The 283,952-nt window shown below is 37.5% G+C and overlaps 1 protein-coding gene and 1 long non-coding RNA gene across 7 annotated transcripts; one reads left to right on the top strand and one right to left on the bottom strand.

The window, feature by feature from the left end:
- Window positions 1-102,007: 102,007 nt before the first annotated feature.
- LOC128775269 (uncharacterized) lies at window positions 102,008-120,059 on the bottom strand. Its single transcript, XR_008419904.1, has 4 exons — window positions 119,903-120,059; window positions 116,329-116,429; window positions 116,138-116,173; window positions 102,008-102,192 (listed from the first exon to the last, which is right to left on the bottom strand). It is a non-coding gene; the product is annotated as an uncharacterized LOC128775269 (long non-coding RNA).
- Window positions 120,060-128,388: 8,329 nt separating this feature from the next.
- On the top strand, window positions 128,389-278,534 carry PDE7A (phosphodiesterase 7A). Of its 6 annotated transcripts, XR_008420063.1 has the most exons (15): window positions 152,442-153,215; window positions 215,476-215,536; window positions 219,054-219,137; window positions 245,618-245,769; window positions 247,735-247,798; window positions 258,408-258,503; window positions 260,564-260,664; window positions 265,175-265,306; window positions 265,494-265,585; window positions 267,530-267,674; window positions 269,658-269,754; window positions 270,437-270,517; window positions 274,067-275,237; window positions 276,988-277,125; window positions 278,039-278,077. XR_008420063.1 is itself a non-coding variant. In XM_053896555.1 (13 exons), the coding sequence occupies exons 2-13, from the start codon at window positions 215,530-215,532 to the stop codon at window positions 274,273-274,275; spliced, it is 1,260 nt and encodes a 419-aa protein (XP_053752530.1). In that variant the 5' UTR covers window positions 128,389-128,540; window positions 215,476-215,529; the 3' UTR covers window positions 274,276-275,877. The 6 variants fall into 6 exon arrangements, 4 of the variants coding, with proteins under 4 accessions (XP_053752530.1, XP_019276777.1, XP_019276779.1 ...); XR_008420062.1 differs by having other exon boundaries at window positions 276,988-278,534; XM_053896555.1 differs by lacking the exons at window positions 152,442-153,215; window positions 276,988-277,125; window positions 278,039-278,077 and adding an exon at window positions 128,389-128,540 and having other exon boundaries at window positions 274,067-275,877.
- The last annotated feature ends 5,418 nt before the right edge of the window (window positions 278,535-283,952 follow it).

Here is a 283,952-nt window from a genome sequence, read left to right as displayed (position 1 = left end):
GAGGGGAGGGAAAGTGGGTGATGGGCATTGAGGGCACCTGTTGGAATGAGCACTGGGTGTTGTATGGAAACCAATTTGACAATAAATTTCAAAAAAATAAAAAGAAAAAAATATAATATATGAAAAAAAATCTCACTGGTAAGGAAAACATACAGTAAAGGTAGTGGATCAACTACTTATAAAGCTAGTATGAAGGTTAAAAAACAAAAGTAGTAAAGTAGCTTAACTACAATAATGATAACACCAAATAAAAATGTCAAATATGACATCAAAAACATAAAACATGGTGGAAAGAGCACAAAAAAGTAGTGCTTTAATAATGTGTTCCAGCTAAAGTGACCACCAACTTAGAGTACTATATACATAGGTAGTTACATATAAACTTCATGATAAGCATAAGCCAAAAACCTGTAATAGATACAAAGAAAAAATAATAAAGAGAGAAATCTAAACATAACACTTAAGAAAAATCACCAAATCACAAGGGAAAAGACCAGACTGGAAGAAAGGAACAGAAAAGAGTTATAGCTCTTGTGCTCAGGCCCATGGTGCAGGCAGGATGGGCAAGTGTCATGGTCTTTGTACTGCCAGGAAGTTCCCGTAGTCACTGACAAGATCAGAAGTGGCATGATAAACAATACAAGAAAATCCATTTGGGCACAGCCCTGAAGCCCAACCCTTTTGGGGGTACTTTCTATGCAAAGAGAACTGTGCTGGAAATAGTAGGGATTGAAGCCAAACATCCATATTCTGCCATCAGGAATTATGTCAGGTCCAGCTGAAGAAAAAACAAAAACAAAAAAGATTGCACTGTAATCCACACATTTTTCATAAAGTTGATTATCACTGTGTTTCCTTCTTTAGCCTTGTTATAAGCAAGATTATCTGTAAAATTACAGGCTCAATATTCTATATTTTTCAGTTACTCATAAAAAATGTAATCACTAAAAATGTTTAAAATGTGTTCATGCAACATCAAAAAGTAATCTCACACATCAACTGTGGCACATATTATATATCATGCTTTAGGAAATACAGGGTTTCCAATTCTAAAGATAGAGAAGAATGCCCACAGATATTAGTGAGGAAAAAGGATAAGCTGTAAAAAATAGTTACCAATGTTCATAAATACACATCTTGAGTAAAATTCGAAAGAGCTACACCAAAATATCAACAGTAGTTACCTCAGAATGGGAGATTATGGGTGGTTCAATTCTTTTGCTTGTCTACCTTTTCTAAATGTTTTAGAAAGGACGTTTATTCTTAAATTAAGAAAAATAGGCTATCTGAAATATATATACTTGGAGATAAAATTGGAGAGAGCTATGGGTCACATATATTCATATATACATCTCTGTCATGTTTGTCTTCTTTAACAAGCATTACTTTTCTTATTAAAAAGTCTAATAAAATGAAAAATAAAACACAAAAATGTTGAAAGGAATATACTTGTAAATATAATGAATGAGTTGAACCAGGAATATTATAGTAATAAATTTTTATATCATAACTAGCTAAACAGTGTAGTACGAAACCAGTATAAGCATACGTCTTTCTTTTTATTTATTTGGTATCCAAAAATTTACATTACCATATTTCTCCTGCCACACAAAGTGGGAAGACCTGTAGAGCAAGCAAAGATTCATTAGAAGAAGCATAAAGTGAACCAACATTTTTCCTCCTTTCATTAGTATTTTAAGTAGTGTCCATGGATTAAATAAGTAATTTCCAAAACTTAGTTTAAAAGCCACCTTCTTAGAACAAAGTATTCTCATGGCAGGACATGTAAGGATTGAGCTCCCTTTTCCTAAAGTGATCTCCTTCTAGTTATCTCAGGGAAAAAAATTAGATCCTCACTTGTGTTTTATCTTGTCTGAGCATATAATTAGTATTCTACATTCTGCAGATGTATGGACTACATCACTTCTTTTGTGTAAGCTTCTGTGATGAAACACATACTGCACCTGTGGAAGAGGTGGGCAAAACCTCACAGATGGAGCCCACAAAGGTTTCAAGTCCCTCAGGCAGTGGGAGGAGGGAAGCCTGTAATGAGGGAATCCCACTGGAAGCAGGCATTCTTCAGACTAAATAAGTTATAGATGATTGGAAGTCAGAGTTCAAATGTTGTTGCTCAGTTGTGGAGGGGAATTTTATGGGGAAAAAAAATACTCATTTTGTCGACACTTGAATTTCACTTCAAGCCAGAATTTTCAAATCGTGGGCCACCTAAATCAGAACTATCTACTATATTTTTAAAAATTAATGCATATTCCCACATAACTCCCTGGATTTACTGCCACTTGATCTTAGGGGCTGGATTAGGGACCCATGTTTAAGCAAACCCTCCAGGGGATTCTACTGCACAGAAATGTTTGAGAACAATTGCTTGTAGGCCAGAGGTTCCCAAACTTTAGAGCAGAATGTCAGAGTTTTAACAAATCCTTCAGATTTGTTAAAACACAGATTGTTTACTCCACCCTCAAGTTTCTAGTTCTGGAGGCCTAGGAGAGGCCCAAGACTTTATATTTTTAAGAAGTTCCCAGATGATGACTAGGATTGGGACTACACTTTGAGAACCCCTGTGCTCAGCCCAGGAAACTAGGGAGATCCTAAAGGCATTTCCAGAGACCTAGGAAATGCAATTTGAGACTTTGAGTCATTTTATTAAAGACTCGAAAAGAATTTGTGTGTCAAAGAATTTTGTCCTTACTTTGGTTTTTATTTTAATCAGGACTTTTCCCCCACAAATAATGTTTATTTTTTCACGTAAAATGCTTGCAGTCTATGTCCATCCATTCAGGATTCTCCAAGGCTAAATAGCATCATTTTCCCTTCATTTGTACCTTTTATATTTGAGAATGTTGATAAATGAATGCAATTGATGTTTGATTTTTTAGATGGCTGCATTAATTTGATTTCAGTGACCCACTGAACACCTGTGTTAGCCTAACAACAGTTACCAGAGCTAAAGCTACAAAATAGGGAAGGGATTTGAACAGCCTCTGTGCAAGATTTTAATTAAGCCTTACTGGACTCTTCTTTAAAGGATGTTATGAGGGGCGGCTGGGTGGCTCAGTCGGTTAAGGGTCCAACTTCAGCTCAGGTCATGATCTCGCAGTTTGTGGATTCCAGCCCGGGTCGGCCTCTGTCCTGACAGCTCAGAGCCTGGAGCCTGCTTTGGATTCTGTGTCTCCCTCTCTCTGCCCCTTCCCCGCTCATGCTCTGTCTCTCAAAGATGAATAAATGTTAAAAAAAAATTAAAGGATGTTATGAGAATTCAACATAATTCTAGAAAAGTAAATCTAAATCTATGTCTTTTTCAAAGCCAAACTACTTATGCTAAATAGAAATATAAGCATGCTTGGAAAATAAGAAAGATACATATTTCTAATGTTTGTTGCCATGAGGCCCACCTCATGTACTCACAAAATCATAATATTTTTTCTAAACAAAGATCGTGCTGTACACCTCGACATAATTCATTTTATTTTATTTATTTATTTTTTAAATTTACATACAAGTTAGTTAGCATATAGTGCAACGATGATTTCAGGGGTAGATTCCTTAATGCCCCTTACCTATTTACCCCATCCCCCCTCCCACAACCCCTCCAGTAACCCTCTGTTTGTTCTCCATATTTAAGAGTCTCTTATGTTTTATCCCCCTCCCTGTTTTTATCTTAATTTTGTTTCCCTTCCCTTGTGTTCATCTGTTCTGTTCGACATAATTCATTTTTAAGCAGTGCTAATGACATTAGTAAAATAAAATGTCAGCCAAACTGCAATAAAATATTTCCAGCCCAATGAAAGTACTTTGAGTTGAACGCTTTAAAATTTTTGACTTTGAAAGGTTAAAATAATAAATGATCACAGATCCAAAACATACAATGCTAAAGTTATTACCAGATACATTTTTTTCTGTATTGTAATTAAAGTCTCAGGAACTTCTCAGTTCAGATCCTGTAAGGTGATCCCTATAGGATTCCTTTGCTGTGTGACTCCTCTCTGAAGAACAGGAAGTTATATAGAGGACCGATAACAAACATGTTAGGAAATTTAAGAAAATATTTATATTTCCAGCAGAGTTATTAAGATTATCATTTTTTAAGTTAAATCCTGAATTCAAATTCTTTCCCAGTTTCCTCATCTAGAAAGTGAAAATAATGATAGCTGCTTTGCAGGAGAGCTGCAAAGAAAAAATGAGATGGTGAGTTTAACATGGTTGAAGCATGGAAGTTCTCAGTGATAAGTCAGTGTGATTTTGGCTATTATTAGCTTTGTTATTATTATATAGAGAGAAACTACACACTATGGATTTAAAGGAAAAATAGATCATATATGCTTGGGAGACTCAACAAAGTCTTTATTAAGTAGGTGGCCTTTGTGAAGAGCCTTGAAGTTTGCATGATATGTATTTTAAGGCAAGATGGAAGAGTTGCATTTTTTTACAACCTTGGCACATGAACCCTGACTCTGCCAGTGTAACTACTTTAAGAGACATAGGCAGAGATGAAACTTTGTACATGTTAAAAGTTATAGTACTTATTTATGATTGCACCTAGTCAATTCAATAAATTCCTGTTTCTATCTTTGATTTGAAATAGGCAATGCTTATTGAGGTGCTCTAATATAATATTCAAAAAAGCAAGTTAAGGATATTTCGAATAAGTGTTATTGTGAAATAATTTCAAAAGAGCATGCTTGTTATTAATGGCAGGCAATGTATTATGTACTTTTTGGCTTGTCATCTTGTCTATAGAGTACATGTTGTAAAGGAAGAAAAGTGGGTAATTATATTTCACATGAACATCAAATTGAGTGTTCCTTCCTTGTAGTTTTGTAAAGTAGAATTGTGGCAAGATTGTCCCTAGTTAATGCCAGGAAAAATGGAAAATAAATGTCTTTTTAAAAATGTCTCTTATATAAACAAGTAAAACCTGTTAAAGTGGTTTGCAGTCATTGAACATAGGTCAGTTCCCATTAAAACAAACTCCATGGGTAAGTGAATTATTTTGTTGTGTTGGTATTTTGTTGTATCAAATATTGCTTAGCATGAAACTAAATATGTAAAGGTTGTATCACAGCAAAATAATATCAATATTATTATTAATTAAGTCATTGTTGGCAAATAATTTTGCAGTAAAGGAGTTTTAATTCTACCTGTGTTTATCTTAGCAGGTGCAAACTTATGGCTCAAAAAATGAACAAGTTCTTTTTAAATGTTTCTTTGATACGTATAGCAGTTAATTTTTGCCTCACATGTCTATTTTAATAATTGTTTTCAAGATATTATCAGAAAAACACAGTTGAGATTGTGTCATTAAGATTTGTATACTCTACATTAAAATGATCTAAGAGGTTCTAGTATTCATTAGCATTCTATATCTCAAACTCATTTCCAAGGGGTTTCTTCATTATAAGAGCTTATTTGGGACTATAGTTATTATCTAGATTTTAATGGTATCATTAATTATTAAAATTTGACATACAAAATTCTGGACTCTAGTCATTTGAGACACTTCTAATATCTCCTGTGAACATATTCTACCCTGGAATATCTACCCTGATTTTGGAGATAAAACGGATTATTATCTGGAAATGCCCTACAACTTTCTCTTCCACCTACTCCCTTACCTTTTTTATGCTCAAGTCCCATCTAGAGCCATTCCTCAGTTCTTGGGAACCTTTGCTATATGTATTAATCAGCTTTTATTGTGTACCAACATTTCTCATTGGTTTCCAATAACAAAACATTTTTATCCTACTTACAGGTTGGCTGGGCAGCTACAGCGGCTTTGTTCTGAGCTGTGGGTCAGGTTCAAGTATATTCCATGAGTCTCCATTCTAGGACTCAGGTTAAAGGAACAGTGGCTTATGGGTAAACTCTTCTTAAAATAGAGGGTGGGAACACAGAAGGCAGAGGGGTCAAGTCAAATGGTGCAAGCACGTCCAGAGTTTCTGCTCACATTTCACTGGCCAAAACAGCTCATTTGGCCAACATCAATGTAGAGGATAGAATACTCCTTATATAAGTGAGAAAGAGGAAACAGAAGTGAATATTTGCTGAATAGTATCCCCATTCAACATACCATACTGGGACAGTGACAGGAGAGCAAAAACAAATAGCCATTGGAGAAGGGGGAAGCAGTCACTGGTCTGTAGCAATTCTGAAATCTCACTCTGCAAATGTTGCCAAGTTCCTAACCTGGAGGTAGGAAGTGTTCTTTGATTAGGCTCCAATTCTGTTCCTTGGGAATAGCTTTTCTTTTTATTGTTCTCATGACTCTTGGCTCCATTTTCTGAGAGGTAATTTTCCATTATCCTTCTTGGGCACATCTGAAGGAAAATATGTACCCCCTGGCCACTGAGCAGTTTCCTCATCCGGCTACCTGCCTGCAGAATGTTGGGGACCCTAAGGTCTTTAATTTTTAATGGTTCATTTTTCTTTCTTTTTTTAATTATTAAAGTATAGTTGACATATGATGTGTTTTATTTATTTATTTATTTATTTATTTATTTATTTATTTAAATTCAAGTTAGTTAACATACAATGTAGTATTTGGTTTCAGGAGTAGAACCCAGTGATTCATCTATGACACCCAGACAATGCTCATCCCAAAAAGAGCCCTCCTTAATGCCCATCACCCATTTAGCCCATCCCCCCACCCACCTCCACTCCAGCAACCCTCAGTTTGTTCTCTGTATTTAAGAGTCTCTTACGGTTTGCCTCCCTCTGTGTTTTTATCTTATTTTTACTTTTCTTTGGGTAAATACCCAGTAGTGGAATTATTAGATTATATAGTACATCAATTTCTAATTTTTTAAGGAACTCCATACTCTTGCACAGTGACTGCACCAATTTACATTCCCAGCAACTCTGCACAAGAGTTCTTTTTTTCTCCAAATCTTCACCAACACTTATTATTTCTTTTCTTTTTGATATTAGTCATTCTTGCTGTGTTAGGTAATATCTTATTGTAGTTTTTATTTGCATTTCCCTTATGGTTAGTGATGTTGAGCATCTTTTCATATGTCTGTTGGCCATCTGTAGTCTTCTTTGGAAAAATTTTTATGCAGGTCCTCTGCCCATTTTTTAATCCGAATATTTGTTTTTTTGGCACAGAATTGTATAAGTCCCTTATGTATTTTGGACACTAATTTCTCATCAGATATATTGTTTGTAAATACCTTCTACCATTCAGTAGGTTGCCTTTTCATTTTGTTGATGGTTTCCTCCACTGTGCAAAAGCTGTTTATTTTGGTGTAGTCACAGTAGGTATTCTTTTGTTTTTGTTGTCCTTGCCTGGGAGACATACCCAGAAAAATGTTACTAAGGCTGATGTCCAAGAGATTACTGCCTATGTTTTCTTTTAGGATTTTTATGGGGGGACTTGGGTGACTCAGTCAGTTAAGTGTCTGACTTTGGTCATGATTGCACAGGTCATGAGTTCAAGCCCCATGTCGGACTCTGTGCTGACAGCTCAGAGCCTGGAGCCTGCTTATGATTCTGTGTCTCCCTCTCTCTCTGCCCCTCCCCCTCTCACGCTCTGTCTCTCTCTGTCTCTTTCTCTTTCAAAAATAAATAAACATTAAAAAATTTTATTTAAAAAAAGGATTTTTATGGTTTCAGGTCTCACAGTTAGGTCTTTAATCCATTTGAATTTATTTTTGCATATTATGTAAGAAAGTGGTCCAGTTTCATTCTTTTGCAAGACTTGGATAGTATTTAGCTATCTAGTTTAACCACTGCCATTTACTGAAGAGACTGTCCTTTTCCCATTGTATATTCTCGCCTCCTTTGTCATAGATTCACCATATAAGCATGGGTTTATTCCTAGGCTCTCTGTTCTGTTCTGTTCATTGATCTTTGTGTTTGTTTTTGTGCCAATACCATACTGTTTTGATTACTATGGCTTTGTAGTGTAGTTTGCAATTTGGAGGTGTGATACCATTCTTTCTCAAGATTGCTTAAGCCATTTGGGGGTCCATATGAATTTTGGTAAACTTTTTTTTCCAGTTTTCTGAAAAATACTATTGGTATTTTGATAGGTATTGCATTAAATTTGTAGGTTGCTTTGGGTACTGTGGATATTTTAACAATATTAATTCTTTCAATCCATGAGCCTGGTATATCTTCCCATTTGTTTGTGTCATCTTCAATTCTTTCATCAATATCCTATAGTTTTTAGAATACAGGTTTTTAACCTCCTGGGTTAAATTTATTCCTAGGTATTTTCTGTTTTTGATGCAATTATAAATGGGATTGTTTCTTCAATTTCTTTTTCTGCCACTTTGCTATTAGTGTATAAAACCACAATAGATTTCTGTATATTAATTTCATATCCTGCAAATTTCTGAATTCATTTGTTAGTTCTAATAGGTTTTTGGTGGAGTTCTAAGGGTTTTCTTTGTATAGTATCATGACATCTGTAAATAGTGAGTTTTACCTCCTCCTTACCATTTTAAAGGTCCTTTATTTCTTTTTCTTGTCTGCTTGCTGCTGTTAAGACTTTTAGTACTATGGTGAATAAAAGTAGCAAGAATCAACTTTCTTGTTTTGTTCTTGATTTTAGAGGAAAAGCTTTTAGTCTTTCTGTTTTTTATATAAAATTTTAATTGAAAATAGTTTTAGATTTACACAAAAGTTGCAGAGTTCCGTGTACCCAACACCTAGCTTTTACTATTAGTAAATCTTACATTAGTCTGGTATAGTTGTTACAATTAATGAACCAATTTTGAAACATTATTATCCTGAGGTCTTTTCATGGCTAATAGAGTCATAGTCTCTCTCTCTCTCTCTCTCTCTGTCTCTCTCTTTTTAATTTTTTTTAATGTTTAATTTTTTTGAGAGAGAGATTGAGACTGAGAGCATGGGGGAGAGTTAGAGAGAGAGGGAGACACAGAATCTGAAGCAGGCTCCAGGCTCTGAGCTGTCAGCACAGACCCCAACAGGGGGCTCAAACTCTTGAACCATGAGATCATGACCTGAGCCAAAGTCCGAAGCTTAACCCCCTGAGCCACCCAGGCATCCCTAAGTCACAGTCTCTTTTAATCAGGGCAACGGTGTTTTGGGAGTTAAATTTCTCCCCAGAAACTATTTTTAGTTTTTTGTGTGTGATTTAGTTAACTCCATGAGACAACCATAGCCACAGTAATTTTCAAGTCATGCCTCTATTTCTCTCTAGGCGTAATTACAGAGGGTTTGAGCTTATTAGGTTAGTGGAACTTAGTCCTCATTTCTTTTCTATGAGCCATTTTGTCTAGATGAAAGAATTTACTGGGTGCTCTCTTAATACATTTAAACGTTTAACAAAACATATGGCAGTGATATTTATTAGATCTTTGTCTTGAGACTTGGTCTTAACTAGCATCAATCAGAGTTTGTGGTTTTTAACATTTTTCATGTTTTCATTTTTCTATTTGAAGATGAGAAACAGTTCTATTTTTAAAATTTGCAAGTCCTGGAATTTCTGGAGTCACTCTTTACTCTTTCATCCCTGCTTACAAGCAGGCCAGTTCTTTCTTGAAAGGCTTTAATCGAAGGCAGTAACCAATTCATGCTAATAACAGTCTGTCTTAAAATTTTGTCACCCCAAACCACCCATTCATGAGGTATGTTTTCTGTCTTCAAATTATTGCAGGTTTTACCAAATTTTTGCTTCTACATAATCTTGCTGCTACTACAAGATCATCGTGTTTCCAGTCTTCAACACTTTCTTGCTGCCTGCTTTTCAGTCCCAAGGCAAGGACAATATTTTAAGTTCTTATCACAACAGCATCATACTTTTAGGGAATAATTTGTATATTAGTCAGCTTTTGCTGTAATAATGCTGTATAATAAGCAACCCCCAGATTTCTATGACTTATAAAACAAAGATATTTTGCTCATGAGTCTGAGGTTGCCTACAATGGCTCTGCTCCAGCCTGCAGGTGGTTCAAGTATGCTTTTCTATACTCACTCTGGGACCCAGGCTTAAGGAGAGGCCTCTATCTGTGGCAAAGGGCAGGAATGCAAAAGGCCACACCAAATCACAGGAGCACATTTTAAATCCCCTATGCACATTTTATTGGCCAAAGCAAGTCAAATGTGACCAGACTGAATGTCAATGGAGGGAGGAGAGGAAATAGCAAATACTTATATGACAATAATACCATCTACCTCACCAGGCAAAGGTCTGGCCTCTGTTATTCATCATTCAGGTGGTCACTAAAATGTATGAGGAGCAGGAAGGTGAGGGATGAAATATGGTTAGGGGAAAAATTTTTTTTAATGTACACCCACTTAAAATTCAAGTCCCCTTTTTCCTCCCCCTTAAATAGTTCCTTTCCCTGAAAGACCAGCTAGGGCTGGGCTGCATCAGTACTTAATATCCCTAATATCTGACTCCAATTCCATGGTTGGATGCTCCTCAGTGCTCTCCAAGGGCAGCTGTTTTGCTCTTCACCAGTTGCTCTTTCCAACCCTACTACCTCTGCAGCAGATGAGACAGCTAATCCTTTTGTCTTTTAAAGGAATTTACAATATCCTGATAAGTCTCCAAGTTCTTTACTGGCTTTAAGCAGAGAGAAGAACTGAAAGCAGAGTTGCTCAGGCATGGTCCTAACCATCCCATCCCTTTCTTCAATGCCAAAGTCCTAGTACAACAGATGTACCCTTACACCTGCTCCTCCTGGAGTATTGGACAGCAGGCCTTAGCCACACTTGTAATCCTTCCGTTTTTCTCATTGCCTTCCTCTTTTCATTCCCACTGACTCCAACTCATTTGGGCCATCAAAATCTCTAGCCTGGTTTCCTGCAACAGCCTTTGAGCCTGGCTCTACTCCAGCCTGCCCACCTCCAAACCACTCTCCACTCAAAGTGATTCAGAGTGGTCTTTCTGGGATGAAAATTTGATCTTGTGGCCCTCTTGTCTTAAATCATCCAGTGTTTTTACATTTTGTCTCTAGTAAATAAAAAGGGGCTTTTCCATGTATGCCCCCTCTTGTCCCAAAATATTCAGCCTTGGTAAAAATAAATCAAGCTTCTCCCACCCACTCAGACTCTCACACCTTCAGGATTTTGAATAAAAGTGAAATAATCCTGGTGATTCTGCTGGATGGGCCTACTGGGCAGCAGAATAGGCCTGAAAGCTGAAGTTCCCACAAGGTTGCCCCATCCCAACCCAGTTCCTCCATGTGCCACCCCTGACTTCCCCAAAAAGGGAAATAACTGCAGACAGAAATTTATTCAAACAACTGGACACATGATATCAGCTCCACAAATTGTGAAACTTAATTCCTACACCTACTTGATCTTGTCTGTGTGGTATCAGGAAGTAAGTAAAGAGCTGTGGAGAAGTTCATGGAGCAGGAAAAAAAATTAACATTTCAGGAAATTTGAAATAGTTCTCTTCTTTAGGGTTCCATAAACTAAAAGATAACAATTCCTACCTCAGGTAAGAGTATATGACCTCATGAGGAACCTTCTTAAGATTCTCTGGCAGCATTACTGGGAGGTAGAAGCCATTCTTCAGTATTAGTTCTGTTTCTTGTATATGAAGAGGTGAAGAGACACTAGCATAGTCACAAAGTTGATATAACTGTCAGGATGAATTAAACATAAACATAAACAAATCCCTCTTCCCTGAACAAAATTGCTTGTCTCTTTTGAAACTATTTTAATCAAGGATTTTTTGTTTTCAAGTAACAAACACATACCAAACTAAGTCAAGCACAGCAGTGTGGTTATTGTAAGGATTCTAGGGTGTCTTATAAGACTCAAGGTCAAGACAGTGGGTCTTGTAAGTAACTGAAATGAGGAATTGACTAATACAGTAAAAATTGAAGCCAGATCTGAGCAGTATGTGTTGGTGTTGATGTTTTCATAAAATTATTAATGCCACTAGTTCAGGAGACCAAATGCTGAACTTATCAAATGCCAGCTGTATCCAGCCTTTCTCTCTATAACTGGCCCTCCCACCACTTTCTGTGCAGAGAACCAGCATATGATTTTTCCTTACACACAGCAGCCACTGGCAGAACCAGATAAGGGCATATAATCCAAAGGAAGCTTATCCATTGCTGGCTAGAAACTCATGAGGTTGACTCAGTGCAAAGGTTTCACCCTAATAGTATGAATGGCAGTTAACCAAGTCAATTAGTTTAGGATCATTTGGATTGGGAAATATTGAAGGAGTAGCCAGTGAGTTATAAATGTAAATGAAACGAATTTGCAGAGAGACACAGATGCCATAGCTAAGAGACCATGTTGAATCAGAGACCTGGAGAGAGTTCTTGGCCTGTAGAAGTGTCTTTCCCAGTTCTAGTTTATAGATGCCTATATTACTTTGCTGGGGCTGTCATATCAAAGTATCAAAGACTAAGTAACTTCAACAATAAAAATTTATTTTCTCACAATTCTGTAGGCTAGAAGTCTGATATCACGATATTAGCAGGGTTGGTTTCTACTTCAATCAAAGATGGCTGTCTTCTCCCTGTGTCTTCACAATGTCTTCCCTCTGTGCATGTCTGTGTCCTAATCTCCTCTTTTCATAAGGATACTAATCAGATTGGCTTAGGGCCCCTGATAATGACCTTACTTTAATTTAATGACCTCTTTAAAGAACTTGTATCCAAATGAGAATCATATTCTGAGGTATTGGGGGTTAGGACTTCAACATAAATATTTGAGCAGCTCAATTCGGTCGATAACAGTGTCCTCTCCCTTTTATTTAAGTGTTTTGTGTCTATGCAATCAAAACAACATGACAAACTATATTAAGACTTTCTGTTATCAGAGGCAGAAAATACAATTCAAACAGCCTTTGGGAAAAAGAGAATTTATTTGGCTCAAGTAACTGACAAGTCAGGAGTATCACTATCTTTAGGCATGTCTGGATTAAGAACTATAATAATGTCATTTTATCTGTCATAGTCCTGGCAGGAAATAGACATCTCTATCCAGCTGGGTTTTAAAAAGAGGGCTAATTACAAAGATGGAAGCAGAACTTAGGAAAGCTATAAGGGATATTGATATATCAGAGTAAGTAATAGTGGGACATTGTTACCATCTCCAGGCCTGAAGGAGCAAACCAAGAGTGGTTACTGGAACCTTAAGGCAGAGAGTTGTATGGAGACGATTTCCTAACAGGACTTGTAGCCTCCAATAGAGGGACAGCCATCCTGAGAAAACCCCACAGAAAGGGACTGGTAAATAACCTAATGTCCCTGATCTCTTCATAGAACTCCCACCTAGAGTCAGTGGGGGAAGAGAGATTGATAGAATTAATTTAGTCATCCAGTAGTGAAGAGGAGAGAGAAGATCTGGGGGCAAGTGGAAAAAGGCAACACCCCCATTAAGACTTGGTCTTGCTCTCTACCTTCTGTGTTGATGTCTTTCTAACAGGGTCTCAGCTCATCACCCTTACAGCTTTCAATCTGTAGAAAGAGAGCTTCTCTTGCCCAAGTTTTTCTAATAAAACCCCAGAATTTAATCTCACTGGCCTGGCTTTTATAACCAAACTCACCTCTATTTCTATCTGTACTTATGCCATCTCTAAATCAATCACTGTGGCCAAAGGACAACTAAGCAGGTCTTTATTACCTAAATATCCTTGGAGCTAGCAGAGTGGGGTCAATCCCATTGAAACACATAGTGTTAAATGGGAGAGAGTGACCCCCCCAAAGGCAAATTCAGGTGTTGTTAACAGAAGAAGGGAGAATACATAGAAGCTGACAGACAAAAACAGTGTACATACACTACATTACCCAGAATATTCATAGTTCAGTCCTTGGTAAATATGTAATGATTGATTGCATTTATTGGATACAGTATGTTTTGAGAACTATTCATTGTACATAGTTGTAACTGAATCAATGTTTACAAAATTTTTTTGGAATATAAATGTTAATAATCCATGGACAGAATTATTTTGCAATTGACTAGGAAATGTTTCTGAATATGGAGGATATTTTTCTACTCCAATCTTTATAGTGATCCTTATGGATACTAACTTATGATTATTAACTTCTTGTTTGTAGAAATCTATATTTATATCTCAAACACTGCCTCTTTCAGTGTTCTGAATTATTTTGTAAACCCTGTTTGTTTGCTTTCATTAGACCACAGTCTTGAGAATTTCTGGCCTGTTTACACACATCACCAAGTATATTTTTAGACTCATTTAGCAAGAGATCATCATGAGAGATGCAATAAACTGAAGTAAGATTAGTGAACAATTTAAATTTAACTGTTAAAGGTTTCTTTGTTCCTGCCCATTAAAGATGACTATCAATATTGCTAAGAGATGTTTATTAAACCGATAAAAATGAATATTGTCTTTTAAAAGTCAAGCTGCCTTTATCTGATCTCAAAGGTGTGCTTATAAAATTAATCATTCTGGTGTTTGCTTGTTATTCAAGCATAACTTTTCTTCTACCCACAGCCACTGGTTTTTTTGTTTAGCTCCATCAAGTTTTTGGCAGTAGTTCTGTCAATGTTTCTTTGGATAAGAAGCTCTGCCAGTAGGGCTCTTTTGCAAAGAGTGGGAGTGGGGAGTTGGACTGGGCTGACACTGAAAATCAAAGAATTTCCAAAGTATAAGAATCTCTGGGACGCCTGGGAAGCTTAGTCGGTTGAGAGACTGACTCTTGATATCAATTCAGGTCAGGATCTCACAGTTCATGAGTTTGAGTCCTGAGTCGGGCTCTGCACTGACAGTGTGGAGCCTGTTTGGGATTCTCTCTTTCTTCTTCTCTCACTCTCTCTCTGCCCCTCCCCTGCTTATGCATACTCACTCTCTCATTCTCTCTCTAAATAAACATTTTTTTAAAAAAAATCCCTGTTTTTAAGGGTATAATTCCATTGAAAATTTCAAATAGGGAAACTTCCCCTGTCTGTCTCCTGTATTCTGGAGAGCAATTTCACTGTTTTATCCATGAATATTTATACAGTGGACAAGAGAAGCATGGTCCCCACCTTAATGGAGCTTAATCTCCAATGAGGGGGTACCCTAATGCATGGATGATGGGGTTTATCATGGTGTTTTCAGGTATCCATGTGTAAATGAGAGCAAGGGAGTACACCTGCTGTCCATTTATCTTTGCACAGAACATGCCATGGAGAATAGGAGAGAAAGCCTGAAGTTATGAAGGAGCCACTTTTAAAATCATCTGTGTCCAAAAGGCAAGCAGCAATGTAAAGAGATGCCCAAATCTCACGCATTCAATTGTGGAATAAATAACACACAGTAAGAGTGGAAGATTTAACTTCTTTCTCATCTCTTGCATAGACATCTCATCAATCTGAATTCCTGCCTCTTCTATTAAGCCTTTCTGATCATTCCAACTCAGAATGATCTTATTTTCCCCTTTTTCTCAATTCCAGTAGTGCTTTGACTTAAATATATAGTCCCTCATAATAGTATCTGATTTTTACATGTCTCCCTATGTTCCTTGAGGGCAGGAGCCAGATTTCATGCTCTTTTATGTTCCCCATGGCCTGTAGTCTGGGGTAAAGCAAGAGCTATATAACCACTGGCTAAAAGACCAGGAATGCTTTGCTCAGGTTAATATTAAACTTAGTTTGTATTCTCAGGCCATAAACCACGCAGTAATTAGAGAGTTATTTGTGTAGAAGCAGCCTTGAATGTAACTGTAATGGAATAGATCCTGTCTGATAGTTGGATGAAATAGATCAGCCTAATAAAAAACTAATAAATTAGGTCAAAACTGACCCAGAGAACATCAACTCTGGAAGAGTTTGTACAAAAAATAATTTGTTGTACAGCTCCTCATTTTACAGAAAGGAAACCAAGGCCCTTCGATGTTGTGGCTTGCTTGAGGTCACCCTGAATTAGGGATTGAACCCAGACCAGTAACTACAGTTCTTGACCAAGTTGTTGGGTAAAATGTCAGGTTGTATGTAAGTCAACGAGATGAACACTCAACCTGTGTTTGCCAAGTCATCATAATAGTAACTGCCATTTTTCAAACCACTTTTTAGTGTTTCTGGCACCATGTCAGGCACTTCCCATAGAGAATACATTACTTTATTTAATCTTCACAACCCACCAGAGGGAGATGCTGCATCAGTCAAGATTCCTTTTGAGAACAGAATCAGTAGGAGGCACAAATTTAAGAGATTTGGTGCAATTGGTTTATGTGATCATGGTGGCTGACAAGGAAAGTCCAAAATCTGTAGAGAAGAGTAGTCTGGGATTGAAGTTGCTGTCCACAGAATTTCTTCTTCTTCAAGGAAGCCTCAGCACTACTTTTAAGTTCTTTCAACTGATTGAAGCAGGCCTGTGAAGATTATCCAGGATAATCTCCCTTACTTAAAGTCAACTGATTATGGACTTTAATGACATCTGCAAAACACCTTCATAGCAACACCTAGAATAGTGATTGAATAATTGAAGACTTGTAACCTAGACAAGTTTACACAAAAAACTGATTATCACAGGTATAATTATTCTTAACTAGTTCCCCAAGTGACAGAGGTGGTTAGTGGCAGAGCCAAGTCCTCAGGCTTTTTCTGCCTATCTCTACAACCCATGCAGCCATACAGTGTGCAGTTTCTGAAAGCAAACCTGAACAAGTTCTCATACCACTCTGAGCCCCAGATTGTTTCCTCTGTGAAATAAGGAAAATCACATCCCTGGCACAGAGTTGATATGTGAATTAAATGAGAAAAAGTGAGGTGTTAGCACATAGTAAAGATCACACACATAAACACACACACACACACACACACACACACACACACACACACACACAAGCTGTGTTCCCATTCATTCCACAATCAATGCCTCAAGATGGGCTCTGGCTCAGGTGCAGGTTTCTTTCTGAAATATTACACAAACACTGCAATTTCAAGGAGCATAGCTATGACCTCCATGAATCCTTGGGCATTCTTTCTGATTCACTCCATCTCTCTTGCCTGCTTTGACTCCTCTCTGCTGGAAGATTAGTTTGCTTTCTTAACTGGATGAAAAAAGGACAAATTGGTTGATTCTGGCTCTTGCTCTTTTATGTTTGCTTCCACCTTGTCTGAATTCAGATCTCTCTTCTGAGAAAAAATATTTCTGCCTTTATGCAAAAATTGTAAGAAATAATCTCATGTGTGTGGACACTTTGTAAGCAAGTTCCCCAAAGTCACTGTTCTACTACTTCCTGGTATGTTAGAAGTTGTCTGCAAGGGCAAGAGGATTATATCTGTTGGAATTCTTTTGTCCCCCGTGACTTGGGTAGGGCAAAAAGGGAATTGATTACCCCTGCTGTATCCTCAAGATAACAGCAATCACAACCTGAGGTCCACTAACCAAGTGGCACCACCTGATATTTTGCAGTTTATTTGCCCAAAGTTAAAACCAGCAATTTTAGAAGACCTTCATGGCCTTGACTAAATGCCATAACTGGACTTCATTTGACTAAACTTCACTAAATTAAAACATTTCTTCCTGCTAGAAAATCACAACTGCATGATTTTTTGTCCTACTAACCTATATTCTTTTGCGAGGAAGCAGGCATCGAATGCCTCACCTGCCTCAAACTGCTATCCTTGAATACATCTAATGATAGCATCTCTGCACCTCATGCAGCTGCAACTGAGAAAAATATCCTATGAGTCTCAAATATACTAGGTGTCTCCAACATGTGGTCTTAAATCTTTTTTTTTTAACGTTTATTTATTTTTGAGACAGAGAGAGACAGAGCATGAACAGGGGAGGGTCAGAGAGAGAAGGAGACACAGAATCTGAAACAGGCTCCAGGCTCTGAGGTGTCAGCACAGAGCCCGACGCGGGGCTCGAACCCACAGACCGCGAGACCATGACCTGAGCTGAAGGCAGCCGCTTAACTGACTGAGCCACCCAGGTGCCCCCCAACATGTGGTCTTATAAACATGAACCTTTGTGCCATTTATCTTGTCCCCCTCTCCCATTCTATACTGTCACTATTCCAAACTTCTCCCTATGTCCCCCTACCCAAATCCTCCCTCCTTATACCTCACTGTCAGTGGATGACCTTACCAACTTCTTGCAGAGAACTTGAGGGCTAGCAGACAGAAACTCCTTCAACTTCCTGATTGATGACCTCCTGCTTTCCTACTAAAACTTTCCTTCCCTCTACTCTCAGAAGAAAGCATAATCCTACTTCTCTTATTCCAGGTGAATCCTTCAATCTAAATCTGCTCCCCCCACCCCTTCTCTATAATTTCCTTTCTGGACTTGTAGACTCTTTTTCACAAGGTCCTACCCAATAGCATTTAAAGAGATTCAAGTCTTGCCTATCAGAAAGGAAAGAAGGGAGGGAGGGAGAGACAAAAAAGAGAAGGAGGGAGGGGAGAGGGAGAAAGGGAAGCCACAAACTCCTCTAGCTGTTATGTTGTCTCCTATCCTCAGACAATCTTCTCAGGACAGTTGTCCTCATGTCCCCAGTTTTTCATTTTTCACTGTGAATACACTGCAATTTGCCTTTTGCCTCTACCATTTCATTGAATATGCTTTTGCTAAGGTTATCAGTGACCTCCCAATTGCCAAATCCAATGATTACTTTCCATTCCATATCAAATTTGATGGTTATGAGACATTTGACACTGTATCCTTGAAAAAATGCATCCTAATTTCCAGGACACCACACACTCCCAGTTTTCTTTTACCTCCTGACAGATTCTCATCAGAATCCTTTACTGACTTTCTCCTTCAACCTGCTCCCTAAGCTTCTGTCCTGGCTCTTGTTTTCTTCTCACTTTATACCTTCTTCCAATGATGTTCAGGCCTTACCAGAAACTTTAATAGTTTCTTTCGCCTTGTACCAGAGATGACTACAACATATCCAAGTTGCTGCAGCAGTTGCAGCAGCCCAGGGAATTTCTCTAGGAAACACCTTTCACCCATGGCTTAGAACCTTCTTCACTTTTTGGTTTCCATCCCATTTCCTGGAACAAGGATCCTTGCTCTCTGCTGAGCTTCTTTGCATGCATTACTTATTTAGATGATCAGGCTGGCTTTTGAGTCTACTGTAACAAGAACAAAATTATTAATGCATAAGTCCTCCCAACCTTTCTCCTCTTCCTGGCCTCTGAAACGATACTGCCTTTGCAGGTTTCATTTGTTCTCCTTCCCCACCCTCCAGAGAAGCTCTTCCTTATCAGACTTATATTTGGGGATTTTGTGATGTAGAATAAGAGAAAGTGTGAAGGACATAGGAATAGGAAATGTGGGGGCTGGAAGTAGGAGAAGGTTTTTCAGGACATGGAGGAGGGTTGAAGGAGCAGTATGTGATGAGAGGGAAGCAAATGAGAAAGAGACAGGGATTTTAATAAGTACTGCTGTGGTCTTTTGTATTCATTCAAAATGTCTTTTAAAATGCAAGCAAATAAGATAACTTATATAATTTTGACAGTACTTTTTTGGTTTATGGCAGGTTTTCCTCGATGGTAATTCTGCTATGAGGACGGACCACAGGGTTTCCCAAGCATACCACTCTTCCCCACAAAGACTCTGAACCAAATTGTGGATTTCCCTTGGACACCACCCCACACCCCACACTTTGTCATTTGCCTTGAGGTCAGCCTATGTGAAGGAAAGATCCGAGTGCTCATCTGGTCTTACATCTGAGGCTCTGGGTTCTGAACCTGAATCTCCAGGTCAGTTCTTTCTCCTGAGCTCCAGACCAGTACATTGAACTGCTTACAAGACATTTTATCTAGACGTTTCACAGAACCCTCACAGTCAACCTGTCCCAAAGTTGCCTCTTTATCTTCGTCATCCCTTCTTCTTAACATCCCTTCTCTGTGTCCCTCAGTAAAGGACATCAACGGCCACTGAGTCTTCTGCTACAGAAGCCTTGGTGTCATCCTTCTCCTTGCTACACCTTCTTATTCAGATGGTCACCAATCCTCTTTTACTTCTTAAATATATTGACAAGCTGAGCCACTTGATGTTTCCCGAACTCGTGAAGTTTCTAAATTTTTCACATCATGTCACTGGCTACTCATTGTTTTTGCACTCGCAGTCTTTCCATTCCCTATCTCTGCTCATCTGTTAAACATTCACTGACGCTTAGACTTCATCTCTTCTTTGAAGCCTTCCTTGATTGTCCTAAGGGGACACAATCACCTTGTACTATCTTGAACTTAACAGTATTAAGGCAGTTGTCACAATGTATTATAATTATTTTATACTATCTCTTCTCCTAGACAATGAAATCCATGAGGAAAAACATTGTGTCTTATTGTTGAATCTCTAGCACCCAGCATGGTATCTGGTTTCTAGGAATTGCTCAAAAATCAAACATTTATTACTTATTTGAATGAGTGAACAGTAAATTTGTAAGGTAGTTAGGAATCCAAATTAAACAGAAGGTAGACTTCATGAAGTTAAATAATTTGCTCAGTGTTGCATAGCTACTAAGTGAGAGAGCAGAGTTTGAACCTGGTCTGTTACTACAAAGTCCATGTCGGTTTTTACAACAATTGTACTAGCTCATAGCTGGTCGCTCTTCTCACACTTCAGAAGTTTATACATACATACACTTTCTTTGAAGTTTATACATACATATACTTTCTTCACTGATAGTGATAATGTCTCTTTATGGTGACATTTTAGGGCATTCAATCATTCTGTTTTCATTACATATTTTTATGCTCATCTTTGAAGTCCCCCCCCAATCAAGCTTTTAATGCCTTTTCTTCTACATTTATTTTACAAACCCTAGGTGGTGATATTGGTGGAAAGTAGGTCAGAGTTGGAATCCCCTAGCTCCATCCATCGTCATTTTTGGAAGTCCAGTCATCAATACCAAGGGTAACCTGAAGCAAAGGTAACTAGAAGAGTTTATTCTGAAAAAAATTAAGGGACATAGTAGAACCAATTTTGGGAGAGAGGGTGGATTTAGTGTTCAATAAAACCTCACTATTACTCAACAAGGATATTTCTGTGGATTTCTCAAAAGCAGCCACCACCAATGCCCAGTGAATATTTTTCTTGTATTCATTTCTGAATCTGTATTCTACTCATCTTCTGTAATTGCTACCTATGGCAATGTAGCATGTAATGTCTGGACATGTTATCTCAGAAAGAAAGCAGAAACAGTTGGCAGTCCACACTCTGTTTTAAGAAAAAAAAATAAAATAGGGGCACGTGGGTGGCTCAGTAGGTTAAGCATCTGACTTCAACTCAGGTCATGATCTCATGACCTCTGGGTTCAAGCCCCATGTCGGGCTCTGTACTGACAGCGCAGAGCCTGGAGCCTGCTTCGAGTTCTGTGTCTCCCTCTCTCTCTGCTCTTCCGGCACTCATGCTCTGTCTCTCTCTCGAAAATAAATATTAAAAAATAAAACAAAACAGTTGGTTTTCCCCAAATGGAGGGTGAAGAGTATGTGAATCAAATCAATGGTCATTTTGGTTTTGTTGTTGTTGTTGTTTACTCATCTAAAGTATCTCTTTTATTTCATCTGATAAGAATGTTGGGTAATATATGGTCAGTTTTAGTCATTTAAATTATGCCACTTTCCTAAGTAGTTCAAGGCACCCAAATTCTCTATAAGCAGAGCACAAGGAGAAATGTAGCAATAACCATGGATCAGAGTTGTTACTGAATTTTTAAATATGCATGACCCCTTTCCTCCAAGGAACTAAGGCTCCTCACTAAACTTTTGTTGCCAAATAGGTATTAATCTTTTTAATACCCAAGGAAACAGACGAAAGTGTACACTTTGTCAACACTATTTCATCAAACTATTTGGGGAGAGCAGTTAGCAGCTCACTTGAAGATAGAGTATGTAGGGGAATGTAATGAAGATTCTTATTAATTTGTTCCACAACATTTACTAAGCACTTTGTAAGCATCAGGAACTATACTATGTACACATAGTATGTACTGTGTACTAGGGACACAAAGAGTAAACAAATAAATCTGGTTTGTACTGTCAAGGCACTTTCAGAAGAATGGAGAGTCATGACAGTTGTATACTGACTGACTGATGAGGGCCATCATGGCTCCAAGCACTGAGACCATGGGAACATATTGAGAGACATCTTGTTGTAGGATGGGGATGAAGAAAGACTGCCCAGAGGTGTATTTGGGCTGGGTCTTGACAAATAAGAGATAGGCTAAGAAGCAAAATAAAGGCAGAGAGGTCAGCTCTTTAATAAGCAAAGGAGAGAAGACAAGACTCCTTCAGGGAATTGTAAAAATTTCAGTTTGGGAGCTGGGAGCAGTAGTCCTGTGAAGGGATGGGGAGCAGATCAGGTAGGACAAAGATATGAGCAAGGAAAGCACAGAGAGGAGTTCCATAAAACTACTTTCAAAGATCTCTGTCCAGCTTTGGTTGAGCCAAATGTATGGGACACAGCCTTTTTCTAGATAGGCCCACTTCTCAGAAATTGTCCTGAGAGAGTCATGCTCCAAAGTTCACAGAGCCTGTTCTTCTGAGCTCAGGGACTCTAGGAGGCAGGGAAATGAGCCCCCTTTCACTATCCACCCCAGGAAGTACATACCCAGAGCCGCCTTTTTTTTTTTTTTAATTTTTTTTTTTAACATTTATTTATTTTTGAGACAGAGAGAGACAGAGCATGAATGGGGGAGGGTCAGAGAGAGGGAGACACAGAATCCGAAACAGGCTCCAGGCTCTGAGCTGTCAGCACAGAGCCCGACGCGGGGCTCGAACCCATGGACTGCGAGATCGTGACCTGAGCCGAAGTCGGCCGCTCAACCGACTGAGCCACCCAGGCGCCCCCCCAGAACCTTCTTAATCCCACATAGGAATGGGCTTCCTAAGAATCCAAACACTTCAGGTCTTTATTCTTAGACTATCAAGACCAGCCACCATCATCAATTCAACAGCAATGGTTCCCCAAGGTATGGAATAACAGCCTGCATTGCATTGCTGTGTGATTGTACACCCAACTGGGCAAGGGACCACACACACAGTCTCTTCCAGCCTGTTGCTTCTGATAATTGCTTAGTAAATCCACAAATACATGTTGACTCTTCTGAAACTATTGTCTGATGATAATTGATTGATGCTCAATAAATATTTACAAGTAATAATTATAATTGGGCTTTGTGGTCAGGGAAAAATAAAGGAAAAGAAAATGGAGCAGAGAGAAAAAGTGAGGGTGCAGAAAGAATGTGGAAGAAATAATCATTAATATGATTAATCTCCAGTTTAGCACATATGTATATTATCTCATTTAATATTTACAATGACCTATGATATACATTAATATTATATTGGCTTAACAGGTGAGGAGAGTGAGGCTCAGGAAGTTGAGTAACTTTCCTAAGGCCAAGGAAGTGGTTTTCTGATTCAGACCAGGCTTCTTATTTGTTAAATCTAGCTTCTGGAAGAGAGGGAGAGGCCTCACATCTTCCCTGTAGAAATTTTACTACCAGTGTATACTTGAAAAAGAGTGGCTCCTGCCTTGTTTCAATAACTAAGGAATAAAATTGTAATCTTGCTTTGGAGGCTTAAAAGAAGTCTATGGACCTAACCACCGTTCAACCACCCACACAATTTTCTTGGGACATTCAGGATCACCATTATTACTTCCCCTTCTTGCCCCCTCTGCACTTCAATTGTCCTGATTTTTGTTTATAATCCTTTTATATCTATTTTGATCATTAACTTCCAGGAGTGACTTTTCTGGGTGCTCTGACTTAGCAGGGAAGCCAGAGATTAGGATCTGGCGTCTATTATATGGTATCATAACAAATGCATCCTTTCCCATGGTTTGGGCTTGGGACCATTAGATGTGGCAAAAAAAATTTTCAATAAAATTATCCATGAATGAGTAGTAGGTGGCTTTAAAAGCGTTAGTTCATAAATGCACTTTGGCTATCAGATTGTCAAAAGCCCCACTAGAAAATCCATTTAAAAATTAAACATTAAACATGAGTGTTTTTTAAAGTGGTCTGCTTTTGCTATTCCTAACATGTGTCTATACTATTTGTACTTTTATGATTTATTATATGTAATCTAGGAGGGAGATGTTCTGTCTTATTTAGCCTACAGATAAAAGATTGTTGAGTAAGCAGTAACATATTTTAGAATAGGTTCATGAGGCTCAAAAGGGTAAATAAAAATGAGGAAAATGTACTCCATATCACAATGTTTATAAATATAAGCATAGTTGGCACACATGGGTAGCTCAATTGGTTGAGTGTTGGACTCTTGATTTCAGCTCAGGTCATGATCCCTGGGTCATGGGATTGAGCCTTACATTGGGTTCCATGCTGAGAGTGGAGCCTGCTTGGGATTCTCTCTCTGTCCCTCTCTGCCTCTCCCCTGCTCATGTGCACACACTCTCTCTCTAAAATTATATATATATATATATATATATATATATATATATATATATATATGTATATGTATATATGTAAATATATATGTAAATATATATAATAGATAGATAGATTATATAGATAGATACATAGATATAAGCATAGTCTGTAGTTAAATATAATAGAATTAAATACAGTAGGCCATTTTCTTCATAATTCCTTATATGTTCCAACAATAATGGTTACCCATTGAACTGAAGTACTGATTAAGAATGTAGTTTGGGGTGCCTGGTGGCTCAGTTGGTTGAGCATCTGACTCTTGATTTCTGCTCAGGTCATGATTTTACAGTTTGTGAATTCAAGCCCCATTGTCTGGCTCTGAGCTGACAGCATGGAGCCTGCTTAGGATTCTCTCTGCCTCTCTCTCTCTCTCTCTCTCTCCCTTTCCCTCTCCCTCTCTCTTTCTCTCTCAAAATAAATAAACAAACATTTTTTTAAAAGAATGTAATTTTAAGCATCAGATTAAAAAGTGCATATTTAAGTTTCCACCTTGAATTACTCATTCAATGAAGTAGTTACTGAGCACCTGCCTTATACCAGGCACCATTCCAGTGAGTGAGGATACAGTAGTGAAGAAAACAAAGGTGTTCCCTCATGAAGCTCATAAATTCTAGCAGGAGCAGACAAAAATGGACCCATAAACATATGATGTGTCAGGTGAGAGAAAATGAAGCAAAGCAAAAGATCTAGAGAGTGGTGGGGTGGTGTTATTCTAGATGGGGACTCAGGGAAAGGCCTCCCTGTTATGGTGACATATGATCAGAGACATGGAGGAAGTGAACATACAAGCCATTCAAGAAACTGAGAAAAAAACCTTCCAGAACACATGAGCCATGCAGTAACTAATGGAAGAACATTTCTGACAGAGGGAATATCAAATACAAAGGTCCTAAAGTAGGATGCCACTTGGTGTGTTTGAGGGACATTGAGGAAGCCAGGGTAGAACAGTTATTAGGATTTAAATCCCAATTAACTATAAACATATAAATATTTTCACTTAAAAAATTTTTAATAAACTGCTGATTAAGCAGAAACATCTTTTTGTGTCAACCATATTAAAGATCTTTTTCTAAGTTTCCTATTTGGGGTAAATAATATATTACAACTTATTTCAATTTTTTCTTTCTTTTATGTCTATTCTATACCAAGCATATGTGGACACTATTAGGTGCCAGGCAAGCAGCAGTGACCATCACAGATGTATTCCAACTTTGACCAAGTGTACAGTTGAAGAACTTGCATTCCTTGAGATCTTAATTTTCATTATACAGTATGGAAAGGCTTAGGAGCCAGGATTGGGAATTCAGCTAGGAAGAGGGATTGGTGAGGGTGGATCCTGAGAAGTCAGTGATAGAAAGGATCAAGGAAGGTTTGTGGGCAGACAAGTTCCAGACTCTGAGAGGACAAAGAGGAGGAATCATATGAGGAAACCTATTGGCTAGAAAGTCCGTGACCCACCAGGCAAAGAGTTTGTGTACCAAGAGGCAGGAGTCCTTGCCAAGCACTTCAGTCAGCTTCAAGAGATCTACGTGAAAGGCAGCAGGCACCCACCACAAGAAAGGAGCTGAAACAGCCTGTTCACTAATAGGATTCAAGATTCGGCCTAGGGAATTCTCAAGCATTTTTGTCAGGGCCAAAGGACAAGATCTTAATTTTCCTGTTGTGCTTAGCCCACAGTTGAAAAGGTGAAAACCAGGGTTTGATTGTATTGTTCATCATAGTTTGAATTCATGCATGTTTGCTAAGTTGAATTGCCTAGTTCTGGACTCATTTCCTGAAGTGGACCCATCTGCTTTCTAGCACTGGTGTCCTCTGATGTCCTCACAGGTCTCTTAGGCCACCACTGTCGGTTGTCTATACCCTCTTTCCCAGCTATCTCTCCTCCCCCATGCCCTTAACAACTACTCTCACTGTAGAAAGTGCCAGAGTACAAAATAATGGCATTTCCCAGAAATCTCTGATATCAGTCGGACCTTTCTACATGTCTGTTTTTTCTAGACAAAAATCCAGAAAACTTAGCCTTTAATTTTAATTCACGTATGGATAATCAAGATTTTTTGTTATTTTCTGTTCCTTGGGATTTTTTTTGTAACTTTTGCCCCATTTAGATTTTTAGGAGGCACACATACTTTTTCCCCATACATGGATACATACATCTTATATCTTTTACATAAACAATGCATCATGTAAATCCATATACAATCATATCTTATACACATTCATAACCATCCTTACCTATGACATGAAAACAGGGCTCAAAATATAAAGTGAAATAGGATGTGAATGCTGGGCTCTGGGCTTTGTATAAAATGAAGAGAAAGAAGTCTGGTAGCTGACATTCATAAATTAGTTTAGGTGTTTGAGTCCTGACTGCATGTTTGTTGGTTGCCTTGGCAACTCAGTGTACAGATAAACTCTGAGAAGATGAAAACTCTGGAAAGAAGTTGAGATACTCACACTGACTTAACAAAAACTACACTGTTATAAGGAGGATTACATTCACCTTGTTCTGTCTCCTTCAAAAAAATAAGAATATTCTTATTTGGGGTGCTCAGAAGTTTTTCTTATTAACTCTTTTTCTAAGTAAAAAGGGAATCCTACTTTATACAGAAAATTTGATGAACACGTATATTTCCTCTACCTCTTAACTGAATCCTCTCAACCTCAAACCTAATGACTCCATGCAGGGAGATCATCTTTAGCTCAACTCAAGCTTCAGGCAGCATCACCTCTGCAGCAACAGGCATGGACAGATGAAAATAGGCCTTGTAAAGAAAGCATTCTGAGATGTCTGTTCTGAGTGTGTCAATTCTGGCACATCTTGACTATATTAGTTCCCTTCTACCCAATTGGTTATCTATCTGTAACAATTTAATATAGAAGTTCTTTGACTTAGGAATCTGACGTCTGTTGGAATGACGACACCTTTTAGAAAGAGAACTACTCCTAAAGTTTACTAAGCAAGTAACTTAGATATAAAAATACAGGTGATTCTGAATACTCTCTAGTTACTTCTCACTCAGAAATTGGTGATAACAATTAGTTGGTGTGTTTGTGAGAATTGTCTCAGCTGTTATATAGCCTGGATTCTCCTCTCCCTAGTTTGGGGATATACTTCTGGATATTTCATCCTACTGTCATGAAATGTCTACTTCTTCTTTTGAGGGCCATTATTACTAATCTCAAAAAGTTTTCAGGCCTCACTTGTACTGAGTACAGACTATATGGAGAATTATTTGCCTCTCTCTGCAACACTTTGTAAACTCTCCTCAAGGAAACACTATCACATTTACTCTACCAAATATAACCTGGGAACCAGCACCAGAGATGATTATTCAATGTCCAGTGTCTTGTGGTCTGTATATTATCTGTTTGTTATATGTTTCCATTGCACATCCTTCCACCTCTGCCTCAAACTCAACATCTAAACATTAACTCATCTTCTTGCTAAGATGAGCTCCATTCTTGATTTCCTGTATCTATTACATATCTTCCCAGTTATCCAGGCTTTAAGCTGAAAAGCGATCTTTGATGCTACCTCTTCTTGGTCCTCTATTAGTCAACAGGTCCTGGCCATTCATACGTTATGATCTCTTCCATAGTCATACTTTTTATTCCATATGAGGGCTACTATTCCCATTCATGTCCACATCATGAAGGGACCACTGCCATGGTCCCTTAGCCTTCTCCTTTAGTACATTCAATACTCTGGCCAGATTATTGGTGCTCAAAGTGTGCTTTAAGCATGTCACTCTTCTACTCAAATTTCCAGTGGGTCCCCGTTGTTAAAAGGATAAATTCCAAACTCCTTCATTTGGCAGGTGGGGTCCTGGTGCCAGCCTGTCTTCTCTAATCTCATCTCTTAATTCTCTTCTACCCTCAGCTCCAGTGAGATATCATCTACTTGCCCTTCCTCCAACATACCTGTACATTCCACCCCCAAACCATTTCTTTCACCTGATTGGCTAACTGAGTTGTATTCCTAACTTCCTTTTTTCTTTTGTCATCTTTTGCTATAGAAGATGAAAGCATTTAATATCCTTTTTGCCAACCTCCCTTATAACTTGGGTCATTATATGTCACAGTTGAACTCTTTGAATGTCATCACACTGTTGTACTACTGTTCTGTTTTACTTCTAGAGAAATTATAGTAATTAGCATAAAAATATGGATTCAATGAAATGTCATGATGGGGCTTAGAACCAGAAGAGGAGTAGTGTTACAGTTTCTAGTTTACTCAGCTTGATTAAAGATTCTCATCTAAGAAACATGGTACCTATTCTTGAGACACTGTTAAATTTTTCCTCGTTTGACTGTTAAAAATGTTTGCATTTTCTTCAATCATTAGTTCCTTCCACCCTTCTTTCCTTCCTTTCTTCCTTCCTCCATCCCTCCCTCTATTTTTCCCTTCCTCCCTTCCTTTCTCCTTCTTTAGTTTGATGGGGAAAAGAGGAGGGAGGTGAGATTATTTGTTTGATGTCCTAGAAGTAACAGAAAAGTTTAAGTCCTCTCCTTTACCTTTGATAATGTTTTTAAATAGCAAATTTAATAACTAGAAGCTACATTTTATTTAATTGATTATGGCCTGGCACAGGTGTGCTATTAACTTGTAGTCATAAAACTGAAGACTTCTTATTTACTTAAATTTCAGCAGATCATCACAGAGATGTTAAGATATTTTTTTCAGATTCTGCTTAGGGGATTACCAAGTCAAATTGTCAAATCCACAAACTGTTGAACTTTAGTTCACAAAGTAGTAGCTATAGAAACTGAAAGGGTCATTTGGAAATGCTATGTACAGTTAAAGACACCTGTGGTTAACACCAAAGAAGAAAGAAGGAAAGCCCATTGACCTTCAATCCACTCAATGAACAGTTTTACTTCTCTTTCTTAACTGTAAAGTATAAGCCAGTTTTGGAGTAAAATGTCCAAATACAAGAATTGATCAAGCTCTCCCTTTGGATAGGCAAATACTATTTGACGCCTTTGCACATTTGACCAATTTGGCTTAATGATCAATACTTTTCTAAAAGTCCTTGTAAAAATATTCCCTAAAAGATTTCAACCCTGGCATTTGTGAGGCACAGCAGCTTCTAAAAGGAAATACGTTTCCTTTATACACTCATCACACATTTAACCATGGTAGAGTTAGGAGCTCAGTGTTTTAGGCAGTGCATCCTTTTAAAAGCCAAGTTCTATCTCCCACTCCCATTATGGAATGAATAAGTCACAGGAATAAGAGGCACAGCATAGAGAATGTAGTCAATTATATTGTAATAGTGTTGTATGATGACAGATGGTACTTGCTCTTGTGAGCATAGCATAATGTATAGAGAAGCTGAATTACTATATTGTAGACCTGAAACTAATGTAAAATTGTGTGTCAGCTATACTCAAATAAAAAATTGTTTTTCAAGCCAAACTCTAATCTTAAATATATCCCATTGTGTATAAGAAAAGTGACCATATTTATAACCAACAAATGAAGAACCAAGGGCAGAAGGGAGGAAGGGGAGGAAGGAGAAAGCAACTGGGGATATGTAAAGTAGGAGGGAAAAGCACAAAGCAGCGCTCAAATCTCCGTTCCTTCCCACTTCTCCTGCAGTTCTTTCATCAATTCAAAAATACATAGGCCCTGTGCCAGGCACAAGTGTATGGGGGTTAAAGGGATGACCTCTTTAGGGTCTCACCATCTGGTGAGGGAGGCTGACCTAGATAGAGAAGTCTGATGGAGAACTGGCCTTGATAAATATTTAAATAGGTCTCTGATGGTAACAGAAGAACCAGAAAACAGAAAGTTTCCTTCCTGCAGGTGGGAGCAAGGATGTTCTGATGGCAATGGTGAAATTTTAGCAGGGTCTTGAATAATGAGCAGAATCATCAAAGATGGAGATACATGAAAAGCAATCAGCCAGACATGGCTGTGTGGGTCATTCCTGGAGAACGGCAAACGTACTGTCAAACTGGGCCACAACTTACATGAAAGTGATAATGATCCAGTGAGAAAGCCAGGCTCAAGTCAGATGCTAGGCTGAGACTTTCATCCTTTTTTGTCCTGAAAGGTAAGGTGTCTGCCATAGCAGCAAGAAGGAGAATAATTTGAGCAAAGGTTACAGCTTCTGGTTAAAGCCCTACCCTGCCCTTTCTCTGTGGTCTCAGCCTGAGCCCTTACTGTGGTATATAGCACAAAATGTCCCTTCACCTCCTCAGTTTCCCCATCCTCACTGCTGCTTCCATGTTGTTCTTGCAGTGGACACCTAGTCTCTTTTTCTGCCCAGGGCCCTTTTTTCTGGGATTTCCTCCTTCTCTTTGGGGAATTCTTCTTCCCACCTCTCTAAGCACGTGGATCTAGTGGAGTCAGCCAGTCCCAGCACTCCAGAGTGTTGGGCACAGCTGGTTTGTTAGAACTCCGCAGATGTGAGACAAGCCAGTCCTGAGATTTTTCACACTGGACTAGACAAAGGGATTTTGGCTCTTTGGTGTTAAAGGTATAAAGGTAGAAGCTGCTGCTAATGAATGAAACTGATTTAAGAGAATAAAGCTGAGCGGCACCTGGGTGGCTCAGTCGGTTAAGTGTCTGACTCTTGATTTCAGCTCAGGTCATGACCTCATGGGGTTGTGAGGTTGGGCTCCACACTGGGCATTCGCTCTCTCTCCTTCTCTCCCTGCCCCTCCCGAGAGAGAGAGAGAGAGAGAGAGAGAGGAGAGAGAGAGAGAGAGAATGAATAAAGATGAAATTGGGCATGGGGGGGAGTAGAGCTAAGAACCCAGATGACAATGTGGGTTTTCCTGAGGTTCAAATGCACTCATGCACTTTCCACTGAGACTTCCAATAAATCTCTTTTGTCTCAGTTAAATTAGAATAGGTTCTGTTACTTACAATCAGAAGGATCCTGACAAAATGATGTCTGTGCTTGGCAGTCCCTCAATCCATGGCCTCACTCAGCTCTGTGTCCCCCAAAGGCTGACTATGTGGTTTACATCCATGGGCACCTTTATCCTCCTGCTTCCAATGGGAGTCATAGCAAGAGATGGAGGGAGAGAGAAGAGTGAGGCTGGTCACTTATTCCTCTTGTTGTGTTCTGGCCAAGCCCATGCAGTTTGCCTGCAAGCCTCTCCTGAACTCATGGCTTCTATCAGGAGCTGTGTCCACACAGCAATCTCCCAGCTTTGGCAACTGCTCCCTTCCCTGACCCTTTCCACTGAAGTATAGAAATGGCTCCCTGTTCTAATTAACATAAAGTAAGCCACATCTTTTGTTTTTCCCTCTCTACACCCTTTGCTAATAGTCATTTTACTAAAATCACCTCAATTATTCAGCTAGAGAGAATCCTTTCTCTCAGAATTCTGACTGCTACAAGTTCCCAGGTGATTGGTGAGGGTTGTGAGTCTTTCCTAGACCAGGACTCTTGAGATCTACGTATCTAAATTAAAAATAAACTGCTAAATATTCTGGAGTACTCAACTTTGAAACAAGAATTCTCAATCTTTCAGTTTAGCCTAAGAGACCAGTCTTAGCCCAGGGTCAGCAAATTCAAGACCATTTCTCATTCCCATACCCTTGTATGCGTTCCCTAATGAGAGCCCATCAATCACTGCTCTGTCCACAGGGCCTGGCACAGCATCAGAACAGTTTCCAACACAGCCCAGCTCTTAGCAGTCAGCAACAGTCAACTGTGTGCCTCTCTGGCATTAACCCCAAAGCAGAACCAATCTTCCAGTCCTGCACTTTGTCTTGATATCTGTCATGCCCAGGACACATCCGCACAGCATAGGATGTGCTGGAACAGCCAAGAATCCTAGGCCCACACCTGGGCCCCACTTCCAACTGAGAATCCTCAGGCCAGAGCTAACACAGGAATCATTTCCCTACAAGGGCCCAATCATGATTTCCTGTGAGCAATTATTGCTCCTGACTCAGGCCCTTAATTAGGGCATGAGTGCCTTGGTCACTCTGGTCATACATTCCATCTTAAACAAGCTTATCAAAACATGGCTAAGACATCAGGACCTTTAGTGAAGATTAGGGAACTTGGTCATGAACTTTGCAGATGTCTAGCCAGTCACAAAGTTTCACAGTCAGCAACCCAAATTTCTATATAGCTCTGAAAAAAAATAGATGTTTTTTTTTTTCTTTATCTCCATTCTCTTTCTGCAGAAGACGTATCTCATACTGGATACTACATGGGACTCACCCAAGCATTGACATACCCCTACAGATTTATTAATCTCCTGGGGCATTTGGAACAAAGTGTCATGGATTCAGTGGCTTGGCTTAGCACAACAGAAATTTATTATCTCACAGTTCTGGAGGCTAGAAGTCGAAATTAGGATGTTGGCAGGGCTGTGCTCCCTCCACGCCTTCTAAGTGGGGAATCTTTCCTTGCCTCTTCCTGGCTTCCAGCGGCCCTAGGGATTCCTTGGCTTGTGATAGCATAATTCCAATCTCTGCTTCTGTCTTTACACACCTGTCTTCCTTTGTGTGTTCCTATCTCTTCATATGACATTCTATTTTTACAAGGACACCAGTTGTATTGAATTAGGGGCCCACCCTATTCTATCCTATTACATCAATTACATCAAACCAATTACATCAAAAGGACTATTTTCAAACGAGGTCATCGAATTGGGCAGTACTAGAAGTTAGAACTACAACCAGAATTTTTTGGAGGAACACAATGCAACCCATGACAATGGTTGTATCTGAGATTAGTCACAATTCCCCAGAATATTAGCTAAGAGCCTTTCTCTGTGATTCAAGAAGGCAACATTGGAACACAAGCAAGGCTTATGTTAGTATAGAGTTAATCTTGAATCTGTTCTAATTATTTTTTAAGAAAATATCATAGGTATTATTAACTCGCAACTGACAGACACAATGTTTTGTAACTTTATTAAAATGTACTACCCAGAGACTTGGTTTCAAGGACTAACTTCACTACCAGTAGTTGACTTTTATTACTTTATTTATTAATAGTAATACTTACTTATTTTTTATTTTAAAAATACTCCCTTGTAGAAAAAAATAGAATAAAAAATAAAATTAAAAAAATAAAAATACTCCCTTGTACAAAATTAAACTCAGTATGGCATTCTCTTTAATTCACAGGTGATTTGCAAAGTCCTTCTCAAATATTTGCCCCAAACCTTGAATTACACTGGAGGAAATTATGTCTCTAATAAACAGAATAAGAAAAGCTATTCTATTTTACTTCCCCTAGGATAGGTCTTTTCAGTACTTAACAGATTTTGTGAAGATTAACAGCCAAAACAAAAAGACAATCTGAGAGCAAGTACATGCTTTTTAGAGGACAAAATTATGAAATTCCTCTATTAATCCACTCATTATTTATTGGGGAACTTATACCATAGGAAATCACATTTTTGAGAATTGGTAACATTTTCCTTCTAATCTTAAGAAAAGCATAAGCTTCAAAAAAGCCTACATCTACTTTTTGTTTTCATGAGTCATTCTTTAAGGTGGCCAAATCTTAGACCTGTCTTGAAGAACCATTTTCCCCATAAGAATGAGTGGTATCCTGACTGGCATACATACAAGCTGGCATGAGGCCTGCCTTCCACATTGGAGACAGTGGCCAGCTAATTTCTCCTAGAGTACAAAAAAAAAAAAAAAAAAAAGAAAGAAACTAGTTCCTTCAGTCATTATAGCAAAATTCTTTGTGATGTATTTTAATCTATACCTGGAAGGTGTGGATTAAACTAGAAAATATTAAGTGTATCCAATAACTTTCAATTTGTGCCAACCTGATTCTCCCTTCAATCTTTTTCAATGGATGAATTCTTACCAGTAGAGCATTGTACTGCTCTGCACTTTCCTTTGATATGATCTCTAGTGGCCATGAGGGTAACCATTGCTGGCTTGTTTGCACTTGTCTCGGGGGCTAGGTAGAGGAAATTGGACACAATAATTAATTCAGATTCAATGCCCAGGGGTACGTCAAGAAACCTGAACTGGAAGCTCAGGTTGCAAAAACGCAATTCAAAGAGAACATGATATTCCTTCTCCCCTGGTGTTTTGCTGATAGAATTGTAAAGCTAAATGGAAGATTACCCCCTACTATATTACATTCATTTTAAACATCCTCCACTTGAAGAATAGCAAAACTACAAGTAAAATGATATCACCAATGTACTTCCTTGATTTAAAATACTATCAGCATAAATCCAATTTGAACTTTTTAAATGATCTTTGAAAAACGAAAAATGGATCCTTGTACTGACTGCTCCTATGTTAAAAACACACTGAATGGTGGGACTGCTAATTTTTTTCTTCCAAGAGCAATTTTATAATGGAAAAACATTGTGACCTTAACCTTTTGAAAAGTTAAAAACACAGACACACTTTATATTGAGCATAAACAAAAATACCTGACTACCAGGTTTATTTCCTGGCCAATAAGCATTTGATGTGTTTATGAAGCCTTGTAAAGTATTACAGCAGCTATGACTATATGGAAAGTCTCCTTGAGCATGTTAGTACATGACCTCAGTCTTATTAGGGTTGTCATCAACTCCTTGTAGGATTCTGGCTTTGAAGAGCGGTCTATGATCCAGTTATGCTTTCCAGAGAGCAGTCACCAGCATCTGTATGATTGTTTCATGGATTTATGGTGATGCTTATTGAGTACTTATATAGGGAAAATTTTTCATTTGACTACAAACACCAGAATATAGTTTCTCCTCTCTTCCTTTCTTCTTCTTCTTCTCCTCCTCCTTCTTTTTTTTTTAAGATTTTACTTGATTAGAGTAAACTCTATACCCAACGTGGGGCTCAAACTTCTTACCCCAAGACCAAGAGTTGCATGCTGTACCAACTGAGCCAACCAGGGACCCTCTATTCCTTTCTTCTTCTCCTTCTCCTTCTCCTCCTCCTCCTCCTCCTCCTCCTCCTCCTCCTCCTCCTCCTTCCTCTCCTTTTAATTATAAAGACAATATATATTCTTTTTTTTAATTTGGAAAATACAGAAAAGATTTTTTTAATGTTTATTTATTTATTTTTGTGGGACAGAGAGAAAGAGAGGCAGAGAAAGAGGGAGAGAGAGAAGCCCAAGCATGCTCTGCACTGTCAGCACAGAGCCCCACGTGGGGCTCGAACTCTTGAACCATGAGATTATGACCTAAGCTGAAATCAAGAGTCAGATGCTCAACTGACTGAGTCATCCAGGCACCCACAGAAAAGATTTTTTTCTTTAAGGTATATTTAAAAAATTTTTTTCAATGTTTATTTTTGAGAGAGACAGGAAAAGAGAGACAGAGCATCAGCAGGGGAGGGGCAGAAAGAGAAGGAGACACAGATCTGGAGCAGGCTCCGGCTCTGAGCTGTCAGCACAGAGCCCAGCACAGGGCTCAAACTCACAGACCGCAAGATCATGACCTGAGCCGAAGTCAGACACTTAACCAACTGAGCCACCCAGGTGCCCCAAAAAAGATTTTTTTAAAGAAACTTTTATCACCTCATCACTGCTTACCTCTACAGTTAATACCCTGATATATAATCTCACCACTTGTATGCATTAGTTCCTATGTGACAATGCTGAGTAATTACACACAGTATACGATTTTGTGTTCTACTTAAAAAAAACATTTTCTCATCACTTTTGTTCATTTTTAGTTATTTTAATGACTGTATACTATTGTATAAAGTGGTGGCACCATAGCTTACTTAACCATTAGCTATTTAGTTTGCTCTCAATTCCAACACACTTTGTTTCTGCTATTAAAACTCTGTAATGATTGTCTCTATGCAAAAAGAATAGTGAATTCCAAAAATGTAATGAGCCAAAAAATATTTATATTTATAGTTCCTGGGTCAGCATGCCAAATAACTTTCCAAAAGGGTTCTATTACTTTATACAGACACTAGTTATGTGCAGAGTACCCAGTTAGTTTACCACACCCTTCATTGCCAGTGGAGTTTGTGGTATTTTTAATGACTTCTCTAATTTAATAGATATTGGTGATAGTTCCCAGTTATGATTTTCATTTCTTTGACTACTAGCAAAGTTATTGTTTCCATAATTTGGCTACTAGCAAAGTTATTTTTCCTCAAAACTTGGTTTACTATTTGTATTTCTTCTCATATAAACTGCCTCTTTGAACTCTTTCCCACATATCTATCAGTGTCTTCATGTTTTTCTTATAGATTTGTGAGAGTTTTTACTATTTAAAACTTTGGTCTCCTTATTTGCTATAAACATTTGCTTTGCTTTTAAACTATACACACAGAATTTTCAAATTTCCCTGTAGCAAAATCTGTGTATTTTCCCCTTACTGACTTCTGTTTCGTCTAAACTTAGGAAACTCTACTCCACACACAAAATGGACAAATTTGATTCCATTTCTTCTAGATTTTCTGTTTAAAGTGTTTAGCTCTTTAATTTATCTTGAATTAGTGTTCATGTAGATGTATAGATCTAAACTATTTTCTCAATTACTAGCCAGTGATCTCATTCTTTTGAATATTTATAAAATTATATAGTATAGATGTAATTCTTACATCTGAGGTTCAATCCATTCTGTTTTACTGAACTATCAATTTAAGACTAAAGCTGAAATGATTATAGCTTTAAATACAGACATAACCCATATGTATCCACAGGTAACAGTTTTTTCATTAGAATGTTTCTTGAAGCTAGAACAAGCAATCCTAAAATTCATATGGAACCACAAAAGGCCCCGAATAGCCAAAGGAATTTTGAAGAAGAAGACCAAAGCAGGAGGCATCACAATCCCAGACTTTAGCCTCTACTACAAAGCTGTCATCATCAAGACAGCATGGTATTGGCACAAAAACAGACACATAGACCAATGGAATAGAATAGAAACCCCAGAACTAGACCCACAAAAGTATGGCCAACTAATCTTTGGCAAAGCAGGAAAGAATATCCAAAAGAAAAAAGACAGTCTCTTTAACAAATGGTGCTGGGAGAACTGGACAGCAACATGCAGAAGAATGAAACTAGACCACTTTCTCACACCATTCACAAAAATAAACTCAAAATGGATAAAGGACCTGAATGTGAGACAGGAAACCATCAAAACCCTAGAGGAGAAAGCAGGAAAAGACCTCTCTGACCTCAGCCACAGCAATTTCTTACTTGACATATCTCCAAAGGCAAGGGAATTAAAAGCAAAAATGAAGTATTGGGACCTCATGAAGATAAAAAGCTTCTGCACAGCAAAGGAAACAATCAACAAAACTAAAAGGCAACCAATGGAATGGGAAAAGATATTTGCAAATGACATATTGGACAAAGCGCTAGTGTCCAAAATCTATAAAGAACTCACCAAACTCCACACCCGAAAAACAAATAACCCAGTGAAGAAATGGGCAGAAAACATGAATAGACACTTCTCTAAAGAAGACATCCAGATGGCCAACAGGCACATGAAAAGACGCTCAACGTCGCTCCTCATCAGGGAAATACAAATCAAAACCACACTCAGATATCACCTCACGCCAGTCAGAGTGGCCAAAATGAACAAATCAGGAGACTATAGACGCTGGAGAGGATGTGGAGAAACGGGAACCCTCTTGCACTGTTGGTGGGAATGCAAACTGGTGCAGCCACTCTGGAAAACAGTGTGGAGGTTCCTCAAAAAATTAAAAATAGACCTACCCTATGACCCAGCAGTAGCACTGCTAGGAATTTACCCAAGGGATACAGGAGTACTGATGCATAGGGGCACTTGTACCCCAATGTTTATAGGAGCACTCTCAACAATAGCCAAATTGGGGAAAAAGCCTAAATGTCCATCAACTGATGAATGGATAAAGAAATTGTGGTTTATATACACAATGGAGTACTACGTGGCAATGAGAAAGAATGAAATATGGCCCTTTGTAGCAACATGGATGGAACTGGAGAGTGTGATGCTAAGTGAAATAAGCCATACAGAGAAAGGCAGATACCATATGTTTTCACTCCTATGTGGATCCTGAGAAACTTAACAGAAACCCATGGGGGAGGGGAAGGAAAAAAAAAAAAGAGGTTAGAGTGGGAAAGAGCCAAAGCATAAGAGACTCTTAAAAACTGAGAACAAACTGACGGTTGATGGGGGGGTGGGAGGGAGGGGAGGGTAGGTGATGGGCATTGAAGAGGGCACCTTTTGGGATGAGCACTGGGTGTTGTATGGAAACCAATTTGACAATAAATTTCATATATTAAAAATAAATAAATAAATAAATAAATAAATAAATAAATAAATAAATAAACATTAAAAAAAAAAGAAATGATAAATTATATGACCTGATGGAAGTGTTAGGTAATGCTATAGTGATAATCATATTGTAGTGTATAAATGTATCAAATTAACATATTATACATCTTTAAAAAAAAGAATGCTTCTTGAATTTTACTATACAAACTTCATTGAACATACTTATTTATTAGTACAATATTTTTTCACCGCTGCTTATAGAAAAATTTCATATTGTTTGCAAAACTCAATACGACATTTTTAACAAAAGTCTAGATAGACTGTCTTAAGTTAGTAAAGTAATAAAAATAAATAATAAGTTTTGAATCGAATACAATTAGAATATCATCATCATAATGTATAGATGATTTTAAAGTACACTAAGTGACAGCAAAGGGGATTATATCTTGGATGTCACATACAAAGCAAAAGTTTGTTAATAACTATATTAATTTGTTATCAGAAAGTGACGTTTTAACCGTATTATGTACTAACATGTTTCTTATACGGAGATGCACATTTTATTGTGTTTGATTCCCTGTTAAGTAAATTAGTTGGGTGCTTTTTGGTGGGCTTCTTTTTTTAAGATTTTATTTTTAAGTAATCTCTACAACCAATGTGGGGCTCGAACTTACAACCCTGAGATCAAGAGTTGCATGCTCTACTGACTGAGTCAGCCAGGCATTCAAGTTGGGTGTTAAGTTGATGTGCCGACCATATAATTTTTCTCATCTAAAATAATGGAAAATAAGCTCCTGTTCAGCACTTCAGGGGCAGTAAGTCTGATTATCAGGAACAGATCATTAACTTAAGTGGGAGGTACCTGCTCTTTATGGTCTTCTAGGACCGGAACTGCCCCCTACCATTAATATTCTTTACTTTAAATTTTTTTTCAAACTTTTTAAAAACGGAACCATGGAGAGTAAGTTTCCTACATGATGCCTCCAAACCTCCAAATACTTTAATATGTAATTCTTATAAGCAAAGACATATTCTACATAGCCATAATACAACCATCAAAATTGGTAAATTAACACTGATTTACCATCTAATCCATAGACTCTATCTAAATTGTGTCCATTGTATAAAACTATAATCCATTCTATTAGATAATAGTCATTCCCACAAATCATCTTGAGGTAAGTTCTTCTCTGCCTTTGGCCTTCTGCAAAATTGCTTAAGGATGAAACAATATCCTTAAAATTATTAGAAACTCTATTGTTTAATAGGGGGCCTATAAAGGTATACTCTTAAACTCTTTAATCCATTATTTTACACCAGCAAAAGGATCCAATCCAGAATTATGTTGTATTTTGTTGTCCTTTCTTTAATCTTCTTCAAACTAGAATCGTTTCTCAATGTTTCCTTGTCTTTCATGACCTTGACACTTTTGGAAAATTTCCTTCAATTTGGGTTTGCCTGATATAATTAGATTCAGGTTTTGATTTGGGGGCAGGAATGTCACAGTGTCACTGTGTTTTCATTATATCATGCCACAGAGAAATACTAAAAGTTAGTTTATTGGTTTCATCCTCAAATTTATAAAGAAAAGTACCTAAAAGTGGGCAGAACAACCAATACTTTTTCATTTCATTCTTAATTAGCAGTAAATCAAATGGAATGCAATTGTACCAGTTAGCTATTGCTATTTAACCCACTTCAAAACTTACAGCTTTAAACAGCAACCCTTTTTTAGTTCATGATTCTTTGAGTTGACAATTGAGGCTGGGTCCAACTGGGAGAGTTCTTCTGGTCTGGGCTGGGCTAAGCTGATCTCAGTTGAGCTTGTTCGTAAGTTTATGGTTAGCCAGGAGCTCAGCTGGAAGGTCATCTGGGATGACTCCTTTCTTCAGGCTTCAGGGTTTTGAAGAGAAAGCAGAAGGCCAGGGTCAGAACTTAGACATCACTTCTGTCACCTCTATTGGCCAGAAATCATAAGGTCAAATAGATTCAAATGTTGTATAAATAATAATTTTTATGAATGTGAAGAGCAAATGCTTTTGATTAAATAGTGAATTCAGGGGTGCCCGGGTGGCTCAGGTGGTTAAGCATCTGATTCTTGGTTTTGGCTCAGGTCAGAATCTCATGGTTTGTGAGATCAGGCCCTCTGTAGAGCCTGCTGTCAGTGCCGAGCCTGCTTTGGATTCTCTTGGCCTTCTGCAAAATTGCTTAAGGATGAGACAATATCCTTAAAATTATTAGGAACTCTTTTGTTTAACAGAGGGCCTATAAAGGTATACTGTTAAAATCTTTTGTCTAGCTGATAGAGTATATGACACATCAACTTAAATTTTTCCAAGATCTTATCAAAGATTTTTATACTTACAGCTTTGACTTTACCTTTGCCCTGAGTCTTTGCTTTACTATCCTGGTTTTGATCTTTACCTGAGGCTATTTTGTGCTTTAAAAATGTTTTCTTAGCTGGGAAACAGATAAGAAATAATTACATTTTCGAAGCCAGCAAGTCTTGGTTCCTATATATTTCTTATAAGTTCTGCAAAAAAAATTGAATAACTTCCTTAGCTTATTTCTCCCTATGCATATTTTATCATATGCAGATACAGGAACCTGTTGTCACTTTTAATAACCTACTTATCAGGATCCATTGGCTTGTCAGGTCCATTTTATGTTTCCAAAATACTTCAGCTGATAGTTTTGCTAAACCTTCTGCAACTACACAAATGGGTTGCCCTTATGCCAAGCCTCAATAATAACCTCCTGTCCTTCAGGTATCCATTAACAATCTCCTTGTGCCCTTTTTAGTCTCTGCCCACTGTTTAATCTCAAAATCCATGCCATAAATTATAGGTTTTTATAATGGTGACACACGTTTTCTAGGTACCTATATATCTTTCCCTATTATCTGTTGCAGCTTAACAAACTAGCACAAAATTTAGTATCCCAAACAACTATTTCATTTGCTCAAATTTTGGAGGTTGAAAATTCAGGCACCTTCAGGATGATCTCAGCTGGGCAACCTGTGTCTGATCCATTTGTTGATCAGCTGGGGTCCTTGGAGCTGGCAATCCATTTCAGAGATGGCACATATGTCTCATGGATACATCTAACACCTCAGTGCTCCTTTGTCTCTCTTGCTCCACAGGGTATCTCATCCTTGAGGGCCTTTTCACAGGCTTTGGGTTCTCACAACACATTATTCTTAGGATGGTCATACTTTTTCATGCAGGTTGGCTTCCACAAATGAGTGTTACAAGTAGCAGGAAGTAGAAGCTGTCAGTCTCTTATGGCCAGGGCTCCCAAACTAGCAGAGTATCATTTCCACCATATTTTATGCAATAGAGCAGTCATGGAGCCCACCTAGTTTTAAACGGAGAAGACATAAACTCCACCTCTCAATGGGAGAAGTGTCAAAGATTTTGTAACCATCTTTAATCTACCATAAAGATGAATCTATTGATCTCCATACTTTAACAAACCAGGAGATTTGAAATCAGACCAGCCAATATTCTTGATGCCCAAACCTAGTCTCCTTTACTGATGTGTTTATTATCTTGCTTCCATTTTCCTTCTCTGATTCTCAGTCTTCTCATCTGTAAATACAATAAGACACAAATATTCCATAATTTAATATTCATGGCTACATTCATATTAGAATCATCCTGAGTGTCCAGGACATGAAATGTTTTGTCATTTGTTCAAAATATCCATTTAAATCATATTTATTGTGAGGCTGCTGATCCTGGTCAACTTACAAAAATCTACATACAACTCGTTAGAGCTTTGTTTTCTCTTTGATGTCACTTAAGCAGTAATTTTCATGGTTAATTTTAAAACATTGTTCCTTAGGGATGAAAAATTTTTTTAAGTTATACTGGTGATGGAAGAAAAACCAAAGACAAATAAAATATTCAGCTCTTGACAGTTTTGAATACATGAAACAGAAGGATGTTTAATTTGATAGAGTCTCTAGTGCTATAACAAGAATGAATATGCCATCAAATTCAATATTTCATCTCTTAAGACAAGGATGTCCACTCTCACCATTACTATTTAACATAGTACTGGAAGTCTTAGCATTGGCAATCAGACAACAAAAAGAAATAAAAGGCATCAAAATTGCCAAGGAAGAAGTCAAACTTTCACTATTTGCAGACGACATACTCTATGTAAAAAAACAAACAAACAAACAAAGAACTCCACCAAAAAAAATGCTAGAACTAATACATGAATTCAGCAAACTTTTAGGATATAAAACCAATGTGAAGAAATCTGTTGCATTTCTATACACTAATAATGAAGCAGCAGAGAAAGAAATCAAGTAATCAATCCCATATGCAATTGTACCAAAAATGATAAGATACTGAGGAATAAACCTTTAAAGAGGTAAAAGATCTATACTTTGAAAACTATAGAACATTTATGAAAGAAATTGAAGAGGACACAAAGAAATGGAAAAGCATTCCATGCTCATGGTTTAAAAGAACAAACATTGTTAAAATGTCCATACTACCCAAGGCAATCTACACATTTAATGCAATCCCTATCAAAATACCACCAACATTTTTCACGAGCTAGAACAAATAATCCTAAAGTTTGTGTGGAATCACAAAAGACTATGAATAGCCAAAACAATCCTGAAAAAGAAAAACCAAATTGGAGGCATCACAATTCTGGATTTCAGACTACATTATAAAGCTGTAGTCATCAGGACAGTATGGTACTGGCACAAAAACTGACACATAGATCAATGGAACAGAATAGAAAACTCGGAAAAGGACCCACAACTATATGGTCAACTCATCTTTGACAAAGCAGGAAAGAGTATCCAATGGGAATAAGACAGTCTTTTTAACAAATGGTGTTGGGAAAACTGGACAGCAACATACAGAGGAAGGAAATTGGACCATTTTCTTACACCATACAAAAAAATGAATTCAAAATGGGTGAAAGACATGAATGTGAGACAGGAAACCATCAAATTGCTAGAGAACACAGGCAGTAACCTCTTTGACCTCAGCTGGAGACACTTCTTTACTAGACACGTCGCCAAAGGCAAGAGAAACAAAAGCAAACATGAACTATTGGGACTGCATCAAGATAAAAAGCTTCTGCACAGCAAAGAAAACAATCAACAAAACTAAAAGGCAGCCTACAGAATGGGAGAAAATATTTGCAAATGATATATCTGGTAAGTATCCAAAATCTCTCAAGAAATTATAAAACTTAACACCCAAAAAACAAATAACCAGTTAAGAAATGGGCAGAAGATATGAACACTTTTCCAAAGAAAACATCCAGATGGCTAACAGACACACGAAAAGATGTTCAACATCACTTATCATCAGGGAAATATAAATCAAAACCACAATGACATTGCACCTTACACCTGTCAGAATGGCTAAAATTAACAACACAAGAAACAACAGGTGTTGGTGAGGATGCAGAGAAAGGGTAACCCTCTTGCACTGGTGGTGGGAATGAAAACTGGTACAGTCATTCTGGAGAACAGTATGGAGGTTCCTCAAAAAGTTAAAGATGGAACTACTCTACAATCCAACAATTGCACTGCTAGGCATTTACCCAAAAGATACAAAAATATAGATTTGAAGGAGTACCTGCACCCCAAAGTTTACAACAGCATTATCAACGATAGCCAAACTATGGAGAGAGACCCAATGCCCATTGACTGATGAATGGATAAAGATGTGGTGTATATATACAATGGAATATTATTCAACCATCAAGAAGAATGAAATCTTGTCTTTTACAATGACATAGATGAAGCTAAAATGTATTATTCTAAGCAAAACAATTCAATCAGAGAAAGACAAATACCAAATGATTTCATTCATATGTGGAATTTAAGAAACAAAACAGATAAACATATGCGAAGTCAGGGATAAAAAGAGAAGAGAAGGAAATAAACCACAAGAGACTCTTAATGAGAGAAAATAAACTGTGGGTTGACAGGGAGGTGGGTAGGAGATGGGCTAGATGGGTAATGGGCAGTAAGGAGGGCACTTGTTGTGATGAGCACTGAGTGTTATATGTAAGTGATGAATCACAGAACTCTACTCCTGAAACCAATATTGCACTGTACGTTAGCTAACTAAAATTTAAATAAAAAGGGAAAAATAGAATAAAATACAAATTTTTTTGAAAATTTTTGTCTTTTAATTTAAAACACATAAAGAGGGGTGCCTAGATGGCTCAGTCAGTTGAGCATCTGACTTTTGATTTTGGCTCAGGGCATGATCTCACAGTCAAGAGATCAAGCCATGTGTCAGGCTCTACACTGGGCATGGAGCCTACCTGAGGTTCTCTCTCTCCCCCTCCCTCTGCTCCTCCCGTGCTCACATGCTCTCTCTCTTCAATAAATAGATAGATAGATGATAGATAGATAGATAGATAGATAGATAGATAAAACATATAATGAAGAGTCTATTTCTCTACTATATTTTCAGCTTTGGAATTCACAAAGATCTCCACATGTATTTATTGTGAATGAAAGGGTCTACTAAAATGATACATCTAAAATTAAAATTGAGATAATGTGTGAGTTGCTAAAATGTATATAAAAGTAATCAGTTAACTTAAAACACTATTGCTTCACTAAAATGTGGATTCTTCAGGACAAGAACCATAGTATTTTTGTCTGTGTCACTAGTACAAAGCATACTGCTTGGCCCATGTTAGTATAAAATTTTCTTATTGAAAATGAAAGAAATCCAATTCAAATAAGCATAAGCAAGAATGGGAATTTCTTGCCTCACTGTATCCATGAAAGTGTGATACAACTGTGGGGAGAGCAGCTGTATCAAAGGAATAGCTGGAAATGCTCATATCTACGAAGAACTACATCTTTCATTTCTTTTCTCTTTGAAATGATTGCATTCATCTTCCAAGTCTTGCGTCTCACAACTTTCAATATTTCTTTTTCCAAGCCCAAAAATCTTGGATTTTATTTGTCAATCTTAGGTCAGTTGACAATTTCTGTAGCAATCAAATATGAGTTGAAGTTGAGGAGTTTTTTAATTGGTCCAGCTGGGTTCATGCTTCCACTGACAAACCAATCCAACATGGCCAGAAGGTCATGTAAAAGCATTGTAGATTTCCAAAGTAGTCACAAGGAAGACACAGTGTAAGTAATAAGATGAGAAAGAGATTTGGAAGTGGTTTCCCAAGAAGACAATCCTATAAATATCTAATAATCTAGGTATTTGACAAAAAGTTACTTAACAAGTGTCTGCTACTTCATATCATAGCCCAAAAATATACTTTTTTTTTTATAAGAGAGAGAGGGAACACACAAGCAGGGGAGAGGGGTAGACGGGGGAGAGAGAGAGAGAGAGAGAGAGAGAGAGAGAAAGAGAAAGAGAAAGAATCTCAAGCAGGCTCCATGCTCAGCATGGTGACCGATGTGGGGTTTGATCCCATGGCTTGGGATCATGACCTGAGCCAAAATCAAGAGTCACACACTCAACCAATTGAGCCACCCAGGTGTCTCATAAAAATATACTCTTAATGTCATATCTGTGTCAAGGACCATTAAGACCTTAGCACTGGTTGCACAATCAGACAAGACATTATCACAGTTACCACGTAACTAGTTCCCTCCACCACAGGAACTACTGCCTGGGCTTCTAATCTCCCTGTCTCACTGTTCTATCTCTAAGGCTAGGAAGTCAGCAAGCTATGGTAAAAGATCAGGCATTTAGGATTCTTCTCTGATGTTCTGGCAAGGAAAAGCTGACTCACTTATACATCAGAATTTCAATGGCCTATTAGGTAAAAAAAAATGAGAAGAAATTCTGGAAATTATGACCCATTATTGGCACAAAAATACCACTGCCATGCAGGTGAGGACTGTAAACTATAGTTAGATTTTGCTGTTTTAGCAACAAACCACTCAACTGTCACTTATTCAAGAAACATTTATTAAGCCCTGCATTCAGGGAAGGATTCCCTCATCCATTTTGCTCTGTGATCATTGGCTCTGTCTTCCAGAAACATTTATTTAAGCAATGTTTATTCAAGAAACATTTATTGAGCATCTCCCAAGCCTTCAAGACCAAACTACATATAAATCATTTTAATACAAAGTGATAACCTTTAAAAAAGTGATAAGCTGGATGATAGATGTGCAAGGTCTGGAGGTGGGTCAAGTAGGAATTTTTTTTTTTTAATTTTAACGTTTATTTTTATTTTTGAGACAGAGAGAGACAGAGCATGAACAGGGGAGGGGCAGAGAGAGAGGGAGACACAGAATCTGAAGCAGGCTCCAGGCTCCAAGCGGTCAGCACAGAGCCCGACGCGGAGCTCGAACTCACAGACCGTGAGATTATGACCTGAGCCGAAGTCGGACGCTTAACCGACCGAGCCACCCAGGCGCCCCTCAAGTAGGAATGTTTAATCATCCATGCAGTCAGCACAGACTTCTCTGCAATGACACTTGAATTAAGTTTTAAATAATTAGTAGAAGTTAGCCAGGCAAAAAGTAGGAAGGAGGAGATAGCAGGAAACTATGAATAAAGAGAAGCAGCATGGTATCAGCAAGAAACTCAAAATACTTTGGTGTTCCTGAAACATAAATCATAAGAAAGTGGCAAGAAATGGGGCTGCAAAAGAAAACAGGAGTCATATCATGAAGAGCCTGGGATACCGTGTTAAGAGAGCTTAAATTTTATCTTAGAGGGAATGGGAGGCTACAGAACTGTTTCAGTAGCAAGGTCTGATCAGTCTGGTTGATATGTGGAAGACAGATATGGCATATTCTAATAATGACCTATACCAGGTTTGATTTGTTTTACTATAACACATAGTGTCATGTCCCTGGTGAGAGAAGTATCCATAAAGGGTTATGTTCTGAGAAATAGTCCAATAACAGTGTACCTAAATGTAATTCCAAATTTTATTCCTTAACTAATTCCAAGTAGAATCTAATTGGTTATCCATAACTTCTCATTCCCTTTGTTCTCAATATCTCTACCATCATTCTGCTGCTTTAATATTTTCTCTTTATGCCTTAATATTATTGCTCCACTAAAATTTGGGAAAGTGTGGTAGATACACAGAAGTCATTTAGATTCTGAAATCTTACTGGATCAATGTAAAGGTCTCCTACACAGGGGCAAAGGATGTATTTTGATTCCATTATCCTCTTCCTTGGCCATATTTGAAGTAAGCATTGGAGAATATGCTTTCCTTGGACATAGTCTCCTGCCTATCAAAAAGTGGGGAAGGTCTTTTTAAGTCATTCCAGGTCTTGAAAGTCACAGACTTTTAAAGTTCTGGCTTGTGGTTCTCTAGTTGTAAAAGTTAAAATTTAGTAGGAGACACAAAGATAGAGACAGATAGATATAACAAAAACAACCTCTAGATACAATTAAAGACTGGAATTACTACCTAACTTCTCTGGGAGCTTAATGAATGCAAAAATAAGTGAACCAGTGGGGTCGGGCACACAGAAACATAACTTATTCCTTAAACTATCTTCTCCTTACTCTGGTCTTTGTGGGTTTTGGAAGGTGGTTGGGACCACACAGATGGGTTTTGTTTAAGTGCGTTGGAATGCTTGAACTGGTAAGAAACAAAGAGTAAGATAGTAGTCATGATAATATTGTGGTAAAAGAAACATAATAATATTTTACAAATTGTTTTAGAATGCATTGTTTCATTCAATCTCTGTAAGAAGTCTTTTGAGGTACAGAGGGTAGATGTGATTTCCACCTCTGCTTTTCAACATCAGGGAAGGTAAGTAACAATTATTGAGTACTAGGCATTGATCAAGGTACATTGCATGTATTATGTCATTTAGCCCTCAGAAGCACTTGGCTACTCTGACCCTTGTTCTACAAATGAGGAAAGTGTGACACAGAGAAATTAAGAGACTTGCTCAAGGTCACATTACTACCAAGTGGGAGGCTGGGACTCAACTTAGGTCTTCTGATCCAGAACCATGGTGCATTCTACTCTCTCCATGATCTCCACTGGTCTGCAGTGATGACCCACCTCATCTGTGCATTCCTTGCCTTGAATGCAGACGGGCCTGGTAACATTGTGTTCTACAGGCTGATCCAGGAGGACCTGGAGTTTTCTTAGGTTGAGGATGGTGTCTTCCACACCTTTCTATCCCTGTGCCCAGTACAATGCCAGACACATACACCTCAATGAATATTTGTTAGGCAAATGAGTTCTCCAGTGCACTAAAAATCAATTGTATAAAAATACTTTTATGCTTTTATGCATCCATAAAGCCTAAATTCTCTGGGATTTAAGCTGGTGATAATAATAACCTTTCTTTGATAGAAAGAGCATCGCACAGGAATTATGAGAGCTCTGTTTCAGCTCTGGCTTCACCATTTATTAGCTGTGAAATCTTGGTTTCCTCACTTTTGGGCTTAGGGGCTGGTCTGCCGTGGCATCTGTATGAACTTCCAGGTTTCAGAGTCTATGCTTCCAATAGTAAGACGTACTAGGAGGGCTGTTCAGGGCATTTGACCCGAGAAAATAATTCACTGTGACCTGGAAAAATTATGTGAGCAGTATAAAGCGATATTTTTGCTTAGACCAATTGGAAGCAGCATTTCATTTCAATAAGGAAAATCCTTTGAGGGGGATCTACATAAAAAAGGGGTGGTGAGTAGATTGTTCATATTAAGGAGATTAAACCTTCACCAACCATTATGAAGTCTTATAAACCAGTCCAACTAGATGCTCCTGTTAAATGGAAACAAAGAAATCCTAATACTGACCAGAAAACTAATGCTGAATCTTCTAAAGTTCCTTTACATATGAGTGTTTTGTGATATGAACTTGAAAGTTTAGAACACTGCTCAAGTACAGGGCTGTTTAGGACACATTCCCGAGAAAACGCAGATGACTGTAAGAAATCGTCTTTAATGTGTACTTATTCATCTCTGTCAGTACCTGGATTTCGGACCTAAGAGAAGGGGGTTCTAAAGAAATGGGCTCAGGACATGACTGCGAACCAGTCAGGCTAGAATAAACACATTAGGCTACAGACAGATGGAGAAAAAAATTCAAATTTAGGACAATTTATTAAATGAGGTTGAAGAGACCATAACTGTATCCATGTGTACACGTGTGTGCATGATATATGTGCGGCATGAGTCTGGAAACAGGAATGAGAATTGGGCCCCCCTGCCCCCGAGAAGGCTCCGATGGAAGCATCCAGAAGATTCACCAGGCCTGAAGTCCAAGACACTCGTTGGCAGAACTCCTCTGTCAAGAAGTGGGACATTCAAAGATGTGATGAGATTTCTGAAAAGTGGATGCTGTTTCCAGCTTCTCAATCAGTTTCTATATCTCACACGCTTTGCATTGCACTAACCAGGGAACAATGGCCTTGCTAACATGAACAACGCTGAACCGGTTAAATGAACTAGCTGTAGGATTAATGATGGAGTGGACATGAGAGCTGTAACCATTATTGAGTCAGAGCACCAGGGAAGGTCAGGAAAGGGAATCCAGTAGCTGCCTTCCAATGGCCAGGAGTGTGCAGCAGGCTTCACGTGCTTTTTTTTTTTTTTTTTTAATATAATTTATTGTCAAATTGGCTAACCTATAGTATATACAGTGTGCTCTTGGTTTGGGGGGGTAGATTCCTGTGATTCATCGCTTACATACAACACCCAGTCATCACCCCAATAAGTGCCCTCCTCAATGCCCACCACCCATTTTCCCCTCTTCCCCACACTGCCCCCCCCCGCTTTTTTTTTAAGTTTTTATTTATTTATTTTGAGAGAGTGAGAGAACAGGAGGGGTAAAGGGGCAGAGAGAGAGAGAGAGGGAGAGAACGAGAATTCTAAGCAGGCTCCACACTGTCAGTGCAGAGCCCGACTTGGAGGTTGGAACTCATGAACTGCAAGATCATGACCTGAGATGAAATCAAGAGTAGGATGCTTAATGGACTGAGCCCCTCGAGTGCCCCCACATGCATATTTTTGTTTCATCTCATGATAAGCAAGTTGAGAGACAGAAAAGAGAAACCTTGTCTGATCTCAAGCTAGTAAAACTAGTTTCAGCCTTGATATGTTGTGTTTGTGTCTTGTTTGTGCCTTGATATGCTAGTTATGATAAGGCTGAGTATGAATCTTCCCTGTCAAATGCATTTCCTAAATTTATCTCTATGTTTGGTATTGATAAGCAGTCAATAAACCTCTTCCAGGGGCGCCTGGGTGGCTCAGTCGGTTAAGCGGCTGACTTCAGCTCAGGTCACGATCTCGTGGTCCGTGAGTTCGAGCCCTGCGTCGGGCTCTGGGCTGATGGCTCAGAGCCTGGAGCCTGCTTCTGATTCTGTGTCTCCCTCTCTCTCTGCTCCTCCCCCGTTCATGCTCTGTCTCTCTCTGTCTCAAAAATAAATAAAAAACGTTAAAAAAAATTAAAAAAAAAATTTAAACCTCTTCCATATAAGTCTCCAAAATTTGGGCAATCTTTATTTCCTTTATTTCTACTTTCAAATCTCTTCTGAGCTCATTTTTTTTGGCAATACCTTAATAAATATAGTCGACAGCAATTAACACATGCTACTAACATTTTGTCATCCAACCTTTTTCCCTAAAACTTTAAGTGCATGTCATACATCCTCTAAGTTTTTAAAAAAAGTGAGAGATTTACCAAATGTTTTGCCCTTACATAAAATGAATTACTATCCTTCCAGTGGATATTAATTTCTTAGCTATCTATTGCTTGGGCCCTGAGATAACACCGTGTATTTCAATATATTGTTACCAGTACTACACACCTTTCCCCAATTTTTACATCAGTCACGATAGGTTATGCTGTAACAGACAACCCTCAAGTCTCAGAGACTAAAAACAACAAAGGCTTCCTTATCACTTTTGCCTAAATATCCATTGTGTGTCATTGTGGCCTTTGCTCTGTCACCCTCTCTAGAAAGCCAGGTAAACAGAGGCCTTGTCTCTGTGATTTCATGATGACTAAAGTCTGTGCTGTCCAGTATGGTAGTCACTGGCCATATCTGTCTACTGAGTCCTTGAAATGTAGCTAGTCTGAATTGAGATGTCAGTGTAAAATACATACCAGATTCGAAGACTTGATATCAAAAAAAAGGAATGTAAAAATGTTTTAAGAGTAATTTTATTTTATTAAAAAAATTTTTTTTAATGTTTATTTTTGAGAGACAAAGAGAGCATGAGTGGGGGAGGGGCAGAAAGAGAGGGAGACACAGAATCCAAAGCAGGGTCCAGGCTCTGAGCTGTCAGCAAAGAGCCCAACGCAGGGCTGGAACTGGTGAACTGCCAGACCATGACCTGAGCTGAAGTCAGTGCTTAACCAGCTGAGCCACCCAGGCACCCCAAGAGTAATTTTTTTTAAGTTTATTTATTTGGAGAGAGATAGAGACAGCATGAGTGGTGCGGGCAGAGAGCAAAGGAGACAGAGAATCCCAAGCAAGCTCTGTGCTGTCAGCGCAGAACCCAATGTGGCTCGAACCCACAAAACCGTGAGATCATGACCTGAGCCGAAATCAAGAGCCAGAAGCTTAACCAGCTGAGTCACCCAGGCCCCAGTAATTTTAATATTGATTACCTATGGAAATGATATATTTTATATATTGGGTTAAATAAAACTATCACTAAAATTAATTTTACCTTTTTCTTTTCACTTTTTTGATGTGACTACTAAAAAATGTAAACTTCTATATATAGCTTGCATTACATATGTTTCTGCATATGGTGCTGGCCTTGGCCAGAAAAAAGGAAATGTGCCAAAGTGTACACTCATTCTTAAGTTTGTACCTGGGAGTAATACATATAACTTCTGCTTATATTTCTTTGTCCAAAACAAGTCACATGGTCATACCTGACTTTTTTAGAAAAGAGGAAGTATATCTGAACCATATGCACTCAGGAGACCCAGAATGATTTAGTCTACAGCACTAAATGGCAGCCACGGATTCCTTCCTTAAACAATTTTATTAATGCTCTCTATGCGACAGACTTAATATTAAATGTCAGTGAAGGCTGGAACCTCATCAGTTTATCATTCTCAACTCTTGCCTTACTCTTTACATCCTCTGGCCGAATGCAGGTTTCCCAGAAACTCTGACTGATGAGCTAATGTGAAACAGATGTTCCTAGGACAAGACAAAGAAACACTTTTAAGAATCAACTGCAAACCTGCTTAGGAGCAGTGGTACACATTAATGCTGACTACAGGGTAAAAGATGCAGGAGGCAGACTCTCTTGGTGGGGAGCAATCAGAGATGGAATAGATATCGGTGAGCCAAAATGTCATGAAGTATATAAATAAGGACATACAACCACAGCGTCCAGGTATTTAAAGCACTCACGAAACAAAAAGCAGTCTGCATGTGTGCTTTATATGTCGGCAGAGGAACTGTGGGTGTGGTGACTTAGCATAAAGACAAGCAGGAAGCTGGGCTAGGAGAGCAAAGAACATGCAGAAGTTGTGGATCTGGGCTGCACAGCAGGCCTGCAACCTGACGGGGGGGCAGGGGCCCAGATGCATGTACAAATCAAGCCTCAGGGCAATGTTGTGAATCAGACCACCAGTCTGAGCAGCACAGCAATTATTAGTCTGGCAAAATAGTGGGCTAAACACCAGTTAGGAAGGTAACAAACAAGTGGCCTTAAGCACTACAGAGAAAGGCCAGGAAAGTGGCCTGACACTGCACCGGAAGGAAAAGGGCAGGGCAAAATGAACAAAAGGAGAGGTGCAAATCTCTAAAAGGAAACCTCAATGTTGCGGGTAATCTACAGCCACAACAAGGACACTTCCTGTTTGCTTTTTTCTGGTGTAGGAATTAGTTCCCAGCTTAGTCTGGAAGCTGTTGGTGAGAGAAGGTAGGAGGATAAATCTGCCAGAAGTAGGGAGTATTCACAGAGAGATGAGAGAATATCTTGACCATTTCATATTAAAAGAGCAGATAATTACACATGACGTCTTTGAAGCTCACGCACCACCCAGAAAGATATGTGATGTCTTTACAGGTGCATGTTGGCTTCGTGACCCATTTTCAATGGAGCACATGCTCATCCAGGAGTGATTGTGGTTGGCCCAGGCAAAGCAGAGCAGTCTGGAAGCATCATTCAGCCCAGAGCTAACAGCAGTAGAGCAAATTATCTCTCAAGACCTGGCTAACAGGGTAATCTCCTTCCTGAGAGCTCACACGATAGTTTTGCTTGTTGATTACATTGCTTGGCTGGGTGGTGATGGTAGTGTTGTTCGGGGTTTCTTCCTTCCTTTTATCTTAGCACGAAGATCATTCACTTACTTGGGTAGTAGGGGTAGGAAACTCATCTGAAAGTGTAAGACAGAGGTGTGGGGACAGGCTTAAGGACTGAGCTTTCTGAGAGGACAAATAGAGTTGGCTCACTTTGCACAAAGGCCATTAGGCTTCTTAGTGAGAAGAAAAAAGTGTACTGCATCTTGCTTATGAAGCCTAAAGAAGGGAGGACGAGGACTCCTGGAAAACATTTGAGTGGAGGGCCTTCTGTCCTCTGTTTTCCCTACTACACACTGCCCTAGGGACCTCATTCATTCCCATGGCTTGAAATGCCCCCTGTATGCTGACAACTCCCAGATCCCTACCTCCAGATCAGACCCACGGCTCACAGGTGCCTCAGTTCTCATTTTGTACTATTCTCCCCCTTGCTCATTATGCATCAGCTACCCTGATTTTCTTTCCATTTCTTTAACATACTGACCTCCAGGAAATTTGCATATGCAGTTCTTTCTGGCTGTAACACTCTCCCTTCAACTGCTTGCGCGATCACTGCGTGATCTCTCTCTCTCTCTCTCTCTCTCTCTCTCTCTCTGTCTCTCTCTCCCTCTTTTGGTCCTACTTATGTCACCTCCTCAGAAAGGCCTTTCTTGAGTGGTGACTCACCCCAATTATTCTGTCTCAGCCTCTTGCTTATTTCATTCAAAGTACATTTCACAATTTATGATAATGTCTTAATTCAATGTTTTTTTGTTTGAACTACTAGCACCTAGTCTGTGCCTTGCATATAGAAGACGCTCAGTATGTTTTATTGTTATTGTTTGTTCCATCTGTATTACACTTGAATTCCAACATCATAGTTGCCAAAAAGTCACCTGATTGTCTAGAGTGTGTCTGTTCAGTAGACTGAGGGTATGGCCTCTACAAGAGTCACCAAGAAAATATCCAGAAATTGTACTGGACTGAAGGGGCTAACATGTTAGAGAAAACTGCCCCACACATAAGTGGGAATATTTTTCAGTCTGTAGTTCAAGACCTCATTCATTAGCAATTTACTCATCATGTAAGAGGAGAAATCCCCTGCATATGTTTTAGACCTTGCTCAATGCATATCTGATCACTGCATGAAGACCCTCCTCTGAGAACACAGCAGGACATACATAAATCCTGGGGGTCTGCAGGAAGCTTGGTAAGGTAGACAGAGCTCCCAAAGCGTCCTTTGGTGCTGGCTGGGGACACACTGGTACAGCCTGAGCTTGAGTCAGAGTAGAGTGAATAGCTCTACTCCATAGTAATTAGAGTGTCAGAGTCCCATACATCAGACTGGAACAGAATTGATGAGACCTACCTTCTCAGAGGGGCAACTTAAGGAAGGAGGAGGGTCCAAAGCATCAAGGGAAGCTAAAGAAATATTACCTACAGCAGTATGAGAGTATATGCAAAGTGTTGAAGTAAAATCATCTTAGGAAGAGAGGCCCAATCAATGAAGAGTCAGGAGAGACAGGAACATGAGTCAAGTAGAAATGATAAACATGGGCCAGCCTTGCAAGGTGCAATGTGGCCAAGCTGGGAAGTTTCTCCTAGAATTGCCTCCACATCCCAGGGCAGGATACCTGCTTTTGTACCTCCAGTCTGGTAGGGTGCCAGAAATTCCACCTGCTCTGCTCTACTTAAGAACTGTGTGCCTGAATGGCCATAAAATTCCCCTGCAGTTTTAAGAATTTAAGAAGTTGCATCAGATTTCTGGCAAGGCACTCAGATAGAAACATAGGTCAGGAGGGAAAGGGGAAAGGCAAGATGTAGCAAGACAGTATACTGTGGAATGGCTACATGAGTACCAGGTGTGGAGTGTCTGCCCTCAGGGCCAGTAACTCAATCCTTGTCTTTACCAAATGATTCATTTAGGTTCATCCCCCAACACTGTAGTGGAGATATATAGAGATCACAAGGTTCTAGGGAGGTCTGCTATTATATCATGTTGGATACCCCAGGTATTTATATTAATGCCCAGGACCCTGGCATTTATAAAGAAAAAGAACTATATTTGTTTGTAGACCTCAAACAAATGGAAAGGCAAAAATACAATTTATTCCCTCAAAAACTATAAGGTTTCAGAGTAGAAAACTTCAGGCATGAATGTTCTACAGCTCAAACCTCCTCATCAAAAGCCAGCCTCTTTTCCTTGGGTCTGCCTTCATTCACAGACTGTCCCCATGTCCAGGCTTACTTCATTTCTCTTCTAAAGAGAAAAAAGAGCTTTGATTTCTCAGTAGCTCCAACAAAGTTCTCAAGACTGGCTCTGTTTGGACTTATGGCTCGTATGGCTATGGGCAAACTAATCATTATGATTAAGGGTATGGAATACACTGGTTGGCCAAGACCTGAACAGTATAGGGAAGAAGTTTTGTTTCACCTGAACCATGGCCTAAGGAAAGGAGAAGAGTAATTTCCCAAAAGAAAAATTAAAATATTGTTAACTATAGTGAGAAGGAGGAACAAAGCCTGGAAAAAGAAATACAAGATAACAAGGGAACTGGGATAAAGATGGGTGTACATGGGGCCAAAATAGAGATACAGTCAGGAGAGTCATGGTACTGAGCTGAGTGAAATTGGAACGCGAATCAAATAAAAAGGGCAAGGAGAGGACCCATATATAGCTCAGTAAGCAGAAGGGTTGGTAACTGGGATTGTTAAGGGCATGGATCTGTGAGTAAGGCTTTGCCCAGGTTCACCAGAAAATAGAGCCTAAGGCAACACTTAATTGCTTATGCTTCATTGGGAGATGCAATCACCAGGCAGCAAAAGTGAGGGAGAACGGAAGTGACTATAGGAGCCGACACAAGAGGTGTCACTCTTTGTGAAGAGACACAGAGGACCTCTTCTATAAAGGGGACATCTCCTTTATACTGCACTGGAATGCCGTAGCTCAGAACAGTCCATTGTAGGGAGGGACAGAGAAGAAATTTATCTGCCTTCAGAGTGTGTCCCCATAGAGTTAACTCCCCTAAACTTCTGTGATGTTGCCTGGCCCATTCAGTATGTGAAGCCAGATTTATCTAACCTATGGCATGGTGTTTCATCCACGTGCATGTGGGGAGGTAGTGGGAGGTGCAAAGATTCTGGACGTTGGCCTCAGGCAGTAAAACAGTATAGACTGAGTGGAACTCAGGGAGGGAGCTGACTGCTACAGAAACAGCTGAAGAGAAGTGACAGAGGGCCCAGGAGTTGCAAGGCTAGCTCTGTACTTGGCACATTGCAGGCCCTCTATAAATGTAGATAAATAAGTGACTGAATAAGTGCAAGACATTAAGTTATGTGTTTGGGGACACAACAGCAAGGAAAGCATAGATTTCAAGCAGATAAATTCATTAGGAAGGTCAGGGATCAGTTAGTTCATTTTAGAGGGAGCTTAACTGGGCTGAGGGCAGGCTGGAGTTTTTGAAGATATAGTCCTGACTTGGGTTCCAAGCTGTCATCACTGAAACATTTCCACATAATAGAATTTGGGGGATGGCCTGAAGATCACTGGATTGTATATATATTTTTGGTTTTCTGTTATGATATTTTGACATCTTAAAAAACCTTTCTAGCAGGGGAGAGATTGCTCTTCTCTGACCTAGCCAATTCTTGGAGATAGCAAAGGGCCCAGCCAGAAGCATGTCTTTCACGTGCAAACTAACCAATCTAGAGTCAGACCTCATATATCTAGCCTGGCACCTCAAGAGCCAATATTCCTCTGCCTTACTCATCCCAGGGCCAGGTATCAGGCAACTAAGAACCATCCTTGTAGCCCAAAGTCCATGAAAATATTCGAACTAGCCAATCCTAAACTGTTACCCTGCTCTGCCTCACCTTTCCTGGGAAAATCCCAACAAAGATCCTGGCCTAAACCTTCTCCTTGCTCCTGTCTTTTGGCTCCTCACCACCCTGGTACCCTTGTGACTCTGCATGGTGTGCTGTGTCTTCTGTCTCTAGGACTTTGAGTATAATAGACTTTGTTTTTTCCTGAGCATTTCCTGTGTCTCCTCTTGTGGCTGCACCTGACTGACCACCTCAGAAAAAAATACAAAACAAACACCAATTTATGTGCAAAGCATTACATAATGATTACATATGTTGTATCTATACATATGTTATCACATATGTATCCATATGGATATATCCACATATACAGTGTTTATTGATCTGATATCACAGATGGCATGTGTCACTCATAATTTTTAGATGTAATTATTAAAATGTTTACTGACAACCACTCCTATAAGAAGTTATAACTAACAATCATGTAGCATTTATAAGTCCCAAACCCTGCTCTGAGTGCTTTACCAATGTTAACCTCATTTAATTTTCACAATTTTATGAGATAGTCAGTGCATAGCCCACCAAGAGATCTTAGGCTCCAACAAATGCTCAGACCAAGTGACCATGAGCCACCAGCCTATTCAGAAAGATATAGGAGAGGAACCAAAGCTTGCCAGCAGGTCAGCTTCAGAAATTTCTTTTCAGTGGCAATTCTTGAAGCAGGCCTACAGCTCAGGGCAGGAAAAAGACACACATGGGGTACGTTCAGGATCCACCTGGCTTAGAAGTCTCTTTCTCCAATTTTCAAAAAAATTGAGCAGAAAGTACAGTTTCCATATACCTCTTCAACGCTCTAAACACACACAGTTTCCCTTATTATTAAAATCTTGTATTAGTGTGCCACATGTGTTACACTTGATGGAGGAACCAATGAGTCTATAACTTATATTAGGGTTCACTCTTGGTTCTGTACATTCTGTGGATTTTGACAAAGGAGTAATGTCACATATCCACTATTATAGTATCATACAGAATAATTTCACTGTCTTAAAAACCCCATGTATTCCACCTACTCACCCTCCCTCCCTCTTCCAGACCCCTGACAACCATTAGTCTTTTTATTGTCTCCAAAGTTCTGCCTTTTCTAGAATGTCATATAGTTGTAGTCATATAACAGCCTTTTAGCCTGGCTTCTTTTACTTAGCAATATGCCTTTAACATCCCTCCATGTCTTTCCAGGTCTGTTAGCTCATTACTCTATTTCTGAGTAATACTCCATAGTATGGATGTGCCACAGTTAAGTTTATCCATTCACATAATGAAGGACATCATGGTTACCTCCAAGTTTTGGCAATTTTGAATAAAACTGCTATAAACATTCATGCATAGATTTTTGGGTGGACATAAGTTTTCAATTCATCTGAGTAAATACCAAGCAGCACAAGTGCTGGGTCATATGTTAATATCTTCTGTGGGATTTTTGTGTTATAGCTACAAGGGCCCTGCAAGGTACAAACCTAGTTTTAAGAGTCACCATACTTACAGAAGCCCAAAGCCTGGCATCCCCTTCAGTTATTTATAGTTCCTTTCTAATTCCTCTCAGTCCAGATGCAGTTTACCACTCAGGGCTCATTTTTACCATAAACAATGTCTAGTAACATAGAAATCATTTCTACTTTTTCCAGGTTGCTAGCAGAACAGAGCAGGGTAGTCAACCAATGGTTAAGTCTCACAGAGGAATAATAAGTTTTGTTAAACCCTTTGCTCACAGATAAGTACTTTTATTTCCTCCATTTTTCAAATGAAGAATCTGAGGCACAAAGGGCCAAATAATATACTCAGTATCACATAGCTAGTAAAAAGTTGAGCCAAGGATCAGACCCAGGCATGTGACTCCACAATCTATCCTCATAAATGCTACATTATGCTACCTCAAGAATTATTTGCTTTTCTTATAAATAAACGGAGGTAATGTAAATAAGTCATGGGTTATTATTTCTAGAATATTAGATTATAAGCCTGTGACCACCAAACTTGCTGTAACGCTGAATTTATCTAAGGGCCTCTCTATTTCTGTTCTCTGGGGGAAATTTTCTCAAAGCCTCTAATTTCCAAGGGGTGGGGAAGTCCCCCGGATTTCTGGGGACTCTCACCAACTTAAGGCCTCCAGCTCTTCTCTGACTCAGGCCCCTGCACCAAAGCTTACTGTCTTAATTTTATTTACCACAAAAACCATGATGCAGAACTTGACCACTTTATTGGTTTTCAGAAGAAATCCAATCCACCTCAAGCTTTTTGTGATTTTGTAAAATTTCCTGAATGTGCATGAGATCACTGACAAGATTCACCTTGCTTAGTTCATGGTATTCCACCTAACATGACATTTGCTCGTGTCTATTGTCCTCCTTTTCCTCTCTCTCTCCCTCTGCCCCACCCCAAATGCAAATAAATTTCTCTTTTTGTCTCTCTTCCTCCTCAGAAGACTTCAAACCATCTGAATCTATACTCTGCAGGGAAGTATTCATTCTTTACAGGTTTCTCAAGGCTTTATCCATAAGAAAAGTGGGTCTCCCCCAAGGGAAACCTGTTTCTTCCATCTCATTATATTGTGATGAATTACCTGACTAGCAGCTTGTTCTAATAGGCCTTCAGTGACTATATTTGAGAACAGTAATATAATGACTAAAACATCACCAGAAATGTCACTAAAGATCTTTTAGTCTATTACATTCTTTTTTTTTTTTTTTTTTTTTACTTTTAACTTTCCATTCAGTATAGCCAACCAAATAGTAGAGACAGCAATAGCAATTTCTTACTTCTCATTTAGCTGGGAGTGTACTTTTCTCATAAACCTCAAACTCTACAGCCTAGGAATCATAACTAGTTGTTCTACCCTGTGTCATCAAATGTCCATAAGTTTTCACTTAAACAGGGCTTTATTTACAATGCCTGTCTTTGTTAATGATTAACCAATGCCATGGTTGGCAAATTAACAACAAATTGAAACATTTCATCTCTCACTCTTGAACTAGTATTTTCAGATTTGCCATGTGATGTAATTTAGGTCAGAGCTATCAATTGAGATATTGTATTCACTAGGCTTTAATTCAATTCAACTCTACAAATATTTTGAATGCTTGCTATTTGCAAGGCACCATGCCAGATGATGGGAGAGATATGAAGACAGTATGGCTCTGGAAGGAAGCCTAGTAGGACATATAAGACATGAACCTAGTAACTGCAAATAAGGTAGAACATAGCTGCCAAAAGAAAGAAAAAGTTACAAATACTGTGCTATGAGATTTAAGAGGAAAGATCTATCACATCCAGTTGGGAAGACTGGGAGACGGCATTAGAGTCAGTCCTTAAAGGCTAAGTAAAAGTTTGAGAGTTCAGGATGATGGGGAGAGTAGTCAAGATGAGAGGCCCACAAAAGCAAGAGTGGGGAAGCGCAAAAGTAAGGGGTAGAATCAGAGATCAGCAAAGTGCTCTTGTTTGTCAGGAACACAGGATATTGAGAGAGGACTTTGGGTGAAAGGCTGGAAAGTTAAGACATTTGAAGATGCTGAAAATCTGCCTTAAAATAGTAAAAATAGTTGAGGGTGGAAAACCTTCCAGTCTTGATGTTATAAGCAGTTTCACCTCTGGGATAGACACTGGAATTTACCTTTGGGGCCAAACTGCTAAATCAGGTTTTGTAAACATCACTTCAATGGGCCTTTTAATTGTGTAGGTATAAGGGCAAGTAAGTATTCACTGTTTTTCTTAAGGCCAAAATGCGATGAAGTGACCCAAATGCAAATGCCTTGAATAGTCTATTTAGTAATGTAAATTGGGTGTATCTTAAACTCACTTATGCTCCTGCAGAGTTATAATTTTTTTCTCAATCTAGATTTAGAATTTCTTATGTCTGAAAATTGCTGGTTGGTCTTGGGAGATGTGGTGATTGATTTTTACCCAAGCATTAGTTTACAGGAGATCAGGAATGAAAATGTGGCTGTAGTAGGGGTATGAAGGACCATTCTTCTCGTCACTGCATGCTGGAGGAAAGGCTGTAAAGGAATTGTATTTGGCTTGCGGTAATGCTTCCAGGCTGCATTCTTGGTGGCCTACCTGTGGTAATATAAAACTAGACAGTCTAACTTTAGTAAATGTGGTCTAGGAGGATTGGACCTGCTGAGCCATTGAGCCTGATTAATACTTAGAGGCGAGGTTCCCAGGTAAGGGGATGGATGTCCTTAGTATCTCTTAACATGGGAAGACAATCCTCCTATCCTAAATCAGGAAAATGAGGATATCGCGGACAATGGTTTACTCCCTCCAGGCCTGGGTACCCCCTGGTTCTGGACTCCCTACCATGGACATTATGGGAGCATTTGTGATGGAGTGAACTGACCCTTCCATATGGAAGCAGGAACCATTTTATTTAAAGACCCTGAGGTCACGTTTTAGCCTGTGGGCTCTAAGAGTAGCCAACTTTTAGTAGCAGTTTGACATTATTCTCTGTGTTATGTTACCCTCAAGCGTTGAATAAAGTTTTGTTGAAAAGCTACTACCTGGCCTCAGGTGTGCTGTGAGGAATTAAGGAATGACCATTCAGGGTTTGGAGTGACAGGCCATGGGGCTGCAGTGCACTTTCTCAGAGGTCTGATTGGATCTGAATGGTGGCTGTCAGCAGAGAGAGAGCTGGGCCTTCTTTTGAAGCATGCAGGAGCAGAAGTGGTGGGCAATGAAGTTTCTGAAGACAGAAAGACAGAACTGGAAGGACTGGCTTCAGATCACACATGAGGTAGTGCCCTGGGGAACTCTGAAAAATAACTGGGGAAATAATGAGAGAAACCCAACTAAAGGACGTTCCACAAACAACTAGCCTATAGTCAAGAATGTGAATTGCATAAAGGGCACAGAGAGGCTGAGAAACCATTCTAGAATAAAGGAGACAAGAGACCTAACAACCAAAGAAATGTGTGATTCTGGATTGACTCCTGGATCAAAGAAATAAATGCCATTGGGGCATCTGGGTGGCTCAGTTGGTCAAGCATCTAACTTCAGCTCAGGTCACGATATCATGGTTTGTGAGTATCAGCCCTGCATTGAGCTCTCCGCTCTCAGTGCAGAGCCTGCTTCGGATCCTCTGTCTCCCTCTCTCTGCCCTTACTGCCATCTCTCTCTGTCTCTCTCTGTCTCTGTCTCTCAAAAATAAATAAACATTAAAAAAAAGAAAGAAATACCATAGAGGACATTTAATTATTGGGATAATTGGTGAAATTTAAAGCGGGATGTATGTTGGATAATAGTAATATATCACTATTAGATTTCCTGAATTTGATTAGTGAATTGTGGTTATGTAAGAGAATGTTCTTGTCCTTAGGAGGTATTTAGGTATTTAGGAGATATTATCAGGTATTTAGAAGTGAAAGGTCATGATACTTACAACTTATTCTCAGATGGTTGAACCACAAGATTAATAGTAGTAATGTGTGTGTGTTTGTGCACACATATATATGTGTATGTATGTAGAAAAGGAGAGAGAAAAAAATCAAATGTGGCACTGAAGAGCAATAATTTCATGAGTGAGAACTCAATGCAAAATAATTTATTATCAGAAGTGTGACTTTATTTGATACATCAAATAAATACTTTGCTAAGTACATCTTAGCAAAATACTTTGCATCTTTGCAAAAATACTTTGCTAAGTACATCTTAGCAAAGCCTGGGACATACAGACAACTTCATTTGGTAATCACATCTTGGTATACACTTAGCAATATGTTTATAACACTTTGTGCTACATTGATAAGGACTTAAATAAGCATGCATACCATGTCATAATGTATCCCTTTTCCTTTTGGTGATTTAGAGATAGAACTTGCTAATTGCTTCATTTTATGTTATGGTACAGAAGACGTGTGCTGGTTGGCATGCCTGATTCACTTGGTACCCTGAAAACATATTGACCTAACTCATTTTTGCATCTTTAACATCTAATAATGTCCTATTAATGATGCTGAATGAATTAACTAAATGAATTGAGAAGCTGTATAAATAGCACTAAAAGGAGGCAATGAACTTTATGAAATATACAGTATGGACAAAAAGGACAAACCTTCCTGATGAGATCAGTTGACAGATCCTGTCTAGAAACATCTCATTCCATTTGTGAGCTGTGGTATCTTCTTTAACCCAGAGTCACATCTGGCTTTAATCCAGCTCTTCTATGACTTGGAGATGTTCCAGTCTTGTTCTTTCCTACTTGGGGATCTCAGCAAATGGCTCTCCTATCAAGTTCAACCTTGTTTTCTGGCACTTGCTAAGTCTATTTGATGCATCCAACCCTTGAGTAGGTAAAGATCTTGACTTCTGCCATTCAGTTTCCTCCCTTGGGACTAATAAGTTAGGGACCATATTTAGTTGAATGTCAAGCCCATTCCAAATTATTGACCAAAACATAGACTTCTTGGCTGAGAAGAGATAACTACCAAACCATATTTGCTGAGCATGTATTACAGTGTGGTGTGGTGTGGTGTGGTATAGTATGGTACGTGTGTGTGTGTGTGTGTGTGTGTGTGTGTGTGTGTGTGTTGTAGGCAGAATAAGCAAAGAAGCAAGAATTGGCAGATGTTAGCCAAAACCAAAATAGAATATCTGTCCACTTTAAAGACTAAAATCATTATTTTTGCTTTATTCCCCATTTCTGAGGTTGCCACATACATATATCTATATATCTATATATCTATATATCTATATATCTATATATATAGATATACACACACATACACAAAGAATTCAAAATTCTTAAAGTATTAAGGAACATTTATTAATTTACTCTTCTCTCAGTATTCTGACATTATTAAAATTGTTTTTTAAATGTGATTTTATGAATAAATGAAAGAATGAGACCTTAGGCCTAGAAGTATTCAGTTTTAAGTGTATTACCCCAACATAGTATTGATCTAAAGACAGACTCCATTTCATAAAGAAAAAGATTAAGGGCAATAAGAGTAGTAATTTATGTTTAGAGATAAGAGATAAAGAATATAGCAGTTATAAGTTCATATCTGGCGGTTGGTAAAAAGTTCACAGATTTAAAAGGGAACTACTCATTTTCCATTTTGCTTTGTGTTCTCTGCCCAGGTAATGATCATCAGACTGGAAAGGCTAATACAAAGACTCTCTTTAAGCCTTAGTTAAGAGAGGATATTATGGGAACCCCTGACTGCCAGAAACACAGACATAATTGTGCCACTATCTATAATCACTGTGAGCAAGAAGATAGGTGTTAGATAAGGGCAAATGGTCTCCTGTTTTTCAAACAGAGGAAGATCATGGATAATAGAAAGATATTTTATTGCATTTATTTAGCAAAATGTTATTGAGAACCTTGTTATGTAATAAGCACTGTGCTAAGTACTGGGGGTAAAAAGAAATGAGACATGATTCCTAAAGAAGGGAGATACTTAACTAATATAAGAAACATTTGGAAAGTACAATGATATTGATTTGCACAGGATACCATCAGGTGACCAGAACTGTAGTTAAGATCATAGGCTTAAAGGATGCCTGGGTGGCTCAGTCGGTTGAGCATCTGACTCTTGGTTTCAGCTCAGATCATGATCCCAGGGGTTGTGGGATCAAGCCCCGCAGTGGGCCCTGCACTAAGTGTAGAGCTTGCTTGAGATTCTCTGTCTCCCTCACTCTCTGCCCCTCCCCCACTCACACCTGCACATGCCTGCACACGCGCTCTCTCTCTCTCTCTCTCTCTCTCTCTCAAAAATAAATAAATGACCATTAAAAAAAAAAGAAGTGAACATAGTGTTAGTAGCTTTTCACAAAGCACACAGCAAAGTCTCCTGTACTACTCCATGAGGAATTTGGGAAAAGTAGGTTAAGCCAGGTGATGGTACAGCTAGATGGATTTTGCTTGTGGTTGATGACTCTTACCAAAGAGTGATATAAACCTGAAGAGAAGTGTATATGGCCATTGTTTTGCCCTTCCAGTTCAATATTTTATGAACAAATTTAAAAAGACCTTTGATGGTAGTCTGACAAAATATGACTTCTCATTAGAAGAGATAAGTAATACGTTTCATGATGGGTTCAGGACCCCAAAGGAGCCCTCTCCATAGACCAGAAAAACAGATCTAGGATCCTTAAATTTTTTGCCTATGTGTAATCTTCAAAATAGTCATGATTGTTGTAGACTCCATGGTCTGATTCATAGAAAAAAAAATAAATCTTAATACTCTACTACAGACTAAAAGCAAGGAAAATGTTAAACTACCCATCTCACATTACATTAGAGATGTATTCCTTCTACACAAAGACAGTGCTGCAACTCGTACACTATGTCACTATGTTATACTAATATGCATGTGATATAATAAGAATTTAACTCATAATAAGAATTTCTTGATGTCCCAGTTTTATCACTTTGGTAAATAACTAAAGCTACATTTTGGTAACAAAATATAAGTTTTGTCTTTGAATTTTTTGATAATCTTTGAAATTATACATAGACTTTACCCTCAAAATTAAAAGTATTTCTCCTAAACTAGTTGATTACTCAAACTTTGCCTTTAGTGTTTAATAAAATTGACATGGATGATTGCATAGCATTATGCCTTAAACAAAAATGTCTTTGATTCTGTTTTCATGAAGACAGGTTATGCTGAGCTGAAAATATATGTTGTCTCAATGGAGAATATAGGGTGTACTTCAGTGAGGCAGATACTGGCTACAATCTTTCTACTCTTGGAATCTCGATAAAAGCCATTATAAACATGAAAAAGCCACGTGAATCTACACAATAATCTATGCATAAACAATCCTTACAGTGGGTTAACCTTCTGAAGGAAAAGTAACTGTTGAGGTGGTGGTCCAGGCCTGTTGGTTCAAAGCCAGTAGTGATCAGCTTTTGTGTGCTCACATGAAAGTTGTAATGGGTGGAATAATGACCTCCCCCACCCACCAACCCACCCAAATTCATGTCTCTCCCAAAATCTCAGAATGTGGCCTTATCTAGAAAAAGCATCTTTACAGATATAATTAGTTAAGATGAGGTCATATTAGAGTAGGGTGGGCTCTAAATTCAAGCTAACTGATGTTCTAAGAAGAGAAGAGACACAGACATGCACACAGAGGGAAGATGATGTGAAGACAGAGACACACAAGGAGGAAGCCACATGATGACAGAGGCAGAGATTGGAGCGATGCATCTATAAGCCAAGGAATGCCAAGGATTGCTATAATTATCAGAAGCTAGGAGTGGAAGGGATTCTCCTAAAGGCCTAGACAGAGCCTGGCCCTGCCATCACCTTAATCTCAGACTTCTGGCCTCCAGAAATGTAAGAGAATAAATTTCTATTGTCTTTAAACCATCCACTTTGTGATACTTTGTTACTGCAGCCCTAGGAAACTAATACAAAACCTGAGGTGCCTATGGAGAATAATTTATCTTATGAATTTGTGAAAAATAAAAATTCAAGGTGCCCTAGGGTTTCATAAAGATCTGATGAGGCTTCACAGAATAACAGATAGAGCCTCCCATCTTGCCTCACTTTGGCTGGTCTTGCCCCACTACAATCTGTTCTCCTCTTGGCAGCCAAGATGATCTTTCTAAAGCCTAAATCTCATCTCTTCATTCCTCTGCATAAAACACACCAATTGTTTTCCCCATAACCCTCAGGATAAAACCCAATTTCCCATCATGGGGTCTTCCAGATCTACCCCCAATTTACCGCACCTGGTGCCAACCCTCTAGCCATCTATGTTTCTGGGTGCTCCTGCTCTTTCTCCCATCTGGCCTTTGTGCTTTTATGCACTCTGCCTGGAGCACTCTTCCTCCTCCTCTTTTCCTGGTGCATCACAGTATCCTTTCTCCTGGCTAATGCATCTCATTCCTGACTTGGAAATCTCTTCCCAGGAGCCCTTTTCCCCAACCCCCAAGTGATTTCTGTGCATTCACTGTTTGGCCCAGCATTGCTCATCCCTGTGTTGCACTTGCTTGTTTATTTGTGTAGCAAGTAGGGATTTTACTCTTCACTACTCAGGTGCAGAAAATCTCACATTCCATTATTTCTAAAATTAAAACTAAATGTGCTTCTCATTCTCATTCTCATTCTCTTGAATCATAAGAATTCAGTCTATGGGCTTCCTGACTCCCTTCCTTCCTCCCATGAGATCACCCAAGAATTCTGAATTCAGGCAATATCAGAAAACTGGTTCTCCAGCTGCATGGTGTAGCAGTTGCATGCTGACCTGTTGGGTACTGGTCATCTGGTGAACTCAGGGACCAACCCCCACTATAGTAATCCCCTCCACCAGCTGCAGGAGGATACAGAGCCTTCATAGGCACTCAAAGCCTTAGCATGGATTGGCCAGGATTCATTGACTCCCTACTAAAGCAGAGATTCACCCCACCTTATATGGCTCACTTCATCAAACACAGAAACCCCTCAAACTCCTTAGTTTCATTTACTTCTAGGGAAACCTCTGTTCTTTCCTCTCTCCTTGCACACATATACAGCTAAGCATTCCTGTCTTTCCCACTTAAGTCTCTATTCCTTGCCCTGAGTCAAACCAAAATATCCCTCCTCAGTCCACTAGCAGCAGAAAAGGCGCATGCTGACCTGTTGGGTACTGATTCTCTGGAGAACAAGGAACTGCCCTTAATACCACATGGCATAGGATGGGTATAAGATGATTGGATTTTATAAGCACAACATAGGGCTCTCACCTAGGTAGAAATGGAAAAAGATCTTGATTCTCATTACTGCACATTCCCCAAAGCTGCAAAACAAGAGCAATACAAAAAATAAAATACCAGTTAATTTTCTGAAAACACTCAACCTATGATACAGGTTTTCTTCCTCACTAACAGTAGAAGTTTCTTGAGGAGAAAGAGAATACCATGTTCACCTTGAAGTACTTGCTCTGTAGTAGCTATTTTGACCATTGTAGTGTACTGGTAGATAACAAACTGTCTTTAGAAAATGGGCAAACTGGCTAATAATTAAATAGCATAAAGTAGGGGTAAATAGCATGAAATAGACTAATCTGGATTTGAACACACATGCCTTGCTATTTACAAGCTTGTGACTTTGATGTTTCCAGAGCATTTGACAACCAGAGTAATCATTATCTTTAACATTCTCTCCTCCATACAACAGTTATTTTCAGTAATCCTCATGTAATAATTGGTAAATGATCATTATTTTCTCAAATTAATTCTTCAGTTTTAAAACAATTAACAATTTTACAAAGTAAGTTTCAAAGTGAAAGGTATTCAACGCATCCAAATATTTGTACTAAATAAAAAAGATTATACCACACAGTTGGCAGCTGTTTTATTAATTTAAATCTTAAAGAAAACTAAAACTCAAAATTATTCACATAGAATGATAGCACTGGTAACTCAGGTTCTGTTCTTTGTCTTTATAATCATTTAGTATCATTGTTTATTTTAAATTTAGTTAGTTAAACAGAGGAATGCGTAATAGGGGTTCAAGATATGAATTGCAGTCAAAGCAAAGTCAAAAAATGTCAAACCCTCACAAATTTATTCTCTAAATGAATAAGGACTCCATAACTCCTGTTCTTGGAATTAACTTCTGTGTAGAATCCAGTGTTTATTAAAGGAAAAATAATCTGTAAAATGTCCTAATTTTGAAGCATACACTGTTTTTAAAATTCAATAATTCCCACAATAGTTGCTTAAAACTTGAACCAAAAAAAAATGTTTTTTTCAGGAAGGATTATTTTATTGCTGCCATTATTTAGAATTATTGGTACGTAATGATTTAAACACACACACACACAGTACATACACCCACGATACACACACACACACACACACACACACACACACACACACACACACCCATGTTCATAGGAGCATATTCACCATTGCCAAAAAGTTGAAGCAACCCAAGTGTCCACTGATGGATGAATGGATAGACAAAATGTCATACATCTACACAGTGGAATATTATTCAGCCGTTGAGAAAGGAGGGAAATTCTGACATGTGCTACAACCTGGATAAACCTTAAAGACATTGTGTTAAGTGAAATAAGCCAGTCGCAAAGGACAACCCACTTATCTGAGGGACTTAGAGTAGTCAAATCCATTAAGACAGAAAGCAGAATGGTGTTTGTCAGGGACTGGGGGCAGGAAGGAATGAGGGGTTATTGTTTAATGGATTCAATTTTTCAATTTTGCAAGATGAAAAGAGTTCTGGAGGTGGATGGTGGTGATGGTTGCACAGCAGTGTGAATGTGCTTAATACCACGGAGCTGTATATTTAAAAATGGTTAAGACAGTAAGTAAATTTGTCATGTATCTTTTTATCACAAATTTTTCAAATGCTTTAAAAAAGCAATCAAGGTAGTCTGATTTTTAGCTAGTTTTATTATTATATTTAAATTACCTGCAGGGCAGACCACATCCACATCCATCCCTTGTTGTTCTCCTGGACTTTGGGCAGGTTACTTAACCTCTTGGAGTTAAGGAACTCCAAGGAGTCTCAGTTTCCTTATTCGCAAGATGGAGATGGAGTTGTTGAAAGAAAAACTGTCTAAGGCAGGTAGTAAATGCTTAGCAGTGCTATTGTTGTATTAACATGTAAATGATATTTAGGTGCCATGACATCAGTTAAGCCAGGGAAGTGATAGAAATGTCGTCAGAACCAGAAACTGGCAGCATAATAAATGGGTCCTTTTTTAGGAGAGAATTCTGGCCGTGTGTGACAAAGTGTCATGTGCAATTTTGACCTACTATTTCACTTTGGGGAATATATGTTTCTATGAGGGTCTGGGACCACCCCACTGCCTCTAGTGACCACCCAAACCCAAGCAAGCGTCTTCCCCATCCTTGAAATTAATAGGAGTCAGCCGAGCAGATTTAAGCTAAACCGCACCTGACAGGTAAACTGAAGCCTCAGCCCCAGCAACGTTATCAACATCTTTTTGATCTTCTTACAGCTCTCCTAGCAAAGGTTGGGAACTTGGAAGTTAACATGAAGTAATAATAATGTTTAGTTGTCATTAGGGCTTCCTCTCTTGCAAAGTTAAGTTAGAATGATAGTTTTGTGAATATTTTTCTGTGTGGAATTTATTCATTCTCAGAGGCAGCTCCTGCTTCTGCAGTACGAAGGAAGTTGTACTGGTTCCTTCAGAAACAGGATATCATTGACCACATCTGACATGACAACACAGAGAGGAAATTCGGTACCTTTGTAAGTGTTCATGAGGCCAGCTGCTGCTACAAGAGTTAAAAAAAAAAAAAAAAATTAGTAGGATAGAATAAAAAGCCACCCTAATGTACAGAGCATACACCACACAAAATAATTACTGTGGTGTTTTTAATTTTAAAATTAAGGACTAGAAACTTAATGTCCTTTTGATTTTGTTGTTTTTATTAGTTTTGAAAAACATTTGTTCCCTATCACAGCATAAAAGGCAAGCTTTTTCCCACATAAGTCTTATTATAAATGACAACTACCGATGGGAATTCTGAGATCTGAAAGCAGTAGTGTCTCCAGAATTTAGTAGGAAAATGAATTCTTTTTTCTAAAGAGTATGTAAAAAAAATACTAAGCCTTATTTTTCAAAAGGAAGTAACGACAAGAAGTGAGACAAAGAAATTATCTTCAGAGTCTTATTTGACACACTACAAACAAGTTTCCACAGTGAATCTAGGCAGAAGTTTTGAATTGAAAGACATTTTAAAAGGTTTCCATTTAAATGACAAAATGAGTTTTAAGCCCACACCACCACCACCATCATGGTCCATCTTTTTTCCTGAATGTTGGTGTAAGGTGTAGAAGGGGATGTTTTAAAGTGAACTCAAGTTTGGAGAACAGACAGAAATTACATTAACCTTAATCAGGCACAGGTTTCTTGCTAACAGGAGGGAGGAAAAGGAAGGAATGAAGGAAAAGAGATAGAAGACAGAAATTAATTAATCAATCAATTAATTACAGGCATACTTCCTTTTATTGTGCTTCACTTGATTACACTTCACAGATGTTGCATTTTGTACAAATTGAAAGACTGTGGCAACCCTGCGTGGAGCAGGTCTATCAGCGCCCTTTTTTCTACCAGCATTTGCTTGCTTTGTCTATCTGGGTCACATTTTAGTCATTCTCATAATATTTCAAACTTTTTCATTATTATCTTTGTTGGGGTTTTTTTTTTGTTTTTTTGTTTTCATTATTATCTTTGTTATAGTGATCTGTGATCAATGATTTTTTATATTACGACTATAATTATTTTGGAGTGCCACTATTGTGCCCACATAAGGTGGTGAGATTAATCAATAAATGTGTGTTCTGACACACCCAGAGGTGATTCACCTGTCTCTCTCCCTCTCCTCAGGCGTCCTATTCCCTGAGACACAAAAATATTGAAATTAGGCCAGTTAATAACCCTACAATGGTCTCTATGTGTTCAAATGAAAGAAAAAGCCCACTGATGCAGCAAACTTCATTGCTGTGTTATTTTTACTTATTTATTTATTTTGAGAGAGAGAGGGACAGAGAGAGGAAAGAGAGAATCCCAAGAAGGCTCCACACTGTCAGTGGAGTCCGAAGGGGGTCTCAAACTCACAAACTGTGTGAGATCATGACCCGAGCCAAAGTCAAGAGTCGGATGTTTAACTGACTGAGCCACCCAGGCACTCCCAATGCTGTGTTATTTTAAGAAATTGCCACAGCTACTCCAAACTTCAATAACTACCACGCTGATCAGTCACCAGCCATCAGCATTGAGGCAAGACACCCTCCCACCACCACCAACAAAAAGAGTATGACTGGCTGAGAGCTCAGATGATAGCATTTTTAGCAATAAAGTAGTTTTCAATAAGGTATGTACATTATTTTTTGGACATAATGCTGTTGCACACTAAATAGACTACAGTAAAGTATAAACATAACTTTTATATGCACTAGGAAACCAAAATATTCATTTGACTCATTTTATTGTGATATTTGCTTTATTATCATGGTCTGGAACCAAACCTGCAGTATCTCCAAGGCCTATACCTTAAATGTCTTTTAAATCTCTATTATTCAAATTGTGGTCCAAGAACTGCAGAATTCAAATCCCTGGGGACTTGATAAAAAATGCAGACTTTTAGTTCTACCCACAACCAGACCTATGGAATCAAAATCCGCCTTTTTTTTTTTTTTTTTTGAGAGAGAGAGAGAGAGAGAGAGAGAGACAGAGCAGGAGCAAGCAGGCAGAAGAGGGGCAGAGAGAAAGGGAGAGAGAGAATCCCAAGCAGCCTTCACACTAAGCACCGAACCCGATGTGGGGTTAGATCCCACAATCGCGAGTTCATAACCTGAGCTGAAATTAAGAGTCTGCTCTGTAACCAGCTGAGCCATCCAGGCACCCTCCAATCTGCATTTTCATAACATCCTCCAGTTGTTTTGTAGTGTATTAAAATATGAACAGCACTGTGTTTCAGAACTGTACCAAGGCCAGACGGTGGCAGGGCCTCAGCCACACTCTCCTCCACACTGGGATCTAGTGCCCCAGCTAGAGAAAGCAAAGACAGCCTAGGCTAAGTGCCAAACTCAGGAGGCAGGGAGGTTAACAGAGCTGAGAGAGGGCACAGGCATGGGGCCCAGGATAGGCAATATCCTGGCTACATGGAAGGCACAACAGAAGGCATAGGCCATGGGACTGAAGCCTGTGCCCAGAGATGTGGCTGGAAACCAATCCCAAATCCCTTCTGCTCTGAGGACTCTGTGGTTAGAAATCACCTCTGGAAGCTGAAGGACTGAGTAATACGTTCCCTGTGTCCCTGGTTATCAGAGAAGCAATTTTGTTGTGAATTCTGTTCCTCACACAAAAGGGCTTTGGAACTGAGGTTACTCTTGAAAGTATCAGGTGAAATTTTTAAAATTAAAGCCAGTTAACAAAGGCAACTATGCTGAAGTAACAGAGATTTTAGAATGGAGTGCATTAGAGGGCTCTTTACTACTACTTGGGAAGCAGATTGTCACAGAGGAATAGGCAACTCATTGTCAAAGACAGGGCCACTGCTGTTTCCTCCAATGGATGCATCTACCAATAAACCTCAAACTCCTGAAATCCCCTTGCCTTCTCCAGCAGCCCTGTATAAGAGATATGGCAATAAGAACAAACAAGTGTTTTGTTGTTCATTGTCCATTCCTCCTGACAAAACAGGATATTATTCTACTGATGATTACTTTAGACACATAGAAAGGGAAAAACTTTACACAGGACAGTTAATCAAATGATACTTCAGCAGATGAATTCCCAATCCAGCAATTTTGACATAACCAAGATAAATAAACTGAAGTTCTGTTGGACAAGGAAGGATGCTGACACAACTTAAAATCATTTGTTTTACAGAAAATATAAAACTCTCCCTTTTCTGGAGGCCCAAATTCATGTGGTTAGGGATCCCGTGAGCAGTACAAAGTTGGCTCCATTGTCAGAGTAACCAAACATGCTGAATGGGACACCCTTTGTTTGCCTTAATCCAAGGCTAGATTTCTCTTTATAGTAAGAAAAAAATCATTTTATTTTCTATATTTATTTTATTCTTTTGGAAAAAAATCATTTTAAATAAATTCTATGCAAGGGATAGAATTGGCAGGCATCTTAGAAAAAGATCCCTTCCAATAACCAGAGTACAACACGAGTTCTTGGAACCTGCTGCTCCCTTCATATTTGGCATTAACCAGCTTATTGTCCTTGTCTAGACAAGTGCTATGGGCTGTGTAAACAGTGAATTGCTACATAAAGCCTCTATTCATCCAGAATCAAAATGTGTCAATGTGCAGCCGTTTAAGGTCCAAGAGGGGCCTTTGTGCAGAGAAAGAACTACTTATAGTCACTTTGGTTTTAAACTAGCATTTACTGATTAACATTATAAAATTCAAAATCTAATTTCCTTACATTTTAAGTGCAATCTACCAGTCATGTAATTCTATTTATAATTCTAATAAAATATGAATCATTTTTACTTATTCTTTTTACTAATATTTGATTGACTCAAGCTAAAGAGGCTAAATTCTTTTTGTTTTTTACTTTTTATCTCTTTGTTTTTACTTCTTTATTTTTATTTATTTTTTTACAAGAGATATTTTATTTTTATCTATTTATTTTTGAATTTTATCTAAATCTAAGTTAGTTAACATATAGTGTCATAATGGTTATGAAATTCCGAGTAGAATTTAGTGATTCACCACTTATATGTAACACCCAGGGCTTATCCCAACAAGTGTCCTCCTTAATGCCCATCACCCATTGAGCCCATTCCTCCACCCAACACCCCTCCAACAACCCTCAGTTTGTTCTCTGTATTTAAGAGTCTCTTATGGTTTGCTTCCCTCTCTGATTTTAGCTTAGTTTTCCTTACCTTCCCCTATGTTCATCTGTTTTTTTTTCTTAAATTATACATCTGAGTGAAATCATGTGATATTTATCTTTTTCTGTCTGACTTATTTTGCTTAGCATAATATATTCTAGTTCCATCCAAGTTGTTGCAAATAGCAAGATTTCATTCTTTTTGATTGTTGAGTAATATTTCATTGTATATATATACCACATTTTTATCTACCGCAGTAGATATATATCCATGGTAGACAAAGAGGCTAAATTCTTTGTAATAATTATTCCCACTTATTCCCCAAGTTATTAAGTTACTTTCTTTTTTATTATTTTTATTTTTATTTTTTTTTAATTTTATTTTTTATTTTTTTTAACTTTACATCCAAATTAGTTAGCATATAGTGCAACAATGATTTCAGGAGTAGATTCCTTAGTGCCCCTTACCCATTTAGCCCTAGCCCATCCCCCCTCCCACAACCCCTCCAGTAACCCTCAGTTTGTTCTCTATATTTATGAGTCTCTTCTGTTTTGTCGCCCTCCCTGTTGTTATATTATTTTTGTTTCCCTTCCCTCATGTTCATCTGTTTTGTCTCTTGAAGTCCTCATATGAGTGAAGTCATATGATTTTTGTCTTTCTCTAATTTCACTTAGCATAATACCCTCCAGTTCCATCCACATAGTTGCAAATGGCAAAATTTCATTCTTTTTGATTGCCAAGTAATACTCCATTGTATATATATACCACTTCTTCTTTATCCATTCATGCATTGATGGACATTTGGGCTCTTTCCATACTTTGGCTATTGTTGATAGTGCTGCTATAAACATGGGGGTGCATGTGTCCCTTCGAAACAGCACACCTGTATCCCGTGGATAAATGCCTAGTACTGCAATTGCTGGGTCATAGGGTAGTTCTATTTTTAGTTTTTTGAGGAACCTCCATACTGTTTTCCAGAGTGGCTGCACCAGCTTGCATTCCCACCAACAATGCAAAAGAGATCCTGTTTCTCTGCATCCTCCCCAACATCTGTTGTGGCCTCAGTTGTTAAGGTTAGCCATTCTGACAGGTGTAAGGTGGTATCCCATTGTGGTTTTGATTTGTATTTCCCTGATGATGAGTGACATTGAGCATTTTTTCATGTGTCGGTTGGCCTTCTGGATGTCTTCTTTGGAGAAGTGTCTATTCATGTCTTTTGCCCATTTCTTCACTGGATTATTTGGTTTTTGGGTGTTGAGTTTGGTGAGTTCTGTGTAGATTTTTGATAATCACTCTTTATCTGATATGTCATTTACAAATACCTTCTCCCATTCTGTCAGTTGCCTTTTAGTTTTGCTGACTATTTCCTTTGTTGTGCAGAAGCTTTTTATTTTGATGAGGTCCCAATAGTTCATTTGTGGTTTTGTTTCCCTTGTCTCCAGAGTCGTTTTGAGTAAGAAATTGCTGCGGCCAAGATCAAAGAGGTTTTTGCCTGCTTTCTCCTCTGGGATTTTGATGGCTTCCTGTCTTACATTGAGGTCTTTCATCCATTTTGAGTTTATTTTTGTGTATGGTGTAAGAAAGTGGTCCAGTTTCATTCTTCTGCATGTCACTGTCCAGTTTTCCCAGCACCACTTGCTGAAGAGACTGTCTTTATTCCATTGGATATTCTTTCCTGCTTTGTCAAAAATTAGTTGGCCATACGTTTGTGGGTCCATTTCTGGGTTCTCTATTCTGTTCCATTGATCTGAATGTCTGTTCTTGTGCCAGTACCATACTGTCTTGATGGTTACAGCTTTGTAGTATAGCTTGAAGTCTGGGATTGTGATGCTTCCTGCTTTGGTTTTCTTTTTCAAGATTGCTTTGGCTATTCGGGGTCTTTTCTGGTTCCATACAAATTTTAGGATTATTTGTTGTAGCTCTGTGAAGAATGCTGGTGTTATTTTGATAGGGATTGCATTGAATATGTAGATTGCTTTGGGTAGTATCAACATTTTAACAATATTTGTTCTTCCTCTCCAGGAGCATGGAATATTTTTCCATTTTTTTGTGTGTCTTCTTTGATTTCTTTCATAAGCTTTCTATAGTTTTCAGCGTATAGATTTTTCACCTCTTTGGTTAGATTTATTCCTAGGTATTTTATGGTTTTTTGTGCAATTGTAAATGGGATTGATTCCTTGAATTCTTTCTGTTGCTTCATTTTTGGTGTATAGGAATGCAACTGATTTCTGTGCATTGATTTTATATCCTGCAACTTTGCTGAATTCATGAATCAATTCTAGCAGTTTTTTGGTGGACTCTTTTGGATTTTCCATATAGAGTATCATGTCATCTGCAAAGAGTGAAAGTTTGACCTCCTCCTGGCCTATTTGGATGCCTTTTATTTCTTTGTGTTGTCTGATTGCAGAGGCTAAGACTTCTAATACTATGTTGAATAACAGTGGTGAGAATGGACACCCCTGTCTTGTTCCTGACCTTAGTGGGAAAGCTCTCAGTTTTTCCCCACTGAGGATGATATTAACATTGGGTCATTCATATATGGCTTTTATGATCTTGAGGTATGCTCCTTCTGTCCCTACTTTCTTGAGGGTTTTTATCAAGAAAGGATGCTGTATTTTGTCAAATGCTTTCTCTGCATCTATTGAGAGGATCATATGGTTCTTGTCCTTTCTTTTATTGGTGTGATGAATCATGTTAATTGTTTTGTGGATATTAACCAGCCCTGCATCCCAGGTATAAATCCCACTTGGTCATGGTGAATCATTTTTTTAATGTATTGTTGGAGCCGGTTGGCTAATATCTTGTTGAAGATTTTTGCATCCATGTTCATCAGGGAAATTGGGCTATAGTTCTCCTTTTTAGTGGGGTCTCTGTCTGGTTTTGGGATCAAGGTAATTCTGGCTTCATAAAAGAGTTTGGAAGTTTGCCTTCCATTTCTATTTTTTGGAACAACTTCAAGAGAATAGGTGTTAACTCTTCCTTAAATGTTTGGTAGAATTCCCCTGGAAAGCTATCTGGCCCTGGACTCTTGTTTTTTGGCAGATTTTTGATTACTAATTCAATATCCTTATTGGTTATGGGTCTGTTCAAATTTTCTGTTTCTTCCTGTTTCAGTTTTGGTAGTGTATATGTTTCTAGGAATTTGTCCATTTCTTCTAGATTACCCATTTTATTGGCATATAATTGCTCATAATATTCTCTTATTATTGTTTTTATTTCTGCTATGTTGGTTGTGATCTCTCCTCTTTCATTCTTGATTTTATTTATTTGGGTCCTTTCCTTTTTCTTTTTGATCAAACTGGCTAGTGGTTTATCAATTTTGTTAAGTCTTTCAAAGAACCAGCTTCTGGTTTCATTGATCTGTTGTACTGTTTTCTTGGTTTTGATAGCATTAATTACTGCTCTAATCTTTATTATTTCCTGTCCTCTGCTGGTTTTGGGTTTTATTTGCTGTTCTTTTTCCAGATCTTTAAGGCATAAGGTTAGGTTGTGTATCTGAGATCTTTCTTCCTTCTTTAGGAAGGCCTGGATTGCTATATACTTTCCTCTTATGACTGTCACCTTTGCTTCATCCCAGAGGTTTTGGGTTTAGTGTTATCATTTTCATTGATACTTCCACGTACGTTTTAATTTCCTCTTTAACTTCTTGGTTAGCACATTCATTCTTTAGTAGGATGTTCTTCAGTCTCCAAGTATTTGTTACTTTTCCAAATTTTTTCTTGTGGTTGATTTCAAGTTTCATAGCGTTGTGGTCTGAAAATATTCACGGTACGATCTCGATCTTTTTGTACTTACTTAGGGCTGATTTGTGTCCCAGTATATGGTCTATTCTGGAGAACATTTCATGTGCACTGGAGAAGAATGTATATTCTGCTGCTTTAGGATGAAATGTTCTGAATATATCTGTTAAGTCCATCTGGACCAGTGTGTCATTCAAAACCATTGTTTCCTTGTTGATTTTTTGATTAGATAATCTGTCCATTGCTGTGAGTGGGGTGTTGAAGTCTCCTACTATTATGGTATTACTATCAATGAGTTTCTTTATGTTTGTGATTAATTGATGTATATATTTTTGTGCTCCCCATTTGGCGAATAAATGTTTACAATTGTTAGGTCTTCTTGGTGGATAGACCCTTTGATTATGACATAATGCCCTTCTGCATCTCTTGATACAGTCTTTATTTTAAAGTCTAGATTGGCTGATATAAGTATGACTACTCCGGCTTTCTTTTGTTGACCATTAGTATGATAGATGTTTCTCCATCCCTTTATCTTCAATCTGAAGGTGTCTTTAGGTCTAAAGTGGGTCTCTTATAAAGAGCATATAGATGGATCTTGTTTTCTTATCCATTCTGTTACCCTATGTCTTTTGATTGGAGCATTGAGTCTATTGACGTTTAGAGTGAGTACTGAAAGATATGAATTTATTGCCATTATGATGCTTGTAGAGTTGGAGTTTCTGGTGGTGTTATCTGGTCCTTTCTAATCTTTGTTGCTTTTGGTATTAATTAATTAATTAATTAATTTCTATATATATATTTTTTTCCTCTTTTCTCCCCTCAGAGAGTCCCCCTTACATTTCTTTGCATGGCTGGTTTAGTGGTTAAAAACTCCTTTAATTTTTGTTTGTCTGGGAAACTTTTTCTCTCCTTCTATTTTGAATGACAGCCTTGCTGGATAAAGAATTCTTGGCTGCATATTTTTCTGATTCAGCACACTGAATATATCCTGCCACTCCTTTCTGGCCTGCCAAGTTTCTGTGGATAGGTCTGCTGCAAACCTGATCTGTCTTCCCTTGTAGGTTAGGGACTTTTTTTCCCTTGCTGCTTTCATGATTCTCTCCTTGCCTGAGTATTTTATGAATTTGACTATGATATGCCTTGTTGATGGTCGGTTTTTGTTGAATCTAATAGGGGTCCTCTGTGCTTCCTGGATTTTGATGTCTGTGTCTTTCCCCAGGTTAGGAAAGTTTTCTGCTATGATTTGCTCACATAACCCTTCTTCCCCTATTTTTCTCTCCTCCTCTTCTGGGACCCCTATGATTCTGATGTTTTTCCTTTTTAATGAGTCACTGATTTCTCTAATTCTTAAATCATGCTCTTTTGCCTTAATCTCCCTCTTTTTTTCCATTTCATTATTCTCCATAAATTTGTCCCCTTTATCACTGATTCTCTGTTCTGCCTCATCCAGCCTTGCTGCCGCTGCATCCATCTGTGATTGCAGCTCAGTTTTAGCATTTTTAATTTCATTCTGGCTATTTTTTACTTCTTTTATCTCTGCAGAAAGGGATTCTAATCTATTTCCAACTCCAGCTAGTATTCTTATTATCGTGATTCTAAATTCTGGTTCAGACATCTTGCTTGTATCTGTGTTGGTTAAATCCCTGGCTGTCGTTTCTTCATGCTCTTTCTTTTGGGGTGAATTCCTTCATTTTGTCATTTTGAAGGTAGAAAAGGAATTAATGAGGTAGAAAATTTTAAATTTTAAAAATATTAAAATTAAAAAATTAAACACACACACACAAATCAAATAAATGATGCTAGATCATAGGTGTGTTTTGGTCTGGGTGTTGAAAGTGGTTTGACAGATTAGAGAAAAAAAGGGGGGGAGGAGAAAAAAAAAGGAAATCATTTGAGAATTTGAAAAAATGAATACACTAAAATAGACCAAAATGAGATGATGGAGGTAAAATAGAATTTGAAAAAATATACATAGAAGTAAAGAATATAGTAAAAAAACTAAAGAAATATTTTTATTAAAAATTAAAAATAAAAAGGAATTTTTCTTTTTTATATTCAAGAAAAAGAAAAGAAACAAAAAAGAGAAAAAAGAAAAAAGAAAAAGGGGAAAAAGGGAAAAAAGGAAATTGTTTAAAAATTTGAAAAAGTGAATACACTGTAGTAGACTGAAATAAAATGATGGCAGTAAAATAGATTTGGAAAAGATTTACATAAAAGCAAAAAATATAGTAAAAAATTAAAGAAAAATATTTTTAATAGAAATTGAAGTAAAAAGGAAGTTTTTCTCTTTCTGTATTCAAGAAAATGAAAAGAAATGAAAAAAAGAAAAAAAAAGAGATCATTTGAAAATTTGAAAAGATGAATACACTGAAGTAGAATAAAATGGTGGAAGTAAAATATAATTTGAAAAAAAATTCACAAAAGTAAAAAATATGGTAATAAAAATTAAAGAAAAATATTTTTAATAAAAATTGAAAATAAAAATGAATTTTTTCTGTTTCTGCTGAATTCTGTGGTTCAGGTTGTGCAGATTGTTGTGTTAATCCTCCAGTCAGTTTTCGAGGTGTGTAGGATGGTTTAGTGTTGGTCTGGCTGTATTTCATGGACGTGAGACACACAAAAAACTTCCATGCTGTTCCGCCATCTTGGCTCCTCCCTTAGTTACTTTCTTAAATACATTCCTTAAGTACATTCACAAATCTCATGTATTTACTATTCTCTTTTACAACTTCAAATGCTTGGCAGGGTAAACCCAACAATCCTTACGAGCAAAACAATTCCATAATTTAATAAATTGAACATATGCATATATACAGTGAATCTCAAAAGTTATCTCAAATAATTCTTAAAAATTTAAGAACTATTGGGGCGCCTGGGTGGCTCCGTCATGGGCATCTGACTTCAGCTCAGGTCATGATCTTGTGGTTTGTGAGTTCAGGCCCCGCAGCGGGCTCTGTGCTTACAGCTCAGAGCCTGGAGCCTGCTTCAGATTCTGTGTCTCCCCGTCTCTCGGCCCCTCCCCTGCTCATGCTCTGTCTCTCTCTGTCTCTCAATAATAAATAAATGTTAAAAAAATTTTTTTTTAATTTAAGATCTATTGATAAAATTAGCCAAATTCTATCCCTATCAATTTAAAACTATAAGTCTGAAATCAATAATGTGGGTAAAGCCAAAAGCACATGGGTAATCTGTCTTAAGTATTACACTTTAACAAATAAAAGATATTACCCAATGATAACTTCTTCCTATACATTACATAAAAGTATTATTTGTGGGATGGTTAATTTTATTACATCTAAATTGCATTCTAAAACTCCATATGGTTGGAAGGACACTTAACTGGACAAAAGTGGAATTGTAATATCCCAGGAAAGTTGAGGTGATTGCACTGACCCTGAGACCCTGAGATGGTTGCTTATCAACCAGATCTCCAAGACAGGAATACAAACCTAAGGATACACACTTGCAAAGAGAAATGTGACAAAAGAGAATTCTAATACTTGTTCCCTGGGTTTGTTTTTTATTTTTTTTCAGTTTTTTTTTAAATCATCATTATGTCTTGATTTTAGTAGATGGAATTCTACAAACCACCTTTTGCATTCCTTTGTTAACCCTGTCTGAATTAAACTAATCCTTTCATTGCATCATTAAGTTTACATTCTTTTTAGATCTTTTGCAGACAACAGTTCTCCAGCCCTGCTGATGTCATCTCTTGGATCATAAATTCTTTTCAATCCTCTGCCTGGGTCTGTGACTACAAATCTAAGAGTCATACCAATGGCAAAATTTTATAATAATCATTTCTGTATTCCAAATAGAATCTCTGAATACCTTCAGGAAAATTATTAGAGAGGTTAAGAGAATTTACTAGCACCATTTACTAGCTATATGACCTTGGGCTGTGTAACACAATGGATTGATGGTCCAAAAGCCATTGTCTTCCCCCTTGTCTTTTCAACTATAGAAGCTCCAGAACTAAGATATTTAGTTCAACCTCCTTTGAAGATGAGAGTGATCACAGACCGAATTCTGGCCAATGAGAAGGAAATGCAATTTACAAGGAAGATATTCTGGGGAAAGATTTTTTAAAGGGATAAACTTGGCATATATCCCCTTTACCCCTTTGCATTCCATCTTCTACTCTTCTCTCCTCCAAGAAACAATGTCTAGAGGCCTAAAAGGATCTTGTAATTCTAAGACTAAATGCTGCACACTAAGGATGGAAAAAAACAAAAATGCAAGGAGTACCAGTCCTCTTGATTTCTGTTAATATGCAAAAAATTAAGTGCTAAATGTTTCAGCCCATGATAATCTGGTTTTCTGTTACTGGTTTCTATTCCCATTCCCCTTCCTAATTGAAACGTGCAAATTACTTATTCTATCTATGCCCTAATTTTTTCACATATGAAATAAAGATAATAGCAGTATCTATCTCATAAGAATATGAAGATTATATCAAATAATAAAGGGAAGGGGTCTGGCACATTGTAAGTGCACAGAGTTGTCTATCATCATCATCATCATCATTATCATCATCATCACCATGTGGAAAGTGTTTGAAATATAATTCTATTTCCTGACTGCCCAAAGTAAACTAAAGTTAGGTCTCTGTCATTTGATTCATACAATTATACCAGTGACCCATTATTATAACGTATTGGTACTTACTGGTGTAATGTACTGATGTAAACTTTTCTACAATATTGTTGTTCCTCCAATATTACTATAGGCAGCCAAGAGGGCATGTCAGTGAAAACATACTTAAGCTAAAACTACTAAGATATCGTATTGTGTTGTATTTTAATTTTTTTATTATATTAACAATACATAATCATTAAACAAAATTTGGAAAATAACTAAAAGATCAGTTGTTAAGACTTTGCTTATTTTCTTCCAGTCTTTTCTCTTTTAATATATAAAATATATGTATTCAAAAAACCCTGTACATATGCATGATATAGAAATTTGGGGCTATACTGAAAATATTTTTAACTTGTACCTTTAACAGCTGTTATATTATGACCATTTTCTTATGTAATTAAAATATTCTTCATAAATGTGATGACTGTTGGGAGTTCAATTTCTGGAATGGAGGAAGAATTTGCTCCATTGACCCAGGCCCCAGAAAAACAGCTATATCTTATGAAAATTATAAAATAAACAGCCATTTTAAGTCTTTGGAAATTGCCTTAAATGCATACAGCAAAGAAACACTTAATTCAAGAAAATCTACTGAATCGCCATAAGAACAGCAAGTCTGTGACACTTGAACTATGACTCATTCCCTTCCTCCACACTCCCACCTTCCAGCAAGATGTTCCAATCCAGGTGAGTATGGTCAAGAAGATGGGGCTGCCCCTACCTTCAGCAACTAGTTAAGGGATTGAGTGTCTCCCTGGGAGAGGCAGGCCCACCAGAATTTCTAATCCTCCCGGATTCAAGTTCCTTGGTGAGTGTGGCTAAGAGAGTGAAGGCTCCCTTCTTCCATCCAGCCTCCACATATATGGTGGAAGCTCTACTCGAGGGATGATGGCAAGCCGAGAATACTGGATTCCAATTGACTTCACTGGAGAATATCCCCTCCCTCTATGCCCTACTCATAAATTAGGAGTGTCACTCTGATAAAAGTGGGCCCCTGCCCCTGTCCCCAGCTCTGGAGCTGTGGCTTAGACATTTTGCCTAGGAGGTAGACAGTCCATAAGAAAAGAGAGCTCTGAAGTACTGCCCAAAGGAACTAACTTTATTTGAAACAAAGAGCATATGGGTACACTTGAAAACAATAGAGAATTTGGTGGTAAACAGTTAAGAGAAAGCTGGTAGCTCCATGAGAGCAAGAAGCTAAATCTTGGCCAGCTGGTTTACCAGAGAAAACCACAGTTACGAACTCTTAGGTTTCATAAAAAATTTCAAAAATTGGTCTCAAAAACTACCTCTGCAAAGGATCTTGGATGTAATTGAGTTAGACCATGGAGAAATTTATGCCCCAGGATATTGCTGAAAACAGTAAAGCAGTCAGCCAGCAATTAATGGAGCCTAACAGCTAGGTGTGATACTGACAGAGGCAGATGGTGCAATAGAGAGATCAAGGGAATAGATAGTTAAGGAGTGCACTGCTAAACCCACTATCATCCCAGGGACTGTTCACATGCTCAAGGACATGCCCTCTGAGGGACAACATCACAGGCTTCACACTGTAGGAAAATAGACTTGATTAATATAGTCCAGCCTAGTTACTAAACAAATAGGCAAACAAAAACAAAAACAAGCTCCCAGGATGGGAGACAACAGTATCTGAAGTTGCTGCAGTCTACTACCAAAAATTCCAGTTTTCTACAACAACAACAAATAAGACATGTGAAAGAAAGAAAGAAAAGAGAACAAGAGAAAAGGAAAAGAAAAAGAAAAAAGAAAAGAAAAGAAAAGAGAAGAGTATGTCCTACACATGGTGGTGGGTGGGGGGAAAACAGGCACAGAAACTACCTATGAGAGTACCCAGATGTCAGATTTAACAGATGAAGACTTCAAAGCATCTATTATAAGTATGTTGAAAGAAACAAAGGAAGCCTTGCTTTAAAAAGTATAGGGAGGTAGAATGACAATGTTTCATCAAAGAGAATATCAAAGAAAGCAGTTATAAAAAAAGAAACAAATCAAAATTCTGGAGTTGAAAAAAACAATAGTTGGAGTGGAAAATTCATTAGAATCAACAGATTTTAAGATAAGCCAGTAGAGATCATATAATACAAAGAACCAGAACAAAGAAAATAAAGCAAAATGAATAGAGCCTCAGAGAAATTTGGGGTGCTATTAAACACACCAACGTATGTGTAATGGGAGTATCAGGAGAAGAGAAAAAGGAGCAGAAAAAATATTCAAAGAAATAATGACTGAATACTTCCCCAAATTGATAAAAACATGAATCTCGACAGGCTCAAAAAATTTTAAGTACAATAAACATGGAGAGATCCACATTTATAAATATCATAGTAAAAATGCTGAAAGAGAAAAAGGAAATTTTGTAAGCAGCAAAAGAAAATGACTCGTGTAAAAGGGAACCCCAATAAGATAAACAGCTAGATTTTCAGCAGGAACAATAGAGGTCAGAAGGAAGTGGGATGAAGGGTTGTGGGAGGGGGGATGGGCTAAATGGGTACGGGGCACTAGGGAATCTACTCCTAAAATCATTGTTGCACTCTATGCTAACTAATTTGGATGTAAATTTTAAAAAATTTAAATATTTAAAAAAAGAAGGAAGTGGGATGACATATTCAAAGTGCTGCAAGAAAAAAGATTAAGAATGTTATATCCAGCAAAACTATTTTTCAAAATAGAAAGCAAAATAAAGATATTCATAGATAAACAAAAATGGAGAGAATTTGTTGTTAGAAGACCTGGCTAATAGGAAACACTAAAGGAAGTTCTTCAAGACAAAGCAAATGACTCCAGATAGTAATTCAAATCCACATGGGGAAAAAAAAACAGTAACAATAAAGGTAATAATGTGATTATGAAGTGCACTTTAATGCATATTTCTTCTTCTTTCTTTTTTAATTGATTTTTAATGTAATTGTATAAACAACACTATACATATACATAAGTATATGTATATGTTGCTGGACCCATAACATATAGAAATATAATATATTTGACAATAACAGAACAAAGAGAGTGGGTGAGTGCAAATCTGTATTGGAATAAGGAAGTGACACCAGATGGTATTTCAAATCCACAAGAACAAATGAAGAGAACCAATAGTAGTAAATAAGAAAGTTGACATAGCAAATTCTATAAATATATGCCTGTTCTTTCTTCTTCCACCTAATTTTTTTAAAACTATTTTTTGAGCAGTTTTAGGTTTACAACAAAATTGAGAGGGAGGTACAGGGATTTTCCACATACTCCCCCACATGCATGCATAGCCTCCCTCATTAGCAATAACACTAACCAAAATGGTACATTTTTTACCAAGGATAAACTTCACTAGCAAATCATAATCACCCAAAGATCATAGTTTACTATGTGTTTACTAAGTGTTCACTCTTGGTGTTTATATTTTATGGGTTTGGACACATGTATAATGAAATATATCTATCATTATAATATCATATAGAGTATTTCCACTGCCCTAAAAATCCTCTATGTTCTGCCTATTCATCTCTCTACCCCCTCCAACCCCAGGAATTACTAATCTTTTTATTGTGTCTGTAGTTCTGCATTTTCCAGAATGTCATATAGTTGTAATCCTACAGTATGTAGCCTTTTCAGATTGGTTCTTTCACTTAATAATATGCATTTAAGATTTGTCCATGTCTTTTCTTGGCTTGATAGCACACTTGTTTTTAGCACTAAATCACAGTCCATTGTCTGACCACATTTTATTTATCCATTCACTGACTGAAGGACATTTTTGTTGCTTCCAAGTTTTGGCAATTATACAGAAAGCTGCAATAAACAGCCACATGAAGGTTTTTGTGTGAATGTAAATTTTCAACTCCTTTGGGTAAATACCAAGGAGCACAATTGCTAAATCATATGGTAAATATATGTTTAGTTATGTAAGAAACTACCAAATTACCTTCCAATGTGGCTGTACCATTTTACGGTTCTCATCAGCATCAGTTCCTCGCCAGCATTTGATGTTGCCAGTGTTCTAGATTTTGGCCATTCTAATAGTTGCATAGTGGTATCTCATTGTTGCTTTATTTGTATCTCCCTGATGACATAAAATATGGAGCATCTTTTCATATACTTATTTTCCATCTGTATATCTTCTTTGCTGAGGCATCTGCTAATGTCTTTAGTTCATTTTTAAATTGTGTTGTTTTCTTGTTGAATTTTAATAGTTACTTGTATATTTTGGATAATAATCCTTTATCAGATGTGTCTTTTGAAAGTATTTTCTCCCAATCTATGGCTTGTTTTCTATTAACGTTGTCCTTCACAGAGCAGAAGTTTTAAGTTTTAATGAGGTCTACTTTATCAATTATTTCTTTCATATATTGTGCCTTTGGTGTTCTTTGACCAAACTCAAAGTCATCTAGGTCTTTTCCTATGTTATCTTCTAGTTTTATAGTACTATATTTTACACTTAGACCTATGGATCAATTTTGAGTTAATTTTTGTGAAAGGCATAAGGTCTATGTCTAGATTCATTGTTTTGCATATGGATGTCCACTTTCACCTTCTTTAAAAGATATCAATAAGGGGCACCTGAGTGGCTCAGTTGGTTAAGCCTCCAACTTTAGCTCAGGTCATGATCTCATGGTTCATGGGTTCGAGCCCCACATGGAGCTTTGTGCTGACAGCTCAAAGCCTGGAGCCTGCTTTGGATTCTGTCTCCCTTGCTCTCTGCCCCTCCCCTGCTCACGCTCTGTCTCTCTCTGTGTCTCAGAAATAAATAAATGTTAAAAATTCTTTTTAAAAAGATACCAGTTAGGGGTACCTGGGTGGCTCAGTCGAGTAAGCGTCCAACTTTGGCTCATGGTTCGTGGGTTTGAGCACCGCATCAGGCTCTGCTAACAGCTTGGAGCCTGGAGCCTGCTTCGGATTCTGTATCTCATTCTCTCTTTGCCCCTCCCCCATTTGTGATCTGTCTCTCTCTGTCTTTCAAAAATAAATAAATGTAAAAAAAATTTTTTAAAGACACCAATTAATCAATCAATAAAAGTATATTGTTGAGTTTGTAACATATATACATGCAGTACATAAAATAATAGTATCACAAAAAAGGTGGAAGAAGGATTAGAGTTAAATAGAAGTAACGCTTCTATATCTCACTGGAATTAAGTTAGTGTAAATCTGAAATATTTTCTAATAATTTAAGATGCATATGATAAACCCTGGAGCAGTCACTAAGAAATAACTGAAAAAATTAGTGAAACAATTACTAAGGGAATTAAAATACTATATTAGAAAATATTCATTTAATGCAAAAGAAAGCAATAAAGAAGGAATATGGGAACAAAAAAGAAATGGGATGTATAGAAAACAAAAAATACAATGACAGACATAAATTCAACTATATAAATGATAATATTAAATGTGACTGAATTAAACAATCCAATCAAAGGTCAGAGACTATGAGACTGGATTTAGAAAAACCAGATCCAACTTTTTGATGCCTCCAGCACACTTTAGATTCAAAGATACAAATAGATTGAAAGTAGAAGAATGGAAGAAGATATATCAATGGGTCAGAGAAAACTCTTCAAGGAAATGATAAAATACATTGATATGGATGAAAAATGAAGATACAGCATACCATTACTTACAGAATGTAGCTAAACAATACTTAAAGGAAACTTTACAGCTATAACTTCCTATATTCAAAAAGATGAAAGATCTCAAATGAATAATCTAAGCTTCCACCTGAAGATATTAGAAAAAGAACAAACTAAACTCAAAGCAAATAGATGGTAATAATGATTAGAGCAAAAATTAATGGAATGGAGACAGGAAAACAACAGAAAATTACTTAAACAAAAAGCTGGTTCTTTGAGAAGATCTATAAAATTGATAAATCTTTAGCAGGATAGGCCAAGAAAAAAGTAAAAAGACTCAAATTACTAGAATCAGTATTGAAAAGAGACATTACTACTGACCATAAACAAAAAAGATTATAAAGAAATGCTATAAATAATTGTACATTAAATTAGATAAAATCGAAACATTCCTAGAAAAACACTACCAAAACTAACACAAGAAGTAATAGACTATTTGAATAGGTCTTTAACAAGTAAAGAGATTGACTTAGTAATCAAAATTACCCAGAAAGAAGAACCCAGGCCTGGCTTATTGCTGAATACCAATATTAATACCAATATTAATTCAGAGAATTAATACAAATCGTTTATAAACTCTTCCCTAAAATAGAAAAAGAGAACACATTTCCCTAACCATTTCATGAGACCAAAATCAGACAAAGACATCACAAGGAAGGAAATAATACAGACCAACATTGCTTATGAATATGGATGCAAAGATCCTTAACATAATACCAACAAACAGAACCTAGCAACATATAAAAAGAATTTTACACCAGGACCAAGTAGGATTTTTCTCAATGATGCAAGATTATTTCAACAACCTAAAATCAACTCATATAATTTATCATTAGGGACAGAAAAAAAAGCATTTGACAGTTTTTATGGTAAAAATACTCAATTAAATACAAATAAAAGGGAAGGTCCTAAATCTGATAAAGGGACATCTATGAAAAACCCAAAGCTAGCATCATGCTTAATTATGAGACTATATGATTTTCCCCCTACAATCAGAAACAAGACAAGAATGTCTGCTCTCACCACTTCTGTTCAAAATTTTACTGGAGGTTCTAGTTAGAGCAATTAGGGAAGAAAAATAAATCAAAGACATTCAAAGGAAAAGGAAGAAATAAAATCTTACAGATGACATAATATTGTATGGTGATGCTAAGGAAGATACTCTGAGGACTAATAAATGAATCCAACAAATTTACAGGATATAAGATTAATATAGAAAAAAATAATTTTGTTTCTATACACTTGCAATCCAAATATAAAATTAAGAAGACAGATCCATTTATAAAAAAAAAAATTTTTTTAACGTTTATTTATTTTTGAGACAGAGAGAGACAGAGCATGAACAGGGGAGGGACAGAGAGAGAGGGAGACACAGAATCTGAAACAGGCTCCAGGCTCTGAGCTGTCAGCACAGCTGAGCCAAAGTCGGACGCTTAACCGACCAAGCCACCCAGGCGCCCCAACAGATCCATTTATAATAGCTTCAAAAAGAATAATGTACTTGGGAATAAATTTAACAAAAGAATGATAAAACTCTGAAAACTATAAAACATTATTAAACGAAATTTAAAAAGACTAAAAAATTAGAAAAATATCCCATGTTCATGGATCAGAAGATTTAATTCTGTTTAACTGGCAGTACTCCCCAAAATGATCTAGAGAGTCAACAGACTCCCAGCTGATTTTTTCATAGATTTAGAATCAGCTGATTATAAAATTAACATGAAATTGCAAAGGACAAGATTAGCCAAAACAGTCTTGAAGAACGAAGTAGGAGCAGTTATGCTCTCTGATTTAAAAACTTATTACAAAGCAACAATAATTAAAACAATATTGGTACTGACATAAAAACAGATATATGGATCATTGGAATAGAATTTAGAGTCCAAAAGTAAACCCATATCTAAGCCAACTGACTTTTTACAAGGATGCCAAGATCATCTAATGGAAAAGAACAGCCTTTCAACACAGCGCTAGGACAACTGAATAGCTAAATCCAAAAGAATGAATTTGGGCCCTTCCTTCACATCATATACAAAAATTAACATAAAATGGATCAAAGACCTGAATGTAAGAACTAAAACTATAAAACTTTCAGAACGAAGGGCTAAACCTTTCTGACTTCAGATTTGGCACCAAAAGCACCAGCAACAAAAACATAGAAGAGTTGCACTTTACTAAGCTTAAGACTTTTGTACTTCAAAGAACACTATCAAGAAAGTAAAAAGACAATCGACAGAATGGGAAGAAATACTTACAAATTATATATCTCATAAAATACTTGTATCTAGAATACACAAAGAACTTCTACAACTCAGTAGCAGAAAACAGCTCAGTTAAAAAATGGGCAAAGAGAGGCACTTGAGTGATTCAGTCAGTTGGGTGTTCGACTTTGGCTCAGGTCATGATCTCACAGTTTGTGGGTTCAAACCCTGAAGCTTGCTTCAGATCCTGTGTCTCCCTCTCTCTCTCTCTCTGCCCCTCCCCCACTCACACTCTGTCTCTCTCTCTCAAAAATAAACAGTTTAAAATTTTTTTAAAAAAATGGGCAAAGAATCTGAGTAGATATATCTTCAAGGAAGATATACATATGACCAATAAGCACATGAAAAGTTGCTGTATGTCCTGCCCAACATGGAAATGCAAATCAAAATTACAATAAGATACCATTTCACACTCACTATGTTGGCTATAATTTAAAAAAAGACAGATGATAAGAAATATTAGTAAAGATGTGGCGAAATTGGAACCCTCATACCTTGCTGGTGGGAATGTAAACGGTGCAGCCACTATGAACAACAGGCTGGCAATTCCTCAGGTGTTTAAACATAGATTACCATATGGCACAACAATTTCACTCCTCAGTATATACCCAAAAGAACTGAAAATATATGCCTTTAAAAATCTTGTACAGGAATGCTCGTATTCATAGCACCATTTTTCATTACGGCCAAAAAGTAGAAATAATCAAAATGTCTGTCTGCTGATAAATGGATAAACAAAAAGTGATATATCCATGCAATGGAAAATTATTCAGCCACAAGAAGGAATGAAATACAGATACTTGCTACAATATGGGTGAACTTTGAAAGCTTCATGCTCAATGAAAGACATAAAAGCCCACTTTTGTCTGATTCCACTTATATGAAATGTTCATAATAGGAAAATCTATAGAAATAAAGAATTAGATCAGTTGCTTGCTGCCTATGGCTGGATTTGAGTGGAAAGAGAGGATTGGGGAGTGACTGCTAAAGGTATACATTTTTTTTAGGGTGGTAAAATGTTCTAAAATTGATTGTGGCAATGGTTGCAAAACTCTGTGAATATACTAAAAACTGTTGAATTCAGCAGTTTCAATGAGTGAATTTTATGGTATGTACAATATATCTCAGTAAAGCTCCTATAAAAACAATGACTACAATAACCTATAAACCTACAAAATAATGTCTTATGTGGATATGATAATCTATAACAAATTTAACCATTACTCTCTTTTGCACAATTATGTTGTTTTTAAGTTTGAACATGATAAATAATGTTATTATAAGCATTTTTATACATAAATTACATCATCTCTGATGATTTCATCGGCATAAGTATTTCCACAGATAAAAATCTAAAGAGGAAAAATTTTACAATATTAACAATTCCTATTTCTGAATGGGGGAATTATGGATGATTTTTTTATTTTGAGAGAGAGTGTGTGAGCTGGGGAGAGGCAGAGTAAGGAGGAGATAGAGAATCCCAAGCAGGCTCCATGATGCTGTCAGCACAGAGCCCCAGAGCCCGATGAAGGGTTCAATCCCATGAACTGTGAGATTGTGACCTGAGCCAAATCAAGAGTAGCATGCTTAACTGACTGAACCACCCAGGTGTCCCAATGGGTGATTTTTATTTTTTCTACTTTTCTCCATTTTTTATACTGGATAACTTTTATAATTAGAAGGGAATTAATATGATAGCCTTTGCATATACATGAGCTTGGAAATATTTAACTAGTTTACTATAATGTACATCCAGAAATAAGTAGTACTAGAAATACTTATATTTTCTATTATTAATGTGAATAAAGAGTATACCTTCCTCCAGAGACCATTAAAGGATATAGAAACTGCAAATAAAAAAGGAATCCATGATGACTAAGTTCCTGCTGTGACACTAGAAATGTGCTAAATTTTGTAAGACATACGAGTGCCTGATAAAAGGGTCTATATCTAGAAGGACTCATTTACTTCAGTAATTTATAACTGAGATATGGAAAGAAGAATAAGAAACAAACAAAGATGTATACAAAACCATTTCAAATGACACATGGTTAGATTATGTATTTCCTGAAGTCTTGGACTGTACCTGACACTTCCTTTTATCTCCCATAACATTTACTAAGCACTTAATCATATTTGTCCTTTTTTTTTTCAAGTGTCCAATAGTTTATAGGCTCAAAATCTTCTACCAATGTAAGGCTATATTGCACTTTCATGAAGAGAGACTTTAATATCATAAGTCATCATAACTATACATACTCATATAAATATAGCTATATCCATTAACTATTTAATTATCCCATTAAATATTAGTCTCTAGTAACAAAATGAGAATTGCCCACATTCCAAGTAATACTTTATCAGCATATAAACACTCCTTCTATAAATGTTTCTCTAGATTTTTGTTTGGACTTCTGATCCTTCCAGAAGCAATCAGCAGCAGTATGTGTGGTCAGGAACCCATCTGCAGGAAGATCAATTGCCCAGAGAGTGTCAGTAGTACAGTTACCTGGGAGAGACCATACCAATTGAGGGTGGCTGGAGCAGCAGTAAGGTTATAGAAATGGGTTAGGCCAACCCAGCTGCTCTGGAGGCAACTTTCAGCCCTAGGATTTAAGAGACATTCCAGAAAAGAGAAGCATTGAGAGCTTTTCATTTGGTGGATGGGAATTATTAATCATGAGGACTTAAGAGATAAATAGTGAATTTTGAAAAAGAGAAGCAAAGCTGGAGGTATCATAATTCTGGATTTCAAGTTATATTACAAAGGTGTAGTAATCAAAACAGTATGGTACTGCTGGTACATAAAATAGACACGGGTCAATGGAACAGAATAGACAAAACAGAAATAACCCCACAATTATATGGTCAACTAATCTTTGACAAAGCATGAAAGAATATCCAATGGGAAAAAAAAAACAGTCTCTTCAACAAATGGTGTTGGGAAAACAGGACAGCAACATGCAAAAGAAAGAAACTGGACCACTTGCTTACACCATACACCAAAACAAACTCGAAATTGTTTAAAGACCTGAGTGTGACACCTGAAACCATAAAAATCCTAGAAGAGAGCACAGGCAGTAATGTCTTTGACACTGACCATAGCAATATTTTTCTAAATATGTCTTCTGAAGCAAGGGAAATAAAAGCAAAGATAAACTATTGGGACTACCTCAAAATAAAAAGCCTTTGCACAGCAAAGGAAACAATAAATAAAACTAAAGGCAACCTACTGAATGGTAGGAGATATTTACGAGTGATATATCCAATAAAGGATTAATAACCAAAATATAAAAAGAACTTAGACAACTCAACCACCCCAAACCAAGTAATCCAGTTAAAAAATGAGCAAAATACATGAACAGACATTTCTCCAAAGAATACATTCAGGTGACCAATAGACACATGAAAAGATGCTCAACATCACTCATAATCAGAGAAATGCAAATCAAAACTCAATGAGATAGCACCTCATACCTGTCAGAATGGCTAAAATCAAAAACATAAGAAACAAGTGTTGGCAAGGATGTGGAGAAAAAGGAACCTTCTTGCACTTTTTTTTTTATAGAAAAATTTATTTTAACGTTTATTTATTTTTGAGACAGAGAGAGACAGAGCATGAACAGGGGAGGGGCAGAGAGAGAGGGAGACACAGAATCGGAAGCAGGCTCCAGGCTCTGAGCCATCAGCCCAGAGCCCGACGCGGGGCTCGAACTCACGGACCGCGAGATCGTGACCTGAGCTGAAGTCGGCCGCTTAACCGACTGAGCCACCCAGGCGCCCCCCTTCTTGCACTTTTGATGGGAATGCACACTGGTGCAGCCACTCTGGAAAACAGTTTGGAAGTTACTCAAAATGTTAAAAAAAAAAAAATACCCTACAATTCAGTAATTTCACTCCTGGGTATTTATCCCCAAAATACAAAATCACTAATTAAAAGGGATACAGGCACTACTGTTTATAGAAGCATTATTTATAATAACCAAATTATAGAAGCAGCCCACATGCCCATTAACAGATCAATGGATAAAGAAGATGTGGTATATATAGATACATATAATGGAATACTACTCAGCCTTATAAAAGAATGAAATCTTGCCATTTGCAACGACATGGATGGGGCCAGAGAGTATAATGCTAAGTGAAAAAGTCAGAGAAAGACAAATACCATATGATTTCACTCATAGGTAGAATTTAAGAAACAAAACAATTGAGCAAACGCAAAACAAAAAGAGAGAGAGACAAACCGAGAAATAGACTCCTAACTCAGAAAACAAACTGATAGTTACCAGAGGGGAAGTAGATGGGTGGGGGGCGGGGGGTGGTGAAATAGGTGATGGGGATTAAGGAGGGCACTTGTCATGATGAGCACTGGGTGATGTATGCAGTTGTTGAATCACTGTGTTGTACACCTGAAACTAATATAACACTGTATGTTAATTATACTGGAATTAAAATTTTAAAAGAGAGAAAGAGATTGACCTTGCTTAGGATCTATAGCCTGGTGGCTTCTAGAGATATGATAAATTCTAAGCCCCTCAGCCTGTCATACAAGACCCTTTAACTTGGCTCCCAGCTTCCTCACTGGTCCTATCTCCCACTACTCGTGAACTTAGGTAGTGACATTTCTGTAGAGGTGCAGTCTAGAGTGGTCATGAAGAACACACTCTGGGGGGCTATGCTGCCTGCTTTGTCACTCCTTAGCTGAGGGACCTTGGGCAAGTTGTTAACCCTCTTTATGCCTCAGTGTCCTCATATGTGTAATTAGGAACAGGATAATAATCACCATATTATCCTCATAGGATTAATGTGAAGGTTAGATGAGTTTACTAGTTAAATACCAAGAATAGTCAGCCATTATTATTCTCCTTAATAGTTCTTTTACACCTCTACCCTTTTGTTAGTTGTATTTGCTCTGTCTAGAATTCTCTCCACTTTGCTCCCTCCTTTCTATCTCCCTCCTTTGGTAGCTACATAGCAATCAGCCTTTAAATTTCAACGAAACACTCACCTCTCTTAAACCCTTCTCCATTCTACCAAAGTATTCATTTCTCCTCTGGACTTCCAAAGCATTTATTCATTACTTTTGCCCTCTTTGCATAAAAAAAGAACAGTTATAGTACAGCTGTGATGGAGGCATAAGGGCTCAAAAGAGAGAGGCTCAAAGAGCTTCTATCAGCATATTGCAAAAGAACATACATTATGCCTCAATTGTGAACTTGAAGCAACTAAAGATGGAGAGAATAAGAGTTTTCTGCAATTTGGCAGAAAAGTCCTGATTACTTCCTTCTTAAAGACATTTCCAATGCCTTCTTCTCACATGGAGAACAAGAAACAGAAACTTAAATTTCATCTTTGATCTAGGAAACATCTGTAACCCCAAACCACATTATACTAGGAGGGAAATCAGAGAAATGATAAATGACTTAGCACAACACAGGGAGGTCATATCTAAGTGCCTGCATTTCTTGGCCAGAAGCAAGCCAATTTGACTTGCAGGATGCCAGTGTGGCTCAGAAAGTAGAGATACCAATACCCTGAAGAGTAAGGATGAGTAGTATTAATAATAAGATTGTTGAGAAGTCTGTAATAAGAAAAAGTGGATCCTCACATCTTCATTCCCAAATCTCTCAGCCTGGTAACCATCCCTCTGGAAAAATTTGAACCAGAGAGGATACTAACAAAGAATGGTGAGGTAAAGTGCAAGAGTGAAAACAGAATTTTAAGTAAAAATCTGCATATTAAAGCTTGAAGTACCCTGCCAGCCCCCATCCTTTGCCTGTTCTAAATATGAGCAGTTAGGTATACCTTCCATGGGGGAAAATTCGTCCCTGGAGAAACTGATCACATAACCAGAGAAATGTCCTTTAGCTATTGATATAAGGAGTCCACAAGGAAAAGAGTATGTTGGTCAAACCCACGGTTTCTTAACTTATGCATTATTAACATTTTGGACCAGATAATGCAGGGTTGGGGGCTGCTGTCCTTGTGCATTTTAAGATATTTAGCAGCATCCTTAGCTTCTACCCACTAGATACCAGTAGTATCTTTACATAATCAAAGATATCTTCAGACATGGCCAAATGTCTGTCAGTGGTAGGGGGTGGGGATGAGAAATCACCTCTGCTAGAGAACCACTGACCTACAATGAAGTTCACCAGTTTGCAAGCCAGTCCCTACAGAGAGAGTTTCTAATCTGCTTTCTAGTAGATCACCAGCTCTGTGAGCAAGCATAGACTCTGACACGAAAGACAAAGACCAAAACAAAAAATAAACTGTAATTAATATCCCTAGAGACGTAAGAGATGTTTCATATTGAAACAAGACTAATATGTTACATGATAGGAACAGAGAACAAGAAAGAACTCTTAAAAAAAGAAAGTATTATCAAAATAATTTTTAAATTTTGACATAAGTGTTAGGCAAAAAAGTGGAATGAATCTCACCAAAAGTAAAATAAGACAAAGACTGAACATAAAACAAAAGAGTATTAGAGTACCAGCCCTAGAAGATTGACATCTAACTAATAAGTGTTCCAGTAGGTAAAAAGTAAAACTAAGTTATCAAATAACTTAAGAAAAGTTAAGAAAAGTTAAGAAAATAGTTGGAGGGGTTGGGAGTGCAGACAAAATAGGTGAAGGGGATTAATAGGTATAAACCTCCTTACAAAATAAATAAGTCATGGACATGTAGTGTACTGCATAAGGAATAATACTGTAATAACTTTGGTAACAGAAGGTAACTAGACCTATCATAGAGATTATTTCATAATGTATAAAAATATTAAATCCCTATGATGTACACCTGAAACTAATAGGATATTGCAGGTCTATTATACTTTAGTAAAAAAAAGAGAGAAAAAAAGAAAATTGTCTAAAACTTAAGGGCAAGAATCTCCAGATATTAGTGGCTGGGTGACTAGTAAAATAGATTTTAAGAAAGTACCCATATCAACTTCACTATATTGAACTGTAGGGGAAAAAAGATATTAAAACCAAACAGGGAGAAAAATAGATAAATACAAAAGATTGGGAATCACAATGACATTAAACTTTTCCATAGCAAGATTAGAAACAAAAAGACAATGGATCAATGCATTCAAAAATCTTTTGGTATGGGTGCCTGGGTGGCTCAGGTCATGATCTCGTGGTTTGTGGGTTTCAGCCCACATTTGGTTCTGTGCTGACAGCTGAGAGCCTGGAGCCTGCTTCAGATTCCGTGTCTTCCTCTCTCTCTGCCCCATCCCCAACTGCTCTCTCTCTCTCTCTCTCTCTCTCAAAAATAAACATTAAAGAAAATTTGGTGGGGGTGGCGTGTGGGTGGCTCAGTCGGTTAAGCATCCGGCTTCAGCTCAGGTCATGATCTTGTGGTTCCTGAGTTCCAGAGCCCTGCCTCAGGCACTGTGCTGACAGCTGTGAGCCTGGGGCCTGCTTTGGATTCTGTCTCCTTCTCTCTTTGGCCCTCTCCTGCTTGTGCTCTGTCTCTCTCTCTCAAAAATAAATAAACATTAAAAGTTTTAAAAATTTTTTAAATCTTTTGATAAATAATTTATATCTGTGAATTTTATACCCTGTCAAATTATCAATCAAGATGTTTATGATAGGTATGAAATGGTAAGATTTAGTCGTAGGTTCAAAGAAAACTAAGAAAATTAAAGAAAGCCAATTATCAACTGCAGGAAAAATAGGAAAGAAAAGGTAATCATAGTATTTTCTTTTTTGTTGTTCAGCATGAATATTTTGAATATTCATGATTATGAATATTTTGAATATTCATGATTATGAATATTTTCATATTTGATGAAATATGTGATGAAAATATTCAAATATTTTGAATAACTAGTAATGAATATTTTTATAATCAAAGCAGAAAACCATTGAATATAGAATAAATACACAAAAAATGAACTAAACTAAAAACCCCTGTTAATACAATATCAAGAGGATGGAGGGAGGAGACGAAAAGGGTATAAGAAAGAGAAAAATTCTCACTTGCCATAGCAGGAAAAAACAGAGGACCTCCTCCATTTTTAGTAATATAGTGGTTATATGCTGAAAACAATTGAAAAGTTCTGGGTAAAAGGTAAAACATCATTTTCTTAAAAGCATTAATGAACTGATAAGGAAGAAATGAATTCTCAAGCCAGATCTTCAGTGGAGGCTGGAACTCAGGTTAAGTGGAGAGGCTGACTTTTGCTGAATTTGGCAAACTTGCTTTTAAGCTTTTGGGGGGAAAAAGAGATGAAGCCCAGATCCTAGTCAGGGTGAGTCTAATTGATGTTCTTCTTCTATAAGCCTGGGATTTCAAAAGGGTACACACCCTCAGAGTGATGTGAACTATAAATAAACCTTCACACTTTTCCCCTCAGAGACTCTGAGAATCATCTATTTCAAGTTTTGACACAAACAGAATGGGTATATACCTAGATCCCAGCAGGAAACAGCACAAGTCAACTGGGTAATTAAGGAGAGTAATAATTGGTCTATTTATAAAGGTGTAGGCAGGTGTTAGGGAAACCAACATAAGATGGGGAAGAACCATAGTGATAGCAATTACAGGAAGTTTTTACCACCTCTAAATGTGAAGAGTATGGTTGCAGATCCCAAAGAAAGTAGCTGTTTGAAAAGGGTTGCCAGAGAACACAGCCAGTCCATAGCCACCCTGCAAGGAGCAAGCCAGGGATTCCACTTCCATTCTCCCTTGCTGCTGTTCTACAGGTACCTCTCTATCCAGTTCTGAGAACTTTACTGTGAGCAGTTGTTTTTTTTTCTTAACATTTATTTATTTTTGAGAGAGAGAGAGAGAGAGAGACACACAGAGTGTGAGCAGGGGAGAAGAGAGAGAGACACAGAATCTGAAGCAGGCTACAGGCTCTGAGCTGTCATCACAGAGCCCAACGTGGAGCTCGAACTCACGAACCACGAGATCATGACCTGAGCCAAAGTCAGACACTTAATCGACTGAGCCACACAGGTGCCCATACTGTAAGCAGTTTTTAAGTCAGGCTCAGACCTTCAGTGAAGCAAGGTTCTTTACATAGTGCTCTGAGCCTACATCAGACCTTTTCTCATGGGCGGCGATACAGCTCACAGAGAAGGCTTTCCCTGGAGTCTCTTCCAGGACCAGAATCACATTCCATATATACTTTAATGTCAAATCTTATGATTCCTTTTGGGAAGTTCCTATCTGAGACATGCTTCTAACATGAAGCTCTTTTGTAGAGATCATTGACATCTTAAAGTTCAAAATTGATCAGCTCTGGTTTTTAGGTTTGTCCTTTTATATAGAATTTGATTACTTGCCACCAGCAGATATCTCTTACAAAATGGTCACTAGTTGTAATCATAACTTTATTATATATATGATATATATAAATTATATATAATATTATAAACATATATTTCCCACCAAGGGAAAAGGAAGATCATTTCCTCCAAGCTTTACCTGTATTTTGCCTGTGGCACCTCACTTTCTTTACCTGATGTCTTAGTTCAGGCTGCTATAAACAAGATGCTATAGACTGGGCGGCTTAAACAGCAGAAATTTATTTCTCACAGTTTCAGAGACTGGGAAGTCCAAGATCAGGGAGAGGACTCTCTTCCTGGTTTGCAGGTGGCCATCTTCTTGCTGTGTCCCCACATGGAGGACAACAGAGAGGAAGCAAGCTCTCTCAAGTCTCTCTCTTTTTTTTTTAAACATTTTTATTCATTTTTGAGAGACAGAGACAGGGCATGAGTTGGGGAGGGGAAGAGAGAGAGGAAGACACAGAATTGGAAGCACCCTCCAGGCTCTGAGCTGTCAGCACAGAGCCCGATGTGGGGCTCAAACCCACAAACCATGAGATCATGTCCTGAGCTGAAGTTGGACGCTTAACTAATTGAGCCACCCAGGTGCCCCTCGAGTTTCGTCTTGTAAGGGCACAAATCCCATCATGAGGACTTCACCCATTGACCTAATTACCTCCCAAAGGCTCTATTTCCAAATACCATCACATTGGAGATTACCGTTTTAGCATAAGAATTTTGGAGGGACACATTCAATCTTTAGCTCCTGACCTCTCTACAATCTGGACAGCTGAGTAGCTTACTAAACTTAAGCAGTCCCTGTAACAAACAATCCACCAACAATCAAACAGATGAGGCAATTTGAAATACATATGTGCGAAAATACAGTTCTCTCTCTACACCATGCACAAATGAATTCCAAATCGATTAAATGAACAAATAGAATAACTTTATAAACCTGAGTTAGGAGAGGCATTCCTGAATAAGGAAAAAGAAAAGAATCATGTTTTTTGCTATATACCACCTAAATTTTATCCATGAGGCATTATTGCAAAGCACCTATGGTTATGACATTTTAAGGGACACTGATATGTTTTAGACAAGGAAACAAAAATGATACTGGCTCCAAAATTTTAAAACATCTAATTAAATGTTTAAAATATAGGGGCACCTGAGTGGCTCATTTGGTTAAGTATCCAACTCTTGATTTCAGTTCAAATCATGATCTCATGGTTCATGGGATGGAGCCCCACATCAGACTCTGCCTTAACAGCATGAAACCTGCTTGGGATTCTCTCTCTTTCTCCCTCTTTCTCTACCCCTCCCCCGCTCATGCTATCTCTGTCTCTCTGAAAATAAGAAATAAACCTAAAAATTTTTTTAAATAAAAATAAAATATAATATGTCAACTGGTGAACTGTAACTCATCTCAATGTTCATATATAATCATTTATATAAATATAATACAATTTATATCATGACAAAAAATAATTTATACCTAATAAAATTAGAAAACTATAGATTTTTTTGTTTGTTTTTTGAATCTTATAAGAGAACACACTTCACGTGGGAAATGGAAGCAGTTTAATGAGGCTGATTGGATACGGGAAAGATGATGGATCTTGGTTTGGCTTAGGGCAGCCCTGGTCACTCCCAAATGTCATTGTTGTCTATTGCCCAGATTCAGCTCCATCTGGCCCTCATCCATGTTCTCCTCTGAAGACTTTACACATCAGTGGTATTAATCTGAAAAATACAGAACATCTCCTTAAAATGTGAAGATGTTTTCTGTCTCTGGACTTACATTCTTCTTCCTAGAGTTGCACTTTCCTTTGCCCCTGAAAGTAAACCTTCTAGAAACTGAATGATACTAGGCAGTTTTATGCATAATGCATGCTCAGTGAAAACCAGTAAAGCCCAAATAAAATCAGCTTCATTTTCTCTATTCTGATGTTATTTCCCCCTAATAACCTTTTAGGGAAGCAGTAGCTGATTTTGTAACTTTTTTTTCCCCCAATTATCTTAATGATTCTACATACCAGCAATTTATCAGGATCCGTAACTGACAGTACCAATTATTCATAATTGTAACTTTTTATAACCACATTTACATTTACGTCACTTCTATTTTGCAGTGAGGGAAAAAAAAAGACAAATTATAAAGAACTAGTTTCTCTTTTGATTCTCCCCTGTAAGTACAAGAACAGTAGATAAAAGATATTTTTAAATCCTGAAAGCACTAGTTGTATATCTTTTATACTTAGTTAGACTCTATATATCTAAGCAGTTATTTGAGCGTTTGGAGCATATTATATCAAAATGAAGATCCTTAATCCCATGCTTCTATTATAGCATTTCTCACATTGAATTGCAATCACTTTTTCCACAATCATTTCTGATTGTAAGTTCTCTAAGAAATTCTTACCTAGCTTGTTGTCCTAGAAATAGCATGTTCTTATCTCCTGGAAGATGCTTAATGTGTGGTTTTTAAATAATTAATTTGTACAGCTGCATTACATTTATATAGAAATGATTAAAATGTACCATTACTTATCCTCAAATAGTAAACTGCCATTTACAATGCATTTCAAGTCTATTGGAATCCATCTCCAGTAATTCTCTTCTCTGTGTACTACATCATAGTTTTTCATTTCTATTGCACTATCTTCATCAACAGTGACATGTTCTGATTTCTTCTTATCTTAAAAAAAATTATCTTGATCTGTCTTCAGCCATTTTCTCTCTTCAGCCATCACCCCAAACCTCTGCTCCCCTTTACAGAGAATCCCTCTAAATGTTTTCTGTATTATTGTCCATAACCCCAGTTGAGGAGTGGGCAGTGGTGATGTCTTGGCTGGTTAATTAATTCCCGGAAGCAGCAAAACTGGAAAATTAGAGCGAAGGAGGTCTGGGAAAATATATGTAGATAGATTTCTGGTGTAATGCCCGAAGTCGTGGATCCCACAAGAGACCACCAGAGTCATAAGTCAAAGCCAAGCGGCAAGGGTCGTTTATTGCAGGTTGGAACCTGGACCTCCGCGCACTCGTTGCCGGTGACGCTAAGAGGCCCCGATCAGGGTTGGTACAGCGTTTTTATAGACAGAGACAAATAGCACAGGGGAGGTTTCAAATTATGAGGGGCCTGATCAGTTGGTTTTAAAGTAAGGACATTTGTTGTTCTCTGATTGGGCGTCCTTTGGCCTTTGGCGGGAAGGCTTTGTCCGTTACTTGTGGCAGGAGGAAAAAGGGGGAAGGGGGAAGGGGAGGGATGTGTTAAGCAAGCAGGTTTACAGAAGCGAGAAATGCCGGTTAGTTCATGTACAGTCACTTATTCTATTACACACCAGACTAGGTGTGTAATACACACACTAGGTGTGTTATTACACACCAGACTACATTTAGGAAGTTTCACAACTTACTCTATTACATAGTGAGTTACATTCAGGAAAGGTTTCACAATGCTCGTAGCAAACAGCAAGCAAAACAGACTTCTCAGCAATTGTATTTCTTATCAAAGATCCATAATAAGCAGAAAAGAGAACTTAGCTTTAAACTTAGGCAGGGCTGTTCTTTTCACTGGGAGTAGGCACAGAGAAGTAGAGCTTTTTGGTTTGCTTTAGTAGCCACCAGAAAACACCCACTGTAGATGAAACACTGCAACCGGGTGAACTGAGTAACTCTTCTTAGCTGACCCAGTGCTTGAACAATGTGTCCACACACAGGATAGCCATGGTGGCAGCACTGGAAGTTAAAAATGGGCACAGCATTACAGGCTCTCTCCCCATAGATGCCACTGCTGAATACAGAACTGGGAAGCAACAAATGGAGACCAAAGCTGTGTTCTCAGTATAGTAGCCCCTGAGGAGCACCTGGGTGGCTCAGTCAGTTAAGCATCTGACTTCAGCTTGGGTCATGATCTCGAGGTGCATGAGTTCAAGCCCTGCGTTGGGCTCGGTGCTGACAATGCAGAGCCTGGAACCTGCTTCAGATTCTGTGTCTCTCTATCTCTGTGTCCCTCCCCCACTCATGCTCTGTCTGTCTGTCTCTCTCTCTCTCATAAATAAATAAACATTAAAAAAATATACATATATATACATATATATATATGTATATATATGTATATATATGTATATATATATGTATATATGGTAGCCCCTGAGAAGACCAGCTAGTCTCTTGGATAAACTGATTATTGTGGATCTTTTCAATCCTGGAGGAGCAGTAATTAGTCTTTGACTAAGGATGAATAAGGATGTGACTTCCCTGCCTGCAGTACTTTTTTTTTCTTTGCTATTTTTTTTTTTTGAGTAGAGTTGACACACAATGTTACATTAGTTTCAGGTGTGTGATGTAGTGATTTGATAATTTATACATTATGCTGTGCTCACAAGTGTAGATACCATCTGTCCTGACATGTCACTATTACAATATCATTGACTATATTCCTTATGCTGTGCCTTTTATTCCTATGACTTACTCATTCCATAACTGGAAGCCTGTACCTCCCACTCCCCTTCACTCATTTTGCCCATTCTCCTACCTCCTTCCACCAGTTTGTTCTCTGTATTTATAGGTCTCATTCTGCTTTTGGTTTGTTCATTTTTTGAGGTATTTTTAGATACCATATGAGTGGAATCATATGGTATTTGTCTTTGTCTGACTGATTTATATCACTTAGCATGATACCATCTAGGTCCATCCATTTGGTCTCAAATGGCAAGATCTCATAATATTTTTAAGTTTATTTATTTATTTTGAGACAGAGAGAGAGAGAGAGAGAGAGAGAGAGAGAGAGCACAGGAGGAGGCAGAGAGAGAGGGAGAGAGAATCCCAAGCAGTCTCCACACTGACAGAGCGGAGTCCAAATGATCTCATGATATTTTTTATGGCTGCATAATATCCCATTGTATATGTATACCACATTTTTCTTATCCATTTGTCTATTGATGGACACTTAGATTGCTTCCATATCTTGGCTGTTGTAAATACTGCAATAAACATAGAAGTACATATACCTTTTGAATTAATGTTTTCATTTTCTTTTGGTCAAATACCCAATGGTGGAATTATTGGATCATATGATATTTCTATTTTTAGGTTTGAGGACCCTTCATACTGCTTTCCACAGTGCTTGTACCAATTTACACTCCCACCAACAGTGCACGAGAGTGCCTGTTTCACCACATTCTCGCCAACACTTGTTATTTCTTGTCCGTTTGATTTTAGCCATTCTGACAGGTGTGAGATGATATTTTACTGTGGTTTTGATATACATTTCCATGATGGTTAGTGATGCTGAGACTTTGTCAACTGTCTGTTGGCCATCTATATGTTTTCTTTGGGAAAATGTCTATTCAGTTCCTCTGCCCATTTTTTAATTTGGTTGGGTTTTTTTGGTGTTCAGTTGTATAAGTTCTTTATGTATTTTGGATATTAAGCCCTTATCAGATATATCATTTGTAAATATATTCTCTCATGCAGTAGGTTGTCTTTTTTTTTAGTTTTGTTGGTTTCCTTTGCTGTGGAAAAACTTTTCATTTTGATGTACTCCCAAAAGTTTATTTTTGCTTTTGTTTTCCTTGCCTGAGGAGACATAGCCAGAAAAATGTTGCTATGGCCAGTGTCAAAGAAATTACTGTCTGTGTCCTCTTCTAGGATTTTTATGATTTCAGGTCTCAACATTTAAGTCTTTAATCCACTTTGAGTTTATTTTTGTGTATGATGTTACAAAGTGGTCCAGTTTCACTCTTTTACAGGTAGCTGTTCAGTTTTCCCAAAGCCATTTGTTGAAAAAACTTTCCCCCATGGTATATTCTTGCCTCTTTTGTCAAAGATTAATTGACCATATAATCATGGGTCTATTTCTAGGGTTTCTATTCTGTTCTATTGATCTATGTGTCTATTTTTTTGCCATTACCATACTTTTTGATTACAACAACTTTGTAATATATCTTGAAACCTGGTATTGTGATACCTCCAGATTTGTTCTTCTTTCTCAGGATTGCTTTGGCTATTCAGGATCTTCTGTGGTTCCATACAAATTTTAGTATTATTTGTCCTAGTTTGGTGAAAAATACTGTTGGTATTTTGATAGGGATGGTATTGAATCTGCAGATTACTTTGGGTGATACGGACATTTTAACAATATTAATTCTTCCGATTCATGAGCATGGAATACCTTTGCATTTGTTTGTGTCATCTTCAATTTCTTCAATGTCTTTCATCAGTGTTTTATAGTCTTTGAAGTACAGGACTTTCACTTCTTTGGTTTAGTTTATTCCTAGGTGTTTTATTCTTTTTTGGTACAATTGTAAATGGTGTTTTTTTCTTAATTTCTCTTTCTCCTACTTTGTTATTAGTGTACAGAAACACTACTGATTTCTGGTTATTAATTTTGTATCATGTCACTTTATTGAATTCGTTTATTCTAGTAGTTTTTTTGCTGGAGTCTTTAGGTTTTTTTATGTATAGTATCACATTGTCTGCAAATGATGACAGTTTAACTTTTTCTTTGCCAGTATGGATGCCTCTTATTTCTTTTTTCTTTTCTGATTGCTGTGGCTGGAACTTCCAGTACTACACTGGGTAAAGCTGGCAAGAATGGACATCCTTGTCTTGTTCCTGACCTTAGAGATAAAGCTCTCCGTTTTTCACCATTGAGTATGATGTTAGCTGTGGGTTTTTCATATATGGCCTTTGTTGTTTTGAAGTATGTTCCTCTAACCCCACTTTGTTGAGAGTTTTTATCATGAATGGATGTTGAATCTCATCAAATGCTTTTTCTGCATCTATTGAGATGATCATATAATTTTTATTCTCGTTTTGTTGATGTGGTGTATGACATCAATTGATTTGAAAATATTGAACTATCCTTTCATCCCAGGAATAAATCCCATTGATCATGGTGAATGATCTTGTGAATGTATTGCTGTATGCAATTTGGTAATATTTTGTTAATGATTTTTGCATCTCTGTTTATCAGGGATATTGGCATATAGTTTTCTTTTTTTGTAGTATCTGTCTGATTTTGGTATCAGGATAATCCTGGCCTTGTGGAATATATTTGAAGCTTCTATTTTTTGGAATTGTTGGGGGAGAATAAGTATTAACATTTTTTTAAAGGTCTGGTAGAATTCACCTGTGAATCCATCTGTTCCTTGACTTCTATTTTTTGGTCATTTTTTTTATTACCAATTCAGTTTCATTACTTATAACTGTTCAGATTTTCTATTTCTTTCTGGTTAAGTTTTGGAAGATTGTATGCTTCTAGGAATTTATCCACTTCTTCTAGGTTCTCTAATTTGTTGGCATATAATTTTTAGTAGTATTCTCTTATAATCCTTTGTGTTTTTACAGTGTCAGTTGTTATTTCTCATCTCTCATTTCTGATTTTGTTTATTTGGGTATTTTCTTTTTTTTTTTTTTTCTTGTTGAGTCTGCCTGCAGTTTTGACAGCACCACTCTCTAAGGGCTTATAGAATGTACTTTACCAACATGAGATCCTGTGAAACACTGTCACAGATTGAAGAAACCATTTCACAGCAAAAGGGTGTGTGACCATAGGCATAAGGCCATGGGACACACTAATTCTCCACATACCACATTCCCCAGAGCATCAGCCTGATAGATCTTTGGAATGTCTCAGTTAAGGTGCCAGCTTGGAGACAAGGTCCCACAGTGTTGCTGCAGAGTCCTTCAGGATGTGATATATGCATTGAACAAATGCGTGATGTACCGTACCTGCTCTTCAAAAGTGCATTTCACAAGTCCAGAAATCAAGCTCCTCTCAGCATCACTTTCATGAGCCCACTTGCAGAATATATGTTTCCCACCTCTGCAACTCTGGATTAGATGTCCTCATTCCCAAAGAGGAGGGAATACTTTCACCAGTCACATAATGATGTTTCACTGAACGCACAACTACAGCTAATGCCTGGTCACTTTAGACTTCTCGTGTTCTTGGGTCAACAAGCAAAGAAAGGACTTATTCTATTCTTTGTAATAATTGACTGTGATTACAAGGTTGCTGCTACTTTCTGGGTCAGGAAAGAGCTTGCAACTTGAAGGACTAATTGGAACATCCCTTAGTGTTTCCATTCCCAGTGAATAATAATAAACAGTGAATGCACTAACTATGGCCTGATGGAATAAGACAGTCAAAGCCTCAGTACCCCCAGAGATGAAGGTATTGGTGATTCCACCAGGCAGAGAATCCAGAGAGGCTGAAATAATGGCCAAGTATAGGGAAAATATTAAATGGGTTGAGGAGGAGAAGGATGAAGAATACAAGTTGTAGTCTTGGGAACAGGTGCAAGAACAGGAACTATGACTTGTTTCACTGACCCTCCCACTGTAAATCTGTTCTTTAAGAGATTATGTGCAACCCCCATTGTAAGTGGTTGGTTGTCAGTAGAGCATATCTCAGTGGTGCACGGATTCAACTCTAACAGACATTTGTGGTACCTTGTACACATGCTCTCAGTTCATTTGATGTAAATGTAGCTATGATGGGACAGTTCTACTTGGTATACCCTCAACTTATACCCCAGCTTTTCTATCCTTTTCTACCTAATGGGATACCAAGTTTATCAAACTAAGTTTTGTTTTGTATTTAAATGATTCAACTGCCAATGAAAGTGTTATGAAACAGATTAATGTTCAGGATTTCACTTAAAAGTTGATGTTCCCAGCACAAGTAACAACAGCAATGAAAAGATAAATTAGACATTATCCACATTAAGTTTTTTGTGATTCAAAAGACACCATCAGGAACATGAAAATGGGAGAAAATTTTTGCAAATCATATATCTGATAAGGGAATTGTATCTGGAACATATTAAGAACTCTTACAATTCAATAATAAAAAGATAAATAATTCAATTTAACAATGAGCAAAGGATGTGAATAGACTTTTCTCCTAAGAAGATATACATGTGGCCACCAAAGCACAGGAAAAGATGCTCAGTGTCATTAGTCATAAGGGAAATGCAAATCAAAACCACAATGAGCTTCCAGTTCACACCCTATAATCAAAAGAATAGCTCTAATAATAAAAAAAAAGAGACAGATAATAATCCCTTCTACACTCCCAGTAGAAATGTAAGTAGTAGTCACTTTGGAAAACAGTCTGGAAGTTCCTCAAAATACAAAACATAAACCTAGCAATCCCACTCATAGGTATATACCCAAGAGAAATGAAAATGTATGTCCATCCAAAACTAGTACACAAATGTTCATAGCAGCATTATTCATTAACAGCCCAAAAGTAGAAGTAACCCAAATGTCCATCAATTAATAAATGGATTTTTCTGGTATGTAAACTGGTGCAGCCACTCTGGAAAACAGTATGGAGGTTCCTCAAAAAATTAAAAATAGGACTACCGTATGACCCAGCAATTGCACTACTAGGTACTTATCCAAAGGATACAAGTATGCTGTTTCGAAGGGGCACATGCACCCCAATGTTTATATCAGCACTATTGACAATAGCCAAAGTATGGTAAAAGCCCAAGTGTCCATCGACTGATAATGTATAAAGAAGAAGTGGCATATATACACAATGGAATATTACTTGGTGATTAAAAAGAATGAAATCTTGCCATTTGCAGCTATGTGAATGGAACTAGAGTATATTATGCTAAGCGAAATAAGTCAGTCAGAGAAAGAAAGATAAATATATGGCTTCACTCATATGTTGAATTTTAAATATAAAACAGATGAACATAAGGGAAGGGAAGCAAAAATAATATAAAAACAGGGAGGGGAACAAACATAAGAGACTCTTAAATATAGAGAACAAACAGCGTTGCTGGAGGGGTTTCATGGGGGGATGGGGTATATGGGCAAGGGGCATTAAGGAGGACACTTGTTGGGAGGACCACTGGGTGTTATATGTAGGATATGAATCACTGGATTCTACTCCAGAAAGTATTATTGTACTATATGCTAACTAACTTGGATGTAAATTTAAAAAATAATAATAAATAAATAAATAAATAAATAATGGATTTTTAAAAAGCTGGCATATCTATACTATGGAATAGTATTCAGTAATAAAAAGAAATGAAATAACAATACTTGGTAAAAGATAAATGAATTCAGAAAACATAGTGTCAGTGAAAAATGCCAGTCACAAAGGACCACATATTGGATGATTCAAAGTATGTGAAATGTCCAATATAGGCAAATCCAGAGAGAAAAAAAGTAGGCTAGTGGTTGCCTAGGGTGGGAGGAAAAATGCCTACTAGTAGGTACAGGTTTTTCATGGGGGAGAAAATAAAAATGTTCTAAAATTGATTGTGATGATGATTGCACAACTCTGTGAATATACTAAAAGCCATTGGAGTGTATACCTTAAATGGGTGAATGGTATGGTATGTGAATTATATCTCAATAAAGCTGTTATTAAAAATAATAGGGTAAACTAAGGATTGGGGAAATTGGAAACTGTCTGTACTATCTTCCCAATTTTTCTATAAACCTAAAACTATTCTAAAATAAAATATTTACTTAAAAAATAACTAAGTCACCAATCCAAATTGTTGGTTAAAATAATGAAAGCCCAGTTTGGAGAAGTCTGTAGTAAACTGGCAAAGGATTATTTGTTTTAGTGTATCTGTCAGAGTTCAATCAGAGAGGCAATACCACTAGGATATACATATATACATAAGAGAATTGGTTATAGCAGTGTGATATTATGTAATTGTAAAGCTTAATAAATCTCTGTGGGGCTGTTGTTTTCTGCTTCTGATGCTAAAACTTGAAGTCTACAGGACAGGCAATGGGAAGGGGAAATTGACATAAGTGTAGGGAAAGCAAATATAAGCTAGAGTTCATACACGTGAGCTGGAGTCACTGTGAATGTTCTGAAATTTGTGTCAGTTGTTGTTGCTTCTGATGTTGATAGTATGGGTGTCCTATAGAAACCAGTGGAAAGCTAGGCTAGCACACATGCCTTACACAAACCAATGTCCAATAAATATTTGTTGAATAAATCAATGGATTTAAATAATGTCTATGAAAATATTTTTGTGAACTATAAAAATTTTATATAACTGGCATTGCTGTTATCATTAATACTCTGATTGCTTGAAATTTATCTTATATTTTAACGATGTCGATGATAAATAACTCCATTTCCATTTTCTCAATAGCTGTTGAAACAGTTTACTCCCCTCTTTTTTCCCCCTGAAATTTTTTCCTGATGTTCAGAGAATTGATGAGATTCTGGCATGCCCCCTCAGTTGTCCCAGCATCGTTTGTTAAAAAGATTATTATTCCCCCATTGAATTATCTTGACACCCTTGTTGGAAATTAATTAACAATAAATGTCAGTGTTTATTTCTGGACTCTCAAGCTATTGCATTGTTATCCTTATGCCTCATGTTTCTTAAATCATTTTGATGATGGAAACAAAAAGCATAACAGCACCTGATGTGGTGCTCAATGTATTGTAACATGTAAGAAAACTATATTAAAAAAAAACCCACCTATATTTAAAAGGTGGAAAGGGTAAAGAGGCCTAAATAGAAGTATGTTTTCTCAAAGTGGGAAAACATTTATACCACTAGATTATAATAAATTATATATGTATATTGTATTACTTAAAGCAGTCATTAAGAAAACTATATCAAGTGATGTACTAAAAAAGACAATAATAAATCAAGATGGAATCCTAAAAACATTCAAGTAACCCAGAGGAGGGTAAAAATAGAAACAGTGGAATGAGAAATAGGTAACAAGTAGAAAACAAGTAATAAAATGGTAGACTTAAATCCTAACATAATCAAAATTACTTTAAATGTAAATCATCTAATTATACCACTTAAGAGACAGGGATTGCATAATGGATTTAAAAATATGATCCAATGGTAGGCTATCTATAAGAAACTCACCTCAAATACAATTGTGCAAGTAGGTTGAAGGTTAAAATATGGGAAAAGATATATCATGCAAGCATTAATTTAAAAAAAACAGTAATGGCTATATTAATATCAGATAAAGTAGACTTCAGAGAAAAGAAAATTACTGGAGACAGAGACATTGATCAGTCTACTGGGAAAACGTAATGATTCTAAGCGTAATGGCTCACTCATATGTGGAATTTAAAAAACAAAACAGATGAACATGTGGGGGAAAGGGGGAGAGGGATGGCAAACCAGGAAACAGACTCTTAACTATAGAGAACAAACTGAGTGTTACTGGAGGGGAAGTAGGCAGGGGGATGGGTTAAATGGTTGATGAGTTAAGGAGGGGCATTAGTAGCGATGAGCACTGGGTGTTGTATGTAAGTGATGAATCACTAAATTCTAACACTGTATGTTAACCAACCAGAATTTAAATAAAAAACTTGATGGAAAAAAAATAAATGTAATGGCACCAAACAACAGAACACCACAATGCATAAAACAAAGCTATCCCAGTTGTCCTGTTTCTATCCCAGGAAGGGGGTTTGCTTCTGTAGGTTTGAGACATAGGCTTACATGCCTTATTATCACTGTTGTGCAAGACCCATAAAATAAGAAAACTATCACACTCAAAAGAGAGCTCAAAGGACAGAGCCAAAGATACATGACTAGAGTAATGACTACAAAAAGGAAGACCTTAGAGGATAATGGAGTCAAGGACTCAGAGAGCTGGGGATATAGAGCACAGAATTGTAGGTTGAAACACATAAGCAACAGCTTGAATATCAAGGCAGAATGAAGAATTTCTTGCTACAGTTGAACAAGTAGCATGTCCAGATAGCATGTTGCATGAAATCTATGAATCCTTTTTTTAATATTTTTTAAGTTTTTATTTTAATTCCAGTTTGCTAGTATACAGTGTAATATTAGATTCAGGTGTACAATATAGTGATTCAACACTTCCATACAACACCCAGTGCTCATCACAGCAAGTCCACTCCTTAATCCCTATTACCTATTTCACCCATTTCTCCACTCACCTCCCCTCTGGTAACCATCAATGTGTTCTCTACAGTTAAGAGCCTGTTTCTGGTTTGCCTCTCCATTCCTTCTTTTTCCCCATTTGCTTATTTATTTTGTTTCTTAAATTCTACATGTGAGTGAAGTGATATGGCATTTGTCTTTCTCCAACTGACTTATTGCACTTAGCAGAATACTCTCTAGCTCCACCCATGTTGTTGCAAATGAAAAGATTTTATTCTTTTTTATGGCTAAGTAATATTTCATTGTGTGTGTGTGTGTGTGTGTGTGTGTGTGTGTGTATATATATATATATATATATATATATATATATATATACCAAATCTTTTTTCTTTTCCCCTCAGATCTAAGGTTAAAGTTTAGTTTAGGACCATAATAATGATTAGTGTTAGGGTTAGGGACACTGTGAGGGTATGTGCCTATTATCCTGCAGTTCAGAGACCTCTCCAGAGGGATAACTTTAAGGTTAGAGTTAGGGTTAAGGTTAGGGTTAGGATTAGGGTTAGTGGTTAGTAGTTAAGGGTTAGGGTTAGAGTTAGGGTTATGGCTAGAGTTTGGGTTAGGATTAGGGAGAGGGTGTCTGGTATCCTTCAGTTTCATGAATCCTTTTAAAAGGCCTAGGGCAGGGGCACCTGGGTGGCTCAGTCTGTTGAGTGTCTGACTTCAGCTTAGGTCATGATCTCGTGGTTCATGAGATCTGCATTGTCAGCACAGAGCCCGCTTCAGATCTTCTGTCCTCCTCTTTTCTAACCCTACCCCAGTCACTCTCTCTCTCATGCAGACAAAAATAAAAAATAAAAAAAATTTAAAGGCCTAAGGCATAAAATTTACAGATAAATGTGACATAACCCAATCTTTTTTTCTTAACCAAAGAGTATCACTAATATTGGTTGAGCACTTACTATTTTTCTGGCAATAGTAATAATATGCATTATCTCATAATTTTCGCAATAGTTCTATTGTATTAATTTTCTATTGCTGCAATAACAATTTACCATAACCTTGGTGGTTTAAAACAACAGGTATCTTCCTGTTTTTTTAGGACAGAAGTCTGACATGGGCCTCATTGAGATAAAATTAAAGTATTGGTAGGGCTGTGTTCCCTCCCATACACTTGTGGTAAGATCTGTTTCCTTGCCTTTTCTAACTTCTAAAGTTGCCTACATTCCTTGGCTTGTGGACCCCTCCACCCATCTTCAAAGCTAGAAAATTCAATCTAAGTTCTTTTCACACTGCACCATCTGACCTCTTCTCTCTTATCCTTTTATTTTTAAGGACCCTTGTGATTACATTAGATATTCTCAGATAATCCAGAATAATCTTCCTGTCTTATGGTCAATTTATTAGCACCTTTATTTTGTCTGCAACCTGAATCCCCTTTTATCATTAAAGTTACACATTTGTAGGTTCCAAGCACCAGAATGTGGACATCTTCAAAGGTATGAAGTGGGTTCTATAACCCAACACTTAACATCTGAAGCAGTGAATCCTAAAAAGGGGTGATTTACTCTATTGAAATGTGCAATGTCTGGAGACATTTTTTATTGTCATGACTAGGGGGAACTGATACTGGCAGCTAGTGGGTAGAGATGCCAAACATCCTACAATTCATGGGAAATTTCCTCACAGCTAAGAATTATTAAAACGTCAATAGTGCCACTGTTGAGAAGCCAAGGTCTACGGAAATGGAGGCTTGGAGAAGTTAAGTATCTTGACCACAGTCATAGCTAATAAGTTCCAGAACCGTGATCTGAACCCAGGTCCACCTGCCTTTGGATCGTGAACACTTTCCAGCTTTCCCACACTGCAGCACTATACCATGAATTGTCTGTGACAAGCAACGCTGAATGTCCTCCTCCGTGGATATATTCATACACCACAAAATGAGGACTTTTTTAGTCTCATTATTCTGAACATGCACCTGTCCAGCTGCAAGGGCCTTGAAGATTTGAACAAAGCAGACTTGTTCAGTAATTAAAGTAGGTGTAGTGCTTTCATTGAGTATAGTTCATCCAGGCTTTAAAAGTAATAAACAAAGGTGTGGAGTAGCATGCTACCAGTAGTAAAGGAATTAGGCCTGGGAGATGAGATGTCATGTCAATCTTTTTCTTCTTTACTCATCTCTCTAGTTCCTGTTGTTCCAGTTGCCATCACGTCAGTTACTGACAGTATTCAGAAATATGTGTGGTCTGTGAGGAAGGATAAATACCAGAGTGTGTGCATTCTGAATGCACTCTAAGTGTGAACCTTGGAAAGTTCTATTCTGGTGTATTTATATAGGTGAGGAACCGTATATGAAAACAATACATGATATTTATCATACACATGAAAAAAATGCTTTAGCATATACAACAAAAAGTAGAATGCTCAGTCACAGATTTTTTAATGATAATGGAGTTTACTGTTTTCAACAATCACATCATTAACAACCGGTTGCATCTGAACATTACTATTGCATAAAATATTACATCATTAAATACACACTGAAAATAATTATAACAACATTATTATTTTCTATAGCCACATGTTCCCTGAAGCACCAAGAATTATTTTAGCATAATTATGATCTAAACTGTACAAATATCAGCATGATTTTAAAAGACTTTAATTAGAGAACACCTTTAGTTTCCATTGGGTAAACAGTTTCATTCTAACATCAATAACAGCAATTCATGTAATTACATATTTGTGTACAGGGTTTACTTGGTCTAAATGATTTAAACAGTTTGGAACAATGTTATTACCTTGTAGAGTTTCAAATTCAAGCTATCACAGCACCGCTGTAAAAAGAAAACAGTATCAGCTAAATGGGACATTCCATGTATGTGAAGAAAGCTGAACACCCTTAAAAGTGGTCATTAATGATTTAAGGCTCCATAAAAATAGATCACTGTGCTACCCCCCCCACCTGAGTTTTACCAGTTAGAAAACTAACCCATTCTCCAAGAAGTCCAAAAAGCTGGTGACTCTCTCAAGGTGACCCAACTCCTGAGATCAGCACCAAGACAAACTCTCAGGTCTCCCAGTTCTGAGCTCCTTGAGATGAGAGATCACATCCTCATTCTTGTTCTACCTACCCCAAGGGGCTTAAGCAGTGTCAGGCAGAATAATGTGTCTGCAGAATTGATTCTCTAATACTCTATTTAATTACCAAACTCTTACAAATGTCTTGTTTTAAATTCAGCACTGAAATTCAATTAATTTCCTGATCTATCTACCCCTCCCCCACAACCCCTGGAGCAGTCCGTAATCCAGGAAGTAAAGGGAATTCACTGGCCTCCTAGACCCTGCTGCCAAGTCATAGTCAGTATCCATTCTGAATACTGAATGTCCTTTAGCTGCTGCTAAAGGCCATGAACATCATCCTGGTTTATATCTAATAAATTTTAATTTTTTTTAATGTTTATTTATTTTTGAGACAGAGAGAGACAGAGCATGAGCACGGAAGGGGCAGAGAGAGAGGGAGACACAGAATGTGAAGCAGGCTCCAGGCTCTGAGCTGTCAGCACAGAGCCCGACGTGGGGCTCGAACTCACAAACTGTGAGATCATGACCTGAGCTGAAATCAGACGCTTAACCGACTGAGCCACCCAGGCGCCCCTATATCTAATAAATTTTAAACTTGACTTTGAGTAAACTACCTAACCTCTCCTCTCTCCTTAAAATGAGGGTGAAAATAATAATGGTTCTATTCATGGGATTGTGAGGATTATATGAGATTATTTGCACAAGGTTCCCAGCACAGTGTCTGGCATATAATAAATTCTTAATAAAAGTTAGCTATTGTTATTATTTTGCTAGAATGTAAGTTCCTGAGGGCAGAGACTTGGTCTATTTGGTACACAGAACAGAACAGAAATCACTTAAAAAGAGCCAAGGAGTAGAGAATACCAGGCTTTGAAGAGTTGAAGTTGGAACTAATAAATTAAAATTTATCTTAATGTCTTAGCGACTATGGCAGAAGTTGGAAGCATCTTGTGTAACATAGTCTATGTTTTCTGACAAAAAAAAAAGCAAACACATTTGTCTGCAAACACATACTGTCTCCTAGGAACAAGTAGTACCAGAAAAATTGCCAAAATTCTTCTGGATTAAGTGTGAATCTCTTAGGATTGACTCATCATTTTATGAGCAAGAGGTCAGGTGAGAAGTTTAAATCATTTCTATTTGGTTAGGATTCCTGTCACAGTCGAATGAAAATCTGCCTGTCTTTGCCTGGTTAACTTTTGCCCTTCTTATGCATATCGTATAAAAAACCATCAGGTGTGCTAAAGTTAGGATCAGCTATTAAAAGAAAATATATTACAATTAATTTAACATATACAAATTCATTATTTATCATCAACATCATTAAAATACAAGACAAATTTCAAACACCAGAGTATAAATAATGATAATAGCAATAGCACTTATATAAAACTTTACAATCTACAAAACTATTTTCACAGACATTATTGAAATCCATTGATTTATTCAACAAATATTTATTGGATTATGTGCAAGGCATGTGTGCTAGGAGACAGTAGTTTAAAATAAAATACTGTACTTGCCTTCTTAGAATTCACAGCTTAGTGGAGCAAGTTACACCTTGAAGAAATAATCAACCAAATAATTAATTACACTATAAGTGCCATGATGGAGAAGTACAGGGGATTATGAAAGTGTCCAACAGGGGAGCCTGACCTGGACCAAGGGGTTAGGGAAAGCTTCCCTAAGGAAGTGAAATTAAGGGTGAGGCCTGAAGAAGGAATGAATAAACATAAGCCAAGGAAGAGGAGAGTGAGCATTAGAAGACAAAGAAGCAGCCTGTGCAAAGGAGATGAGTTGGGAAGACGCACAGCCTATACTAGGAAGTGATAAGAGAATGCCACGGAAGCTGGGCATCCAGAGCCAAGAACCAAGTCACATAAGATGACAGAATAGGCAGGGGGTCCAAGGGTCACATCATGCTGAGCCTTGTACACTCTTCTAAAGATTTGATCATACGACCTCATAAATTAATACATATTTGTGGATAGTACAGGGCAAAGGCATCCATAATGATGGGTGAATTCCACATGGTTTTATGCAGTCATGTTAGCAAAAGTTGAATGTCCCAAATAGCAACCCAGCTGGCTCCAAACTACTACAGCCAACAGCTGTAAGAGTTACCTTGGCTTTCTAAGCACCTAAATGACTTTAGAGACTAGTCTGCCAGAACATTAGCAGTGAATAGTCAAGCCTTTTCACCCTCATTCTGACTCTGACTCACGGCTTTATGACTGTGTACAAATTTTTAGGTACTTTGAGCTTCAGCTTTTTTGTTTACAGAATGGAGGTAATTTTTGCCTAACCTGATTTTGTGAAGATTAACAAAGAAAGCACTTTGCGATGATAAGATAGATCTCAATGTTGATAGTTATATGATTCTGAATCATGCTTTCCTTAGTGAAATTCTTAAGTAACATTTTATTCTGGAAGGTTTTAGAATGCCTTCTTTCATATGCTTAAAAGGTAGTTTGGTATAATAGGAAAGGCTTTGGAGATGGAAACACCTGACATCAAATGTCAGTCCTAGCACTTCCTAGGCGGGTGACAATGGTGCCACTTGAGCCTCTGTTTTTTCATCTGCTCCTTGGTAGCAATAAATTCTACCTCTATTGTTATATTAAGTATCATATGACAAAACATTGGGGAGACTTATAGTACCTATTACATAACAGATCTGCAGTAAATATTTGTTCCCTACTTTTAGCTCCCTTTCTCTGAGAAGAAAAATATTTCTGTGTTGCATTTAAGAAAGTAGCATAGATCAGTGCTTCACAGACTTCGAACGTGCATAGGAAACACTTGAGGATTTGCTAAAATGCAGAGTTGGAATTAGCCAATCTGGGATAGAAAACAAGATAAGGCATTTCTAAGAAGCTTCCAGGTGATGCTGTCACAACTAGTCCGTAGACCATACATTAAGTAGCAAGGGTTTAGATGGTCTGGCTAGTTTACTAATGTCATCAACCTGCCATCCATATCAGAACGAGAGTTAGCTGATATTGGGATGTATCTTCGCAGATCTCCATGCTTCCTGGAGAAAGGACATAAGGTCTATGACTTCTTATTGTTTGATTTCATTTACATTTCTTGACCCAGAAAAAAGGAATATTCTTACCATAGAAAAATCCACTAAGAAACATTCTTAACACAGAGGTTTGCTTATAATTCACTCAAGGATCTGTTAGAAATGCTAACGAAAGCTAAACTTTGAGTTCCAAGAAGGCAAGAACCAAATTATATTTTATACTACTCTCTCCTAGCATACATGCCTTGCATATAACCAACATCCAATAAATATCTGTTGAATAAATCAATGGATTTCAATAATGTCTGTGAAAATATTTTTGTAAAGTTTATATAAATGGTATTGCTATTATCACTATTCATACTCTGATTACTTAAATTTTATCATGTATTTTAATGATGCTGATGATAAATAATTCAAATTCCATTTTCTCATTACTTTTGAAACAGTTTACCCCTCTTTGCTCCTCCCCAAAACCTTTTCTTCCTGTAGTTCAAAGAATTGAAGAGATTTTGGCATAATCCTTCCTTCTCTGTCAGTTGCTTCCTTGATTCTTCCCATCCCAGGACAGTGGCAGATCCCTCAAGGACCAGTTCTCAGCCGTCTGCTCCTTTCCCCAGCCCTCCCTCAGAAACTTTGTCCAACTTTATGATGTCAGCTGTCACACTATAAAGACCCAAGATGTGGGGCGCCTGGGTGGCGCAGTCGGTTAAGCGTCCGACTTCAGCCAGGTCACGATCTCGCGGTCCGTGGGTTCGAGCCCCGCGTCAGGCTCTGGGCTGATGGCTCGGAGCCTGGAGCCTGTTTCCGATTCTGTGTCTCCCTCTCTCTCTGCCCCTCCCCCGTTCATGCTCTGTCTCTCTCTGTCCCAAAAATAAATAAAAAACGTTGAAAAAAAAATTAAAAAAAAAAAAAAAAAGACCCAAGATGTAAGCAGGACTGCTCCTCAACTTCGGTCCCCTAGCTTCAGTTGCTGGACATTTCATTTCTGATGTCCAGCAATCAGTGTTATCTGTAATTGAAATCATTAACCTAGTCCCAAAGTGCCTCCATCTCCAGACTTCCTGTTTATGTGATGGTATTGGCAATCTCACCCTACTGAAATTTGACATCACCCTCATACCAGTGAGCTTTAGTATATTCACAGAGTTGTGCACCCAACCAGAATCTAATTATAGAATATTTCCAGACTGACAGAAGTCTGATAACCTAGCCCTGGTAAGCTTTAATCTATTTTTTGTCTCTGATGATCTGCCTGGACATTTCCCGTACACAGAATCACACACTATGTGGTCTTTTGTGACTTGTTTCTTGCACTTGACATAATGTTTTCAAGTTTCACCCATGTTGTAACATGTGTCAGTACCTCATTCCTTTTTATGGCCGAATAATACTCTATTGTGTGATACACCACATTCTGTTTATCCATTCATCAGTTGATGGACATTTAGGTTGTTTCTACTTCTTGGCCATGATTAGTAATGCTGTTAAGAACATTTGTTTTGGCGTGGACAAAGTTTTCATTTCTCTTGCATCTACACCTAGCTGTAGAATTGCTGGGTCATATAGTAACTCTATATTTAACATTTTGAGGAGCTGCCAAACTGTTTTCCAAGTGGCTGCACCATTTTGCATTCCCATCAGCGATGTACCAGGGTTCTCATTTCTCCACATCTGTACCAACACTTGTTATTTTCTGTCTTTTTTTTTTATCTTAACCATCCTAATGGGTGTAAAATAATATCTCATTGTGGTTTTGAATCATTCTTATTTTTGGCAAGAGGATACCGAAGCCTTTGAGTCTTGTGCTCCATGTTGCAGTGAGGTCATGGGCAAAATATTATCTATAAAACTCTGTTGTCTGAGAGAAAGATATGGGAGAATACCCAACTAATTGTTACTCTTGGTTACTAGAAGGAAGGAGTTAGGAAAGCAAGGAGGGAGAGACTACTAACATTTTTCTTTATGTTCACTCATTGTTAAAATGAGCATTGTATGTATATGTATTGATTTAATAATTAGGACAAAAATATCAAAAAACAAAATGAGAAAATCCATGTCTTTTTTTCAATTTTTTTTAATGTTTACTTATTTTTGAGAGAGACAGAGCATGAGTGGGGGAGGGGCAGAGAGAGAGGGAGACACAGAATCTGAAGCAGGCTCCAGGCTCTCAGCTGTCAGCACAGAGCCCAATGCGGGGCTCGAACTCACGAACCGTGAGATCATGACCTGAATTGAAGTCAGATGCTCAACTGACCAAACCACCCAGGTGTCCTCAAAATCCATGTCTTCTGATTTCCAGTTCTTTTGTTAATTCCTTAGAGGTTTACATTAAAATATTTTTGTGCATAAAGATCACGTATATACATATATTTGTATGTATAATATTGCTATTACATTATGAATGTATAATGTTATACATATATAAAAACTCACTTAAAATATTAGCAAGGTCAAACTTGGCTAAATAGAATCTGAGTGTTCTATGTCAAGTGTTATACATGGCTAATGATTTGCTAGAATGTTTGAATAAACGTGTTACACTATCAGTGTTTTTCAGATTATGGAGTATTTAACTGGAAGAAATTTGGTTTTTTGTGTGATTAAAATGCAATAGAGATATGGTGGGTCATATTCTCCTTGCATTCCTTGAACTCAGTTTAATAAACAGAAAAGGCTTATGACTTGATAAGCTCAAGCAAGCACCAGGTTGTGACATTTGACAGATTTACGGCCATGCTTCTGGGGACTGATTATTCAGATCTAGTGTGACACCTAATCCACAGAAAATCGTTTGTACTAAGTTAACAGTTCACAAACCTTCACTGAGTCATTCTTCCAACACTAAGAAAACAATACGGTTAAGTAATTTCAAATACTTAATAGCAATAAAACCAACGTGTGATTAAATACAGTTCTTCAAGTACATAAAACTTATGAATTTTTTAAACATAAAGCCCAATGTATCTTCTAGATAGTGTCTCAAAAGTTTTTTGATATAATTTGTGTATACCCATGTTGTACTTGGGATATGCAAACAACATGACAGATACAATCTGTTTTTCATAATTTGATTTTCTAAAAACTATGTTGTGCTCCTTTCCAATTTTGGCAAAACTGTCTAGTAGTTTTTTAGCAGAGCTCAAGTGAAAGGGAGAGAAAGACAGAAGCAGGCAGAGGAGGATGCTAGTGATCTTCTCAATCTAGTTAACTATCACCAGTCAACTATATACTGACTCTAAGATTTATATCAGAGAATTAAACCTAATAATAAACACTCTGGAGAAACAGGGTCTGACTCAAGAATGCAAAGATTAAAATTCAAGCTGTGAAGTAGAAGACAGTTTCTGCATGCTTTTCCTGCATATCACTACACAACTTTACGAAAGTCAGTCAGCAAGAATGAATAGGATTCTATGAGGATGGGTGTATCTATTTGGGATAGATGGGGTCAGAAGCTCCCCAATCTCCAAAGGATAATAAGGAATGCAAATTCCTGAGACAAGAATCTACCATCAACAACGTGCCTTTGCTTGTCTCAGAACTTCAGGCGTTTGTAATGAACAGTAAGAATTAACTAATCATCATAACAAGAATGTATAGAGGCAGCACCAAGAGAACTGGTTCTAGGATGCTGTTACAATCTATTGCCTCACATGCCCCTGGCTCCAGCTACATGTTCTAAGGAACTGAATTTGTAAATGCACTTGAGGTGAAATGTAAGGTCCCCTGAAGAGAGCCTTGGCTAAGTGGGTAAGGATGACAAGTCAGTTAAAAAATACATTGAGTGGGGCGCCTGGGTGGCTCAGTCGGTTGAGCGTCCAACTTCGGCTCAGGTCATGATCTCGTGGTCTGTGAGTTCAAGCCCCACATCAGGCTCGTGCTGACAGCTCAGAGCCTGGAGCCTCCTTCTGATTCTGTGTCTCCCTCTCTCTCTGACCCTCCCCCGTTCATGCTGTCTCTCCCTGTCTCAAAAATAAATAAGCGTTAAAAAAAATTTAAAAAAAAAAAGAAAAAAGAAAAAAAATACATTGAGTGACTTTTATATATGTTTTGGGGTTGTGCAGTTTAGAGAAAAACCCTCTAATATAAGTGGAAGGATCAATTAAAAAAAGTCTAGGTGACAAACCCACCTCAAAACACTGCTGAAAAAAATGTTTACCGTTGTTATTCCACCGGTGCTGAACAACTAATAAGATGTTTCAGGATGGGAGCAGGAAGTGAATAAATGCAATAAAAGCAGTAAAAATTAAAAATTATAACCAATTCATATGCTTTCCCCTAAGTAATGTCATCAAAACCTGTGACCATCATATCCACCAACAGAAAATGTTATTGTTTAACAAAAATTGCTTCTGACCTTCACTATTTTACCTGTTCTTATGAGCTTCATTTCTCATTTGATTAGCTCATTATGTCAGATGTCCAACAGAGATCAACTTGACTTAGCTCATCTCATCTCACTCAGAGGCATACCCAGGTTTCATACAGACAGAAGCTTATATAATTTGGGGGGGCCTCTTTATTTTTTTAAGTCTTTTTTAATTGAAGTATAATTAACATACAGTGTTATATTAGTTGCAGATGTACAATATAACGGTTCAATTGTTCTATACATTACTCAGTCCTCACCACAGTAAGTATAGTCCCATCTGTCACAAAACAATGTTATTGCAATATTATTGACTATATTCCCTATGCTGTACTTTATATCCCCATGACTTATTTATTTTATAACTGGAAGTTTGTGCCTCTTAATCTCCTTTATTTATATCACATCTCCCACCCATCTCCTCTCTGGCAACCACCAGTTTGTTCTTTGTCTGGAAAGACTGGTGGTTTTTTGTCTCTTTGTTTCTTTCTTTCCTCTTCGTTTTTGTTTGTTAATTTGTTTTGCTTTTTTGGATTCTACATATAATTGAAATTGTGTGGTATTTGTTCTTTCTCAGTCTGACTTATTTTACTTAGCATTAGACCCTCTAAGTCCATCCATGTTGTTGCAAATGGCCAGATCCCATTCTTTTTTATGGCTCAGTAATATTCCATTATATATGTATGTATAATATATACATATAATATATATATTATACATACACACACACACTGTATATATATATATAGTGTGTGTGTATATAATGGAATATAATATAATGTATATAATGTCTACACACACATCTTCTGTATCCATTTATCTATCAATCAGTGGACACTTGGGTTGTTTTGATATCTTGGCTATTATAAATAATGTTGTAATAAATACAGGAGGGCATATGTCTTTTTGAATTAGTGTTTTCATTTTCTTTGGGTAAATACCCCGTAGTGGAACTACTTGTTCATATGGTAATTGCATTTTTAAATTTTTGAGGAACCTCCATACTGTTTTCTATAGTGGCTGCACCAGTTTATATTCTCACCAACAGTGCACAAGGGTTACATTTTGTCTACATCCTCGTCAACACTTGTTATTTCTTGACTTTTTGATTCTAGCCATTCTGACAGGTGTGAAGTGATATCTCATGGTTTTGATATACATTTCCCTAATGATGAGTGATTTTGAGCATGTACCTATGGTCAGCTGTGTGTCTTCTTTGGAAAAATGTCTTTTCATCTCCTCTGTCCATTTTTAATTGGATTTTTGGTTTTTTGGTGTTGAATTGTATAAGTTATTGATATATTTTGGATACTAACCCCTTATCAAATATGGCATTTGCAAATATCTTCTCCCATTCAGTATGTTTACTTTTCATTTTATTGATGATTTCCTTCACTGTGCAAAAGCTTTTTTATGGGGGGGGGGGAAATCTTTAAACAAAAGAATATGTAATCACAAATGCAAAGTTAGGTAAAAATTTAGAATGATAATAGAATTCTCAAGAAGTTTAAATTTTTTTAAATGCTGACAAATGCCATAAGTAATACAAACTCCAGGAATATTATATAATACTTTTATTAATTAACTGCCTGATATACCATTATAATATTCCTACATGCTTTGGTTTTTAGTACCCTTTGGTAGCTTCTTCATACAATAGCTATTTTGTAATATCCTCTCCTATAAAGAGTATAGAAAAGTAATTCAGTCTTTCTTGCAGTATAGTTGATCAAGATTTGTTTTACATATTGAGGTCTGGGATGCATAAATCATTCCAACTTGATACAAAGACATGTTCACTGTTTTTAGTACTGCCTGAAATCAGAAATAGGGATGCCTGGGTGGCTCAGTCGGTTAAGTGTCCCACTCTTGATTTCAGCTTAGGTCATAATCTCATGCATGGTTCGTGAGTTGGAGCCCCACATCGGGCTCTGTGCTGACGGTGCAGAGCCTGCTTGGGATTCTCGCTCTCTCCCCCTCTCTGCCCCTCACCCCAATTGCATGAGCGTGCATGCACACATGCTCTCTCTCTCTCTCTCTCTCAAAATAAATAAACTTTAAAAAAAAGAATTTTAAATAATTATGTTTCACACAATTCCCATTGCAAAAGAAACCATCATATATGATATATGAATGAATATATGACTATGATATATGAATATATTGTGAATATAACCATCATATATATATCCCAACTGAAAAGCTACAGTTATGCCTAGGTTTTGATGCAAACTGAATCCTCTGCTTACAGTTTTATACTTGTGATATTTGGAAGAATTTTCCATAAACTAGCTTGGGACCCTTTAGACACATTTCTCCCCCACTTACATACACAGTCCTGGTAAGAGGACTGTGATAGAACCCCTGTATGTTATATAAATCTTGTCTTTATACCTTTTTATCATGATGCTGGGTAGGTCAACATAGTGAGAGGTGCAAGTATTCCCAGAAGCTATTCCTTCATCAGGACACCTAGCAATAACTTAACTAATCACAAAAATGACTGCAAACCACATAAGCATATTCTACGAAACCTAAACTAAAACTATCACGGATTGAACTTCCCCTTACCAGGATCCTGTAATACCACAGCCACTCCAAAATACCAGACTCAAGTGCAAGTGCTGCAGAGGGGAAGTCAAAGGGGCAAGAGAGCCCTATTGACTGAGGATAACTACGATAACTTTATTTTGCAAATTTTGCAAAATTTATGACATGTAAGCACATTGCTAAGGTCTTTCTCAAAGACTTGGAAAGACCTGCACATGAAAAAAAAAAAAAAAGGACCTGAAGCTTCAGCATCCCCAGCTTCGGTCACTCTGCTCCTGATCCCATCTTATCTCACTACTGAATGCTCATCATGTGAGCCACACATGGAGAAGCACTTACATCTCCACACAGAAATAAGTAGTGTGATTTAAGACTACTAAAGACTACTAAAAAGAAGTAGTCTTCTTCTCCAAAAGAGAAAAAAACTTTTATATTGGAACCACATTCCTCTGAGTCTTCAGGAATCTTCAATAGAGTTGTCTAGGGACAATGAAGGAAAATTACGTAGTTTCAAAAACAAGGAACAAATACCACGGAAATGAAAGCCAGGCTGAATCAGCAAAAACGTTCTGAGTGCCAGCTCAACCAGCCCACCTTGAACACTTGCCCAGGGCTGTTATCACAGGTGTGTGGCAGGCGGGGCAGCAGGTGGGGTCTGGAAGAAAAGAGATCCCAATAGGCGAAATGGAAAACATCAAAGACAGACTGTGCCATCTTGACAGTTTATGCCTGGGACATACCTTACTGAGTGCCCTAAAATAAATCTATATGGAGAATCTGAGACTTGCCCAGCAGGTTGGATTTGCACAACCAGAAATAAAACATGCTGTATTAGAAAAATGTTTCAGCTCCCAACATAAAATCTATTCTTCCAGATTATATCAAGACGTATTTGTTCCAGAAGGCAGGAGTGATTAGATGACTTCTTAAGGCCTTCATCACTAACTACTCTATGATATAAAATGAGAGACAGAAATGTATTCTCAGAGGAAGATGAATGACAGATTTGTAGATTTGAGGACTATTCTTTTAATGGTCTGTATAAATCATATAGGCTATTTTAAGCCTTTCAATATTTCAGATGGTATAATTTTCCCTCTTTAGGAAAAAGAAAAGAAGCATCGAGACCATTTTAAATATACCTTAAAACACAGAAAAATAACCAAAGTATTATTCCCTAATGTATTTTCTATAGGTCTTCTCCAGTAATTTTCCATTTCTATTTGAATAGGAATATACCAGAATTTTGCAAGTATGCCTAAGTATTATATAAAATCTAAATTCATAACAGGCTATTAATCTAGGAAAAGCACCACTTCTTTAGCAGCAGTCTTTCAAGATAAAAATTACAGAATGATCCTTAGAACACTAAATTAAAAAATCATGGAAGTTCAACTGTACTTAATACTATTCTTTCCTAGGAGATTCAACCTCCTGGCAAGGTAAGGCTTTTCTTTCCTTTCTATTTCTCCTTTGTAAATGTGATGCTGCAGCTAATTTTTCCAGATTGCTTGGCCTGCTGATGTCACTTATTCCATGGCAACACTTTGCCAGTCTATTATAATTAAGCTAAGCAGTTCTTGGTTGCTTTTCTTTCTTTCTTTTTTTTTTTTTTCGTTGTTTTACCAAACTTGTATGGAATTGCTGAACCATTGTATTGTACACCTGAAAGTAGTAAAACACTTTATGTTAACCATGCTGCAATTTAAAATTTTTTAAACTTAAAGAAAGGAAAATATTATTGTAGCAAAACAATTGTTGTATAGCTCCTTAAAATGTCAGATATTATATCTATCTATTTTCTCACAAAGGTAAATTAAATATTGGGTGTGGGATATGTTAAAGCATAAGCATAACATGAAATTCAGGTCAAAATGGGAAGGTCAAAGAACATGCTAGAGACTTTAGTAATCAGTGCCAAGATTATGTAATGACAATGCTCCCCTTTCTGCCCCTTCACACTTGTTTATGAGCACAGGCTTAGTAAAAGTCACCTAAGGAGGTCCTAAGGAGGTACACAGCAACAGTGGCTTTTGAAAAAAAGAGCTTTCAAACAATGTTATTATTTCAAGAAAGAGGATCTGAAATTGCAACCACGTAAAAAATATATTTACCTACCAACAGGACGGGAAGTAACCTGAGAAATGAAAATAAGTGGAGTGCTTCAGGGGTGAGTGAGTAATGTCTTCTTCAAAATTTTTTAATCTTGTTCCCTCAGCACCTTGATGACAATGGTTTGAAAATGGGTTTATCATCCGGTTAGAAAGGAGAGTGATGTAGTGACTTTGCTGGCAGAGGATGAGCCAGAACTGTGGCTGTCAGCCTCTTGCATATAGAGCCAGCAAGACAGTAGCTGTGTTCTCAAAGGAAAAATAAAATCTGGGAATTTATTTTGGTGCCTCACTATGAGGGAAGCAATAACAGAAATAATTTTATAACACTTCTCAAGACAGAAGACCAGAGAGTAAACTACTGAATTCTCTCCCCCAAACTGCCCCCAGAGGTTTCTTTTCACTTTTTATCTTTGAAAGAGAAAGACCACAGCCATTCCCAGTGATGGCTGTCTATGACAGAGGCCATGTGGGGCTTAATTCCAAATTCTAGAATGCCATCTGCAAACTTGGGGATTTTCCAAGACTTTGGCAAAATAATAAATTGTCCATTTCACTCTATAAAGTTTAGAAAAGAGAGGACAGCACTGAAGAAGTAAAAATGGCATTGTCTCATCTTAATGAAGTGTATTCTGAATGTAAGGAATAGATACAGTGTTATTTCATCCAAATTGTATTAATCAAGAGTTAAGCCTTGGGACAGCAGAATGATATTTGAGTTTAAAACATACTCTATGAATTGATAGAACTTTGACATCATCACAAAAGATTCAGAATGGTTTGTAGTGTGCTTCCCAAGTCTTACCTGTTTCTAGAACATTTCTGATAGTTTAACCTCTTCTTAAGATGATCTACTTAGAACAGCACCAGTTTTACATTTCCTTTTTTTCTTTTTCTTTCTTTCTGTATTTTCTCTTTCCCTACTCCTGTCTTCCTTCCTTTCTATTTGTTATCATCTAGCTAGCTAGCTTTTTTCTTTTTTTATATAATTTTTTAAATGTTTTATTTATTTTTGGGAGAGAGAGGTTGAGGGAGAACACATGAGTGGGGGAGGGGCAGAGAGAGAGGGACAGAGGATCCAAGGTGGACTCCCCCCTTACAGCAGAGGGCCCGATGTGGGGCTGGAATTCATGAACCATGAGCGAGACCATGACCTGAGCTGAAGTCGGATGCCTAACTGACTGAGCCACAGGTGCCCCACTAGCTCTTTTCTAAGGGACCAGAAAACTGGGTTAATGCTGTGGCTATGTTAGCAGTTAAAGTCTGTTACAGGAAGAAACTGTTCTTAAAACTGGCATTTGTCCCATCTAACTTTACCCTGTATTGACTCTATTTTTATTGAGGTATAATTAACATATAATATTATATCCATTTCAGGCATACAACATAATAATTCGATATTTGTATATATTGCAAAATGATCACCACAATAAATCTAGTTAACCTCTGTCACCACACATACTTACAAATTTTTTTTTCTTGTGATGAGAACTTTTAAGATTACTCTTTAACAACTATCAAATATAACAAGACAGCATTATACATAACATCACTATGCTATATGGCATATACAGCATATAGCTATAGTCACAATGCTGTCACCATAGTCACTTGCATCCCCAGGACTTATTTATTTTATAATTGGAAAAATTTTTTAATTTTTTTATGTTTATTTATTTTTTGAGAGAGAGACAGAGCATGAATAGGGGAAGGGTCAGAGAGAGAGGGAGACACAGAATCTGAAACAGGCTCCAGGCTCTGAGCTGTCAGCACAGAGCCTGACACGGGGCTCAAACTCACAAACTATGAGATCATGACCTGAGCTGAAGTCAGACGCTTAACTGACTGAGCCCCCCAGGTGCCCCTATAATTGGAAATTTTTACTCTTTGATCACCTTCACCCATTTCTCATGCCCCCAAAAACCCCACCTCTGGAGGGGAAATCATGTCAAGATTTCATTCTTTTTATGACTGACCAATATTCCATTGTATATACATACACCACATTTTCTTTATTTATTCATCTGTTGATGGACACCAAGGTTGCTTCTGTGTCTCAGCTGTTGTGTATAAGGCTGTATGAACATGGGGGTGCATATATCTTTTCAAATTAGTGTTTTCTTTGGACAAGTACCCAGAAGTAGAATTGCTGGATCATATGGTAGTTTTATTTTTAATTTTTTGAGGGACCTCTATACTGCTTTCCATAGTGGTTGCTTGTATTGATTCTTGTAGAGAGTAATAAGTAATAAAATAAAAGCTAAATGTTTCAAATATTTCTATCTATATGCATCCCCAACCAAACATTATGTATCATTATTCTGGACACTCTAATTTTTGAGTTAAGGAGATGAACGTGTGAGAAGAAGAATGATAGGTTTTTGGGATTGATAAATGTGGAAGAAAACTTGAGGGAAGGACAGTAAGAAGGGGCCTCTGGGAAAGAAAAAAAATAGAGAAAAAGTAAGTGAGGAAATAAATCACCTATGGGCCAAGGAAAAGGAAAGTTACTGAAGGAAAGAAATAAGAAGATGATGATGAAACAATTGAGGACTGATTAGCCTCGTGGAAAAGGTCCTTGGAAAGAAGTTGCTGTGGCACAGATCCTGAAAAAGCAATATCTATGCACATAATAGTCAACAGATTCTCTTTCATAGAATTATCTTGTTGCAACTTGAAACATCCTAACTTTTGATGAATGACAATTTGCTTTTCCTTGGGCTAATAATTTCTTTAAGGTTGGTTGTTAATAGAAGGGACAATTCAGTGGCTTTTTATTTTCCACCAGCATGATTAAATTTTTGGCATTGAATTCTATTTCAAAAGCAATATGCCCAAATAATTCAAATGCCATTTCCAGTGCATAATAATATTTTTAAATGAAGTGGATGCCAAAAACATCTTAACTGGGCAAATGTAAATGAAATCAGGAAAGTAAAACTCACAAAACCAAAATAAAGTGTATTCTTGAAGCAGAGAACAGAAACTATAACAGTTTCCCCACCAAAAACAAAACAAAACCCTCTTCGTAAAAAACCTTTATGTTGAAGGCTACTTACCAGAACATGGGCCTGGCACATTAACAAGTGGAGTGAGTTCCCAAGGGTATAAGTTACTCTTGAGAATTTTGTTGTGTCATTTTTTAGAAGGTTCCATTTTGAAAGACAGTATATATAATATATCAATCTTCATTGCTTTACTGGAATTTAGAGTTATAGGCAGTCTGATGAAAATACATGCCATGATCTGCCATAGTAATCTTTTCTTTTTTATGTTTATTTTGGAGAGAGAGAGAGCACAAGCCAGTGAAGGGCAAGGAGAGAGGGGGACAGAGGATCTGAAGCAGGCTCTGTGCTGACAGCAGAGAGCTCAATGTGGGGTTCGAACTCATGAACCTTGAGATCATGATCTGAAGTCAGACACTCAACTGACTGAGACCCCAAGGCATAGTAATCTTAATGATGATTGTCAGCAATACTGCGACTCTTTCCTTGAAGCAAAAGGGAAAACAGTTTACTTTGTAATTCAGATCTTATGAGTATCTTTTGGACAGAATTTTATACTACAAGGTCAAAATATGATAACTAGACATGTGTTTCTAAGCAGCCTAGCTTAGAAAGCTGGCAAGTATTGTTAGAATCTTTTATGTCTAATTTAGATAATGTTAGAGAAAATAGCCCTACATAGTCTTGGACAATTCACTAAGTCTCTTTGAGGCTGTTCTCTCGTGTGTAAAATGTGAATAAAAATACTTATCTCAGTGGGTGCTTGTAGGAAATAATTAGATGTTTACAAAGCACTTAACATAGAAATGACTTCAAGAAGTGGGTTAACTATATTATGTGAATAATCAAACTTGAGCTATCTTGCCTCACAAGGACTGTTCTCTGAAAATAGTTTTGGAGCAGATGACTCCTCTAAGTCAAGAGGGGAATTCAAGAGAGCAGACCCAAGATATTGCTGGGAAGTTAGAAGCTCTCATCTGAATAACATAGAAGAGGCAGCAATCCTTAGGCAGGAGCAAGAAAAAAGATGGGAAGGAAAAATCATAATGAATATTTTCAAGACTTATAACTACTTTTTGCTAAGGGATGCTGGACATACTCTGGATTTTGATTATAGATTTTAGGAAATTCTTAAGGCTAGAAGAGGACTTAAAAAGATAATTTCTGCAATTTTATCTTACAGATGAGGAAATTTAGGGCTGGATACATAGGAAATTTTTTTAATGTTTATTTTGAGAGAGAGAGCGTGCACATATGAGGAGTGGAGGAGCAGAGAGAGATGGAGAAAGAGAATCCCAAGAAGGCTCCTCACTGTCAGCACAGAGCCCAGTGTGGGGCTTGATCTCATGATTGTGAGATCATGACCTGAGCCGAAATCAAGAGTCAGACGTTTAACCAACTGAGCCACCCAAGTGCCCCTGGACACATGAGAAAATTTAAAACTACACAATTGGTTAGTGAAAACACTGGGACTCAGAACTGCTGATTTCTATCCACTGTTTTGTTTGGTTTTGTTTTCTTTTCACAACATCCTCTGTCACATAAAAGTGAGCAAGGCTTTAGAAGAGTTTCAGAAATGTCCAAAGGAATATTTGCTATTTGGAAGGGACAAGGGAGAAAATCAAAGGACTGTGAGATTGGAAGAGTCATGTAGACCCTGGTTCATTTCTTTGTTTTTTTCTCATATGTTAATGAAAGGAAAGAACAAAGCATAAATATTTCCAAAGAGGGCTCACAGTAATAACAGATTTACAAATGTACAATTGGTATATATGGTGGGCTTTCAGGGAAAACTTTTTAATAATCTCAGTGCAAATGATGTGTATAAATTTATGTAAATTTCAAAGGGAATTCAATATATAAAACACTTTAGGGTAATTATCAGAACACCTCCAAAAAATCCTAAACAATAAGGAATTTGGTATAATTTAAAAATCATGAATGAAAGCAATTTTATAGAAAAAAAAACTAATAAGTCTTAGATTTTCTCATTACTTCAGATTAACTTATGGGGTGCCTGGGTGGCTCACTCGGTTGAGCATTTGACTCTTGGTTTCAGCTCAGGTCATGATCCCAGGGTCATGGGATCGAGCCCTGAGAAGGGCTCTACTCTGAGTGCAGAGCCTGCTTGGGATTCTCTCTCTCTCTCTGTCCCTCTCCCATTCACACACCCTTGCATGGGCTCTTGCTCTCTCTCTGTCTCTCTCTCTCTCAAAAAAACTAACTTAAATATTTGTCAATTTACAAAATGCATTTGTTATGGTTATGTGTTTACACACTGTTTAATATTACACAGTACTTTCCATACCCTGTTACATCAAAATCCACTGGACCAGCTTGAACTCTGAATGGATGGATCATTTCACCATTGTATGCTTTTGTAAATCATGCATTAGTCATTTAGAAAATACTGGTTAATTCTGTATGTGGATTATCCAAATGTTGGCACACTTCATTACATAATATAAGAAAGTACATCCATTAATAGCACCACTGGTATCATCGGAAAAATCTTTAAGAATTAGCTCATGGTAGTGGATGAATTGTAATATTCACTTGAAAGTTTGAAATTTATCACTGACGACAAGTACTGTCAGTTGTTTTCCTTGAAGTGACCGGCTCATTTACTTCATTTAAAGAAAACGTCTGTCAAATACCCAAGTCATGATAAGCAGAGTTTGTCTATCAGTCATACTTTCAAGTAAAATGGTGTTTTCATGAAAACATCAGCTACTTTAGTTGACAACGCAAACGATGGCAGAAGTCTTTTGCCTTGGGACAACCAGCAGACTTCAGCACGTAGCACAAGCACTTTACGCACACGGCTCATTTCATCACACAGAATATGAAGAAGATGTGGTCTCAGGGGTTGAGATATCATGAGAATAATAATTTTTACTTCAGTGACATGCAGAAGCTGAAATTGGCATTTTTTTGAAGTAAGTGCGTAGCCATGAAGAATGCAATGGCCAGTAGTGCCGTTTGCTCTGTGCTCAGGCACCAGCAGTTTTACTGACCATTTTTTTCCACACCATCATTGCAAATATCAACGCAGTGGAAAAGGCAAATATCATCTTTGTATTTATACCAAAATAGTTTTGAGCTTCTGGATCTCCCCCAGGAGGGTCTTCAGGACACCCTGGGGTCTGTGGACCATGCTCTGAGAACCCCTGCACTACACCGTTTGGATGACGATGGCATGGATCTAATTGCTACCATTTATGTGTTTGATGCAGGCATCCCTCTAAGTCCTTAAGATGTACTTTTCCTGTCTTATTAATCAACTCGTCCAACAAATATTCTGTGTGTTCTGGTTACTCAGTGAACCCAGGAAATGGCTGCTGCTCAGAAATAGCATAGAATATTCTAGAAAAGACAAACTTTTAAAAAAGAAATCAGAAATTTAACACATCTGAAAATTTTAAAGGTGTTGTGGGTCGTTTAAACTTGAAAACAAAGAAGATACAAAAAGGTAATTAGAGACACCTTCAACAAGGAGAAGTGGGAAATTAAGTGAAGCATGACGCAGCTGAAGAAAAACACTGGGGTTTTTTTTTTGTTTTTTTTGTTTTGTTTTGTTTTGTTTTACTGCTAGCTATCTAGTGCATTAAATGGAAATTTGATGTGAGGAAAATTTATAAAGTAGAGTTGCTTAGACTCTGGAAATGAGAACAAATAATAAAGATTTATGGTTAAGTGAGGAATGGTAGGTATACCTTTCAACAACATAATTTGAATATTTTATTAGCTTTAAGTGCTTTCTTAACTGTGTTAAATACTATAGTGGAAAAAAGCTGTAAGAATGTAGTCAAACGTGAGTGAAAGAATGGGTGTAAGACACCGTGGCTTCTGTGCTTTAAAAGGGTCATCATTCATTCCTTTATTTGACAGATATTTATCAAGCTTTTACAGAAAACATCAGAAATTTTTAAAATCTGAAAGATTTAAAGTGGCATGGAGCAGTGTACACAAGAAACTTTAAGTCAAGATAGTTACAATAAAGTTAATAGGAGAGAATGTTCTGAACTAGATGTGCAAGGAGCTTTTTCTAGGGACTGCAGTGGATACAAAAATGAGCCAGACATGAATTCTGCCTTCCTGTGGAAGAGTTAGGACATGGCCACAGGACAAGGCCATTGGACATGATAGTGGACATTTGTTGCTTTGTTTTACTACCTAGTATCTGTATTTTAAAAATACTGGGACTCTCCCATTATAAGAGTCTTTGGAAGAGGCAGTTTTGCAACCTCCTATAAAAGTCAAGGCGTCGGGTATCCTGTGTCCTCAACCCTTCTGGGCACATAACCTAGGATTAGCCAAATGTATGTGCCCACATAGGACTTTGATCCTAAAAAGGTGATGAAAGATGAAGGATGGTTAGGAGATTGTATTGGCTCCTAGATCCATCAGCAGTAGGGTGTGGTGACAATAAAGGTGGCAGCATCCTTGCAAATTCCTTCTGATTAGCCTACAGATTAGATGACCTGCCTGTTTTTTGGTCTCCCAACCATTCTGGGTCTCCATCACATCACTCAATAAACCATTTTTGTTGCTCTTTTTCTTTAAAATATTCAAAGTTGGCTATTGCTGTTTGCAGCCAAGAATTCTGAGTAATTCAGAAACCTGAAATTTTCCTTTTTTGGAGAAGTTCATGGAGGGTAAAACAATTGAGTTGTACTGTGAATAATGGAGTAGATATTGGCAACATGGTACAAGAACATTCCTAGATAAGAGAATTGTATGAGCAGAGGCATTGGCTGGGGAGAATTATTCATTCTTCCAATATGTAGTTACTGATTTTCCACGTTAGGTAAGACATCCTTCTGGATACTGTGGCTAACAGTGGTGGACTAGATAAAATAGTCATTGGAAGTTGGAAGAAAGGGAACTGGGTGAGAAGAAAGGGTTGAAACGACAGCAGTATTAGCAAAATGAAACCGATAGGAGTTTGTAACTGACTGGATATGGGCAGGGAGGATGGATGAGGGATTTTGCACCCAAATGACCAGGGAGGCACTAGTGTTGTTAACATAAGGAGAACAGAGGAAGAAAGTTGGGCAGGAAGATGATAATTTCCACTGTAGACTTAATGAGTGTGGGATTTAAAGGGGCAACTAGGTGCAAGCAGTGAGAAATGAGGGATTGAAACTTGAAAGAACCATAGGACTAAAGATTTTGGAGTCATGTTCACAGAAGAGACTGTGAACCGTATTAAATTGTTAATATGGAGGTGTATGTGTGGATATGTGTGGATATGGATGTAATGAAGACTGACAAGAGAAGAGGGTCCAGTAGAGATCTTTGGAGAACACCTGTGTTTAGGAGTCCAGAGAGATCATATATGTACATAGGTAAATATAGTACCTTGCAGAGAGGGAATGCCTTAAGAGTAGTGCAGATGGTCTTACCGGACTTGATAAGAGAGAGATTGCTTCCAGCTGAGTTGTTCAGGAAAGACTTTATTGAGAATTAACATTTATATAGGGTCATATGATAATGTGGGATTTCAACTTGGGGAGCCTAGAGACTGGGAGGGGAGAAGCGGGTGTTGAATTCAGAGGTAACAGGATGAGCACATACATGGAGATGAAAGGGCAAGGCACTTGTGAGAGTAGAAGTTTAAGATGTTAGAGGCACCGGGGTGGCTCAGTTGGTTAAGTGTCTTGGTTTTGGCTCAGGTCAAGATCTCACGGTTTGTGAGTTTGAGTCCCTTGTCAGGCTCTGCACTGGCAGTGCAAAGTCTGCTTGGGGTTCTCTCTCTCTCTCTCTCTCTCTCTCTCTCCCTCCCTCCTTCTCTCTCTGCCTCTCTTTCTCTCTCTCAAAATAAATAAATAAATAAATAAATAAATAAATAAATAAATATTTTTAAAAAGAAGTTTAAGATGCTAGAGTAAAAGCTTTGAGATATGAGTAATTCCACAGACTCCAGTGTTATGTGGGTTTTGCAGAAGCCAGGGCTGTTCCCCCCACTGCCATTTCTGGTCACTTGTTTTCCAGAATGATTGATATGTTTGTTTCTTCATTGATAACTTTTATTCATGCATGTGCAAACATTTTTGTTCCTACTTCATTGTGAATTTCCATCATCACTGCATTTGTTATAAATCTGGCAGTCTTTGTGATTTCACTTAAACATGATGCACTGAAGGAGGGAAGGCCATCTGAGGATTATTTGGCAAATGAAACTCTCCACAGATAAAGAAAAACATTTCTCCAGTTATCTCTTTCGTATCTCTGACTAAACTTTGACTAAAGTAAGAGCAACTTGTTTCTTGTGGCTTTGTTCCATAATTTTTTAAGACATTTGATTGCTTTTTGTTGTTGGTTAGGAGGGCTTTTTTAGTAAAGCACTCTTTTGGTTTAAATCTTGTATTAATATTTGTGTTTGCTTTACAATTTATCAGTTTCCTTGTCTTCCCACCTGTGTACTACAGTGTTACTTGTGGTGTCGCCTTGTAGGTGTGTGGTTTATCATCATTGCCAGCAGATACATTGCAGTTACAGCACTTTGCCTGCTGTGCTTGGACAGATTGCTCAAACCAGGAAACGTACAACAGCTGAGTTGTCAAGGCATGTTGTTGCCAATGAAGTCTTTAGGCATTATTGACAACATTCATGTCACCTACAATTGGACCAATCTGAATTTAAAAATCAACATATGGAGGGGCGCCTGGGTGGTTCAGTCGGCTAAGCAGCCAACATCGGCTCAGGTCATATCTTGGAATTCGTGAGTTCAAGCTCCGTGTTGGGCTCTGTGCTGACAGCTCAGAGCCTGGAGCCTGCTTTGGATTCTGTGTCTCCCTCTCTCTCTGCCCCTCCCCTGCTCACAGTCTGTCTCTCTCTGTCTCTCAGTAATAAATGTTTTTAAAAAATCAACATATGGAAAGCATTAAGGAAAATCATCAGTGTGCAAATTTCAACTCAGAGAATGACTCAGTCTTCTTTGGTCAACTCTGAGAATATTTGAAATGAAAAGAGAAAGCAAATGTCATAGAATACCTGAAAAGTGTTTTTCCAGACTTTCCAGAAAACAGTAGAGGGAAAAAAAATGCATAATAGGAATTCTAATGAGAATTAGAATTAGAATTAGCCCAGGCTCTGCTACCTGCAGTGATGGGATGCCACCGCCATGCTTTATCAAGCCCTATTTCTGAAGCTAGATCCACTCTGAACATTGAAGGGGTTGGGCCTTCAGAACGAGAGTGGTGACTTGTGTCCACACATTTATTCTAGAGCTCGGAGACTGGTTGGCTAAAGCAATGAACCGTCATAGCACATGCTTTGTTCCTTTCTGTTGTGATAAAATATGCCTAACATAAAATTTACCATTTTAACCACTTTTTAGTGTACAATTCAGTGGCGTTTAATACAATCACAGTGTTGTGCAACTGTCACCCTTTCTAGAATATTTTCATCATATCAAACAGAAACTCTGTACTCATTAGATACTAGCTCCCCATTCCTCTCTTCCTCCAGTCCTTAGTAGCCACTACTCTATTTTCCGTCTCTGTAAATTTCACTATTCGAGGCACCTCATATAAGTGGAATCACATAGTGTTTGTCCTTTTATGTCTGATTTATTTCACTTATAGCACAATGTCACTTTCAGTTTAACTAAATTTTGAATGCTGAGTCCTTCCACTCTAAGAATTGTGAACATTTACTAATTCTTCAATAATTTTAAGATTCCTATATGCTATAAGGAGAAGAATTTAGTTGCATTTTAAAAACTGATTTGATATGGATAATATATATATATGTACATATATATTTAACTTATTTTGCTATACCTTGTAAAATTTTGATTGTATTATGTAAGTTATTTACCTAAAAAATTAATCCTGAGATCTTCCAAAAGTAATCTTATTTTTATCCCTTAACTTTAGAGTTATTTTAAGTTTTGAGCTGTAAATAAGACCTTCAAATGGATATTGACTGCTTTATCCAGAAACCCCTTACTAGTTTCTGGTCTAAAGTGGTTCAGGACTGGGGCGCCTGGGTGGCTTAGTCTGTTAAGTGTCCAACTCTTGATTTTCAGCTGAGGTCCTGGTCTCAGGGTTCGCGGGTTCAAGCCCCACATCAGGCTCTGCACTGTCAGTGTGGAGCCTGTTTGGGATTCTCTCTCTCTGCCTCTCCCCCACTCACACTCGCTCTCTCTCAAAATAAATAAACTAAAAAAATTTTTTAAAAATAAAGTGGTTCAGGAGGTGTAGAAGAATCCCAAGAAGCTATGGTTGTGAACTTGAAAAGGGAATGACATTAGGCTTAGATGATTATCTATAAATTTGTTCTGTATAAATTTGCATAGTGCCACATTCAAAGATGCTCAAAGGCACCACCATCACCCTTTCAGACTATTTAAAAGCTTTTTAACTGATTTCATTGCTTCCATTCTTCATCTAGAAAGTATTGTCTACAGAGAAACTGGAGAGATCTTCAAAACATATAAATCATATAATATCTTTTCTCTGATTAAACAAAAGAAGCAACCAACAAAACAAAACATTCCAGTGGCATCCCATCACATTTAGAATGAAATCCAAATCCTTAACCAGGCCCACAGGGGCCTACATTGATCTGATCTCATCTCCCTTCCCTGTTTCTCAGGCAGTAAGTTCCCTCTACATTGACCCCATTTATGCACAGAACATGTGTACTGGTTCCCTTATCAAGAAAGTACTTCTCTACCCCGAATCCTGGCCTAGCTTACTTCCTTACCTCATTCAGCCTTCTGCTCAAATGTCATCTTCTCAAAGAGGTCTTCCCTGACCTCTGTATCCCACTTTCTAGTATATTTCCCTGCTTTATTTTTCTTCATAGCACACCTAACATTAGCTTATATTATGTTATATTACATTATGTATCTGTTTTTTTCTATTCTGACTTCATTAGGATTTTCACTTCATTAAGGCAGGGGACCTTTCTCTGTCCCCTTTTTTTTCTTTTTATTTCCAGTGCCTACAGAGTGCTTAAAAGTTAGTAATCAGTCAAGAAATAGTTAGTGAATAAACGAATGAAAAAACTGGAATTGAAAAATCTTTAAAGAACTCCCCTCTGCCAGCTATCATAATTTTGATAAAATTCTTAAATATTCATTCCCTAAGGCTGCTGTCCAAATTCCACAAACTGAGTGGCTAATGATAAATTTCATGTTATGCTGTGTAAACTAGGTGGCCTGAAACAAAATAAATTTATTCTCTCACAGTTCTGGAACCTAGAAGTCCAATATCAAGGTGTCTGCAGGGTTAGCTCCTGCTGAGTGTTCTGGGGAAGAATCTCAGAAGAAATCTGTCTCTTAATTTCTGCTGACAGGTAGCAATTTTTGGTGTTCCTTGGCTTGTAGACGCATCAATCCAATCTCTGCCTCCATCTTTACAAGGTATTCTCCCTGTGTCTATGCCTTCATATGGCTGTCTTGTTGTAAGGACAATAGTCAAAATGGATTAAATACTCATGCTAATTCAGTATGACCTCATCTTAGTTTAACTAATTATATCTGCAATGACTCTATTTCCAAATGAGTTCACATTCTGTGGTACTGAGGGTTAAGATCTCAACTGTATCTTTTTTGTTGGTGGGAAAGAGGAACAGATGGATTTCAACCCATAACATCCTGGAACCAAGTGCTTTAAGATCTTCACAACTTGGGGCACTTGGGTGGCTCAGTCAGTTGAGCATCCAACTCTTGATTTTGCCTCAAGTCATGATCCCAGGGTCGTGGGATGGAGCCCCCATGTTGGGCTCGTGCTGAGCATGATTCTCATCTTTCTCTCTTTCTTAAGATTCTCTCTTTATCTTTCCCTCTGCCCTGCTCATGCTCACTGTCCTAAAAAAAATTAATATCTCATTACTTGAACCAGATTAAAGAAGGTATTGGACCCCAAGACAAGGCACTGGAATCAAAAGTGTAGGAAATGTAAATAATGCAGGTGTTTTCTTTAATTCTGTTACTATTTCATGTAACAATGTTGTTAGTTGGAAAAAATGTTTAATGATCAATTTTTAGATATATTGTAAAATATTTTGCTTTTCTGAGTAATATTCATTCTATTCAACATTTTACACTGTTACTGTGTGAAGTGTAAAGAAAAGAAGCCTTTGTTCTTTGTAACTATTCTTCAGAGATAGCAGGAAAGAACTGACATTTTTAAAAACAGAAAGTAAACCTCAAATAGGCATAAACTTAAATATTTATAACCAGAGACCAAAATATGTGTTTCACATTTGCCAGTCCTCCCACATCCCTTAATTGAACAGATGGGTTTTATACTGTGCCCTAAAAAACCCAGCTAACTTGATTTGTTGTTGTTGTTGTTGTTGTTGTTGTTGTTGTTGTTGTTGTTGTTTTGAAGCCTCAAGTGTGGAAATGAATTTAGAAGAATTGACCCTCTGTGGAACATCTCCTGCTCCAATTCAGATACACAGAAATTGAGTAAAATGATTGTATTAGCTTCTTTGGGCTGCTGTAACAAATTACCATAAATTGGCTTAAAAGAACAGAAACTTATTCTTTCGGAGGTCAGGAGGCTAGAAGCCCAAAATCAAGGTGTTGGCAATGCCATGCTCCCTCTGAAGGCTCTGGAAGAGAATTTGTTTCATGCATCTCTGGTGGGTTGTTTGTCTCTTGGGGTTTGGGCTTGTACACATATCACTCCAGCCATGGTCTCTGTCTTCACATGGCTTTCTTCCCTGTGTGCTTCCAAGTCTCTCTCTTCTTAAAGGACACCAGTTGTGGGGTATAGGGCCCACCCTAATCTCATATGACTTTATTTAACTTGATTAGATCTGCAAAGACCCTATTTTTAAACAAAGTCATAGGTACCAGGTATTAGAACTTAACATATTTTGGGGGGACACAATCCAACCCACTACAATGGGTAATTTTTAAAATGAGAAACATAATACGTATACATATTTTTTTAATGTTTATTTTTGAGAGAGAGACACACACATACACAGAGTGTGAGCAGGGGAGGGGCAGAGAAAGGGAGACACAGTATCTGAAGCCGACCCCAGGCTCAGAGCCGTCAGCACAGAGCCCTGTGTGGGGCTCGAACTCACAAACTGCGTGATTATGACCTGAGCCAAAGTCGGACGCTTAACCAACTGAGCCACCAAGGTGCCCCTATACATAGTTTTTAGAGTTCAGTAGTCCTACTGTGTTATAACAAACCTAGCAGCCTCTTGTTCCATCTCAATAATCTACCAATTTCTGCTTTGCTGACACAAGAAATGGTCAGTTTTTAGCTGTTTCTTATGATATTTCACTCCATGTATTAATTCACATCTCAATTTTTGCTATTACCTATTAATGTCTTACTGTGGAAGATGAAAATTTAGCTTTCTAATACCCAAATACACATTTTTCATCTTCTTCCACTTCTCAGTATAGTTATAGCACTATATTTTTGTTAAATGAATATTCAGTGCTTATATTATTGTGACTACGTAACTATTATTTATAGAAGGGCCATATAATGAACAGTAATTGATTTTCTTTTACAACTTTTTATTCATGGTGTGAGTAATTGAATCTCTTTTACCCCCTTAATATTCTATGTAATAATAATAAATTTATTCCCAAATTCTGCCAGAGCTTCTCACTCTGTGTTCAGCCTCTTCAGGACATCTGTTACTTTCACTTCCGTCACAGAGCCCCCATAATCCTGCTCCCATATGGCCTGGTTTCTCTCTAGTTATCCTCTGTGGCTGTGATCTAAGAACTGTCATTCTGAGGCTTTCTTTCTCTCTCTCCTGTGTTGAAGGTCCCTTTCTGGAATATTTCCCTTTCTGGGTTTCTTCCCTCTTCTTGCTAGAGCACATCCTGTAATAATCACTTCCTGAGAAAAGGTATAGTAGGAGTGAAACACTTGAGTTCTTCAATGTCTGAAAAATATCTGTATTTTTACTATCATATTAAATTGATAGTGTGGCCATGTATACAAATTCCTAGATGGGAAATCAAATTCCTTCACAATTCTGAAGGTTTTATATCATTATCTCCTAGCTTCTAATTCATTGTTGAGATGGCTTTTGCCATTCTGATCCACAGTCCTTTGTACATGAGCTATTTTTATTTTTACTCCCTGGAAGATTTTAAGTTCTTATTTTTGTCCCCATTATGCTGAAATTTCACTATATGTCTTGGTGGAGGTCTTTTCTCTATTCATTATTCTAATTACAAACTGGACTGTTTCCATCTGGAAATGTGTGCCCTTCAGTTCTGCTGAATTTTCTTGAATTATTTCTTTCCTACATTTTTCTCAATTCTTTCTTTTTGACATTATCCTTATTTGGATGTTAGACCCCCTGGACTGGAATTCCATTTTTAATATCTTTTCTCACATTATCTGTATCTTTAATTAATCATTTTACTTTTGGGAAGATATCTTCAACTTTATTTCTAACCCATCCAATATATCCTTAATTTTTGCTATCATAGGTTTTAATTTTAAATAACTATCTCATTTCTCCTTTTTATATCATCCCATTCTTATATATCTTTTCATCTCTCTAAGGATTTTATTGATTTTGGGGGGAGGGGGTTCTCTGTATTTTTCTGTTTCCCCTTGTTTGTTTACTTCTCTGTTTGTTTCTATTACCTCTCATGCAATGGGATTTATTCAAATTCTGGTAGTGCTTGATTTTTCTGTCATATTTATGAATGGGATATTGATAATGAACTCCATATACATGGGTAAAACTTACCTTAAAATTACGTGTAGGCCCATTTCTTTGGTTGGATGACCCCAAGCCAATAGCACCTTTAAGCTTTTTCCTAGGGTGGGCCCACTTTTCTAAAAGAGGAATCTTCTGTCCTCTTGCCTCTAGGATAAAAATTTGGCTGTCAACAGGTAGACAGATTCTCATTTATCCTGCTACTTTTCATATGGTACTACAACCCCACCCTCACCTCTGCCAGGTTAACCCATGTCCAGAGACCATTTGGTTCAATCCATCTACTTGTTTGCTGAAACAAAGGAGAGCAAGTTACTTGTCTGGGGTTCTAACTGCTTGTTTTAAAGAACTTCAATTGGTGCCCAGGTGACTCAGCTGGTTAAGTGTCCATCTTGATTTTGGCTCAGGTCATGATCTCACAGGTTCGTGAGACTGGGCTCCATGCTGATAACACAAAGCCTGCTTGCAATTCTCTTTCTCTCTCTGCTCCTCCCTCACTCATGCTCTTCAAGTTGAAATGAAAGGATGCTAGAGCATAACTCAAAGCCAAATGAAGATATAAAGATCTCCAGTAAAGGTAAACATATGAACAAATATAAAAAAAAAACAGTATTATTATAATTTTTGTTTGTAACTCCACCTTTCATTTTCTTTTTTTTTTTTTTAATTTTTTTTTTAACGTTTTATTTATTTTTGAGACAGAGAGAGACAGAGCATGAACAGGGGAGGGGCAGAGAGAGAGGGAGACACAGAATCGGAAGCAGGCTCCAGGCTCTGAGCCATTAGCCCAGAGCCTGACGCGGGGCTCGAACTCACGGACCGCGAGATCATGACCTGAGCTGAAGTCGGACGCTTAACCAACTGAGCCACCCAGGCGCCCCATCACCTTTCATTTTCTATAAGATTTAAAAGACAAATGCCTAAAAAATAATTATTAATTTATGTTAATAGGTGTACTATATCCAAAGATGTAATTTGTGACATCAATAAGAAAGTGGAGGAAGAGCTGTAAGAGAGTAGAATTTCTGTATGGGATTGTTATTAGGTTGGTATAAACTTAAAATAGATTGTTACAATTTGGGATGTAATGTACTGAAAATAATATAGATGAATTGGACCTAACAGACATACATAGCATGCAGAATACTCCAGCAAACAACAGTAGAATACACATTTTTCTCAAGTGCACATTAAAGATTCTCAAGGATAGACCAAATGCTAGACTACAAAACAAGTCTTAATAAATGTAAAAAATATTGATATTATACACAGAAACTTCTCCAACTTCAGTGAAATGAAACTGGAAATCAGCAGCAGAAGGAAAATTTAAAAATTCACAAGTACGTGAAAATTAAATGATACATACCTAAATGATCAATGGTCAAAGAAGAAATCACAAAGAATATTAGAAAATATCTTGAGACACATGAAAACAAAAACACATTTCAAAACTTATGGCTGGCAGCAAAAACAGTGCTAAAAGGGAAATTTATAGATATATTAAAAAAAGAGATCTCAAATCACTAAGGTACCTAACACCTTGAGGGACCAAAGAAAGAACAACAAACTGAAACCTGAAGCTACTAGAAATAAATAATAAAGAGTAGAGATATATTAAATGGAGAATATAAAAGCAATAGAGAAAATCAACTAAACCAAGATTTGGTACTTTGAAAACAAAATTGACAAATCATTAGCTAAAATGGCTAAAAAAAAAAAAAAAAGAGAGAGAGAAGATTCAAATCACTAAAGTCAGAATTGAAAATGAACACATTACGACATATTCTACAAAAATAAATAGGATTATAAAAGCATACTATGAACAATTGTACACCCACAAGTTGGGTAACCTGCATGAAATGGAGAAATTTCTGGTAATAGAAAATCTAGCAAGACTAAATCCTGAAGAAATAAAAATCTAAATAGACACAAAACAAGTAAGGAGATTGAATCAGTAATCAAAACTTCTCACCAGGGGTGCCTGGGTGGCTCAGTCCGTTAAGTGTCCAACTTTAGCTCAGGTCATAATCTCACTGTTCACGAGTTCAGGCCCCGCGTTGGACTCTGTGCTGACAGCTCAGAGCCTGGAACCTGCTTCGTATTCTGTGTCTCCCTCTCTCTCTTTGCCCTTCCCCTCCCCTGCTCTCTCTTTCACTCTCCCTCTCAAAAATAAACATTAATTTTTTTTTACATGGGGAAAGGATTTGAATAGACTTTTCTCCAATGAAAATACAAAAATGGCCAAAAAGCACACGAAAAAATGCTTAACATTACTAATCATAAGGGAAATGCAAATCAAACCCGTAATAAGATACCACTTCACATCCATTAGCATGGCTATTATCTAAAAACAGGATACATGTGTTTGCCACAATGTGAGGTTGAAACCTTTGTGCATTCTGGATGGGAATATAAAATGGTGCAGTTGATGTGGAAAACCATATGCCTGTTTCTCCCAAAATTAAATATAGAATTTCCATATGATCCAGCAATTGCACTTCTAGATATATATCTAAAAGAAATTGAAATCAGGAACTCACACAGATATTTATACACGCGTGTTCATAGCAGCTTTATTCACAGCACCCAAAAGGTAGGACAACCCAAATGTCTATTGACAGATGGATAAACTGCATGTCTAAATACATTCATATAATGAAATATTACTCAGTCTTAAAAAGGAGTGAAATTCTGTTACATGCTACAACATGGATAAACCTTGGAGACACTATGCTAAGTGAAATAAGACAGACACAATAGGACAAATACTGTATGATTCTACTTTTATAAGGTACCTAGAGTAGTCATATTCATAGAGACAGAAAGTGAAATAGTGGTTATCAGGGACTGATGGAGGAAGAAGGGGTGAGTTACTGTTTAATAGGCACAGAGTTTCAGTTTGGGATGATGAAACTTTCTGGATATGAGTAGTGGTGATGGTTGTAGAGCGTGAATGTAGTTAATGCCACTGACTTCTATACCAAAAATGTTAAAATTGTAAATTTTATGTTATGCATATTTTACCACAATACAAAAAATTAAATATTGGGTGGAGCTCAGAACAAGAAAAGTCTATGTAAGGAATCCATATCACCACATAAGCTTCTCTGTCATTTGGGCCATGTGACCCAGCAGGTATGATGCTGAAGTATCTGTGATAGGTTAGTGATACTGTAGGAAGCTTTTGATGATCTTCTATTATTGAATCTTATATGGGCTTTTAGGACTTTGTAGCTAAGTTATGTCCTCTTCTTTACATAACTATTCCCTTTTTGAGAAATTGTTTTGGCTTACTACCAGGCCCTAGTAGAAACTGAACGTTTGACCATGAGCTAACAAATTACCTTGTGACCTGAGTAGCTCATAATATACTAAATGTATCCTGATACACCAAACCATAAAGTTGGTTGTGCCCAGGAGTACTCCATCATTAAGTAGAAGTGGTATGCATGAGATCAAGGTCAAGCAAGTCTCTCTCTCTTTTTAATGTTTATTTATTTATTTTGCGAGAGAGAGAGCATGAGAGGGGGAGGGTGGAGAGAGAGAACTCCAAGCAGGGTGCATGCGGTCAGCACAGAGTCCAATGTAGGGCTCAAATTTATGAACTGTGAGATCATGACCTGAGCCAAGATCAAGATTTGGAGGCTTAACCAACTGAGCCTCCCACGTGCCCCTCAAGCAAGTCTTTTAAGGCTCAAGTAAATTGTATGAACAGTGTCCCAGTTGTCCATAATCTCTACTACTACTACATTGCCTCCTCCCTCTCAACTTTCATCCAAGGCATTATTGTTAGCCCCCTATGTCCTGCTGAGTGACAGAAGAAAACTATTTGGGTCTGACTTAACAGTAGTTCTGTATTCTATGGTGCAGAAACCAGATAGCTACAGCACTATTTCTACTCTTTGGGTAGTCCTAAAGGTGATGAAGGGAAATACTATGGTTGGGAGAAAACTTAAAACAATGCACCTAATTGCTCACTTTGTCTGAAAAGAAAGATAGCTAGGTGTATGGATCATACTGATTCATGGGCAGTGTCTTACTGGTGGGATAGTCTGGAACTTGGAAGGAACATGATCGGAAAATTGATGACAAAGAGGTCTGGGGAAGGGGTATTTGTGGATAGATTGAACGGGCAGAGTGTGTCTCATGTGATTCCAAAGAGAAATTTCATTAGAGGATGATCATAATAATCAGTTGGATGAGTGATACATTCTATGTATGTTAGTCAGCCTTTCCCCCCATTTATCACTGGCCCTGACCAACAGACTCATGAACAAAGTGGCCATGATGGCATGGTACAAGTGAGATGTGGGTTCAGCACATGGATTTCCACTCAATAAGGCCAATCTGGCTACCACTATTGCTAAGTGCCCAATTTGCTAACAGCAAAGTCCACAACTAAGCTTCCATTTCCTAGAAGTGTCTCCCATCCACGAGGTACATTGAATTGGGCTACTTTCATTATGGAATGGGCAGTCCTTTTTTCTTACTGAATAGATTCTTCTTCTGAAAATGAATTTCCTTCCCCACATACAGTGCTTCTATCAAAACCACCAGGTATGTTAGATTTATGCAATGTTTTACTCACCATTGTGTTATTCCATATAGCATTACTTTTAACCAAGAAACCCATTTTACAACAAATAAAGTCAGCAATGGGTTCATGCTCATATAATTCACTAGTCGTATTATGTTGCTTATTATCCTGAGATAGCTGGCTTGATAGGATGATTGAAGGCCCTCTTTCTTTTCTTTTTATTATGATAAAAATTTACTATTTTAACCATTTATAATTGTACACTTCAATGGCATTAAGTACATTTACAATGTTGTGCAGTCATCACTGCTATCTAGTTTCAAAACTTTCATCACCCCAAAAGGAAACCCCATACCCATTAGGCAGTCACTCCCCATTCCTCCCTCTCCTCAGTCCCTGGCAACCATTAATTGGCTTTCTGTCTTTATGGTTTGCCTATTCTGGATAATTTATGAAAATGAAATCATACACTATGTAGCCTTTTGTATCTGGCTTCTTTCACTCAGCATGTTTTCAAGGTTCATCCATGTTGTAGCATTGAAATGGCCTCAGAAGTCTCAATAATCTCTCCATCTGAGTGACAATACCTTGTGTAGCTAGGGTAATGTCCTCCAAGTTTCGGCATATGTTCTAAATTTAAATATATATTCATGATTTAGGAATCAAGAGGTGGGACTGGAAGTGGATCCTGTTTTATCCCTAGTCAATCAAATGCAAGATTTTGTTTCCAATTACTGTAGCTTTGGGTTTGCTTGTCTAGAGGTCTTAGTTCCAAAGGAAGGATGCTTCCACCAGGAACATCTTGAACAAACCAAGAGTTCAATTAGTCTGTAAATTGAGACTGCCTTGTGCTATTTAACCAACATGCAAAGAAGGGGGTTACTCTCCTGCCTAGAGTGATCGATCTTGAGTTTCTGTTACATGGGAATATGCCTGGAATGCAGGAGATTCTTTGGGGGTGCTTCTTAGTATTCCCATACTCTGTTATATGGGTTAATGGAAAAAAACACAGCAACCCAGTAGAAGTAGAACCTCTAATGGTCCAGATTTTTCAGGAATAATAATATGGGTTGCCACATAAGTGAAGAAACTATTATCAGCTGAGATGCTTGCTGAAGGCAAAGGGTATATTAAATTGGTATTGGGGGAAAAAAAGAAAGTAGTTATAAGTAGTCATTATGATTACATTGCCGGTTGCAGATACAAGGACTATAATAGTTGTGAACATTTTCCCCTCATTTTGATATGAATACATTTGTGTATGTATTAACCGATTATTTTCTCCCCCCCCCCCCCCCCATTCCCCTAAGATGTGTTAATAGTGGCTAACTTTATATCTTAGTGTTTAAGTTACAGGACATCAAAGGAATAATATGACTTATCAAGAAGAGGGATGAACATCATTCAAAGACTCTATCCTCTTTTGGGGAGGGAGGGAGCTGTCTCAGGCTGTATGATACTTGCATCATATGGACATAAGCATGATTTTACTATGATCTTTATTTTAAAATTAAATATGATTTAAAAAAGTGTTTCTGGAGGTCAAGTTGACAAGAGTTTGGACTGGGGTGGTTTTGCACTATCAACTTAGCTAAGTTGGAAATACATTTCCCAGAATTCTCTTCTTTTTAGGGTTTTGGTTGGCAACAATAGAAATTTGCAAGATTTGAGAAGTGGAAGTGAAGCACCAGCCATTACACTTGGTAGGTCCATGCCAGGTCCCAAGCACTGCTGTAATTTTACACATGATTTGCTGACTCACCTTACTAGCTAGGGAGGAGCAGGGCCTGCAGCTCCTCTAGCTTCTCTGTCTTAGATGAGGCGTGTGTACAGCAAATCTCTCTCTCTATATATGTATATACATATATACATACATACATACATACATACATACATACACATATCACATATCTTCTATTGGTTTTGTATTTCTGGAGAACCCTAATATGCTCCCCAATATTGTAAAGAACACTGAGAACAGTTGAAGTTCTGATCTGCATGGTGTGGTGGAAATGCATGGTTCTGAAATCACACAGAACAAAATTCAGTGGCACAAATGACTTATGCTCTTGGAAACTGATTCCTCATCTGTAGAATTGGTATCAAATTTTACGTATGTGAATATTGTGAAGGGTTAAGTTAAACATTATATGTAGAATACCTGTCATGGCTCACAGTGGGTGCATAGTAAATGTTAGCTCCCCTCTCTGCTGAAGGGAGATGCACTGTTTAATTAGTGCCCTGAATCTTATCAAATGATTTAATGGAAGGGAGTCTCTTAAATGTTATTAAATGTGACAGTAATTTGGCATATACAGTTTTATATGACACGAATACCATCTCTGGGTGTTTAAATGTATACAGATTTCAAACATTATTTGAGGTTAGTTCTGCCACTATTTTGAGTAAGATCTAGGGCAAGTTATGTTTCCCTAAACCTAGTTTCAACTTAGTATTATCCCATGGGGTTTTTGTCAGAACAAGAGAGAGTGCTTAGCTTAATCCCAAGCATACAGCAGATGCTCAATATATGTACTAGATATTGTGGGAGTAATTAGGGTTTCCAAGAGGAGTTGGGTCAGTTGTTGCACTAAAGGGGAGCTTGCCATCTAGTGAAGACAATATCCATGAAACCACAGGGGAAGTTATATTTGTTTTAATAGTAGCACACAAGTAGAGAAATAACCATGGAAGAGGTAAAGTTTTAAGTGATGTAAAAGAAACAGATGCTGTGGAAAGATGATAAAAAGTCTTGCAGACTTTTATTGATTTATGGAACCATGAGTAGTGGATACCTGATATCCTCGGTAATGATCTGCCATCTTGCCAGTGGCTAGTCATAGCAAATAAGTGGAAGGGTGGGTGCCCTGAGAGCAGAGCCGAATCAACAATTCTGCCAGCAGGAAAGAGCTTGTTCAGGCCGACATCCCAGGGGCTGGAATGCATTTGAAACAATGGATTGCAGTTTAGGGAGAAATTTGACAAAATGAACCTGCAAATGACGTATCCAACTTACAAAGCAGGTCAAGAGCTCTTTACTCTCTCTGCTTTCTAAAAATCAAAGCCAACAAACCAAAACAGTTTTGGTAAAAGGTCATGCAGGATCCTTTTTTCCTTTGTCTTCTCAGTATCATCCTTTCTTTCTCATTTTTTCCAGTGCATACTCTCACTTCTTCTTTCTCGGTCTCGGTGTTTCCCCACCACCCCTTCACCCTCTCGTCTCTCCCGCATTCTCGACTCCTCTCTTCTCCCCTTGGCCCGGGACAGCCCTGGGGCCCGTACCTGCCTGGGGAGAGCCCCAGCCGGGCCCCGCCAAGGGACTGGCAGTGACGTAGCGGGGAGGATGGTGCCCGCGCGGTCCGCTGACGTCACTGCCGCAGCGGTCCCCAGCGAAGCCCAAGAATGGGAATTCAAGGAGGGAAGCACAGCGGTGACCCCGCAGTTAAGGCTGAGCGCTGCCACTGCGCCCTGTGCTTCGGGTCTCTGGGGTCAGAAGGCCCGAATCTTGCTTGTAGACAGGCTGAGCCCACCCCACACCCTCAGCGCGCTCGAAAGCAAGAGTTTAACGATTAGGGGAATGTCCCCAAACGGTGGGGCCTCGTGCGCACGCGCCTTGTGTGGAGGGCAGATAAGGGAGAGCTGGGCGGGGGCTATGGGTTGAGGTTGGTAGGAGAGGAGGAAGGGGGCCAGTGTGTGGCGGGAGGGGACAGTGACCGAGCGCAGAACCGGAGCGAGACGGTTCACCCCCACCGCCGCTAACCCGTCTCCCAGGGCGCTGCGGAGGCGCGGGGCCTGCGGCGCGGCGTCGTGACGTCAGGGTGGCGGCGGCCGTGGTTGGCGCACCGTCCGCGGCTGCAAAGTGTGAATTACGCCGGGCTCGCGCCGGCGGCGGAGTGAAGTCAGGCTCCGGGGGAGGGGAGGGGCAGGACGGTGGCGGCGGCCCGAGCTGGTGGCTGGTCCCAAGCCCCGTGCGACCTGGGTCTCGCCGCTGGCTCCAGCCGTCTTTTCTTGCACCGCTTTCTTCTGTCTTTGCTCCACTCCTGCTCTGCTCTGCCCGGACCCGTTCCTCCCGGCCGAGGAGATCTGGGGCGGCAGGGTTCCCTCTCCCACTTTGCCTGCGCTGCCCCCGCTTGCACCCCGGAGCCGGGCGCGCGCCGGTCCTCGTAACTGTCGCCGCGGCCGCCGCAGCGTCTTCCCACCGGCGGCCCGGGCGGAGCGTTGGGGTGGGAAGGCGTGAGCGCGGCTTCCCGGGGTCGGCGCCCGCCCTCCCTGCCCCCGCCTCGGCCCGGCGCCCCCGAGCCGCGGCCCCTTCCCAGCACAGGGGCCGGCGGCCGCGGCTGGGCGGGCGCCGCGCGGGGGCAGGGCGGGCGTATTCAATGGAAGTATGTTACCAGCTGCCGGTGCTGCCCCTGGACAGGCCGGTCCCCCAGCACGTCCTCAGCCGCCGAGGAGCCATCAGCTTCAGCTCCAGCTCCGCGCTCTTCGGCTGCCCCAATCCCCGTCAACTCTCACAGGTAATCGCCGGCGCCGCCGCCACCGGGGCCCCACACTTGGGGGGGCTTCTCTTTTGTTTCCCTTTTCCCACCCTCTTCCCTCTTCCCACCTCCGTGACACCCCTGGTCTCCTAGCCATTTACCCCAGACCCAGCATGGTTCATTGTTTAGAGATTTCTACGCTGGCCCCTCGATTCGAGAGCCTTTTCTTTTATCCTCGGGCTTTACACCTTGAGTGCCCCGGCCTTCTCCGACCACCCCCCACTGCCAAACCGGGTGGGCTTTGGAGTCCTTAAGACCTTCCCCAGGCCCGCCCCCCTCCATGCTCCGTGGTTTAAGCTTCAGGGATGACTCTTTTCCTCAGATCCAGTCGACGTCTGGATCTGAAGTCGGGCCTCTCTAACCTTAGTTGTGGCCCTGGGCACACCTGTCCCCCCTCCCCCATACGCACACCTGTGCCGCGTTTGAGCCTTGCCTACCCCCAGCTCCCGCGCGCCCCGTGGCGTTCGGATGGTCCTGCGGTTCTTCGAACAATAGGCCAATTCCTCCTCGGTGTTCGCCAGCTCCTATTCTGTGGATGGACCTTAAGTGCTTTGAAAAAAAAGTATCGAGAGTGCTTCTCTGAAGCTTAGGTTTCCGCAAAGTTGATAGCCAGGTTTTAAATTTGATAAGGAGATTTTAGGAGAGAAACTCCTAATGAGCACTCACAGGAAGACTTTGTTTTGAATGGTCCAATACCAGTTGCTCCTGAGAATTTCGGTTTTTTCTTTGGTGATGCTGTTGGCCCAACTCCTTAGTTCTGGCTGATTTTGATTGCCAGATTTAAAATAGGCAAAAAGAATTTTGTTTACATTTGAACTAAGTGCCCTCCGTTTCTGCTTTCAGAATGTTAAATGTTCATGATCAGTTTTTAATTTAATTCAATTATTTTTATTTTTACTATTGGTTAGTATAAGTATCTTTTATGGAACATATTTTCTCTCTCCAATTGTATTGTACATATCCTGAGCCAGGTCTGTATTTTTTTTTTTTTTAACCGGTAGTGTGGATAGTACCTCGTGGAGATTTTGCTTATGATAGGTGTGTCCAGTATTTGCCATTTGCTTCTTTGCCTAAATTGTAGAGAGAGCAAGAGACCATTTGGATTTTTCTCTGAATTGTTTTTATTTAAAATCAGACTTATATCATGGGACAAGATGGTATGCTGATGAGGTCAGAGCCAACTTTAATGGTTACTCTAATAGTTTAAATAATACTGTGTTGTTATTTTGAAAGTTAGGTCCGTGCTCTGCCTCTATAGTACTGCTTAAAGCATCTGCAGGTTCCAAAATTAATGTTGAAGAAATGTTAATGCATTGCTGGAAAAGGTTTTTAATGGTAGTAATTAATAGTTTTTAATGGTAGTAACTTTTTTTCACTTAGAAATATTATTTTACTGTCTCAGATTACAGGCACATAACTAATGCCCATTTCCAGTTCAGTCTGCATAATAAAGGTGACCAGTAATCAGTTATAAAATTATAAAATACAGAAAAAGTCACTTGTGCTCCCTGGGGAGAAAATGAATGAGAAAGGAGATTCCAAGAGTATTAAAACAAGTAAGGCTGACACCAGGGGTTTTTACCAGTTGTCTTAATTAATCCTCAGAGACCAATTTTAAGCCCTACTCCTCTTTGACTCATTTCCTAGCCTTAGGTTTAAATGGGTAATGGAATTTTAAAAATATGATTGTGGCAGATAAAGCAAATATTGTAGAGCCACACCATCTCTTACTCCTGAAACTTAAAAAAAAAATTTTCTGCACCCCAAATATAGGAACTTATGAAAATTTGGACAGGAAGTTTCCTGAATTTACACTTTTTATCAAATTATTGTTGCTCAACATTAAAATGAAGATAAACTTACCATGGTTTGAAATGGTTACCAAGATTTTGAGTATCATTTAAAACTAAAGCATATGTTGCTAGTGATTTCTTTAGGGCTAGATGGGAATGTGTAATAGAAAAAAAGGTATAAAATTTTGGAATCTTATTCAGAGCTCTCTAAAATAAATATTTGGTTAAATCAGAACCCTTGAATCTTCAGTTCTTAAGTCTAAAGCTATAGAAATTGTAAAAAACTGAGGTGGTTTTGTAGTTTAATATTAAAAAAAACCCACACAACAACCCTGTTTTTATTAAGTGCTAAGAAGTTGTTTTTTCTGAGTTTTTCTATTTTAGAATATGTTCAAAACTAGCAATCTTTTTAGTTATTTTCACCATAATATTACTTACCAACTTCACAACACAAGTACTTAATACTTGTTGGATGAGTGAATAAATAATGAAGCTATCTCTATCAGTTTTAAATATGAAAACAACGTAACGACTTTTATCAGGGTATAGCAGTAATTTATCCAGAATTTGGTTTGGAACTTGTAACTGCAAACTTTAAGAGATTCAGGAAATAAATAGAAGACGGAACAACCAAAATGTAGATTTGAGGATCCTCTCAAAGCCTGTGTGTTTTAGGCAAAATTCTGACAAACTTGTTTTGCAAGTAGCAGCAAATTTGAAGGGAGTTGGAGGCTGCTTGAGTCAGGTTCACACTGATACCAGCAAAAGTTGACAGCTGACACACCAAAGCTGGGGATCAGAAGAAAAACTCTTCAAAGCCAGCAACTTTTAAAAAAGAACCCTGGGGACATATAGTTTAGGAGCTTGAGTGCTGTACAACACAATAATTATCAGTCAAAATAATATTTAATTGAATCTTTTTAAAAATCGAAAGATTCCCACTTAAAAAAGAAATCTCCATGCCAAACAATGTAAGTGTTGGTGCTTAAATGGATAAGAGTGAGTTATCTGAAAAATTCATTTCTTTGGAGCACCAACTGTCCTAAGAATGCCAAGTAAATGAGGCATTAACTTTCTGTTTTAAACCAGGTCATGTACTACTTTCTTGAAGGTTAATATGAGTTTTTTGAATTATTTGAAAAAAATCAGGATAAGAGAAGTTTGTTTTGCCATTTTGAGCTATCTGTTGTTGATAGCTGAGGTTAAAGATTTATCTTGCAGAATAAAGTTGTTATTTAGAAAGAATATTGTGAGAACAGAAATTGTCTTGTTCACTGCTGTGTCCACAGTGCTTTGCATGGGTCGGTGCTCAGTAAATGAGGAGGTTGAGTTAGTGTAACGATGGCACCGACAGCACTGCACCTGCAGTTAATTTAGTCAGATTTTCTAAGCACTGTAGATAAATATTATTTGTGTTAGAAATTTGTGGTCTAGTTTTTAAAATTTATTATAAATCAATGGTATATATTATTATGGAACAAAATATTGGGATCTTTTTCTTTGAAGGCATTATATTTTTAGAGCAGTTTTAAGTTCACAGCGCAATTGACTGGAAGGCAGAGAGATGTCCCATGTGCTTTCTGACCTGGTGCATGCATAGTCTCCCCTGTTATCAACATCCCCCAACAGGGTAGTACATTTGTTACAATTGTTGAACCTACATTGCTGCATCATTACCACCCAGAGTGCATAGTTTACATTAGGCTTCATTCCTGGTGTCTTTTTTTTTTTTTTTTTTTTTAAATACAGAAACTATTCCACAGATATTTGCTAAACACCTTCTGAGAATGAGGCTCCTTATGTTGAGTACTAAGAAAATGTAAAGAATTAGAAATTGAAAACAAAAATCACTTGTGATGGGACACCTGGGTGGCTCAGGCAGTAGAGTGTCCGGCTCTTGGTTTCGGCTCAGGTCATGACCTCACGGGTTCATGGGTTCTAGCCCTGCCTTTGGCTCCACACTGCCCTGTGGAGCTTGCTTGGCCTTCTCTTTCTCTCCTTCTCTCTGCCCCTCCTCCGCTCACTCTCTGTCTCAAAATAAATAATCTTAAAAATCACTTGTGAGCCTGCGAACCTAGCCATGTTTTTCTTTGATGCATTATATTCCTTATGCATAAACATTTTTCACTTATAGTGTACATCTCTGTTGTTTTTAGCAGTTCTCTTAGTATATGACAAATTATCAAGGCAGAACAGTTCAAAGTCCCTTGGATAAAAGTTGGTTCTTTAAGGAAGCTTGCAGGATTGTGGTAGGGGAAATAATATGATGTGATGGAATTTATTGCCAGTTACCAAGGTGTAATGAGACTACAAGAAGGTATACCCAAATTTCCTGCATAAATCAGGGGGAACCTCACACAGTAGTTGAGGCTTAGGCCAAAGCCTGAAGATTAAGTAGATAAAAGGGTGCATATAAGGGAAGGAGGATAGAGGATGGTCCAGGTAGCTGTGTAGATCAGCACTATCTAACAGAACTTGTGATGATGGAAAGTGCTAGGTAAGCACTTGAAATGTGGCTTGTCTGACTAAGGAACTGAATGGTAAATTCAGTTTTATTTAAGTAGCTGCATATGGCTTGTGGCTACTGTCAGAATACAGTATAGTTTTATATATACCTAATGAACATTAGTAGTGATGATGTGTTGATCTATGAGTAATTTATTCTCTGAATGTTGAATGTTAGAGTTGTTTCAGGTCTTGGTGTTGTATATAAAACTTTAATACTTTCGTGCATGTTTGTTAGAGTAGGATCACTAGGTTGGGTCAAGAGGTAAGAATATTTTTTGGTTTCCTAGAATGTTCTGTCCTTACTTAGATAAATGATTATCTCTCTTTCAGTATAATATTATAATGATTATGATATTATGAGATTATAATACTATATAATTATTTAATAAAATTTTATAAATATTTTGTAAACATTTATATAAATGTTTTACTGTACAGTAGATGCACTGTGGTATGCTGAGTTTGTTTCAACTTGCAGTAAGCAAAATGGACACTTTCTGAAGTGCTTCTGTGCATTTGCATTTCTTTTGTCAAATTTCATTTGCATATCTTGTGCTCATGTGTAAGGACTGTTATATATCAAATATCAGTTTGTAAATGTGCATTATTCCAAATTACTGTTACCACAGTAGTTGCCTCTTCGCAAATCGACATTCAGAAGACAATACAGGGGATAGTGGGAGCAGTTGGTGGGATATCCTGGGAGTGGTTCAGTTGCTGAGACTTTCCTCCCTGTCCATTTCCCTAACACTTGTTTTGTTGGGATCTTAGTTTCATTTTTCTGTTTTCAGAAATGTTTCAGACTTTGATTTAAATTTAATACTATCATGTTTGGCTCTTCTGAAGTAATGTATATTTATGCTATACTTCAAATATATGCTCAAACATAATATTAATGTAAATCTATAGTGTATTTGGAGTGTTCTGATTGAGGAGTAGGGTGTTCAAATTGCTAGTTTATAAGTTGTCATCAGGAACACATTTAATGTATGGGATGTGATTTGAAGAGGTTTTAGACCTATGCCTAGATTTTTCTGCTTTGTTGCTATGCTTAGAGTTCCATCAGCTGTACATACTGCCTACCCAAGAATTCTTTTTTAAACACAAATGTCCTGCAAGAGGTAAAATATTACATCCTTTTCAGGAAACAAAGATTAGGGAGCTCATTTTGGATGGAAAGAAGGAGAGGTATTATCCATTCTCTTTGAGGCAGTTTGATAAGACTTCTAATACATTAGGGTAAGTTTCAACCCATCTTTCCTTCCTTTTTTTTTCTTTTCATGAAGAAAATTTTTAGAATAATTTTAGGGAATTGACTTCTTTTCTAGGGATGAGTATAGAGACAAATTTGGGAAGAGAAGAGCTGAAGAAAGAGGAAGTAGACAAAGCTTAGCTTAATTCAGATTTTTTGCCTGGGACTATTGATAGCCATTTAGTAGGATTAAATATACTTAGGAAATTTAGGTGGTAAAGAACTCTCATTGCATGCAGATCTTAAGGAATTTAATTTTCTGTACTAAAGACTGTGTTTATTTAAAATCTAATTTTGTTAGAAGTCGTTTGACTAAAGATCTTTAAAATCTGGGCATTCTTACATTCTGTTTGGCCACTCCAGAAAAGTTCAACAATTAATTTTTAATCTTCTAATTTAGAAACAACTTAAAACTTTTTTATTGTACATATTGCTTGGATCTATTTGAATTGAGAGAAAAAATTGAGTGTTTATTCTCTTCCTCATTTAAATGGCCTGTTCTTGCCTAAATGTAACATAGACTGTTGATTTTTATATTGTTGTCAAATGTGTCTTTCAAAAGGTTATTCACAAAATAAATGATACTTTTGTATGTTTGCATTCAGGTGTAGTATATGAGGAAAGGAAGTAGATCAGTAGTATGTTCGGAAAGGAAAAAAACCCTACATTTGTAGATGAGTCTTTGAAGCTTGCAGAACTTCATTTTAGCTGCTGGCAGGTACCCTTCCTAATGGACCAGTGCCAGTGATCTTATGGTTGAAATCAGAAGTGTCTCTTGTCTCCTTGTAATTTTGAGTAAGAATTGTAGGTGACTGCTCCATTCCTCCACCTGCTGGTGGAGATGGCTCTTCATTTTCTGAAGATGATGGCAAGAGGGAGGAGAGGATGAAAGCAGAGCAGGGCAGAATTTGGAGAAGAAGATGAGTTGTTAATTGGTTAACATCTACTCCATCGTCTGTGTTTTGGGTAGACCAAGCTCTAGCTCAAGACCATGTAAAGTACTTGACAAATGGTGCTTAATAAAGATGCAGTAGTCTTGCTTCAGTGGTAATTGTTTCTATTTATTGAATACCTCCTACATGCCAGATACTATAATTAATATTTTTAATCTTTCCAAAAACCCTTTGAGATAAGTGATATTACTCCCATTTTCCCAAGGAGTAAACTGACCTTAGAGACATTACTACATTACTTGCCCAAGGCATCACAAGAACTTCAAGAGTGTTCCACACCCTCACATTTAACCTGGCCTGCCTTGTTGGTGAAAGTGAGGTAAATACAGTCTTTTAGGTTTATGGATTATAGATTTTGTTGGCTCGTGGATCTGGATATGGAAAACAAATTGGATGATTTGAAGTGATAACCTTTACTCTGGTCTTTTCAAATCACATCTGGATTTTGTTCTAGATGCCACTTTCTAGGGGAACATGACTAGGTTAAATCATACTCTGAAATACCAAGATGATGAGGTAATTTGAAAGCATATTGTTTGATATGTGAGTGAAGAAATTGGAGACATTTAGCTTGGAGAAAGGAATCCCCAAGATTTGGGCCAAAAGGATAGGGATAGAAGAGCAGTTGGTGAGAGACGGTAAGAGTGTTGCTGTCTTCCAATATGTGAAGGACTACCATGCAAATGAGAAAAAGGAGGGGAGTTAATTTAGATTTTGTTTGGTTTTATGTTCTTGATTGCTATACCCTGTTTCTACTTTGTGAGGGTTGTTGACAATACACAGGAGAAGATACAAACTTAGTTGTCACTTGTCCAAGGTAACACAGCTAGGTAGTGGAAATGGATCAAATCCTAGGTCATTCTGACCTGACCCTAACACCTATGCATTTTCTTCTACTTCCTTTTACAACATGGGAAAAGGATGTTACCGCAAAGAGTAGAATGGGATGAATAGGTAAAAGCAATAGGGAAATAGGGAGATCTTGTGTGTAATCATACTAATAAAGAAACAAACTAAAAGAATGATACTTGCTTAAGATTGACAAAGTAAAAAAAAAAAAACAAACAAACAAGTGTATGACATGAAGATTATGCTACGCAGTGCTAGTAGGATTATAAATTGTAAATTTGCTGACAGGTAATTTAGCAGTTGAATAAAAAAATTAATACTTTCCCTTACTTTTGGGACTCTATCCTCAGCAAATAACTAGAAATGTAGATAAAGATTGATCTTCAAGGATATTCATCACGTATTCGTCACTGTGAAAAATTAGAAACAACAAGTAATTTATAAATGATTAAATAAATTATAATATTGTGAGTATTTAGTATTTGTTATTTCTATATTATGTAACCACAAAAATGCTTTGAAAAATTTAAAGGATATATGATAAGTAGTTTACAAATGATTGACTAAAAGTTAATATTTTTTAGTTTTGCTATATTATATATCCATTAAAATATTTTGAAGAATTTGAAGAATACATAATTGCATGGGGAATTGCTTATAACATAATTAAGTGAAAAAATAAAAACAAACTGAGTATCAACAGTTTATCCCAATTTTGTTTAAAACTAAATCACAAAATATATACATATCTACACACCATGCATACTCAAACAAAAAAAAGGAAAAAAAAAAGCCAGATGTATCCCCAAATGCTAACTGAAGCTATCTCTGTATGTTAAATTTTAACTAATTTTTAACTTTTTGTTTAGAATTTTGTGTAATTTTACCATTGTTTTTCTGCTAGCATAAATCTTTTTTTAAATCACAATAATCTTAGAAAACGTGCAACAAGTTGTATTTGGGCCCGGATCTCTGACAGTGATGTCCCGACAGAGAGCAGGGTACTTCATGAGGCTATAAATTGACAACAGCTTGAAAGATACCTGGATAAGGATATTGTCAAAGGGATTGACTCTTTTGGTTCCTTCCAACTTCATGATTCTCTAATTTCTTTGAGTAACTCAATTATATGCATGACAGGTAATTTTGTATAGCTCTAATAAGTATAAAGTAGTTTCATCCTCTATGAGAGATGTTGAAAAGTAAATTTAAGTGTAATTATTGTTTAAAAAACAACAACAACAACAACAACAACAACAACAAAGCTGGAGGTATCACAATTCCAGATTTCAAGTTATACTACAAAGCTGTCGTAATCAAAACCGTATAGTACTGGCACAAAAGTAAACACAGTTCAATGGAACAGACTAGAAGCCCCAGAAATAAACTCTTGATTATATGGTCAATTAATTGTTGACAAAGGAGGTGACAGTATGTGGAAAAGACAGTCTCTTCAATAAATGGTGCTGGGAAAAGTGCACAGCTACATGTAAAAAAAAAAAAATGGCACTGGACCACCTTTTAACATCATACACAAATATAAACTCAAAGTGAATTAAAGACCTAAGTGTAAGGCCCCAAACCATAAAAACCTTAGAAGAGAACACAGGCAGTAATATCTTTAACATTGGTCATAGATATACTTTTCTAGATATGTCTCCTTAAAGCAAGGCAAACAAAAGCAAAAATAAACTGTTGGGACCACATCAAAATAAAAAGCTTTTGCACAGCAAAGGAAACCATCAGTAAACAAAAGGCAACCTACTTTGGCACAAAAGCAGACACTCAGATCAATGGAACAGGAATAGAGAATCCAGAAATGGACCCACAAATGTATGGCCAACTAATCTTTGACAAAGCAGGAAAGAATATCCAATGGAATAAAGACAGTCTCCTCAACAAATGGTGCCGGGAAGACTGGACAGCAACATGCAGAAGAATGAACCTGGACCACTTTCTTACACCATACACAAAAATAAACTCAAAATGGATGAAAGACCTCAATGTAAGACAGGAAGCCATCAAAATCCTCTTTGGAGATTTTGGAGAAAGCAGGTAAAAACCTCTTTGACCTTGGCCACAGCAACTTTTTACTCAACACGTCTCCAGAGGCAAGGGAAACAAAAGCAAAAATGAGCTATTGGGACCTCATCGAAATAAAATCTTCTGCACAGCGAAGGAAACCATCAGCAAAACTAAAAGGCAACCGATGGAATAGGAGAAGATATTTGCAAATGACATCAGATAAAGGGTTAGTATCCAAAATCTACAAAGAACTTATCAACTCAACACCCAAAACACAAATAATCCAGTGAAGAAATGGGCAAAAGACATGAATAGACACTTCTCCAAAGAAGACATCCAGATGGCCAACCGACACATGAAAAAATGCTCAACATCACTCATCATCAGGGAAATACAAATCAAAACCACAATGAGATACCACCTCACACCTGTCAGAATGGCTAACAACTCAGGCAACAACAGATGTTGGTGAGGATGAGGAGAAAGAGGATCTCTTTTGCACTGCTGGTGGGAATGCAAGCTGGTGCAGCCACTCTGGAAAACAGTATGGAGGTTCCTCAAAAAACTAACAGTAGGACTACCCTATGACCGAGCAATTGCAGTACTAGGCATTTATCACGGGATCCAGGTGTGCTGTTTCGAAGGGACACATGCACCCCCATGTTTATAGCAGTACTATCACCAATAGCCAAAGTATGGAAAGAGCCCAAATGTCCATCAATGGATGAATGGATAAAGAAGTGGTGTGTGTGTGTGCACACACATACACACACAATGGAGTATTATTCGGCAATCAAAAAGAATGAAATCTTGCCATTTGCAACTACGTGGATGGGACTAGAGGGTCTTATGCTAAGCGAAATTAGAGAAAGAAATATCATATGACTTCACTCATATGAGGACTTTAAGGTACAAAACAGATGAACATAAGGGAAGGGAAGCAAAAATAATATAAAAACAGGGAGGGGGACAAAACATAAGCGACTCTTAAATATGAAGAACAGAGGGTTACTGGAAGGGTTGTGGGAGGGGGGAGGGGCTAAATGGGTAAGGGGCATTAAGAAATCTACTCCAGAGATCGTTGGACGATATGCTAACTTGGATGTAAATTTAAAAAAGGTAAAAAAAAAAATAAAGCAACCCACTGAATGGGAGAAGATATTTGCAATATGCTCTAATAAGCAGTTAATATGAAAAATATATAAAGAACCTATACAACTCAGCACCAGAAAACAATCTGATTAAGTAATGGGCAGAGGACCTAAAGCGACATTTTTCCGAAGAAGTCCTATAGATGGCCAACAAACATGTGAAAAAGTGCTCAACATCACTCATCATCAGGGAAATGCAAATCAAAACCAATGAGAGATCACCACACACCTGTCAGAATGGCTAAAGTCAAAATGATGAGAAATAATAAGTGTTGGCAAAGATGTGAAGAAAAAGTAATTCTTGTGCACTGTTGGTGGGAACAAATTGATGCAGCCACTGTGGAGAATAGTATGGAGGTTCCTCAAAAACTTAAAAATAGAAATATCTAACAATTACACTACTTGGTATTTACCCAAAGAAAACAAAAACACTAATTCAAAAAGGTATACTGTATGTTTATTGCAGCATTATTTACAATAACCAAGTTATGGAAGTAACCTAAGTGTCCATCAATTGATGAATGGATAAGGAAGATACACATACACACATATGATACACACACACGATACACACACACAGGAATATTGCTCAGCCATAAAAAAGGATGAGATCGTGTCATCTGAGACAACATGGATGGACCTAGAATGTATAGTGCTAAGTGAAATAAGTCAGAGAAAGACAAATACCATATGATTTCACTCATATGGAGTGAAATAAGTGGAATCTTTTTTAAGAAAATGAGTAAACAAAAGGTAGAATCAGACCTATAAATACAAAGAACAAACCTGGTGTTTGCCTGAGGGGAGGGGCATAGATGAATTGGACAAAATGGGTAAAAGGGAGTGGGAGATATAGGTTTCCAGTTATAGAATGAATAATTCTTGGGAATAAAAGGCACAGCATAAGGAATGTAGTCAATGATATTGTAATAAGGATGTATGGGGGCAGATGTTAGCTACACTGGTGATGAGCACAGCACAAACTTGTCAAATCACTGTATTGTGCACCTGAAACTATAACATCATATGTCAACTGTATTAAATATATATATATATATATATTTATATATGTATATAGTTATTTTTTTGAAGAACTTTTTGATGACAGCCTGTGAAGAGACCTTAAACGATTACTGTGGCACAAGGAATAGAGATCGTTAGGAGTTAGGTCCTAGGAACTGATTTGGTGTAGGAGGTAATAAAAAAATTTCCCACTCTTTTAGTCTAAGAGACCAGGTAGATCATGGAGCTAATAATAAAAATACAGATAGGAGGAGGAGGCAGGTTTTGTTTTTCTGGGGGGGTGGTTGGGGGAAGAGAATAAATTTACTTTGGATTATGTTGAGTTCAAGTGTCTGGGGAGCATCCAGATGGGGATGTCCAGTAGGCAGTATCTTAGGAGGAAGGTTAAGACAAGTGATATATTCTGACTTTCACTACTAGGGTTTTTTTGGTTCTTTTGCTCCTATACCCCTTCAAAGAATTGGAAAAACAAACAAAAAACTATATACCTTCTCATACATCTCGAATTTTTCCTCTAAGTTTCAGTATTTGTAAATGATAGAATTTTTGTTAAATTCAAACAATTTAAAATACATTATGGAAATTTTTAAAACTTGATATTTTACGTTGTCCATTTAAAAAAATATATATGTGAACAAGGTGCCTGGGTGGCTCAGTCAGTTAAGCATCTGACTCCTGCTTGGTCATGATCTCACGGTTCCTGTGAGTTTGAGTCCTGCAATGGGTGAGCTCAGTTCTCGCTTCAGATGAGCCCTGCTTCTTCCCTCTCTTTCTCTTTGTCTCCCTCCCTCCCTCCCTCTCTCCCTCCCTCCCTCTCTCCCTCCCTCTCTCCCTCTCTCCCTCTCTCCCTCTCCCTCCCTCCCTCTCTCCCTCTCTCCCTCTCTCCCTCTCTCCCTCTCTCCCTCTCTCCCTCTCCTTCATGGGATTCTCCCTCTTTCCCTCTCTCTTTTTGCCTCTCGCTCACTTGTGCCCTCTGTCTCTCAAAAAAAAAAAAAAAAAAAAAAGAAAAGAAAAAATATATGAACAATATCTTAATTTTAACAGTCAGAATTTTACGTTCCTTATTTTTCTCTTTGAACTCATTTGTATTTTTCTAGCATTGACATCTTATCCTAATGTATTCTTTTATACTGGAAAGAATTTTATCAATCACACGATCATACTTTTCTATAATGAAAAGTAAATTCATTCATGTATTTAGTGAATGGGAATAAAAAAATGCTTTAAATTGTCACCCAGTTCTTCTGAGTTCTATGCAAAAACAATTATAATTAAAAACATTTAAATTTTCCTATGTCCATAAAGCCATATCAAATTTATTTTGGTCTGAGTAAGCAATACAATTATAGTCAGTAGAAAAACAACGTGTAAATTATGAAATTTAAAAAGTATTAAAACAACATTTTTGGAAATGGATTCTATTTTAAATTTCATAAATATTTATAGTTTATCCATTTATAAATACCATTTAGATAAGATGGTGTTTTGTATTACCTTTCTAACTTTTTTACTTTAATAGTGAAAGTACTGAGAAATCTCATGAATTTAGTAGATGCTTATAAAACGTACTTTATTTTAGCCATATCACCCATTCTTCCAAGTTGACAGCAAAGTGATCTATAATCCGAATAATTGGTCAAGTAGTAAGTGGATTTGGTTTAATGTCTATATTTGTGGAAGTAGAAATTAGTGACCCCTTTAACTTGAAAATAACTGGATACCCAGTGTGTAGAATCATTAACTTCCTCACCACAGATATTTTGAATTCTCCATTTGGCTCTTCAAATGTTGTTAGACACCAGCTCCACAGTAAGTTTCAGGAAGTGCTGAGTGTTACGGTTTCCTTTATGAGGTAGTAGAGGGGGAGAGATGAAAGGGCAGAGGAGGTAAATGAAAACTGATATGTTGTTTTAGCAGAATGGTTCTAGAAAATTGTATAGATGGAAGTTGAGAGCTGAGAAATCCATTTCCTTGAAACTCTCCATGCTCGTGTACTTCTAAGGGTTATACATGCATGACACAGTTGGTAGACCACGGGTTTACTGTATTCCATCTTATTCTTATCTTTTTGCTGTATTTTACCATTTTCTGCAGGTATACAGAAATACTTCATAAATCAACGTTGGTTTTTTTTTCTGGTTTTTGATTGCTCCTGATCCCAGGTCTTCATACTTAATCACTCTATGACTTCCTTGGAAATGGAATTAGGGTATCAGTCCTTGAAAGGGACCCTATAAATCATTTTAAAGAGTTGATGGTTGAGATTCAGAAAGGCTAAGTGATTTCTCCAAGATCTGACCATTAGAAAGTAGAGAAGTTAGAGTTTTAAAAATTTGTTTTTCCCAACTTTGTTGCTTTTCTTACTATATCCCCTGCTTCCTTGTAAAAGGATTGATCTTTGTAATTTCCTTAAATAGCAATCTTTCTTTAATGAACATTATTGAGTAGCAAAGCATCTATATAGTCCAGTGATTATTTGAACTAGTTAGAGTACAAACACACTCAATTTAAAACATGTTTGAGTTACTTCTTAAAACATAATCAGAGATAAAGCAAAGCCATTATTGAAATTATAATGGGCCAGTTGGAATGATACCATTTGATTTGCTGAAATGAGATTTATGTATAAAAGAAGGTTTTTTTATAAAGAAAGGTTTTTCTTATAAGGAAGGTTGTATTTCACCTATACTTTAAAAACTAAGAGTAAAACTTTTTTACATTGAGGAATAAAATGATATTCCTGATCTATAAATTGCTCATTCTGTAGCCTTTTATGTATGAAATGGTGGGTGATGGAATTTTTAAATATTTTTTTTACTTCATTTTACTTTTTCCCCGAATTCTTCATAGTGAACATTTTAAGAAAAACAGTGAAGTTATTCCAAAAGGCAAACATTTTTTAAAGACTTTTTTTTTACATCAGTTTTAGATTCACAGCACCATTAAGAGGAATGTACAGAGATTTTCCAGATACCTCCAGCCCCAACACATGTATAGTTTCCTCCATAATGAACACCCCACATCAGACTGTGGTACATTTGTTACTATTGTATGAACCTACATTGATATAATCATGCAGCGTCCACACTATACGTTGGGTTGCCCTCTTGGTGTTGTACATTCTATGAATTTGGACAAATATGTAATTATATGTATTCATCATTAATAATATACAGAGTATTATCATTGTCTTAAAATCCTCTGTGCTCTACCTAATTATGCCTCAACTCCAGGCCGTAACAACTACTGATATTTTTATTGTCCCTAATTTTGCCTTCTTCAGAATGTCATGTAGTTGGGTTCTTACAGTCCCCAGCCTTTTCAGATTTGCTTCTTTCACTTAATAATGTGCATTTAAGTTTCCTCCATGTTTTCTTAATGGCTCATTTCTTTTTAGCACTGAATAGTGTTGTCTGGATGTACCACCACTTACCCATTCGCCTACTGAAGGACATCTTGGTTGCTTCCAAATTTTGGCACTTATGAGTAAAAACTGCTACAGACTTACTCTGCAGATTTTTTGTGGACATAAGTTTTCAACTCCTTTTGGTAGATACAAAAGTAATGTGATTGTGGGGTCATATAGGTAAAGCATGTTTAGTTTCATAAGAAACCACCAAACTACTTTCCAAAGTGGCTATACCATTTTGCGTTCCCGCCAGCATGAATGACAATTCCTGTTACTCCACAACCTCACCCAACATTTGGTGTTGTTGGTGTTTTGGATTAGCCATTCTAATAGGTGTATAGTGGTATCTCATTGTTTTAATTCGTATTTTCCTGATGACATATGATGTAGAGCATCTTTCTATGTTTATTTGCCATCTGTATATCTTCTTTGGTGAGGTGTCTGTTAAGGTCTTTGGCCCATTTTTTAAGTGAGTTGTTTTTATATTACTGAGTTTTAAGAATTCTTTGTAGGGGTGCCTGGATGTTTCAGTCAGTTAAGCAACCAACTCTTGATTTCGACTCAGGTCATGATCTCACCATTTGTGAGATCCAGCCCCCATCGAGTGAGGAGCCTGCTTGAGATTCTCTCTCTCCCTCTCTCTCTGCCCACTGCCCCCTGCTCGTGTGTTCGCTTGTGCTCTCTCTCTCAAAATAAATAAACATTAAAAAAGAGAGTTCTTTGTATATTTTGGATAACAATCCTTTATCAGATGTGTCTTTTGCAAATATTTTTTCCCATTCTGTGGTTCGTCTTCTCATTCTAATATTGTTTTTTGTAGAGCAGAAGTTTTAAATTTTATTTAAGTCCAGCTTTTTTTTTTTTTTTTTACATTTTCTTATAGGAGTCTTAATAGTTTTTTATATTTAGGTGTGCGATCCATTTTGAGTTAATTTTTGTGAAGGGTGTAAGGTCTGTATTTAGACTTATTTTTTCATGTGGATGTCCAGTTGTTCCAGGATCATTGGTTGAAGAGACCATCTTTGCTTCAGACTATCTTTGTTCTGTTGTCAAAGATCAGTTAGCTATATTTCTGTGGGTCTGTTTTTTGGTTCTTCTCTATTCTGTTTCATTGATCTATTTGTTCTTTCACTAATACCACACTGTCTTAATTACTGTAGTTTTATAGTAAGTCTGGAAGTCCAGTAGTGTCCTCCCAATTTTGTTTTTCCTCTTCAATATTATCTTGGCTACTCTGGATCTTTTTGCCTTTTTATGTAAACTTTAGAATTAGTGTGTTGATATCCACAAAATAGCTTACTGGGATTTTGATTGGGATTGCATTGAAATTACAGATCGAGTTGGGAAGACTTTGACAATATTGAGTCTTCTCATTAATGAGCATTAAATATCTCTCCATTTATTTAGTTCTTCTTTGATTTTATTCATCTGAGTTTTGTCATTTTCCTCATATAGATCTTGTACATATCTTGTTAGTTTTATACCTAAGTATTTCATTTTTGGGAGTGCTAGTGTAAATGGTATTGTGTTTTCAATTTTCAAATTTCGTTTATTGCTCTTTAACATTGCTATAATTACTCATTAGTTCTAGGAGACTTCCCCCACCCCCTGCTCCATTTTTTCAGATTTTCTACATAGACAGTTATGGCATCTGTGAACAAAGATAGTTTTATGTCATCTTTTCCAATCTATACTGTGTTTCCTTTTTTGGTCTTATTACATTAGCTAGGATTTCCAGTGTAATATTGAAAAGGAATGATGAGAGGAAACATCTTTGCCTTATACCTGAGGTATTCTTTGAACAGGGCAATAGAAATAAGATCTATAGGGGGAAAAAAAGACTACTCATTAGAAAATTGGCAGAAGACTCACAGCTCCAGGAAGAAATACAAATGTAGGAAAACATATTTAGCTTTGCTAGTAATAAAGGAAGTGCCGAATGAATGAATGAATGAATGGGAGAAAAGAAAAGAAAAGAAAAGAAAAGAAAGCAAGAAAGAAAAATATTTTTGGTGGGGGAAACATATTTTCATACTGGCAAAGACTGATAAAACCCAGTGTTAGCAGGGTATGAGAAAATGGGTATTCTTATATATGGAGCTGGGAGCATTATTTGATTCAGCTTTTGGGTAGGGTAGTAGGTCTTTACAAATCAAAATTTTAAGTATGAATGCTACCCTTTCTGCAGTTCTGGAATTTGTCTGAAGGGATAATTGCAAAAATTTGCTAAAACATATATTCATAGGTTATTTTGGTAACAATTTGCAACATTAGAATGATGGATATTTAGATTATTTCAGTGCTTACCAGTCTGGCGGTTGGTTAGAATATGTTGTTTTAATTCAGCATGAAACTCTACCCAGTAAAATGATGCCTTATATCCATATTTGTTTTGGAAAAATATACATAACAGTTTGCAGAAAATGCTAGCTGCAGAGTAGTATTTGTATTAACCTGTTTATGTAACTTTCTACATAACATCTGATTTTTGTAAATAAAAACATGAAGGATATTTTGTTCACCAATGTATTCATACGTACAAGTCTGATAGGTTGGTCAGCAAAATATTTACAGTGGTTATCTTTGGGACTGGGACTTCTAATTTTAATATCTTTGTACTCGTGAATTTTTTTAAACAAAAATAATATCACTTTCGTAATAAGGGAAATCAGTAAAGTTATTTTTTTTTTAAACTTACCATTAAATGACCTATTATATAGAAATAATGAAGAAAGGTCTAGTTAGCTAATAATTTAATAAGTATAAATAGATGGGTCAGAAGTAGGTTGTTCACTGGCACATAGTAAGTATTCAAAGTGGTTTATTAAAATGGAAGTGTAATGGTTTGATGTATGGAGGAATACACTGCATTTTTAATGGGGAAAGTAAGTAACTTTGGCGGCAGATAGTTTACAAAAAAGTATTTTGCCTGTTTCAAAACTGAGAAGGTAAGCTTTCTGTTATAATTTATTCAAGTATTTGAGGGTCTCTACATTAGCATAACATTTATAAAATGTGAAAAGTCATCAAGAAAACTTATGGCCCAGAATCATAGAATATTAATGTTAGAAGAGACTATAGAAATCAGTTTCCTCACTATATAGATGAGTAAACTGAAAGCAGAAAGGTTTAAAGGGACTTACAAAGGCAATGTAGAAATCTCTTCTGTTGAACATCCAGATTTTGGCTACTCAGTTTTTGCTTGTGCATTTTTAGGATGAGAAGATTACCACTTTAAAAGGCAGTCCATGGTGTTGAATGGTGTAGTGGGTTGAATAGTGTCCACCAAAAATTCATGTCTACTTGGAGCCTTAGGATGTGACCTTATTTGGAATAAGGATCTTTGCAGATATAATAAAAATGAGGTCATATGGAATTAGGGCAGGCCCTAAGTCCAGTGACAGATGTCTTTGAGAGGAGAGGATGCACACAAGAAAGGAGGCCCCCTGAAGATGGAGCAGAGTTTGGAATGATGCAGGTTACAAGCCAGGAATGCGAAGGATTGCCAGGGCACACCAGCAACTCCCAAGAGGCACAGGAGGATCCTTCCCTGAAGCCTTCAGAGGGAGCATGGCCCTGCCCTGCCAACATTGATTTTGGACTTGGAGCCTCCAGAACTGAGAAAATATGTTTCTGTTGTTTTAAGCCACAAAGCTTGTTACTTCAGCAGCCCTAGGAAATGGATACAAATGGCTTTGATTATTTTAAATGTATTTGTTCATTCTTTCCATCAGCAGACACTTACTGAGCACTTTTTATACGCCAGCTACTCTGCTAGGTGTGTCACAGGTGAATAAAACGGTTTCCTGCCTTGGTTCTTGGAGCTTGGTCCAGTAGGAAAAGGAGCTATGTAAATCTGTAATTGCAGTACTGATGTGTCCTCATCAGGACCGTATACGAAGATGAGTAGCGGCACAGATGAACTGGGAGAACCAAGGTGGGTTTTAGAAAGACCTTTGTGCTTGGTTTGAAAGATGGAGCTGAAAACAGCCTCTGTGGTGATTCTGCTTGATTCCACCACCACTAGTGCTGTCAGTCCTGCCCAGCCCAAGGCATGTTTGGCCTGCTGTGATAGCGTCGTGTCACTAGAATTCTTTCTCCACAGATCTGTTGAAGTAGTTTTTTAAATGCAGTCAGCTCATGCCACTGCCGAAACGTCAGTGCGTTCTTTTCACAGTGAAAATAAAATCCAAACTCCTTTTCATGTTATGGCCCCATATAATCTGGTACCTGCCAACTTTTCAGCCCCCTCTTCTTTCACAGTGGTCTTCTTCCTGTGAACGTGCCAGGTTTGTGCCCATCTTTGACTTTGCTCTTGCTCTTCTCTGAGACTCAAGATCTTGCCATGGCTCCTTGTCCTTCAAGTCGCAGTCCACTCTGCAGAGGAATCTTCCCTGACGGCACCCCTCCCCCGTCTGTCCTTTTACCTTGTTTTATTTATGGCATACAACACTAACTCAATTCATTTGTCTGCCTCTGCCTGGCTTCCACCCCTACCTCACTCCCCACCTCACTCCCCACCTCACTCCCCACCTCACTCCCCACCTCACTACCACAGACTGTGTGGTCAGGAAGCAGGGATCTTGTTTACCCAGCTCAGTGCCGTGTCCCTAGCATGCAACATACAGGAAGTGTTCAATACAGAAGAATGAAGAAAAATTTGCTCTTTTAGTCTCATGCTGCCATGTCTGATCGTATGTCACCATATCTCTCTTTGGGATGAATCTCAAATTGTATTCCTGTAATTTCAGTTTATAGTCCCACCTACACCCTCCCCTTAAAATTCCACCTTCATCTTTATACTCTTTCTGAGCTGCCGCTGTGGTATGGAGCTATCTTAATCTCTAAATTTATGTAATCTTATTTAAAAATTCACTGAGGTTTAGAAAAGTTGCCCAAAGTAACACAACTGTAAATGGTGTTTCTGGGGTTTGAACTTAGATCTGTCTTTGACTAGAGCTCCTGTCTGCTGTACTGGAGTAGGCTGCTGAATGCTTTCTGGTGAGGGGGAGGTAAAAATAAAAAATTAGAATAGGAGCCCTCTCCATTTTGAATGGAAATAGCAGACACTTCGTATTTGTTTCTTTAAGAAGAACTAGGTGATATTTGTTAAAAGGAATTCTAAAAAGAAACTTGAATTTCTTCTTTGGATTGAAGTTAATATGTGCTTATTATTTAAAAAATGGAATATATAAAAAAATACAAAGAAGAAAGAGGAAAGTAAACACTGTCTGTAATCCTATCACCCAGTGATAAATAGTTAACATTTTAGAACATTTTCATCCAATCGTTTTCTGTACCGATATAAAATATTGTAATGTCATTTTCATATACAAGTCTTTCTCTAAATTTTGAAACAATTTCCTGATATAATTACTAGATCAGAGCATACTGTCAAATTTCTTTCCAGAAAGGAGTGATAAAGTGATACCAGTTTATATTTCCATGAGCAGCATATGAGTGCCTTTTCATAAGTTGCTGATATTTTTAGTTTCCATTTCTTGGATTTTTGTTGATATTAAACTTGTATTAGATGTTTATTAATTACCTGATACCTATCTTCTGTGACTTGTCTATATCTATTGACTATTTTTCTAGAGCTGAGAATGTGAAATTGGAGGAAGAAATTTTATGCTTAGAAAAGTATATTGAAAATTAATGACTTGAAATCTTCTGGATGTACTACTGAAGCATGCTCACTGTTAAAAACTATCAGCACACAATCTCTCCCTCAAGTAAATATTTTAAATTTAGTGATACTGGGGCATCTGGGTGGCTCAGTCGGTTGGGTGTCCGATTTCAGCTCAGGTCATGATCTCACAGTTGGTGAGTTCGAGCCCCACATTGGGCTAGGTGCTGACAGCCCAGAGCCTGGAGCCTGTTTCAGATTCTGTGTCCCCCTCTTTCTCTGCCCCTCCCCTGCTCACGCTCTGTCCCTCTCTCTCTCTCTCTCAAAAACAAACATTAAAAAAATTAAAAAAAAATTAGTGATACTACCTCAAATTTTGTATTAATAAGAAAAATGGAACATAAGACCCATTTTACATAGCTTTTCTAAAATCTCAATTTTTAAAGATAATTTCTGTCTAATATTTAAAAGGTTTTTTAATGGTTTAAAATATTAACATAAAAAAGGACAATTGGAAGATAAAAGCAAAATATATATTACATGATATGTGCAACCAACCTTTTCATTTTTCCTTTGTTTCATAGTGAAAATTCTCCATTTTCAGAGAAAAACTTCCTGGAAGTGACCAAGAATTTTTGTGGTTGGCCCCAGCTCATTTCTAGTTGAGGGGTAGTTTTTTTTTAAAAATTTTTTTTTTCAACGTTTTTTATTTATTTTTGGGACAGAGAGAGACAGAGCATGAACGGGGGAGGGGCAGAGAGAGAGGGAGACACAGAATCGGAAACAGGCTCCAGGCTCCGAGCCATCAGCCCAGAGCCTGACGCGGGGCTCGAACTCACGGACCGCGAGATCGTGACCTGGCTGAAGTCGGACGCTTAACCGACTGCGCCACCCAGGCGCCCCGAGGGGTAGTTTTAATAACTGTCGAGGTTTCCACACTAATTTCCCCATCAGTGGTGTTTTTTACGTTTCTTTAGAGTAGGATTCATGTGGTGGGCTATGAAAGAAAAACTATTGAAGATATAGAAATAAGACTTAGGACTTTTATTTATATTTATTTCTAACCTTATTTTCTATCCTAATTTTATTCATGTTGCATAGAGTACATAAAAGTAAATGTGTATAATTCATAAATAAATGCATTACAAGTTTGGAGACCACTACCTCAGAGCATCTGTCGATTGCTGTGAGTTCTTTTACACACACACACACACACACACACACACACACACACCCACATCCCCATATGTAAAATTTCAAAGGGTTCTTAGAGTCCATTTTCACCATGAGACCTATTTAACCATAACCTTCCTTGTCTCCTGAGTCTACTTTGCTGCAGCTTTTTGTCTAGCAATTTGACTTTATTAGCCAACTCTGATTTCAATCCTTAAGGTTGCAGCCCAGGATTAACTGTCAGAACAGCTGGCCTTGTACGCTGACCTGTCCTGACTTCAGTTTGATTAGACTGTGATCTCCTTAAGAGTGCACATTGCTTATTTAGCTGTGTTAAACCCAGTGCTTCACACAAAGTAGATACTCAGCAGATGTAAAAAGTGTGTTAGACCTTTATGAGGTCCTGTCTGTGACCCAGTGCTAGTGAGTCCAGCTTTCTGCTTTACTCACACTCCCTCCTCTCTCTGCCTTCCCACAGTGCGGCCTCACACCCTGCTGTGCAAACTAGTCCATTCTGTCTTAAATCCTCTTAAACCATCTCAAGGTGGTCACTTTTAACTCTCTGATGACTAGAGGATTTGTGGAGAGCCTCTTGAAGTGGTATTGGTATTCATATCCCCTAATATAAAGCTGATAAATGACATTGTCAGAGTGAGGGACTGGTTTCCAGCCTGTTTAGAACTTTATAAAAGTCTCTGGATTTCTCCTGAGGCCTTGGTTGTGATAACAGGTTAGACCCCTGTTGTTGAATAACCAGATGACTATAGGCGGCCCTTATCTTCAATACTGTGTGGTACATAATCCTAGGTCAACATACCCTTTTTGTTTTTAGGATAAAAGTGTAGAACTATAGAGTACTACACCAAAAGAAACTGGTTGTAAAATTTTGCTTGTTAGAAACTGGGCTGGTTTGCTCTGGTGTAACACCAGGGATATCCAATAGAAATATAGTGTGGCCACATATGTAAATTAAAGTTCTCTTGGAGCCATATTTTAAACAATAAAATGAAACATGAGAAAGTTTTAATAAACTTGAGCAACTATATCCAAAATAATAACATGTAATCAGTGTTAAAATATGTTGATATATTTTTATATATTTTTGGAGAGCACATCTTGATTCTGACAAGCACTATTTCAAGTACTCTGTAGCTACAAGTGGCTAGTGATTCATTGAACAGTGTAGCTCTAGAAGTAATGTTTTGTGGTACATCTTGTTAGAGGGAGTCAGGGCCATCTCTTTTTAAATAATTAGACATATGTGTAGTTATAGTTTGTATAGTTCGGTACATTTCCCTTGTTCATACCTTTAATTATTAGGAAGCTTGGAAATCTCAAGATACTGTATAAATTAGCTGCACTTTTGGAGATACTGTATAGTTTCAAATATGAGAGGACAGCAAAGTTTTTAGCCGCTCTATTTTGCTTTCTTTGAGCTGGGCTGTTTCAATTTCTTGTGTTTTTTGGGGTGGGGGGAGGGGCTTTAATCTTAAAAGCTGTGCTTTTCATAGTGAAGCCACTTTCATCCTTCTTCAGATATATTTTTAGGTTGAGGGAAGCTGTTGGGTGAGAAAAGGCATAAAGCTTTTTGTTGGGTCAGTTTCCAGTATATCCCCTTACATGGAAACTTTGTTTTCTCTTAAGAAATACAAATATAAAAGATGAAGCAAAAAGTTTTTCTTTAAGTAGAAAAAGTTTATTGAGTTATATGAAGTCAGTCTTATTTAGCTAAGTTTCCTAGCTAGTAGTGCCCTTGAGGCATACGAATAGGTAGTTTTTCGTTTATTAAAGAAAGAACACAATGGCTGGATTACAGACCAGGCCCTATGGATTTGAACATTGGCCAGAGGATCCATTTTATACCAGTATGAAAGTGGATAGGATAAAGGTTCCTTAAATTTGGATTTCAAAATATTTAATTAACCAATTTAATTAAACAGTTTCAACCTTTGAAATTATCAAAGTAATTTAAACAGTACTTTTGGAAGTTTGAAAAAGAAAAGTTATAATCCCACCATGACATTGTTATTTTTATGTATTTACTGTGTTTACATACATATTTTAAGGTAGCTGTGATGAATCAGTATATTTAATTTTATAGCCTTTTGGAATGTATTTCTTTTAAAAGCATGCATTTGTAATGTCACTTAGTAATATAACATTTTATTTTGTTGTGATATAATAGCCTGGAAATAGGTACAGGCTGGTGAAGTGATTCTATTCCATGAAGTAATACAGGAATCCATTTGTCATGGTTGTCTGTGAGTTGCTACCAGCGCAAACTTAGGCCTTTGGGAAGGAGAAAGACCAGAAGTTCAGGGCTGTTTACTCTGGGGTTGATGAGGAGGAAGTTGTGGTATCTCTTCCACTCTGATGGCATTGGTGAGAACTTAGTCACAGGGCTCCATCTAGCTGTAAGGGAGGCACAAAAAGAGAACTGACATTGTTAGGAACATGCTGTACACAGCTTTTTTCATATTTTGGCGGGGGCAGGGGGGAGTTCTTTTGGATGGTGTTGTATAACTGGGATTACTGGTTCAAACAATATGAATACTTGAATAGAATTTTTATTTCTACATTACTTTTCTAAAGCAATCATTTCAGTACTTTGGAGATTGACCAGAGGCCAATTGTATAAAACTTTCAAAAGTGTTACACTGTTGAACTTCAAGTAAGAGAAATGGGAACCTGTGGCTTTCTAGCTTGGGACTACCCTCCACCCCACTCTGACCCAGCTTGATTGGCTTGGAGTTTCTGCCAGCAAGAAGCAAGGCATAAAGACCTCAATTTGAAGGGAGGGTCAGCTCTTTAGAGTGGCCAGTGATGCCAGTGGCATTGTGTGTGATGAGAATTTTCAGAAGTGTGAGGGAGGGCCAATGGCTCCGCTTGCATGGCAGGGGCTTGCAGTACTATCTGAGGCAAACATTCCTGGTTGAGGCTGCACATAAGCACAGGAAAGACCTGGGAAGGCCCAAGGTATTCACATACTTTTGACTGACCCTGAAGTTGCTTGCATTCATGCACCTAGGAGACTTGAAAGGGCTCTAATGGAAAGGTAAACCTGGGGCAAACTTGAAAAAAGACTGAACTACAAATGAGTTTGTCTTACCCACACACATACCCATTGGCAAGGGGAGGAGCCTTAGTGGCTTGAGGTATTTGAAATAAACTCTGTCTCCTCACAAACTGACCCCTAAGTGATGCAAAGGGGTAACCTCTAGGAAGCTAGGCCTAAAAATAAAAACAATATGTTTAAAATAAAAGTGAACAGAGAGATCAGTGACTTCATACCACAGGGAGACAGATTTTGCATATTTATTACCCTAGGCATGATACTAAACAAAATGAAAGAAGTAAACAAAACAGCAACAGTACCTTTAAGTGGGAAAAAAATAATCCTGAGTTGCTGTGTTTTATAAAATCTCTAGGTTTAACAGCAGCAACAAAATTACAGGCCATGTAAGGAACCAGTGATGTGTGAGTCCTGCACAGGAAAAAAAAAAAAAAAGGCAGGAGAAAAGAATTGTCTCTGAATGTCCCCAAATTTGGATTTAATAAAGACTTCAACAATTATAAATTTGTTACAAGAACTAAAGGGAACCATGTTTAAATAAAGGGAATTACAACATCAGTAAGTCAACAAATGCAGGTTCTCCATAAGGGTATAGAACTAATTAATAACTAAACCCAAACAAGACAAAACAAAAGCCACTCTTGATACGATGTCATGAGAGGGTACTTCACCTCTGTAGTAGTCTTTCTCAAGACTTACAGCCTGAGTCTGATCATGAGAAGAAACAGACAAAGTACAACTCTGGATCATTCTATAGGAGCACCTGATCAGTACTCTTAATCTGTCAAGGTTATGAAAAACAAGGAAAGACTGAGAAATTATTACAGATCAGAGGAAACCAAGGAGATGTGATGACTGAATGCCATGTGGTATCCTGCATTGGATTCTGGAACAGAAAAAGGAAAAATTAGTGGAAAAACTGATGAAATCTGAATAAAGTCTGCAGTTTTGAACCAATGTTAATTTCTTACTTTTGACACATTGTACCATGCTTATGTAAGATATTAACATTAGGGAAAGCTGGGTGAAGCATAGGAACTCACTGTACTGTCTTTGCAACTTTTCTGTAAATAAATCTAAATTATTCCAAACTAAAAAGTTAAAAAATCAAATGGAAATTCTAGACTTGAAGAATGCAATGCCTGAAATGAAACATTCACTAGAGGGATTCAGCAATAGTTTTGAGGTGCCAATAAAAAGAATCAGCAAATTTAAAGGCCGACTAATAAATATGACTCAATATGAAAGGCAGAAAAATGAAGAAAAAGGAAGAAAGTCTTAGAGATCTATGGAACACATCAAGCATAGAACACATCTGTAATGGGAGCCCCAAATGCAGAGAGAGATAGAAAGGTACAGAAAATAGCCTTCTGGAAAATTTTCCAAATTTGATGAAAAACTTACTACATCCAGAAGTTCACTGAACTTTGGTAGGATAAATACAAAGAGACCTGTGCCTAGAAACAGGCTAGCCAGTCTGTTAAAAGACAAAGGTAACATCTTGAATCAGCAAGAGAATAATAACTGGCCACATACAGTGGAGCATCAGTGTGATTAATTACTGCCTTCTCATCAGAAACACTGGAGGCTAGAATGGGATGACGTATCCAAAGTGCTGAAAGAAAAGTAAAAGTCTGTGAATAATTCTATATTTAGCAAAACTGTCTTTGAAAAATAAAGGTGAAATAAATACATTCATATGCAAAGACTGGGAATTTGTAACAAGCAGACCTGCCTTATAAGAAATACTAAAAGAAGGAAATTATACCAGATGGTAACTCAGATCCATAGGAAGAAAGGCAGACACTGGAAATGTAAATAAATACGTAGGTTAATATGAAAACTTTAAATACAGTTTTTCTCATTTCTTAAAAAATACTGGAATTCTATCTAAAAACAAATTTAGTATCTATGACATTTCATTCTCCCCACCCCCACATGTTATAGGGCATTCGTCCTTATTGTAAACAAATTGTTTGCACTGTTTGCCTTTTGGTCTGGAGGATCTCAAAATTTTGGGTGTCGGAACTCCTTTCCATTCTGAAAAGTTATTGAAGACTCCAGAGAGTTTTTGCTTAAATGGGCTTTATGTATTGATATTTTTTGTATTAGAAAATAAAATTGAGGGATGCCTCGGTGGCTCACCGGGTTTAATGTCTGGCTCTTGATTTCAGCTCAAGTCATAATCCCAGGGTTATGTGATTGAGCCCCACATTGGGCTCCGTGCTGAGCTTGGAGCCTGCTTAAGATTCTTTTCTCCCTCTCTCTCTTCCCCTACTGTTTGTGCGCACATGCTCTCTCAAAAAGAAAGAAAAGAAAACTGAGAAAAAAGTCAAATTCTACTTATTTAAAAATGACAATACCAGTTCCATGTTAACATAAGTGTTTTTTAATGAAAAAAACTACATATGTATTTCAAAGTAAAAAAGATACAAGAATGGCATTGATTTTACACCTTTCAAATCTCATCAGTGTCTGGTTTAATAGAAGACCACTGGATTCTCGTATAGGCTTCTGCATTCAAGTTATTGAAATAAATTGATTTGGCAGAAGTATGTGAAGAAAATCTGGCCCCACTCAGATGTGGTTGGAAAAATGAGATGTATAACAGTAGCCTTTAATTATAATTGCGGATATTTTTCTTTGATATGATGCCAGAACTCAAGAAGTGGTAGTTTTGTAAAAGTTAGTTGCAATGTGGAATCTGAAACATACATATCTGTGAATTTTTTTGATTCATTGTTTAAGCAGTATACTTTGATACATCAAAATTATCATTCCTGTTTATCTCTAAAGGATAATGGAACAAGTTCTGTCTGAAATAATTTGGGGAAAAAACTATTAAGATAATTGAGTATTGCATAAGAATGTTTTTTGAAATTTATTTTATTAGTGTTTGAGATTTCTAAATTTAATGCCTTTTAGATGTTAGGGTTTAATTTAAATTACTGGCAGCTGGAATTGCAGATTATTATTATTATGTATTTAATTGAAAACCTAGTTATATGTAGCATCATCATCATCATTGTAAAAGTTACTATACCTCCTTATGGGAAAGCTAAATAATTCAGAAGGGTGTAAAATGTAATTAAAAGAAAACTCTCCTTTTGAATTCCCGAGAGATAAGCAATGTTAATAGTTTCTTGAATGTTTTTCCTGAAAATTTGTTCACATATAGGAATTGTGATATGTGTTATATATATTATATGTATACATATGAAAATCTTGTTAAGCAAATGGAATCATGTTTTCTGTAAATACATAAATCTTGGATATTTTTGTATTAGTATAATGTCATCCTTTTTTAATGACTGATTAATATATACATTACTAGATTGGTCATTAGGAAAAAAATTTTTAATAATGAAAGCACACCTTTTAAAATTCCTACTCAAATGTTGCTCCTGATCCTTTGTTGTCAGTTTTATTGCTCAAAAATAATAAAATCACTTGCAAACTGAAATTGCATGTCTTGCAAAGTATGTAGGTTTTATGATGTTCATGGATGTGATCTTAACTCCAAGATACAGACTAAGTTGAAAAAGAAAATTCTCAAGGATGACATACTAGATGCTTTTAAGGGAGCCTAATTTGATTACAGTGACTTTTGATGCAAATGATTAGAGAAGGCTCCTAGGAAAAATGGATGAAGCCATTCAGTATTTCTGAAAACAAGATCTTTGTGATCCTCTCTAAAGAGAAAAACATGAAAGATGTGGTATGTTGTGTTATATAATTTTGTTGAAAAGATTACACTAAAAAATAAAGTCAACCCTTGATTTTTTTAGTCTTAAGAAATTTGTGCATAGTTGAAATTATAACTTAAATCTTGTCAAGTGTAAGATAACTTAAAACTTTTATTTTTTTTATTTTTCAAGTCAAAATCTTGAAAATAAATTATTTTTAATATTTACAATTACATTTTGGCCCTTAGTTTAAGAGAATTCACCTCAGGATCAGTTATGTTTAGAAAACTAGGAATTCATGAATTCCATAGAATGGATGTACTATATTTAATTTAATCATGTCTCTGCAAATCAGGATGTTTAGGCTCGCGGTATTTGTGTGTGTGTGTGTGTGTGTGTGTGTGTGTGTGTGTGTGTGTGTGTGTGTCCATGTCTCTCTCTCTCTCTCTCTCTTACGGACAGTGCTTTAGATAATATCCTGTACATGTAGCTTTACATTCCCATGTGAGTGTGTCCATGGCATACATGTCTAGAAGGGGAAGGACTTGGGTCAAAAACTATGTGTGTTTACAATTTTGATATCCCTAAAAGGATTACATGAATTTACAATCTCACTACAAAACTCTGTATACACTTCCACAGTGTATTCCTTGTCCAAACCTTTTCTTGAATTAGCTCAGTGAGAATGTGTAGTGTGAGAGTTTGTACAGTGAGAGATGTGATGTTATTTAAATCTCTTTACTTCCTGAGATTTGGATATTCAGAGTGGGGACAGTCCAGATAATGAGGGGCTCATTTGAAAATTCACTGTAACCTGTTTAGTTCCTGAGCTGGGCAGGGAGAGTTTGAATAGCACAGATTACCTGTTGTCCTCTCACTGGTGCAGAGGTATTATCAGTCTCTGTAATCTTTGCCAGTGTGATAGGTTAAAATAAAAATGTCTCATTAGGTTTGTTTTGCTTCTCTTTAAATATAACTCATATTTTAATTTTAGTGGCATTTATATTTAAACATGTACCTTCCAGTTACCTTCTTATTGTATTACAAGAGTGATACTCCAATATTAGGAAAATAAAGACGTGTTATAGTATTATTTTATCTGATCTCTTCTAACTTTTTATGGTAAATTTTTATGTAGCAGTTTTGTATTTATGTAGTGAAATGTCTCATTTTACCCTTATAAGGCTTTTGATTCTATGTCATAGTGTATTATCTTCTGTGTTTCAAGATAATAAATATATTCTTTCTTGTATTCTCCTACAGTCTTTTACATTTTTCTCATAATTCTATTTCCACAGTTAATTCCTCATGTTTTGATCTTTACTCCATCTGGAATTTATTGTAATGTAAGGAATAAGGCAGAGATCTAGTGTCTTTTCCTCCATTCACCATCCAGTTTCTCCTAAATCATTAATTAAATAATGTATGTTTTCCTTGTTTATTTTTTAAAATAGATTAAAACATTTTTTTTTAATTTTTAAAAAACTTTTATTCATTTTTGAGAGAGAGACACAGAGAGAGTGCTCGCATGCCCACGAGTTGGGGAGGGCAGAGAGAGAGGGAGACACAGAAACCAAAGCCAGCTCCAGGCTCTGAGCTGTCAGCAGAGTCCCACGTGGGGCTCAAACTCACTAACTGTGAGATCATGTCCTGAGCCAAAGTCCGACACTTAACCGATTGAGCCACCCAGTCTATTTAAAATGCCTTCCCTGTCTATTTAAAATGCCACCTCTACCACATGTGAAAATTTTGCATCTACTTGGTCTGTTTCTGGATTCTAATTTTGTTTCATTGATCAGTCTGTTCATGTGCTAGGATTAAGCTTTTAATTATTATAGCTTAATAGCCTGTTTTAATGTTTTTTATTCCCTACTTGATTTTGCATATATGTTTATTATTCTAGAAGAACTTAATGACAGTCACAAACTCCCCTCTGCCCTCTCACTACCTATAAAATATCCTATTGGTATTTTTACTGGGATTGTTTGAATTTGTAGTTTGGGCAAATTGACCTTATTAGAATTAATCCAGAGTAAACAGCTAAGCGACTAGCGGTTGTGCTGGATATTCTTTTTGCCTCTTCAAATATGATCTTCACTTTCTCCATCTTGCTCTGTGCCCCAGCAGTCTGACCTCTGTGGAATGCATTTTCCAGGCTCTCTAGCCTCCTGGCTTCTTGTTGCATTTGGCCAGTAGAAGGTCTAGTAGGAGATGGGTGGGTAGGAGGAAAAAAGGTATATTTCCAAGCCTCTTACCCTATAGGGTTGTGTTTGTCTCCCTAAGGCCACACCTTCCGTTGGGCTGGGTCCCCTCTCCCATGCTGAGAGCCCTCACCTCAGGTCTCACAGTAAATTGTGGTAACAGCTCCCTGCTGTTGCTAGCCCTCTGTGCCATCATTTTCCTGTTGGGCGCCTGACTGATGAAACTGCTCTCCTCTTCCCCTTTCTCCTTCTCCTCATCCTCATTACTACTAATATTGAATCTCCTTATTCCAGTCTTCTTTGAGATCCTTCAGTAGAGATTAACATTTTCTTTATAAAGGCCTTTATCATTTGTTGTTATACCAAGGTTTACTTTTATTCCATTGGAATTATAAATAGAATCTTTTCTCTCATTATGTTTTCTAACTAATTAGATATAGGCAAACTATTGATTTTTTATGTTAAGTGTATGATTAGCTGTATATGGAGTTTTCTTATTGTTCCATATTTTTCCATATTATTGTTCCATAGTTTTTGAGTACCTTATTTCATAATCACCTGTAGACAATGCATCAGTTTCAAATCATGATAATTTTGCCTATTTTTTTCTTCATTAATATTATTTGAGAATGGTTATATTATTTAAATACATTTTTGGGCATCTATTGATGCTTAAAATGTTTTCCCTTTGATCTACTTCAGTATATTTTCTTAGAGATATGCTAATATTAACTTTCCCTTATGTTCTTGGGATAATTCTTACTTGGTTAAGATATATGATTCTCTTCAGGATTCTACTTGCTAATATTTTGTTTAGGACCTTTGCAACAATATGTCTTACTAAAAAATGATCTAGGGCTTTCTGTCCCCATCCAGTATCATGTTGTGGTAGCAGTACTTTTGTTTACATCATCCTAGTATTTTTAGAGGCAAGTTAGAAACAGTAAAGCAGCAAAGAAAAGAGATTTTACACACTGCACACAAACATCTTTAAAACATTGAGGAAGTTAGCTTGTTACCAGGGAAACCTGGCATCATACATTGCTATTATAGGGCTGTCTTTTGTATCAAAGTGGTACAAAGCACAGTTGTTACAAGACTTAAGATGTGTATGTAATGAAGTGGTGACATATAATACTATCTTTCACTTGACGTTTCATTTACTTTACCTCATCCTATGAAGAGAAAAGGGGTAGGTCTTTGCTCCATTTAATAGATAAGAAGGTTTAGATTCAGAGAGATTTCTGCTTCCCAGAGTTCATATGGCTAATAAGATTTACCTCTAGACTTAGAAAACAAATCTTGTGACACATGGTCAATGCTCCTTCATTATCTTTAGGAAAAGAGTCAATGCAAATCAGATCACATATATATTTCAAAATAGGAGAGACCTTGGCTCAGATTTTATTTTCAAAGTGATTATGTGTGAAGAATTTAGCACTCTTATAATGCATATTATAATTCAGTTTATGACTACAATATCTTCTTGAAGTAGTCAGAGAATAGGTTCATAACTTAATACCCTAGATGGTAGCCAGAATCACCCAATTTAAAAACTGGAGCTACCTTCCAGTAGGTTTATATACAGCAAGGTTTATATAGACTCTTCCCAGACACAAGTGGAAGAAAAAATAGTGTGGCTTCATTTGCTCATGAACAAAAAATATTGAACTTTTTCCTCTTAAAAGCATGACTTATATTTTTTTCTTTATGACTGAGTTGATACATGTTTATGAAGGAAAATTTGGGGGGGAAAAAAACAGGCAAAAATATAAAAATCCTCTGTAATCCTACCACCCAGAGCTAACAATGTGAATATATTGGTGTTGAGCTCAACAATTCTAGTATCTGTCTGTTTAAATATATTCTTTTTCTCTGCCTCTTACTGTGCATAATGTTTTATAGTCAGTTTTTTAATTTACATAGTAATTTTTCATATTATGAAATATTTTATAGCAATACTTCAGATGCTAGAGACTTTTTTCTAAATAAAGTCTTATTAGAAACCCAAATTTATGCAGTGTTTACTGGTAAAAATTTTTATATTACTTTTACTATGGGAATAAAAAGGTTGGTTTCATGAACAAAAAAATTTGAAAGAGTCTTGTATCCAGTGGTGTTCTTGTAAAATGCTTATTGCCTACAACTTGGATGAACCTAGAAAATATGCTAACTGAATAAGCCAGACACAAAAGATCACATGGTGTATGATTCCATTTGTATGAAATATCCTGGAATATATTTCCACAACGACAAGATTCCTTTGGGTCTGTGAAGGAGAAATAGATCTGATTTGTGGTGCTTGCTGATTTCTTGTAGTATGCTTACTATTACTGTGGTTGATTCAAAGCTACCAGTGCAATGTTACTGAATGAGTTGTTAGGAAGAGAGGTGCAGAGTTGGCTCTTCTGAGCCAATGAGAGCAGCCTCCTGCACACAACTGGTTTTACCAGCTAGAATATTTTTAGTTGCAGGTAGCAAAAAACTTAACTCCAGTGTGCTTAAACAGAAGATTTACAGGAAGACTCAAGGTTGAGTGTTTCCAGGTTTGGTTAATTCAGCAGCTCAGCAGCAGCATCACTGACCCATATTCTTTCTTTCTGTTTTGCTATCTTCAGTATGTTGGAGTTGTCCTCACACCAGCTTTTATCATGGTTGCAAAGTGGCTTTAACAGTTCCATGTATTCAGACGTGACAACTTCCAGGGAAAGAGAAAGGCTGTCTCTTAACTTTTGTAGCATTTTAAGTGCACAAAACTCATCCCATGGGGCTTCTCTAGCAGATTTCCATCACACCTGATTGTTTCACATTGCCATTTTCAAATAGTCTCTGGTAAGCAGCGTGGAACCACTATGATTGATTTGGACCAGTCAGGGTCCACTCTTCAGGTCTGAGGCTGCAGCCACATACTCTGAAACATAGGGCTGCCTAGACATCTGAACAAAGCTCTGCTTCTTTAAGGAAGAAGCGGGGTAGATGTTGGTTATATAATCAACAGTGTCTGCTGCACATGGATTGGGGATGGCACTTCCAATTGTATTATCAGCCTCAATATTCATGTTTCTATTTTGATTGGTAAGGTTTTCCTTTATTCAGAAAAGTTGTGTTTACAGTATTCTTCTCACCTCATTCTGAGAGACCAGTATTACTCTGATACCAAAACCCAACAACAACAAAAAAACCCAAAAAACAAGGAGACTGTAGAACAATACCTGTTATGAATATGGACACAAAAATCCTAAACAATATACTGATTGAATATAGCAACATATAAAAAGAATTATACACTACAACCAAGTGGGATTCATCTCAGGAATGCAAGGTTGGCTTAACATCCAAAAATCAATTATTGTAATCCACCATGGCAACAGAACAATAAAAGCCACATGATCATCTCAATATTCAAAAATAGCACTTAACAAAATCCAACATCCTTTCCTAACAAAACACTCAGAAACCTAGGTATAGAAGTGAATTTCCTCAACCTGATAAAAGGCATCTATGAAAAACCCACAGCTAACATCGTACTTGATGGTAAAAGACTGGTTGCTTTCCCTCATAAGAGCTGGAACAAGACAAGGATATCCACTCATGCTACTTCTGTTCAACATTATATTCAACCTAGAGGTCAGAACCTCTAGGTTCTAACCAGATCATTTAGGCAAGAAAAAAGAAACTCATCCAGATTGGAAAGAAAGAAGTAAAACTCTATTCACAGATGACATGATCTATATAGAAAATGCTAAGGAATCTACTAAAGAATTATTAGAACTAATAATAATATATTATTAATATGCAAGATCAGTATACAAAAATTAGTTATGTTTCTGTACACTTGAGATGAACAACCCCAAAACAAACTTAAAACAATTCCATTTCTATAGCAGTAAAAGGAATAAAATACTTAGGAATAAATTTAACAAAAGGAAGTACAAAACTATTCTCTGAAAACTACAAAAGATTGTTTAAAGAAATTGAAGATCCAAATAAATGGAAAAATACCTGATGTTCATAGATTAAAAGACCTTATATTGTTAAGGTGTCAGTACTCCTCAAGTGGATCTCCACATGCAACATAGTCTCTTTCAGAATCCCAACTGATTTCTCTGTAGAAATTGATAGGCTGACCTGACAATTTAAATGGAATTGCAAGGGACCAGAGTAATGAAAAACAATCTTAAAGAACAAAGCAGGAGGACTCATACTTTCTGATTTCAAAACTTCCTGCAAAGCACCAGTGATCAAGACAGCATGATACTGGCACTTATGGTCCTTAAGTACTTACCTCGGGGACATAGAGATCAGTGGAGTAGAACTGAGAGTCAAGGATCCATGTGTCTGTGGTCACTTGGTTTTTGACAAGAGTGACAAGCCCATTCAAGGGGGAAAGAATGGCCTTTTCAGTAATTGTGCTAGAACAACTGAATAGCCACACAGAAAAAGATGAAATTGATCTTTAGGACTTAAAATGGATCCAAGAACTAATTATAAGTACTAAAACTATAAAACTCTCAGAAGAAAAAACATAGAGTAAATTTTTATGACCTTGAATTGGGCAATGGATTTTTAGATATGACACCAAAAGCATGAGCAACAAAAGAAAAAAATAGATGCCTTAGAATTCGTCAAAATTAAAAACATTTGGGGCACCCGGGTCGCTCAGTCGATTGAGTGTCCGACTCTTGATTTCAGCTCAGGTCATGATGCCAGAGTCGTGGGATCAAGCATGATCCCACGGATCCCATGGATCCCATGGATCCCATGGATCCATGCTCCATGCTGAGCATGGAGCCTGCTTGGGATTCTCTCTCTCTCTGTTCCTGTCCCACACTTGCACGTGTGTGTGTGCTCTCTCTCTCTCTCAAAATAAAAGAAAAAAAAAGGTGTTTTTTTTAATTAAAAACTTTTGTGTTTCAAAGGACACTCAAGAAAGTTTTAGCCCACAAAATGGGAGAAAATAGTTGCAAACATACATCCAATTAGGGACTTACATCTAGACTATAGAAGGAAGTCCTACAACTCAGTAATAAAAAAAGACAACTCAATTTAAAAAATGGGCCAAGGATCTAAATAGGTATTTTTCCAAACAAGATTTATAAATGACCGATAAGCATGGAAAGATGCTCCAGCATTTCCATCAGAGAAATGCAAATCAAAACCACAATGAGAGACAGAATAAAAAATAATAAGTGTTGGCAAGGATGTGGAGAAATCAGAACCCTCATACACTGCTGTTTGGAATGTAAAATGGTGCAGCCACTTTGGAAAACAGTTTGGCAGTTCTTCAGAATGCTAAACATAGAGTTACCAAATGACACAGCAATTTCACTTCTAAGGGAAATGAAAACAGGTCCACACAAAAACTTGAGCATTTATAGCAGCATTTTTCAAATAGCCAAAAAGTAGAAACAACCTAAATGTCTGCCACATGATGAGTAAATAAACAAAAGTGGTATATCCATACAGTAGAATGTTATTCAACCATAAAAAGGAATGAATTTCCGATACTTGTTATAACTTGGATGTACCTGGAAAACTTTTTGTTAAGTGAAATAAACCAGACGCAAAAGGTCACAGTGTGTTATTCCATTTATATGAAATGCCCAGAAAATGTATTTCCATAAGGAAAAAGCAGATTGATGTTTGCCAAGGGCTAGGGGGAAGGGAGAATGGAGAATAACTGCTTATGAGTATGAGGTTTCCTTTAGGATGATGAAATATTCTAAAATTAACAGTGATGATGGTTGTACATATCTGTAAGTATACTAAACACCATTGTGTTATATATTTAAATGGGTGAATTGTATGGTTTGTGAACTATATCAAGAAAGCTGTTTAAAAAATGTTATCAGTATTTAAAGCTTCCCTTATGGTTACAGAATACTTTTAAAGTAGTGATTCAGAAGTTTGAAGAAAAAAGTCCACAATTTTTGTTTCATGGTGGAGTCAGTCATAATGATCTAAAATTCTATCCATCTTCTTTGTCATGAATATAAAAGTTAGAAAAGTATGCCAGAATTGCCATAAGCATTTAAAATTAAACCGTCCCAATAGTTCTCTTACATGTTGATCTGTTAGTATAAAACTGCTTTGTTTTAGTGAAATATGTGAACAGATGCATGTGAGCTTTGCCTTGCATTTGTTTTTGGAGTTCAGTTGCTTTAGTAGAACACAGTTTTACATGAGGAATCATTCACAGGCCTAAATGAAAAAAGAAGGTCCATTCAGAGCCCAAACTTGGCTTATTAGTAACACGTATATAAAACATTCAGATATATGCAGAGAGTTGCCAACCGATGGCCTACTTTAAGATTTGTGTAAATATATTTATAATTTATATCTAACTTATAATAGTTAAAATTTTTTAATGTTTGCATATGTGTACTTTGTGAGAAATAATTATCATTAAAATTCACTCGTTTAAAGTGTACAGTGTGGTTTATTATATTCACACGGTTGTGCAGTATTGCACACCTTCACTACTGTCTAATTTCAGAATACTTGCATCACCTAAAAACCACCTGTTAGCAGTCACTCCCCACTGTCCCCTTCCCTAGCCCCTGGCAACTGCGCATCTGATCTCTATCTCTGTGTATTAACATACTGGATATGTGCATTATCAGTACTATAAATTTTAACGTGGTTTTTTTTGTTTTTTTTTGTTTTTTTTTTTTTTTTTGAGACAGAGAGAGACAGAGCATGAATGGGGGAGGGGCAGAGAGAGAGGGAGACACAGAATCGGAAGCAGGCTCCAGGCTCTGAGCCATCAGCCCAGGGCCCGACGCGGGGCTCGAACTCACAGACTGCGAGATCGTGACCTGAGCTGAAGTCGGCTGCTCAACCGACTGAGCCACCCAGGCGCCCCAAATTTTAAATAGTTAAAAGTATCCAAGAATTATAATCAGTTTCAAGACACTTTGAACATGTATGTTTTACAGTATTCACTTCAAATGATTGAAAAATTCCATGTTTCTAATTTTATAATCAGTCAACTGATCAATCCCTTGTCAGATATTTAGAAAGTTTACAGTTTTTCACTGCTATAAACAGTGTTGTGATGAAAATCCTTGTAGCTTAAGTCTTCATGCTTATCCATGATAATTTCCTTAAGATTAATTCCTAGAAGTGGTATATAGCTAGTTAAAATGTTAGGTTTAGGGGCGCCTGGGTGGCTCAGTCGGTTAAGCGTCCGACTTCAGCTCAGGTCACAATATCACGGTTCGTGAGTTCGAGCCCCGCGTCGGGCTCTGGGCTGATGGCTCAGAGCCTGGAGCCTGCTTCCCATTATGTGTCTCCCTCTCTCTCTACCACTCCCCCGTTCATGCTCTGTATCTCTCTGTCTCAAAAATAAATAAACGTTAAAAAAAATTTTTTTTAATGTTAGGTTTAGTTTAAGTCTTGATACACATTGCCAAATTACTTGCAAGAAAGCTTATATCAATTTACACTCAAACAGTAATGTAAGAAAAAGGGACACCTGAGTGGCTCAGTTGGTAGATTGTCTGACTTCAGGTCATGATCTCACAGTTCATGGGGCCAGCCCCATATTGGCTCGCTGCTGTCAGCCTATCAGAGCCGGCTTCACATCCTCTGTCCCCCTCTCTCTGCCCCTCCCCTGCTTGTGCTCTTCCCAAAATAAATAAATATTTAAAAAACTCAAAAAGTTGTAAAGTGTAATAATACAATAAATAAATATTTTTATGTATAGGGTGATATCTGTCTCCCAATTAAATGTTGACTAATTTTGAAAATTGTTTTCTACTTGACACTTTAGAAGCTTTTCAGTGAACAAGTTATTTAAAAATCAACTGTTCTTGAAACATTGTCTCTCATAGCAAAGTTAGTATGGTAACAGTCTATATTCTATATATATATGGTACCAGAACTTATATTCTAGGTTCTAAACAAGAGACTCTTTAAGTATATTTTATTTGTCCATTTTAAACTGACTGGATTACATCTAACTGGTTCAAATTGTCCATAGAATTAAAACTTTCAACTCTATCCAATTATCTATTTTAGGTGTTTTTTTGTTTTTTTTTTTTTTAAGTTTTCCCAGGAAATCTTGAAATAAGCCATACTAATAGCTAAAAGTGACTGGATTTTATTTTTGTCTTTATACAAATACATGTTGGAAGTGTCAAAACTGACATAACTTTCCCGAGAGGGGGGAAATTTAGTCTAGATTGAGGAAATGAGTTGGGGACAAGTGTGGTGGCAATAATGTCTAGGCTGTGTTCAGGAAATCTTGAGTAATTGGTTGGAATTAGAATATGTATAGGGGGAAATGATATTAAAAGTTAAGTTTGTGCCATAAAATACAAATATTAAGTGGTTTTCTATATCTTCTTGGTAATAAAGCATGCTATAAGATAAGGAAAGATGTATGATAAAGTGCTGTGTTTGCAATTTGATGAGAGGGTTAAAGGTTTTTGTGCTCTTTGGTGTGTCCCCCTTTTAACATTGATCATATAGGTTTTTTCTTAGATCAGTTTCTCTCTTTTTTTTTTTTTTATTGATTTTTGAGAGGGAGGGGAGGGGCAGAGAGCATGGGTCCTTAGCAGGCTCCATGCTGTCAGTACAGAGCCCATTGTGGGGCTTGATCTCACAAATTGTGAGATCCTGACCTGAGCTGAGATCAAGAGTTGGACGCTTGACCAACTGAGCCACCCAGGTGTCCCATATCGGTTTTTCTTAGATCACCTAACACCTGACCCCCCCATCTTAGCAGCTTTTTAGAGAGATGATGGTATATTGAATGGGGCATCTCTCTTTCATAAGTGGGGGGGGGGGGGCGGCGGGGAGAGGAGGTTATGCATACACACACACCTTGTCTTGTTCCTCTGGCCAGTGGTTCCCAAATGATAATGGCAAATCCCAGGAGAATCTGGGATTTTGGCAAGGGACTCATGAATATACATGTACTCAACACAGTAAACTTAAAAATATAAATCTCATGTATGTACTAGTGCTTTTCAAATATAAGGAGATACTGTTGTGATTAAGTAAAATTATTTAAACATAACTACTGAACTCACAATAATTTGTATTTTCTCAATCAGTGGATATGTTTTGCATTGTTTGCTGCAATAGCCAGGTGCAGCCACAAGAGGAGACACAGGAAAGGTTCAGGAGAAAAAACAGAGTTTATTATACTCAGAGATCCTAGAGACAGGAGACAGGGCACACCATGCAGGGCCACAGGGGAGAGCATTAGGCCACTGTCTCTGTTGGGAGTTCTCAGAGAAAGGCAGGGCATAGTGAACAGTTTTGGATTGGCAGATTTGAATAATTTGGGGCCTTGGGCATTTGGAGTGGTCCCTAGTTACCTAGTACCTGGCTCTGGGTGATTACTTTGGGGTACAAGGATCTGATGGAAGAGGTCTGGCTCTGGATAGTTTGCATATCAAGGGCATCCTCCTGGCTGGGCCCTTTGCTGTCTCCAAGAATTGATTAGCTCTAGGACTGGCAGTCTCTTCCCAGTCAGGAAGGTTTTCTTAAGACGTAGGACATCATAATATACAGATTTTCAAAAAATACACACAATACAGGCTATCAGAGAATTAACTTGTATCATGTGGGGGTTTGCAAAGTATTTGATACTTAAGGAAATTAAATACCATGTATGCCAGCCAGGTCTGATTTCTTAAAAGTAAAATTATGATTTAGACTCTGAACCGCTTGGGCAAATTCCTGACTGGTTTAATATTGTGAGATGCAAGCCTGTTGTTCATGGAGGTGACTGCAAATGGACTATTGCCATTGGGTGGCAGCCGGCAAAAAGTTGAAAAGGAGAGAGCATTAGAGTCTAACTTCTTTTACTTAATGATAAATTGTTTTGTTTTTTTAATATTCCTGACTGTTTCATATTGTAACTTAGAGAAACTGGTAATTTAAGTTAAGAGCTGGGTTGATAAACATAGGGAAAAGCCATTTTAAAGAATTTGAATCAAGTTTTGTATGCCTGAATATATTATCAAGCACTGGCTAAAGGGTGGTAGATGATTTTAAAAGGTTAGTAAATTTGAGTTAATAACTTTATTTAGTTAATAACTCTTCATATGTCACAGAATTTAATAAGAACACCTTGGTGTGAAATTCCTGCATTATCTTTCTGCATACCGTAACTATCTGTTTTAATCCTAACTACAATTTGTGTCCCAAGTACTTGCCTGTTTTTCAGGTGGAGGAAACAGAGCCTTCCAGAATGTAACTTGTATCAAGACTCCGTGGGTAGGAAAGGTAGACCTCAGATTTAAATCTTTAATCACATAACCCTTGGGGTGCCTAGGTGGCTCAGTTGGTTAAGTGTCCGACTTCAGCTCAGGTCATGCTCTCAGGTCATCCGTGAGTTCGTGCTGACAGCTCAGAGCCTGGAGCCTGCTTGGGATTCTGTGTCTCCCTTTCTCTCTCTGCCCCTCCCCCCCCCCCCCCACACACTCTGTCTCTTTCTGTCAAAATGAATAAACATTAAAAACATTTAAAAAATCTATGATCACATAACCCAAACTCTGCTCCTTTAGTCCAGTTTTTACAGGATACTTATTTGCATGAATTTCAGACTTAAGAGAATTCCAAACTTTAAGGAAAATTAGATATAGTTTTTTGTATGTAATTTTTTGTGTGCTAAAATGCACCTAACATGAAATTTACCATTTTAACCATTTTTGATTGTACCATTAAGTGGCATCAAGTACATTCACAGTGTTATTCAACCATCATCACTATCCATTTCCCAAACTTTTTCATCATGCTATACAGAAACTTAGCCATCAAACAATAACTTGCTATTCCCCTTTCCCCCCCACTGGTGGTAACCTCTATAAAGAAAATATTTTTTAGTGAGAGTTTTGTTGGTGTTAGATAAGTTTTATATTTGTAGAATGTTGAGTATAAATGCATTTCTTTTGAATAAGTACTATGTAGTTCAATGCAAATTATTTTTGTCCTTTTAATTCTTTGTCTATTCTATTTTAAACAAAGCATTATAATTATATATGCTAAGTACAGAAGCCTTAGTGTTCTTTTCATTTTATTAAATATAAACAATTGGTGTTTATTTAAGGGAAAGTGGCTCTTTTTTCTGAACCTTAGTAAACTTTTTTTGTACGTTGTTGTAGTTACAGCTCCTTAAGGTGGCATTAATTAATCTTAACTGCCTTCGCTGTCAGGTTCACCAGAAAGGTAGCAAATCCAAAACATGGCAATCTTTTTGCTAGCCTACATAAATTTGTATTCTGTTCTCCTAGCTGATGGTTGTCAAATTGCATATGGTTTGATTCAACCTATTTCTTTAATGAACATAAAATGTAATATTGCCCATTGTGTATTACATTAGTAATAGTTACTATTGGTGCTTTGTACTTGGCCAGACCCTATGCTTTGGTGGGTTTTTTTATTCCATACACTCGTGAGGTTGTGAATAATTCAAAGCTCAGGTTCACCCTCTCTACCTTGACCTTGAAGTGAAAGCCAGCTTCAGTACTCTGCTTACCTTTGTGCATTCCTGCTTTTACTTAGTTTTTGCCTGAGTGTTCCTTAAATTTCTTACCAGCTCATGGATTCATTGCAGTAGATATTTTCTATATTTTCCGCTATTTTCACTTTTCAGTGGTAGGATCTGTTCTCTGAACTAGTCCACTGTTGGAAATGAAAGTGATCTCAGAGACTTTGATAAGAGATTCATTCATTCTACCTTGTAAATAGTATAATAGAAACATGGATTTTGTCCTGGTTAGCTACTATTTACCTCAACGACTTCTTCCAAATCACTGTCAGTTACAGAACTGGATAGAAGTTTTAATATTAGCTGCTGTAACTTGCTTTCATCTACTAAAGGAGTGTGGACTAGGGAGAGCTAAACCAAAAATTCTTTCTCTGGCCTAGGTCTGGAAGAAACTTTAAGCCCAAAAGATTTGGTTTGAGATTTGTTGAGCAGTGGCTTTCTTGTCACTTGATTTTTGTATTGTGTTCAAAGCTGTTTCTTACTGGTTTTAACATTACTGAGATGTAAGAGAAAGGAATGTTATTTGCATATATGTGTGCTGGGGTGGGGGGGGGCACCAGGTAGCTGGGGGGTGGGTGCTATTTAATTTGAATTTTACCATTTGTGAGATTTGGCCTTTTGCCCTCCCAGTCCTCTCCTGCTTGTGAGCCTTTAGATTTTGGTTTTAACCATCTTATCTCATTTGGTAATCCTACTATATGGTCTTGATTAGTAGATGACTACCCCCAAATCCCTTTCTCCAGCCCACCTCTCCTTCAAGGCCTTGAGACCCACAAGCCCAGCTACAGAAGGTATACTTCCATTTAGTTGTCCCTGGACCGCTTAACCCTTCACCAAAAGATTAAAGCTAATCAGTCTCTTGAATCTCATCATCTTTCTCCATTCCCATGACTATCCCCCTGTCCTAATCTAGGGCATCATCTCATTCTGGTTTAAGGCCTGGATTAAAAGCCTTCTTACGGATCTCTGGAAGACTGAAGTCCACTGTGCTAATCCATTCCACACACTGGGACCCAAAGTATTTTTTCCAGAATATAATTTATTCATCACTCTCTATGTGAAATCTTTCAGTGCTCCTCCTTTATCCTTTGTGTACGATTCAGATTCCTTAATACCATTGACCAAAATCTTTTATTACCTTTCTGGTCTCAGCCTTTTCACCACTCCCAATTTTACTTTATACTTTACCTGTATTAAACTTCTTTTGTGAGTGGGAGGGAGTAGATTTTGCTCCTCTTTTTGAAATTCAAGCTGAAGTACAATTTCTACTCAGTTTGAGGAGTTTTAACAAATGCATACACCCATGCAACTAATACTCCAAATGAGATACTGTACTTTGCAATCACCCCCAAAAATTCCTTTGTGCCTCTTTGCATCAGTTCCCCCCAGCCCCTGCTGTAGACAATCCCTGTTGATTAGTTTTGCCTTTTCTAGAATGCACTTTTTTTTCCCTGATTTCTTTCACTATCACAGTGTTTTTGAGATTTATCCCTTTTACTGCATGCATGAATCAGTTTCATTTTGTTACTTAGTAGTGAGTAAGTAACCCATTGTATGGATATATCACAGTTCATTTATCCATTATCAGTTGATGGATACTTGCATCATTACCAATTTCGACTATTATGAATGAAGCCGCTGTGAACATTCATGTTCAGGTCATTTTTTTGGACATACATTGGATTTGCGGAGTTCAAATTGCTGCACATCCATGCCATCACTAGGTATTGTCGGTCTTTTTAATTTTAGCCGTTCTTGTGGGTGTGTAGTGGTATCTTGTGGTTTCAGTTCTCATTTCTTTATTAAATATGTTCAGCATCTTTTCATGTGCATATTAGTTATTTATCTCCTATTGTGACTTATCTGTTGAAATCTTTAGCCTATACTTTTAATTGGGTTGTCTTCTGCTAAAGCTATGAATTTTTAATATCTATATAATATATTCCAGATACAAGTTCTTTGTCAGATATATGTCAAATTTATGTTGTTCCCCCCTCCAAATTTGCTTTATGTAATTAGGTGGATATAAATTAATGAACAAAAACTTAAGGTATGTGTAACAATTTAACAGAACCTAGAGGTTTACAGGGTGACTGGGTGGGTCAGTTGGTTAAGTGTCCAACTCTTGATTTTGGTTCAGGCCATAATCTCATGGTCGTGAGATCAAACCCCACATTGGACTCCACACTGAGTGTGGATCCTGCTTGGGATTCTCTCTCTCCCTCTCTCTCTGCCCCCTCCCCGCTCATGCGCATACTCTCTCACAATAAATAAACGTTAAAAAAAAGAAAAAGATACTCGACAATCAAAAAGAATGAAATCTTGCCATTTGCAACTATGTGGATGGAACTAGAGGGTATTATGCTAAGCGAAATTAGAGAAAGACAAATATCATATGACTTCACTCAATGAGGAATTTAAGATAAAAAATAGATGAACATAAGGGAAGGGAAGCAAAAATGATATAAAAACGGGGGGGGGGGGGGACCAAACGTAAGAGACTCTTAAGTATAGAGAACAAAGGGTTGCTGGAGGGATTGTGGGAGGGGGGATGGGCTAAATGGGTAAGAGGCATTAAGGAATCTACTCCTGAAATTATTGTTACACTATATGCTAACTAACTTGGATATAAATTAAAAAATATTTACACAGATATAATGAGAAAATGCTCTTTTGACAAAGGAATAAAATATTGTTTTTAGAATATTTGAATTATGATTATTAGGGGCCATGAAAAATATAAGCAGACTATGATAAAATAAAAAACCTGGTGGTTTGCTTTTTCATATTTGAGCACTGTCTTTCAAAGAGCAGAAGTTTTTAGTTATAATGAAGTCCAATTAACATAAATTTTCTTTTATGATTACTGTTTTTGTATATAGAAATCTTTACTTAACCCAAGATGATGAGTATATTCTCATACTTTTTCTTAGAAATGTTTAGCCTTTATGTTTAAATGTGTGATCTGTGTTAATTTTTTACATAGTGAGAGATTGCATGTTGAGGTTCTTTTATTCTCATATGTTTATATGCTTTCTCCAATGCCATTTTTTGTTGGAAAGACTACATTTTCCTTTGAGTTACTTTGGCACCTTTGTTGAACATCAGTTGGCCACAAAAGTGTTGGTCTGTTTCTGAACTCTGTTCAGTTCTATTGATTTTGTCTGTCTGCGTAATAACCACTATCTGGATAACTGTAGCTTTGAAAGGAGTCTTGAGATCAGGTAGTATAAGTCCTTCCATGTTTTGTTTTCGTTTTTCCAAAAAAACTTTTGGCTATTTTAGGTCTTTTGTATTTCCTTATAAGTTTAGAATGAGCTTGTCATATTCTCCCCCCTCTCCAAAAAAAAAAAAAAAAAAAAAAAAAAAGGAAAAAAAATAGCATGCTGAAATTTTAATTGGGATTGCCTTGAATTGATAGATTAACTGGGAAAATTGATGTCTTAACAATATTGAGCCTTTCAATCCATGTTTATTAGTTTACTAGGTATGCTGCCCAAACAAAACATCACAACTGGGTGGCTTACAACAACAGACATTTATTCTCTCATAGTTCTAGAAGCTAGACATCACAAATTAAGATGTCAGCAGGGCCATGCTCTCTTTGAAGTCCCCAGGGGAAGAATCTTTCCATGCCTCCTCTGGTGGTTGCTGGCAATCCTTGGCATTCCTTGGCTTGTAGATGCATTATTTCAGTCTCTGCCTCCATCTTTATATGGCCTTCTCCCTGTGTAGTTGTATGTCTGTGTCCAAATTTCTCTCTCCTTATAAGATCACCAGTTATATTGGACTCAGAACTCATTCTAACCCGGTATGCCCTCATCTTAATTACATCTGCGGAGAACCTGTTTCCAAATAAGGTCACATTCACAGGTATCCAGAATTAGGACTTTGACATGTCTCTTGAGGGAACACAATTCAGTCCCACAACAACATATGGTATATTTGTCCATTTATGTAGCTCTTCTTTAATTTCTCTCAAAAATGTTTTAAATAGTTTACATTGTATAGCGCTTATTGCACACATTCTATTAAATTTGTCCCTAAGTATTTCATGTTTGTGGATGCTATTGGAAATAATATGTATTTGTTTGTTTGTTTGTTTTTTGAGAGAGAGAGAGAGAGTGAGTGAGCATGAGCAGGAGAAGGGCAGAAGGAGAGAGAATTCCCAGCAGGCTCCACACCAAGCACAGGGTCTGACCCAGGGCTCGATCCCATGACCATGAGATCATGACCTGAGCCGAAATTGAGAGTCAGACACCTAATTGACTGAGCCACCCAGGTGCCCTGGAAATAATATTTTTTAAATTTCATGTTGCAAACATTTTTCATTTGTATATAGAAATACAGCGATTTTTGTATATTGGTCTTATGTCTTGTGACTTTGGTAAATTTTAGTTCTAATAGGGTTTTTTTTGTAGAGTTTTTAGGATTTCTACATAGGCAAACTGATTGTCCTGCAAATAAAGACAGATTTTCTTCTCCTTTCCAATTTGTATGCCATATGTTTCTTTTTCTTGTCTTAATGCATTAGCTATAACTTATAATACTATGTTGAAGTGGTAGAACAGACATCCTTGCCTTGTTCATGATGTTTGGGAAAAAGCATTGTTTTTTGTTGCTCAGTATGATAATGGTTGTAGATTTTTCATAGATCTTCATAAGGTGAGGAAATTTTTCATTTATTATATTATTAGTAGGAGTGTCTATCATAAATGGGTATTGAGTTTTGTTAAATGCTTTTTCTTTGTCAATTGAAGTGATTGTATGATTTTTTCTTTTAATATGTTGAATTACATTTAATTGTTTTTTCAAACATTAAGCCAATTTTGGATTCTTGGGATAATTTACCCTTAGTCATAATGCATTTCCTTTTTATATATTGTTGAATTTGATTTTCTAATGTTTTCTTAAAGACTCTTGTGTCTTATGAGGGGTTTCATCTGTGGTGTCTTTTTCTTATAATGTTTTTGGTTTTGGTATCAACTGATTTTCAGCAATTTTGTTGTCATATCTTGGTGTGGTTTTGTGTTTTTCCTATTTGAAGTTCATTGACCTTCTTCGATATTTGGATTGGTAGTTCTCATCAAATTTGGGAAATGTTTAGGTAATTTACACTGCTCTCTTTTTCTACTCTCTTTATTCTGCTGTTAAGCCCAACTGTGAATCTTTTAATTTAGATACTATATTTATCAGCTACAAATAGTCCATTTTTTTTAAGTTTTAATTTATTTTTTCATTGTTTGCATGTTTTCCTTTAAATCTTTGAAAATATTATATATAATAACATTTTAGAAATTATTTTCTACTAATTCCATCATCTTGATCATTTCTAGGTTTGTTTTTATGACTTTTTACCCCTTGGGTTGGGTTACCTTTTCCTGTTTATTCTCCTAATTTGTAATTTTGTCATGCTTAAAAGAGTGTTGAATTTTGATCTGGCAGACAGTTTTGTTACTTGCTGATCAGCCTGATCCTTTTCGGCATATTATGAGTTTTGTTAGTGTGGGTCTAGAATGGTGTTGTTCAATAAAATTTGCTGCATTGATGGACTAGTTTTGCCCTTCTCCTAAGGTAGGGCATTCCTGGGGTCTCTGTGGAATGTCCCAGATATTCTGTGAGAGCTCTTTACAGTGGTTGGTTGCGACTCATGTCTCCTTTAGTAGTTCTTCCCTTGGTTATTCTCCTGGCCTCATGGAATCTCATACTGTACATAACTAGCTTAATATTTAGCCAAGGAGTCAAGAAGATTCACTTTCAGAATTTTAGAGCCTATTTTCTTCACACTTTCCCTCTTTGGTACTCAACCTACAAATTTCAAGCACTTCAGCTTCCCTGAACTCCAGTGTCTGATTCAATTATAGTATTATGGAATCTTGGAATTGGCAGAGAGCATGAAGATCATTTGTCCTAGCCTGTCTCATAACCTCCTTGACAGAGGCTTGTTTGAGGCAGCTCTTCTCAATTTACATGGCTCAAGTTGTAGAAAGTTCTTAGATAGTAATATTGAATCAAATTCTATTTTCCACAAACTTACTGCATGTTAGTCTTATTTCTACCTTCTGTAATTTCACCAAAAAAAAAAAAAGCCAAACTGCCTAGATTATTTTACCTTATAGCTGTTTAATACCAATTCTGCCCCTCTTTATTTCTTTGCCAAAAGCATCTCCGTTCATAATACTGTTATCCCTTATGTATATTATTCTTATCTGCATTTTAAAATGCCATGTATGGGGTACCTGGGTAGCTCAGTTGGTTGACCATTTGACTCTTGATTTTGGCTCAGGTCATGATCTTAGGATCATAGGATTGAGCCCTGTGTCAGCCTCTTCACTGAGCATGGAACCTGCTTAAGATTCTGTCTACTTTCTGGCGCCTGGGTGACTCAGTCGGTTAAGCATCCGACTTCGGCTCCGATCATGGTCTTATGCTCTGTGAGTTCAAGCCCCACGTCGGGCTCTGTGCTGACAGCTCAGAGCATTGAGCCTGCTTCGGATTCTGTGTCTCCCTCTCTCTCTCTCTCTCTCTCTCTCTCTCTCTCTGTCCCCCATTCATGCTCTGTCTCTTTCTGTCTAAAAAATAAACATTAAAAACAATTTTTTAAAAAAAGATTCTCTCTCTACTTCTCCCTCGGCCCCTTCCCTGACTTGTACACTTGTACACATACTCTCCCTAAAATTAAAAAAAAAATTAAGATATAAGGGGTGCCTCAGTGGTTCAGTTGGTTAAGTGTCTGACTTTGGCTCAGGTCATGATCTCACAGTTTGTGAATCCAAGCCCCACATCGGACTCTCTGATGTCAGCACAGAGCCTGCTTCAGGTCCCTTGTCCCCCTCTCTTTCTGCCCCTCTCCCACTCACTCACACACGCACACTCTCAAAAAAATAAACATTTTTTTAAAAATAAATAAAAAATAAAATGCCATATATGTATGCATCTTCCAGTGTGATACTCAGACTGAACTCAGTCTCATAAAAGTGGTCTGTATTGAGAATAATGGAACATCCTCTATCTGGATACTTATTTGACTTTCAATGTCTCCTAAGATTGCTTTTAATTACTGTCTCTTATTTAGAGATTAAACATTCTGACTTTTTTTGTTATTTGTAATTAAGCATGCTGTTTTATCCTTTGCATTTATATGCAGATTTGATATGCATTTGTCTGATCTGCACCCCAATAAATGAACTGTGGAACTAGACGAGGTCAAAAGCAGAGTTCTGTTAGTTACCTCTAGAATTCTTCCACTAGTTTGATATCAAGTACTTAATCTCTGGGTATGTTTTAGTCAGCTAGGAGTCTGCCTAAATGTAGTGTGGGGCTCACATTGCTCTGTTTTTTTTTTAAGATTGCCACTAGAGACTTCATGTTCAGCTTTGCTGAAATTAAGGTGTCCCCTGTTTGTGACATTCTCCTGGTCTAATAATATACCAGTAGTCTTACACTTACAGCATGCACGTTGATGTTCTTTTTCTAAGTTCGTACCCTATAGATCTGCACTACTGTTTTTTCTTCTAAAAATTGCGACCACTTCTACTTTTCCATAATTTTTAATATATCATGAACAATGGTTCAATATGCAAATCTCAGTTCTTTTAGTATCATAAGACAGTTGTCTGTAACAGAAGACTTGAATGTTTTGTAAAATGTCAGGGTGCTTTTACTGCTTCCTCCATACTCTAGGACTAATCGCATGCCCATTGTCATCAACTACTGAGATACTATGTAACAAAAAACTTAATTGGGAGCTGTAAATCAATATGATACAAAGGTCTTAATTTACTGGTAAAATTCCCATGTTACCATAGTTCTAAAGTATTTTTGTTATTGAAGCTTCATTTTTTGTCACTTTCATATCTCTTGAAATTCATACCATTTGAAGAAAAATAAGCCCTGATATGTGGATTTGAACAAAAAACCTGCTTTGACACATTATTTGCTATGAAAATTGGCTGGAATTCAAAATGATAAAAGCACAATTGGAAGGTTTTGACTATAGTGTTTATATTTTTCTATTATAAGTTTCGTTATAGTTTTCCACAGACACAACATTTGTATAAAGAACTCTGGGATAGGCTATTTCTGTCCATGAGAATCCAAAATTATAGACGCTGATGTCAATGCAGATGAGGGTAGCCTAATTTGGTTAAGGGAAGGACATGCTGAGTCTCTATATGGATAGCTAAAGGCTATTGCCAAGATTGACAGGTGTCCTGTGGGTGGCAGAGAGCCCCAGGGATAAAATTTGCACTTGGATTACTTCTCTAAAACACAATGATCAAAGTCAATGTCTTTTCTTTCTATTGATCACAGTTTTAAACTATTTTAAAATAGTCTGCCTTTAATACTTTGATTTTTCAGATATTAGCCCCAGAAAGTTAAAAAAAAATTATACTTTGTTCTTAAAGTATCAAATTCTGTTTTTGAAAGCTTAGTTGTATCCTGGGCCTTAATTTTTCTGGTATAGTCTGATTTTTTTGTTGTTGTTATCCTTCCATGTTTCACTAACGCTTTGGGGTGAGAAAAGTTCATGTAAAAGGATACATGTGTCATTAGTGTAAAAGAGGTAGCTTTTTCTTTATGGAATAACTTACATGATTCAATCTGGAAAGACTAATATTTAGGAGAATTTTCTATGAAATAAACATAATGTAAAGGAATATTCATACTAATTTGATAGCAGCTTTTGCTTTTATTTCATCTTATTGAATTTTTTATTATTAAAAGAAGTCTTGTAACTTATAAATTAGTAGTAAATATCTCATATCTCACAAAAAGAAAAAAATTTAAACCTAATAGGTCCATGCCATTAAGAGTGTTAAGGGTACTGTTTTAAGAAAAAAATTACATTGCCTAAGATTTTTGTAAGATGTGAATGATGTACATGTATCATTAGCAATGAAGGATCTATGGGTTTTTTTAGGCATAAATTCAATACTGTTTCTATTCAAATAGAGAATGTTCTAATTTGGGAGGCTTGTGTCCTGATTATCTCTGTATTTTACTGTTAGACATACAGTAGAAATTTAAGAAGAGGGTGCTGGGAAAACCACTTTAGGGAGCCAACCTATTCACTAGTGTGAACAATGAAAGCCAAGACCCTAGCTCTCCTAGGCCCTAGACAAGCACAGTGCAAGTTGCCCTCATAGATCCGTGTGACTTCAGTTAAGTCTTTTGTTGGGTTGAAGCTGGAGTGATTAGGTCAGTATCCTTCTTGGGTCTTAAATATCTAATTCTGATTTGGCAAAAATTTACTGAGAGCTGCTATAAGCGAAGTATTCTTGTATGACACTCTTGTAAGCCCTGTGAAGGTGAGGAGTAGAAGGGCCCACGAAGTGGTGACTTGCCCTGGCTCACTCAGCTCTTGGGAGTAAAGATGCAAAATAAACCCAGACTCTTGTCTCTAAGACTAGTAGAGTTTTGAGATGGTGGAAATAAACTCTTGACAGAAATTCACTTAAATGAGAGAACTGTTAGGACTGCCTTTCTTACTGTCTTTTTTTTTTTTTTAATTCTGTATCTCAATTCTGATTCTTGCCTTTTTTTCCTGTTCGAGCCTTCCTTTGTAGACTAAATGAAAGTGCAGATTCTTGAGCTCACCGTTAACCAAAAAGACATTTATAAAAATATTTAAGTACTGTACTGAAAACAGCAATCTTGTATTTGCTTCTCAAAATTTGACTCTTTAAGTAGCTGATTGGAAAGGAAGTATGAAAATGAGATGTACTCCTGGACTGAGCATCACGGTGTTGGGCTAATTCAGAGTGTGCAGCATGGGCTAGAGTGGCAGATAATGACCTCAAGTCTGTGGTAGCCACTGGCGCAGGCTCCACGGCCCCTTACCCATGTCCACCAGCATTTCTCCTGAGACTCTGGTGAATACACGTTCTGCTGCTCTGTCCTATCCCTGGGCATCCTTTCGGTTTGGTTACTGGAACCCTACTAGAATGCAGAGAGTAATGAAAGACCCTGACAATCTCATGTCACGCTTAGGTTCCTGACAAAAAAAGTCTTCTCCATTTGTTCAAGGATTGCATTACAGCTTGTTAGTTCAGTAGCAAGAAGAGATATACATAATGTATAAGGTAGAGTGAGAAATTTATGACCATGTGTTATAAACGGTTTCAATTTAGGAAAATTTTGATTTAGATCTGCTAATTTAATTTATGCTTCATTTTGACAGGTCTAGAATTAACTTTTCTTTTAAATAAACTCTTCGTACTGAGGATTGGATCATGAAAATAGCATTAGTATTTGACCCATTTGGGCTATTTCAAATATTTTAGAACCATCCTTTGTGTGGTGTTGACATGCAGATGCCTCTGTCTTGTCACGGACTGCAGTCTGGCAGTACTGTCACGTCCTCAGTATTTCTCCCGCCAGCCCCCTCTTTTCATCTCTACCACCCAGCCTAGGCTCATGTCCTCTCGCCTGGACCTCTGCAGTGGCCTGTTAACTGCCTGGCCAGCTCTACCCCACAGAGCTGTCCTTGACCAATACCTGCTGAAGCTCTTTAGGGTAGCTTTCAGGATGAAGACCAAACACCTTCACATGGCCTCCGCTTTCGCTCGCCCTGGGTTCTAGCCGGCCCTGTTCTTGCCATCTCTTCTTACTGTGCTTTGTTTCATCAGTTCCTTGGCCATCACGTGTTGTGGTGTCTACACAGATCACTCTTCCTGTCCTCTTCATGTTCTTGCCCCTTCATTTCAGCTCAGGGACATTTCAGGAACTGTGGGAAGAAGACCCTCACCTCTCAATTAGGTCAGATCCAGGCTGTGTTGGCAGTTCTTACCTCCACTTCATTGTGGACACTTGTTACATGTGCAATTTTGCACTTATTTTTGTAGACTTTGGTTACAGGAGACTCTGACGAAACTGTAAGCTTCTCAAGGGCGGGAGCCATTTCTGTTTTCACTGGGTGATGATGCCCTTGGCATCTAGCACAGGGCCTGCTGCATAGGAGCAGCGTAGTAACTATTTGTAGAATACTTGGATGAAAGTTTCAGGAAAGACTTTCTCAGCAGTACTACCTGCAACCTGCTGGCTGCTATGAGGTCATGAAGGTGGATGAATATAGGCACACTTGGCTAATAGAGAGTTCACTCACCAGCCAAGAAAAGGCGACATGTACTGAAAAATATTGTAATTATAAACAAGATGGCATTTAGGACGTAGAGATAATATACTTTTAATTGTCTGAAAATGTGCTGCTAGACTGGCCTTTGTCAATAAATGCTAAATGAGTGAATTATAATGTTAAATAGGGCCGGCAATATTTATGAAAGACTCTAACATTCATAAAGTAATCCTAGCCCTAAAGGAAATAAAAAGTCAAACAAATTCAGTGTTAAAAGTTGAAAAGAAAGAATAAAATGCATTAATATTTTTAAATGCCAGGACATTATACTTGTGAAGCTTGTCTATGTGAAAGAAATTAGGAAATTTTTTGTATTGCTAAACATTTTTGGGAAGTTGTGTCAAAGCACTCTGTTTAGTATTCAGATGTAGAAGTCTTTGGGGGTAGCCCGAGACCTCTTCTGTCTACATTTTGTGAGACTTCTGTCTACATTTTGTGAGAGTGTCAGCTCTCACTAAGGTTTTTCCTTTCCTCTTCCAACATTACTTCTGCTCTCCCCCAACCCTGGGGTTGTGGCATTAAGCACGCGCTGGGTAGGAAGGCTGGCTGGCAGCGCCTTCTCAGAGGAGTCAGGTGATCGTTGTTTGAAGGCAGCTGCTTGAGGTTCAAGGCAGTCAGTGTCCCCTCTCTTCTGCCTCCGGACAGCTGGTTATTATCAAACTCATAATAAGTCTTCCTTACTCATTGCCTGCTGGAAGAGGAGGGAGATTATGCAGTGGGCTTTTGGTTGATCCAATGGGAATTACATTGATCTGGTGTCTGGCTGTGGTTCTTATCAAGTGGATCGCCTCTAAGGTAGGCCATCTTTATTTTTAGGATTGTGACGTTCATCATTAGTTTATATATTTGATTGGAATAGAATTACTATGAATTTCTTTTGCTTCAGTTTTTATTTTTCTGATTAAAAGAGCTATGAGTTTTACCTGTCAGCTGAAAAGCTTAATTGTGGTTAAGCGTGTAATTTTTATTCTTCCCCCCACCTTATTCCTCCTTTTAAGGGCTTTTTATGGTATCATTCCTCGGTATTGAAGTAGCTTCCCTCAGTATCATCCCCTTAAAGAAGTTTTTATAGTTATAGAAATATACCTTTTAAGATTAAATAATTATTAAACAATTTATAGTTTTGGTATACATATTTTAAATACTTTTGGAGATAAGAATTTCCTAATACTTACGTTTAATGTATAGTTGTTAAGAATTTCTGAACAGTTAGGAACTTTTTAAAAACTAAATAATAACCTCTCATGTTCTCTGTTAAAGTGTTACTGCTACTAAGATGTGTACCTAACTTATAATATGTTGGAAAAAATGTAAGATTTATTATGTGTCTGTTGTTTTTGAACTTGAATTCTGAGGATCAGGATTCAGAAATGCTTCCATCTAGACAAAAGTCTCAAACTAAAGTAGGAAATATTTAAGATGACACTATGTGAAATTATTTTTTCTATACTTGTCTAAAAATGATTATATCTTTCTTCCATCATGCAGCTTTTTTCTTCCTGTATTAAATTGAAGAATATTCACTTAAGATTTATAAGGCCTATCAGTATTTGCTAAGTAACACAAAGCTTCCATAAAGTTAAATTTCTTTTCCAACCAGGGTTTTAATCCTTGATACATAATTTTTCACATTTAAGCATAATGTTTTGAGCATAACTAACTGTCCCTTATGTGAAGTAGTCTTAGTGAATATGATTGAAGAAATCTCTTTTTAAAAAAATCTCTTAAAAAAAAACAACAGTGTACTCAAATTTTTAAAATCCTTGTGTTTTGTAAGTTAAGAATTAATTTTGTTGCACTGACAGCTGTTTACTCATTGTTTTTAAAGGATTAGTTTACCAAGTTATTGAATGAAGGTCAAGTTAGTACTAATAACACGTTAATTGAGTTGTGGATGTTTTCAAAGACTTTTTACTTTTTTTCTAACCAGCAAAAAATTAAGTTTTTAAACAAAAAGAATGTTAACATTTTAAGTTTGTGTTATTTTTTGAAAAATATAATGTTTGCATAGTCCAGAAGAATGGGAAGGATACTAATTATTCAGTAGATCGATGCAGATAGACAAACACCAGCATGTTTCTCTAGCGCGTGTAAGATGAATATGCCCTTAAAAAGCTCATTTTACTACATCAGAGAAAACTGCTTTTAAAACTTTGACTGGACTTGCATCTTTTGTAGTCTGGTGCTGTTGTTTGGTAATGTTACCAAAAAACGTATTTAGTGCTACTGTTGATTGAGCCCTTTGACCAGTGGTTTACAAATCCACAAAACGGAGCCAACAAAACCTACCTTGTGAAGGTCTTGTATGGATTGACATTTTGTATGAAAGCACCTGTAACAGTTCCTCACCCACAGTAGGAGTCCAGCAAGTGTTAGTTAATGTATTATTACTTTTTCCATGTAAGGGAAATAAACATACTTTTGCACAGTAGATCATGTTAGTGGAAAACTTAAACAGGATAAAAACAGATAAAAATATCTTTGCTCGGTTTTTTAAAAGGTCTGTCTTTAAAAATTATGTATTAACTAATATTGGAACAATTTTTACACCTTTTGACATTCACTTCATAAGTCAGATCTTTGGTGGGAGAGAGATTCATCCTGATTTAAGATGAGCAAGTGTCTAACCGGACACTCAGAAGTCCTGTTGGCATGGCAGTGGATACTTTGGAACCTTAAAATTTAACTTGTTTATGCTGTGGCTGTCAGTTTCTGATTAGCTCAGCCTCGCCCATGTTTTGACCTATACTGGTTTGCTTTACAAGCTGTTCCCAGGATGGCTAAATTAGAAAAGTCACGAGTAGAAGCTTCTCAGTTATTTCCATTCACTGGTGAGGTGAGGTAGAAATGTGGATGATAGCTCAGAGTGTTTTATGACTGTCAGTGACACAGGATTTGGATTAACTTTGTTTTATTATTTTTATTAAAAATAGAATTTTACTAGCAGATGACTTTAAAATGGTAATCTTTAAAAAATATGTGTTACGTCTGTGCTGCAGTGTTGGTGTATAAAGCACTCATAACTATGGTTTAAAATAACTAATTCTAACATGCAAATCAAATTTTTATTGTTCTTCATGATTTACAGTATATTTTTCAAAAATGTGTTACTTTAGATTATTCTACCTCAATTGCTTAGTGAGAGAATTTAATAATATTTTTAATAATAATATTTTTAATCTTGGTCTGTGAGGAGATAAATGAATGAATTATCCCTGAGGATATATTTGTTGATGGGTTCAGATAGATATATTTTAAGGTCCATTCTTTAAAATTGTCTTATTTGAATTTATTTTATAAGAGTTATGTGTGGTTTAATGTAGCATTTAAACTATTTTTGGATAAAACTTAAATTAGTAATGAATAGAATAATTTGAATAATTTGTACTTCACCAAGTAATTTAACATATTTAAAATTCTATTCTTTTGCCAGGTTTTTATGATTAATATAGACCTTATCACTCTTATTTCTAAATTAATGCCTCTATAAATAAGTCTAAAGGGATTACCTTAAAAGAAATTTAGTATGCCATAGATATAATTTAGATTCTGTTAACTAACTAGTTTTTGACTTACATTATTTTAACAGAGAACTGATATTAGTCTTTCTCAGTCCTTATAATGAGATTTTACATTCCTAATTAGTGGCTGTTTTAGTAAATAGTCATCCTATATTAAAGAAGATAGTAAGGCCAGTCACTTTCCTAAAGAGGGCTGTTAGAGATAACAAGTTACAATTCGTTTTAACAACCTGTTTATCCAAGTTGTTATTGGACACTAGCAGGTTAATAGGTGATGGCCATGACAAGCATTCCATAGTGATATCTATAGTTTCATTAATATGTCCTGGCTGATAGAAATATTTATTTCCACATGTGTGCTCTCTAGTCTACTAGGTTTTCCTCTAATATGGTGGTATTAAGGGGAGGCCTGTAATCTAATAAGCTAAATGTCTTAGGGGAGGATCGACAGCAAGTATGAGAGGTGCCTTTTCATACCAAGTGATTACAGTGGCTGTTTGCTCCAGAATAAATAGTTTACCCTGAAACTGTTTTAATTTACACTGCAGTAGGCTTCCTTCGGATAGTACTCTGTTGGTAGAAGACACTTTAAGCATGATGCTGCTATGAGTGTATTCTGTATGATTTAGTCCCTTGGGATTTTAGATCAAGCTTTTTTTTCTTTATAGCTTTCTTTGTAGTAGATTTTTATTTTACTTTTTACTTTTAATTTTATTTTGTGAATATATAATAACTGCACATGTTACAGAATTCAACAGGGGAGTCTAGGTGTCTCAGTCAGTTAAGCATCCAATTCTTGGTTTTAGCTCAGGTCATGATCTCACAGTTTTGTGGGTTCTAGCCTCACGTTGGGCTCCGTACTGTCAGCGCAGAGCCTGCTTGGGTTTCTCTGTCTCCCTCTCTGCCCTTCCCCCACTCAGCTGTCTCTGTCTCTCTCTCAAAAAAGAGAAAGAATTCAACAGATAAACATTGAAAAGTCCTCCTATCTCTGTCCCTCAGGCTCCCTGGAGACAATCAGTGTTAGAAATTAGAAATTTATCTTTGTTTGAAGCTTTTTTGTTTTTGTAAGGATACCTGAAATTGTGTTAAGAGTTTAATTGACATTTTTCTCTTACATGATAAGCATTATAAGGAGATGATAATAATGATTTGGGGAATTATTTTGCAAACTAAATCCAAGTAAGGGCTATAGATAAAAGTAAATTTCTTTATAGTGATAGTGGTAAAAAGATTATTTTTCCTTGAGATTTCTAGGCATGTGTTCAGGAGTTGTAAATCTCATGCCAGAATTTTGTGAGGGAAGAAGATCATTAATCTGATTTGTAGAAATATCTCATTGCTTTAATGTTTATTACTTTGGTTAATGAAGTCAAGCATCTTGTGTTTATGGGCTTATTATTTCTTTTCCTGTGAATAATATGTTTATGTCCGACCTGTTTTCCACACTATTATTCATCACTTTCTAGTTGATTTGTAAGACACTTTTTTGTTCCTTCCATTTTTGGATATAGTAGGAGGAAATTTGCCCTTTGTCATGTCTATTGAACTCATTTTGATCCATCTTTCATGACTTCTAGACATGTCTTGTAGATAAGTTAGAAAGGTCTTTCCAATAGGTGGTTTGATCAGTTTTTTTTTCTAGATTTTGAAATCTGTCTTTATATCAATTCTGGTATTCATGAGTTTATTCATCAACTTAATAAATTCACTAATTTATTTAGAATCTACTAAAAGCTACTGTTTTAGGGGTCAGGGGTACCATGGAAAATCAGACACAGTTGCTGCTCTTGTGGAGCTTCCATTTTAGAACGAGCAAACAAAGATAGCCATATACCAGCTAAGTGTCATACAGAGCAGGAAAGTAGAGCTATGGGAGAAGGTGGCTTTCAGGTGACTTTTGATTTGGTAGTCTTGGAATGCCTCTCTGGAGAGATGACATTTCATCTAGAACCTGAGAGATAAGAAGAGAACAGTGATGCAGTGATTCTGGACGAGAGAACAAGTATAAAGGCTGCATCTGTCTGTGGTGCAGTTGAGGAACAGCAAGGAATCCAGTATGGCTGGGTCGTGGTGGTGAGGGTAGGTCAGAGGACACAAGGACCGAGAGGTAGGCAGAACACGGAGGCCTTTAGAAATCGGAGCTTGTGGCACAAAAACAGACACATAGACCAATGGAGTAGAATAGAAACCCCAGAACTAGACCCACAAACGTATGGCCAACTGATCTTTGACAAAGCAGGAAAGAACATCCAATGGAAAAAAGACAGTCTGTTTAACAAATGGTGCTGGGAGAACTGGACAGCAACATGCAGAAGATTGAAACTAGACCACTTTCTCACACCATTCACAAAAATAAATTCAAAATGGATAAAGGACCTGAATGTGAGACAGGAAACCATCAAAACCCTAGAGGAGAAAGCAGGAAAAGACCTCTCTGACCTCAGCCTCAGCAATTTCTTACTTGACACATCCCCAAAGGCAAGGGAATTAAAAGCAAAAATGAACTACTGGGACCTTATGAAGATAAAAAGCTTCTGCACAGCAAAGGAAACAACCAACAAAACTAAAAGGCAACCAACGAAATGGGAAAAGATATTTGCAAATGACATATCGGACAAAGGGCTAGTATCCAAAATCTATAAAGAGCTCACCAAACTCCACACCCGAAAAACAAATAACCCAGTGAAGAAATGGGCAGAAAACATGAAAAGACACTTCTCTAAAGAAGACATCCAGATGGCCAACAGGCACATGAAAAGATGCTCAACGTCGCTCCTCATCAAGGAAATACAAATCAAAACCTCATGCCAGTCAGATCCACACTCAGATATCACCTCACGCCAGTCAGAGTGGCCGAAATGAACAAATCAGGAGACTATAGATGCTGGAGAGGATGTGGAGAAACGGGAACCCTCTTGCACTGTTGGTGGGAATGCAAATTGGTGCAGCCACTCTGGAAAGCAGTGTGGAGGTTCCTCAAAAAATTAAAAATAGACCTGCCCTATGACCCAGCAGTTGCACTGCTAGGAATTTACCCAAGGGATACAGGAGTACTGATGCATAGGGGCACTTGTACCCCAATGTTTATAGCAGCACTCTCAACAATAGCCAAATTATGGAAAGAGCCTAAATGTCCATCAACTGATGAATGGATAAAGAAATTGTGGTTTTTATACACAATGGAGTACTACGTGGCAATGAGAAAGAATGAAATATGGCCTTTGTAGCAACATGGATGAAACTGGAGAGTGTGATGCTAAGTGAAATAAGCCATGCAGAGAAAGACAGATACCATATGTTTTCACTCTTATGTGGATCCTGAGAAACTTAACAGAAACCCATGGGGGAGGGGAGGGAAAAAAAAAAAAAAAGAGGTTAGAGTGGGAGAGAGCCAAAGCATAAGAGACTGTTAAAAACTGAGAACAAACTGAGGGTTGATGGGGGGTGGGAGGGAGGGAAGGGTGGGTGATGGGTATTGAGGAGGGCACCTTTTGGGATGAGCACTGGATGTTGTATGGAAACCAATTTGACAATAAACTTCACATATTGAAAAAAAAAAAAAGAAATCAGAGCTTGGTGCTGGACTTTATTCCAAGTGTGTGGAGAACCATTGGAGGATTTTGAGCAGGTGCTGAGTTGTTTGCTATTGCTTCTGTGTGAAGAGTGGACTGGAGGCCAAGAGATGTATCAGAAAAACTAGTCAGCAGCCCACTGCAAGAGTCCAGGTGTAGAGGTGTTCTCACCTGAGATGGAAGGAAGAAGTAGGGATAGAGAAAGGGAGATGAGAGTGAAGGTAGAGTTGGCAGAACTCGCTGAGTGTATTTCAGCTCTTAAAATTTATTTTGTATTAATATATATATTTTAAATTTGTAATATTTGTTTTTTTTTTTAATTTTTAAAAATGTTTATTTGTTCCTGAGAGAGACAGAGCATGAGCAGAGGAGGGGCAGAGAGAGGGAGACACAGAATCCGAAGCAGGCTCCAGGCTCTGAGCCCTCAGCACAGAGCCTGACGTGGGGCTCGAACTCACAAGCTGTGAGATCACAACCTGAACCAAAGTTGGACACTTAACCAACTGAGCCACCGAAGCACCCCCTGTTATTTTTTATAATAGTTTTATTGAAGTACAATTCACATATACCATACAATTCACCCATTTGAAGTATACAATTCAGTAATTTTCAGTGTATTCACAGAGCTGTGCAGTCATTACCACAGGTAATTTGAGAACATTTTCATTACCGTAGATAGAAACACAGTACCCATTAGCATTCACTCTCCATTTTTCCCCAGCTCTCCCAACTCTAGACAGCCACTAGGCTACTTTCTGCCTCTATGGATTTGCTTGTTTGGGACATTTCATATCAATAGTACCATACACTGTATGGTCCTTTGTGACTGGCTCTTCACTGTTCTCAAGGTTCATCTATGTTGTAGCGTGTATCAGTACTTCATACCTTTTATATGTCTGAATAATACTTCGTTGGTCTAGATATGCCACATTTTATTAATCCATTCATTAGTTGCTGGATATCCAGGTTGTTTTTAGTTTGGGGCCATTATGAATAATGTTGCAAGATACATTGCCATATCTGTTTACTTTTTAAAATATATTTAAAAATTTTTTGTTTATTGTTTTAAAGATTCAGTGTTTTCTCAAATCTCTTTGAGTAAACTAATTACATTTTAAAAATTCTCAGGGCATCTGGTGGCTCAGTCATTTGAGTGTCTGACTCTTGATTTCAGCTCAGGTCATGATCTCCCAGTTTGTGAGATCAAGCCCCGTGTTAAACTCTGTGCTGACAGCACGGAGGCTGCTTAGGATTCTCTTTCCTTCTCACTCTTCCCCTCCCCCCACCAAAATAAATCAAGAAATATTTAAAAAATAAGAAAATAAAAAATTCTCTTACTTCTTGCTAGCCTCTGGGCCGTTTGGTTGGTTTTTCATTTTGTTTCGTTTATTTCTAGCTGATGGGTTTTTTTCAAATGATGATTCTTGTTTGCTTATTCATATGTGTTTAAATTAAGGGCATAGTAAATAGTTGGACCATATCTCTTCTTCAGTTCTGTCTACCTCTGCAAAATGTCTCTCACCAAGTGGGCTTATCTGACTCTGCCATTAACTTTCTACCTGGTGCGTGTTCCTTACTCTGTATCCACTTGTATGGTATTGCTTAATCATATTACAGTTGTCTTCCTCACAACTAGAGATTTTGAGAGCAGATGCCATATCTAATTTCACTTTGTATATTCAACTTCTTTTGCACAGTGCTTTACAAATAATAATGTCTGTTGAATTTCGTATAACATTACTTGTCATGCATTAAAAATGTATGTTTTTTTTTCCTAGAGGCGTGGAGCGATTTCCTATGACAGTTCTGATCAGACTGCATTGTACATTCGTATGCTAGGTAAGCATTATTTATTTTGTACCAATATCAGTTAATTTTGTTATCATCCAGTGTTATTTGAGATTGAGATAGCTTTCATTTGGTTACTTTTCATTACTATTTGCAATAGAAATAATCTATTATTTTGAAGTTTAAAAGTCTCAAAACCAATATTGAATGTGATATAAATGAAGAGGCATTTTAGAGTAATTGAAAAATCTCTGGCTTAATAACTGGGACTCTATCTTTAGTACAAAATTTTAAATTGAATTCTAGGGGCGCGTGGGTGGCTTAGTCAGCTAAGCTTCTGACTCTTGATTTCAACTCAGGCCATGACCTCACAGTTGAAGAATTTGAGCCCTGTGTGGGGCTCTGTGCTGAGAGCACGGAGCCTGCTTGGGATTCTCTGTCTCCCTCTCTCTCTCTGCCTCTCCCCCACATGCACGCTCTCTTCCCCACCCCACCCCCTCCCTCTCTCTCTCAAAATAAACATTGAAAAAAATTTTGAATTCTGAGCATTCTTCATAAAAAGTGTTTCAGATTTGTAGAGTTGCTAAATGCTAAAGAGATGTCCATGGACAAAAAGGACGCCATGAAATACCTGATCACATAGTACTGTCACTGCATGAATTTTGTTGTCACGTGGCTGGCAAGGAAGACCATTTGTCTTTGTCCAGTGTCTGTTCCTAAATTTTTAATATATTCCTCAAGTCCGTAAGGTAAAATGAATTTAGATTATATGTGTATAATTTTCTTTCTCTCTCCCTCTCTTTGCCAGATTTCTCTCCTCATCCACACACTCGTCAATCCCTTCTACTTTAATTCATACTATTAAAAACATACTATTAAGATTCCAGGGACACCTGGGTGGCGCAGTTGGTTAAGCGTCCGACTCTTGATCTCGGCTCAGGTCACGATCTCACAGTTTGTGAGTTCAAGCCCTGCATCAGCCTCTGCACTGATGTTGCAGAGCCTGCCTGACATTCTGTCTCTCCTCTCTGACCCTCCCCCGCTTGTGCTCGTGTGCTCTCTCTCTCTCAAAATAAATAACAAACTTAAGATTCTAGTAGGCAGGTTTACTTTGCTTTTCTTAAAGGAGTCTTCCGTGACTCCTTTCCTCATGCTCAGAATTCCTCCCTCGACTTCTAAGATATTGAGCCATTCATGTTCTTCACCTTTTTCTGGTTTGTTTGTTTGCTTGCCTTTTTCACGAAACCTTTTTCTTCCTCTTAAGCCTAAGTGTTCTCCAGTGCCCCATTTTTGCTCTTCTTCCTTTTTTCCCCTCCTTAATTTACCTTGGATGTCTGCCTCAGCTCCATTCTACTCTGGTACATATTTTTTTTCCTCACGACTGTGTGACTTTTTCCTCCTTACAGTCTCCATCTCTCTCAGCAAACATGTTCAGGATTCTGCTCTCCTGAAAACAGACCTTTAGACTCATTTTTTTTTTAAACTCTGTAGAACATTTCCACATGAGTGTAATATGTCTATTAAACAAAACATTTGTGTTGCCCAAGTCTGTTCATTTTTCAGTCTTTTGCCATCTCAGAACATGTAACTCCATTCTTCTGGTTGTCACATCAGAAACCTTCAGGTCCTTTTTGTCTCTTATTTCTTACCTACTCCATGTCTACTTTATCAGCAAATCCTCTTTGCTAATACCTTCAAAACATATCCAGAATTTCACCAGCCACTGCTGTTACCATCCCGATCTAAGCCATAGTTATTTTTTTTATTGTTAATTATAGTTGCATTGTTGTACATTAAACCTCCAGAACTTATCATGCACATCCCTTTGAATGACATCTCTCCATGCCCACCCCCCACCAAGCCATAGTTATTGCCTTGTTTCTTACGTTTGCTCCTTAGCCAGTCTCCCTGCCTCTTCCTCTGTGCCTCTTGTCAGTTATAGTCTATGTGGTCAAAGTGAACATTTTGAGACATAAGTTAAATCAGTCTCACTCCTCCCTTCAAAATCTTCTGATGGTTTTCTGTCTTAGATAGCCAGAGGTATTATGATGGTCCACAAAGGTCCTGCGTGATCCAGCCCTGCTACCTCTCTGACCTCACTTGACACTCACCTCACTCTAGTCATGCTGGCCTCTTTGCTTGACCTTGAACATACCCCTTCTCAGGATATTTTATTTGTTCTTCCTTGTGCCTGGAAACTTCTTCTTCTGGATAGCCACATGGCTCACTGCCTCACTTCCTTCAGGCTTCTCTGCTCAGATACCTCCTTTCCAATGAGGTTTTCTCTGACCACACTAGTAAGTCAGTCCTCCCCTACTTCTCCTTCCATATTCCTTTTTCTTGCTTTAGTTTTCTCCAGGTTAGTTATTGCCATCTTCCATAGAATGAAATTATTACTTGTTATGTTATTTGTCTCCATGAAAGCATACATTTCATGGAGACAGGGACTTTATGTGTTTTGGTCACTGGTATATTTGCAGTGCCTGACCTGTAGTGGATGCTCAGTAAGAGCTTAGTTTGTTGCAGGGTGAAGGAATCCCCACGTGAGGAAGATGATTAATCATTGTGGGGTGAACTCAGATGACATGAGGCTTGTTGGAAATGATGGCCTTATTTAGAGAAACAACAAGTGAGCAGGAAGTCCCTCTAGGCAAGCAGAATTCAAGGGACTGAAGACCTAAAGGTTGTGCAGTTGGAGGCTGTGGAAGTATAGTGGGGAAAGTGCTGCCTTTGGAGCCCACAGAGCAAAGTTTAAATCCTGACTCACCCTTTACACTAGCTTTGTGGCATGAGCAGGCTACCTCTCACAGTCTCAATATCTTCATCTGTAAAATGGGGACTAAGATTCCTACCTCTCAGAGTTGCTTAGAGAATTAAAATAATGCCTATAAGGAGCAGAGTGTCTGGTACACAGTTGCATTGGTTATTTTGCTCTGTGGAGAAGTAGATCCGAAAGTCCTATAGACACATGTAGAAACAATTCTGGGCTTATAAAGGTTGAAGTTTAAGTTAAGACCCAACTAAAGGCCTTGGGTATATCCATAGTCAATGAGAAAAGAGAAAAGTTATATCAAATTAAACATTTATTGCAAAGTCTTTAGCACTTTACTTTTCTGTACGTTTATAAAATTGTAAGGTACTTGAGAATAGGTAATATATTTTCTTTCATGTCTCTTATAGTCTATAGGATGGTGCTAGACACTTAATATTTTTCTTTCTGGATTTTTAAAGTTTTGTGCTGAGGATTTTTTAAATTCCTTGTGAATAATAAGATATCAGGTTGGATTGTTATATACTTGTCATGTTTTCAAATGCTAACTTTAAAGTTTAGATTGTAATTATTATTATTGTAAGGGAAGATGAAAAAAAACCTCATCTAGCCTTACAACTCAATATTGAAAATTTGTAAACCCCTTCACATAAATCCACTCTCAACTACTTATTCCATATATATCACTAATGGGTCATTACTTGTGAGTATGATACCACATAAACCTTTGCTGCATATGGGAGCTTCTTCCCAGATGGCAGCCTTCTAAGCTTATGTTTTATTCTCGATTTTGTCCAGGAGATGTACGTGTAAGGAGTCGAGCAGGATTTGAATCAGAAAGAAGAGGTTCTCATCCATATATTGATTTTCGTATTTTTCATGGTGAGTGTTGGCATATATGGTATTTCTCTTAGGCGTTCAGTAAACTTCACATTTTCATAAAATTATGTACTTTTTCAAAAGAAAAAGAATACAAAAAAACAGTATGTTTTGAATGTCTTAAAAACACTGGGTCATGATAAATGACACTTTATTTCTAGCTAATGTTAGTAAATGCTTAGAGACAATTAGAATTGGAAAGTATAAAATACGAAAGCTGATATAGTTTTTCTTCTTTCTAATTTAAATGTGAAATACTTTGGTACATTTTTTTTCTTTCATATAAGATATATATGTAATCTTTTAAGTTGTTTTATTCCAAATGTTTTGTCTTCGCTACCCTAGATAAAATGTTTTTGTGCAAATGACATTTTGTAAGGTATTTTCATAGCTAACAACGTGTATCCTGATTTATTTGAAAATACACCTCCAGGCTTAAAGGTTTTTGGTAGAATGCATATTTTGAAAACAAGTGTTGTGTGGGTCAGGCCCATAATGCAGAAAATGGAAAAAACAGAACTTCTAAAACCGTTAAACATTAAACACATCTGGTTTTGGAGGAGTTCCATTTTTGGTAATATTGGATAAATTATTTGGATTAACACTCCAGTTTTAAAAATTAGAAAAACTGGACAAAGTGTGGAAGACATGTATTTGAGTGTATTGGAATGCTGGGAAGGCAGAAATGAACCTGGCATTTAGGCTACTTTTCCTCTGAGTAGCATCTACTGATTCTGGGAAAGGTGGGTGAGAAGCTGAGCAGAGCTTCTGATGGACACTTAAGGCTAGAAAAACAAAAACAGGTGTTAATACTCCACCAAGGTTGGAGCATCAGTCCTGGTAAACCCTTTATGCCATTGGAACCCCAAAGTGCTATCCCTTAGAAATAAATCTGGCTTTGAAATAGCTCAATCTGTGATTAGATTAAGGTAATCTGTGATTTGAGTACCACTAGCCACCTACTTGAAGTAAATGTTAATCTTTGGAGGAAGGTAACATTACCCTAAATCTCAGGTTAACTCTAAATTTTTCATAAAACACTGAATTAAAAATAAAAAGGCAAAAGGAGGTAAGACAGTGTGACCAAAAATGAAGAGGAAATGATAGAAACATCCACAGGAGATTCTAATAATGGAATTCTTTCACATGAGCTTCAAAATGACTATTATATTGATGGGAGGAAAAAAAAAGGAATGAGAATTTCAGTAGAGGACTGAAAATTGTGAAAAAAAGAATCAAATAGACATTTAAGAATGAAAAATAACATACCTTAAATAAGAACTCATTGGAGATGGTTTTAATAGCAAATAAGACCCCAAATTCAGAGAGAATTAGTGGACTGGAATATTAGGTCAAAAGGAAATCATTCAGAATGAAACACAATGAGGCAAAAGGTAGAAAATATGGAAAAGATGCATGGAATATGTTCTAGTTACCTATTGCTCTGTATCTGTCAAGACTTGTGGAGAATCTAAGATTTTACCTTATAATTGAACAAATAAGTTAGCCTATTACCGCTTCCTGGATGCTGACAGAAGACACAAGTCTCCTGGGTCAGAGGCAAAGGACTTCTTATTCATGGCACAGCAGGCAACATGAAAATCATATTGTGTCAGCTCCTCTAGCCCCACCACATCCCATAGTGGCAACCGGGAGGATTTTATGTGGATACTGTGCACACAGTGAATTTTCATTACATCTGAGCAGTAATGAGCTTGGGGAGGATGCCCTTTTTACAGTAATACTTCTCTTTGTCCCAGAAAAAGATATTATTTATTCCTCGAGGTTGCTAGCTGCAAACAAAACCCTGAGAAATGGCCCGGGTAAAAATTGGTCAGGTCTTGGCAGGAAGAATGTACAGGGACACTCAGAAGTATCCTCTGTGGAGGATTATCTCTCCCAAAAGTAACAAATGACTCCAAAACTTATTGGCATAAAGCAACTTTTTTTGTGTTGATGATTCTAAGGTTCAGGAATTTAGTCAGCATATCAGGTTCGATTTGTCTGTGATTCACAGTGCTTTGATTTTCAGCTGGGGTAGTTCAAACAGCTAGAGATGGCTGGGATGGCTCCACTAGCTCCATAGTCTGGGGCCTTGCTTTATCTCCACATGTCCCCTCCTGGAGCTGGAACATCTAAGATGACTTCTGCATTCTTGTATGTGATGCCAGGGTAGGGTAGCTGGTATTTCTGGGGCTGGCCAGCGTTTCTTTCTTTCCATAAATGGCAGTCTCAGGGTAGTTGGCCTTCTTCCATGGCAGCTGGCTTCACCCAGAGCAAGCATTCGAAAAGAGAGGAAGTATGGGAACACCTGGTCTCTGACCATGTGGGCATGGACACTGGCACATTTTCGTATTCTGTTGATCAGCTGTGTCACACAGCTTGCTCAGATTCGTGCACAGAGGACATAGACCCCACTTGTCAAAGAGAGTAAGGTTAAAAGTTTTTTAATCTTCTATCCTTAATCTGGCACAAAATGTGTTAAAAAGGTTATTAGGGTCCCAGGAGAGGAATGGGAAAATATAGCAGAAGTAGTCTTTGGAAAGGTAATGGCTGAAAAATCTCTAAAGCTTGATAAAACACATTAACGTACAGATTCAAGAAGCATTATGAATCTTAAGTACAGTAGCATTACAAGAAAACCACAGTAGATTAGCACAGTATAAGTAGAAACCAAAATCAGAAATGATTTCGCTCATATGTGAGCAAAAACAAATGACCAATGGGGGAGTAAAAAGAGAGGGAGGGAGGCAAACTAACAGACTGTTAGCTATAGAGAACAAACTGATGGTTACCAGAGGGGTGGTGGGTGTGAGTATGAGTGAAATAGGTGATGAGGATTAAGAAGGGCACTTGTTGTGATGAGCACTGAGTGTTGTGGGGAAGTGTTGAATCACTATATTGTACACCTGAAACTAATATTACACTGTATGTTAACTAACGAATTTAAATAGAAACACACACACGCGCGCACACACACACATCTATATCTATCTATGTATATAGGGCATTTTAAACCTGAGAGTAAACTCTTTTCCAAAATGGAAAAGAAAAGGGGTGCCTGGCTGGCTCAGTCAGTAGAGCATGCAAGTATTGATCTCAGGATAGTGACTTCAGGCCCCACACTGGGCACGGAGCCTACTTAAAAAAAGAAAGAAAAAAGACATGCAAAATGGAAAAGTAAACCAAATAAATAAGTAAAAGTAGTGAGAACGGGAAATAAAAGTAGTGACAGAGAAAGAAAATCATTATCTTCAAAGGAGCAGCCATGAGATTGCCAGAAACAGATTCTGTTTCAACAGAAACTAAGAAGCTAGAAGACAAAGGAAAGTTAGCTTCAAAGTGATGGAAAAAAATAAATATCAAACTAAAATTTCACCCACAAACTCTTCCAGGAATAAGAGAAAAAAGGACACACTTCACAACTTATTATAGGCCAGCATAATCTTGCTACTAAAACCTAGCAGGGATATGACAAGAATAGAAAATTACAGCCAGTATCACTCACGAATATAGATGAAAGTATAACATACTATCAAATTAAATCTGCAATTTTTAGGAAAAAGAATATATTTTGACCCAATTTCTATTTTCCCAGAAATATAAGATTGGCTTAACATTCAAAAACCAGACATTATAATTAGCCGTGTTATTAATAGAATAAAGGAGAAAAGTCACAGAAAGACCAATATATAAAGAATGTCATTGGGGCGCCTGGGTGGCGCAGTCGGTTGGGCGTCCAACTTCAGCCAGGTCACGATCTCGCGGTCCGTGAGTTCGAGCCCCGCGTCAGGCTCTGGGCTGATGGCTCAGAGCCTGGAGCCTGTTTCCGATTCTGTGTCTCCCTCTCTCTCTGCCCCTCCCCCGTTCATGCTCTGTCTCTCTCTGTCCCAAAAATAAATAAATGTTGAAAAAAAAAAAAAAAAAAAAAGAATGTCATTTATCACCTTTTCTATTCAGTATTATTTTGGAGTCTCTAGCTAGTACTGTAATTTAAGAAAAAGAAATAAAAGGTATAAAGATTAGGAAAGAAGTATAAGTGTCACTATTTATGGATGACATGATTATGTACTTAGAAAACTATTAGGAGTAATAAGTGAGTTTGCAAATTTGAAGGGTGCAAAGTCAATATGTAGTTGTATTTCTGTAAAGCATCATTGGCAAAAATTGAAATAACAATTTAAATTTACATCAATGAAAGATCAAATATGTAGGGATCAGTCTAACAAGAGATGCATATGACTCTGCATAGGAAACTATAAGATATTATAGAGGAAAAGAAGACCTAAGTGAACAGAAGTATATACTATTGTTCATGGATTGGAAGATTGAATATATTTTAAAGATGGTAGTTTTTCTTGAATTGACCTGTAGATTTAGTGAAATCACAATAAAGATCCCAGCAGGGTTTTTTTTTTTTTTTCCCCTTTGGTAGAATCGACACACTGTAAAACCTACATAAAGATTTAAAAAGCCCAGGGGCACCTGGCTGGCTCAGTGGGTGGAATGTGTGACTCTTGATCTCAGGATTGTGAGTTTGAGCCCTGCATTGGGTGTAGAGATTACTTGAAATAAAATCTTGAAAAAAAAGAAAAAGCCCAAATTAGTCAAGACAATCAGAAAAAATAAGAACCATGTTATAGAAGTTTTATATTCCTCCCAGTTCTAAAGACTTGTTATAAACTATAGTTATAGTTATAGTTAAGGTAGTGTGATATTGGTTCAAGGACTGAGAAATAGGCTAATGAAACATTGTAAATTTCAGAAACAGATGCACACATATTGGGGATGTTTGGTTACAAATGTAGTAATGTAGTGGAAAAGATTATCTTTTCAATAAATGGTCCTGCAGTTGGTGAGATCGAGCCCCAAATCAGGCTCTGCGCTGGGCTCTGGGATTCTCTCTCTCCCTCTCTCTCTGCCCCTCCCCCACTTGTGTGCACACTCTTTCTCTCTCTTTCAAATGAAATAAGCATTGAAAAAAATTTTTTTAAAATAAATGATGCTGAATCAATTGGCTACCCATATGGGAAATCACGAATCTTGACCCCTTATTCACATCATAACAAAAAAAATCAAATTTGGGCGTATTTAGTTTTCCAAATTATACTGATAAGTCAAATAAAATGAGCAAGAAGAATTGACTTAGTGATGTAGATAGAGGTGGTGATAAGGGAAACCTGATGATTAAATGAATTTAAAAGAACAGGAAGATAGATGTAGCAAATACAGACAAGTGAAAGTCCTTTAGAGACTTTTCACTGCGAAGAAAAGGAAAGAGAGAGGCAGCTGTCAAGGGAAGTAGGATCACTAAAGACAGAAATTAATAGCAAGACTGGGAAACAAAAAGACCTGGACACCTGGAAATTTTTTAAATTCTAAAATAAATGCTTGAGTCAAAGAGGAGATGAAATCTGATTTTGCAGACTATTAAAAAATGATCATTAAGACTACACATGAAAAAAACGGTGAAATTCAGTTAAAGCAGTGCTTATGGGAAAATTCATGGCATTAAAAATATTTACATTTATAAACAGGAAAAAATGGGGCACCTGACTGGTTCAGTCAGTTAAGCACCCAACTTCGGCTCAGGTCATGATCTCACGGTTGGTAGGTTCGAGCTCTGCATCGGGCTCTGTGCTGACAGCTCAGAGCCTGGAGCCCGTTTCAGATTCTGTGTCTCCCTCTGTCTGCCCCTCTGCCACTTGCACTCTGTCTCTCGAATTGTCTCAAAAATAAATAAACATTTTAAATAAAACGTTTTAAATAAACAAATAAATAAATAAATACAGGAAAGAATGAAATAAGTGAATTAAATAGTCAAGTTCAAGAAGTTAGAAGAAGAATAACAAAGTACACCTAAGGAACGATGAAGATAGCAGTTAGTAAAGATAAAAAACAGAAATTAATGAGTTAAAACCTAAAATAAAAATAAACTAAATAATTACTCTTTGCAACAAAATCGATAATGCCGGCTAACTCAGTCAAGGGATTAAATTAAGCTATGATGAATACTTAAAAACTAAGGGTAGGGGGGAATCCTTAACAGATACAAGGGAAATTAAGAATAAAAATAGACTGCTTAAGAATAATGCTGATTTGGGGCTCCTGGGTGGCTTCGTTGGTTGAACATCCAACTGACTCTTGATTTCAGCTCAGATTGTGATTCCAGCATCATGGGATCAAGCTCAGCATGGAGCCTGCTTGAGATTCTCTCTTTCCCTCGGCCCCTCTCCCCTGCTTGCTCTCTCTCTTTCTCTCTAAAATGAAAAAAAAAAAAAGGAATAATTTTGATTAATTTTTTGTTTAGGAAAAAACATTTTTTAAATAAAAATGTTATTTATGTTAACATGGGTTTATTATATTTCTTTAAAAGACTATTTTTTAGAACAATTTTGGGTTCAGAGCAAAATAGAGAGGAAGTATAGAGATTTACCACATACCCCCATACCACAGATGCATAGCTTCCTCTACTATCAACATCACCAACAAGTGTGATATATTGATTAGAATTGATGAATCTATATTGACACATCATAATCACCCAGAGTCCATTGTTTACATTAGAGTTCACTCTAGGTGTTGTACGTTCTATGGGTTTGGACAAATATGTAATGACACGTATCCATTGTTATGTAGAGAATTTTTATTGCCCTAAAAATCCTTTGTGTTCCACCTATTTATCCCTCCTTTCCCCAACCATTAGCATCTAATGATCTTTTTACTTTATCAATTGCTTTGCCTTTTCCAGAATGTCATATACGTGGAAACATACAGTAGGTAACGATTAAGTGAATTTAAGAAAACAGGAAAACAGATGTAGCAAATACAGGCAGATTGTCTGTATTTTCAGATTGGCTTTTTTTAACATGAATAATACTCATTTTAGATTACTCCTTACCTTTTCATGACTTGATAGCTTCTTTCTTTTTAGCACTGAATAATATTCCATTGCCTGGATGTACCACAGTTTATTTCTCCCCTACCTACTGAAGGACGTCTTGGTTGCTTCCAGGTTTTGGCACTTACGAATAAAGCTGCTACAAACATCTATATGCAAGTTTTTGTGCGGATATAAGTTTTTGACTCCTTTGGATAAATACCAAGGAGTGTGATTGCTGGATTATATGGCAAAGAGTATGTTTAGTTTGGTTAGAAACTGCCAAACTGTCTTCCAGAGTGGCTGTACCACTTAGGATTCCTTCCAGTAATGAATGGGAATTTCTGTTGCTCCACATTCACATCAACATTTGGTGTTGTGAGTATTCTGAATCTTAGCCTTTCAAATAAGTATGTAAAGGTATCTTGTTTTAATTTGAAATTTCCTGTGGGTCATCTTTTCATAGGCTGAATTTGCCATCTGTGTCTTCTTTGATGAGGTATCAAGGTTTTTGGCCCATTTCTTTAATCAAGTTGGTTATTTTCTTGTAGGACATTAAGAGTTCTTTGTGTACTATGGATAATAGTCCCTTATTAGATACGTCTTTTGTAACTATTTTCTCCCATCCTGTGGCTTGTCTTCTCATTCTCCTGACATTGTCTTGCAGAGCAGAAGTTTTTAATTTTAATCAAGTCCATCTAATCAATTTCTTTCATGGATCGTGCATGTCTTTGGTGTTGTTTCTAAAAGGCATTTCCATACCTAAGGTTGTCCAGATTTTCTTCTGTGTTATCTTCTAGGAGTTTTATAGTTTTTTATTTTATACATAAGTCTATCATCCATTTTGAATTAATTTTTGTGACGGGTGTAAGGTCTGTGTTATATTCATTTTTTTGCATATGGATGCCCAGTTGTTCCAGCACCATTTGTTGAAGAGACTTTCTTTGCTCTGTTGTATTGCTTTTGTTCCTTTGTCAGAGATCAGTTGGCTATTTTTATGTGGGTTTATTTCTGGGCTTTCTACTTTGTTCTACTGGTCTATTTGTCTGTTCTTTTGCCAGTACCACACTGTCTTGATTTTTGTAGCTGTATAGTAAGTCTGGAAGTTGGACAGTGTCAGGCTCCCAACTTTGTTCTTCTCCTTCAATAATGAGTTGTCTAGTCTGGGTCTTTTGCCTCTCCGTGTAAACTTTACAATCAATTTGTTGATATCCACAAAATAACTTACTGGATTTTGATTGGGATTGCATTGAAACTAAGGATCAAGTTGAGAAGAACTGACATCTTGACCATATTGAATCTTCCTATCCATGAACATAAAATATCTCCATTTATTTAGTTCTTTTTTTTATTTCTTTCCTCATGTAGATCTTGTATGTATTTTACTAGATTTATTAATAAGTATTTCATTTTGAGGGGTGCCAATGAAAATGGTATTGTGTTTTTCGTTTCAAATGCCATTTGTTTATTGCTGGTACATAGGAAAGCAATGAACTTTTCTATATTAACCTGTATCCTGCAACCTTGCTATAATAATTGCTTATTGGTTTCAGGAATTTTTTTGTTTATTCTTTCATGTACAGATAATCATTTCTTCTGTGAACAAAGAGGGTTTTCTTTCTTTCTCTCCAATCTGTATATGTTTTATTTTCTTTCTTATTGCATTAGCTAGGACTTATAATATGATGTTAAAAAGAATGGTGAAAGGAGACATCCTTGTCTTCTACCTAATCTTAGTGGGAAAATGTCAAGTTTCTTACCATTCAGTATTTTAGCTGTGGGTTTGTTTTTTGTTTTGTTTTTGTTTTTAAGAGGGTACATGCACGTGCACATGGGAGCAGGGGAAGGGCAGAGGGTTAAAGAGAATCTTTTTATTTTAAAATTTTATTTATTTTTATTTTTTTAGAGAAAGAGTACAAGTGGGAGAGAGGGGCAGAAGGAGGGAGAGAGAGTGAAGCAGGCTCTGCACTCAGCATGGAGCCCAATGTGGGGTTTGGTCCCATGACCCTGGGATCATGACCCAGGCCAAAATCGAGAGTCAGATGCTCAACCTACTGAGCCTTCCAGGCACCCCTAACTGTGGGGTTTTTATAGATATTCTTTATCAAGTTGAGAAAATTCCCAATATTCCTAGTTAACTTGAGAGGTTTTATCATGAAAGGGTGTTGGATTTTGTCAAATACTTTTAATGCATCTGTTGGTATGATCGTGTGTGTGTGTGTGTGTGTGTGTGTGTGTGTGTGTGTGTGTGTTTAAGTCTGTTGATGTGATGGATTACATTAATTTATTTTTTAATGTTGGACCAGCCTTGCATACGTGGTATAAATACCACTTGGTTGTAGTATATAGTTCTTTTAATACATTTTTGTATTTGACTTGCTAATATTTTGTTGAAGATTTTTGCACCTATATGCATAAGAGATACTGGTCTGTAGTTTTCTTAGAATGTTTGTGTCTGGTTTTACTATTAGAGTAATGCTAGCCTCATAGAGTGCATTAGAAGTATTCCCTCTGTTACCGTCTCCTGAAAGAGATTGTAGAGAATTGGTATAATTTCTTCCTTATGGGTTCAGTAGAATTCACCAGTGAACCATCTGGGCCTGATGTTTTCTGTTTTGGAAAGTTATTAATTATTAATTCCAATATTTTAATAAATATAGGCCTATTCAGATTGTCTATTCTTGTGTGAGTTGTGGCAGACATTTACTGTGGGGTTCTGGTCAGACCTGGAGGTAAATCTCACTAAATTGTTGGGATGCCCCATGACTGGGTCTCAGAATTGGTCACACTCAGCCTCCAGAAATTCATCAGTTATTCATCTGTGCTCCAGTAAATTGTTATTCTTTCTCATCATCTCTTGGTCTCTCACATCTTGAGGGAAGTGGTTTGCCCTGTGTCCTCACCTCTCTTACAGATCCTAGAAGAGTTCAGTCTGGTCAGCTTTTTATTTATTGTTAGGACAGAGTGGCAGCTTCCAAGCTTCTTATATGTGGATACAGAAACTGGAAGTACTATTGTGTTATTTTTTAATGAAATGACAAACAAGTATTTACAAATTTCGTTTTAATTTCTATCATGGTGAATATCAGTAGCTGTAACTCATATAAGCGAGAGCTCTTTGGAGCAGTCAGTAATTTTAAGTGTAAAGGAGTTGTGAAAAGCAGCATGTTCGGGAAAGTTGCCCAAGAGTTACGTCAAATCATGAGGTCTAGAGATTTTACAGGCAAATTCTTCTGGATCTTTAGAAGACTGATGATTATTTTTAAGAAGAAAATACACTCTTATTGTACGTGTCTGTTAAAAAAAGTTTTTGAAAAAAAATTTAGCAAAAGAGATTCCAACAGCATAAAAGAACAATAGTCCAGTCTTAGTGGGTTTGTTTTAAGGAAGAACGCAAGCATAATTCAATATCTAGATTTTGTGGGGGTGTTTTTTTTGTAACAGTATATTGACAACATTGGTTGCTTCCAGGAAGAAATGGGTGATTGAGAAAATGAAAGAAAAAGAAGTGTTTTATCGTAGAGCCTTTTGAATTTTGATTCATGTGAATTTATTATCATTGAAAAGTTTAAATAAAATTATTTATGAATATTGTAATATTCATGAATTAGGATGTGAATAAGGATATCAGTAAAAAGGTTAATTCTGAATATTGATATTATAAAGAAAGGTGCAGTTATATTGGGAGTCTCTAGAATAACCCCTTATCTTTCACTGAATTTACTGAAATGGAGGATTTGAAACGTGTAATTAATATTGGGATTTTAAATAAGGACATAAGAGACCTTTTGGTTGGGAGAGTTGAAAGTACTCTCTAGTGGAATTAAAATAGGATCGATGACTTCTAATCATAACAAAGCCAAGAACAAATAATAAAAATTCTAAAGGACAAAACAAGAGTAGACCAAAGATATCAATGATAGTAATAAAGGTAAAGGATGAAATATACCTTCTAAGAGATGAAGAAGCTCAGATTAGGTAAAAAATGAAACCTAATGACAAACACTGGTTAAAAACAATATGAAGCAGTACCAAGCTTGAAGAGGTTACGTTGGGTTTGGAGATCTACACTTGTATCCTGATCTACTGATTTACAACGATTTAGGGTGGTGTCTCAGAATGTATGGAAGGGTGTCTTACAACTCTTGACCTCATCATGCTGCTGTTTACAAAAGGTGAAGACTCTAGGTTGGAAATTGACCGTCACTGTAGGGTCGGTCCTGTAGTTTCTGCAAAACAATATCTCTCTAAACCAAAAAGATGATACAATTTGGAGAATTCCTTTTTTTTTTCATAGAGAAGAAATGAATCATTGTTTCCTACTGGTATAGTAGCTATTGTTCATCACAGAGGTCAGAATTCTTAAAAGAAAAATCTTAATCTTATGTTTTATGAAATGTGGTCTAATCAGAGAGTGAGCACACGCTCCTGCTATGACCTAAACCTCCCATGAGCCATTTTCAGGAGCCTTCTCTTCTTCAGACTTGGCAAAGGCACCTACCTGCTGTTAAGCAGCTCTCTGGGTTAAGTTTAAGCCTTCAGAGGGACTGAAGCATTTGAAAGACTTTAGTAATGTGTCCTCTCCCTTATGTATAATTAAAAATAAGATTTTATTTTTCACAATGACATAACCTTGCGTGCTGAAATTAAAATAGTTTCTACATGCTCAGGTTGCAAACTTCTAGATAGATGTATTAAATGGATTGAAATTAGAATGTCTACAGCTCCTTAACTCCCCTCTTCTGTGTACCTCTGTGGTTGTAACTTAACCTCACTCTTAATTTTCCTGTTGTCAAATTCCTGTCTCTTTCTGCTCTTTCATTGCTTAAATCCAGTCTGCATTAAATTCCTTGTATTTTGTAACCAAAAATAGCTGCCATATTTCTTTCCTCTCTGTCCTCCTTATCTCTTATCCTACTTGATTCAGACCTTTATCACCACTGTCTGGGATTATTCTGGTATTATCTTAACCATTGTCCTTACTTTTAGGATTTATGTCTTGTAATATAACCCGTGCTCTGTACCCAAAGTCGGATCTTTCGAAAGAAAGGAAAAGCTTAAAATATAGGGGAAAAATGCATCATAGCAGGTAAAGACACATAATACACTATCAGCATATTAATTAAAACTTATTTTTTTGTCAGTTATTTTGTGTTCTATCTGTTGTATCTGTGAGGTGCTGATATTTAAGTGCTAGAATAGTTTTAACTAATTTCTGGATTATGACTTTCTCCATGTTGATATATTATCTTTACTACAATATATTATCTTTACTACAAGACATCTGCATTGCAATATTGAGCTTTTCTTTTAAGGTTTTTTTTATACATACAGTTTATAATAAACAGTGTTTGGGTTTCCCCTCAAGATAGCTGGCCAGTTAGGGAACAATCCCAGGCTCCAAAGATAATAAGTAGGGCCTCAGCAATAATTTTTTTCTATAGGTATTACAGTTTTTCTGCCTTGAGTTTTTGTCATTTGGATTGTCTGTTATCATAAATCCTTCTCTTAGGGCCCCAGTATGATTTGTCATAGGCCTTATACAAGTTTTGACTTTGAGTCTTTCTGAAAGAGTATGAAGAAGCCACAGAAGAAAATCAGTTCAACACAGAAATACCTTAAATATGGAAACAATGTCCAGCCTCACTACCAATCAAACAAATTCCTATCAAATTTAGGAGCTTAAACTATCAGCTAAAGTGCTGGTGATAGTTACTTTGTTAGAGACTCTAGGGGGCAATTCCTCGGTATGCATCAAGAATTTTAAACATTTTTTTCTTTGTTTTCACCACTGGAAATGTATGCAAAGGGAATAATCATTGGTAAATGTTAATGTATGTACAAAGATGTTCACTTTGGTTTTGTTTATAATAGGGAAGTGTATTAAATTGTGGTATTAGTGACTGAAATATTTAGGAGTAAAAGACCAGAATGTTTATAATCTACCCTCAGATGTTCAGAAGAAGAAACGTCCATGCACACTCTATGCAAATATTAAAGCAATGGAAAAAAATGTTAACAATGGCAAATCTGAGTAAAGGGTATTCCTTGTACTATTTTTAGTTTAGTTTACAACCTTTTGTATTTTATACCTGTATTTTGAAATGATCTCCAAACAAAAAAGGTTGGTAATTAAATTATATGTAAGCTTATTAAAAATGAAGGGTTTATAATCAGAATATATATGTTAATTAACTGGTATTGGACCAGTTCTGTGGTTGCTTATTACAGAACTGTGGGAATTCAAACTTTGGGAAGATGATTAAAAACTTACTTGTACTCATGTTACAGAGGGATTTTGATGGTCGCCAGTCGTCTTTGCCAAGAAGTGTTTCCCAAAGATCTGGTTTTAACCTGTAATCAGGGTTAGTCTGGCATGTTTATTGCAATGATTCTACTTTAATCAATAAATTCTCCTACATTTTTAAGTTAAATCTTTCCTGAAATGGATGTATCATACAGAAGCCTTGTTCTCAACTAGATTTTTTTCCTTTTTCTTTTGTCTCTAATGCTTTTAGTGGGCTGTTCATGCTAAGTTCTTTTGTGAATTTATCAGGTATTATCTTGGTTCTGTGGGGGAAGAAATCAAAAACTTTGCCCAGATATCATCTCTCACTGAAGAGATTTTTCTGAAGCAATCTTTTACCTTTGTTTTTGTTCTTATTAACTTCTGTGTTATATAGCACATAAGGTAATATGTATCATACATATGAAAATGTTGGTGCTAACACTTTTTTGAGACCCACTGACAAATTTCAGCTTTCATCCCATTCTTAAAAGATCCCTAACTTTCAGACCTGTTCTGTCTGGGAGTTACTCCTACTAAGGTACAGATTTCTGGTCCTCCCATTTAAAAACTGATTCTTGATGTCCTTCATTCAACTAATTTGAACCTGTTTGGTCTCCCAGTTTTATGGTGTGAAAATTCTATGTTTGAGGCACCTAGTGACAATGAGCAATGTATAGCACTAACAAATTGGGAGGAAAAGATAAGGGGGGTGAGAAGGAGGGAGAGAGGAATTGTTTGATTAGAGAGAGCAAGGGGCTGATGGAGACATGGGGCTGACGGGAGAGTAGTTTCTGCTGAAACTGTGTGTCCCTAACAGGAGCTCCTGTGCTCTGGAGCATCATTCCTTGATGTGATGGCTTCTCATGTTTCTGCTTTCACTCAGCTCTAAAGATCACCAGGAGACTCCTCATTTCACTTGCCTCCTTGTGAGTAAGGTGGCTTACTTTCAGTAGGCTGGATTAAAAGCCCCAAATATTCCTACAAATATTTTTCTATACCTGGTCTCTTGAAATACAATATTTTGAGTCTTCAGTTTATTGGACTTGATGAAATGAATTCTGTATTGACATTTTGTCAGAATTTGTCCCTCGTTTCCTCCTAAAATTGTATGTCCCTCTATTTAATAAGTCATTCTTTTAGTTACACCTTATTTTTAGCTTATATAATAAATACTAATATCTTTAAAATGTAAAAGAACTATTAAAACACTGCATGTGCACTCAGAAAATCGGGTGTGTCTTTTTAAAGATTCTGGGATGATTATCAACTAGTAACAGAAGCTGCCAGCTTGACAGTTACTTCTTTTCATGGAATTCACCAAAGCTTACTGACGTCATCCAGACTGGAAGGCACGGTCTCTCTGCCAATATCAGACAAGAAGTAATACAAGGAATATGGTTGTTGGGTTTTTTTTACAGCTTTTTTTTTCATGTCTACGCAAATGCAGTTTTTTCCATTTTCTTTTACTCCTGGCACATGGTAATGTTTCAGTCCATATAAATGTGTTTTACCCATTATCTTGAGCTTTTTATTCATTTTAGCACTTTACTCCACCCGATAATAGGGCAGCAAGGGAACTTGTCAGGATATTTATATTGTAGTCTAAAAGCTTTTAAATTTGTAGGCTTTTAGTCATAATTAGTTTTTTTTGTTCCTGGCCTCTGGCAGCTTCTGGCTAATAGTAGAGGGTGAATATAATTTTGTTGCATCAAATTGACTAAAACTGTATCTTCTACCAGTTAGATTTTATAGGGTCCTACTTATAGCTCTCTAAGTATGATCTGAACTATTAACCAGATTCAGGCTGGTTGCTGACTTTCTGTTGAATCAAATGTCTCATGTTGTCTTTATTGTAATGACTTTCTATGAAAAGATATAAAACGCCTTAAACTTTTTCTGAGATCCTCATGTGTGTTTGATTTGGGATTGTTTCCTGTCTTCCTAACAGGACTGTGTTAGACCTCAGTACCTGTTTTATACTGAGTTATATGATCAGAAAGAACATCTGTTTGTATGTGTTTTGAGTTTAAAAGCTTGGGTCTCACTAATTTTATTGTCTCAGATGATCTCAGTCTTTAATGTGTAATAACTCCCATACAAAGGTAGATCCTGTTATATTTGGTAGCTTTTTCTGCTTCTTCCCTTTAAGTGTAAAAGTTGTTGCTTGGTGTTTCCCTCAGCCATGACTTTGTCTTTGTTACAGAATTTTTCTCATCATCTTTCCTATTGTACCACCTGGCCAGTACTTTACTATTTACAAGCATATTTTCTTCAGCCATTATTTGTTTGATCTGCTAACACAGCTATTCATCACTTGTAATTTAGTCTCATTCCAAATGAAGGCAAGCCAGCCTCTACTTATAGCTGTGGTGTTGTAGACTGAGGTCATCTTTTGCTGAGGTTTCTGTTAAATTTTAGTTTGTTCCCAATCATTCATCTGTCTTGAAATCACATCTGTAATATGTAACATAAACAAACATGTCTATGATAGTTCACAGAGATATCACAAAAAACAAGAATCTTATGTCTTTTTTCCCTGTCTTTTTCATCATGAATGTTCCTACTTCCAATCCCCTGTACCACATGCCTATATTTAAAAACCACTGATTTTTTGGGGCGCCTGGGTGGCTCAGTCGGTTAAGCGACTGATTTCAGCTCAGGTCACGATCTCGCGGTCCGTGAGTTCGAGCCCCGCGTCGGGCTCTGGGCTAATGGCTCAGAGCCTGGAGCCTGCTTCCGATTCTGTGTCTCCCTCTCTCTCTGCCCCTCCCCCGTTCATGCTCTGTCTCTCTCTGTCTCAAAAGTAAATAAACGTAAAAAAAAAAAAATAATTAAAAAAAAAAAATAATAAATAAATAAAAAAAAAATAAAAACCACTGATTTTTGTTTCTTTGTCTCAAGTTGATAGAACATTCTGTCCCCCGATGTCTTCTCTAACTTCAAAGCATAAATTAGGGAGCTGATATGGAATGGACATTAATCTTAATACATTTTAATGGTCTAATTGTACCTAGGAGAACTGGGGGAATAGGAGATTCAACTTTAGGCTTTATTTTACCTGTTACACTTAAGTCTTTGTTCTTTCCTTTTTTTTTTTTTTTTTTTTTTTTTTTGTCTGTCTTTCTCAGTTCACTAATAAAGTAATTAAAAATGTAATGAATAAGGAGCTATCTTCAAGTCCTGAGTTTGAACATAAGAGGGATCCAACATATCATATATCCCGTCTCTGAAGGGGGGAAATGCCTAATCCATAACAATAATAACAATAATCTTATAATCTTTTAAAAGAGTTTTATACCAATTATTTTATCCTGTCAAAGTGAACATTGAATTCCATAAACTAAGCTTATAAGAATTGCTTAAGGGAAAGAATATTGATTGTACAGCTTATTCTCATATTAACATTGATCTGGTTTTAGATTATGAGTAGCTCATTTATTTCTTTGCTTTGCATTAAAGCTTGGACTGTTTATATATTCATTTTAAAATAATAACATTTTACATGCAAAATATGCATATTTTGAAATCTTTTAAATATGTGCATTTATTTCTATAGTACATAAAAGTATGCTGTGGTCTTCAGGATGAAGTATGCTATCATGAAGAATAAATTTGGTTTTGTTAAAATAAGTAGTGTGAGGTCATGTGTTTAAAAATATTTGAACTTGAGGGACGCCTGGGTGGCTCAGTCAGTTAAGCGTCCAACTTCAGCTCAGGTCATGATCTCATGGTTTGTGAGTTCAAGCCCCGTGTCAGGCTCTGTGCTGACAACGTAGAGCCTGGAGCCTGCTTCGGATTCTGTGTCTCCTCTCTCTGCCCCTCCCATGCTCATGCTCTGTCTCTCTCTGTCTCTCAATAGACACTAAAAAAATTAAAAATATTTGAACTTGAAGCTAATACAGTGTTATAGGTCAATTATACCTTAACTAAAAACAAATTTGATATCTATGATAACTATAGCTATTAAGTGTTAATTGTTTATTCTTTCCCAAAAAAGACACATTGCAGGTATTATTTAATTTTTACAACAGTCCTGTGACGACTATTTTACAGTGAGGAAATGGTAAAGACCTTAAATAGCTTTCCTAATGTCACGAAACTAGTAGAAGTGGCAGAACTGGGATTTAGACTCAGGTGTGTAACTCCAAAGCTCATGGATTTATCTACTCTGCTGTACTGCCTCTGCATATCAGCATGTACTGCTCTACTAAAGGCCATTGCTTTATGCATCTAGCTATTTTCTTCCTCATTTATCCACACATGCCAAGTGTAGATGTTCTTCCAAGAAAATTTGTCCCATAGACACAGATAAGTAATTATTCAGTATTTTAACAATAACCTTTCAGATATGCAGATATGGCTTCTGGTGTCTGTGTGTGTGTGTGTGTGTGTGTGTGTGTGTGTGTGTGTGTGTGTGTGTTTAGGAAAATTAAAGGAGAGGTTAGAATATAGAATGCCTTCAGGTTTTTTTTTATTCCATTACCATTCCACATGACATTGCCCTAGACTACAGTTAAAACTGAATTTAAAAAACATTGTTTAAATAGTCTCCAAGGGTAATTCATGATTATATGCATCTAAGTGATTTTTAGGATTTTAAGGTGGCAGATATAGTGACTACAAGGCTCCCTCTTGTGGACCATTAAAGCAAGTAGCCGTCAAGTCTCAAGATCCAAAGCCTTTCCTGTTAAAAACCTCTTTTGTATAACAACTGTTGGTGACATCTTTTGCCATGCTACTTGAATGATAGAGAAGTGAGTCTGGGACTGTCAGGAGTAATACTGCTGAACATGTGTGATTATCCGGCCCTTTTGTTTCCTTAACCTATTGCCTGTATCTCCTTTCTCCTTTCTAATATTAGGGGAAAACATTGTTTCTAAATTTGCCTGCTATCCCACATTTCATTTTTTTGGCTCAGAGAATCTAAGAATGGATGGCTGGAAGTAATTCCCATGATCATCAAGTAACAACACTCATTTAATTTTTTGGAAGTTGATTAGTTTGTTCATGGTCACATAGTGAGGTAATGTTATATTTTAGAAGAGAACCAACAGAGCTAACGGCTCTTTAATAGTAACTTGATTAATTCGCTGAGCCCTGTTGGCTTTCTAAGCTGGTTTGGAATGTAGGTAACCATGTAAACTAGAACAACCCTGGGACTTACAATAAATAGTCATGGCCTGGTGGAAGCTGGGCTTTAATAAAGACAATTTTAATCTACTGTGTATTATGCTTTGAAATAAATAATGGCACACCTCATGTTACAGAGAGAGCCCGTGACAGTATTGGTAGTAGGGTCAGATTTTACATAATATGGTTAGAGGGTGAGCTTTTCAGTAACAGTCTGAATGAGGGTACTAGTCAAATTCTCAGTCACTCATTCCTGTTTCCAGTTCCCCATGTATTCTTTTTTATATATTCCTAAATGATATCTACTTATTCAACTTGATACTCTTTTTTTCTCTGTAGTGGTCTTTCCTTGTTTCAATATAAGACTTTTCCTTCTAATCGTTATAGGGAATCTGTGTATGTATGTGTGTAGAAGGGGGAAGAGTGGGAGGGAAGCAAACCTGAGGAAACTAAAAATTTCCATCTTAAAATGATCTCATCATGCTTTATCCTTGATTTATAGTTACTGATCCCTTAGATCATATTTTGGAAGCTATTCTAGGACAGTTTTGGAAGGCTCTCTCACTTTCTTTTAATGTTTACTTATTTTTGAGAGAGAGAGAGAGAGAGACAGCATGAGCGGGTGAGGGGCAGAGAGAGGGGGAGACACAGAATCTGAAGCAGGCTCCAGGCTCTGAGCTGTCAGCACAGAGTCCGACACGGGGCTCAGACCCACAAACCGCCAGATCATGGCCTGCACTGCAGTAGGATGCTTAACCGACTGAGCCACCCAAGCGCCCCTCTAATTTTCTTTTAGAAAACTTATTCTCCAGTTTGGCAGTGTGTTTTAGAAGCCATTGAAATGTGCTCCTATGTGTTTGTTCTACTTCTGAGGGTGTATTCCAAGGGAATCAACTAGGATATGTGGAAAGGTATAGTTATAAGAATGCTTATTACAGAATTGTAAGAAAAATAAAAGAAACAGCCCAGAAGCAAAAAGAGTAAGTAATTATGATAATTTCATACTTTGGAATAATGAGCACCTCACAGAAAAATGTTACTTCAAATTGATGAAAATTGTGACTGATTTTTTTTTTTTTTTTTTAATTCTCAGGTTAGCTAACATACAGTGTAGTCTTGGCTTCAGGAGTGGAATCCGCTGATTCATCACTTACATATAACACCCAGTGCTCCTCCCAACAAGTGCCCTTCTCAATGCCCTTCACCCATTTTCCCCACCTCCCCACCCCCATCAACCCTCAGTTCTCTGTATTTAAGAGTCTCTTCTGGTTTGCTTCCCTCTCTGTTTTTATCTTGTTTTTCCTACCCTTCCCCCATGTTCATCTGTTAAGTGTCTCAAATTCCACATGAGTGAAATCATGTGATATCTGTCTGTCTCTGACTAAACTTATTTCGCTTAGCATAATATCCTCCAGTTCCATCCACGTTGTTGCAAATGGCAAGATTTCATTCTTTTTCATCACTGAGTAGTATTCCATTGTGTGTGTGTGTGTGTGTGTGTGTGTGTGTGTGTGTGTGTGTGACATATCACATTTTCTTTTTTTTTAATTAATAATTTTTTAATGTTTATTCACTTTTGAAAGACCGAAAGAGTGGGAGACACAGAATCTGAAGCAGGCTCCAGGCTCTTGAGCTGTCAGCACTGAGCCTGATGCAGGACTCGAATCCAGGAACTGAGATCATGACCTGAGCCACAGTTGGCCGCTTAACCAACTGAGCCACCAAGGCGCCCCTATACACCACATTTTCTTAATTCATTCATCAGGTGATGGACATTTAGGTTCTTTCCATAATTTGGCTATTGTTGAAAGTGCTGCTATAAACATTGGGGTACAAGTGCCCCTATGTATCAGCACTCCTGTATCCCTTGGGTAAATTCCTAGCAGTGCTATTGCTGGGTCATAGGATAGTTCTATTTTTAATTTTTTGAGGAACTTCTGTGCTATCTTCCAGAGTGGCTGCACAAGTTTGCATTCCCACCAGCAGTGCAAGAGGGTTCCCATTTTTCCACATCCTCGCCAGCATTTGTTGTTTCCTGAGTTGTTAATTTTAGCCATTCTGACTGGTGTGAGATGGTATATCTCAGAGTGGTTTTGATTTGTATTTCCCTGATGATGAGTGTCATTGAGCATCTTTTCATGTGTCTGTTTGCCATCTGGACATCTTCTTTGGAAAGTGTCTGTTCATGTCTTCTGCCCTCTTCTTCACTGGATTATTTGTTTTCTTGGGTGTTGACTTTGATTTTTGATTTTTGATACCAGCCCTTTATCCAATCGATATGTCATTTGCAAATATCTTCTCCCATTCTGTCAGTTACTTTTTAGTCTTGTTGATTGTTTCCTTTGCAGTGCAGAAGCTTTTTATCTTGATGAGGTCCCAATAGTTCATTTTTTTGCTTTTATTTCCCTTGCCTTTGGAGACATGTCAAGTAAGAAATTGCTGCAGCCGAGGTCAAAGAGGTTGCAGTCTGTTTTGTCCTGTAGAATTTTGATGGTTTCCTGTCTCATATTTAGGTCTTTCATCCATTTTGAGTTTAATTTTATGGTGTAAGAAAGTGTGACTGAATTTTGTACCACTCACTTAAAAAATTAAATGAAGTGGGGCACCTGGGTGGCTCAGTCAGATAAGCATCGACTTCAGCTCAGGTCATGATCTCACGGCTCGTGAGTTCGAGCCCCACACCAGGCTTTGTGCTGACAGCTCAGAGCCTGGAGCCTGCTTCGGATTCTGCCTCCCTCTCTCTGCCCCTGCCCCGCTTGCACTCTGTCTCTGTTAATAAATAAACATTAAAATTTTTTTTGATTAAATGAAGCAATAGCCATAAAGAACAAATTGAACTCAGGGAATAGATAATAAGGCAGGATTAAAAAAAGTGGTTGAAACATGTACATTCAGAATCAAGAAAGAGTAGAAACAAGGGGTACCTGGGTGGCTCAGTCAGTTAAACATCTGACTCTTTGGCTCAAGTCATGATCTCACAGTTCATGAGATTGAACCATGCATGGGACTCTGTGCTGACAGCACAGAGCCTGCTTGGGATTTTCTCTCTCCCTGTCTCTCTGCCCCTCCCCTGCTTGCTTGCTCGCTCTCTCTCAAAATAAATATTTAGGAGAAAAACAATAGAAGCAAAAGTCCAAATATATCACAGAAATGAAGGCATTTGGTAGGACCAAAGGTGTAGAATATGCAGTAACCAAGATAATGAGCATAGGGGATAGAAATGAGAAAAGCAGTCTGCAGTCACACCACCCTGAGTGCACCCAATCTTGTCTGATCTCAGAAGCTAAGCAGGGTTGGGAAAAATAAGAAAGCAAACAAAACAAATAAATGATTAAAACGAATTGGAGAGGAAGTGAGATAGGTAAAGTCGTTTCAACATAACAGTTTAGTCTCTGAATAATAAAGCTAAAATAGTGGAATGCAATAAATATTTAGTGATACCATTCAAGAAAACTCTTCATAAGTAACAGAAGAGTTAAAATGACATATTGAAGGAGCACACCATGTATCAGGGGAAAATGATCCAGAATGGTTCACAGTGGGGTATATCTTAGCAAAGTCATTGGACTTTAAGATCAAGAGAGTTTCTGTGGGTGGCCATGGCAAAAGACCAAGTCACTAAAGGGGGGAAGTAAAGGGTTTGCCTCAGACTTTGCAAACCTCAATGCCAGAAGATAATGAATCAGTACTTTGAAATACACTCCAGGAAGGAAAATGAAAGACAAGAATTTATATTTAGTCAAGCTGTCTGTCAAATACAAAGACTACCATTCAAAGATACATTGTTTGTGAGATACATTATTATCATGAAAGAAAAAGTATATACTCCATCAACTAACAAACATTGGGAAAGGGAAAGTAGGATATAGAGTCATTTCCTTGCGTGTAATAACAAATATTAAAGGATGATGTCTTAAGCTGACAAATCAAGAAGTGGAAATATAAGCATATTTTACAAAATGAAGGTATTTTTTGTAAATTGTAAAGTTGTAGCAATGCTCTTCAGGGCAGTACTGGTTAAACAGATTATGGTTCATCCATATCATGAAATACTTGATAGCCTCATAAAAAAATGAGGAAGGTCTCTATGTATAGGGAAGGAGCACCAAGATAAAAAGCAAGATGTAGAACATATAATGGAATATATGGTACCATTTATGTAAAAGGAGTAGAAAAATAGTATATAAGGATTTCATACATTTGATCAAAAAACTCGGGAAAAATACACAAGAATCTTTAAGAAAAAAATTATCTTGGGGGAAGGCTTGGGAGGTGGTTGGATGGATGACTGGGTAAGGGTTAGGTTCGGGTTTGTTCTTTTTTTTTTTTTAATGTTTATTTATTTATTTTGAGAGAGAGCATGCACATGCATGAGTGGGTCAGGGGCAGAGAGAGAGAGAGGGGGAGGGAGAGAGAATCCCAAGCAGGCTCCACATTGTCAGCGTGGAGCCTGATTTGGGGCTCAGACTCAAGAACACGAAATCATGACCTGAGCCAAAATCAAGAGTTGGATGCTTCACCAACTGAGCCACCCAGGCGCCCTTCCTTTTCATTTTTGAAGTGCAAATGCATTACATATTACTAATTAGACTAATGGAAATATCAAATATTCTCTTCCTCCTTCCCCCAAATTCTGGTCCCATATTGTCTTAAGCAAAGGTCTGAGGTAGTTTTAGCTGCTATCTCTACAAGGTGTCATGGAATTTTCATTCTTTCCAGAATGTAATCTTCTTAAGTAATCTTCCCCAGGCCTTCTAGGTGCAGAAAACACTGTTCTGTGATTGATTTGCTATTTCATCTGGACAGGTTCTCTGTCCTTTCTTAGGTTGTCTGCAAAATAATCAGTACTTATTAAGGCTGGTTCTGTCATTAAATGAAACTCTGTTTCTTATCCTTTGTGTAGGTTATTTATGGGATTGGTCTTGCTGGATGCATTGGGCTCCTATGAGTGAGCATTTCCCCTTGAGTTAGTGTCTAATATTCATTCTCAACTTAATATGGTCAAAACAGAACTCTTGATAACATGTACCACCTTTAGAACTCTATGAAATAGGAAGATACGAATTACATTTAGTTTTTGTTTTTTTCATTTAAGGAAGGTGAGACATTAAGAGGTTGTGACTTGTCAAAAATTACTCAGAAAATAGGAGTAAGGCAGGGGCAAGGAGGGTGCTGCCAGACTGCCAGATGTCTTAACCATTGATAATGTGAATCCTGCCTTGTTGATATGAGGATTTAGCCTGGTGGACTGAGTTATTGGGGTTTTCCACTCAAGTGAGGCTAATTTGTTTTTTGGTCCTTGTGCAGTTATGCTCCCAAAGAGATTCTCACACTTATTTCCAGGGTGCATGAGTTTGGATATATAATTGGAAAGCAGTGATGCTACTATTATTAGTGTATACATGTATGCACACACATATATGCACATAGTGATTCAGTATAATTGCCAGTGACAAAACTGTTACCTTTTGTGATTTAAGATCACTTGAAGGGAATGCTCATGAAATCATGCTCATGACTTTGAACTCTTTTCCATAATGAATAGAAGACATTCTGCAACATTTTCTAGAAGTTTTCTAAATGCTTTGGTTCTAATGCATTAATTGTATTGCATTTCTACTTTGGTTTCTAAAGTTGTGTGTGTAAAATGGGGGCGATAGTCTTGTCATCTTCACAGGACTGTTGTGATTACTAACTGGGATAGCTTATGTGAACGCGCTTTTGTAAAACTGTAAGGTGCCTTATCAAAACAGAGATGGTGGTGCTAGTATACGCTAATTAGTCTCTCCTGTTCCTCATATGTTCCTACCATTCAACTCTGTCCCTTCCCGATTCACTCTTTTCTAAGAATAGGACTAAAAGGATCATATTAGACTTAAATTCGTGTACCTTAGCTTTTTCCCCCTCTGTGTTTCTTTTTCTGCACGTGTTCATCTACGTAAAGACAATTTTGAATAATGTCATACACAGAATCTTACACTTAATAATTAAACAATAGAGATATAATAAAAACCTATGCGTAATAGTGTGGACACAGGCTTTGTAAACAGTTCTGTGTTTTAAAATCCACTTGTCCTATGTTGGCTGTGTGACCTTGGGCAGGTTACTTAATCTCTTGTAGACTCAGTGTTCTCATGTGTAAAAATGAATGATAATATTTATCTTTTGACATTGTTGCGGACTAAATGAGGTACTTTTTGCAAAGCACTTTGGAACATTGTTTTCACAGAACACTTAGTCTACCCTCATGTCCTCAAACATGCAAATTCTAGTTCAGACATAATCACTTGATTAGTAGTTTTACCATTTTTGTTGTACTCCTTTTAATGTAAGTTACATTGATAAAGATCAGAAATTTAACTCCACAGTTGCTCTAAAAACTTTCTATTTTAGATTCACTGGAATGAAAAATGAGTACATTATGAAAAATGTACATAACAGTGTATATTATTTTATTTCTGGCTTATGTGAGTATATGGGAGCCTGAAAACTCATCAGCTATTTCAAAACGAGGATCCATTTATTCATTATGTTTTACATATACCTAGCTGGTGCTACTATTAGCATTTGGAATAAAGAGATGAAAAATAAAAGTAGTTCTTGGCTACATTGGAGGTCACCATTTGTCAAAGGAGACAGGTAAATAAGTGGTTATAATCCAATATCAGAAGTAGTCTGATAGAGGTCTGCACAGGGAGCTTTGAGAACCCAGAGGAGGCACCTCCCACTTCTACATGGGGAGTGTGCGTGCAGTCGTTCAGATGTGCCTCCCAGGGAAAATGACATCTGAGTCACATCTGGAACGAGCCAGAACCTGTAACATGAAGCCTTTTCTTCAGACTAAGGACGTGAATTCATTTTAAGATGATGTGGAGCCAGTGACTACTTTTATTTAAAGCAACATGAGGGGCGCCTGGGTGGCTCAGTCAGTTGGGCGTCTGACTTCGGCTCAGGTCACGATCTCACCATCAGTGAGTTCGGGCCCTATGTCAGGCTCTTGCTGACAGCTTGGAGCCTGGAGTCTGCTCTGGATTCTGTGTCTCCCTGTCTCTCTGCCCCTCCCCTGCTCATGCTGTCTCTCAAAAATTAAAAAAAATAATAATAAAGCAACATGAATGGATTGGGAATTTAGGATAACTACCTGGAAGCATACCTCCAAGCAGTGGCATCACATCAGTTTTATCATCATCTACATTGCAACCAGTTACTTAATATATCCAGCTCATGGATACGTTATCTCACTCAATCCAGCACCCTTTGAACTGCATATTAATTGCCATTATTCTATAGATATGAAAACACAGGGTAATACAGGTTAATAGAGGAGTTAGTGACTGGATGCATAAGGGAGAGTATGTTTGATCACCTGCCATTCTTCCTGGTGGGTTTAAGTTAACAGAAGTTAAGATAAGAGATGATAATTGTTGATCCTTAGTCTCCTTTTTCATGTGTTTTATATATTATGAGCATTTCACTGAATTTAGTTTGATTCTAGAGTTTAAAGGTAACATGTGTTCCCTAGAAGATGGCTTTTAACCCAAGTCTGTTACTTTGTCTGGTACTTAAGGAAACTGGTTTGTTCTAACACTAGAGGAAAAAATGGTTGTGTTAAACTTGCTCTTCCTTAGAATTTTTCATCTTACAGGATTTTTGTCCCTATTCTTTAGAATTCTTAATAGAATATGTTACTTAATTTTCCAGTCCTTCTCCTTTTCCTCTAAATAAAATTATCTTAATATTTGAAATGATATCTCCTTAGGATTTGAGACATTGTAGTTGTGTAATTGTTAAATAATTCTCATATGTAACTGGGGACCTGGATTCTCAGTATGAAGGGTAGTTTGAAACTAGATTTTTGTCTTTCTTCATAATGTCTATCGAGTATATTCAAGCAATAGAATGAGAGGTGATAATTCTTCAGAGTTAAAAACAAAACAAAAAACCTGATTATTAATCCAGCCACATTCCTCATTAGCTTTCCAAATCCTGTCAAAATTGACCGTTTACCCCTTCATTTTTAGTTCTTTAGTTGAAAATACAAATGAAGTACTTCTCTCCTAGAAATGTGGTATAATGATTCGTTTTTTTAAAAAGGGTTTGTATGTAACTAGAAAGGAGTATAACAAAGATTGTGTGTGCACAGTTTCGACTTGCTATACTCACCTTTTACTTCTTTTATTTCAGCTCAATCTGAAATTGAAGTTTCTGTGTCTGCAAGAAATATCAGGAGGTTACTAAGTTTCCAGCGGTATCTTAGATCTTCTCGCTTTTTTCGCGGTACTACTGTTTCAAATTCTCTAAACATTTTAGATGATGATTATAATGGACAAGCCAAGGTGTGTATAACTTTTTCAAGAAAACATTGATTTTTGATAAGTTTCATGAAACCCTTTTTTTCCCGTATGGGATTGACTTATTAGAACCTTTTTTTGTATGCAAAAATTAGTTAAGCCCATTATTCAGTTTTTCCTTTAGAGTGGGTGTTCATTTTATAATTAGGTATTACAGAGCAAGGGAAATCTCTGAAGTAACTAAAAGAATGAAAATGTTTTTGTTTATTGTAACAGTAAGTAACAAGTAGATCAGTAAACATTAAACTATAAGATCACACTGAATTTTAACTCTGGGAAGAATATTATGGCTATTCTGATCTAATGTCTATATGCTATACATAAAGAATCTATGACCTAAAGAGCATCAGGGACTGTTTGAGCTCACCCACTGTTTAGAGGTAAACCCAGCATAGGACGTTAGGTCTCATGACTTATAGTCAAATGATTTTTTATAGTCTCTTGCATCACTGAGCTATTTTGAGGGTTTATACATTTTCTAATTAAACCCAGTGATTGTAAGCATTATTTATATAGTTTAAAAGAAATGTCTTAATGAAGGTGGAGCTCAGATGAGCTTGTTTTTGACCAAATGAGAGTTTTTAATGATCTTACGTTTCTGATATTTTTAAAATTATTTTTTACCTAATATTTACAGGCCAGATTTTGTAAGTGTGTGTACATAGGGCTAAGGTACCTTCTTTACAATTACATTAAAGTGCAAAAAAAATGTTTCCCTGTTTGTGAAAGAAATCTATAGAAAAGTGTTCATGCTTTCTTTAAATTGTAAAAAGTTTACAGGTTCTGCTTTTTAACATGAAAATATTGGGGCACCTGGGTAGCTCAGTTGGTTAAACGTCTGACTTTGGCTCAGGTCATGATCTCATAGTTCCTGGGTTTGAGCCTCCCGTCGGGCTCAGTGCTGACAGCTCAGAGCCTGGATCCTGCTTCAGATTCTGTGTCCCTCTCTCTCTCTGCCCCTCTCCCGCTTACACACGCACACATGCTCTCTCTCAAAAATAAACATTAAAAAAAATTAAAAATAAACAAAATGAGAATATTGATCTGTGTATGAGTGGTTGTTAGTACTATCAAATAATCACTATTAGTAAGAGTATTTCTTACGTCAATTTATTGATAGATGTGTACAACAGTGAACTTTCCACAAAAATTTCAGGTTACAAATATATAGTGTAAAAATATCATGAATTTGGTTTGGTTGTTGTGAGATTTGCTCAACTGAAATACACATCAACTTAAATGTAATAAAGGCTATTAATTATTGTATAATGATATTTAAAGAATATAAATAAATACCTGTAAGTTGGGAGTGTTTTTTTTTTTTTTTTAAGAAAAGGAATGACAAATAACTTAAGCATAGTGCAGTATAGATTCAAGTGCCTAGGTTCCAGAATCAGACCGCCTGAGTTAATTAATATCCCAGCTCTATTACTTTCTAGCTGAGCAAGTTAGTTACTTTTAGCCTGTTTCCCCATATATAAAGGAGGATTAAAGACAACTCCTACTTCATAGTCTTGGTATGAATAGTAAGAGTAAGCAAAACACTTTTAACAGTACCTGGAATATAGTAAGTACTCAACTATTATAACTTATTTTTAAAATCTAATTTCTAGACCATGCCATGTATGATCCATATATGGCTCATGGTGTTAAATTATGTTAGAATTCTTGAAAAGTTCATGGGAGTATAGGAATGAATTGAAAGAAACAATAACCTTACTTGTACATTCATTAATTGGAATACAAAATATTTGGTTTTCCAAATGGAGATTACCCTTTGGACACTTTTTTGGAGCCAGTTGGAAAGGTCATGATTAAAAGGAGAATGATACTTTGCATTTCTTAAAGTAAATCACTTTCCATGTTCACTAACTTCACTATGGACTATCTGTAAAAGACAGACTGTTATTGAACTTAAATTACAGTAGGAATGTTTGGTTTTCATTTCAGTGTATGCTGGAAAAAGTTGGAAATTGGAATTTTGATATCTTTCTATTTGATAGACTAACAAATGGTAAGTGAAGAGTTTGACTTACTCAAATTAATGTGTACTCTAGATTGCTGCATCTATGGTACAGTCACTCGGGGGTTTATTGCTTTCATTTACTTAGGTTATGAGCCCTCTGCTGCCAACAGAACATCATTTTGTCCCTTCTTTAGTGACTGATCTATAAGCTCAAAGAATCACTCTCATAATTTTGTCTTTTCATTACTCTTGGTTAGCAGTAATCAAAAGTCATCATCATCATCATCACTTGGCCATCCATCCCTAATTAATGCTACTATTATAGATAACCCAAAGTGAAATTGTTACCTCATTATTTTGTTTCTCTGTTTTGGTTTCTTTTGGGTTGTGGTCATTTATAATGACATCTTCTGATATTGTATTTCAGCTTTGATAGCCACAGATATGTGGTAGATTAATGACATTTTAAAGATATCCTTTCTTTTAACTTTATGGTTCTCAGGCTTTTCTTTCTCTGTACACTTGAGAGATATGACATATGATCAACAGTGGTTCCCTATGACATGGCATCTTCATGGTTGGGTGGAGATGAGCTTGTAGCTTCTTTAGGAGTCTTATCAGAATCTACAGAATATGAATGGTTTGAAAACACCAGGTGATTCTAATCTGTTTACCCCCTCCTCTGTTTTGTTTGGTTTTAGGGGCAAGGGTCATGTTTCCTTATTGTCTTTGGAACAGGATAAGGATTTCTTTTAAGAATCATTTTTATTTAGGGTAAAATTTTTGGCATAAAAAAATGGTACAGGTTATTCAACTCGACCGTACTTGTCTAAATATCTTTTTGCTTGTCTAAATATCCTTTTAATAAGTGAAACAGGGGGCTCCTGGGTAGCTCAGTTGGTTAAGCATCTCACTCAATTTCGGCTCAAGTCATGATCTCATGATTCATGAGATAGAGCCCCACAGTGGGCTCTGTGCTGACTGTGGAGCCTGCTTGGGATTCTCTCTCCCTCTCTCTTCCCCTCCTGCACACACACACACACACACACACACACTCTCTCTCTCTCTCTCTCAAAATAAATAAATAAACCTTAATAAAAGTAAAGTAGATTGGAAAGTACACTGAGAGGAAGCCACTTCTGAGTGTTTAGAATGAAGTGGGCCACCTGGGTGGCTCAGTCAATTGAACATCCAACTCTTGATTTCAGCTCAGGTTGTGATCCCAGGGTTCGAGCCCTGCACCAGGCTCCACTCTGAGCATGGAACTTGCTTGAGATTCTCTCTCTCCCTCTGCCTCCCCCTCCCCTGCTCATGCATTCACATTCTTTCTGTCTGTCTCTGTGTGTGTCTCTCTCTCTCTCTCTCAAATTAAAAAAAAAATTTTTTTAGAGTGAATTAAATATGTAGTTCACTGCTACGTACTTTGAAATTGCCTTTTTGTTTTCTTTTTTTCTTTGGAATGAAGCTCCTTTCATAAGGAAGCTAAATATGGGAAACGGGCAAGCAAGCAGATACAACTCTAGTCATCTTGAGAATCAATGTGGGTCTAGCTTTTTAGTATCACTACATTATTCCCTGTAAGCTGTGTGACCATGTAAAGTGAAAATAGCTTTGAGATCACCTTCTATTTGTCTGTACACTGTTGACAGAAAATAAATCGGACTGATCCTCAGCAAAATTGAAAAACAATGAATTCTGTTTTATCAGCACAGTCCCCCTCCTGCTTCCCTGCCATTTTGGGTTTTTTTTCCTTTTCTCTTTCTCTTCTACCTCTCCTTTGCCCTCGGGTGACTGTTTTCTGCCTTTCTCTGGCCCCACTTGGCATGTCCACACAGAAAATGCTCTAGTATCTTTACACAGTTGTCTTTCCCTTCAGCCTTCCCTTTTTAAAACATGTAGATGGCAAAATATCAGGTGACTCATCTTCTTCTAGATCTGGGAAATTCCTTTTTTCTAACTTAATATGAATATTACTTCAGTTATTACCCAAGATAAATGTAGATCAAGCCATGCCACCCTTCACACCTTCCAGGCTTAGCCTTCTATAAACTGTAATTGCTCCTCACCTACTGTTATTCTGCTGGGACACTTTTACTCATTGAAATAGCTGTTTGTTCTCTAAATTCCATTTTTAAAAAGCACATATCTGCTAGTCAGGAGTCTTGGTGATGAAAGTAGAGTGAGGTTGAAAGTGTGGGATGGGCAGAATAGCTTTCATGTTAATCACCTCATTACTTTTTGTGAAGATGATGGCTGAACGATTTCTTCTTAGGGTTGGTTGTTAGCAGGTAACTACACACCTGTGATTTTACAGATGGTGATACACATATTCATGTAACGAGAGCCACCCAAAAGTTACAGGAATTCTATACATGAAGAGCGAATGGGCAAGAAAAATTTTTAAACTTTCATTATTTTATTAGAAATGCTTTCCTTTTAAAAGTGCTTAGCCAGAAATGAATTCTGGATAATATATATGTATGGTATCCAAGTGTATAGTTTTCTTTTGTTGCTTACCGATCCCGTGCTTTCTGTATTTCTTACTCTGGCAATTCACCAGATGACATAGTAGGGGGAACGCAGAGAAGAGGTAAAACTCAGTGATTCCCACCAAGACAAAGGGTCCCACCTTGTCCACTGCAAGGAGGAAAATACGTATCATCTGGTAGGATATATTTGGCATTCCTTTTATAGGAATGAGAGGTTGTGTGTAAAATAGCAAGATAGGGTTTGTCACCCCTGAGATCTACCTGACATGTGAGGACCCTCATTGCCAGGTGTGTGTCATGGCAGCCTCATCCTCCTGGCTGCCGTCTGGAATCACATCTAAGAACTATCAATGACCCTTACATATACCTTGAGCAGTTCTATCTTTGGATACATGTTTATGAAGGAGGCTCTTCTATAAGCACAATTTTCTTTTCCAAGAAAGTGTTTCCATTTTTGTATAAAGTAAGTTCTTCTGTGCAAGAAGAACAGGTAAGCATTACTTGTTTTGAAATGTTTGACTTGTGTTCTTATTCACTGGTATTAAAATAGTCCGTTGGTATCTTAAAAACTAGAAATAAGAAACAATGTTACACGCAGTTTTCCAATTAGATATGGGTAGTACACTTTGTTAGACTGGTTTTTGTCTGATTCTTTTAAAGTTCTTGGCGGAAGACATTATATGTATTGCAGATTGCCCGAATTCCAGAAGATATTTTACCATTAGATTGCAGCTTTCTTAAAACTTATTCAAGACCTAGAAATTGGTAATTTGTTTCATTAGGTTTGCAAAACAAGTTTGGGAGAATGCTATCATAGCCTAAACATACAGAATAAATATACATTCTTTTTTACTGAGAAATAATTGACATATGATGTTATATTAGTCTCAGATGTACAACATAATGATTTGACATTTATATACATTACAAAAGATTACCACAGAAGTAGTTACCATCCGTCACCACAAAAAGTTATTACAATATTATCGCCTATATTCCCTATGCTGTACTTTACATCTCTGTGACGTATTTATTTTATAACTGGAATTTTGTACCTCTTAATCCCTTTCACCTGTTCTGCCCATTCCTCCACCTCCTTGGCAATCACGTTTGTTCTCTGTAAGTCTGTTTCTGTTGTTTTGTTTGTTCATTTGTTTTTTAGATTCCAGATATAAGCAAAATCATATGGTGTTTGTCTTTCTCTGTCTGAATTATTTTACTTAGCATAATGCCCTCTAGGTCCATCCATGTTATCACCAATGGCTGAGTAATGTGCCATTACAATAATGTTCCATTGTTTTGTGCTTTCAGCTCTCACATTTAGGTCTTGAGTCCATACTTTGTGTATTTTTGCACATGGTATGGGAAAGTAGTCAAGTTTCATTGTTTTACATGCAGCAGTTCAGCTTTTCCAACACCATTTATTGAAGAGACTGTTTTTTCCCCATTGTATATTCTTGCCTCCTTTGTCATAGATTAACTGACCATTAAAGCATGGATTTATTTTGGGCTCTCCGTTATGCTCCACTGATCTGTATGTCTCCTTTTGTGCTGACACCATATCGTTGATTACTGTAGCTTTGTAATGTAGTTTGAAATCTGGGAACACGATACCTCAGCTCTGGTGTTCCTTCTCAAGATTGCTCTGACTATTGGGGATCTTTTGTGGTTCCGTACAAATGTTAGGATTATTTTTCTAATTCTGTGAAAAATGCTATTGGTATTTTTATGGAGATGGCATTGAATCTGTAGATTGCTTTGGACAGTAGGGACATTTTAACCATATTATTCCAGTTCATGAGCATGGTACATCTTTCCATTTCTTTGTGGCATCTTCAATTTTTTTCATCAATGTCTTATAGGTTTTCAGAGTACAGATTTTCCAACTCCTTTGTTACATTTATTCCTAGGTATTTTCTTTTCGATGCAATTATAAATGGGATTATTTTATTAATTTCTCTTTCTGGTAATTACTAGTATATAGAAGTACAACATATCTGTATGTTAATTTTGTATCCTGTAACTTTGCTGAGTTCATTTGTAGTTCTGATAGTTTTTTGGTAGAGTCTATAGGGTTTTCTTTATATATAGGATTATGACATCTGCAAGTAGTGACAGTTTACTTATTCCTTCACAATCTAGATGCCTTTTATTTCTTTTTCTTTTCTGATTGCTGTGTTTTGTACTTCCAGTACAGTGTTGAATAAAAGTGTCAAGAATGGGCATCCTTGTTTTGTTCTTAGAAGGAAAGCGTTCAGCTTTTCACCATTGAGAATGATGTTACCTGTGGGTTTGTCATATGTGGCCTTTTTTATATTGAGATATGTTCCCTCTGTACCCACTTTGTTGAGAGTTTTTATCATAAATGGATGTTGAATTTTGTCAAATGGTTTTCCTGCATCTATTGAGATGATCATATGCTTTTTATCCTTCATTTTGTTAAGGTAGTATATCCTGTTGGTGCATTTGCAAATGTGGAACCATCCTTATATTCCTGGAATAAATCCCACATGAACATGGTGTTTGATCCTTTCACTATATTGTAGAATTTGGTTTGGTCATATTTGGTTAAGTATTTTTGTAAATATGTTCATCAAGAATATTGGACTGTAATTTCTTTTTTTGTACAAAGTGTCTTTGTCTACTTTTGGTGTTGGGGTAATTGTTGGCCTTGTAGAATGAATACAGAAACAATCCTTCCTCTTTAATTTTTTGAAATACTTTGAGAAGGATAGGTACTTACTCTTCTCTCAGTGTTTAGTAGAACCCACCCGTGAGAAGCCATTTGGTCTTGGACTTTTGTTAGTTGGGAGTTTTTTGATTACTGATTCATTTCATTACTAGTAATTGGTCTGTTCAAATTTCCTATTTCTTTGTGATTCAGTCTTAGAAGATTATGTATGTAGGAATTTATCCATTTCTTCTAGGTTGTCCAGTCTGTTGGCATCTACTTGTTTTAGTAGTCTCTTACCAGCTGTATTTTTATGGTGTCTTTTGTATCTTCTCCTCTTTCATTTCTGATGTTGCTTACTTGAATCCTGCCTCTTTTTCTCTTATTTTTTAAGTCCTATTTCATTTATTTCTACTCTTTATTATTTCCTTCCTTCTACTAACTTTGGGCACTGTTTGTTCCTCTTTTTTCTCATTCCCTTAAGTGTAAGCTTAGATTGTTTATTTCACATTTTTCTTAATGGTTTGGTAGGCTTTATCACTATAAGCTGCTTCTGCAGGGCACCTGGGTGGCTCAGTCAGTTAAGTATCCAACTCTTGGTATCAGCTCAGGTCATGATCTCTCAGTTTGTGAGTTTGAGCCCTGCATTGGGCTCTGCATTGACAGTGTGGAGCCTTCTTGCGATTCTGTTTCTGTCTCTCTCTATCTCTGCCTCTCTCTCTCTTCTCCCCCCTCACTCTCCCTCTCACACTCTCTCTCTCCCTCTCAATAAATAAACTTAAAAAAAAACATTTTTTCTGTGCATCTTCTATTTTGGAACATTATATTTTAATTTTCATTTGACTCAATTCAATTGTTTGAATTCCTCTTTCATTTCTCCATTGACGTCTTGGTTGTTTATTGGCATGTTGTTTAGCATCCACATGTTTGTGTTTTTTTCCAGTATTTTTTCTCTTGTAATTGATCTAGTTTCATACTGTTGTGGTTGGAAAAGATGCTTGATGTAATTTCAGTTTTAAATTTATTGAGACTTGTTTTGTGGCCTAACATGTGATCTCTCCTGGAGAATACAATGTTTCATGTGTGTCTCCAAAGAATGTGTATTCTTTTTTAATTTTTTGTTTTTTGTTTTTGCTGTTCAGTTTGGATGATTTCCACTACCCTGAAATCCCAGATCACTGATCTGTGCTTCTGCATCATCTCATCTGCTGTTGATTCCCTCTACTGTGTTTTTCATTTTAGTTAATGTATTCTTCAGCTCTGATGCATTCTTTTTTATATTTCTTATCTCTGCTGAAGTTCTCACTGAGTTTATCTACTCTTCTCAAGTCTGGAGAGCATCCTTATGACCATTACTTTGAACTCTTCATAAGGTAGATTGCTTATTTCCATTTCATTTAGTTGTTTGTTTTTTTTTTTTTTAGGTTTTGTCTTGTTCTTTCATTTGCAACATGTTCCTCTGTCTCCTCCTTTCCCTGCTTATTTTTGTTTGTATATATTAGGTAGATCAGCTGTGTCTCTGGGTCTTGAACATGTAACCTTATATAGAAGGCATCCTGTGAGGCGTAAACCCCACCCCACCCCCTGGTAACTATACCCAGGCACTCCAGGGATTTCCCCTGTGTGGGCTGCATGTCCCCTCCTTTGTGGCTGGATCACAACTTATGTGGGCACACTGGTACCACTTTTGTGGGGTTCCAGTCCCAGCTGAGGCGACTCAGTGTGGTGGGACAGTAGCCACTTTTGGGGGGACAGGCACCAGTCTCAGTTGAGGCTCTCTGCTGAGTGCAACAGGAGGGGAACCACTTTGGAAGGGTATCCCCCAGGAAGGGAAGGTTGGGCTGGACAGGTCCACAGGTTGACGTCTGGTCAGGGTAAGCCGTGCTAGAAAGGTAAATGGATAGTGTCAGAACTGGTGCCCCCCAGCATCAGCCCAGCGAGGCAGAAGGAAGGCAAGAAAAATGGTGCTATTCAGTGCTTCCTTCCTGGAGAAAGTTCCTACAGAGCCCTGACCCTACCTACTGCACAAGCCCTAAAATTAGTCAGTGAATCTCCTTCAGTTATGGCTTAGGTGCTGTTGAGACTATTGCTTCTGTTCTGGTCTCAGCCAAGTGAGTTTATACGCAGGCCTTTTAAGAGTGGAATCTTGGCTTCCCACAGCCCGCCAGCTCTCCTGAAGTTAAGCTTCACTGATTTGCAAGGCTTCTGGACATAAGGCATGCTGATTTCCAAAGCCAGATGTTATAGAGGCTTTTCTTCCTGGTACAGATCCCCAGGGCAGTGGGTACCTGATGTGGGGCTCAAACCCTTCACTTCTCAGGGAGGATCTCTATAACCTATGATATCCCTCCTGCTTGTGGGTTATCAAGCTGGGCTTGTGGACCCCGACCAAATCACATCTCTGCTTTCTTGATGTGACTTTTTCTTTACATCTTTAGCTGTGGAAGAGCTGTTCTGCTAGTCCCCAGATTGCTCTAAGAGTTACTCTGTATGTACTTGCAGTTTTGGTGTGTGGCCATTGCTTGACATGAGCTCAGAATCCTCCTACTCTGCCATTTTCAGCAATTCCCACCCACTTTTTTAAATTGAGGTATAATTGACATATCACATTATATTAGCTTTAGGTGTACAATGTGAGGATTTAATATATGTATATATTTAAAACAATCACAAAAAATCTAACATCCATCACTATACATGGTTACATTTTTTTTGTGAGAACTCTTTAAGATCTGTTCTCTCAACAACTTTCAAATATGTAATACAGTATTATTAATTATAGTCACCATGCTGTACATTACATTCCCCAGACTTATTTTATAACTAGAAATTTGTACCTTTTGACCCTTTTCACTCATTTTGTCAACACCCCCAACTCTTGCCTCTGACAACCACCAATTTGTTCTCTGTATCTATGAGCTTGGTTTTTTTGTTTGTTAAAGATTCCACATAATAGTTAGATCATGGCATTTGTCTATTCTCTGTCTGACTTATTTCACTTAGCATAATGACCTCAAAACTCATCCATGTAGTTGTAAGTGGCAAGATTTCCTTCATTTTTATGGCTGAATAATATTCCATCGTATATGTATACCATATCCTCTTTGTCCATTCATCTGTCTGTGGACCCTTAGGTTGCTTCCATTGGAAATAATGCTGCGCTGAGCAGAGGAGTACGTATATCTTTTTGACTTAGTGTTTTCTTTTCTTTGGGTAAATAGAGGTCGAACTGCTGGATAATATGTTAGTTCTCTTTTTAAATTTTCGAGGAGCCTCCATTCTGTTTTCCATAGTGGCTGCACCAATTTACATTTCTACCACTAGTGCATTTTTCTCCACATCCTCACCAACACTTGCTATTTTTTGTCTTCTTGATAATAACCATTCTGACAGGTGTAGAGTGGTATCTCATTTATGGTTTTGATTTGTATTTCCCTGATGGCTAGTGATGTTGAGCATCTTTTCATCCGGCTCTTGGCCATCTGTATATCTTCTTTGGAAAAATGTCTATTCGTATCCTCTGCCTATATTTAAACTGGGTTGTTTGTTTGAACTTACATTGTGAAATATCTACGTATATATCCAAGGAAAAGTGCGTTGTTACAGCAATAATAACAGGAATATAGCTCACTTCTTCACAAATGGTTCTAAACCAGATGGGCTCCTGTTTGTATCAGTATAGTGTTATCAGGATTCAAATACATTTTAACATTTAATTTCTTAAAAAATAAAAGATTTGAAAAAGTTTCTTTTATTTAAGGTGCTATGTCAGGTTTTTAAAAAAGAATCTCTTTTGGTCTCCTGCATCTTTTCCAGTGTTTCTCATGCAAATATTGTTCAATTAACTTATATTTTTCCTTAGCTATGGGCTTCTGTTGACAATTGTGTAGGCAGTTTTGGGTAATGAAGTTAGCCCAGTGGTCCTTTAAAATTCTCCATAAATGTTATTACTATAAATATGCGATGTGAGAATAGTTAAGTCTTTTGTAGATTTTTTTAAGAATGATAGTTTCTTTAGAGAGATGGTTTCTTTAGAATCATCTTTATGTTATTGTCTAAATTCTGGCAGTAATTTTTGAGCTCCTAACTCTTTAAAACGTACAGTTTTATATCATGTGTCCTAATAGAGGAAATGCACAAAACTTTGAGAAATATAATAGAAGGTATAAAAAATGGAGAGTTACATCTTGGAAGACAGACTAACCATTATAACAATGCTAGTATTTCCAGATTTCATGTCTATACTCACGTGACTCCAGTTGTCAGTGACAAAAGGGTGGAAGTTGAGGGTGAGATAGTCCTCACAGCAGGTAGCAGCTCTTTCGGAAAACTTAGCTTAGGGGAAGAGACAGGGTGGCAGCTGGAGGGAGCCAAGAGAGTCAAGTATTCTTTGTTGTTTGAAAGATAAAATCTAGAGCATGTCCTGAGTGCTGATGCTTATTGGAGCACTAGAAGGAGGGACTGAGGAGGGATATTTTGATTCAGGGGGAAGGAAGAGGCATGGGGGGTGGTGTTGGTAGGTGGCACAGTTTCTGAGACACTCTGGAGGGATGGAGGGATTGGCTTTGGAAAGAAAAGGAAATGAGGGCTTGTATTTTTTCTGTGAAGTATGAGGCTGTTGAGAATGAGGGGGGGAAATTTGAGAAGAATAGAGAAAGCTTGAAAATAGGCATTTAAAGAGATAAAGAGTGGCACCTGGGTGTCTCAGTTGGGCATCCGACTTTGGGTCAGGTCACCATCCCCACATCGGGCTTGCTGCTGTCATTGCAGAGCCAGCTTCGGGTCCTCTACCCACCTCAATTTCCCCTTCCCCCACTTGCGTGCATGCTCTCTCGCTCTCTGTCTCTCTCAAAAATAAATAAGCATTAAAAACAGATAAAGAACTGTTTCACTAGAAAAACAGAGTAAGATTGCTGTATAATTGTTGACTGTGAACTTAGTGTTAGAATAGAATTCTATTTAGTTTTGTGACCACCCGCCCCTTCCGGCTACTCAGATTTCTTGCTACAAGTGTGAGGTAGACAAGTGGTTGAGTTCAGAGTTTTGATCTTGAGGTCATCGATCCCTCCTCCTAGCTCTGTACCTTGAAGAACAAACACAACTCTAGTGAACAAGGTGCAGCTACCACAGTTGACTTTGATTGGACATCCTCATACAGTTAGTGATGTGGTTAAGGGATGTCTAGGTGGAGTTGGTGCAAAGTTTTCTACTGATTCTAACTACTTTGGTGTCTTTCAAAAAAATTGATTCGAAAATGCTTATCTTCCAGTTATTTGGTTGTAGAAAAATGAAACAAAGCCCATTTTTTTCCTTAGAATGGAAAAAAGATATAAGAATTAAAGTTCACAGCTGGTAAAATTAAGGATGTATGTTTTAGAAAGACAAAACGTAGGAATTTGTACTCTCTGTGTTTTATATTCAAAACCCATATTTGGAAGCACAATGTAATTATGCTAGTCTATATTTCCTACTAATATCTCTTCTTTTTTCATTTTAGGAAATAGTCTAGTAAGTTTAACCTTTCATTTATTTAGTCTTCATGGATTAATTGAGTACTTCCATTTAGATATGATGAAACTTCGTAGATTTTTAGGTAAGTGATTCTAACCCATTTAACAGAAATAACATTTGAACAAGAATCTGTTTTAAGTTTTCATCAGTTTTTTCAGTTAGCTATGGCTCTAAAACAGACTACCCTAAATTTTTGTGGCTTGGAATGACACACACTTACTCAGCTCCTGAGTCTGTGGGGCTGTTGAATGCTGCTTGTAGTCTGGCTGAGTTCATTTATGTACCTGCAGTTGACAACAGGCAAGCTACTCTGTGGGCCTGGACTGGGACCTCAGCTGGGACACTGGGCTTCATGTGGCTCAGCTCTACATGGTCCCCCATTAAATTCAAAGGAGTCAGAGGAGTTTGGCCCCTTAATAAATTCACATTAAAAACAAAAAAAGAAGGAAATATATTTTATGACAAACTGAGCTTGTTCAAAGAGTGATGGGCAGTCTCCAAGGGAGCTGGTGTACCCGGACCCCTGAGACTGGCTCTCCAGGTCTGGCTCTCCATCACTTCCACCCCATGCTGTTGGCCAAAGCAAGTCTGATAGGGGTGAATGACACCTCTCGTCCAGGTAGCTTTGAAGGTTCAAAGCCATGAATGGAGGGCATGGTGAAGAAGTGGGACACTTTTGCAGTCAATCTCTTAGGTTGACCACAGCTTTGTCACAAAGATGACACAATTTCCGTCCTTTTTCCAAACTTTGAAGGCTCAAACTTTAAAAGATTAGGTGCATTGCACTTAGGTGTTCTCTTTTTCTGATCCCAGAAATCTCTTTACGTTAAACTTAAAGATTATTTTTAATATGTTTAAATGTGCACGGTGATATTTGTGTAAGACTGTTTTGCTAGGGAAAAAGCTGAACTTTTTTGCCAAATAAATATGTTAGAAGAAAATTAGCATGAGGATTACTTTTTTTAAAAAAGAAGGTAATATTTTCTTTCCTCTTAAATACTGAACTAAGATAAATTTATTACCTAGGACTTTTGAGAGACTTTTCCTGCATATTTATCTCTAATTTGTATACCTGTAATACTCCACTAACAAATTGGGTAAATTATAAAACATATATAAAAATAGATATTAACAAGAGTAATTAAAAGGCTATTTGAAAGGATGGGTTAAAGTAAATACATAATTCTAATGCTCTTTCCTTCTCACCAGTGAGTCATGGTTCACCACTGTGGAATTGGCTCACTTTACTAGTGACCAGTAGATTACAGTGTTATGCCCTTGGGGCCATCCTGCAGGCTTGATGGCAACAGGGATAACTCCACCCCTAATCCTAGTCTCCTTTTTCATGAAAGCCTAACAGACATGGAGCAGAGACAGTAGGATTAAGAGAAGGTCCATCCCTACTACTGAAAAACTAATTCCAGTTCTGAAACGAATACCTCACTGATGATGCGCCCATGGGATCACCTTCATATGCCCTAATAACTATAATATTTTAGCTTCATAAAGTTTTTTGTTTACTGATAAATTTCTAGAGTCTAAAACAGTACTTGGCACGATAAGTGTTTGTTGAGTGAATTGCAATGCTTTTAATGAAACCGAGAAACTCTTCTTAAATTACATTTGAAAGAGAGGAGTTTGGTACAATGATAGGTTCACATTTTAAAAGAGAGGCACCTGGGTGGCTCAGTCAGTCAAGCATCCGACTGCCGGCTCAGGTCATGATCTGATGGCTCGTGAGTTCGAGCCCCACATCAGGCTCTGTGCTCACAGCTCAGAGCCTGGAGCCTGTTTCAGATTCTGTGTGTCTCCCTCTCTTTCTCTGCCCCTCCCCCGCTAGCACTCTGTCTCTCCCTCTCTCAAAAATAAGTAACACTTAAATAAAAAAGGAAAATAAACAAAATATTTATTGTTTTGACATGAATACCTTCTGATAATTTCAAACAAGTTAGCAGCCACAGTGGTATTGATTCTTTGGACATACATGTGAGTTCTGAGTGATTGTCATCCATCTGAATCTGAACAACTAGCTGGTAGCCACATGAAGATTGTAAGTGGAAAACTCATAATTATCACAATTCTTGTACTTTGCACAGGCCTCCCACGTACAATTAAATTTGAGATCTTTTTTCTTTGATGCAGTTATGATTCAAGAAGATTACCACAGTCAGAACCCTTACCACAATGCGGTCCATGCTGCAGATGTTACTCAGGCCATGCACTGTTACTTAAAAGAACCTAAGGTAAGATGCTGACATTTGCAGGGGGTGCGAATCCTAAGAAAATTCCTTGACTTACTTTCAAATACTTTTCCTTAAATGAGTGATTTGACTCAAAATCAGAGGCTTCCTTCACTAAACTGAGATCTGGCTGGATCAAGTTTCCCATCCTGGTTATATTTGTACAGCAGTTGGACAACTGAGTGATTGTTGAGAGAGAAGCTGGAGAAGTCCAGGTGAGGTCTGGATCCGACGAAACCCCCAACTCTGTGTTAAGACACTGGCATTTACACCAAGCTCCTTGTAACCTCCATGAGGGCCGCACAGCATTAGTCCAATTCAGAGAATGAACGGGGAGCTACAGAAGGGAAGCAGGAGACTTTCCCACACCTGTCAGAAGCTGTTTTGTTTTGGTGCACCATGAAAGAGCCTGGTGGCCCAAGCTAGGCAAGGGGCTTTGGGGAAGGAGAGAGGTAGACGGTCTGTAAGATCTCTTGGGAGTTAGAGTGCCTAGCCTATGGTGTCTGCATCTTTGGGGGAATGAAGCAGAGAGAAGAGTCAATGAAGACTGCGTGGGGCAGCTGAGTAGAGTGTGGAATTCTGTGAGAGAAAGTACGTAGAAAAGGGAGCAAGTTTTGGGGGTGAGGCTGGTAGAGATGATGACCTCCACTTTGGACATGTAGAGTTAAATGTGTTTGTGTGGTATCCAAATGGAGATGTTGAATAGAGAGTTGGATAAGAGAGTCTGGAGCAGAGAAGAGAATCTGTTGGAGATACAGATGTAGGGATCAACTGTAGATGATAACGGAAAGCCGTGTTTGTCTTTGGATGTTTCCTACCCCTGATGGTCCTGAAATCACATTTGCTTACCCTCAGCCCTGTTTCTAAACTCTTCTCCCCCTGGGATCTGAGTTCCCACTAGATGTTAGAAGGGAAAGCAAGCTGACTAAATCAGATTGTGCTATTTGATGCCAGTTCTGAGAATATAGCCATGTGGTCATCAGTCTTGTCATTTTTCAAGAGATTGTGGAATATGTGAAATACCCCAGTTTTTAGAGTATATACATCAAGGCTTTTTTTAAAAAGCAACTTCATTGTGGTATCACTTGTATGCCACAGTAAAATATATACATTTTATGGGTACATTTTTGACAAATGTATACTCCTGAGTGCCCGAATTTTCTAATTGAGCTTTTAAAAAAAACTCTGGGCCAAGGCTGAAGCCTCTGTTGAGAGTTTTTGGGAGAAACTGATAATCACCATACAGCCAGGTAAATGGAATGATGAAGGTAAGTGTCACGTTCTGTGAGACACAGAGGAGGTTAATTAAGCTGGTGCACAGGTCTGTGAAGGTGGCTCCCCTCCCATCTTCCACTGGCCACACCCAACCAGAAGCCAGGGGCGTGGAAGGTAAGGGCTGATGCCAGGCACGGGGCAAGGCAAGAGTGGGAAGGGTGTGGTAAAAATGAATAAAAATGCTGCCTTACCTGTGCAGCTCTGGCAGCACTAATTTTAAGCTTTTTTTTTTTTTTTTTTTTGCCTATGTATCTGATATTTCTTATTTTAAATACTTTTTGCCTTATGCAGCTTTGATTACACTTATTTGAAATACTTGGCTCCTAGGTGGCTCAGTCAGTTAAGCGTCTGACTCTTGATTTTGGCTCAAGGTCATGAACTTATGGTTTGGTTCTGTGCTGTCACAGAGCCTGCTTGGGATGCTCTCTCTTCCTCTCTCTCTGCCTCTTCCCCGCTTGTGAGTGCGTTCACATGCGCTCACTCACACTCTCTCTCTCCCTCCCTCCTTCCCTCTCTCCCTCCCTCCTTCCCTCCCTCTCTCCCTCTCCCTCCCTCTTTCTCTCTCAAGTATTTTTTTAAAAAATACTTTTCATGGTTAACATACTTAGTGAACTTAGTCAAAGCTTCAGTGAAGGAGATAAAATCACTAAGCCCTAAAATGCAAAAATTCCTTTCTCCTTTATTGTAGTTTACATTTTAAAATAGATTCATTCAGTTTTACAAGTACATTCTAAAAAAAGCCTTAAGATTGTATCTCTTACTGCCTGGGCTTTCACAAGGCTTCACACTTTCAAGTGCTTTCATTCAGTACATTTTCCTGGTGCTAGGAATCCAGTGGTAAACAGGACAGGAAAGGTCCCAGTGGGGGAAGCAGTCATTAGACAAATAAATAGAATGTTGACATATATTGTAGTAATTACTGCTGTGAAGGAATCTAAATCGAGGAATGTGCTGGAGAGTGACCAGAGGATGGCAAGCATTTACAGCTGTAGATAAGGTGGTCAGAAACCATGTAAATTTAAAGGAAAAATTTGAGAAGGAGTCACCTATAGAAAAATGCCGGTGCAGAGGGAATCAAATAGAAAGGCTTAAATATAGTATTTAGTGAGAAACCTGCTTTCTGGGCACCTGAGTGGCTCAGTCAGTTAGGCGTCCGACTTTAGCTCAGGATCTCATAGTTTAGTCAAGATCTCATAGTTTGTGAGTTCCAGCCCGGCGTCTGGCTCTGTGCTGACAGCTTGGAGCCTGAAACCTGCTTCGGATTCTGTGTCTCCTTCTCTCTCGGCCCACCCACCCCTACTCACGCTCTGTCTCTGTCCCTCAAAAAATGAATAAACATTTTCAAAAAAACAAAAGAGGGGCGCCTGGGTGGTTTGGTCGGTTGAGCTTCCGACTTCGGCTCAGGTCATGATCTCACAGTCCGTGAGTTCGAGCCCCGCATCAGGCTCTGTGCTGACCGCTCAGAGCCTGGAGCCTGTTTCAGATTCTGTGTCTCCCTCTCTCTCTGCCCCTCCCCTGTTCATGCTCTGTCTCTCTCTGTCTCAAAAATAAATAAACGTTAAAAAAAAAAAAAAAAAAAAGCTGCTTTCAGTTTTTATATATGATTTCTGTGTAAGAGCTAATTCCTGGACTCTTAAGTGCAAAAAGAAATACTCAAAGCCCCCCCAAATTGCTAGAAAGTTAGGGCAAAGTGCCTTCTTTCTGTACTTGACATCAGCCCTAACTTGAGTGTTTACTTTCTGTGTTTTCATAGCTGAGCTTACACAGATTATAATTGTGTTCGAGTTGAGCCTATTAGCACCTAATAGCAACAATAAAAACAGTGACGTTTTTTGTTGAACACAGGAAAACTCAGCATCACTAGTTTATTATTTGGAAAAGGGTCCTGATGATAGCTTTGCAGACGTCTCCATCAAATGGTTTGCGGTTTCTTCTTTACACAGCTTGTTGTTACTGTCCGGCATTACCAGATACAGTTAAAGGAATGGAAATAACAGTAGCCTTGTTTTGTTTTGTTTTTTTAATTTTTTTTTTTACATTTATTTATTTTTGAGAGAAAGAGAGAGCACGAGTGGGGAGAAGCAAAGAGAGGGAGACACAGAATCCGAAGCAACAGTTGCCTTGTTTTTAACCCACTTTAAAAATTGTCTTAATATCGTTGGCTTCTTTGTCTTTATTATAAAGGTAATCATTATTTTTTTTTTACTACTGACAGTTTGTTATTTATCATTGACCGTTTCAGTCAGGTAATTAACTTACCCCTTGTGATTATTTTATTGTATCAGCTAAGATCTGCAATGATTATTGAGAGTAACATTATAATTGCTCGCTTACACGATCACTTTTTCTGAGGTGACTATATTGTGAACGCTGTTCTGACTATATCCATCTGTTGGGAGAGGATTTTCATAATAAAGTGGATGTAGACTGCCCCAGGATTACTCAGCTTCCTTAAACATTAAAGACCTCAGAAATAATGGTACAGTTTGGATTCTAATTTTTTTGTTAACGTTTATTTATTTTTGAGACAGAGAGAGACAGAGCATGAACGGGGGAGGGTCAGAGAGAGGGAGACACAGAATCCGAAACAGGCTCCAGGCTCTGAGCTGTCAGCACAGAGCCCAACGCGGGGCTCGAACTCACGGACCGCGAGATCATGACCTGAGCCAAAGTCGGCCGCTTAACTGACTGAGCCATCCAGGCGCCCCTACAGTTTGGATTCTTAATTGAAGTCTAGTAACCAATTTGTTGATGAATAAGCGCCTTCAGTCATAGGTCTTATGTAATTGTACACTTAAAGCTCTGATAATGTGAGCGTAGATCTCACATTAAGTGTTCTTACTGCAATGAAAAAAAGTTGAAAGACCTCATAGGTCTTCTGTTGGTAGCAACTATGGTAATAAACATACAGAAACCTGTGTTTGTTTTAAACCCATTTCTCAAAAAAGATCATTTATACTTTGGCTGTCATTTTGAGTAAGTCTGTCTCAAATGAACACAGTGTAAGGACAAGGTCTGTAAACTCTGTGTGGACGGGAACACACATCATATTCTACCTCTCCCTCGTGTCGTGATGAGGACAGCACCTGGCAGGTGCTTGGTGCCCTTAATGAACAGTCTGAAAAACATGAAGGGGGAGGAGACGCGACACTATCATTTGAGGCAAATTCAAAACTACTGTAATGGTACAGAGTTTATTTCAGATATGTCTGTAATTAATTCTTTTGTCCCACTTCAGCTTGCCAGTTCTGTAACCCCTTGGGATGTCTTGCTGAGCTTAATTGCAGCTGCCACTCATGATCTGGATCATCCAGGTGTTAATCAACCTTTCCTTATTAAAACTAACCATTACTTGGCAACTTTATACAAGGTCAGTGCAATTTTATCATGAGATTTAATATTCTTGCATTCTGGAGAATGTTTTAATGGAGTCAAAGTAGTAAACAGATTGTCCATGAACATTAGAATTTTAGCCAGATCAATATTACCTACAGATAATTCTTTATGTTCAGAAAGAGACTCGCTATTAAATAACTCAGATATGCCCCTTTTTGTAGAATACCTCAGTACTGGAAAATCACCACTGGAGATCTGCAGTGGGATTATTGAGAGAATCTGGCTTATTCTCACATATGCCATCAGAAAGCAGGTAGGTTGGATTAAGACACATTTAATTTGTTATGAACTATGGAAATTAAGTTGGCAAAACAATTTTATAAAGGTTTCAAAATTATTCAGGTGTTCCCACAGTTTTCAGTTTTTGTTTAATGGCTGAACTATTTTATCTTAAAGGTTTATATCAAAATTCTAGTAATTTAAACCTGTTCTGCAGTGAAGACAGTAGTATTTTTTTAGTGATTTTTTTTTTTATGGATCATTCCGTAGATTTGAGTATTATAAATTCACTCCAAATACACATTGCCTCAGTCATAGTTTACTATTTATGTAAATAGTGTTACATGTTTCCATTTTATGCTCATTTGAATAAAACCTTATGTTCTAGGTATAAAGAAATTAATTATTCTGTATCATAAATACCCTCATTAAAAGTTTCAGGAAGTTTTCAAAATCTGTAAGTAAAAAAAAATGCTTTATACCTCAATAGCATAGCCCTGGAGTCACTTCGGGAGCATAGGATAAAATAATGATGGAAAGAACAGGAAATACTAATTTTTTAAGAAAAGACCATTTAATGTTAAGCAGGCCATTTGAAAGCCTAATAAGCATCAGTGCAAATAAGCCCGATATGATGGTGATTAACAAAATCTCTTCTCACTGATCCACAAACAAAAGCTTTTAATAATGTCTCACTGAGAGAAGATGCTCTTAAGAAAACCATGTAAGTGGATATAAACCATCTAATTCTAGAAACAAGGTGAGGCATAAAAATAAGTTTGGGTACTAAAATTTAAGTTACTATTATTGTTCTTTCCTTTTTCCATTTCATAATTTAAAACAACTTTACTTTAAAAACTTAAGTATTTTGTGTAATGACCATAAGAAAAAAGCTGGACTTTATTTTTTATTTTTTAAATCTTTATTCATGGATACCATTTGGAGTTATGACAATACTTCTGGTAAGTAAAATTGTTTCTTGCTGTAGTACAAATAGAAAAATTGCTTAAACCATAGTTTTTGTATATATAAGTTATCTTTTTCTTGATTAAAGCAGATTAAAATGTTTGCTTTCTTCTTTTTGTCATGTTTTACATTTGATGATTAACCCTATCGGTAAAAATTGACAATAAGGAATACTACCTAATAGCATTCTTTTATGTTTCCTTTATTTAGGATTTATTTCATTTAATATCCAATATTGTGAGCCTTTTAATCTGTTGACAGCTCTTTACTGATATTTATACAAAGATAATGTTCGCTACAGCCCATTGAGGGGAAAAAAGGAAGGGTTTTTTTTTGTTTTTTTTTTTTAAGTTTATTTCTCTTACTATTTGACTTGAGACAGTCTTAATTATTTTTTTACTTGAGACAGTTTTAAAAATGATATGATGTATTTGCATTAACATGTTACCTTTTCCTTTCCAGAAAAGTTGGATATTCATGTAGATAATTGATTCTAGAATTTGACCTTGAAAATACAGTTACATCTAAACTTTATCAAATTGTTTGGTGGGGTTTTGTCAGCATATAATCATGCATCTTAGTCAAAATATCTACCAGACTTAGTTGTTGAATGGGCTGTTCTTTCTCCGTTTGAGCCAACCTTCTGACTTCCAGATATCAGACACCCAAGAAAGAAACCAAAGTTGTGTACCCTCAGCACATCCCAGCCAAAAATTTTATAAAATAACGTATCAGGCTCATATGGATTTGTTTTTAGACAACTAATTCCTCCTTGGCTGGCAAAATAAAGGCATTCTTTTGGGAATGTACACATATTTGTACTTTCCTACAAACTCCTTTGGTTTTAGTTTTGATGATTTTAGTAGGTTTTTAAAAATGCATTCTTTAAAATTCATTTTTTGTGATAGGTTAAAAGTTGAATGGCAGAATATTAAGTTTAAGAAAAAAAAAACAAGAAGTAACTATTTAATTGAAAGTCTTGTATTTTCTTTTTATATTTCTCTAATTCCAGGCAACAAATGGAGACTCAGATAGGTGCTTTGATACTAGCCACAGACATCAGTCGCCAAAACGAGTATCTGTCATTGTTCCGGTCCCATTTGGACAGAGGTGATTTACGCCTTGAAGATGCCAGGCATAGGCATTTGGTTTTACAGGTAAAATGGGGTTGGGAAAGATTCTTTCTAGGGTAAATCACATGACTGTTAGAATAAAAATGAAGTAATCTAGTGTAGCTTTCAGAGTGGTTAAATTTTGAGGGAAAGCTGTGGGATTTCCTTCCATTAGTAAAATATCTTACAGAAGGTGAATCTTCTCCTTAGGAAAGCACCGTTGTTTTTGTAGTTTTCATACTCATGATTTCTTTCTTTTTTTTTTTTAACGTTTATTTATTTTTGAGACAGAGAGAGACAGAGCATGAACAGGGGAGGGACAGAGAGAGAGGGAGACACAGAATCTGAAGCGGGCTCCAGGCTCTGAGCTGTCAGCACAGAGCCCGATGCGGGGCTCGAACTCACGGACCGTGAGATCGTGACCTGAGCCGAAGTCGGCCGCTTAACTGACTGAGCCACCCAGGCGCCCCCATACTCGTGATTTCTAACAAAAACCATTTTTGTGAGATTAGGGTACTGACCAACAAACAGTAATTTATTTTATTTTATTATTTTTTTATGAATTTTTTTCAAATTTTTACTCAAATTCTACTTAGTTAACATACAGTGCAGTATTGGTTTCAGGAGCAGAATTCAGTGACCTACATACAACACCCAGTGTTCATCACAAGTGCCCACCTTAGTACCCATCACCCATCTAGCCCATCCCCCACCCACCTCCCTCCATCAACCCTCACTTCTCCTTTGTTAAGAGTCTCTTATGGTGGGGCACCTGGGTGGCTCAGTCGGTTAAACTTCTGACTTTAACTCAGGTCATGACCTTGCAGTTAGTTTGTGGGTTCGAGCGCCACATTGGGCTCTGTGCTGACAGCTCAGAGCCTAGAGCCTGCTTTAGATTCTGTGTCTCCCTCTCTCTCTGCCCCTCCCCCACTCATGCATGCTCACACTTGCTCTTTCTCAAAAAATGAATAAACATTAAAAACAAAATTTTAAGAGTCTCTTATGGTTTGTTTCACTCTCTTCTTCACCCCCTTCCAATATGTTCATCTCTTCCATTTCTTAAATCCCACATATGAGAGAAATCATATGGTATTTGTCTTTTTTCTGATTGACTTATTTTGCTTAGCATAATACACTCTAGCTCCATCCATGTCATTGCAAATCGCAAGGTTTCGTTCCTTTTGATGGCTGAGTAATATTCCAGTGTGTGTGTGTGTGTGTGTGTGTGTGTGTGTGTGTGTGTGTGTAGGCATATTTTATATATATAAAAAATATATATATATATAATATATATATATAATATATATATATATATGCCATATCTTCTTTATCCATTATCAGTCAGTGGACACTGGTGGTTTCTCCATACTTTGGCTGTTATTGCTAATGAATGCTGCTATAAACATCAGGGTACCATGTACCCCTTCGAATCTGTATTTTTGTATCCTTTGGGTAAATACCTAGTAGTATAATTGCTGGATTGTAGGGTAGTCTGTTTTTAACTTTTTGGGGAGCCTCCATCCTATTATCCTGAGTGGCTGCACCAGTTTGCATTCCCACCAGCAGTACAAGAGGGTTCCTTTTCTCTACGTTGTCGCCAACATCTGTTGTTTTGTTGTGTTGTTAATTTAGCCATTCTGACGGTTGTGAGGTGGTATCTCATCATGGTTTTGATTTGTATTTCCCTGAGATGAGTGATGTTGAGCATCTTTTAGCCAAGTGTTTTATTTTCACAAATTAGTTCTTGGATCTAAAAATGAGCGAGAATACAATGATTTATTTGTAGCTTTATGTTTAGTCCAGTCCTTATGCTTGGCTCTTGGGTATAAAGTGTCATTTAGCATTCCTGAAGACATGATTGATAGACATAATAGCATCATAGAATTAATATAAAAGACAGTGAATTTTCTGTTGCAGCATTTTTCTTCATTAAAGTGTCCTTTTTTCCCACTATTGGAGTATACTTAAGCTTAGTACAATTGAAATTTTAGTTTTTTCTTTAAAGAATTTTAATATTTTGCTTGCTAGATGGCTTTGAAATGTGCTGATATTTGTAACCCATGTCGGACCTGGGAATTAAGCAAGCAGTGGAGTGAAAAAGTAACAGAGGAATTCTTCCATCAAGGCAAGTTACAGTTTTGAGTGATAAGTAGTCTGTTCAATTCATTTTTTAGCATCATTTGAATAAACAAACCCAGACATTTACAGGAGTCAGGCAATAGATGCTTGTTGGTATTTTTAGTGACAACTCAGCGTAGATGTACATACAGGCAATAATGTACAAATTGAGCATATTTTGGGAATTACCAGTTCTCTTTGGAAATGATGAAATGTGAACATTTGCATTTATAAATAGACATAAGTCAGGTTAGAAATTTCGCTGTCCAGAAAGATTTCCCTGACCTTGTACCATCCTCATCCCTTTTGGAGGGTCCCATGGCCCTGTGAACATGCAAGTTGGTTTTAGTAATTTAAAAACAGGAACCAAGGATCTTCATTGCATGCACCTTCCTTTTAGAAATCTAAGTTTTAAATTAAAATGCTGACAGAATTATAGTCTTGGGGTAACACCTAGTAAAATTCTTCATCTCCTCCATTTAAAATAGGATATCAGCTTGGCAACCTTTTCTATGTGTGAATAACTTAAAAATTTTAAAAAGAACTAATTTAGAAGCCATCCTCTCTTGAGGATTAAGTATGTCATGCATTTTCTAAGGAATTTACAGGTAAGATGAAGACTTTAACTGTATACTTAAGCAATAGTTATGTTCCACATGAATCATTCTATCTTGTTTTTATCATTTTAGGAGATATAGAAAAGAAGTATCATTTGGGTGTGAGTCCACTTTGTGATCGTCAGACTGAATCTATTGCCAACATCCAGATTGGTAACTATACGTACTTCTAGCTGGTTAGAAACATGCCGCCAGTTTTAATTTTGCCAAGAAGAGATCTACATCTGAAATATAAATTATTAATATTGTGCTCATTTCTGTTTTTTAATTTAAGAAATTTTACCCATTTTTCCTTTTTGGGGCTCTATCTATAATTTACTCTCATTTAATCTTAGGTCATAAAAACCATGATATTTGCAAAGCAGGTAGCAGTAACTTTGTTTTAAAACTGACAGAATACGTGATTTGCTCACGTGGAAGCTTCTTTTGCATAATTCTGGGATTGCATTCTAAAATGAAAAAAGTGACCACTGAGCACAATTATAATGTGAAGTCCATTTTCCACTGTGGCTTACTTTTCTCTGTCACCGCCTGTGGATTAATTCTTCAGCATCCTGTACAGGCCTCTTGTAAGCTTCCCTCGAATAGTCTCTTCGGTTCTCTCCCCGGCAACTTCCCCTCACATACCCGCGGCAACCTGGGACTCTGCCTTGTTCCCCAAATCCATGGCACCCCTTTACTCTTTCCCCCTCGCCACTCCTCCCCACCTGCCTGATGGACTCATTTTTCTTGAAGATCCACCTCCTCCAGATGCCACCTTCTGCTCTCTCCAGGCAGAGTCGGTTGTTCCTTTTCCAGGCCTCCAAAGCACTAGATATATGTCTCCCCTAGCTCCCAGGTCCTTCCTGCAGCGATGTATTCCTGAGGCTTTGCACTGCACCTAGAAGCAGGAGGCACTAGAGAACTATTAACTAAGTGAGACATAATTGTAACGGAAAGCACAGGGAAATTTGCTGATTAAAATAGGGGCAGCTTATTGTAAAAGAGCACAGGAGTGGGTGTTGGGGTTTTGAACGTAAAGTAGGAGGCCAGCGTGGGGATGGGTAAGTCAACAAGGTATTGCGGGATGAATGTGATTTTGGTAGCTGGTGTTGAGTAGGGCCTTTGAGGATTGGGTTGAACATAAAGAAATGGGTGCACAAACTTCAGAAAGATAAAGTTTCTAGAAATCCAGAAGACAGCACATGTCTGTGGCATAGTGCTTTGAAAAGAGGCTTGTAGGGGTCAGAAATTCAGAAATCTGATACTTACATAGTAATTGCAAGACATCGTCATGTGGAAGGCAGTGGGTAGTAACCGACTTGATGGCAGAGGAACAGGTAGGGAAGATAAAGAGCCAGGCCCAGAAGAGTGTGGCACAGACCTGCGGGAATGGCGGGGGCAGGGGAGGGTGGTGCTGGGGCTCAACCAGCCAGAAGCCTGGGGAATTTTGCAGAGGGGGAAGCTTTCTTTGGGGGGGATAAGAAGACACTTAAGAAGCAGATCTGGGGTACCCTGAGTCTCAAGTAGAAAAACCTTCAAATGCAAAAGAACAGGTGAAATATGGGCAAAGGGAATTAAATTGAAGATAGGTGAATGAGTAGCAAAGTCATTGTAGCTACTTTTAAGTTCTTTTGCTGGAGTCAGTGACTCTCTAGATTAATTTGACAGTAGGTTTTTTAAAAACTACAATTTCTAAAAATGAAAGGAAGCTAGATCCCTTAAATTCTTCACTTCAGTCTACAGATCTTGTCAGTGTCAGCACTTCTAGGTCAGGCTATCTAAGGGACAAGGATAAGGGAAATGATGGTAAGAGCTGACATCTGCCAACTCCTCACAACAACCCTAGGAGACGTGGACTTCTCGTAGCCTCCTTTTCAGATAGTTTGCCCAATTTATAGTTATAAATTACACAGAATAAATACTGTGCTAAACAGTGGTTATTCAGAGCCAGCATAGGGTCAGTAAGTAGATGTCATGTGTAATTAATACAGTTTCCTTCTTTGATAGAAATAATGGTTTTGTTAAACAAGAAAAGAACACATACTGGGGAAGTAAGGCATTTGACAAGGTGTCCTGTGGTATCTGTGGGGGTAAGAGAGAGGCACATGGGCTCGTACAACAAGTGGATTCACAAGCAGCTAATGAATAGAGCCCCGCCCTCCAGGAGGGTGCTGTGTGGCTGTCTCTGTCCATGACCCCAGCCCATCCATTTTTGTCGGGTGCTTAAGACCTAAAAGAATGAGGTTAACTTAGAGCCACAAGTAATACTAATTTGTTGGTTGTTAGAGGCAAGATCCAAAAGCTCTCAACCAGTTGGAATAACGGGTGAATCAAATAAGATGAAACTCATGTAAAAGCATGATAATAAGGTTCTGCATTTGGGTATAAAACTCTAGCGATTCACCACTTAACTGTGGCACCTGGAAGCGACAGGGCTCTGGGTGACTGGTTCAGCCTGACACTGTGGTGTGAGGATGGCTACCAAAAAGCTGCCGTGTTCTTTGACCGCAGAGGTGACATTTTCCTCTATTTGTTATGTCTTTCTCTTCACCAGAATGTAACTCCTTGAGGGCACATCTTGTCTGTCCATTCACTGCTATATTCCTGGCCACCCTAGAACAGTGCCTGGCATAGATAGCAGGTTCTCCGTCAATATGCGTGGAGGGAGTGAAAGGCCTTATTTCCAATATTAATTACTATTTCAGATACCACAATTTGTACACTTTTCTAATTAAAAGTAGTGGGTGCTGATTGCTTTAACTCCAGAATTTTTTGTTGCCTAAATGAAACCTGTGTGGCCTGTGGTCTACATGGTCTTTTGCTGAAATGAAAAAGTTTTTAGAGATGAAGAAAATTTTAAAACTGTTACATAGCAATGATAGAATTCGAATGTACATGCTCCTCCTCCTTAACAGATCAAAAGTTGAGGAAATAATGCTAAATGTTTCTCCAATATATGTGATTTGACTGACGAGGTATTTTCTAGGAGTATAAGATACACTGTAGTGTTAAATCAGGCATAATGTCCGCATGAGTGCTGTACAACCTAAAGGTACAGACAACCCAGAAATCACTCATTTTCCCTTTCTGACTACAAATTAAGAGAGATCAGTTATATGAGTTGTTTAAAAAGTAGGACCCTGGTACGCTTTTGGTGTTCATTTTAGTAATTGCTGAAGCTAATACGCTCTGTTCTTTTTAGGCTTGTAATTTTTGTCATGAGTTTTGGTTCCGTAAATTCGGACTTAAATAAAGTGGCCAAGCGTAACCATGACCAGGTGTGAAGATGCCATCCCTGAGGGGGCGAAACCCAGCAGCACGTCACCAGCCCCACTTCAGCTCAGGCCTCATCACCCACAGGCTTGCAAGAGACCCCTCTTAGCCTTTAGCTGTCTCACTGCAACTGTCTGCCCTGCTTTCTGCAGAGTTGAGAGGACCGCTGAGTGTTTGCTCATATAGGATGTAGTGGTGTAGCTGAAAGGAACCGTCAGAAAAGAGTTGATGTGTTTGTCAATTCATCTTGACTTAAAGTTCCATTGAGCTACTAAATAGATTCTTCAGAGAAGTTATGTACATTTACACACACACACACACACACACACACACTGAAAACTTAGGTGATATTAGAATAGGACTTAAGAGAATAAACACTGGATAGATGTTCTGAAGACAAAGTTTCAGAATATATGTTAAGACCTTTTTTTCTCTTATTTTCTCCAGGTTTCATGACTTACCTCGTGGAGCCTTTATTCACAGAATGGGCCAGGTTTTCCAATACCAGGCTATCCCAGACAATGCTCGGACATATGGGGCTGAATAAAGCCAGTTGGAAGGGGTTGCAGAGAGAACAGTCCACCAGTGAGGACACTGATGCTGCGTTCGAGGAGTTGAACTCACAGCTATTACCTCAGGAAAATCGGTTATCATAGCCCCCAGAATCGTCGGAACAGACTGCCTCCTGCAGGTTTTTAGAAATGTGAAATGGGGTCTTGAGGTGAGAGGACTTTCTTGACTGCCAAGGTTTCCGAGGGAATGAGGCCAGCGTTATTTATTCCCAAGGTGTCCTCTACTGGATCATGCGACCCCACTTTTTAATTATAAGACCTGAACATACAGCAATATGCACTTGGCTTTCGTGTGAAACCTTGAATATGCAAAGCCCAGCAGGAGCGGATCCGAAAGGAGTAACGAAGGAAGTTTTGCAACGTGCCACCAGTTTTTCAAAGCATTTGCTCCTCGAACCGTGAAACTTGAACTGTAGCTTTCAGCAGAAATCTCTTGGAATTTAACCAGTCTGACGCAACGTTGTGTATCTGTACCTTCCACTAAGTTCTCTCTGAGAAAAAGGAAATGTGAAGTGCCCAGCCTCTGCTGCCTCCTGCAAGACTCGATGTTTACAAATCAACTCTGAAATATTGGTTCTAAATTGCCTTGGAGCATGATTGTGAAGGAACCACTAACAATTTTAAAGATCAAACTTAAACTGCAGCTCTTTCCCCCTGGTTTGCCTTTTTCTTCTTTGGATGCCACCAAAGCCTCCCTTTTGCTATAGTTTTATTTTGCGCACTGGAAACTGAGCATTTATCATAGAGTACCGCCAAGCTTTCCCTCCAGTGCTGTTTGGCAATGCAATTTTTTTTAACTGTTAGTTTCTGATTTGGGGCGGGAGGGGAAGAACACCAGTGTCCTAGCTGTATTATGATTCTGCAGTGAAGACATTGCATGTTGTTTTCACTACTGTACTCTTGACCTGCACATGCAAGAAACAGGTGGAATGTTTAAAACACCATAAACAGCTCAGGGTATTTGCCAATCTGAAATAAAGTGGGATGGGGAAGTGTGTCCTTCAGAGCAAGGGTACTAAAGTCCCTTTCGCTGCAGTGCGTGAGAGGTATGTTGTGTGTGGATGTGTGGACGTATGTTTGCGTGCATGTTTGTGCATGTGTGACTGTGCATGTGTTATATTTATCCATGTGGGAAAGGATTTGAAACGTAAGCTTTTATTTATTATCTTAGAATGTGACACGGTGCGCAGCCACACTGGGGGAGGGGAAGGTAGGCGAGCTGTAACAGACCGCTCCAGTTGCCTTAAACTATGCACAAAGCTAAGTGACCAAACTTCTTGTTTTGATTTGAAACAAGTGCATTGTTTTCTTGTCCCTCCCTTTGATGAAACGTTACCCTTTGATGGGCCTTTTGATGTGAACAGATGTTTTCTAGGACAAAATCTAAGGACTAATTTTAAACTTCAAACATTCCACTTTTGTAATTTGTTTTAAATTGTTTTATGTATAGTAAGCACAACTGTAATCTAGTTTTAAGAGAAACCGGTGCTTTCTTTTAGTTCAATTGTATTTCCCTTGTTACTGTAAAAGACTGTTTATTGATTATGTTTACAGTTCGTTGCAACAGCCATTTTCTTGGGAGAAAGCTTGAGTGTAAAGCCCTTTGTAAAAGGCTTTGCCATACTCATTTTAATATGTGCCTGTTGCTGTTAACTTTTGATGAATAAAAACCTATCTTTTCACATATTTATCTTTGATATTTACCTTATAACTCAATCTTTTGGAAATCTTAATACTAAATTACTAGGAAATCCAAGGTTTAGCTTCTTGGTTCTAGCATTCACTCATCAGGTATTTATTTAGGCAGATGCAGGTGCTGGCCAAGCCCTTGGGGTCATCTGTCATTATCTGCACCTCACGAGTGAGTGAGTGGCCCCACTGTGTGTGCTCAGAGTTCTGACTAATACATGGTACAAGTCAGCTTTGAGCCCAGGCCTCTGGACTCCACAGCCTTTTTTGTCCCCACAGTTGGGAATTGCGTAAGATATCAGCACTCTTACAATACCAAAGTACTAGCTGTAATTGCTTTTTTAAAGTAAAGTAATAAGAAATGGCCACGTAATTCTCCTTGGTTGGTATCAATGTAAGAAAGGCACCACTGGGCCTCTCCTGTGTCTTCTCAAGTCCAATTCATTAGGAAGGATATAGTACAAGTTTTAAAGTCAAACATACTGTCATTATTTGCACAGAAGAATGATGTCCAATAGAAATAAAATGTGAGCCACACGTAAGTGAATTTTCAATTTTCTACTAGCCACATCTAAAAAAGGGAAAAGAAACCAGTGGAATTAATTAACTTTTATTCCAATATATCCAAAATATTGTTTCAATATGTAGTCATTATCTTAGAGAACAATTATTGAGATGTTTTACATTCTTTCTTGGCCAGGGGGCGGGGAGGAGGGGGGGCGGGTACCAAGTCTTTGAAATCTGGTGCATATTTTACACTTACAGCACATCTCCGTTCAGACTAGCCACATTTCAAGTGCTCAATAATATCCGCATGTGGCTGGTAGCTACCATATTGGACAGAGCGGGTACAGGAGTTTGATGGTATAGAGCGGACTGTCCCTGGGGAAGGTCAGTGACCACTTAAGGTGGCATCATCCTGGCAGATCTGATGCATCTAGTTGTCTGATTAGATCTTTACAGACCTAGTATGTCAGCACATGCAGAGCACAACGGTCTTAGAGGAAACTCACATTAACCAAGCTCACAGTAACTGATAGTTGTTAAAAATGTTAGTACTTTAATTTACAATGAGAAATGTAACTATCAATCGTTCTCTCCCTTTAGGCAAATCTTCTGGGGAAGTCCATTTATGATCAGCCGGTTACTTGGTGAGCGTGGATTCTGAGCAAGGGAAGCAAGTTGCCTCATGCATCCATCTCCCTATGGGGACTCACCTGCTGATTTTCATGTTTGTGGACCAGGGTACGCTCTTCCCCCGGATGATTGTAGAGATTCTCTGCCAGTAGTTGCCTCTCCACATCAGCTTCTGATGGGCACATCCAGTAAATCTGTCAGTACCTTCAGCCTTTGTCTCAGTTGAACCTGCCTGGGTTCCATCTGCCGGTGTACGATTGCTTACTTCTGCTCTGATCCATTTCTTACTGTTTGATAGTCAAAGGATTACCTTATTTCCTTTCTTGGGGGAGACACCTCAATGTTGCTCCCATTTCCTGCCTACACGTAGAATAAACCCACTGACAGATTATGTTTTGTTACATATATGTGGAAGTCACCATCTATAGCCCTGCTCCTTAAATATAACCTATATTCCTTGAACATTGGTTTTCTAGAAAAATTTGAGGAAACAGTTCAGAAATTTAGAAGATTACATTTCAAATAAGTAAATGTTATGGAACAGAAAAATTCACATGAACTTTTAAAACAGGAGACTTCAAAGAATTGTCGAGCATGTCGCAGCCCTGTGGGGCTCTACCCAACACTTCAGTAGTAGGGGGGCATCTCCTCTGCTCTGGAGGTAAAGGTCCTTGGAGAGAAAACTTTGGCAAGCCGTAGCTTAATGAAAAACCAATCTGGTACCTGGTCAATATTTCTATTCTGTAAATGTGATGGTTTATAATGATCCTCTTTGTATAAAAGAAGCAAATATTTTATGTCCTTTGCAAACCTGGAAAATATATTTGTACCTGAGGTACAGGTTAGAGGTGCTAGTAATTCTTTGAAGATTCCTATAACAGTTTCTTTTCCAAAATGCTTTCTTGGCTCTTAAAACTTTGAGTTTTCTTAAAACTCTAACTTTCACATCAGGGGTTTACAGTGTTTTCATGTGTACTTTTTTTAATGTATAAATATTTTGTTTAAATCCTCTCCTGATCAGTGTCTCCTGCTTGAGAAAATAAACAGTGACCGACAGCTACTATGCATTCACTAATGTTTTTAAATAAATGTGCATACTACTCACCATGGCATCAGCACACATCTGAAACATACAGTTGTACAGTTATGTGCAAGACTTAGTCTGAGCCATTCCTTGCTCGCTACGGATCTGCAGACAACCTGTGTCTTTGGAAGGCCCCCAAGGATCCATGGTCTTTTCCTCGGAGGTGAGCTGACAGGGGGCGCACAGCAGGTCTCCTCCAACTTCTAGGCTCTTGTGCTTATATAAGCACAGGGCTAGCTTCAATTGGGCCATCGATGTTTGAACAAACTAATTCGGTATTAATGTGTTTTCTCTTTAGCCATCAATCTATAACATTGAGAAATGATATTGAAACTAATCTGTCTGTGCTGAATCATGTGGTCAGCAATATCTGGGTTCCTGTTGTGTGCAGAGTACTGCACTGGATATAATAAAGGTATTAAAAATTACAAAACCCTCGTCTCTGTTCTCAAAATGTTTGAGTGACAAAATGATGTGTGAAAAGTGTTCTGTAATATGGCAGGTTTCTTTATTTTATGAAATGAGTGCACAATGTTGGGGTGTGGGTTCAGAGAATGGTTTAGTTTGGTCAGTGATGAAAATGACACCATTTCTAGTAATTCTTGAATTTTTTTTTTTTTTTTTTTGTTAATATCCATGACTGGTAAAACCATCTAGCTTTCAAATTTGATTCTAAAGTATAGTCTCCACATCCTCACCAACATTTGTTATTTTTCCTTTTTGATAATAGTCAATCTGATAGGTATGAAGTGATATTGTGGTTTCAGTTTGCATTTCCCTGATGATGGATGAGGCTAAGCATCTTTTCATGTGCCTGTTGGCCATCTGTCTGTCTTCTTTGGAAAAATACCTACTCAAGTCCCCTGCCCATTTTTTTAAAATCAGGTTGGTTGTTTTCTTGATACTAAGTTATGTGAGTTCGTTATATATTTTGGATATTAACCCCTTATCGTGTATGATTTGCAAATACTGGCTCCCACTCAGGAGGTTGCCTTTTAGTTTTGTTGATGGGTTTCCTTTGCTGTGCAAAACTTTTTAGTTTGATATGATCCCACTTGTTATTTTAGTTTTTATTGCCCTTGCCTGAGGAAACTGGTCCAAAAACATATTTTAAGACCACTGCCTAGGGTTTCTTCTAGAAGGTTATGGTTTTAGGTCTTATATTCAAGTCTTAATCCATTTTGAATGTATTTCTGTATATGGTATAAAATAGTCCAGTTTCCCAACACCATTTATTGAGATATTGTGCATCCTTGGCTCCTTTATTGTAGATTAACTGACCCTATATGCCTGGATCTATTTTGGGGCTCTTTATTCTGTCCCATTAATCTATGTCTGTTTTCATGCCAGTATTATACTGTTTTAATTACTAGAGTTTTGTAATAAGGTTTGAAATCAGCGTGATGCCTCCAGCTTTCTTGTTCTTTCTCAGGATTGCTTTGGCTATTGAAGGGTCTTTGGTGGTTCCATACAAATCTTAGGATTATTTGTTCTAGTTCTCTGAAAAATGTTGGTATTTTGATAGAGATTGCTGTGGATCTGTAGATTGTTTTGGGTAGTATGGACATTTTAACAATATTAATTCTTATAATCCATAGGCATTGGTATGTGTCATCTTCAGTTTCTTTCAACAGTGTCTTTTAGTTGTCATAGTATAGGATTTTCACCTCTTTAAATATTCCTAGGTATTTTCTTTGTGATGCAATTACAGACGGTATTATTTTCTTAATTTTTTTTTTTCTGATAGCTCTTTCTTAGTGTATAGAACTGCAACTGATTTCTGCATGTTAATTTTCTATACTGCTTCTTGACTGAATTCATTTATAGTTATGATAAATGAATCTTGGTGGAGTCTTCAAGATTTTTTTTATGTATACTATGTCAACTGCAAATAGTGACTTTTGCTGCTACTTTTCCCATTTGGATGTCTTTTCTTCTTCTTTCATGATAGCTAGAATTCCCAATACTCTGTTGAATAAAAGTTGCAAGAGTGGGCATCCCTGTCTTGTTCCGATCTTAGAGGAAAACTTTCAGGTTTGTCATACGTGGCCTTTATTATGTTTAGATATGTTCCTTCTATGCCCACTTTGTTGAGTTATCGAATTTTGTCAAATGATTTTTCTGCATCTGTTGAGATAATCATACAATTTTTATCTTTTTTTTCTTAATGTTTATTTTTGAGAGAGAGTTCAAGCATGGGAGGGGCTGAGAGGGGGACAGAACATCCGAAGCAGGCTCTACACTGACAGCAGCAAGCCCTATGTGGGGCTCGAACTCAGGAACCGCGAGATCATGACCTGAGCTGAAGTCAGATGCTCAACCGACTTGAGCCACCCCCAGGGCCCCCACCCCCAGGGCCCCCTATGCTCGTTTAGTGAATGTGGTGTATCACCTTGATTGATTTGCAAATGTTGAACCATCCCTGAAAGAAATCCCATTTGATTGTGGTATATGATCTTTTAATATACTAAATTCTGTTTGCTAATACTTGGTTGAGGATTTTTGCATCTCTGTGTATTGAGGATATTGGCCTGTAATTTTCTTTTCTTGTGGTTCATCTGCTTTTATCAGGGTAATGCTGGCCTCTGATTTTTATTATTTCCTTCCTTCTACTAACTTTAGATATGAAGTTAGGTTGTTTACTTGAGATTTTTCTGGTTTCTTGAGGTAGGCCTGTATTGCTGTGAACTTCCTTCATAGGACTTTTTGCTGTATTACATGGCTTTTGGAAAGTTGTTTTGTTTTTCACTGTCCTCAAGGTGTTTATTTCCTCTTTGATTTCTTCACTGACTTCTTAATAACATGTTTTTTAGTCTCCATGTGTTTGCGTTTTCTTCTTGTAGTTGATTTCTAGTTTTATACTGTTGTAATCAGGAAAGTGATGCCTGGTATGATTTCAGTCTTCTTGAATTTATTGAGAGTTGTTTTGTGGCCTAACATGATCTGTCCTGGAGAATGTCCTGTGTACACTTGAAAAGAATCTGTATTCTTTATTTTGGGGGATGGAGTATTCTGTATATATCTATCATGAAGTCCATCTGGTCTAATGTGTCTTTTAAGGCCAATGTTTTCTTATTTTTTTGGATGATCTATCCATTGATGTGAGGTATTGATGTCCCCCACTATTAAAGTATTACAGTCGGTTTCTCTCTTTATGTCATTGTCTGTTAATACTTTGGTTTATATATTTACATACTCCTATGTTGACTGCGTAGATATCTACCAATGTTATATCCTCTTCTTGGATCAACGCTTTATCATTAAGTAATGCCCTTTTGTTACATTTTTGTCTGTTTTGTGTGATACGTATATTGTTACACCAGCTTTCTGTTTCTCTTTCTATGGAATAACTTTTTTCATCCCTTCACTTCCAGAAGATATGGGTCTTTAGATCTGAAATAAGTCTCTTGTAGGCAGCATATAGATAGATCTTTCTAAAATTCATTCAGCCACCGCCTGTGTCTTTTGATTAAAGTATTTGGTTCATTTACATTTTTTCCAATAACATAAAATATTTGCTACATTCTTTGCTAACAGTGGGTCAAATGAACAAACTGATCACAAGTGAACTTCATTTTAGTGAAAATCTAATGCAGTCAGTGGGGGCTGACATTGTTTTGGAAAATACCATGCATGTGCTTGGTGGATTGAGCATCTCTGTGTTTCTCATCTTTAAAACTACTTCCTAACAGAATTTAGCGATTCTGGGATGCAACTTCTGGTAGCCAAAGAAATTAACATTCTAACTCACCTGTTTTAGGTTTTAAGTTCATTTGCATTTAAAGTGATTATTGATGAGTACTTATTGCCATTTTGTTCATTGTTTTGTTTTTGTAGTAGTTCTCTGTTCCTTTCTTCTCTTGGTCTCTTCCCTTTTGGTTTGATGGTTTTCTGTTATGTTTGAGTTCCTTTATTTTTTGTGTATCTATTGTAGGTTTTTGGTTTCTGGTTACCAGGAGGTTCATATATATTGACCTATATACATACTAGTCTATTTTAAGCTGGTAATTGCTTAAGTTGAAACAAATCCTAAAAGCACTAATTTTTTTTAATGTTTTTATTTTTGAGAGAGAGAGTGTGGGTGGGGGTGGGGGAGGGGCAGAGGGGGAGACAGAATCTGAAGCAGGCTCCAGGCTCTGAGCTGTTAGCACAGAGCCCGATGCAGGGCTCAAACTTACCAACTGTGAGATCGTGACCTGAGCCAAAGTCAGACACTTAACCGAGCCACCCAGGCACCCCAAAAGCACTAATTTTTATTCCCTACCCCCCACATCTTCTGTTTTTGACCTCAACTGACATTTTTGTGTATCCCTTACAATACTATTTATTGTAGTTCTAATTAATCTCACTAGTTTTGTCTTCAGTCTTCATACTAATTTTTTAAGTGCTTAATTGCCTTTACCAGTGACATTTTTTTCCTTTCACATATTTTTTATTTCCAGTTATGGACTTTTCTGCTTAACAAAGACCCTTTAACATTTCTTGTAAGGCTGGTTTAGTGGTGATGAACGTCTTTTGCTTTTACTTGTCTGGGAAACTCTTATCTTTCCTTTAATTCTGAATGTTACCCTTGCAGGGTAAAGTATTCTGGTTATGTTTTCCCCTCTCAGGATTTTATTTTAAATTTTTTGTGTTTGTTCATTTTTGAGAGAGCATGAGCAGGGGAAGGGCAGAGAGAGACAGACACACAGAATCTGAAGCAAGCTCCAGGCTCTGAGCTGTCAGCAGAGTCTGACAAGGGGCTTGAACCTGTGAACTGTGAGATCATGACCTGAGCTTAAGTTGGCTGCTTAAGCGACTGAGCCACCCAGGCGCCCCTCCCCTTTCAGCATTTTAAGTATTACCTTGCCACTCCTTTCTTGCCAGCCAAATTTCTGCTGGAAAATCAACTGATAGTCTTATGGGGGTTTCCCTTGTTTATGGCTCTGTTTTGCTGCCTGCAAGATTTTTCTATCTTTACCTTTTTCTATTTTGATTATAATACATTGTGGTGTGGCTCTCATTGCACACTTTTTCCTGGGTGTCTGCTTTCTTACCCAGATTAGGAAAGTTTTCAGGTATTATTTCTTCAAATAAGTTTTCTCCCCTTCTATGTTCTTCTGGGACCCCTATCATGTGCATGTTAGTATGTTTGTTGTCCCAGTAGTTTCTTAACCTATCCCCACTTTTTAAATTCCTTTTTTGCCGTTTGGCTTGGATTCTTTGTTGTACCCTTCCAGATCTCTATCCATTCTTTTGCATCCTCTAATCTGTTGTTAGTTCCTCCTAGTGGATTTTTCATTTGTTACATTCTTCAGCTGACCAGTTCTTGTTTAATATTTTCTCTTTGAAGTTCTCCACTCGAGAATTCTCTCAAGTCTGATGAGCATATTTATCATTATTTTGAACTCTTTTACAGGTAGATTGCTTATCTCCATTTTGTTTTGCCTATTTCTGTAAATTGGGCAGAACAGCTTCCTCTCCCAGCCTTGAAGGAATGAGTGGCCCCGTGTAGGAATGCCCGCGTAGACCGCACATGCTTGACAACTTTGGATGGTAAGCCGGAAAGGGAGCAGGCATAGGCCAGGGGTAGCCTGTGCACACTATGCCAGGGTCACCTTTGGGGCGGGGGATGGGGGGAATGGCTCAAGCTCATGGGGGCCTGAGGCTCACTGAGGTGGTCCTAGCAGGCTGGCTAGAGTGCCTGGACCCTGCTCCAGTCTGCACTGTCAAGATGGAGGGGGAACATAAACAGTGGTAATCACCAGTGCTTCCAACCTGAGTCCCAGCAGTTGCCTCACCATTTGTCTGACACTTTGGGGTTAAATGGTAAATGGAGTAAACGGGTCTCCTTCACTCATAGGCTAGTTGC

Source organism: Panthera pardus, unplaced genomic scaffold (assembly GCF_024362965.1).
Source record: "Panthera pardus isolate Hobbes unplaced genomic scaffold, ASM2436296v1 HiC_scaffold_7, whole genome shotgun sequence".
NCBI classification, from domain to species: domain Eukaryota; kingdom Metazoa; phylum Chordata; class Mammalia; order Carnivora; family Felidae; genus Panthera; species Panthera pardus.
This window is presented reverse-complemented; position numbering and strand designations above follow the sequence as displayed.

Excerpts from the sequence above, each read along its gene's own strand:
- PDE7A (XM_019421232.2), top strand. The coding sequence starts at position 153,078 with ATGGAAGTATGTTACCAGCTGCCGGTGCTGCCCCTGGACAGGCCGGTC. Across the intron at positions 247,799-258,407 it reads ATTTGATAGACTAACAAATG|GAAATAGTCTAGTAAGTTTA; the intron begins GTAAGTGAAGAG and ends TTTTCATTTTAG. Across the intron at positions 269,755-270,436 it reads AGAGGAATTCTTCCATCAAG|GAGATATAGAAAAGAAGTAT; the intron begins GCAAGTTACAGT and ends TTATCATTTTAG.